General features: G+C 37.8%; 10 protein-coding genes across 17 annotated transcripts; 4 read left to right on the top strand and 6 right to left on the bottom strand.

Annotated features, from left to right (window-relative positions):
- Positions 1-5,956: 5,956 nt before the first annotated feature.
- Positions 5,957-20,093, bottom strand: umodl1 (uromodulin-like 1; the record flags this gene model as incomplete). Its single annotated transcript, XM_079410665.1, has 16 exons — positions 5,957-6,144; positions 6,258-6,342; positions 7,385-7,544; positions 7,691-7,930; positions 8,857-8,990; positions 9,078-9,544; positions 14,624-14,761; positions 14,909-15,128; positions 15,508-15,620; positions 15,807-16,067; positions 16,923-17,133; positions 17,593-17,802; positions 18,235-18,341; positions 18,424-18,618; positions 18,773-19,015; positions 20,018-20,093. 16 exons carry the CDS (start codon positions 20,091-20,093, stop codon positions 5,957-5,959), a joined length of 3,048 nt encoding a protein of 1,015 aa, XP_079266791.1.
- Positions 20,094-22,549: 2,456 nt separating this feature from the next.
- LOC306866052 (zinc finger and BTB domain-containing protein 21-like) lies at positions 22,550-29,930 on the top strand. Its single transcript, XM_079411023.1, has 2 exons — positions 22,550-22,656; positions 24,854-29,930. The coding sequence occupies exon 2, from the start codon at positions 24,859-24,861 to the stop codon at positions 27,934-27,936; it is 3,078 nt and encodes a 1,025-aa protein (XP_079267149.1). The 5' UTR covers positions 22,550-22,656; positions 24,854-24,858; the 3' UTR covers positions 27,937-29,930.
- atg101 (autophagy related 101) lies at positions 29,701-32,072 on the bottom strand. Its single transcript, XM_079411024.1, has 2 exons — positions 31,531-32,072; positions 29,701-30,879 (listed from the first exon to the last, which is right to left on the bottom strand). The coding sequence occupies exons 1-2, from the start codon at positions 31,780-31,782 to the stop codon at positions 30,475-30,477; spliced, it is 657 nt and encodes a 218-aa protein (XP_079267150.1). The 5' UTR covers positions 31,783-32,072; the 3' UTR covers positions 29,701-30,474.
- Positions 32,073-33,247: 1,175 nt separating this feature from the next.
- rad51c (RAD51 paralog C) lies at positions 33,248-37,853 on the top strand. Its single transcript, XM_079411134.1, has 9 exons — positions 33,248-33,655; positions 33,784-34,018; positions 34,167-34,324; positions 34,782-34,915; positions 35,024-35,155; positions 35,990-36,056; positions 36,152-36,212; positions 36,763-36,823; positions 37,353-37,853. The coding sequence occupies exons 1-9, from the start codon at positions 33,538-33,540 to the stop codon at positions 37,464-37,466; spliced, it is 1,080 nt and encodes a 359-aa protein (XP_079267260.1). The 5' UTR covers positions 33,248-33,537; the 3' UTR covers positions 37,467-37,853.
- A 3,050-nt stretch (positions 37,854-40,903) lies between these two features.
- Positions 40,904-86,709, top strand: LOC306865429 (protein phosphatase 1E-like). The gene is made up of 7 exons (XM_079410014.1): positions 40,904-41,210; positions 71,386-71,507; positions 75,202-75,401; positions 79,213-79,401; positions 79,496-79,639; positions 80,121-80,214; positions 82,026-86,709. The coding sequence occupies exons 1-7, from the start codon at positions 41,029-41,031 to the stop codon at positions 82,961-82,963; spliced, it is 1,869 nt and encodes a 622-aa protein (XP_079266140.1). The 5' UTR covers positions 40,904-41,028; the 3' UTR covers positions 82,964-86,709.
- A 15,352-nt stretch (positions 86,710-102,061) lies between these two features.
- Positions 102,062-120,350, bottom strand: trim37 (tripartite motif containing 37). Of its 2 annotated transcripts, none has more exons than XM_079410293.1 (25): positions 120,183-120,350; positions 119,471-119,552; positions 118,370-118,471; positions 117,885-117,925; positions 117,272-117,388; positions 116,641-116,728; positions 116,363-116,485; positions 115,557-115,680; positions 115,402-115,469; positions 114,496-114,620; positions 114,122-114,172; positions 113,942-114,023; positions 113,782-113,858; positions 113,517-113,696; positions 112,229-112,343; positions 111,785-111,982; positions 111,256-111,392; positions 108,817-108,899; positions 107,929-108,105; positions 107,528-107,818; positions 106,674-106,838; positions 106,116-106,308; positions 105,007-105,122; positions 104,560-104,712; positions 102,062-103,395 (listed from the first exon to the last, which is right to left on the bottom strand). In XM_079410293.1, the coding sequence occupies exons 2-25, from the start codon at positions 119,489-119,491 to the stop codon at positions 103,337-103,339; spliced, it is 2,886 nt and encodes a 961-aa protein (XP_079266419.1). In that variant the 5' UTR covers positions 119,492-119,552; positions 120,183-120,350; the 3' UTR covers positions 102,062-103,336. The 2 variants fall into 2 exon arrangements, with proteins under 2 accessions (XP_079266419.1, XP_079266420.1); XM_079410294.1 differs by having other exon boundaries at positions 102,063-103,395; positions 104,593-104,712.
- Positions 120,351-121,015: 665 nt separating this feature from the next.
- On the bottom strand, positions 121,016-129,515 carry LOC306865994 (rab5 GDP/GTP exchange factor-like). 6 transcript variants are annotated; one of them, XM_079410919.1, is made up of 11 exons: positions 129,424-129,508; positions 128,438-128,630; positions 128,138-128,331; positions 126,812-126,949; positions 126,463-126,483; positions 125,686-125,852; positions 125,513-125,594; positions 124,244-124,376; positions 123,829-123,920; positions 123,465-123,721; positions 121,016-122,667 (listed from the first exon to the last, which is right to left on the bottom strand). In XM_079410919.1, exons 2-11 carry the CDS (start codon positions 128,614-128,616, stop codon positions 122,266-122,268), a joined length of 1,665 nt encoding a protein of 554 aa, XP_079267045.1. In that variant the 5' UTR covers positions 128,617-128,630; positions 129,424-129,508; the 3' UTR covers positions 121,016-122,265. The 6 variants fall into 6 exon arrangements, with proteins under 6 accessions (XP_079267045.1, XP_079267046.1, XP_079267047.1 ...); XM_079410920.1 differs by having other exon boundaries at positions 129,441-129,471; XM_079410921.1 differs by lacking the exon at positions 126,463-126,483 and having other exon boundaries at positions 129,424-129,515.
- Positions 129,516-129,644: 129 nt separating this feature from the next.
- kctd7 (potassium channel tetramerization domain containing 7) lies at positions 129,645-133,491 on the bottom strand. Its single transcript, XM_079410282.1, has 4 exons — positions 133,072-133,491; positions 131,777-131,946; positions 131,431-131,609; positions 129,645-131,349 (listed from the first exon to the last, which is right to left on the bottom strand). Exons 1-4 carry the CDS (start codon positions 133,366-133,368, stop codon positions 130,973-130,975), a joined length of 1,023 nt encoding a protein of 340 aa, XP_079266408.1. The 5' UTR covers positions 133,369-133,491; the 3' UTR covers positions 129,645-130,972.
- A 4,237-nt stretch (positions 133,492-137,728) lies between these two features.
- Positions 137,729-139,988, top strand: dnajc30a (DnaJ (Hsp40) homolog, subfamily C, member 30a). Its single transcript, XM_079410646.1, has one exon. The coding sequence runs from the start codon at positions 137,746-137,748 to the stop codon at positions 138,799-138,801; it is 1,056 nt and encodes a 351-aa protein (XP_079266772.1). The 5' UTR covers positions 137,729-137,745; the 3' UTR covers positions 138,802-139,988.
- A 1,148-nt stretch (positions 139,989-141,136) lies between these two features.
- Positions 141,137-259,253, bottom strand: cux1a (cut-like homeobox 1a). Of its 2 annotated transcripts, XM_079410645.1 has the most exons (25): positions 259,135-259,235; positions 225,472-225,582; positions 204,805-204,852; positions 194,394-194,472; positions 190,675-190,812; positions 188,457-188,619; positions 187,163-187,230; positions 186,981-187,047; positions 175,804-175,852; positions 174,576-174,680; positions 173,676-173,864; positions 172,696-172,754; positions 171,432-171,483; positions 170,552-170,648; positions 168,133-168,861; positions 165,105-165,185; positions 163,904-164,005; positions 163,007-163,093; positions 161,941-162,389; positions 159,769-160,101; positions 159,350-159,509; positions 153,912-154,190; positions 150,058-150,246; positions 146,335-146,620; positions 141,137-145,214 (listed from the first exon to the last, which is right to left on the bottom strand). In XM_079410645.1, exons 1-25 carry the CDS (start codon positions 259,195-259,197, stop codon positions 144,764-144,766), a joined length of 4,434 nt encoding a protein of 1,477 aa, XP_079266771.1. In that variant the 5' UTR covers positions 259,198-259,235; the 3' UTR covers positions 141,137-144,763. The 2 variants fall into 2 exon arrangements, with proteins under 2 accessions (XP_079266771.1, XP_079266770.1); XM_079410644.1 differs by lacking the exon at positions 165,105-165,185 and having other exon boundaries at positions 259,135-259,253.
- Between the last annotated feature and the right edge of the window lie 8,642 nt (positions 259,254-267,895).

Raw genomic sequence — 267,895 nt, 5'->3', positions numbered from 1 at the left:
CCAGGTTTCAGTTATAGAAGCACGCAACATCCGGTGAGTGACGCTTGCGGGTATCACGTCAGAGGCAGCCAGATCAAGAGTCATACATATCAAACATGTTTGATATTTACGATTTGAGTTCAGCGAAGCCCCGTCTTGGATCGGGAGCAGATAAATAATCGTAATGACACCACACAGAGGAATTTTGGACAAAAAATTGTTTGCAACAAGCTGCGAATCGGGCATTCGATCGATCATTCGGGGGTGCAAATCAGCCTTAAAATCTGGCTTAAAATCTTCTAGTGTGTGGCTAGCCTAAGTAGGGCAGGTAATGAGGGAGACACAAGTGGAAATAATAATGAAGTAAGTAACTGTCACGAGTCCGGGTCCTGCACTTCTCCCTGGCGCCAAAGGAGGCCGCCATCTCCCGTTCTCCCGGACTCCTCTCCCATATCACATACACCTGCCACATAACACACACCTGCCGCATCATCACACTCAGTACACCCACAGCTGTTCCCCATTTGCCACTGACTATTTAGTCTCCCCTCTCCCACCACTCTGGTGTGGGTTCATTACTTGTCTTGCCATTTTGTGATCTGTCGTGCTGAAGTGTTTGTTGTGCCGTGTTGGCCTTTGTTTGTTTTATTAAAGACCTCACCTGCATTTGGACCCGGACCTCGTCTTTTCCTCTCAGCGATCCGTGACAGAATGAACCCACCACACATGGGTCCAGCAGGGAGGCTCCTCAACATTCGCCAGGGAGTCCGGAGCACGGAGGAGTACGCCAGGGAGTTTTTTGAATTGGCTCGGCGATCGGAAAGGGAGAAGACCTGTCTTATGGTCTTTTTCAGGGGTGGCCTAGCCGAGCCCTTCAAGTCCCTGACGCCATTCTGGGACCCTGAGGAGTCGCTGGAGGAGTACATCAACCTGGTTCTATGGATGAGCGGCTCAACCTTCAGGGTGGAGTTAGCGGCGGTGCCCGCTCACAAGGCTTCCGAGACAGCTGTGCTCACTCACGAAGCTCCCGAGACAGCTGTGCTCACTCACGTTCCTCCCGAGACAGCTGTGATCACTCACGTTCCTCCTGAGAGCGCGGCGTTCGCTCACGAACCTCCCGAGACAGCTGTGATCACTCACGTTCCTCCTGAGAGCGCGGCGTTCGCTCACGAAGCTCCCGAGACAGCTGTGGGTGTACTGAGTGTGATGATGATGCGGCAGGTGTGTGTTATGTGGCAGGTGTATGTGATATGGGAGAGGAGTCCGGGAGAACGGGAGATGGCGGCATCCTGTGGCGCCAGGGAGAAGTGCAGGACCCGGACTCGTGACAGTAACAAGCTTGGCGGGGTCAGACAATAGACAGGAGAAAGCACATGGCACCAAACAAACATAACAAGCCATGTGCCTACACAACCACACAGTGTCCTCTGGTGGCCATCATGGGCACACCAGCTGAAGACTGTGACAACTGTATGTATTTAATTTCAGTTCATTATGACAACAAAAGAAGTCAATGGAAAGTCTGCATCTTGATGGACTATGGAGCTGTCATTTCCCATTTTCCAAGTTAACGGTCTTCATACCAATCGTCAGAATAATTTAAAGTTTAGAGGGAACTTTGGACAGAGATCTAATGAAAAATGAATGGCTCAAGAGGCATTAGCACAAGGATCCATAGTTACTTCTTTCTGCTGTGAACTGTGGGAATCCTGACTGAACCTGAGAGTTTAGAGAGAGTGAGAAAGTCCTGAGGGAGTTTGTAACGCAGTTCGTAGATCAGGAAGAAGTAGGCGGGAACCGGCAAACATTTACAGAATTTAATAACAAAATAAACAAACACAAAAGTAAAGTCCAGGCCTGGTCCTCTCTCGTCTTCCACTGTCGTCACTCCTCCTTTTATCCTTCCGGAGCTCCTCCGTGGGACTCGAGACCGGTGAGTGGCGCAGGTGTTGCTCATTATCATGAACTCCACCGGCCTCGTTCCGCTCCCACGGCTCTCGGCCCCGCCCCACTCACTACAGAGTTTTTTTTCTGGTTTCACAGGGCAGATATTACACATAGACAAGGAGAATGTGAGAGGCCAAGACCACACTTCTGTAAGAACACATTGTAGATGATGATCACCAGCTACCCAGAACCATACCAACTATCCTAAGCTGGAATTTTCCACAGGGATAACATTTAAGAACATTTGTTACTATGGAGACTCTTCAAAATCTAGATGAGATGAAAACTTGATCTCATCTTTAGAGACAAACAGAGGCTAATTAGATGGAACTGAACATGGCCTTTTATTTAAATTACAACACTAATGCTTCAGCTGCATCCTTATAATTTCATTTACTGGAATAAAAGACATTAACTCTGTGTCCTTCCTTTCAACAGGCCGTTGCCCTCTCTAATAAATATCAATGAGTATAGCACGACCTGGGTTTAATAAGTTACACATCCTCTTTCATAGATTAAAAATATATACAGTGCCCTTCAAAAGTATTGTAACAGTAAAGACAAAATTGCTCTGTTGGCTGTGGAGTCAAGACATTTACAAATATGATTAAAAGATTAATATGAGACAAAACTACAGAATGTCACATTTTATTATTGGGTGATTCAACACAGATGTTTTACCAGCTAAGAAGTTCAGCACTTTTAGAGTTCATCCCTCTATCTGATGTGAGCATAAGTATTGTAACAGTTGCCTCACAGGTCTTTCTAAGTGATCAGCTGTGTCCTGTTGCATTAATTCTTCAGATATTAAAAGCAGGGAATGTGTCGTATCAGTTATATCCATTACTTCTGTATTCTGAATCTTGCATTCGATCATGACACACACAAACCGGGATGAAGACGAGGGAGCTGACTTTGAGAGAAAAGCAAGCAATTTGGATGCTAAAAGAAAAGAGGAAGTCAATTAGAGCTCCAGCAAAAACAAAAGGCATGGAGAAATCAAGAGTTTGGAAACCACCAGCGACCAACAACGACCTGATTGGCTGAGAAAACAACAGTAGCTGATGACAGACAAATCATAAAAGCTGTGAAAATGAACCCTAAAAGACGTGTCTGTAAAATCAACAACAACTTCCACAAAGCTGGGGTGATGCTCTGACAATCTACTGTCCTCAGGAGACTTTGACACAGAATTACAGATGCTACACAGCAAGATGCAAACCTCTGACCAGCACCAAAAATAGAAAGGCAAGAGTAGAGTTTGTAAAAAAAGCACAAAGGTGAGCCAGAAGAGTTTTGGAACTGTGTTTATGGACCGATGAGACAAAGCTGAATCTTTATCTAAGTGATGGGAAAGCAAAAATGTGGATAAAAAAAGGGAACTGCAAATGATCCCAAGCATACAGCCTCATCTGTAAAGCATGGTGGAGGTGGTGTCATGGCATGGGCATGCATGGCTGTCTCTGGAACAGGCCCTCTCAACTTTACTGATGACTTAATGTATGATGACAGTAGCAGAATGAATTTGGAAGGGTACAAAACCATCTTGCCTACCAATATTCAAGAAAATGCCACCAGATTCATTGGGAAGTGCTTCATGTTGCATCAGGACAATGACCCAAAACACCCTGCCAGTTCAGTCAATGAATTTATAAGGGCAAAGAAATGGAAAGTCTTAGATTGCCCAAGTCAATCTCCAGATTTAAATCTGATTGAACATGAATTTCACCAGCTGAAGAGGAGAGTAAAGGCAGAAACTCCCCAAAACAAGCAACAATTGGAATTGGCTGCATTAAAGGCTGGGAAAAGTATTTCAAAGGATGAGACCAAGAGTCTGGTGATGTCTATGGGTCACAGACTCACTGCTGTGATTGTGATCTGCAACTAAATAATAGCTTTTAATCTTTTATATCTGCCTTATGTTCAACTGTCCCAATACTTACGCTCACATCAATGAGTGGGATGAACTCTAAAAGTGCTGTTCTTTTTATTTGGTAAAACATGTATGTGTTGAAACAGCTAATAATAAAACATGATATTCTGTAGTTTTGTCTCATATTCATCTTTTAATCATATTTGCAGATATCTTGACTCCACAGTCAACAGAGTAATTTTGTCTTTACTGTTACAATACTTATGGAGGGGACTGTATATACATATATAAATATTACCATGAAAGCACTTTTGTTTATTATATTCATCTAAGCGAGCTCTTTTCTCTGATGAGATTGTTTAATATGCTTCCATGACTGTAGATTAATTGCTGGAAGGGTTCTAGCAATAATTTACAGAAGCAGAGGGAAACAGTAATTAAGATAACAGTGATTTTTGTATTTCAAATCTCTTGGTTTACATCTTGATCCTAATGCAACTTACAAATCAAGATTTTGAAATGCGACTTAGTCAAAATTACCTCAGAGAAATCCCGTGTGTAAGATACAACCTGCTTTTTATAACACATGAATTCACATGCAAACATAAACATGCTCATATATCTGCCCACACTCACATCCATTAAAAATCACACAAATGCACACAGTTCTACAGCTCCAGAAGGCAAAACCGAGATGTTGCTTACTTTTAGCATGTAACTGAATAATAATCAGTGAATTAAAGATGTGTGTGACTCCCCCATCTCCGAAATATAATTGTTACACTCCTTGTCTCTGGAGAATTCACAAACCGCCTTCAGCCTACAAAAGATTGAGGAGGCCTTGTTTACTAGTTCTCTCACACAGGCGCTGTTCTAGAATTTCTTTAGATCACGGCATGATGTGTTGCTCTTTAAGCATGCTTCACTTTGTCAGACAGGTTCTATTTAAGTGATTTCTTGATTCAACATTTAACTCGGGTTTCTAAAATAATGTGGTTAATCACAGTTCTTTCATGATTTAACAGGAGGGGGCAATTCATTTTTCACGTAGGGCCAGGTAGGTTTGGACAGCTTTTTTCCCTTAATAAATGAAATAATCATTTAAAAACTGCACTTTTGAGCAGCAGTGCATATATATATATATACGTGTGTGTATATGTATATTTTATTTATTTTATTTTTTTTTAAATAAGAAAAGAACAGCTTGAAACAGTAATTTAACACACCATATAAGAGACAGGTGAAGTATACATTTATTTAAAATATGACTAATAAAACCAATCAGATTTTCATCTGCCTAAATTTATAGCACATACAGACAACCGACCAAAGCTAGTATCAAATTGTACAGCTAATACAACAGCGTCCTCTAGTGGCGTATTTGAGAAAGAGACATGCCTTTACTGAAAAAGCTGTGTATTTGGTATAGAGAGCTTTTGTGTGCAGTTTTCTTATATAAGTAACTTATTCAACCATTTTAAATATCTATTCCAGAGCCGTTAACCACAATAGACATTGAGAAGGACAAGCACCACCAAACATTACAAATGGACACATTTCTCTCTACTATTTGATATTGTTGATGCATCTCTGTATGGAATTTGAATGGATTTTTTTAGGCTTGTCTGCCTCATTGTCAAAATGACTGAGATGACCAATCAAATCAAAGAAGAACTCTTCAGTTTTTAACGGTGAAAGAATGCGAGGTAAGATGTAAGCAGTATTTCATAGCGGTTTTTACTATAGAATTGTTTTTGTGTTTTGTTTTTTAATGTAGAAGTGTTAAACGATCAACAATAACATCCAGTGATGCAAACTACTCAGTTTTTTTAGGAAAAAGGAATGAATGTGTGCAAATTTTAAAACAAAACTATAATTTCTTTAAAAATATATAGTTTTTTTAACACCACCAATGTTAAAGACACAGTTAAGGCCTTGATCTATACCATATGTATAGATTAAAGTGCTGACAAAAATAAATAAATAAATAAATAAAATTAAGAATAATTTTCATAGTAGATTGTTTTTCTACAAACATTAAGTCAAATCCATTTACCATTAATTTAATTTTCTTTAGGCCTATACTGTGTCTATTAATAGCCTAATATCCAAGAATAAAATGATCAGTTTGCGGCTACAGTTACTATTTGAGTGCAGTTAGGTGTCAAAAACATGATAGGTGAAGTTCTGTTGCTGTGGTTTACAACGAAAGCTGTAGTTGCCGATTTTCCTTTTATGATACACCAATCCTGCAATGGCAGCCAGGGAAAACAGAAACACGCCAACACCAAGCAGAATAAATCCAACAGACTGCAGAGTATTTGATGTATCTGTTTGGACTGACACTTTAAGAAAAAAAAAGAGAAAGAAAGATTTTGTCAGTTAATATTATGTCCTAATATACAAGGTATAGATATTATATATGAGCATTCATTTGCATTAAATTTGAAGCATTTACTTGGACGTATTCTCATTATGGGTCCAACAGAAGCCTTTGTCACTCCAAGTAAGTTAGAAGACCTGTCTGTCTTCTTCGTACAAACCTAATGATTTGCAAAAAGATTATATACATTAAACATTCTTACATTTCTGTTCACATGCTGTCCATTTAATCTATATGAAAAAGTAAGAAAAAACTATAATATTTAAAAGAACTAAAAATACATGATTAGTAAAAGCTATAACACCACAACTACTTAATACAGACGTGGTCAGAATTATTGGCACCCTTGGTAAATATGATCAGAGAAGCCTCTGAAAATAAACCTGCTTTATTAATCCTTTTGATCTTTTATTTGTTTTTAAAAATCACAAAGCTAACCTTTCATTGAACTAAAACAATTGAAAATGGGGGAAAATCTCATTATGAAATAAATGTTTTTCTCAAATACACGTTGGACACAATTATTGGTACCCCTAGAAAGTCTTATGAGTAAAATATAAGTATATTCCCATTCATATTTACAATTTTGAGCACTCCAGGGGGATTATGAACATGAAATTATCCATCCATGGCTTCCTGTTTCATAGAAATATAAATAGGAGGAAAAACAAAGTCCAAATTCCCTTAATACTCCATCACAATGAGAAAAACCAAAGAATATATTTCTGATGTACAGCAAAAGATAACTGAGCTTCACAAATTAGTGAAGTGGCTTTAAGAAAAGAGCTAGAGCAGTGAAAATGCCCATTTCCAACATCAGGGCAATAATTAAGAATTTCCAATCAACAGAAAATGTTACAAAACTGCCTGGAAGAGGACGTGTGACAATATCGTCCTAATGCAATGTGAGAAGGAGAGTTTGAGTGACTAAAGACTCTCCAAGGACCACAGCTGGAGAATTGTAGAAAAAGGTTGAGTTTCGGGGTCAGAACACATTTATTTCATAATGATATTTCCTCCCATTTTAAATTCTTATTCTCCAATGAAAGAATGAGATTTTTGTGAATTTTTCAAATAAAAGATCAAAAGGATTAACAATGCAGATTCATTTTCACAGCCTTCTTTGATCATATTTACCAAGGGTGCCAACAATTCTGACCACGTCTGTATATGTATATACACACACACATATATAAACTCACAGGTGTGCAGACGCCGTCCTGAATTTCAACACAGATCTGGATCTGGCAGTGCAGGTAGATGACGTAGAGATTTACAACTTTGAATAGATGCACTGCTAGCAAAGCCACAGTGTCATTTCCATTCTGAAGAATAGTTGTGTATGGGTTTGTCACTTGACAACTGAGGAACAGCGAGAGATATGTGAACACATTACACAGCTGTCAAATAGGGACAGAGTTGAGCATCTGTGAAAAAAATACTTTTAAAAGCGCCAAGTTCTAGTCATTATTCAGTCAAGTTGAAAGACATTATTAAGCTGCACCCACCCATAATTCAGAAACAGATGGTAGGGAGTCTCTGATGAGTCGCTGGTGGAAGTGACCCAGCACTTGTCGATGACAACTTTGATTTGGGAGATAGTAGTGTTGACCCCAACCTCTACAATGACTTCATCATCAGGGGAGAGGGTGTAATTGTCAGGTAAAGGAATCGTCCCATTCAGCAGCCGCACAGTAACCTGGAAACTACCTGATCCTGCCACTGGGTTATTGATCATATCAAAATACCTTCAAAAGACAGGGTTTGTTAGTTGTAATCAAAGTGACAAAATCACCCTGAAATCAAAAGAAGAATTAGAAAATGATATTTCGATTAAAGGAAATGCATTTTTACATTTTTATAAAATCTCATGTTCATTACCACAATACGAAAACAAGATGCTACAGTACATTATTTAATTGTATGAATTTTTATATTTTACATTTTTAAATGATTTAATTTATGCAAGTGTAAATAAATGTAAATAAAAATACTTTATTATAGTAATTCTATTCTAATAATTCATAATCTAAATGCTAATGATTATATATATATATATAGCTGTTTTTATTATTATTATTTGTATTATTAATTTGACATTTTAAAGGTTTACATTTATTGTTATTTATTTATTGTTTTTATTTTATTATTTCATTTAAGTAAATTTTTTAAAAAGGAATAAAATACTGACACTTGGATTCTAATAAAAATAACCATTGAGGGCAATAACAATTCAACTAAACTAAAAAAATAAATAAATAAAATCAGACAATTTTGATTATAAGAATTGGGTGGGAAATTGTCATGAAAATACACAATGTTACAATGTAAAAAAAAAAAAAAAACTTAATGGTCTTTATTTTCTTATATATGCAATATATCATTTCTTCCTTTTTCTTTTAATTTTGGTGAAAAATGTGACCTGCAAATGTGAGAATCAACCACTGAAAGCAAAAGTAAACAACTGGAGTTTCCACTCCTAATTTAAATAATCTGGTCTCAGTTTGATATCTGAGTTTAGGAAAAACCTGTTTGTTGTTTAACATGCACGCTGACATAATTAACACCTTAAATTGAGTCTAGATGTCCTTGATGTGACAAGAGATGGCGTATTGAGTAGGAAACCAAGAGAAAAACAAGCTCCATGGAGACAGTTGCTATGGAAGCACAGTACCCTGAAGGGGCGTATCCCGTGGAGATGAGGATGCCTCTGGGGTAAGAGCAAATGACAGGAATTTCCAGACGCGTAGAAGAAACATTGCTCACGCTGTTATATAGTGTCACATTAGCTAAATGATGGGTGCCGTTCTAAAAGACAAAAAACATTGGTCATGTTATCATACAACACACTACATTGACACAATTTACAGAGTTTAATGATACTGGAGGACTTACATGCGCTAGTTTAGTACCACACTTCTCCCAAGATGTAGTGAGCCACACATGGGATGAATTTCCCCCGCTGAGACCACATTCTGGTTTACCGAGGTACAGGGAACTCTCTTGGATGTGCTGGTTGAGCAAGACGCCACGCTTTATAATGACTGTTACATACCACGGGATACAATCAACAGCTACATGGAAGATCAAATCTGGTGGAGTGTATATCTGAGAACCGGAAGTTGTAGTTCTGACAGAGTTTTGTGTCGTAGGTGCAAGTGTTATTGTAGGAATGTTGGTCGTCACTGTTGTTGGTCTGTTAGTAGCTGTGGAAGTTGAAGACGTCGTTGTGTTGTGCTGAACATGAGTTGTGCTCACTGTACCACTCATAGTTGGTTTTCCAGACATGGTGGTGGAAGATGTTGTAGTGCCCGTGGAATCTGAAGATACTCCAGGGTAGTTTGTGGTGGGATGAACGGTCACTGTTGTAGGTGAAGTTGTGGCCATGAACAGGAAAAAACAAATGAGAATAATTTAACAGGTATATCCAAGTGAATACATCTGTTATATCCAAGTATATCCAGCTTTTGAAATAAGGAGAAATGTAAGCTAGGACCTGATTTAGTCCATTGAGAATTGATTGGATTATTGTCATTTAACAATTGACCTTTCGCAAAGAGCTTGATGGACAGGCGATCTGACCAATCATAACACCGTATCCGCCATTGATGTCCGACAAACAAATCATACAGGAGAGTAGATTAATTTCAGTGGACTTAAACTTGAAAAATGTAGTGTTTTTACGTCTTTCTGTGGTTGAAATAAAATACGTTCTGATGTTCATTTATGTTTATTTTGTGCTTTAAGTAAATATGAAATGGGATCAATTCACGTGCCGCTTGAACTGAGGCAATAAAGTGATATGTCAGGACACATTAAAGAGCCAGAAAACAACATTTATTGTTTGAATTTCTTAAAGGGGACCTATTATGCAAAAATCACTTTTATAAGATGTTTGAACACTGTTGCGTGGCTGCAGTGTGTGAAAAAAACAAGCCTATAATGGTAAAAATTCACCCACTCATTTATTTATAATCTAATAAAATCATAAACAGTCTCTCAGAACGAGCTGCTTCAGATACTCCCTCTGTTCACGTCACCGAGGGGAATAAGTCCTGTCCATTTGTGACGCTGCCCTATAAGCATAGACACAGCCCTGAGTGAGAAGCTGCGTCCTCCTCCGCTATTAACGTTACTGATTACTGTAGCTGCTGGAGATATACAGTTTTAGTCCCAAAGAAGCTTTTCAAGTGTTGTGTTTTGGGATGTACTATAACGAACATAGGAGTCTCCATAGATTCCCTCCATAGATTCCCTCCCTCCATCTTTCCAAATTGCCTTTCTGAAAGAGCTTCTTGGCACTCTGTAAGGCTAATAATGCTAAAGCTACCATTGTCTCTGTCTGTTTTCACTGGTGCTGTCTTCATGAATGATCGTGAATAGGAATGTGGTAGTTAAAAGTTTCATATGAAAGCAATATGAGTCGATCACTTTAAGTTGTTGAGCACATAATCACGAGTGGGACTTATAAAGTTTGTGATAGCATGCCATGCACCATGAGACCAGCTATGTTGTTATTTTTATGGTGCTGTGCTCCCTGTCCAGGCCCGGATTGGGTAATCGGGATCACCGGGAGGATTCCTCTGCCGGCTGCTCCCGCTTCACAGCAAGCGGGACTCACGCTAACTGCACCCTTCACCGTCCGCTTTTTTATTTTACAAAATCAGTTTGTGTGAATGCAAAAACCTATTGATCATGAGCCCAACATCCAGCACGGCAGGGAAACATTAATCGGGCTGAGGGAAGACGTCTTTCATTGTAAGTAAATGCTGTTAAATAAAGGGGGGAAAAAGCATTACCAAAAAAAATATTTCTAGCATAGGATATTCTTAAAGTTGGACCTCATTATTGAAGTAAAAATCCAAGCACCAGAAGCGGCCTACACTCTCTAAATTTTCTTTAATTGAAAAATATGCATTTTCATTCATTCAAAGGATATAGTTGCAATAATATTTTAGCTAAAAAATTTTAAATCATTTATTTTCTACAAGAATAAACACTATTTTCGAGCTCTTGATGCTCCGCCCTCTTCTCCGGGAGCACCAACTCATTTGCATAAAAGCAACACACTCAAAATCAGAGCGTTTTGGCTCAAACCCTAAAAGTGGCAATTTTAACAAGCTATAACAATTATCTGTCATGTATTTTGAGCTAAAACTTCACATACACACTGTGGGGACATCAGAGACATATTTTACATCTTGTAAAAAGGAACATAATAGGTCCCCTTTAAAAAATGACAAAATTTGAAAGCAGAGACCTTGTTTCATACCAGAAGTAACCTGCTCTGTCTTGTCTGTTTGGCGTGTTGTCAGTTTCCCCTTTGCTCCACAATGTATTTTTTACTGTGTGATAAGGGAAAGGGAAGCGGTGTGTGGCCAAGTATGGTGACCCATACTTGGAATTTGTGCTGTGCATTTAACCCATCCAAGTATACACTGTAGTGAACATACACCTGGAGCAGTGGGCAGCCAATGCTGCAGCGCTTGGGTAGCAGTTGGGGGTTCGGTGCCTTGCTCAAGGGTCTCACCTCAGTCGTGGTATTGAGGGTGGAGAGAGTGTTGGTTATTCCCTCCCCCCACCTACAATCCCTGCCAGACCTGAGACTCGAACCCACAACATGGTGTGTGTTATGTTAAATAAATACCATTTTGTGACTCTTTAATGTGTCATGACAGATCACTGTATTGCCTCAGTTCATGCACATTAACCAATCGTCTTTTCATATTTAGCCTACTTAAAGTATGAAATAAACATGGATAAACATTAGAAGGTATTTTATTTCAACCTCTGAAAGACGTCAGTAAACAGAATTATTCATATTTAAGTTTAAGTCCATCGAAGTCAGTCTGATTTGTTTGGGGGGGTTTTTCGGACAAAATGGCGGATTCGGCATTATGATTGGTCAGATCGCCTGTCTGCTGCAATAATGAGATGTCATTGTGAGGGGGGATGTCAGGGTTCTGTCACTTCGGTCTAGTTTAATCATAGCTTTGTGACGGAGCCCTGACACTCCCTTCTTGTCTTGTTTTCTGGTGAGCGCGTGTTTCATGTTGGGGCGTGGTGTTCGGATCCCTGCACTCCTGTCTTGTCAATAAAGTATCATTGATACAAATAATGTTACTGTTGTCTCTATTAAATTAGCCATTAATTATTACAGTATAATTGAAATGTTATGATATTATTTTTAACATTTAGCCTAATAGGCTTTGAAAAATATAACAACTTTTTATAAGTGAACTTAAAACAATTCACAAAAACTATAAATTCTATGCATAAGCTATATTATTATTCTTTATTCAAGTTTCAAAAGTTAATCAGCAAGCAGAGAAGTCAAGTGATTTCTCTTTTTCTTTAGTTCTTTGATTTAGGCCTACATCAATCACAGACTGCAGCAGGTTTCACTTTAAAAGCAGTGCTGTTTCTTTAATAAAATCTGATGCACATGACGCGGATGTGACACATATCCAATTTTCTCCCAACTCTTTACAGTCATTTAGGATTTTATAACTGATTAAAGACTGTGTTCATGAGGTAACTCGCCAAAACCACGTATTTTTACATCATTGTGTGTGGTTTTGTCCGTTGAATCGCTGGCGCGCTTGTCTGAAGCAGCTCAGCTTATGAGTAACGTTACAGCCAAACACGCAGATTTTGAAACTATTCCTGCTTTGATTAAAAAAAAATCTTCGTCCAGTGTCGGCGCTATTTTTCGCCAGACGTTATGTCTTTAAACTTGTTTAAACTAATGTTAGAATTGTGGATATCTCATAACTCCCTCACATAAGCGCTTGTCAACGCTACCATCTATTGACATTGCAGTCTTCGGTTGATTATTATTGCATCTCTCCCTTTTCTTTTTGGCTGGCCCGGGCCAGTGTTATTAACTAATTAGTGCAAGAACAATTCAAGGCGAATGTACAACCTACGCACTCTTCCTCGGGCCGGATGAAGATGATTGACGGGCCGGATTGGGCCCGCGGGCCACCAATTGAATAGCCCTGGACTAAAGTCTCAAACCCAAAGAGATATTCTTTATAAAAGTTCAGATTTGTCCACGCCCTCCTAAAACGGCTCATTTAAACACACCCCCACGTGCCTACTTCACTGTGTAGGAAGATTTGCATAACATCGCCCAAATGTATACACAAAGAAAAAGGGTGTGATTCTTATTCTCGCTGTAGTATTGTTGCTGCCGCCGGCGCCTGGAGACGCTGTGTTTCATTGTGAAAGCAAAAGTACTTTGTTTGGGCTTCCAAAAGAGGACACAACTAGAAACCAGTGGTTAAGTTGTATTTACAACACTGTTCCAGAACAGTTCAAACCAAATATTAGAGTGTGTGCAGCGCATTTTACAGAGGACTGTTTCCTGAACCTGGGAGAGTAGCCTACAATGCCAGCTGTGTACAAAGGCTGTTTCTATAAAGTGGGGCAATTCCAACTTTGCAAGGACAGTCTGGCGCTTCTGACTCACAGCCTGTAAGTATGTTTTCATATTTAAAAAATTTGCCACTGACTATTCAAACGCGAGTTTTGAGCAGTGTAGAGTAGCGCTTGTTGTTTGTCGTTTCTCCGATCACAAATGCAGACATGGTGTTATGTTTATGCGGCGTTGCGCAATGCGTAAAAAGACAGTATAAGTCATTATAATCAGTAATTATGTCCCCACTGGATGCAACAAATGCCTCGTTTATAATGAGTTTTATTGTTTTAGTCTCGTCGCGCCGGGACACGGCATCACAATATGGTAAGGGGCGTAACATTTCCGTCTCACGCTTGAGGTATTCGGCCAATCACAACGCACTGGATAGCTGGTCAATCAGAGCGCACCTCACTTCTCAGATCGATGAGCTTTGTAAAAATTGACGCGTTTCAGAAAGGCGAAGTTTAGAGAAACAACAATAATGTACAGTATGTGGAAAATAATGTGTTTTTGAACCTTAAACCACATAAACACATTTCATTACACCAAATACACAAAATAATGTTCTTTTTATCAATGTCATATGACCCCTTTAACGTTCAGAGACTTTTAGTAAGCCAGTGGAAGATTGAGTTCACAAAAACTCACTGTGTGTCTGTGACGCTATCAAAATATTGTTTTTGTTCATTTGAGAATCTTGATCATTGGCTCAACCAATGGCATGAGTTTGGGGCGGGGCTATCTGTTTGTGGAGGAAATCTGTTTGAAAACAGTCATTACTTTTGAAATTTTGTTTGTTGCCATCAGTGGCACAGAAATTAGAAACACAAGAAAAAACACATCTAGAAATTACTTTTTAAATAGACATAAAGGTGAGTAAATGATGTCCAAACGGTGATTTGTAGTCACTATATCTTTTAAAAAATTTATCTATACGTTATCGACCCCTGTTTGTCTCAATTAAAGATGTGTGACAGTCTAATGAAATCTCTACAGTAGCGTTCTCTACTGCATGTACCTGCACAGCTGCGTCCTGGTCTACTGGGATTCAAGTCTGTGTATCCAGACCAACAGTCACAGATGTATGAGCCAAAAGTGTTATTACAGTAAGCCCATGGAGAGCAGTCCGCCTTCTCCAGAAAACACTCATCTGGATCTATAAATGACAAGAGACCAATCACATCTCAAATCAACATGTCACATCATGTGGAAACAGTTCCAACATCAAAATTCATATAACGTGTTGTCATTCATTAACTTCAATTCATTATCTCAAAATAAGGCCTGAAAGAGTAACCAGTACCTGTTATGTATATACTGTTACTGTCTACTACATATATGGAGCTGTTCTGAAGAGACCCCATCAGAGCACTGGACACGCTTGACATGTTCAAGTTGCTGCCGGGTTGAAATATGATGGAAAAGTTCACGATTATGCTGCCGGGTGAGAGGGATGTTATCTGGATGATGACCTGTCCAGAGATGACTAGCGCATATATCTCTGGAGACAAGGACAAAAGAGTCTGGGGAGACATTTAAAAGAGAATCAACACATTTCTGAGAGTGATCTTGTTTAAGATAAATCATAGATTATGAAATTAAAACTACATTTTTACATTTTATGAAGAAAATGTAAAGGTTTGCCTATGCAATACACTAGGGTGTTGTGAATGGTTTCTAGGGTGTTACTATGCATTTGCTAAGGCGTTTTATTTGGTTGCTAGATGGTTGCTGATTGGTGTAAGTCATGACCATAACCAAGTCTCTATGATATCAATGCAAGTCTATGTCTATGAGCAGTAATTTGCTAGAAGATTGGAGAGTGTATATTACTTCATGCCTAAAGTATCATCTTGATACATTATTTCTCATGTGCTTGGATTAATATGGAATGCATCAAACCTCATTTATGACACTGGCACAGAACGCCTTATATTCATCACTGTTTGGGTCTTTATAGGCCTCTGTATAATTCACGCCTGTCAAGCGGGCTGTAGCTCCAAGAGACTGTCCTTCTAAAAAAAAAAAAAAGAAAAAGCACATTATTTGGTTGCCTAAACGTGAACACATTTAATCATGCTGACACCATAATATACTGAACAAGCACCAGGAATCTATTACTATAGACTGAATTCGTAGTAAAAATGCCCAATAATTATATGTTTAATACTAAATACTAATTAACCTGCTGTTATACTTGCCTGTTCTCACTTTGATCTCTATGGGGTTTCCCTGGTTACCACAGGCAACTGGAGTGATACGTACAGTATGAAGAACCACAGGACTCAGGTCGGTGAATGTCCAATTATAGCTCATCACATGCTTGTTTTTTATCTCATTGCTCCCATTTAGCAGAACCAGGTGGAAGGTGACCCCGGTCTGGATGTTGGTGGTCCATGCCACATGGAAGGATGATGCAGTGACATTATAAGAGAGGATGCTGATGATCTCAGGTATGAAGTCTTAACATGGAAAGAAAAGAAAGAAGTTGGCGAGATATATCACAACACCAAACTAGATGCTACACATACATGAAAAATGAGTTCCAACAACTACAAACAAAAATAGACAAAAGTCTTCAAATTCATTTAAAGGGTTCACACTATTTTTGACCAATAAGTTATTAATCATTATGATTCACTGCAAAAAATGCTTTTCTCACTTAGATTTTTTGTTTTGTTTCCAGCCAAAATATCTAAAAATTCTGAGATCAAAAGGATAAAAATACAAGTAAAAATAATTGTCTTGTTTTCAGAGTTTTTATTCATTCTTATGTTAAACAGAAAACAAGATTATTTTTCTTACCCCATTGGCAGATTATTTTGCTTGTTTTTTTCTGGAAAAAGGCAATAATTTTTACTTGTCTAGAAAATCCTTCTTGATTTAAGAATTGTTTAGATATTTTGGCTGGAAACAAGACAAAAAATCTAAGTAAGAAAATAATTTTTTGCAGTGTTCAGACTGAAGTCATTTAAACAGAATAATTTACGGTAAATTAATCAATTATCTGTAAATCTGTTTGACTAATTCATAGCAAAGAACAAACTCCAAAGAATGACTGTCTCATAAATCAGACATCACTGTGCATTGACTGAACTTTTAAGACATTAAAACTTTGGATTAGTGAGTAAAGATAACAAACCACAGGTTTCAACAGTGGACGTTGAGAAGGTACTGGTTTTTCCTCCATCAATTTTTTTATCTTAAAGGAAAGGAAAGGAAAGGACAGGCGCACCAACAAAGTTCAAAGTGATTCCTGACAAAAACGTGCATCATAACTGATCATTTTGAATGGGGATAATCAGACTTTATTCTACTGTACCTGGTAGAGAGTGAGTAGTCCAGGATGGGGTGGTGGTGGTTGGTTGTGGTGGAGAGTGAGTAGTCCAGGATGGGGTGGTGGTGGTGGTTGGTTGTGGTGGAGAGTGAGTAGTCCAGGATGGGGTGGTAGTGGTGGTTGGTGGTGGAGGTTGTGTAGTGACACTGGGGGCTGATTAGAAACAGAACACTTGACTGGATCGTGGCCCTCTCAAAATGATGGGGTTTCATGTGGTTAAGAGAGCATTGTTATGTCATGATCACCCTTTCTTACCCATGCAAACTGTTCCTGGCTGTGAAGGATTGAGGTCGAGATACCCAGGATGGCAGGTGCATGTATAAGACCCTACTATATTCGTGCAGTGTGCATGTGAAGAACAACTGTTCAACTGCGGAGCTGCACATTCATCCACATCTGTGTAGGAAATTATGATGTATGCATGAGGATGTGGATTTATCAAGATAATGGACATGCTCGAATGACATTATTACATAAAATTACATTTTCTAATAAAAACCTCTATAGATCAATGGCTCCCAATTAGTTTAGCTTCAGGATCCAAATTGTACATTAGACATCAAGTAATGTCAAAAAATGTAAAGAAAAATGTTCTTAAAATCGAATACTGAAATATACAAACTGAATCATATGAAATGCTTTGGTTTCACAATCACAGAAATCCGATTTGTCATACCTTGAACCACCAAATTAGTCACCTCCTCAATGATTCCCAGCAGATACAGTTTTGTAGAGATGTCTTTTAGTAAGATAACTTTAGAAGAACAAACCAGCAATGAGGAAGAGGTTGTGAAGGCCTCTGCTGATTTTGTCCAGACATGATGCACAGAAATTTGATCGATTCCCAGAGCGCCAGTTATCTATGGAAAGACCCAACAGTTACATCACTGCAGAATATAACCACTGCAGATATACAACATATACACTCTTAAAAATAAAGGTGCTTAAAAGGTCCTTCAGAGCGATGCCATAGAAGAACCATTTTCAGTTCCACAAAGAACCATTCAGTCAAAGGTTCTTTAAAGAACCATCTCGTCCTTACCTTTTTATAATCTGAAGAACCTTCCTTTTCCACAAAGAACCTTTTGTGAAACAGAAAGGTTCTTCAGATGTTAAAGTTCTTTATGGAACCATTTAGACAAAAAGCTTCTTCTATGGCATCGTGAAGCACCTTTATTTTTAAGAGTGCATATGCTGTGTTTCAGTTAGTGAGCTAACTGGCCAGCATATTAGGCATCTTAAAGTTTATAAAGCACATGTCGTAGGTGAATGATAAACCGAGAATTACAAACCACAGAGTGCAGCAGTCTGGTGTGGTTGAAGAGTCCTTTGTCCTTGGAAACTAGCTCATAGGTTGTCTTAACTGTTATTGTCACATTGAAGCACCAGGTTCTGTTGACTTGAGGAACAATTGGCTTTTTAACTCATTGTATGTTATTTAACAATGTGCCTATAAGAATTCTGTATGGGTTTGTGTTTACCTGATGGTACAGGGTCTGAGCACTGAGAGATGGGGGAAGTGTTTTCGATCAGGCAGCATTTTTGCCACTGAGGACAATCAATGTCCCAGTTGCACACAGAGCCAGAGGAGTTTGAATTATTATACAGAGACCCTGTCGCTCTTGTTGGGGGACACATTCCTGGCTTGGATGTGAATTCTGCACTTCTGTTCAAGGCTGAGATAAAGACAATATTAAAAAACAAAGACTCAAAGTCTACAAAATCAACAATGATATACATTTTCATGCAGATTAAGACAATCTGCAGAATCACTGCATTTACTTTCCAGGGACAATTCTATTTCATATGAATTTGTTTGAAAGTACTCACACAAGGCACAGTAACTCCCAACTTGTTCATAGCCATGGCAACATTTCATGACCTGTTTGGGCATGTCATACACCTGTGTTCGGTATTCTGTCTTATAAACTGTGACATCACACATTGTCCATGGTAGCCAGCCACCGCACGGTTTCCTCTGGGTGTACGAGGTTGGATAGGAGATCACATGGGTCACTGACACAGACTCAGTCATATTACACAGATGATAACCTGACAGAGTCCGGTCATATCCTGAAAATTAAAACAAATTAAAAATGGTTGGAAATACACAAATTCAACAATCTTATAATTTGCTCAGCGACAAATACTAAATACCATTCGAAAGTTCTAAAGTGTATGTTTTTCAAAGAAGTCTCTTATGTTTACCAAGGCTGAATTTATTTATTTGAATATAGAGTAAAAACAGTAATAAGGTTACTGTAAAATGTACGATTACAACTGTTTTCTATTTGAATCTATTCTAAAATGTAATTTATTCCAGTGATGGCAAAGCTGAATTTTCAGCATCATCACTCCAGTCTTCAGTGTAACATGATCCTTCAGAAATACTTCTAATATGCTCATTTGGTGCTCAAGAAGCATTTCATGTTATTATCAATGTCGGAAACAGTTGTACTGCTTAACATTTTTTGGGAAACCATGATATGTTTTCAGTATTCCTTGAGTAATAAAAATGTATTTGAAATACAATCTTTTAAATACAAATTCAAATCTTTTAAAACACTATAGATGTATTTTCTGTAATTTCATACTTTCATTTCTGACCAATTTAATGTACCCTTGCTGAAAAATTATTTCTTAAATAAAATATATATTATTAACCCCAAAATTTTGAACAGTAGTGAATAAACTACACATATAAAATTATATAACATTTAAAAGAGATTTATGTTTATAGACAACAGCACTGGAAAGAAAACTCACTAATGAGCTCAGAGAAAGTAATGAGATTAAACTGGGTGGAAATAGAAATATGCATCCAATTTTTTTCTTCAGACTTCAGAAATCTCCTTAAGAGCTTCAAAGGAAAACCTATTGCTCAGGTTTGCCAAGATACCAAAGTATGAAATATCAATATGAACTTGAATTTCTCATGAAACTTCTAACAAGTTGTCAACATTAATTTTATAAACTCTTTCTATGTCTAACTTCAAACTGTATATGAAAACCATCTGAGATAAATTTGATACTTAAGTGAAGCACAATTTGAAAACATGAGCAGATTTTTCCTACCTTCAGATAAAGTGTTGTGCCCCATTCCAAGGTCGAGAAGAGATGTGATTAACCAGGTACCAACAACCCAATGCATTTTGATTTACCAAATACTTGCTGCTTCTTATTTTTAAAAATCCTGCTAAGCCATTGTGAATAGAACAGGTTACTATATGAGCTCCACATACATTGTTGGAAGCAAAACCTTGCTGGCACCTGCACCTGTCCCACCTTTCTCTCCAGACGCCATCGACTCCCTTGAGTCTGTTTTATCTGCTCTGCACAGGTGCTACTGAACCAAAAGACTCCTGTAACAACAGTGGAAAATCAATGGCATTTTAAAAAGCATTTCACTTTCAGCTACTGTATGGTGCTATTTGAGATTTTGACACTTTACCCTTTAGTGAGTGTTAGACTGGTAGAAGGAATAAAGAGAGGGTTTTAAGAATAAAAGTTACAGTAAAATTCTGCTGATTATAAAAAAGAATAACTAAATGTGTTTTAAAGTTGTGTCTTACCAGACATTTTAGTGTCGCATTTAAGTTTTATTTCAGAAAAGTCCTTAATGATGTTTTTAAGTGTCACCGTGGTACCTTTTAGACCCCTTTGCAAGCCTCTTAGCTCACAATAGGCAAAGGTTTTTGCTTCGAGACCGTTTCTTTCTGGTGAAAATTGCACTGTGACTGAACCAGCTTAGTTGCACATAATGTTCAGTCTATGAGAACATACTACAAGCCATAAATACACAGATACACAGACACGCAGACATACGGACACCAGATTATCAGCACCCAGCCTGGCATTTGGATAAATCTAGCAGCTAATTAATGTGGTGTGAAAAAAGCCTAATTAAAGAATGTCCGTGTTATGCGCTCACTGAGTGACTACTCATGCAGAGAGCAAGAGAGCATAATGTACCGTGTGCTTGAGAAACCACTGAGAGGATCAGAATTCAACCAGTTATTTGCCATAGAATAAACTGAGGGAAAGAAAAAAGTGATAAAGAGGGTTTCCAAACATGTTTGTGTTTTCCAGCTGGATATTTAAATCACAGAGAATTCTGGGCAGAATCTACATTTGCATCTGTGTGAATTAAAGGGATAGTTCACCAAGAAATAAAAATAGGCTGAAAATTTACTCAACCTCAGGCCATCCAGTTTGAGTTTTTTCTTCATCTGAAAAAGATTTGGAGAAATGTAGCATTACATCACTTGCTCATCAATGTATCCTCTGCAGTGAATGGGTGCCGTCAGAATGAGAGTCCAAACAGCTGAAGAAAACAACAACAATCCACAAATGATCCACATGACTTTAGTCTATCAACTGAAGTCTTGTGAAGTGAAAAGCTGCATGTTTGTAATAAATTTATCAAGATAAGTTTTAACTTTAAAAGCCCGCGATCCATAATATTGCTTGTTTCAGTGAAAAAGTCATCTTGCCTGAATCAGAAGAGAAATTTACAAGTAAAGTACCATTTACAAGAAAAGAAAAAAAGAGAGATTTTAGTTTTTCAGCTGTTTGGATTTTCATTCTGACGGCACCCATTCACTGCAGAGGATACATTGGTGAGCAAGTGATGTAATGCCAAATTTCTTCAAATCTGTTCTGATGAAGGGACAAAATCATCTTACAACTTGGAAATACATTTTCAGCATATTTTCCTTTTTGGGTGAACTAATCCTGTAATAGAACTAAACAAGTTCATGTACGTATTTTTTTGATTGATTGAATGAATGAATATATTCTGCATGCCATTAGTAGAATATATATATATATATATATATATATATATATATATATATATATTAAGATACCAAAATATTTGAACTACCTCTACTAATCACAATTAAAGTAAAAATGTTAAAATAATAATAATAATTTTAAAAAATCCTGATAGCCCCAGGTTTTTTTCTTGATAATAGGAGCCCTGGATATAAGGCATGTTCAAAAAAACAAAGTGATAATGACTTGCCTCATGTAATTTCTCTTTGATATGACTTAACTTGGCTTTTATACTGTAAACAGAATATAGTTCTCCCTTAGGAAGATATAATAAGCACAATGTCCCATGACTCTGTGACAAACCTTATTAAGCATGTCACTTTAATTAGTTTCAGAGGGGAAAGAACCCAGATCTTGCACATCATATAAGCAACTTTAAGCATAATTAAAAAGAACTACGCAGTGCGATCATTTAGATATGCTGCAACTTCAAAATAAAAAATAAAATTATAGGCAAAGTGCATCTTGCTAATAAATTAATATAAATTGTGTGCAAAAAAATATAAAAATGTGAACTTTTTTCAGTTTTTGTAAAACTATTTTTAAATAAAGTGGATTAAATAATAAATACTTCCAAAACAATATTTTTGTTTAGAAGCGCTGGTTTCTATATGTAACGATATACTTAATGACAAAAAGCTTCCTGTCTCTTGAACTGTTCATCAGTCCGCTCATTTCCTCCGTGAACGCCCACAGCTCACACAGCAGCCAATCAGAGAGCAGCACACGTGACGAGCGTTCTTAGCGATGACCTCATCCCTAGAGTGGGATGACGTCAAATACAAGATGGATGGAATCACGACTGCTTCATGCTCAACGCAACTCTGAAACAAAGTCCAGTGTCGGAGCTCCGGGGCATCCAAAGCCACCGAACTAGGGTGAGTTGAGATCCTGAACAACTTTATTTCGTCGTCTAATTGAAGTAGCTGAATGTCGTTTGGGTAAAATCAGCCTTTCCTGACGTAACGCCGAGGAGGTTTTCTCTTTCCTGACAGAAGCGGCTGCTCTCAGGATGCAGGGTCTGCGCAGTCGGTGGCAGGAGAGGCTGTGTGTGCGCAGACGCGTGCTCTAATCCTCTCATTTCCTACCTGGAGAATAGTAGAGTGATGAAACGCAACCGGTTGCCTGTATTTTGTGGCTTGTTTGCTCATGTGGTCACAGTTTGGCAACGGTGAATCAACAAATGGTTATATTTTAAGTGGAGCTCGAGATTAAGAGGAAGAAATATGCAGCGAAATCATTCCAGTTGAAATATAAACACACTCACGCCTTGTTTTCATGAGCGAATAGTCTCTCTAGGCAGCGTAAACCCAACTGTAACTAACGTTAGACATGATGTAATCAGCGCATGCGTAGACGCTGGGTAGGCCCGCTTACAGTTTTTACGACATTTATTTGCTTATTGTAATTCTACAGTGACATAATATTCAACCGCTTACTAAATAACATACACTATATTGCCAAAAGTATTGGGTCACCCCCTTCTAATGAACAGGTTTGACTATAATTTCTACAAATCTTAATGTTTAAGCATATAATGATATTCTAGGGAATTGTGTGCTTCTAATTTTATAGCAACAGTTTGGACAGAACCCTTTTCTATTCTAACATGACAGTCTCTGTGTATAAGACACGGTTCAAAAAGACATGATTGATTGAGTCAGTGTGGAAGAACTTGACTGGTCTGCAGAAAGCCAAGTCCTGAACCCAGCTGAACACCTCTGGTGTGACTTTATATGCAGACCTTGAGCCAAAAACTCATCACCAAACACCAATGACTTGTATAGACACTATAAGGACAAAAGTGTTGGGACACCCCCTTCTTCAGAACAGAAAAAGGCACTAACAAAACTGTGGCAACAAAGATGGAAACATAATTCATGTATTTGAAAATTGTATTTCCATCTCTGTTGCAACAGTTTTGGACGTGTCTAAAATGACAGTACACTTATGTACAAGTCATTGGTGTTTGGTGATGAGTTTTTGGCTCAAGGTCTGCATATAAAGTCACACCAGAGGTGTTCAGCTGGGATCAGGACTTGGCTTTCTGCAGACCAGTCAAGTTCTTCCACACTGACTCAATCAATCATGTCTTTTTGAACCGTGTCTTATACACAGAGGCACTGTCATGTTAGAATAGAAAAGGGTTCTGGCCAAACTGTTGCTATAAAATTAGAAGCACACTATTCCCTAGAATATCATTATATGCTTAAACATTAAGATTTGTACTCATAGAAATTACTAAAGTAGTGATACATGTTTGTTAGAAGGGGGTGACCCAATACTTTTGGCAATATAGTGTAAATATGTATATTTTTCTAATTTAAACATTTTAAGTGTCAGCTTTTTTCTTTATGGTTTTGTTTGCTGTCATGATTTATAGTTTAATGAAATCATGTGACAGTGTTTTATTTTAAAATGTATTAATAAATGAATAGTGTTTCTAGTCAGACATCTTCGTCAGATTGTTATGTTATGTTGTTGTTTTTTTTCACACTAAATTGCAGTGGTTGCCAGTCGGTCCAGGGTGCCTCATTATTCAAGACAATATTCAAAGGCTAAATACTAAATATCAATCTGATTTCAGATGTTTCAATAACTATTTATTTTTGTAATGAAAACAAATTTGATGGAAATGTCTATTTGAGACAAATGTTACAAATGCCAGCTTACATGTGTATTTTAATGTTTAAGATGTTATTTTTGCAAGATAATGGTAATAACTTTTAACAAGATTTAATTTTAGCATTATTTATTGCATTGGGTAGCATTTATTAATGTACATTAATGTTCATTTCCACATATCTGAATATATTTGTAACATTTTAAGTGAATGTATTATGAGCAAACATGAATTAACAATGCACAAATAGTGTATTTAGAAATTTAGATACAAATACATAAATTATGTACAACATTTTTATTTGTAGTTCATAATACCTTACGCTTTTTGTCAGCGTATTTATATATGTGTAAAATGTTACCAAGATAATTTTTTGTAGCTTGATAGAAATCACTGTTGTAATGACTTTTCAATGTCACTAAATTTTTATTTTCTTTCACTCCCTTTCAAAGCCAAAATGGAGAGCCTGGGGCACTACTGTAACCCTTCCCATGGTATTTCACTACTGGGTGTCCTCAACGAGCAGCGGTTGAAGGGTCAGCTTTGTGATGTCGTGTTGTTAGTGGGTGATCAACAATACCAGGCCCATAAAAGCATCCTTGCAGCATGCAGTGAATATTTCCAGTCGGTGTTCTCCAGAAGGGACGCAGAGAACCGCTCCATTGTTCAGCTTGACTTCTGTGAGCCTGATGCATTTGAGATTGTACTAAACTACATCTACTCCTCATCTCTATTTGTGGAGAAATGCAGCCTGGCAGCTATACAGGAGCTGGGATATAGCCTCGGCATTCCCTTTCTAACCAACATCATGTCTGTAAGACCTCAGGCGTCGTACTCTGTGTCAAGGAAACGGATGTCGCTCTCTGAGGAGGAGGATGGCGCTTCTCAAAAGAGAAGTGTTATTGTACATCAAGGTCAAGGTGAGCAGCCTGGCATGGATGTGTTTCAGAGGAAAAGTTCGACTCTTCAGGGAAAACCGTTTAAACAGGCCACAGAGCAAGCTTCGCTCACACACGATTTCAGTAATCAGAGCCAATCCTCAGGACATGTGAGACCAAATGAAAAAGAGTCCAACAGTACCTCCAACAGCAGAAGTTCATATAAAAACACAGATGATGGCAATTGCAGATCCATCATCTCCTCACCAACATCCATACTGAGACGTCGAACTGAATACCGATCGCAATCTATGAGGCCGCAACTAACATCCTCAGTGTCATTTAGCGAGTCTGTACAGCATGCAAGCCTACAATCAGATCAAACAGACGGCGCCATTGATGGAAGAATGGAAGCATCATATGATTCCAGAGCAGTGGGTGAACATCAAGGTCCACGCAACCAAACCGTAGACCGAAGTGGGCCACTAATTAAAAGTCTGCTGCGCAGATCATTGTCGATGGATAGTCCAGTTCCCGTTTTTTCTCCAGCTCTGGAGCTAAAGGACTCACAAAGTCGAGAACAGTCCGTGGTCAAGTTAGTTACCCCAACAGCAAGGTCGCCATCTTCTGAAAATGAGGATCGGGTGTCAAAAGATATGCCACTTCTTCTCAGGTCGAGACAGCGAAATGCATATCAGACGGAGGGCACTCAAACGACTCCACTCCGAATTAAAGCAGAGCCCAGCAGTCCTCTTGCTGACCCCTCTGAAATAGTTTGCATTACTGTTGGAGACAACCTGCCGGTAAATTTCAAAGACTTTCAGGCAAACTATGATGAAGGTCCGAGAGGCTACTTCACTCCCTCGATGAAGAGGAAGACTAAGATAGATGGTAGTTATATGCCCTTTAAGAGATCTAGGCATGTTAATGAGCATCATCTGATGCATCAGGAAAGCACATTTGATGAGGTACCTTACAATTCCAACATGGACAATAGTAATGAGGAACCTGGAGAACTTCGGCCAAACAAAATGTTTAAGTGCTGGAACTGCTTGAAGGTTTTCAGGTCCAATGCAGGTCTGTATCGCCATGTGAACATGTACCACAACCCAGAGAAGCCGTATGCCTGCGACATCTGCCACAAACGCTTTCACACGAACTTCAAAGTCTGGACTCACTGCCAAACCCAACACGGCGTGGTTCAAAATCCCGCACCCTCTTCTAGTTCCTATTCTGTCCTGGATGAGAAGTTTCAGAGGAAGCTAATTGATATTGTTCGAGAGCGGGAGATAAAGAAGGCCTTGATTATGAAGCTCCGGAGATCCAAGCAAGGCCTGCAGTCGCAACCCTTCGGCAGGAAAAACAGGCGATCAAGGTCCTACGGATGCCCCTACTGTGGCAAAATGTTTTTCTTTCAATCGCACTTAAAACTACATATGAAAGGACATTCTGCTGAGCCGGCTAACCTTGACACGGATGCCGAGAGAGACCTTCAATACAAGCAGCAGCAGTTGACACATCTTAAAGAAAACCAAGATAAGGACGTCTTTTCTTGCCGGCTTTGCAATGAGAAACTGCCCTCTATAACTGAATTAGAAGACCATGAGAGAGCTTGCAGGTATGCTACCGTCTGCCCATACTGCGGACTTCGATTCTCCAACACAGTCGTCAAGAAAGACCACGAAGCTCACTGCAAGTACAAGAAGCTGACCTGCCTTGAGTGTATGCGCACGTTCAAGTCTTCTTTCAGCATATGGCGTCATCAGGTTGAAGTTCACAATCACAATATGATGAGTGTGAAGGAGCAGTTGACTCTTGGTCTCCAGGAGAGCAATCATGACGAATCATCCAACGTTCTCGGAGTTCCTCCTCCCTCTCAGGAGTCGATACGTGACTTCAGAGAGGAAGGAGTGTACAGTGACTCATCAGCTCCACCCATGTATGATTCTGAAGACTCATCGTCTTATGTCCCAGAGGACTTGAGTGCTCATGGTCAGGGAGAGCTGCAGGTCAAAGAGGAACCTCAAGAGGAAGCAGTATCAGCCAAGGATTGCATGAGCACCACTTCTGTTGGATCCGAGGAACCAGGCGTTTGGCCTTGTGAGAAGTGTGGGAAGCTTTTCAGTGCCCACAAAGACCTGGAACGTCATCAGGAACTACTTTGCCACATCAAACCCTTCATCTGCCACATATGTCACAAAGCATTCAGGACCAACTTCCGCCTCTGGAGTCACTACCAGTCCCACATGTCCACACCTGAAGAGCAAGGGATGAGAGACATCGACAGGCTTCAGTCTTCTCCATCTCCTTCTCCACCTCTTACAATTTCCATCCCAGAGCCTCCAACTTCTCCACTTAAAGCGTCCCATACTGGGGTGGATGCCCCAGGAGAGGAACCCAGAGGCTCCATGTCACCATCAACCAAACTCAAGAAGCCAGAGCAGGACAAAACAGGCGATGATGAGCCTAGGGAACAATCTCACACCAAGTCCGACAGCACAGAAAAAACAATCACCCCTCAGGAATCCGACACACTATTTTACCATGCCCCAACTCTCTCTGCGCTCACCTTCAAACGGCAGTACATGTGCAAATTCTGTCACCGGACATTTAAGACCGCTTTCAGTCTGTGGAGTCACGAGCAGAGCCATACGTAAGAGCGCAGAGTTGCACATTTGTAGCCCTAACAATTAAAGTTGACTAACTTGGACCTTGTCTCCTTTAACCTGTCACATGATTTACTTTGGAAAACACTTGCAGACAAAACCCAGGGATTTATTAACAGCATTTGATCATACTTAATACACCTTATTTCTATAAACAGTATTTAGACTGTCAGAGTTTCCTGAATGCATCTTGGATTGCATGCCAAGAAGATTTGTTTTCGAAAGCATTTCTCTGTATTATTTCAAATTTCACTTTTCAGTGGTCAGGAAAGACTGTTATAAATGAAATTGATTTCTTTCTCCTTAGTACTGATTTACTGCAAACAAAAAATGAGTGATTACTTTTTTGTTACGTGGAAGACTTACGTACACCTCTCTTGTTTTAGTGGCCTTTATGCTGTTATTTAGCACTTTGAAGCAATTCCAAATAAACATGGCTCTCTATTAAAAGCACAGGCTGATGTAGAAAGGGCATTAATAGACATTAATTCCCTCTTTACTGGCCTAAAACGATAGCTTTAAGTTTATTTATGCTCATTTAAGATAAGGAAAAAGATGTTTACATGCTTTTTTTTCTTGCCCAATTCAGCCCTGCTTATGTTGTTAGAGCTATTAATCTTAAATTGTTGCTTTGGTTATTTAAGAGAATGAAGATTTACATCTTGGTTTTAGATGTGTTTGAACCATACCTTAAGCAGACTAAAATAGTAGATATCAAACTATTCAATAAACTTTGTGAACATTGATAGAAGATTTATAACTTAATTTCGACATTGCTAGTTAAGTTGTATTTTTCATTTTAAGAGTATTCTGTTAATGTGCTTTTGCCAGTTATGTAGGCTTACATGGTATTTTTGTTTAGAGGTTGTGGATAATATTCAGTGATTGTATTGAACAAATAGAAGGCTTTATATGTACAAAATAGCAGGTTTGGAGTGATGTTCTTTAAGCAGTTTAGTGTGTGCCTGCAATGTGGATCTCCTAATACTTTTGTTGTACAGGACATGCAGTATATGTGGGAATTACTTCTCATAAATGTGTAGAGATGAAGTTCGAGTAGATTTTCACACTGTATCAGTACTGTATCAGTACATTGTGAGCTTTACCATAGTGTAAGCTCAACTTACCAGAACCCAGTACTCAGTGATTAAAGAAGTCTTGATGCAATGATGTTGAATGGTTGGACACTCCCAATGTTCAGTGGACCTTTTCTGTCACAGTATGACCCAGAGAAGATATTTAGTCTAAAATATTAAAGCACACAAACGGTAATCTTATTCCTTGATATTTTTTTCCTCATATTTAGCAAGTGTTTGAAATATTAAATCAATTCAGTAAAAAGTCTTCTTCCCTTACATTAGGGGATGTTTGGCTTCACAAGCTTGTGGCCTTTGTTGAGCACAAAATCCAAGTATGTTGCTTACTCTTTGCATTTTCCATCAGATACTGTCATTTAGTCTATATTTTGATGGATAAAATGGTAACACATTCCTTTTTAACTTATTTCCCCCCAAAGGTGTTCATTAATGAATAAGTTGCCTATTACTCAGGAGGATAGAAGTACCTGATAGTTTGCGTTTACTTTTGACCCCAGTATTACATGGCATACTATGCTTCTTGTTTTGGGTTAAGACTCCAACCATATTATTAACAGATGATAAAATGATTATTTCAGGAATTGATAAACTTCTTATTATGGTTCATTGAAAGATTGTATGACGTTGAATGAATAGTGATGGCAGAACAGAACATTTAATCTTCAAAACACATTTTTATGGTCTTTGTTTGTACAACACATACAACATTTACTCTGTTTTATGAAAAGTATATCTTTTTTTGGTATTCTTGTGGTATCACTGCAATAACTAATATTTGTAAGCACTTGAATCGTACTAATGTGGCTTTAAAAACTGTATCAGTTTTTGTGTTAAAGCATTTTCTACTGTTTTCTGTGCTTGCTTTCTAAATAAATATCAATACCGTGCAATACAGTGTTTGTGTTCTGATTTGGAGACCATGTCAGTTACAAAATTTACAGACACTTGTATATATTATACATTTTGTTTCTAAAATAAAAACAAAAGTTGTTTAAAATAAGAATACTTAACTTCGAGAAGAAAAATGGGAGTCCACGTAATTATGAATTACATGTTTTTAATTGAATAAACATTATTGTTCTCAATTAGCTTTTGAATTAAGGTGAATGCAAGGAAAGAGCACGCACTTGTGGCCTAATTCTGATATTTATAAAACATTTTGCATTTGTTCTTACACTTTCCAAGGAAGCCTTAAATTTATGTTTGTCAGACAAATTCTGAACAATATGATATTTCAGGTAACATAATTAGATTTTATTTAAAAAAAAAAAGTAATATTCTTGCTTGAATTAGCTGATTTAAAGATAGTGGATACATTATTATACAGGGAAAGTGTAAATCCCATTCAGAAACAATGTAATGTGATTTTCTATTTTTACACGATCATCATAAACATCCAAGAAGCATCTGGCTTCTGCTGTTTGACTGTCCTTTACAATGCCAGCGTGTCTTTGATCAGCCTCCTCATGGTAGTGCTCACTGACGTGCCCAGAGTATCAGTGATCTGGTATGTGATCTTGTACAGATACGGCTGAACATCTTTCAAACTCGTATCGAACACATTGTCCACCTCCGACTGTGTGGGCATCTTGGGAAGATACTCGTGGCGGTTAATGACCTCCACGATGTTGATGACTTTCTCGCCGAGCTTCTCGCCAACCTTCTCCCTGCAGATCTGACGCTCCTGTTCGTTGGCCAGGTTCACCACGTTCACCTTGATGCTCCAGACCTCCCAGGGGATGCATTCGTCTGAAAAGGGCCAGCGTGACTTCTTCTTCTGGTAGAACTCCAAAGAGATCTGACCCATGCCATCACTCCCAGAATTACCAAGAGCATCCTGGGTAGAAATAAGGTTGCGGTTACAAAACATGCAAGAACGTTACTACCTTATTGAAAGGTTTGGGATATGAATTTATTAGGTGAATAATTTTATTATTATTAAGTATATTATTATGATTTGTTTTATTTTTTTAGCTTTTAGTCAGATATAGCATAAATATATTTTTGTAATAATTTAAATATTTTTACAAATTTTGTGCAAACTATGTATTGTAAAAACTAATGTGTATATATACACTGCCGCTCAAAAGTTTGGGATCAGTAAGATTTTTAATGTAAAATACTAACCTATTTACTTATTATTTAATGCCTTTATTTGTGTGCTTTTATCTTTTGATGCTGGGTGTTATTAACACAAAAGAAAAGAAAGGAGAAGAACAAAAACTGGAAGAAATACTGAGGAAAGAAGTAAGAGCTTTTGTATATAAAATGAACTGAATGGAAAGACATAATAACGTATAGAAAAAAGTATCCCCAAACAAAATGTTAAATGATAAAGTAGGGTAATAACATGGTAATTAAAGTTACTTTAAAGAGTATTATAGTACTACCATGGTATAATATCCAGATAGAGCACCTTTATAGTGAAATACAGCCTAGTATCCTATTCAAATACATCTCGTAAATGAAATAATGTGATCAGAAGTACCTTAAACTCGGCTACCGCTTTCCTGATAACCCTGTCAAGCTCATCAGACGACACTCGCACGAATGTGAAGTCGATGAAGTCGCAGTCCACGTCTTGAGTTCCCACAGTGCCGATGGAGTAGGTGCCCTCTTTCTTATAGTGAAATTTCCCCGTGCTGCGGTGCAGGAGGATCGTGTGCAGGAGGGCCAGCATGGCCTCATCCACCTGCCTGCCCTCCACCGACACCTCCAGCACCTCTGATCGACAGTTCATGATGCACTATAATAAGCTTCTACAGTTAGTGAAACAAAAAGACTTTAGGATGATATGTTGATCTGAGCTCAGTTGTCAAATAGACACGGATCCAAACACATTCAGATCCTCTGCGCCACTTCAGACTGACTGAAACAGCTTACAATAAAATACCGACTTAACAATATAATTACGAAAACCAAACGTAATTTAGAGGCGTTTATATAACATGTTTACATTACGGACGAAATATCGATGCGCATTTTTTCTTGTAATGGCGTGCTTTTGTTTTGTAAATATACGTCAGATGTACAGGGCGGGATAAGGGACAGTAGAGTTTGGCGTTTTAATAATCGCAGTGGTTCACATCACGTGTTCAGGCTCAGTAGGGGAACATTATTAAGTATGAACTGGGCTGAAATAATCGTGCTAGCAAGATTTTATGGTTTTCTTTAGCTAATTTCTGAATTAGTAGCCATATAATGCTATGTACTTGTCAACAATATTTTTTTATTATGATTGCATGCATAACATAAACAATACAAAAACAAATGCATATAATCGACGGCATTTTACAAAGTGAGTTACATAACAATAAATGCAAACAATAATTAAAGCATATGTAGTATATAAAGTATATAAGTAAAAGAAAACAATAACGATTATAAGTAAATATTATATGTAATGTAATACAATTATTATGTTAAATTCGTATTGTTTCTACGTATATAATAGTAATACAATTCAATAATAATAATAAATGGAGCCATTCAATAATTTTATAACGTGCTTTCTCTTTCTCTTAAAATATATAACTATAACCAGTGGTTACTTTGGAAATGTAATACGTTACAGATTACAAGTTACCCTATTTAGAATAAGTAGTGTAACTATATCAATTACTTTATTAAAGTAGTGTAACTAATTACATGTGATTACTTTTCTAAATTTAAATTTAAAGCCGGCAGGATTAGGGCAAAGTCTCTTTAAGATAAAAGGTATTCTGTAGTCTTTGATTAGGGTTAGGGTTAGTCCTGAAATATTGGTGTCTCAATGCAATTTGGGAAATAAATAAATTTTATATGGTGGCCGAGAGAGCTCAATACACTGCAGCTTCAGAAAACACATGCAAATAGAAAAAGTACCAGCAAATCAAGAAAACAGCTTCATCAGTTTGACAGCAGGTGCTGCAAATGCTCACAATACAACCAAATAATGAATTGTATTTGCAGCGCGTTGAGCTCTCTCGGCCACCGTAGTCGTATCTGTATGTATGTGAAAATATTCAGATGTATCCCGCTTTGTAATCACCATCTTCATAAGTAACTGTAATTTATTTGCACATTTTGCACAACAGATTACAGTTACATTTATTTGCTTTTTCATGTAACTAGTTGCTCCCCAACACTGCATCTTACATGAAAATAAAAATAAACAGAAATGCGTCAATGGCGTCGTCTTGGGACTTTTATTTTGAAGAGGATTCTTCTATTCCGCGTCGTTTCTTGTTTTGGAGGGAGTATCAAAGGGAAGAAAAAATATATGAAGAAACATAAGTCCTCGTATGTTTATATTTAGTGTTTAAAAGTTTTGATTTCATAAAATATTCTTTCGATAGTACATTCTTCAAAGAGTGACTTTGAGTGTGTCCACCCAAAGAAAGATATTTTCGAATGGCTAGAGTTTGTTGTCATCTGTCCTAAACATGCACAGAACCGACAACCTCGTCTAAAAAGGCATTTCAGCCTGGTTTTTGTCCGTGTCAGCGCTAGTAAAATGCTCAGGACTGTGCCCAGCCTCCCCCTGGCGCCCTCAGTGAAGGTGAAGCTCATCAATGCGGGTTTCCAACAGGCGTCAGACTTGATAGACATGCGTCCTCTTCAGCTCTGCAAAGGTATTTATCCATTAGCAAGTCTTGTTTGGATTTAAAAGTACCTTTCTTTCCGCCTCACAAGAGTCAAAGACTACTGGAAAAGTACATTTAATCACATTTTGTTATATGCGTGCTTGTTTCGTTCACAGAGGCAGGTATCTCACAGGAGGAGGCAGTGGAGGTGCTGCAGATGTTGAGGGATGATGGCCAGCAGAGGGCAGCAACAGAGAGCCTAACAGCTCTGGATCTCCTGCACCAGGAGCAGGCTGTGGGGAGCATTGTGACATTCTGCTCAGCCCTGGATGATGCCCTCGGAGGGGGTGTTCCTGTGGGAAAGACCACCGAGATCTGCGGGGCCCCTGGTGTTGGAAAGACTCAGCTGTGGTATGGGAGGAAATGGATTATAAAATGTATAGTGCATCCTTAATTCAACTTCTTGATAATATGTGGCACATATATTTCAAAAACGCTATGTGCTCTAAAGAAGTCTTTAAGATTTTCATAAAAGAGATGTTTTTTTTTCATTTTAAAGCATGCAGCTGGCTGTGGATGTGCAGATCCCTGTGTGTTTTGGAGGTCTGGGAGGAAAGGCACTGTATATAGACACCGAAGGGAGTTTCTTAGTGCAGCGGGTTGCTGATATGGCAGAGGCAGCCGTGCAGCACTGCACTCTCCTGGCAGAGGATACAGGTCTGATTTGAGTATTTAAGCCAAGTGGGGATGTCTAAATGTACGTAAAATCTTTTTCTAAAGGTTTAGGGTAAAACCTTTTTCCTGAACGTGGAAGTCTTGCCTGACTGGAACGGTGCTTTACATTTCCAGTCTCTGGTGTTTCTAGTCAAATTGACGTATTTTCTGTTATGAAACCTATGAAACATGCTATAATTTTACCACTATACACCATTATAATACATACTTATTCTTGGTTACACCTATAAATTGTAAAATATAAAGTATGATCACCCCAGAAGAAATGAATTAATAAACCTTTAGAAAGTAAAATGTTTCGATTTAGAATGAAATGCTTTATGAGCTCTCCAGGCCTAATATTGTTCAACTTTACCTGTAGTTTCATGCACGTTTGAATTCATTTATGAGACACAAAATGTATGATTGTCAAATAATCCGTCTTTGCTTTTCCTCTTAGAACAGAGACAGGGTTTAGAGGAATTTACTGTCGAGAAGATCCTCTCAAACCTCTTCTTGGTCCGTTGCCATGACTATGTAGAGCTGTTAGCTGAGGTTTACCTCCTACCTGACTTCCTTTCTGAGCATCCTGAGGTGAAAATGAGTAATCGGGACCGCTGCTGAGGACATCTCTTTCAGCAGTGTGATATTACAGTACTGCTAATTACATGCTTATAAATTACATGTATCTTCCAATCACAGGTGAGGTTAGTAGTGATTGACAGCATCGCCTTCCCATTCCGGCATGACTTTGAGGATCTTTCTCAGAGGACTCGTCTCCTAAATGGCCTTGCCCAGCAGCTCATTCAACTAGCAACACAACATAGTGCAGCGGTACTCAGCAAATCTCACTACTGAAACAAAGAATAATGGATAGCAGACAAATCAATTAATTTTTTTTTGCAGAATACGTATGCGTGTATGTATGTGATTTTATATATATATATATATATATATATATATATATATATATATATATATATATACACAGAGAGAGAGAGAGAGATTGATCAGGATATTTGATTAGGTAGCCAACATTAGATATGTGATATACAGTAGCCAACATTTGAAGTGGATCAAAACCTTTCATAAAAGTTGTCCTAAAACCGAAACAATACCCGTTCTTGTCTTAGGACAACTTTGATAAATTTTTTGATCCACTTCAGATGTTGACTACTGTATGTAAGATTTGATTAATTGTTTTTGCAGAATACTCACAAATTATTGTAAATTATTAATAATAACAATAATTAAATTAAAATAAAATCACATTTGTTAATACAAATATTACAAATATAAACAACATAATCATGTATTATTTCAGCTGGTTGTCAGGGCAATATTTCTCATTTTTGTTTAATTTACCTTGTAATTTAGTTAATTTAAGTACTAACTAACTAATATTAAATTAAAACTATTAAATCAAAAATTATAAAAACTATATCGGCAAAAAAAAACAACTAATAAAATTATCAACAACATACAACAAAAATGCAAAAACTTTTAAATTGAAGTAAAAACAGAAAATATATATTCAAATCTAATGAAATATATAATATTTACAAAAACTGTACTAGCATATCAGTAATACTAAAAAAACACTGCTCTATGTATAATACATGTATATAAAAAAATAAATAATTGCATTTGGTTACCATGTGCTCTTAGGTTGTTTTGACCAATCAGATGACGACACGAGTTTCAAATGGCCAATTTAAGCTGGTTCCTGCATTAGGTAGGACATAACAGATACGAATGCATCCATGGAGTGTATTTTTATTTTTTTTTACATATTCACCAACAGAATAACAATTAAAATTCACACTTCAGGTGAGAGTTGGGGTCATGCTGCGACGCAGAGGCTCATCCTCCAATGGGAGGGACTGCGAAGGTAAACACAAACACTTTTAATTTGCTAATTGTGTGGGAAGGTGTTTATTATGTTTTTATGCTGGATTTAGTCTATTAAGTCCACTCAACCTGACACAGCAAAATGTGGCTTTAGAAAATAGAAGCCAACATCTGTGGGGTTCTCAGCCAAATGTGTATTCTGTAGAGAGAGAGAGCGAGCGAGAGTACGTTGCATAAACTCTTTACCCTTCACCTCCGTGGGTGATGGAATGAATCACTTTGAACAAGTAGCTTGCTTTGCCTTTTGTAGCCAGGCCTTATTCATAATGCATTCTGCATACCTGCCAGTCTATTACTCTGTAGCAGCAGAGAGGCACAGAGAGCATCTCCATCTTGCTTTCTCGTCTCTTGCCATAAAGTTGAAGGTCTCCCCGCTGGCTGTACTGCTCAGCCTCCCTGCATTTGAATTTGCGCAGACCCTCTTGCTTTTTAAACCGAGCAGACAAGGTCAGAGAGGGAGAGAATGTGCACTCTGCAATGAAAAAAACAAGACATTTTATGCTTTTCTCCACTGTCCACTCTGTTTTTAGGCTCGCCTCCATGTACAAGTCCCCAAGTCAAATGGAAGCCACAGTTCAATATCAAATCACAGTAAGTTCAACAGTGGGAAAGATGCAAGGACAATATATGTATATGTAATGTAAGGAAAATGTATAAAGGTATATCACAAGAGTGTGTCTGTACATACACACACACACACACACACACACTACTGTTATTTTAGATTATTGCTATACTATAACAGTGTTTGTTTTAATTTTATTTTGAATTTTCATTTTATATTTTGTTTTCACTTTAATTTTAAAGCTTTAGTAATTCTGTTGTGTTTTTGATATTTCTATTTTAAATATGTCTAATATTTGAACATGACTTTTTATTCATTTATATTTGTTTTTATTCATTAGTTTTAGTTTAAATTTAGTTAGTACTTTAAAAGTTAAATTTAGCAAAAATAAGAAATATTTTTTGGCAACTAACTGAAATAAAACAAGTTTAATTTTATTTTATTTCAGTTAACATTTATTTTAAGTACTCAACATTTTAAAGCTTTTAATTTTTTAATTTTAATAACCCTGATATAAACACACACACATATATATATATTTGTGATCTCTCACAGGTCCAGGGTTTTAGGGATGCCCCAGATGAACCCAGACCTACTACTGCTTCATCTGCAGTCTCATCTGCTTCAGGAAACCACAGCAAACGCCCTCGAATGGAGGATCTGTCTTGAGGATGTACTGCAGACCATTTCGCTTTTCAAAGCAGTAGGAAGCCACTTCAAAACTCGAAATGTGCTGAAAGAAAAACAAAACATCATAGCAGGAATGTACACATATGTATGTATATATTATATAAAAACGATTAGTTCTTAATTATTATTGAATAAATTATAGTATATTGATTGTTTGTGGTATTAGTGGATCAATTAGTGGATCCAATATAAGTTTCCCATCAGACAATCAGACAATGTTACAATTTAGGTGGAAACACTGAAAATGCAAACCTATTCCAAAGTGACCAAAACTTTCCAACTTAAATTGTTTGATGGACCTGGTTAAAGACTGTATATTTATACAAATATTAAAAAAGCTATAATTGGTGTTCAATGTTGTCCAACACTTTACTGGGCTAATATTCTGTATATAATATTTGCAAAATAGTTTTTGTGTCGCTTCAAGTGCTTAGTCAAACTAATTGACAGTCGACAGTCGTTAATCATGTTACCTAATTCACACAGGCTCAAACTTTGTGCCATAATATGCAATTAACTAAATTTGTAATAGTGCATTGAATAATTTGGCTCTAATGAACCCAGTGAGAAGGTTTTGTTGTGTACATTGTGTTGCACAGGTCACATCAGAATGACTTTCTTCCATGATTTATGCATGAGTGACCGTATAGAGATAAAGAGTTTACCGCTCACATTCACCTCCAAGTAACATTAATAACTTAGCCGCAGATTGTGCCGGTTCAATATCAGTATATCATCCAGGTTCGTTCACGCCCAGCGTATATGTGTGAGTTCATCACTTTAATTGAATTATGCACTGGGAAGCCAGCATTACATCAGCACAAAGATAAAATACGAGCACTTCATCTGATATTTCCTTGGCTGGCAATGGATAGTTGAGAAACCCGGCAGAAGAGCCGATTTAAACACTTTATGTTCATGTGGGAAGAAGGAGACTTTGGGTACTTGATGTTTTTAACCTCCATGTTAGACACATGAACAGATCATGATGGAAGAACAGCCTGAGACGGAGTGCTGGACTAATTGGATTACATCATTTGTCAGGGTCGGTTTAAGATGGGTGACTGTCTGGATGTGTCCTAACAGGCTCTTGGCCTCAGGCTTTCTCAGGTGAGGAGGAAGGTGTGTATTCCTGCACTGCTGTGTTATCCTGGGTCACTGCATCACACATCGCTTTACCTTAAGACTTATAACTTTGAAGATGAATATGACAGGTTAGTAGCTGACTGTGAATACAGTTTCAGATTGCAGTATACAGGCAAGGCTACTTTGTTCTTTACAAATAGTTTAAATACCATAGTCATTACTCATTTTAAAAGCTTTCACAATTTTTCTGTCATTTTCGTTACCTAGCAATAGCTGTGGTGACTGATATTTTGCCAGAAACTATGGTTATTTATTTATTTATTTAGTCATTTAGCAGACGCTTTTACCCTACAATTTCGAAAAGGTTAATACCGAATTGGATATCATTTTAATAATGACAATTCTGAACTCATCAAATGTGGATTCAGATTCATGGTTCACAAAGCTTTAAAAGGTTTTCTGTCATTTGAATTCCTCTGTAATAGCTGTAGTTGTCTGACTGTAAAATGTTGTGTGAAAATATTTACACCAGTACATTTATGAAAGGGTTAATTTTGCCTTTTACATAATCTAGCAACCCACCAGTTAAACGAACGTGTTCTGAAATAATCCTTCAAACTGCATTGGAAGCTTTTAGATTGTTTCCTGTCATTTTAATGGTTAATGATAGTATCTGGCAGCCCGCAGCTGAACTAACAATAATTAGTGTGAACTCAAATATGAGATCCCCTTTCGATAGTTAAAGATGCTTGTCATTTTTTTAATGTCTCAGCAATAGCATTGTCTAACTATAATATTTTGTTTGAACTATAGGCTGATGCATTCTTGAAAGGGTTAATTTAGCTTGTTTGCCTTGGCTGAGCTAACAAGGCCTGTTCTAAAACCACAATAAATATAGCATATCTTTTAATCCATGTAAGAAGCTTTTAGATTATTTTTTTTCTTCTGTAATTTTAATGTTAAGAGTTAAATATCTGGCAAAGATATTTAAAGATACAGCTGAACTAACAAGCCTGGGAGCGGAACAGTTAATTCCCAGCAATCTACAACAGTTGTTATTTTTAGCTTAAGCTGTGATGTCCCATATACAGGCACACAGAGCATCACTCATAAACATTCCCTCTAAGAGCTCAGTCGAAGTAAACCGTGCAATTAAACGATTAAATATAAATGTTTCGTAAGGCTCAATAGATTACTAGTATAATAGCCTAATTATATTTTAATAATAGCTAAATGTGCATCAAATTTCTGAGGGCTAGCCACAGCTTTTCATAGTGACAGTTTTAAATTTATTGATATTGGGGCTATTATAAGAATATATTTTAAGAGTAATTATTTCAGCTTTGGCAGAAAAAGGTAATGATCCGTCTAAACAGCGAGATAACGTTGAAACTGACAAATGAGGACCTTGCTCTTATAAATGCCGACCAAACCAAATCCAGCTTTAAACATGAAGCATCACAGGCGCTGTGTGTTTGGGTGACGTCACACCAGCACGCAAACCTACGTCTACTGGAAAGTTATTTATATCTAAAATTGATATTCTCACACTATGACTGTTTTAAATATAGTCCAGCATGTGGATCTTAGAATACTTTTTTTTTTTTTACACATATCCTCTTTTTGCGCATGGAGAAATACAGAACACAGCCCGTGCAAAAATGCCTGGATTACATATGAAATGTAAAAAGGTACATTGATTAAATTATAAAAATATGAATGGCTAAATGAGAAAACAAAACGATTTTTTTTATGCCGTAGATTTGGCCTACCTATTATTTAAAGCTTTAATTACTTTTTTAAAAATAAAAATAAAATATTCAAATAACTGTTGATTAGGTTAAGATACTTTATATAAAACTGTTTAAAAAGTATTAGCTCTGAAAAATAATGTAACTGCTGTTTATGTGGTCAGTCAACGATGGAATTTTATACTTTTTTTAACTCATTTAATCAGAATTTTCCCATTTACTTGGAAACGTGTAGGCATTTGCGCCTCGGGTTGCCCTAACAAACTTTTTTTTTAATTATTATTATTATTTTTCTAGTCACACCTGTAACTGGTGGGAAACTACCGAGGGGCATGATTTACATAAAACAGAAAAACCCGAAAAATACATTAATAATAGACCGTTCAAACATGACTATTTACACCATGTAAATAAAACGTTTTATGTAAAATAGGCTACATCATCAGTTTAGACCTTTTAAAGTCAAAAGTAAATTTCCGTCACAAATATATGGGTTAATTGTAAAGTTAATTCGCCCCCTCCTCTCCATGCCCCGCCCCCGTGTGACGTCACGCACGTCTGTTGCGCGAATACCTCTCCGTTCACGCGAGCGCGCGCCCTCCCCAACTCGCGCGACTACAGAGTCGCTCCAGCCTATGATTCAAAGTAGTGTAGACTTCTTGCCCGGCTTCAGCTGTCTCTGCTCTCTCCAGGAATGAGAAGCGATGGCCGGCTCTGCCAACGAGGAGAAAACCTTCAAGAGGTTCTTGGAGCTCTTCTTGCGGGAGATGAGGCCACCTCTCCAGGAGGACGTACCTCCACCTATGCGCCCCTTGACGGACCTGATCTCGGAGTACGAGGTGGAGGGGGAATGTCTCGACCTGTGTCTCCAGCACCTGTGTAAATAGTTAAGTACCGATGCACCTTCGCGCTTCATTTATTTCACTCACTATGCGCGTGTTTTAGGTTTGTAAACATTAAAGCGCGCAAGGATAAAAACACGAGGGCGAAGGACAAAAGGAAACTAATTCCTGCTCCTGTGTTCATGCAGCTGAAGTATCCTGCAGTTATTTGCGTGTTTGTGGATGAGAAGCACATTGTTATAATTCGTTTAGGGAACCTAACTGTCGCGTAAAGTTTTGGTCTGGCCACTTAAAAGACTATAAAATATGAGCGTTTCCAAATCGGTAATAGTTCATGCGCACCGCCAAGATCTCGCTGTACGTGTGACAATAATTTAAATAGTAATACAAATATTTGTATTATTACTTTGTTTCATTATACCATTGATATTATTACAATGGTAGCAATAATAACCGAAATACAAGAAACTGAAAAAATGACAACTATTAAAGTCATTCTGATATGAAAATAATTTTTCACATTTTTATTACAAATGCAAGCATATTTTGAAGTCCATATTGTAGTCTGAATAGGCTACACCCTCCGTTCTCCAATGACCCCCTTTAGTCCTCTGATGGGGTGCGAGCTCCGGTATTACCCATATTTGCGCAGCGCTTTATTATAATCATTTTGACGCTACCATTTCCTTTGTGATAAATTGTTATCGATATGTTTCGATCGCATGCTTATCAGATTGTAATGTGAGCGCGCATACAGCATCCATGTCGCCTGTATCAAGTCGATGAGAAAACTGAGCACGACTGCTTTTGATTCCATGCATGTTTCATGCACACAGTTACCTTTTACTCTCAAGATGTCGGCAGCTGTGTGCGCCATCGCCATATGCCGCGACGCACCTGTCTGCACAGCTTCATATACATTCAGCGCGAGCAGCCGAGAGTAGTGTAGCGAGCGGTGTGGTATCGCGGTGTTCTGGGCGAGATCTGTGGGAAGGGGTTACGTTTGATAAACTACGTCATTGGCTTGCTATAAATAGCCCATTCAAACCTAGCAGAATCTTTGAGCATGAAATACTCATACACATCTAATGGGTCTAGTGATAAATGTCTGCGCAAATGCCCAAATAGCTGCACACTTCCCGAGTCAGGTTATTTCAGCTGTGCTTTGATTTTTCACGTTTCATATTTTAGTTTAAGCCTCGTCTGTATCCATTTTGTGACTGTAATATAGGTTATGTTTTGCATATGAGGTTACTTTTTTCTGGGAGAGAAGAGGATGTCAGTGCTGTAGCTGTCATAGATATTAACTGTAAACTGAATATTCTGAATATGATTAGATCTTGATAATAAATCGACTATTCTGAATGTTATTTGGCACTGACAATATGAATATTCAAAGAAATATTAGACACTTATTATAATCTGAATATTCTGAATATTATTTGACGTTGATGGTATGAATATTCAAAGAAATATTAAACATTGATTATACTTGGAATACTCCAAATATTATTGGACATTGATTATATTCTGAATATTATTTGACATTGATGAAATGAATATTCCGAGAATTATTAGAAATGTATTATAATTTGAATACTCTGAATTAATTATGAACTGAATGCATCAACCCACTGAGTGAACAGCGATATGAAGCGGCTTCACGAGACTAATGATGAGCAAATAGACAACAGAGAGAGATTTAAATTCAGCGCTTTTATTTCCAACATGCGCTCATTCATGACTGCATATTATTTAATTCAGGCAAAGTTACGTCTTTATTGGGACAGACTGACGGATTATCTTACGTGACTCTGTGAGTTTGTCTATTTCTTAGAGCCAAGCTGCATACACTGCATATCAGGCATTTATGTAATACATCTAATTTGTGCATTAATGCCTGTTATGTTAAATAAAGTTTACTAACTACAGCAAATCAAGTACCTGTGCATGCCGTTGTTGTTGTTGTATCGCCTCCCCTCAGATGCGCTGCAATGGCGATCCTGCGCGCAATTCTCAAAACATTTATCGGTGAATCCGATATTACAAAACCGATATCCGATTATGATAAAATGCTAAAATATCTGTAAATCGATCGGCCGATCTCTAATTTTGGGTGCTGGATTATATCGCTATACACCATACAACAATACAATTTACAGAAAGAGAAAGCTAAAAACCATCAGTAGAGAAAAAACAAAAGCATGATTAGATGGAGATGGATGATATGTATATCAGCATGCGGTAAGGAATATATGCTATGCAAAGCCTACATCATATCCTGGAGATAAGTCAGTAAATTTGAGTAAAATCACAGTGCGATCCCGTGTGAATGCGCCACACGAAATTCAGATGTGGGGGTAATTTCTAAATCACACAAGGTCCTCAGATAGTATTTGGTTACATCCTTTAATGCATTTGCTCAACCAGCTCACATTTTACACAGCCTTTACAGATCTACACTGTGTTTGTATCTGACAAACTTTGACCACCTCACAAAGAGGTCATTGTTTTCTGAGTTTGAATTTCATTGAAATGTCAGCAACAGGCTGCCACGGCCTGCTGTGGAGAATCCCTTTTGCTATGGCACAAACAAATACAGTCTTTCTGGGGAATCACAGAGCTATTTCCCCACTCAGATTTTTGCAGTGCTCAATAAACCAATTTCTGTGAAGACGCTCATATGTCAAGGTTTATTCTAGGTTACTGACCCTGACTAATATCTGATCCCCAGGAGAGCGTTATATGGTCATTTCGCCTGAGGTGGATGGATGTTTACCGTTTGACTGACAGTGACCTTAAAGTGAAAAAGATTGATTTAAACCTTTGGTGCCTGAATGCTTAATTATTTTACTGTCAAACCACAGTTAAAGTGGTTTATTTGCATTATTTCACAAATTTGTATTCCAGAGTAATGTTTCATCTTCCATTTAGCCATCAGTTTATTTTTGTTCTAAACGGAGGCTTGCTCGCTTCGCATACTTCAGAACTGAAGCTTCCGCTGCCTGCGTGGTGATTCAGCTGAACATGTGATTATTTTGTCGCTGGGTTGAAGATCTAATAATAGTCCTAGGAGAAAAATGGAGAACCCCTTTGTTCTGCTCCCTCTAGAGTGCGGGGAGAGGGTGGCTACCTGTGTATGTGTGGAAAGAAGAAGAAGAAGAAAAAGAGAAGTAAAAATTAATAGGGGAGGTTGGTGTCGGCACGGTGAATAAGCTTCGTTACAAATCCAGAGCTCTGATGATGGTGGCAACCTACCAGTGGCGTGACATTTCTGACGTAGGAAGAATGCAGGGTGTCATTTAATAAGAGCCAATCGATAGAGAAATAGTGACTCAGACGGACCTCTACACATGAGGTTCATTACTTTGACTTTGACATCCTTCTTGAAGGTCTGTTTTCCAGTATTATAGTATGGTGTTCCTCAACAGTTTTTGCTTCAGCACCCATATTTTTCATTGTACGTATTGTAGGCTGTGCATTTTATTTTATTTTTATTTTTATTACCTGCAGCTGCTCAATTATGGAATTCTAAGTAACATCGCTGTCTAAACACTGTCTGAATTAAATTTTATTTTATTTTACCTTGCAACCGCTCAATGATGGATTTCAAAGTAACATCACTGTCTAAATTGTATTTTATTTTATACCTTGCAACCGCTCAATGATGGAATTAAAAATGTAGACAATGATGTTACTTTTATTTTATTTTACCTTGTAACCGCTCAATGATGGAATTCAAAGTAACATCATTGTCTAAATTTTATTTTATTTTACCTTGCAACTGCTCGATGGAATTCAAACATCACTGACAAAATTTAATTTTATTTAATTTAATTTGATCTTCTCCATCAACAGTTAATTTGAAAATATGCTGTCATTTTAATTTATTACAGTTTTTTTAAATTTTTAAATATTTAAACATTTAAATGGTTAGTGCTTATTATTATTTACATTTTTTTCCCTTCCTTTCTGTCACTCAGAACAATCCGAAATGCATAACGGCAGTATTTTAAGTAATATAACACATTTCATTTGGCAGTATGTTAATTATCTCTCTCTAAATTCAAAATCAAGTCGAACAGGAATACCCGTTCTATTTTAGTTGACAATAACATGATGTTATTGGCGATGTTATCTAACAGCCTGGTTTAGTTGTTGGGAATGTGTGGCTAAAAATGGAGGTTGGGAAGGGAGGTTGTTTCCTCCTCCTGTGGTGAGCAGGCCCTCCGAGCCAATAGGGAGTCCTGATAGACACTAATGGATAGAGAAACGCTCTCCTGAAGCTCATTAAACCCCCGTCTCTCATCTGTAAACCACACACATATGGACATACAATCTACACAAAACAGACATACATGCATACCCACGCACAAAAGGCGTGCGACACACACATACACAGAGCCCAAGGGAGCGCCTGTGGTAATGAAACAAACGGCACACCACACAGCTGTGTCATGATAGAATCAATGATGGAGGAAATATCTGTTGCAGAGGGGAGGATTTGCATGTTGTAGCATCATATGCGGCATTCACTCATCTGTGATGGCAGGAGTATCCCTTTTTGTTGTCTTTTAGGTTTCTTTTTTTGATAATTTAGGATTGAATGTTTTGGGCTCTGGTGCCCAGAAAAGACATTTAAACATTGAATCACATTGTATGCACAGTAAGTAATGCACAGAAATATGATTATAAACCCCATTATAATATGGGATTTCACTGATAATCTAGCTTGTGTATATTTCTGGATTCAGAATGGATTTATGTTTTTTTTTTTTTTTATAAAGCTTACAACATTGTGTTTGGTACAAATTGTTTCTCTTTAACCGCTGTCCTCTCATAAATTCTTCATCATCAGTGTTTGATCAGCATCCGCATCGGAGCGTCCTCTGATGTCTGGTCATGATAACATTGATCCAACAATTAAGGAAAACAAATCGATGTGTCAGTGTATTGTTTTTCCATGCGAGCAGACGATGTATCTTGCCAGGTGTTGTCTAGATGAAAGGATGCTATTTTTCATCTGGGTCAGTGTGCCCACGGGCGCCCTTGGCATGGCATTAGAGTATGGTTCCTCTTCAGACACACACTGACAGCAGCTGCGCTTCAAATGATCGCTGTAGCCCGTTCACCCAACCCCCTCCCACTCCGATCACATCCAGACTTTCTTTTGTAGAGCTATAATCAGATTTAGATTTATTTCAGGCTTCTTAAAGTGTCTGTTGTGTGCTGTCTAAATATATATTAGCTTTGTCAATCGATTAAAAAATTTAATCGCGTTAATCACGATTAATCACAAATTTAAAATATTACAATTTACCTGTAAATGTGTTGAAATAAAGGAATGCATGACAAACTAGTTTAAGGAAACAGAACGTTTCACATCTCCGCAAAGTGTGAGACTTATTATTCTTTTTTTTTAATTCAGCCATTATCAGCCTTTATACAGGCAATAAAACGTTTACCAAGCTTCAATCCCAGTACACATTTACCCAACTATTATCAAAAGTATTTCTAAATAAATACAACAGAACATTTTCTTGCGACCTTACATGAAGTATTATGATAAAACGCATTTTGAAGAAGAATTGGACCTGTTCCTGTTTGTTAGCATTAGAGGTAACATTAGCATCATGCTACATTAGACAGTTTATCAGATTAATAGTGCACTTTTACTCAGAACTCACTTTAAACCATCATCGAGTGTTTGTAATAACTTAATTTTGCGATCACATGTGCATATACACTTTGGGCGGCTGCGGTACATTATAAAAGTAGCCCCAAAAAACGACAACCCACGGCTCTCTAATTTTTCCAGTGACTGTATTTTCAAAATACCTTTTTTCACATTTTTAGGACTCCTTGTCAAGATTAAAAGTAGATTTTGAGGAGTAACCCAAGAACGCACGTTGAGTATGTAGAGTACGTTACTTGTCCTTTGCATGTTCTGAAGTGCTCAGAATACCATCAGATCCTTGCAACGTTTTAAACCCCTGCGGCTTGCCTATTGCCTGTAATAGAATTTCATTGTCTGAGTAATAGCTCGCAGCTGAAACCACAAAACACAGTGAGGAATATTTGATCAATAAATCAATCCAGCTCATTGCCTCCCCTAGGCCTCTAGGACTGTGTGTTCATCTCCACTGTGATCAGACCTGGCACTTAAGAGAAGCGAGTGTGGCTCCTCTCAGCTTGTTTTTATTTCAGCTGACGGTAGAATGAACTAGCCTCCGCTTCGACAGTCTATATGGACAAATTTAGAACTGCACAGGGACAAACAAGGCCGACAGCAGTGGCCAAGGAGAGAGCGAGAGCGAGAGAGACGCTCCTCAAGGATTCACAAGTCATTACTTATAAACCACCATTGGCATCCATAGCTGTTATTTGCACTTCTGAATGATGTTTTCTGGGCCAGATATTAATTAGGACTTCTCTCTTTTTCGTTTTTCCCTAAATGTATCTTTTGGGAGGTCAGGAGTGGATAAGAGAGAGTTGAAGACCAGATTGTCTTGTCTTTTTTTTTACTGTTCAGAGATCAGGGTGCTTCATCAGTGTGTACAAATGGCAAAACCGTAAAACCGTATGCTAAAAGCATTTTGAGAGCAAAGGATACGATTGTGATTCCATTGTGCATGTTATTTCAGATCTGCCTCTAAAATGTTTTTCCAGATTGGTGTTAGTGTAATGCGCTATAATACGTGCGTTTCCTTAGATTTCTCATCACGTCAACAAGCTTTCATCTGTTCATCGGTCACAAAAAACAAAAAAAAGCATCTCTGCCAGGTTATGTAAGCCTTGGACCACAAAAACCTGAGCATTTATAACGTTGTGCCAAGTTCTCCTGACCGTAGAGCTGCCAGTAGTGTCTCCCTCACAGGTCCTCCAAGGTTGTATCTTCCTGCCTGTTTTTCATTTGTTTAAAAGAGGTCCGTCACCTCCTCTCAAACTGCTGGCTGGCTAATTGAATGGAAATATGATTGATTCCCCTCTTCTCTGCAGTCGCAGAGCAATTAAGCTGAGTGGGTTGGACGGGGGCTCGTTTTCATTCTGTTTGGTGCTGGCGCGCTCAGGTGCGCCGTGCAGTTCGCTGCACTTCCAAAAGGCAAAGTTCACCCTTTAAGAAGAGTAGTGGGTTTCAAATACCAAAGCTTTGAAACCTTTAATCAGGTATGGCATTTGGTAGAATCACTGTGGTGCCATTATGTGCTTTTCAAGAATTTTGCATTCTGAGTTCATTATATAGTACATTAGGGATATGCAATGTTGACTAGTTGTCCAACAACTAACTAGTTGTTTGGTGACATTTAGCTTGTTGTTGTATAGTATATTTAAGTAGTATGTATATAGTATGTATAGTATGTTTGATTAGTGTCCTGACATTGAGAAAAAACAGGAAAGTTATTCTAGAGATGGATGATCTATATCGGCAGCTTATATATCTCTCTCTGTCGTTATAGATTTATTTATTGATTGGTACACTCTCAAAAATGCTGGGTTAAATACAACCCAGTGCTGGGTTGTTTTCAGCCAACAGTTGTGTTAAATGTTTAACCCAAGCTTCTGGGCAGTAACCCAACTGCTGGGTCTAAACAACCCAATCGCTGGGTTCGTCCATATTTTACCCAGCGTTGGGTTGTATTTAACCCAACGCTTAACCCAATGTAGATTGGTTGACCAATAATAGACATTTGACAATTGTTTCTGCAATTTTGCCATCATATAGCAGAAACTTAAAGGGATGGCGATTAGTTTATCAGAGGAAAGTTTAACTTTCAAAGCTTTTCAAGAGCACATATTTGCATTAGTTACCGTATTAGTTAATATTGCAGATTTTTGTGTTTGTGCATAAAATCATTCATTATATTGTACTGTGATGCCTAAATTTCCTTTTTTTTAAAATAACAAAACACTATAGTTTTTGTGATTCCATGTTCTTTTTATTAACAAAATAGTATAAATTTACAACATGCTTCATTTATTTATCATCCTTAAAATATTATATGAACATTTTCCAGTTTGTGTAAAGATATTTAATTTATGTCTATTTTTAAAAAATTAAAATACTTTTTAAAAAGATAACCGTAAATTATGGCAAACATTCAACCCTTTAGGAACAACTATCTCTGAAATAGCTTTTTCATTTTAAAAGAATTTTAAAATCTTTAATTCTGTACATTAAAATGTTGTGATGCCTAAATTTGCAAACTTTTATTTTATTTTTTTGTGTTTTGCATTCTACCATGAGCATCACAAAGGGGGCTTTTAATATGGCTTGAGACCTCTGAATTCTGTTTCATTTTGTTGCCCTCTATTTAAGTAAATGCCTCCTATAAACATCACGAATGATCATGTGATCCTAATTTTACAATGCTGCTTTAAAGGGATAGTTCACCCAAAAATGAAAATTCTGTCATTAATTACACACCCCTCATGACCTTCATTCATCTTCGGAAGATATTTTTGATGAAATCTGAGAGCTTTCTGACCCTGCATAGACAGCGACGCAACTACCACGTTCAAGGCCCAGAAAGGTATAAGGACATAAAATAGTCCATGTGACATCGGTGGTTCAACCTTAATTTTATGAAGCTTCAAAAATACTTTTTGTGCACAAAGAAAACAAAAATTGATTTCTTCTCTTCTGCACAAAAAGTATTCTCGTAGCTTTATAAAATTAAGGTTGAACCACTGATGTTACATTGACTATTTTATCAATATCCTTACTACCTTTCTGGGCCTTGAACGTGGTAGAAACGTAACGAATGAGCGAAGAACTTACGCCTGTTTCACACATCCTCCGTTTGCAGTGCATATGCAGTCCATGTGCGTTACGTATGCGGTGCAGAAGCAGCACGGACTCACTGTGCTTTCACACAGAACGCATTTGCAGTCCACTCCTGATCCGGGGCTGTTTACCACAAACACAGCATTTATCCATTATTTTGATTTCAAATCCAAACGTTGTTAGCCTATACTGAAAGTGCTTTTTCAGCATTGTGATTCTCTTTTATCACAGTACACTTATACAATCTTTCATAGACATATTCACGTTTAAAGTCAATTAATATAAACAACGTATTAAATGCATTTGGCTATTTGTATATTAAGTTGCTCAAGCAAGTGGAAACAGATTTAAACACAGCATATAGCCTACGTTGTGGTAGGCTATCACAAATATTTTAAATTAAAACTTACCACTGACAGAAACAATCAGCTCTCGTGCCTTTTACATTTAAATCTTTGCTGCACTGCTGCAGACGGACCGCTGCCGGACCGCAACCGCGTGCCGTGTGAATGCTCTGATCCGTTAACATAGGTATGGAAAAAAATACGCACTGCAAACGGAGTATGTGTGAAACAGGCGTTACAGGCTTGGAATGACATGAGGGTGAGTAATTAATGACAGAATTTTCAATTTTGGGTGAACTATTCCTTTAAGACTGCTCAGTCATGTAGACATTCAGGCAAACCACTGTTTCTTATGCCCAAAGAAAGATTTTGATCTTTACCCTTTAGTTTGTTCCCCTCGCCTCTCTCTCTCATTCTTCCTCTCTATATTGTGCTGACCAGTCCTCTGAGCAGAGCTCTCCTGGGATGGAAAACTATTTGCTGTGGTAATCCCTTAATCATCATGCTGCCCCAGCGCTGCGCTTCTTGCCTTTCCCCCAGCGTCACTGGACCAGTGCAGCACCACATGGCTTGGCCTCTCTATACCCTTTTTAAGTAAGGATCCCCCAGCACTGTCTTCCTTCAGGTCAGGTTCTGCAATAAAGGGCTTTGTTTATTTAGCCCGCCAGTGGAGACACCGTTCATTTAACACTCTCGAGATCTGCAGGGTCTAAATTTGTCCCATTGCAATATCGTTGCGGTCAGCAGTGGTAGGGTCATGCACACAGCATCCAGATTAGTGCTGGTCATTAGCAAGTACTTCTTCAGTTCTTCAGGACACCAGTGTTCAATAAATAATGTAATTTATGAATAATAATCACAACAAACAAATTCTTCCGCCAAAGTAATATGTTTTTTTAGGACAACTGTGCTTTTAGGTGTCTTGACACAATAATATATAATTTGTAGTTCATTTCAAAGATGATAGGTAATTAATTTTATAATAAGAAAAAGTACCATTGTACAAAAGCCTAAATAATACAGTTCAACATATGGTAGATATTTGAGTAATGCCACTTCTTAAGAAAGATGTAACAAAATTAACTAGAATTGTTTTCATTGTTTTCCTTATTTTTCCCTCTGGTTTATTGAATTTAATTTTTTGTCTCAAGCAAAGGGCCTGAAGGCCTCTTCTGAGAGCTTTATGCTTCTGCTTGTACAAACATGTTAGTATTCAGCATAGAAATCCAGTTAGATTGTTGTTACTTCTTGGAGGTCTTAAAGCAAGATGCATCACATGCTTTTCAAGTTCTAGATGTTCTGTTAATGCTAATGAGACACTTAAATGAACTGTAAGTAAGAAGTGTTATTTTAGTGTCATTATATACTATGGTATTTAATTAATTAATATATTGAATTAGCTTTTATTTGTATATTTTCAGTTTTCATTTTAACTTTAGTTTAGTGATTTATTAGTAAATTTAATTTTAGATTTTAGTCATTCAATAAGCCCCAAGAAGCCGTGGTTTACAGTGAATTTATAACAGCTAAGGGGCGTTGTTAGGCACGATGTGAAGCGGAATGCCTAAAACCCCCTTAGCTGTTATAAATTTACTGTAAACCATGGCTTCACGGGGCTTACTGCTTTTATAAAACGGTTATTCCATATACTTAGTAAGGTTTCACAACATAAAACAAAGCAAATAAGTTTAATGATATTAATAAAAACAGTATTCGTCCACCAAACAATGTAGTTCCTCAGAAACAGTTGTGGTGGAACAAAGTGGTTGCCAATCAACACGCAAAGAAAACAAAGGTGTTGGTTTGTAATGTAATGTACAACGGCTTCGAACATGGCTCAACCAATCAGAATCAAGGACCGGAACTATCCGTTTTATAATAATAATTTTAGTACTTCAACTTCAAGTTTTTCCTTCTAAAATATATATTTTATTTTGGTTTCCAAAAAAGGGTTTTAATAGTTTTAGTTTTAGTTAAGAGTATTGCATACATTCTGTGGTTTTGCATTTGTGAAGTAAAGAATGTTGAAGGAGTTTGTTTTGTGCTGAGATGCAGTCTTTAAATTACTTTTGAAATGTCACTTTTGTTAAGCAAAATGCCAAAAACTGTAGGCACATTTAATCTCTCTTAATCCTGACACTTGACGTCTCCAATCTTGTTTTAAAAAAATGTTTCTCTCCCAGCCTTTTTCCTCTTTTGCCTTCCCTTCTTTAGTTGCATGTTCCTCTCCAGCTGTTTTACTGGTTCTGTCCAGACCTGCAAATGCTGTAGTTCTGGGGCAATATTTAATTGCAATGGCAAACATCATTTTTTCTGATGGTATCAAGAATCCTTTTGAACAAGTTCACTCTAAAATCTAAAAGTTATTTTTATTATGAAGCTAGATAATCTATGCATCTGTGCTGTTGAATTAGAGACTAAGGTTTTGCTGGTCAGCATAGTATCTGAAGTGCTTTGACAGATTATTTTCTCTATTATAATGACCCAAGTGGGTAATTTTTCTGGTCTAGATCAGATGCACCTGTAATTTTTAACCATAAGTTAAACCTCATTTAGTTCATTATGGATATGGATCACTGCCCTGAGAAAAGTGTGCTGGTTTCATTAAGCAACCTCTGAAGGTGACCTTATAAGGGACAGGGAAAGTGGACTAGCTGCAGTGGATGACCCAATACAGCATGCTGGTGTGTGTGTGTATGTGTATCCTCTCCCCTGATCATTACTCTCTACCTATAGTCCCTGGGCTGTAGAACTGGGGCTGTGTGGAGGCAGAGCAGTAATGTGACCTACATTACACTGCTTCCCTGGATCTGGAGCTCTTCAGCTCTTCACAGACACGCCATATTCATCTGGTGGAAGCCTAATGGTTAAACATAGGCATGATTCATTGGCATACAAATAATTGAGATTGGGTTTTTTCCACTATAATTTTGGTTCACATCACTTCAGTGTCATTTTAATACATGTATACCTTAAAGGGATAATTCACCCAAAAATGAAAATTCTGTCATCATTTACTCTCCCAGAAGTTGTCATCTGTTAACATTTACTCTCTCTGTCCAAACCTGTGTGACTTTCTTACAAATAACAGAAGATATTTAGTTTAGCAGTTTTGGTTACCACTGTATGGGCCGAACCACAAAAAAAAGGCAATACGGTATTAACAATTATGCTCACCGAGCTTGTTTTTATTTGATCAAAATACAGTAAAAACACTATTGTGAGATATTATTACAATACAAATAATTTATTTTAATATAATTTAACGTGTAATTTTTTTCAGAGTCACATGATCCTTCAGACATTATTCTAATATGCTAATTTGGTGCTCAAGAAACATTTTCTATTAATATCAATGTTGGAAACAGTTGTGTTGCTTAATATTTTTGTGGAAACTGTGATGTGTTTTTCAGAATTCTGAAGAATAGAATGTTTAAAAGAACAGCATTTATTTGACATGGATTTTTTTGTACCTTAAAATTGCCTTTACTGCTATTTCTTTCCCAGAATTTTTGTTAGAACTTCTGAGGTGTATGTATTAAACCTCTTTGGGAGCACTTGCATGTCACACTTGAAACACATTATAAAAATGTGATGTGAAATTTCATGGCATTTATGTATTCACTTAAAATTCCGTTCTTTGGAATCCAAATTTAAAGTGCACAGTAATTTCAAATAACAATAATTTCAAATAATCTGGATTACATTAATCAAATAACCAGGAACCTTGTTAACAGGCCTGGTTACAAATAGAAGCTCATAACAGAAAAGTTGCAGGTTCAATCTGAAGTAGAGTTGACCTAGGACCTGGATCCTAGTTACAGTCCAGTCTATCACCACTGTCTCTAGAGGCACTTAACCCAAGCCCACTTCTGCATGCTGTGTTAGTGCAAAACAGCACCTTCTAAATGCAACTAGAATTATTCAGTTTATACTTTTTTCAAGTGTCTTAAAGTGTGACTATGGCCCCCAGCCTCTGTTAAACAGTGGCATTATCAGCGCAGTTTTGGGTCATGACATTGACTTAGTTTCAGTTGAAGGAAGGCCAAGACCCATGAGTGACATTTTTCAGTTTCCAAGTTACAGCACGTTTGCAGCTTACGTGTCCATTGCTCTACTTGTCCAGCAGTCTTTAGATAGCTAATCCAATCTACAGTCAGGTTATGTAACGCTACCACATCAGTATGTTGCCATACTGTGTGTATGTATACTCTATACTGTGTTCAAATTGCTTTAAGGTGGTCTTCATGGGTTATTGCTTCAGGATGCTGTATGCAAATGCACTAATAAGCAAATTGTTATTGAAATGTAGAGCAGGTTCAGTTTAAATCCTCCTTGGTGAGACAGGCTACATTATTAGGACTGTTTTGACTCTCCAGGTGCTCACAACTAATTTTTGTGTCCCTGATAGATCACTGAACATAAGCAACTTGACATATATATTATGCTATTTGTTTAGAAGAATTATCATCAGTGAAAGAATGCAAATGCCATGTCATATGTCATGGATTTAATCTAGATTTCTGTCCAGGTTTGGGACATGGGACACTTATGTTTGTTGGATTATGCCAAAATCCTTTAAAATATAGATCACCAAAAAAAAAAAAACAGGAATTCTGTCGTCATTTACTTACCTTCATGTCGATCCCAACCTGTGTGACTTTCTTTCTTCTGTGGAGAATAAAAGAAGGTTTTTTTTGTTTGTTTTTTTAAAAGATTTTCTCAGTGGTTTTTGTCGGTGAAAATTAAGAGGGTGTAAAAACAGTCAAAATATTGTAGTAAGAATGACGTGAGGGTGAGTAAATGATGACAGAGTTTTCGTTTTGGGTGAACTATCACTTTAACTTTTAGGATGGCACCACCTCAGCCACATAAAGCCAGGTAAACGCCGCATTCTGTATGATGGAAGAAATTCAAAAAAGAAAAGTTTAACTTCATATCTGGGTCAGGACGTGATAGAGATTTTGTGGACATCATGATCCAGTTCTGGCCCATCAAACCCACTTTAGTCAAGCAGTTTAGTGTCTGGCGTTTGGTGTACTATGACAGTGGCTCCTGCCACCACTGAGAAAATCTGCATTATTGACGCCACTGGCATCTACATATTTAATACACTGGCCCCGCTATTGACTTTCCAGGCTAACGCTCCGCTTGTACACAAAGCCAAGCGCCTCTGCCCCCCTGCCGAGAGACATTCTGCTGCCTGCTTGCCACCCCCTCAGACTAGAATGACCCCCTGCGTCGCTTCAAGACTCATTGCATTGGAACATTCATTTCAGTCCAGGCCCTTGTATTGCGTTATGTGTGTGTGTTTCAGGGTCTCCGCTTGACACCATGAAGCCCAGCGACAGATCGAATTCTGAACCGACATGTTGGTCTTTCCTCACTGTTCATGCATGGACAATAACTCATAGCAATTTCATAGTGGTTGTAGGCTGCTGTTATTACTAATAAATGCATTTAAATTTTCTGGACTTCACTGTTTTACTACAAGAATACAATTTTGTATGTATTCCAATTACTAAAAGTTTGGGGTCGGTATGATTTTTAATGTTAAGTCTCTTATGCTCACCAAAGCTGCATTTATTTTTTTAGATTTTCAGTTTGAAAACTTTTGCTCTGCTTATTATTTCTGTATTTCTACTAAATAAATGTATTACTTTTTTATACACACAAACACACACAGAGATATGAAAGAAATCATATTATTGCCATGTTATCCTCATTTGTAAGTCGCTCTGGATAAAAGCGTCTGCTAAATGACTAAATGTAATATTGCATATATATATATATATATATATATATATATATATATATATATATATATATATATATATATATATATATAAAATTATTAGTGTTTTATAGCTATTATACTGTATAAAAGAAACTACAAAATGTAATAATGAATATCAATATATAAGTGTGCATCCTTACTAGGGATGTAAGGATGCACACGAGCTGGTTAAAAATTTATACAAATATGTGACGATTCAAATCGGATAAGATGTTAGATGAATCGCGATATAGTTGGAGGTTGGAGTTTATATGAATGTATCTCTGAGGGGAATTGACTGTCTTCAGAAAAGTCTGATTTCTCTGCATCTTGCCTCTGAATAATGCATATTAGAATTTTCTGTAATGTTCAAAAGCGCAGCGCTGCTTTGTTTACAGCAGTAACTAAGTAAAAACACTGAATTTCTGCTGTTTCGTAAGCGCCACCTGCTGTCAGAGAGGGAATTTGCGTTTTCATTCAGCCTGTCTGCCGTTTTTGTTTCGAGTTAACCAGCTCTCCCAAAACAGATTTAAATAAAACTGTGATCCATGGTTATAAAAAAATCCAGAATCAATTTTCATAGAGCAATCTTTACAATCTGAGGACGTCCATAAGTTACTGCATGTCTGTAATATTTGCCGATAACCTATATGGTGCCAATATATCTTGCATCCCTATAGCTGAATTAGCTGGGCAATGTTTTCATAACGACTTTCTGTTGAAAGCTTTCATAAGGTTGTTTTTCTTTTCTGTCGTTTTTTCGTGTCCTCCATACTGTTTCTCCAGCCTTTCCAGCTTAGTTCTTGACTTCGTCGTGACCTCCGCGACCAAGCGAAACACTGAAGTGGAAAACCACATTAGTCCTATTTTGAATTGCACACCTGTGGTTCTTCTTTACCCTTCTTGTCGTATACAGTGAGTAAGATGTTTTAGACATTGAAATAGAGATGAGACACCATAGCTTTTTATATGGCATTTCACATCACTGACAAGGAAAAAGCGCACAGTGACAGCGTGGCCCTCTCTGAGTCGCAAGGAGCTATTAGTTGACTGGAGATAGTGTGCTGCGTCGGTCCGCCTCTGCAGTGGCCTTCAGTTGTCAGCACTGGGAGAGTGTACCGTGTGAGGGCTGAGTCATAATAAGCGGGGTGCTGACGAGCAGAGCCGCCCCAAAGATCCGCGACTAGCCGCTGTATTACAGGCAAGTGCCTCAATGTACCCCACTCTCTCTGCTAAAGCGCATCTGTGAATAATTTGGACCACCGTGGGGCTTAGATTCTGACTCATCGCGCTAAACCAGGGTTTTTAGGGGGCTTCTTAGAGTGGGATAACTATAGAGGAAATCCTAGGCTTTGGGAGAGGAAATAGAAAGCAGCCTCTTGTCCATGTCGCATGCAATCTTGACCTTGTTCGGATCTGTGTTTGCCACAGGACAGAAGTTACGTGTGCTAATTAGCCTCGTGAGGAAGGGGCTTTGTTGATGGATGCTTGATCATTTTGCCTCGTAGATATGTTGGGACTGTGCAGGTTTTTCCTAAGATGATCTTGCTGCTCAAAACAACAGATCTGCTAGCTGGTGGATTACATAATCCAGTTTTTGTTCTTAAAGCCACTTACGTTGCTTTCTCATGACTCTTAGCTTGGCAAATTTGACTTGCATCACAAAAATGAAAGCTAATTTTTTTTTTGGGGGGGGGGGGGGGGGGGTCTTACATTTGATAGTTATATAAAACTTTACATCAAATTTTCTTCTAGATTTACTCACTTTCATGCTTGGTACGCAAAAGGCGAATTTTTGAAGAAATATTTTTTTGAAAATGAATGAGGACTTAGGCTATCAAACTTAAAAAAAAAAAAAAAAAAAAAAAAAAAAAAAAGGTATCTTGCATCAACTATTCTTGTTTGTTTTTATTAGAATTTTTTCAGTGAATTGATTGACTCACAAAATTCACAAAACTGATTTGTTCGTGAATTGAACTAATTTGGTTCTCAAGTTCAACTCATGAATTTAAATCTGATTCAGGGATTCATTCATGCTGGTTAACATTGGTTATCCAACTGGAGATGAAGATATCCGTGAATAATGACTTTATAACAAACTAAAACTTATTAGCTGTTATATTTACACAAAACTGTCACATGGCTTCATTCAGAAGCCGAATACAAACTACCATTCAAAAGTTGTAGGTCGATAAATGAAGAAGTTTCTCATGCTCACAAAGGCATCAATCAAAAATACAGTAAAAATGATAATATTGTCAAATATTAGAATTTAATATTTTTAAAATGTAATTTATTCCTTTGACTAAGCTGAATTTTCAGAAGCCATTACTCCAGTCTTCAGGGTCATATGATCCTTCAGAAGTCATTCTGATGTGCTGATTTGTTTTAAACTTTTTTTTTACATTTCTGCTTAATATTTTTCTGAAAACTGTGATATTTTTATTAGGATTCCTTGATGAATAGAGGAAAACAACAGCTATCATTTATTGGAAATATAAATATTTCTTAACATTATAAATGTCTTTACTGTGACATTTGATCAATTTAATACATCCTTGCTGAATAAAAATAAACATTCCATTTTTAAAAACAATCATACTGAACTCACAATTTTGATTAGTAGTGTTGTTCACAAGCCATATGGACCACTTTTTATGATACTTTTATTGTGAGATTTTTTTTTTTTAAGTTTGAAAGCTCCGTCTGTCTTCACTTTCATATTATTAAAGAGAGCGGTCAGGATTTTCTTTAAAAAAATCTTTTATGTTCCCCAGAAGACAGACAGAGATTTGAAAGAACATGAGGGTAAGTAAGTGATTAATTTTTGTGTGAACTATTCCTTTAAACGCAAAGGGCAGTTTGTCAGACTGATTCTATCAGAGTAAAGCCAATTTGTCAATCTTCTCTGTTTACAAGGACAGGTATCAGTGCCAGAAACTCTGTCTGTGCGGTGCGATATGCATGCTGGGCACACACACACACACACACACTGATTTGACTCTTCCTGTGGCATCAGCGGGGATGGTTTCGACCAGTCAGCTTCCCTATTTTTCCACCTGGGAAGAAGAAATGCATCAGCGACACGAATGACGTTCTTTCCTCTCTGTTTGTGTGTATTATTAAGGGAGAGGGGAGAAATAATAGGATAAATGGTTAACTTAGGACACCCCCACTCAAAAACAAACATCAAAACATTAGAAATCCCATCATGCACCCTGACGTAACACCCCAGCTCAATCACCTTAACTGTACTAAAAGAAATTCAGTTCATTTAGAAGCAGGCTGCGGTATGGCTTAGTTCAGTGAACCACATCCACAACGTTATCACTGATTTACCTGAAATTCAGAGTGAGGTCAAAATGGCCTGTATGCTAAAAAGGAAATGCCTGTTCCAAGTAGATACGTTTTATTATGCTCGTTTCTAAGAGTGAGCAAACTGAAAAGTCAACTCTGAACTGAGCAACTACCACACGGTGCCTCTCAATAATTGTCTCCAGTGTGTAATTAGTAAGTCCTGAGGGGAGACTCTCAAGAAAATAATTGCATACTTGATTTGGGCTAAAATATAACACATACGGTAATTGAACCTTGTAATATGGGTTTACAGCTCTTAAGAAATATGCATTACTCTTGAAGTGCACATCTGATATTAAAACTACAACTTTTTTTGGTACGCAAACATTATAGCTGGTATATGTGCAGTTTCTGTGTTTTTAGAGTTTATCAAGTGAGAATTCCTATTTGATTTCATTAGAGTTTGAGAGAGCAAAATAACATAATATATATCCAATTTTCAGATGAGCACTCCACACATCATATTGTACACTGAAACAATGGTGTAATTTCACTTAGAAATGAGTGTACTTTAATAATCTTTAATACTTTAAAGTACTTCAATATTTATTTACAACTTGGAATTTTACAGCTATTTTTTACAGTGTACTATTTTATTAATTCACGTTAGAATTTATATTTCTCTTGCCTCCTCCTTTATATGTATTTTAAATATCCAAAAAAGCCACAAATAAAAAAAATGACAGATGTAGATGAGTATATTTACATAAACATATTTCATATACAAAAACAGATAAGATTTAATCTAAGATTTTACATATTTTCTTGTACTGAAGTGCAGTTTGTAATATATTTTGGCATTTGAAGGTTGAAATAAAATATATTTCCAGTTTGAAAAAAATATTCCCTTAAGCTGCCCACTTTTAAATACTTCTATTTTTACTTAATAAATAGTACTTATATTTGAAACATATTTTGGCTCGAAAAAAAGCATTTTTCTCAGTCTCCTATGTTTATGTTCAGCTATATCACTTTAATGGCAATGAAAAACACCTATTCATTGCCATTAAAGTGAAATAACATAATGCATGTATGTGAGTAAAGCTGAATAAATAAGCTTTCCATTGATGTATGGTTTGTTAGGATAGGACAATATTTGACCGAGATATAACTATTTAAACATCTGGAATCTGAGGGTGCTAAAAAATCTAAATATTGAGAAAATAGCCTTTAAAGTTGTCCAAATGAAGTTCTTATTGATGCATATTACTACTCAAAAATTAAGTTTTGATATTTACAGTAGGAAATTAACAAAATATCTTCATGAAACATGAGTATTACTTAATATCCTAATGATTTTTGGCATAAAAGAAAAATGTATAATTTTGACCTATACTGTTGGCTATTGCTACAAATATACTCGTGTTACTTGAGACTGGTTTTGTGGTCCAGGGTCACACATATGCATGATTAAACATGACTGTTTAAATGTATTTTTACGAGTTCAGCTGAGTGAACTGTTTAAACCCTCTCTGCATTCCAGAGATCTGAACACACCCAAACAATGACATTATCTGGAACAAGAACTGTCTTGCGGACGGTCTTTGTGTAGATGTTTGTGTACTACATAAGCAAACCATTTCTAGGTTGATAGCGTCAAAGGTTGTTGTTTCTGATCAGCTCAACATGACTAACGTGACTCAACCAGTCCTGTTTGTCTGGCCAGTGGCACATTGTGGAAGTGTTTGAGAATAATTTTTGCTGAGGCTAGTGGAGCAGAACTTACATACTTTAGCCAAAGTACATTAGTGTGATTGCACTCTGCCATACAGTCCAAATGCAGTGCTAACAGGGCACAATGATTATTTTGCCCCGGAAATGCAGTGTCTGTGCTTTCATTTGTGGAAACTCTAATTTGATCGCCTTTCTAGATCAGTGACGATGACCCCCAAGGGCAGTTCTGAGCATCTCGCTTCTAAAGTTGTGGCCTTGCGCTCGCTCGTGATGTCTCCTTGCATAACTCTTAATCAGCAGAGGCGTATTGGGTAATAATCTCCCCGCCGCTGATTAATTCCTTCTCGGTAATGTCCGAAATTAACAATCGCGACGGAAGTGCCAGCTGCTTCCCGAGACATCCCGGATTCTCTTTGCCTATCATCAGCCAAATAGAGCTGGAAAATAGTGCAAATGGTAATCTCTGGATTATAGTGTTAATCCTGGGCTGGAATACAATAGGGCGAGATGTTCTGTTTGTGCCCTGAAATGAGGCTGTCCTGCAGGTGATTTGGAGCGAACCCAGTTTAATTTAGCATTTGTCTGGAGGGTCTGATTACATACGGTTCAGGTTTTTAAAGGTACACTTGCTTGTTTGATTTTGTAGATGGTTGTAAGGGAAGAATGCTAAATATCTGATAGCAAGGATTAGATTTCCTATTTTAATGTCTGAGACAGCAGAGGCTCCCATTGGGAATTAAAGAGACCAAATAAACCAAACCGAAGACATCATGCTTTGCTAATAAGATTTATTCTTGAAGATGCCCTGGTATCTGGATTTAAGGTTAATTAACTGGCAGATTAATAACATAGATGTTTGTGTTTTTTTCACATGGCTCACCTTAAGAACTGAGCATCGCCATAGTCATGGAGACAACCTTGGCACAAGTGGCATGATTGGCTCGGGCGCAACAGAATTAACTGACTGTGTTCCATCACACAGATGCCGCTCTCAGTGCCCTATAAGTGCACTTAAAGGTGTAGAGTCTCTCCAAGTGCCCTGGTTTCTCCTCAGAAATTGCTCTCTGCAACCTCTACAGTTCTCCTGACCAAATATTACAGGTGAAGGACGCAGAAGCTCATGAGAGAGCCTCTCAACAGCAAGATACACAGTAGCAGCTGCCTATAAAGGAAACCAGGCTTTTGTCTGACTATTTAAAGCGAATGCCCTCTATGCTTATACATTGTTCATGTTTTTGACAGGCAGCTAGTTTTTGAGTTTTTTTGCCTTTTAAGGCTAAACACCGTTGTGGTTGACGTATATTTTTCAGTATACAGTATCAGTTTTAGGTGACCCTCTCTTATCAATGTAAGTGATCCAAAATACAGTCTTCTAAGGGTGGGTGGAATCAATTTTTCGATGGATATGGAAAACGATGCAGTGGAATATAAATTTTAGTAGCATTAAAAAAGTTTTGGTCAGAAGGTAGGCCTGTGCGTCAGTGTCACTACAGCCTAAATTACCGTCCTCCTTGGCTCAACTAGGTCATCTGCTCTCAAATAGACTTGCACACTTCATTTTGTAGCCCACATCGCTCGCCTTATTTATCCTTCAGATTTTGAAGCATCCACACTGCCAGCTTGAGACCTCATTTGACTACTATACAAAACAATAAACCATTAACAATGATTAACCTCAACATGAATGCTTGACAAAGTTGATTTTGTTTCTGAAAACTGGGAATGTTTTATATATACATAACTTTTTAATATTTTTAATTTACATTTAAATTTTTATAATCAATTATCATTTTTTTGTATTTATAAATATGTAATTGTAGGTTTTTCATTTATATGTTATGTTTTTGTTTTGAAAAACAATGTTTTTAATGTTTATACACTATAATTATAATATATAATATTTCAGTTGATGTCTATAGTATATTTTATGTTTCTTAAATTTCCTAATTCATGGATGAAAATATTGAACATTGTCTTATATAAACTGTAATCTGTAATGTATGGAATAAATTGAATTTAAAATTCATGACAAATCTACAAATATATCTTATAATTTTCTGAAAATTCAATATTTCAAATAATGAATAGCCATCTCTTTTCAACCAAATGAAACGAATATCAGTATCGAAAAAGGTGTATTACAATGTGAATGTTCATCCCAACTCAAACCCTGCTTTCTATAATCTAAACCGAGATTTGTTTGGCAAATGCATTGTGGGGAAAAGCAAATATTCCAGAGAGAACGTATGACTCAAAAAGCATCCGGTAATATCCCACCTTGCTGCAAACTGCCAAATAGAACTGTGTGATTGAGAGCTGTGTGTTAAACAGTAGCTCCATTTAGATGATCACATGTTGTCAAGTGTTTGATCAAGCCTCATTAACATCCTGGACAGATACCACACATTCAAAGATCTTCAATGACCACATTACGCCCTCTGCCTACTAGCACCTAGCAACAGATTGGACATGGTGCAATAACTCGCAATGGCATTTGGCTAAACTCTTTATATTTTGTATTTGTTTGTTTATGGCTTTTTTAAGGTGTGACTTTATATTGACTTAATATATAATATCTCACAGGTATATGTTGTTTATGGCTTTATCACTGTGCTCCACTGCTTGCTTAGTTAAATTTTTTAGTAAGTATTATTAATCAGTGGCATGTAAAATGATCGGTGAGATGCAAAACATATCATCTGTCCTAACCTGCTCTTTAAGGCTTTAGTCAGCTGGGTTTTTTTAGCCCTAATCTCCTTTGTGCTTTACATTTCTCCATTTCCATTGCACCCGTTTGTCTTATTTGTCCACTCTTTGATGTTTTTCATCCAGAATCTTTCTCAGTGATAGTGACTTTCATTTTGTTTTTCCGCTTCACATGCTTGCAGGACTTTTGATTCTCCCTGGAGCGTTTGAGCCCTCTGCTAGGTGTCAAAGTGGGGAAGGTATGCGTCGTATTATGTCACAGCCTGGAGCCTCCACTGGCAACAGTCCTGCATGGGTTTCAGGCCATTGTGTTCTTGCCTCATTGGAGACTCGGACATAGAACCGCCTTGCCAGAGAGAGATGATGCCCAGATGGCATGGCAACCACGTCTGTGTACAATTTGGAGGGCTGATGGCCTAGATTCCAACACAAGTGCGCTCAAGTCTGTCCAGTCCTGTGGTCCAGTTAACACTGGAGAGCGAGAACACTAGGGCAATCGTCTTTAAGCAGTCAAACCCCATATTTCTTTCTTATTAATATAGCTCACAATTTTTCTATATACAAAAATTTTCTAATTTGTTCAAATTTGTAATGATGACGTGTCATCAGGACCTTCGTTTATTTTCAAAACACAAATTAACATTTTTTATAACATCTGAGAGCTTTTTTTGCATAGACAGCAACACTACTGACACGTTCAAGGCTCAGAAAGAATAGTCCATGTGACATCTGTGGTTCAACTGTAATTTTTTGAAGCTAGTTGCAGGTCTTATGGGTTTGAAACGACACAAGGGTGAGTAATTAATGACAGAATTTTCACTTTTGGGTGAACTATAAGAACTTGGGGAACTTTTTGGCACCAACATTCTAAAACATTCGCAACACCTTAAAAACCACATAACAACCTTACCAGCATGGTTCCTTGGGTTCCTTCAAAGAACATTCCATTCTGTTAGTATTGGGAAGTCCACACCAAAACTAAAACAATAATGACACAGAAGAACACCACTTTCAGAACAAAATCCTTCTATGAAAACATTACCAGCCAATCAGAATCCACCCCACCTTAAAGAGCTTAAGCATTTAAAGTTGCAGACAAAAAACCTGCAGTGTGCACTTATAATAAACAGAATGTTATCATGTGTTGGTGTGGATGCTAATACAGTTATTGTTAATATTGTTATGTTGATATTGATGGTTCTTGATGTGAACAGGCAGTGAAAAGATCTAGCTCTCCTTCAGTAATTTATTCCTTGCTGTAAATAATGGCATGGACATAATTATACTAATTTTAATTTTCTGTACGCCCCTCAGAACAAAGCATCCATAAATTATGATAGATGAAACAGTCTGACATTTAGAACTGAATGCCGCTTGTCTGGGCCTTAGAAACTGCTGTAAAAAGATTACATAGCGAAGATAACACCGACCTCCTGTGATATCAAAAAGCAGTCTTTTTCGATAAAGCCCTCTTTTTCTCTTTATCTCCATGTCTCATTTTCTGTCTCTCTTTCTATTTAGCTCTTACTCACTTTGTCGGTAAAGGTATGCAAAGCTTTTCAACCTGTGCGACGTCAGCAGGCAGGTCAAAGAAAGAGAGTATGAAAAGTGTGGGTTAGCGCGATGCGTGGGTGTGACGATGCCATCGCTCTCTTTTCTCTCCCTCCCTCTCTTTCCGAAAGCGTGACTCTGAGGCGCTATACTGAGCATGACAGGAATGATGGGAAAAGTGGGGTTTTCATGACGGTCCTTGACCCAGAACAAGCACTAGTCTTTATTTAGGCATGCTGTGTGTGTGTGTGTGTGTGTGTGTGTGTGTGTGTGCGCGTGTGTGCTCGCGGGGGAGTATGGTGGGTGTAAGAGAGATTGAGAGAGAGTGTGATGGACAGGAAGAGGATTTAGTTTGGTGTTAATCCTGCATGCTGCTATTAATAACCCTTGAGTCATCTACGCACGCACACACTCCAACTTATCAACAAGCACCCACAAACTCATTTTCACCCACCAGCTCTTCTCATGAACTGGGGAAAGTCCATTTGTGTGTCGTGTTACACAGTTAAACGCGGTATATTGGCACATCGTACTTATTAAAGAAAAAGTGAAAAGTTTGTCATTATTTACGTACCCTCACATTATTCCAAACACATCTGACTTGCTTTCTTTAGTGGAATATAATGTATGGGGACTGGGACTGTCAGGCTCTAAAATGACAAGAAAAATAAAATACCATAAAAGTAGTTTGTCTTGTGTGCTCTTCTGAAGTCATATGATAGCTTTGTGGACCATTATTATGATTTATTAATGGTTCTTTTTAGTCATTTTGGTGCTTGAATGCTTCAGTCCCCATTTACGTTTTTATATCAAAAAGTGTGCAGCATGAAGATGAGTAGACGTTGACAGAATTTTGCATTTTATATCTCCTTAATATTAATTTTAGGCATTCTTAACACAGTTTAATCTTAATGATAAATGATGCTTCATTATGGCAGTACATCACCACCATGGATCTCAACAGAACAGCCACTTATGGCTAAACTGAACTGGAGTCTCAGAGGAGAAGCTGTGTGTGAAAAGGAAAATCCTCTCATACACACACACAAGTGATGTCAAGTGTTTGGTGGATCTTACATAGACAAGGACGGTTGAAAGTTAATGTAAGAGTAGAAACCCCCTTGAGAGCCTTGTGTAAGAGTGAGTGTGTGTGTGTGTGTGTGTTGTAGTAGTAGGAGGTTTAGAACGTGCATGCCAAGCCACACTGCAACAAAGGCAGGCTCTTCTAGACGCACAAAACACTATTTCCATAAGCTAAAAATGCATTTAGTCTAGTTGAATCTTAAAGTCTATTATAAAACAGATTTACTGAAATAACCAGTGTTTTCAAACAAGTTTCGCTCCGTATGCCATTGGTTCAAAAGAAAGATAGCCCTGCCCCAAATGCTTGCTATTGGTCGAGCCAGTATTGCTGTTGTCAGGCTATTTCCATACATTAAAAACATTATTTTCCCTACTTGAATCTCGAAGTCTATTACAAAACCGATTTGCTAATGAATGTTTCCCTCCGTATGCCATTGGTTGAACAGACAGATAGCCCCGCCCCAAAAGTACGCCATGTGTTGAGCCAGTGTCATCATCACAGCTTTTACACTCATAACAAGAATCGATATATGAATGGCTATTTTGTAGTTGTCTTTATATATTTAGTTGAGATAAAAAGCATTAAAACACTTAAATTACACAATTAGCCTTTAAGTAATATTTATTTACACGCATATAACTAATTTTTTATTACTTACCCGTTTTAATTAAAGCAATAAGGCACTTGAGATCTTGCAAACAAGCTCTTTAAAATATAACACAGCCTTTTGTACCCTGCTTAATTATTGTATTATAAAAGGAAACTGATTCTGTATGTGTGGAGTTCTTTAATTATGTCCCTTGATATGATTACTGCATTTATATGGTATGCAAGTCTGTCAGTAGTGAGTAGCTGTGTGTGTGTGTGTGTGTGCAAAGCGTCATTTCTCTCCTGACATGAAGTGTGACTATATAGTGTTAGCCACGCTGAGCCTTCGTTTCTCCGAATGACGTCAAAGCAAGGCTCCCCGACATGCATTCCTGCTTCTCTCACTTTTTTGCGGTCTTTTTTTTTTTTTTCTACCCTCCTGCTCACATTTATCTTCTGTAACCAGGCTAATCTGTTAAACACAAGCAATATGAGTGCAGAGCCACTTCTATTTATGCTTAATTTCCGTTCACAGTCTCTCTGGCAACACATAAGCCTGCTGTGAGATCTTAGTAGCCTACTACAGAGACGTCACTTTGTGCGGTGCTTTGAAGTCTGGGGATAAAGCAGTGTGTATGTATTTTTTGCAACTTGGTTGAGAGGACAAAAACGGCTCTTCTCTAATCCTCATTCCTTAGCGTACCTCTGATTCCACTGTGCTGCAAAAGAAACGGGTGTCTCCCATTGGCTCACCTTAGCTGTGCCCGAGAGCCTCAGCCAATCAGGGCTCCCCACCTCGGCAACCCCCCCCCCCCCCCCCCCCTCAGGTAGTGACGGCTGTGTGCGTGTGTGCAGGAGAGAGCAGGAGCATTTCTATGAATGGAAATGCGGAGGAGGATCCCAGAATGTGATGGCAATTGGCATGTCATTTCTCTCTTTCTGTCTTCGTCCCCTCCTCATGCCATCAGTTCCTCCCCCATCTCACTGTCACTTTTCTCTCCCATCTTTTCATCTTTCTGCCATGGTGGACACTAATGCACACTGCTGTCCCTGTGACACGCATAATGTCCTAGACTCCCGGTGTCCTCAGGATCTGATTCATACATCAAAGAGAGTTATCATAGTTAGACATCATGGGTGGATGGACAGACGGATAGACAGACGGACAGATAGATAGATAGATAGATAGATAGATAGATAGATAGATAGATAGATAGATAGATAGATAGATAGATAGATAGATAGATAGATAGATATCAATGAACACAGGGAGTCTGACAGATGGATGGACTGATCCAAACAATATACACTGGATAAAGTATATGATAATTATGTAATGGGTTAATGGATTATGATTAATGTGAACTCTCTTTCATCCCTTCTTCATACTGAGTGAACTGACTATATGATGTTTGGAAGAAGCTGTTGGCTGTTAGTTTGTAGCCTCCTCCTCATCTCTCTGCTGGATCTTTCATTTGGAGCAGACCGTCATTGAGTCGTCCTTGAGAACGCTCCACTTTCCTCCCTCCCGTCTGCTGGGCTTGTATTCAAGCCTCTCGTGCTCACTGTCTGTGTGTGTGTGTGTGAAGCAGTTCGAGATTGCTCTGATTTCTAATATCTAACGTGTGTTCTGGCCTGAAGGCGGATAGTGGCTGTTTGCCTCACTACAACATCACTCACCACGGCAACCCGTCGTCATGGCGCAGCCCACGTTGTGCAAGCAGCATGGCGCTGCTGTCAGGATTGTCTTGGTTATGCAGGCGCATCAGCTGTCGGTGGCGTACAGCCTTACGTTGCTATGACCACCAGAGTGGAGGCATTTGTAGTGAAAATCAAGTTTTTTTATGTTGTTTGAGTAAAACACAGGCTACGTTTCAATTTTGGGTGAACTAACCCTTCAAGATATTCATTCATAATGCCTCATAACGGTCATTTTTGGTGACGTTTTCTTGACTAATGCTTGCACTGTAACACATGATGTAAGACATCAGCTCTGGGGTGATCATATTATTTACAATTTTACAAATATTATTTAACATTTTACAATTTATAGGTGTAACCAAGAATAAGTAAGTATTATAATGGTGTATAGTGGATAAAATTATAGCATGTTTCAAAGGTTTAACAGAAAATACGTCAGTTTGACTAGAAACACCAGAGACTGGAAATGTAAAGCACCGTTGCAGTCAGGCAAAACTTCCACGTTCAGGAAAAAGGTGTTACCCTAAACTTTTAGAAAGTAAAATATTTAGATTTAGAATGAAATTAAATCCATTGTCTTACGAGCTTCATTTCTTCTGGCTTCTTTTATGCAAAACTTTCATATCAATTTTAATTCATTACAGACAGTCGTTCATCAACTGAGCGCATCATAATACATGTTTTTGGGATTAGGACATCACATTATTGGATGGCTCTGTCATCCTCTCCCATCAGGCCACAGCTGAGGCTATTAATTCAACAGAATGTTGGCAAACGCCGCTGAAGCCCCTCACAGACAGGGGGAGATGGGAATGGCACATTGACTCTGTCCAAGACAAACGTTTTGAAGATTTTGGAGACATATTTATTCACTGAGATGAATTGTTTCTGTGCCAGATAATTGTTCCTTTCCACAGTTGGAAACACCAATTATTTCAAGTTTTTTTTTTTTTATGGACAAGCATTAATGAAAATTTATGAAATTTGTTTTGGCTATGATATATATATACATAACATTGAAAAATTTGGGATCAGTAAGAATAAAAAAATAAAAAAAACTTTATTTAGCTAGGATGCATTAAATTGATCAATAGTGACAGTAAAGACATTTATAATGTTATAAAATATATAATATTTCAAATAAATTCTGTTCTTCTTGGGGGAAAAAATCAGTTTCTACAAAAATATTAAGCAGCACAGCACTGATTTCAACATTGATGCTAATAAGAAATGTTTCTTGAGCACCAGATTCAGAATAAATTATGATTTAAAATATATATTAAACTAATAAAATGTTATTTTAAATTGTATTATTTCACAGTATTACTGTTTCTGTACCAATTATTTGTATTAGACCATGTTTTTTTGTTGTTTGTTTTTTCATTTAATGGACAAGCATTAATGAAATACGTTTTTTTCTTTTTGTCTGGATTTAGATTATATTAATGTATATTGTTCCAAAGTTTGGGATCAGTAAGAATTTTAAGATTTTTCAAAAAGAAATGAATACTTTATTTACTATATGAATACTAAATATGACAGTAAAGACATTTATAATGTGTCCAAAAAATTCAAATTTCAAAGTTTCAAATAAATGCTGTTCTTCCTGGAGAAAAAAATCACAGTTTCCACAACAATATTAATCAGTACAACTGTTATCAACATTGATAATAATAAGAAATATTTCTTGAGTACCAGATTCAGAATAAATGAGATTAAAGAAAAAAAGGTTATTGTAAATTGTATTATTTCACAATATTACTGTGTTTTTGATCAAATAAATGCAGTGTCGGTTGGTATGAAAGTAATAATTAAATAAATACATTTTCCAACCCAAAACTATGTGTGGTTTTACTGTGATATTTACACACACGTTTTAAAATGTGCAATTTTTACTCTATATTCTTGCAATCTACTCAAAAAATGTGCAGTATTCATAATGTCATAATGTCAATATGCCTTATAAACACATAGGATTTCTGGTCCTTATCTTAAAATTCATTGTCAGTCATTTAATGGGGAGATCCCTGTTCTGTTCGGATGACAATGCCACAATCATCTCTTATGAAATCCTCTTATGGGGATGACGGGGCTTGTCTTTAAGTGTCGGCTCTTGATTTCATAATGTGCAGTTGTATTTATTTTCTGTGATCCAGCGGGGTCTCTGCTCTCAGAGCGGCACAGTGCTGGAGTGGATTTGGGTCATGCTAGTTTAAGAGTGCCTCTCCTCGCTCTCTCAATCCATCAGAGCGACAAGCCCTAAAAGGATATTCACATCAGTAGTTAAAAAGCCAGGCTTTAACACTTACAGTTTAGCTTTCCACCCTTGTTCCACACCATAAGCTGTAAGCATTTTTAAAGGAATAGCTCACCCGTACAAGAAAAAAGTCTGTTTGCAAAGAGGTTTTTGATGCACAAGGATCATAAGAGCATCTTCAGCTAGAATATCTTTGGCCATTTTCTCTGTTTTGACCTGTGCATATTGCTTTTACCTCCTACTCATCATCTCATGGTTTAATGAGCGCTCGCTCTGGTGCTGAAAAAAGAAAAAGTGGAATCAAATACTGACAGCGCTCCTTTGCATAATGTTTCTGTGATCTACTCGGCAGATGTTTTAAAGCTCTCTCTCTCTCTCTTCATCTCTCTTTTACAGTAATTGCCCTTTTTCCTTGGCTTCAGCCCTGGCCCGTGGTACAGCAGACAGTATCCTGCAAAGCGATCTCTCTTTGTATTATCTCAACAAGAGTGTGGAGGATGGCACAGACACACTGCCTCGTAAGTGCTCTATAAAAACCACATCACATAAATGTAACTTGCACAGTGAAGTCTTATTTTTAAACGAGACAAGTCTAGCGTAGATTCATTGTGGTTTTCTTGACACTCGCGAGCCATCTGAAGTCATGCAGTGTCAGAATGAGTTGGATCTTGCTATCGAGTAGAGATCTCGTGATATTTGATCCGAATGTAGGCCATTCTGCACAATTTTAAGCCTCCTATTCAACTGCAAATTTAGGTCACTTACTAACTCAACAGTGGCCTGAATTTCTTTCTTATCTTTCTATATTCGAATTGAAATGGCAAAGGAATTTGAGTTGAGAACGGCTGCTAATGTGCCACAGTTTTGGCTGGTTTAGAAAGGAGTGGGTCTAAGATCGATTTTTGTTATGATATCGTGTCTGATCTGATTCATTTCCCCCTTCACTTCAGATAACTCTTTTTGTAGAAATAACTGTAAACTGCCACATGAATGTATATTACAATCTTTATGGAGGACAGATGTTGCCTGACATGCAAATGATGATGCACATTTTGTTGTGGACGTACAATATGTTAGTATCATACTGGTCTTTGGCTTATATTTAAGTTTTTTTTTTTTTTTTTTAATTGTACATGCCCATTTCCTTTATTTTTGCATTTAGATAACCTTTGATGTCATCTTTAAAAACACCATATTAAATCATTTTAATAGTCATTTTTAAATTTAATCTTTTAAAGTAATCTAGCAAATATCAAAATAAATATTCACTTTTTATACTCTACGTTATAACATTAATGGTTGAATTTACGTATAGCATTCAAAATAATTATTTAAATTTTTTAGTATTTATTTATGTTTTTGTTTTTTTCATCATTTAATGGACAAGCATTAATGAAATTATTATTATTATTATTTTCTTCTGGATTTGCTTTAATATATATTGTTCCAAAGTTTGGGATCTGTAAGAATTTTAAGATTTTTCAAAAAGAAATTAATACTTTATTTACTATATGAATACTGTATATGACAGTAAAGACATTTATAATGTGACAAAAAAAATTCTGCTTCAAATAAATGCTGTTCTTCCTGGAAAAAAAATGCAGTTTCCACAACAATATTAATCAGCACAACTGTTATCAACATTGATAATAATAAAAAAAATCTCCAACCCAAAACTATGTGTGGTTTTGCAGTGATATTTACACACAGGTTTTAAAATGTGAAATTTTTACTCTATATTCTTGCAATCTACTCAAATGTGCAGTATTCATCATGTCAATCAATCTAGCAAATATCAAAATAAATATTCACTTTTTATACTCTACGTTATAACATGAATGGTTGAATTTACGTATAGCATTTAAAATAATTATTTAAATTTTTTAGTATTATATTTATAATTTATTTAAACAATATACTGTAAAACAATAACATAACATGAAAATAATTATAATATATTTTAAATGCATAAATAAAATTGATTAAAACACTGTTGTCTAAAATCTACTTGATTTGATTAAATCTATTATAAAAATATATAAATGTATAGTAATCGTAATGTATAATATTTTAAATATTTTATTAAATAATTAAAATATATTGCAATATTAAAATTCATTACAATTACCAAAAAGTATAAAAGTTTAATATACATGTTATTTTTATATAGTAACATGCCGTATATCTAAATATACTTTCAATTTATATTGACAAAATATTATAGAATTTTAATATATATTTTATTCATGTCTTTTTAACATTTGTGTGCTGCCACAGAGAATGGAAATGTAGTTCGGTTTGCCCATTCAACCAAACAGATTACAATTCGTCTTCTGTTAGCTGGAAAATTATATATTTCATCTTTAATTGTGACCGACAGCAATTTGTTTCCGCCATAATACTTTAATAGACATACGACAACTCTGGAAGAAAATTCAGAGTTTTCCCACTGGCAATTACAACATTGCGGTAGCGTTCATGTGCACTGATCTCATAAAACCAATCATTCCAGCAAGTCATGAAGGCTGCAATAATTCTCAGTGGTTCACATCCAACTATTGCCGTCATGAGTTAGCGCAGACATTCACATAGCACGCTGATCCCAAACACTTTCCTGAGTGGATGGTAGATTTATAAAGCCAGATGGACAGCAATCTGTGTTGAGTTTTTAAGCACTGTTTAAAAATACGTCAGAGCACGAGAACTCCACTTGAGCCGAGTCTGGTTTTCCTCAGCCAGGACAGTTGATAAAGGGTTTCACGGTAGGTACAGTCCTTTAAAACAGGCTTACATGACGTGACCCATTCCAGCAGCAGAGTATGTTTAGTGTAAGTCGTAGCAATGGAAACGACTGACATCAGTACAGTGGGCGGCAGACAGACGTCTGCTCAGGGCAAAGGCAGTACATACTGTTCACCAGCTCAGCCCTGAGATGGCAGATTAAATTTAGACTCTGTGCCCACGGAGACAAGACAAATAGAGAGAGAGAGAGAGCATCTAAAAGGTTAAGGGAACAGAAAAGAGCATGTAATGTCTGCTTTTACAACCATCAAACAATCTAAAAGGCCTCTTCGTCCACACAATGCTAAAATACATCTGTCAAAAGCAGTACTGATGTGGACTGATAGACAAAGACAAAAATGCAGCCTTTGAAAAATACACAATAAATGGAGTCATAAATAGATGCTCCATTAGGCAAATCTGGGACTTTGCCATACGATTTGGCATGCAAACTCTTTCAGCAACATTTTATGAGCTTGAGAAACAAATAACTTGCTTGCCAATGATACTTTTAATGGTTTTGCACACCTAAAAAGAAGAATTCTGTCAATTTACTTACCCTCGTGTCTTTCCAAACCAGACTGAAACCTGAAGAGAACACAAAAGACGATGTTTTGAAGAATATTAACGCAGCACTTTTTCAGACAATGATTCCAAATGCAGTTTTTATATGCTTTATTTCAAGTCCTCTGCAGCCATGCAACAACTTTATGTAACAAATAGACTGAAATTCATTCCTGTATCTTTTCAATCTTATTCACACTTCCAGATATTCAAATTTGGCGTATTCTAATATGAGAGACATGAGAACCAGAAGCAATTGGTGTCATCTGACATTGATCTGCCAGAATGTGGGTTTGGAACAACATGAATAAATGATAACAGATTTATCATTTTTAAGTAAACTGCTCCTTTAATAAGCACCTTTCTGTACACAAATTAAAACAATTGGGTTAGTTGTCCATCAAATGCTTCGTATCAAGATATGAAAAGCTTTGAGGATGTAAAGAGCAGCATATTGATCACAGGTGTTTGTAAAGGGAGAACATGTGCTTCAGAGATATTGATGAGAACTTCACAGAACGAAGGAATGTCAGTTTTAGTCCATAGAGACCAGAGCTGGAACAATCCCATCATCATTAACCAGTCACCTCCTCTCTCTCTTTCTCAGTTGGCAGATGGCCTCTTTTGCCCACTGTCCTCAATTCAGATTCCACTTTGCTCATGCACTCTTCTTTTCCAATATGATATTACAGTCAAATCTGTTTGGCTTGTGAGAAAAAAAAAAAAACCCAGCACTGTCTGTTTGTGTATGGTGCATGTATGTGTTTTTTTTTACACTGTTTTGACATATGAAAGAATGACAGCTTAGTCATCCTGAATCAAAGCAGCTCAGAGTGTTTACATGTAACATGCTATTTCCCTCGGCAGAGATTGATTCGGTGAAGTTGGCCCGGCTGGTCTTTAATAAGCTATGCGAGACGTGCTGTCATTGGCTAAAGGAGTTCCCGTATCGTCGCCGCCACTTGCCGTACTACGAGACCTCCATCCACGCTATTAAAAACATGCGCCGAAAGATGGAAGACAAACACGTCGTCATTCCTGACTTCAACACACTGTTCAATCTACAGGTATGACCTTGATTGACCTTTTATTGTTCACCAAATATAATATACTGTTCAAAAGTCTGGGGATCAGTAAGTTGTTTTGTTTTTAAGAAATTAGTGTTTGTATTCAGCATGGATGCATTAAATTGATCAAAAGTAACAGTGCAGACATTTATAATGATTTCAAATAAATGCTGTTCCTATTAACTTTCTATTAGTGCTGTCAAAATTAGCACGTTAACTGCAGTCTGATGAGATGCTGTGAGGCCATATATCAGTAAAAACGAATTTTCCTTTCCTGTCCTGTCAGCCGTTACACTAGGCTGCACAAATACGGCAGGACGCACGCTATAGCCTGTCATTTCACATTAAAGCGCAAATGAAACTACAAGCATGTGTCTCAGATCCGCTCTTAAAGTAATAGCAGCCAAATAACCTATTAACCCAGCTGCTGTGATGTCTGTTCATCAAAGAACAAAAGAAAAAAGAGGAAATCAATAACGTTGTAGCTTTAAGGATTCATCAATATTTAATTTAGAATTTAGTGTTGATAACTTTATTCAATTTCTGTATATTTCCTATTGCTGAAGGTCACAGGTAGCTAAATATGACAGTTACTTTAATGGGTTTATGTGAAAATTGGTTTAATTAGAAGTTTACTGTAAGTTAAGTTATACTGTAATGTTGAATGGCTATAGCAAATGGCTAAATATTAGGGGAAAAAATATCAATTTCCTAGAGACATCGGTAATATTGGTATCAGTGATACTCGCCTTCAGTCATAAAAATACGGCATTAAACAAATATTAAAAATATACTGTCTTTGTTGATATTACATTAATTTGGGGATTGAATGTGAAATTATTGCAATATAAAAGTACATTTAAAAACTTTAATGTTAGGTGAGATTAATCGCAATTAATTTCAGAAAAAATTAGCAATTTAATCGTTTAGTTTTTTTATGTTTGACAGCACTACTTTTTATTAATCAAAGAATCCTTAAAAAAGGATCACAGTTTCCACAAAAATATATTAAGCAGCACAACTGCTGTCAACGTTGATAATAATCAGAAATGTTTCTTGAGCAGCAAATTAACATATTAGAATGATTTCTGAAGGATCATGTGACTCTGAAAACTGGAGTAATGATGCTGGAAATTCAGCTTTGGACCACAGGAATAGTTTTTAAATATATTGCAATAGAATATATTACAATAAAAAATAATTACTTTAAATTAGAATAATATTTCACATTTTTACGGTTTTACTGTATTTCTGATCAAATTGATGCAGCCTTTTTGAGCGTAAGAGTTTTACGTCATTTATAATAAACACCAAATAATCCAATATTTCGCTGTGATTCAGTATTTATTTATTTACTTTTGGCTGTTTACAGTACCTGTCATTAAGACAAATATGATTTCTCAGGACAACTATTTAAGGAATATTTGTCAGACAGTATCGCCCAAAAAAAAAAGCTTACAACACATTGTATTTATTTTATGAATGTAGAGATAATTTCCATTTGTAAATTCTTCTCTATAGTTTATTTATATCCCCCTTTTGACTGGGATAAGGTGATAGAAAATGATCAGCACCCATATGAGCACCAGGGCTCAATATGTCTGAAGATCTGCGCAAGCTGCTAAGCCACAGCTCCGACCCACAGGCAAATTCTAAGGCATCTAACAGTCCATGAATACAAAGGCTGTCAGCGGCTCATGATTGCTTTTCATCAAAAACTCATTTTAAGGCCTCTGCTGAGCTTGCCGCACTTTAACAAATAGCTCATACAAATGTGAGTCGAGGTAGATGCTAAAGCACCAATACACTTATCACTTTTCATCGTAATAGAGTTGTGTTGAACCTAACATCCCTGAAACAGTATTATGTAATTTCTTTCCTGATTGCAGTGTAATTTCCAGTCGCGCGAGAATATGCTCCGTTACCAGAAAGCAATAAGTGCCGACAGATTTGCCATCTCATGTCCAGATCTACTTGATGTTTCAGATGAGAAGTGTGGGCTATTCTTCCTCTAATAAGAGTAGACACTGTGGCATTGATGTCCACTGTAGCATGAAACAGACCCTCCCTAAAGCATGACTGTGTGGAATATTCTGTCCTGATGGCAGCACGTTTCATCAATGTGCTCCTCCCTACCACACTCTGGGGGGCAGTACTTCATCTGTCACATCTGGTAGCCACTTGATAAATGCTGGGCTTTTACTGGTATTATTGGCGAACACTAGCATCCCTTTGCCTTAGGCAGAAGCAGATCAGAGACCAGTCCCAGCCATAAGTGGACATCATTCAGTGCACTTACAGAGAGAGAAACATAAACAGTTGTTGTTCCACATCAGTGCTGATCCACATGAGCAACATGACAAAACTAGAACACTCCCTTTATAATTAAATGATGCACACTGAGGAGTACACTTTGGAGTAGATAAAAAAATCTATAAATAATTTAAAGAACAAAAACAATTACGTTTGACACATATGCATATAATTGCCTGATGTATTATCTAATTTAAATGGTAATTTTTCACATTGAAATTATCACAATAAATAAAAAATAATATTAATAAAACACAAAAGATTTAGGTGATTAAAAGGAAATCACTAAGATTTCGTATTCAGTAAATTGATATTTCTTATTATTTTGAGTTTCATATTCACTACAATTAAAAAAACATTGCTTATGCATGTGCATATGCATAAAATACAGATTGTTGAATTATATGCTAATATTTCAGTCCTAAATAGCAGTTTTTACATTGAAATGTTCATAATAAATAAAATAATATTTATTATACCATGCAAAAAAGGTTTAGATTACTATTTTATGCTTATGCATATTATACAAACAAATGTTATGCTAGTATTTTAGTCTAGAATAAATTAAATGGATCAAAATCTGTGATTTATGCATTTTATTTTCTATAAATTACTATTCAAAAGTTGCAAGACCCATTTTCTTTAGATTTTACTGACCTGGTTACCTTAACCTTCACTGTTTGTTTGTTTGTTTATTTTTTTACGTATGTCCTTCATGTTTTGTCCCCTTGTAGGTGAAAAAAAAACAACCTAATTTTGTGGCATACAGTTAAAGGGAGTAAGAGCTGCTGCTTTACAGATCATTGCATGCATTGGACAAGATGTGGAATATTGTATTAACTGATTAATGAAAGAAAGAATAAATTAATCAAATAAATTCAAAATAGTTGATTAATGCATCCACGTCATAAAATCCTAAACTAAATGTGAGCATTGTCATGTTGTCTCGAGACACTCGGGGTGCAGCGTCGACACAGTGTCGCAGTAATGGCAGCTCGGGGATTCTTCCATAATGAAATCCTTATTTATACCAGTGAGAGCTTATCCCCCATCCCATTACCCCCTGCTATGGAACTAAGCCATTTAATCATTCGTAAGCTGCTGATAATTAAAACCGATCGACAAGAGGAAGCACCAACATTTCATTTGCATATATTTCTCATGTGTAATATTTCATTTAGCTATGTTGACTGCCGGTGATTTGCGAACAGCTTCTGATCTGTTGGATGCTAGAGGTTGGAATGTTTTTGTTTTCTGTTTCGTACGGATTGAGAGAAATTTACAGGGATTTATTTCAATTAAGAATGGATTATGAGGTCTTTTATGTGGCAATATGCTATTTTCTGAATAACAACAGTAAAATTTATTTTAGTACAACAACTGTAAGAAAATGCTTTGACTCATGGTATAATTAATGAAATGAAAATTAGAGATGAATTGTTTTTTTATTGTCAGTCGTTTTATGAGGTTAAGCTAACAGAAAAGTATGTGTGTTTAGGATCAGGAAGAGCAGGCTTTTTTCGCTGTGTTTGATGGTCACGGCGGGTTGGATGCTGCCATCTACGCCGCCAATCACCTGCATGTAAACCTGGTCAGACAAGAAATGTTCAGTCAAGACCCTATAGAGGCTCTGCGTCACTCCTACAAACTGACAGATGAGCGGTTCATACAGAAGGCATCACGTGAAGTGAGTTCCTACCCCACAAACACTGTCAGACATCAAGATGCTCATATCAGCCCTTTTTGTATTGACAATGTATGCATCCACATCTCTGGAACAGAACATGCGCTGTGGCACCACAGGGGTCGTGACATTTCTGAGGGGTCGCACGCTGTATGTGGCCTGGCTGGGCGACTCACAGGTCATGATGGTGAAGAGAGGTCAGCCGGTGGAGCTGATGAAACCACACAAACCGGACAGAGAGGTGAGAAAGACTAGACACTCAAAGCTATTTCTTATTTCATTTTTGTTATATATATATATATATTTTAGTACAATTTTTCATGTTGTATGTTTAATTTAATTTAAAATAAATGAAGACCAGTATAAAATAGTCAGCTGTTCCAAGTCCAGCTGTTCATATGCCAAAAACATCTTAAATTGGTCCTAATTGGTGCATATGACCTTGGTTGTTATCTCAGTTGAGCCCTTTGTGTGGGATGTCCTTTAGCAAGTGCATTCAATTGACAAAATTCACATGACAGCAAAGCTGTGTTACATAACAAACTCCCAAGAGTGGATCTGTTGAGCCTAGTCTTTGGAGCTTTATCTATATAATGAAACTGTATCTAAGTCACAGTTCAGCTGATTAGAGGTTCACTAATTGACACTGAACTGAACATGACACTAGCTGTTATGTTTAATGACTCCTCTTGACCATATTTTTTGTTTGTTTGTTTGTATAGGATGAGAAAAAGAGGATTGAGGCTCTGGGTGGGTGTGTAATCTGGTTCGGCACATGGAGGGTGAACGGCAGCCTGTCCGTGTCAAGAGCCATCGGTATTGGACATTTGAAATTACAATATACAATTTAACAAGCTAAATTGACAGCCCTGATTGTATTTCTAGCAAACATTTTGTGTAAAATGCTGCGAGTAGTGCTTCTCTCACTGCCTATAGTATTGTTCTAAAGCAGCTTTATAGAGAATATTGCTTCACAAATCCCAGTAATTGAGCAAAAGGCATGAGAAGAGATATAAAAAAACTCCTTAAGATAGTTATGAAAGCCTTTTCTTTTGTGCTCTTTCAAGATATTCACTTATTTAGGCACACTCTTTTGTAAGTGAAAGTGATCTAAGGGTCAGTGAGTGCATATTTTTAGGAGATGATGTACAGGCCACAGCAGAAAACCCTTTATCATCACACCATAGACTTCAGTATGAAGGAGACAGTGTTTAGAAAGCAGGTACAGACTCAATTTAATCAATGTAACCAGATTGTGCAGCTTCCACATGATCTAAATCAGTAGCTGCGTCTGTGCACTTTCAAAAAATAATATTGATTATTGTCAAAACTTAAACCACTGTACTGTTTCAAAACTTGTGTAATCAGACCAACTGTGTGGTTGGAGTTGAAACGAGTATAAACTTTTTCATCACCTCTATAAATTATTGATAATGTATCAGTATACTTTACAGTATGTACATTAGCCAGTGTACTCTTTCAGGCTAATGAACATTGCTGCAATAACAACGACTGACCTCCTGCAAAATCTTTAGGCAGTGTTCCCACGACTTCCTGCCCAAGAACCGTTTCACTCCCTAAATGCTGATGGCTAATCTGTCAGATAATCCTATCAGTCTAGCATTTAATTCCCTTAAAGATCTTGATTCATAAATAGGACAAGTGAGGTTAATTCTGCCATAGCCTCGGCAACTGGTCTTTTACAAACACGAAACAAGTCCAAAACATGTCTGAGTCATATTTTACTCAAAAAATCAAAAGAAGCAATTAAGAAATTTTATTGTTTAACGAAAATTGAAGCATATTTTAGCACATTTTTGCCTTTTTTGCATTGTGGCATTATTTGCATAGCAGTTTAGTATCGGTGATTCTCAAAAAAAATGTAATATGATTTTACTTGTCACTTTGCTATATATTTCTTAAAATAAAAATATTTATATTTAAAATTTTGTATAAAAAAAATAAATATTGATTGAAAATATTGAAAAAGTTTTTACGAAAACCATAATTTTATTTCAAATGTATTATTTGTTATAATGACTTTTAATATATTTAACAATAAAGAATTGACACTTTGCAAAGACAAAGCCCCCCTTAGTTACTATTTTTATGTCCGACAAGCCATACAGTGAAAAATATATTGCGGAGCAAAGAGGACACTGACAGCGCACCCACATACAAGACAGATCAGGTTACTTCTGGTATGAAAAAGTCTTAGCTTTCAAATTTTGTCATTTTAAGAAATTCAAACAATAAATACCATGATGTGGCTCTTTAATGTGCTGTGACAGATCGCTGTAGCGCCTCAATTCAAGCGGCACCTGAACTGATCATCTTTTCATATTTACTTCAAGCACAAAATAATCATGAATAAACATCAGAAGGTACTTTATTTCAACCATGGAAACACATAAATACCCACCATTTTTCAAGTTTGTCCACTGAAGTTAATCTACTCTCCTGTCTGTTTTGTTTGTCGGAAAAAATGGCGGATTCGGTGTTATGATTGGTCAGATCGCCTGTCAGTCAAACTCACAGCCAAGGGTCAATTGACAATTCCTGAAATCTATATTTTTTGTGATATATTTGTGTGTTGATTTACTTTGAGTTTTCTTTTGTATGTACAGGTGATTCAGAACACAAGCCCTATATCTGTGGAGACGCTGACTGCAGCATCTTCAACCTGGACGGCAGCGAGGACTACTTGATCCTGGCCTGCGACGGCTTCTACGACACAGTGAATCCAGAAGAAGCTGTGCGGGTGGTCAGCGACCACTTGCAGGAGAACAACGGGGACACCGCCATGGTGGCCCACAAGCTAGTGGCCTCGGCCCGAGACGCGGGGTCCAGCGACAATATCACAGTCATCGTAGTGTTCCTCAGGGACCCCCGTTTGCCCCCACCCTCAGATGAACCGGAGGAGGAGCGGGAAGAGGAGCTGGTGGAGGACGCGGGAGAGGAGAAAGAGGAAGTGGAGTCCTTGCAGAGTGAGCTGGTGTGTCAAGATGGAGGGGCGGAGAATGGAGGAAAGAACCGGGGCGGCTGGCCACTCCAGCAGTGCTCTGCGCCAGCCGACCTGGCCTACGAAGACCGCATGGATTCGTTTACGGACAGAACAAGTCTGAGCATCATGGGGCCGGACCTGCGTGCAGAGACTGGCTGCTTCAGGCTTCCAGCTTCATCCAGCCTCCCCCCGACGAGAACCGTCATGCCAGACCTCATACCCCCCTATGGGGGGGGCGGCGCGGCCTGGCGCCCCTACCAAGAAGATAGCCCCTTTGGGTACAGGCAAAAGCCCCAGCCTAAACCCAGAGTGCCCCCCTACACGCAGACCACCTCAGATGGACAATTGTTGGAGGTGGCTGCGCTCTTCCCTCAGGAGGGCCGGAGGAAGAGGCGGCTGGAGATCATGCCACTGAGGAGGGAATCACAGCGCCTGATTCGGAGGGCTAGAGAAAGTCACGGTCCTCTGAGCTGCTTCCCTAGTGTGCCCTATCCTCTCCGCTCTCCAGAGAGGAAGCCTGGGATAGCCTTTCCCCATGTAACCCACAGCAAAGGGGTCTAATCGACAACTTCCTTGCCCCATCCCGCCCTCCGTCCCTCAAGCTAAAACGCGCTCATTTCACACAACACATGACATGGGCGTACACACACATACATGCATACTCTGTTCCAAAACCTAGTGAGCAGCCTTCATAGGCAGCATTTTGTGGGACCTTTTGGTCACCTTGTACTGGACAAATTTTAAGGCAGCATCACATGTATCCTGCGGAACACAAACCCAGAATGAAGAGAGTGAAAATCTTGATAAAAATAGTTTACTATAAGTTAAGCCAGTTTTACCCAATATTTCCAATTTATCAGCATGGAAGCTTATTTCTGCTGTGCAATAAAAATGTAAAAATTTTACTTTTTTTTTGTTCGTAATTGTGAGTTTGTCTCACAATTCAGACTTTTTTTTCTTGCGTTATAAACCTGTAATTGTGAACTTGCACTTTTTTTCTTTACCTCTCACAGTTCTGACTTTTGTCTCGGAATTCAGAATTTACATCTCATAATTCTATTATATTTCCCCTGGATTTTTACACACGTAAACTGATCGTATACACATGCAGAGTTCCGTCATAACTGTGAGATGTAAACTCAAAATTCGGAGGAAAAAAGTCAGAATTGCAGAATGTAAACTCGGAATTCTGATTAAAATGTAAAAAATGTAAAAGTGCAAGATGTAAACTTCTGAGGCCATGTTTACACTAGTGCGTTTTCATTTTAAAACGATCCTCATCTACATTGCGTTATCATTGTGTTTCAGAAACAATCTCTGATGGAAATTCAGAATTCTGAGAAAAAAGTGACAATTAAAATACGCATTTTTATATATTTTTTTCCATGATGAAAATAAGCTCAACATGCTGACAGCAAACCCTAATAAAATTCCTTGTGTTAATTGTTATTTGTGTTGCTGCCTATGTAGAGGGTTCAGTTGAGTCTATTGTGAGGCAGCAGACAGCGAGGCAACTCACTGAGCTCTGGAACAGAAACACAATCAAACATATGAGATCTTACATTGCTTTAACGCTTCCACTCTCATCTTATAAGAGCCAGCCTATCAGAATCCTTCACCACTCTCAGCCAGCTTCCTCCTCATCCTCATAACCCTCTCTCTGGTGCAGAATTATTTGTGTGTGTGTGATAACAATTATCACAATAATTTTAGAGGACTATGATTTCAGTTCCTCTGAAGTGTGTTTGAACATTAAATTAGCCTCAATAACCAAAAGCTGTATCATGTCTCTCGCATCAAATATAAGACATAAGACCTGTACTCCTGTTGACCGTGTGATTCTACACTGGGTTTGACTGAAACTCCACTTCTGTCTGTGTGTGTGTGTGTGTGTGTGTGTGTGTGTGTTCTCCACACAGAAGTGGAGTTTCAGTCAAACCCAGTGTAGAATCACACGGTCAACAGGAGTACAGGTCTTATGTCTTATATTTGATGCGAGAGACATGATACAGCTTTTGGTTATTGAAGCTAATTTAATGTTCAAACACACTTCAGAGGAACTGAAATCATAGTCCTCTAAAATTATTGTTTTCCTTTTTATCTGAAGCATATACTTATTGTATCAACTGGTTACTCGAGGATGTAATGATGTCTATAAATGATTAGTTTAGGATTTGTCTATAAATTGCAGCTCAGGCATAATTATGACCTGGCTGTGATGAGTCATTGAGAAATGAGTGGCATCATATTCATGTGTGTCTTTGTTTTTAGCACACATGCTGTATGTGCGGTTTATGACTCCATGTTTTACCGCGTTCATTTTGTTAGACGTGTTCATTTATCTAAAAACCATGAATGGTGCTTTTCACAAACAGGATACAATTGAGTGTTTTTTTACTTTCCCTTTTATTTGATTTTAATAATATTGTCTTTCATTTTAATTATTATTTTGTTCATTGCTAGGAAAAAACTAAATTTCAAAACCTGATAAGTGGGTTGCAAAAACGTAATGTAAAATAAACCAACTCGTATAATATTTAGTTTGACCTCATTAGGTTGATAAGTGCCACTTTTACTGACCATTTGTTGAATGACCAAAAAAATGATTTGATTTTTAAGAGGCTCTGTTTTGTATTCTATTTGTGGAAAGTGCTGGGCTGGTTTTGGGCAGCTGCCACGTTGAAGCATTTGCACATTTACCACATTTCCAGCCACCCTTTGATAATGCTAACTACAAATTCCAAAACCCACTGACAGACAACACCTGTTGCTTTTCCAATCATTGCCTTGGAGAGAAACAGATCAGATCAATTTTAGACGCTTCTATACACTTTCAGTTTCAAAACCAAAGAAAATGACTGAGTATTCATTAGGAGACGCTACCTAAACAGTGCTTCATCTACAAGAGCTTGTTGTTAAACCCTGTAGAGAAAGATTAGTCCAAGATATTCACTTCCTGTTCCAAACAAATATGTTTGGCCAAATATCGCCTATCAGTTATCTTTATATTGGCAAGCTGGATTAAGATTTGATTAATTGTCAGATGTAAGTTTGTATGGGATGTGTAAATGTAGCCAGAGAGGTTTGCTTGACAACAGAATAAGGCTAAGAGGAGACGCTTGTAGTTTGAAGAGCCCCTCAGGTGTTGAGGACATGGATAGTTGAGTTTCAGCAGCACAATGTGTGCCTTCATTATCTTCAGCATGGGTCTGTTTTTTACAGGCTGGGAAGTGGATGTAGAGTTAATCTGATCACTCTACCACTTTCTTTTTTTCTATACACTACCAGATATTTCGAAATTGATACAATACTTTGGAGAGAATTTGTTGCCATTTTTAAATGGTACATATACTGTACTTTAAAATTTCAATTTAAGAAGAGTACAGCGAGGGACTCGTTACTTCTGTGCCTGACAGGGACAAGTCTTAAAAGAATATTTTTGGTTAGGGGATTGTTCATCCAAAAATGACAATTCTGTTATCTTTTACTCACCCTTAAATAGATACTTTGAAGAATGTTGGTAACAGTACCATTGACTTTGTATGTTTCTTTTATAATCCAAAGAAAAAAAGAAAGGCATAGTTTTGAAATGAAATGTGGGTGTGTAAAAGGATATGAGAATATCCATTTTCATTTGTGTGATCTATCCATTTAAGCTCTCTTGATTAAGCTTTAGCGATTACCACAGAAAATCATTTTGCCTCATTTCTAAAAATGAATCAAATACAGATTCCTGTCATATTTAGAAATGATTCCAAACTATTTGCTGTTGTAAGCGTCACCATTCATCTGATTATTCACTCTTTGGCAGTCGTGGCCTAATGGATCGAGAGTCGGACTTGGGTTCGAGTCTCAGGTCCGGCAGGGATTGTAGGTGGGGGGAGTGAATAACCAGCACTCTCTCCACCTTCAATACCACGACTGAGGTGAGACCCTTGAGCTAGGCACCGAACCCCCAACTGCTCCCCGGGCTCCGCAGCATTGGTTGCCCACTGCTCCAGGTGTATGTTCACTATGTGCGTTGTGACGATTTTAATTTGAGGTGCCAGCCTGGTAACTATCCAGACAATTTAGTAGTAAATAAAAAGAAAACCAAAACGTCCCAAAGGAATCTAATACATGTTATATCCATTTATAAGATCCCTATCATATCCTATCTATAATCACGTGTTATGTTATTAATTCAAATGACCCTTCAGCAACCAAACAAGCAGGTGAAAATAACATATATTCACAGTTTCAGGAAATACATTACACATTCACAATATCTTCTCTGAATTCAACAATACAATAAATCCAAACATATCAAAAATGACAAAAAAACCAAACACAAAAATACTTCACGGAAAAGCAAGTAATATGTAACTTCATAGCTCCCAGTCCATTCAAAACGTATTTAGCAGGGTGATTTTCACTCATGTAATGTCCATACCTTACATTCCACAAATATGGTGATAAATGTCGGCCGACCTGACATCGTTCATAGTGTAAATCACCAAACGCGTTACGAAATGTCCGTTGAGCATTGGTAGTTCAAAACTGTATCCAATTCCAAATAAAGAAACAAAAACCCACCCACTTTCCCTAACATGCTTGACTTATCTTCAATCTCCGTTTTAAATCATGTTAACGGCATAACTTCTCCCCAAACACATCATCAACGGGAGAAATAAGCATTCTGAACACGACTTCAGCGGCAGACTCGAATCACTCCCAATATGGCATCAACAGGAGAAACAAGCACTCCGAAAACTTCCACAGATTCAGAGGGAGATTCAAACACTCACAATTCGGCTTCAGCAGAAGAACAGAGAAAGACTTAGAGGACGTCGACCTGAACATGTGAAACGCTAACAACACCGGACATTTATTTCCTCTCTAAAAATGACGTCATATTCCAATAAGGAAAATTTAAAGGGGAAGACCTCTTTTATTAGCAGAGTTCATCACATGAAATTCGCTACACTCCCCCTCCCCTGAAAAAAGTTTACATATACGATTAAAACCCAAGGAAATCCTCCTCCTCACTTTCTTCAGCAAAAATGTTCAACAATCTTTGACGTTCAATTTTGTCAAGTTCTGTTTGCATTTCAGCATCACTGAATCCAAAGAACTCCTCCTCCGCACTTTCTTCAGCAAAAATGTTCAACAATCTTTGACGTTCAATTTTGTCAAGTTCTGTTTGCATTCCAACATCATTAGATCTCTTGTATTCCTCTTCATCAATGAAAGAATTTGAAATCTTTTGACTCTCTCTTTTCACTTTCAGGTCAACATCATTTAGTTCCTGCATTTCTGCAGCTAAAGGATAGCAAGGTTTTAACTTCGATACATGCACAATACGACCATCTTCGCCAGTATCCTCCAATACAATTGCATAATTAAGAGGCCCCTTTTTCTCTACAATCCTATACGGACCATTCCATTTAGGTGCAAGTTTAGCAGAAAATGATTTTTCTGCCTTGGAATACGGGTGGGTTTTTAACCAAACCCGGTCTTGCTCCTCGTATTTGCTTTCTCTTCTGTCCTTGTCATAGTTTCTTTTCTGACGTCTTTTAGCTTTACATAGATTTTTACTAACAAACTCCTGCATTCTACTCAATTTCTCTGCTTGAGCATAGACTGAAGAGTCGGGAATACATTCCCTCGGCTGTAACAAAACATCCAGAGGACCTCGCAAAGGTCTATTCAAATTCAACTCAGCTGGTGTTACACCCAGCGACTCATGAACAGCCGAATTCAAGGCAAATCGGAACTCAGGTAAGTCTTTATCCCAATGTTTATGATTATTACCAATGTACATGGAAATCATTACTTTTAAGGTACGATTTATCCTCTCCGTCAGGTTGGTCTGCGGATGATAAGCAGTTGTTCGTTTTGGAGAAACATTCCACCTTTTACACGTTTCTTTGAAGAGAGCTGAAACAAACTGAGAACCTTGATCGGACAGTATATAGTCAGGTACTCCCCATCTAGTAAAGATATCCCTTGTCATAACCCGGACAATTGCCTCAGCTGTGGCCTGTCGAAGGGGAAATAACTCCACCCAACGTGTGTAATAATCAACGAACACTAAAAGATACATATTACGATTAGAACTCCGTGGAAAGGGGCCCATGATATCAACTCCTAACATTTCCCATGGTCGATGTACCTCAGTTTGTTGTAACTTCCCTGCCACTTTTCGTCCTTCAGGCTTATACAGCTGACACTGCTGACAACAACGAACACAGTCCACAACATCAGGATTCATTTTGGGCCAATATACAAGAGACTGCAGCCTTTTGTACGTTTTAAAACGTCCTAAATGTCCAGCTAATGGATCTTCATGGACGTTTTGAAGAAGTTTAGGACGAAGAGAAGTAGGAATGTAAATTTGATAAATAGTTTTGTAAGGTAATTTCTGCACTCTATAGACCTTATCTTCCAGGATAGTAAATGTAGTGGTAGCATTTACAACAATAGGTTGTCCAGTATCCATGATGGTCCTATAAAGTGATTGGATTTCTGGATCACATTGTTGTGCTTTCCATATCTCCTCATCAGAGATTTGCCAGACCTGGGATATGTCCTCCTTGTTTGACAGCATAGTAGCACAGATTGGTAAGGAAAATCCAGAGTTTTCTACAGGAGCTCGGGATAGAGCATCTGGAACAGTATTATACTTCCCCTTCCTGTATTCAACATCAAAACTGAATTCTTGAAGTCTCAGTGCCCATCGAATCAAGCGTGTACTAGGCTTTTGAGTTCTAAAAACCCAGACAAGAGAGGAGTGATCAGTGACCACTGTAAAGTGTCTCCCTTCCAAATAGTACCTCCATTTCTCAATGGCCCAAACAACGGCCAAACACTCTTTTTCAGTCGTGGAGTAGTTCCTCTCAGCTTTATTTAAACTACGACTGGCAAAAGCCAGAACTTCTTCTTTTCCAAATCCCACCTGTTGTACAAGTACTGCCCCCAACCCAACATCACTAGCATCCGTATATACAGTGAAAGGAAGATTTAACTTTGGATGTCCCAAGATGGGTGGGGATACAAGATGTTTCTTCAGGACTTCAAAAGATTCTTGGCACTTTTCACTCCACACAAACTTACTACCTTTCCGTTTTAGGGCATTTAGGGGCTCTGTAAGCAGTGAGAAGTTGGGCACAAAACGATGATACCACCCTGTCATTCCAAGAAATCTTTGAAGTTCTTTCAGAGATTTGGGTGTAGGAAACTCCTGTACTGCCTTTATTTTCTCCGGATCAGCCTCCACTCCTGCTGGTGAAACTACATGTCCAAGAAATTTTAAGGAGGTACAGAAAAAACGACTCTTTTTCATGTTAACAGTAAGATTGGCCCCTCGAAGCTTGTCCAGAACAGCTTGCACATCTTGAAAATGCCGTTCAATGGTTGGAGAATAAATAATGATGTCATCCAAGTACACAAAACAGATTGTACCACGAAGTTCTCCCAGAACTCGTTCCATCAACCTTTGGAAGGTTGCAGGAGCATTCTTAAGTCCAAACGGCATAACATTGAACTGAAATAGTCCTAGTGGGCACACAAAGGCAGTTTTATCTTTACTTTCTTTATCCATAAGGACCTGCCAATATCCACTATTTAAGTCCAAAGTCGAAAAAACTGCTGCTCCAGCCAATGATTCCAGGATTTCTTGAATAGTCGGTAAAGGATAAGCATCTGTTTGGGAGACAGAATTTAATTTCCGATAATCAACACAAAATCTAAGTCCTCCTGTTGGTTTAGGTATCATAACCACAGGAGCGGCCCAGGCTGAAGATGAGGGTTCAATAATTTTATTCTCCAACATCTCACTAATGTGTTCTTTCATGATATTCCGTTTAGAAAGGGAAACACGATAAGACTTTTGCTTAATAGGCATTTCTTGTGTCAAAAATATCTTATGAGTAAGTACATTAGAGCATCCCAATTTTGTTGTACAAACGTCAGCATTTTCATCTATTTGTGCAAACAGCTGCTGTTTTTCACCCTCTGTTAAATTAACATCATGGATAATGGGGTAAAAGGATTTCACCGATTCCTCTAGATCCAAAGACTCTATTGGACCAGGAGCTATAGCAGAGAATAAAGCAACCTGTGACTCCATAATCCATCCTTGAGGTTCTTTCTGGAAAACATGTTTTTCCTTCTCATCCTGGAACCAATACATCTGATTCATAACATCCAGCTGTATTCCACTGAAAAATAGGAAATCAAGTCCAATAACAGCAGAAAAAGCAAGAGTCTGTGAAGATAAAACAACAACAGGTAAAGTACAAGGTCGGTTGTGAAGTATAATTTCTACCTCCGTCCATCCTAAGGGTTGTCTAGCACCACCGTCAGCTAAGTATAACGGTCCTTCAATCCAGGGGTTCAATTTATCTGTAGGAACTCTTAGTTTTTCCCACAGATTATCATTTAACAAGGTATATGAAGACCCAGTGTCAATGAAAGCACCACCTTTCCATTTACCGACGGATATCGGAACAATCAGCTGTTGGGGAATGGTCATATTTAAACTAGAAAATCCTGGATTTAATTTTTTCTTAGGTTTTTCCCTTTTAGAGGAACAAAAATGAGTAAGAGTACTCACAGTAGGATGTTCTAGTCTTTTCTGGTAATTATGACCAGAGAAGGACTGAGGTGCTTTATTATTTGATCTACCTTTATTAGAAGAGACAATTAAAGGACAATTAGCAGGAGAATGAGCACCTTTACAACGCCAGCAAAGCACAGGGACAGCAGAATTGGAAGCACTTGGTTGTGAAGGAGTCTGATAACCTACAGAGGTAGGCTGAATTTTAGATTGAAATTTTTTCTCCGAGTCTCTCCTTTGTTCATAGTTCCTTTGGTTTACTCTATCTTTTTCAAGTTGTTGACCCAACCGAACCAGTCCATCCACTGTACCCACACTGCTACTTCTTAGTTGACTAGCCAGTCGAGGATTTATGTTCTTCAAAACCATCTTTATAATCTCATCTTCCTCAATGTTAGGTTTCCAACGTTTACAAAGCGATCGATACATATAAGCAAAATCACGAATACTCTCTCCTTCACCTTGTACTCGAGTTCGAATACGTTCGGCCAACTCATCTTCGTAATCCTCAGACAAGAAAGCAGTTCGAAACTTCTGCTCAAATTCATCCCAGGTGGTTATTTCCAATCGTGCCACATCCCACCAATCTCGAGCAGTCCCATGCAAAACGTTCCTGAGAGTAACAAAAAGCTCTTCCTGAGTAAGGGGTTGTAAAGCGAGATAATCATTACACTTTTCCAAATACAGCAAGGGATCAACTGTATCTTCCATCCTACCAAAGGAAGGAAACTCTAATTTAATTGGACTTTTCCCAAGAGATCTTGTTTTTGTATCTTCATATAAAAAAGGATCATTAGGTGACACAAGATCTCTTTCAGCAACATTCTGCAAAGTGGACTGTAGTCTGTGAGGATTAAGAGTAGCCCCTGTCTGAATAAAATCCATCGGAGGAGGAAGAGTAGTTTGAACCAAAGCATCACCAACCAAAGTAGCTGGAAGTGATTGAATTTTCTTGGACTGAACTTCTAAGATGCTTTTATCCACTTGTTTTGTGAGAGCAGATATTTCAGTTTCCAAATGATGTACAGTCTGCCCCATTGGAGTGATAACAGCATTAATATCTTTCAACACTTCAGAATGTAGCTGCTTTACTCGCCAGTTTATGGTGGAAGTTACTTGATTCTGCAAATGTTCAATATGATTTCTCACAACCTGAACTAACTCCATTTGTTTTTCATTCACAAGAGTAGACATATCCTCAAAAAGTTGAGAGATAGACTCTTTCAATTCATCTTTACATTTCATTTGCATGTCCAGAAGGGTTTCCATTTTCTGATTTACAACTGTAGAAAAATTATTTTGAGAAAGACGAATAGTTTCCACTGTTTGAAAAAAAGAATCAATATCTGGCTTGTGAGAACCTCCTACAGGAGGAGTATGATGAGGTGGTAAAGAGGGGAACATTAAAGAATCTTCACACAAGTCCATATCCAAAATAGAACATTGAGTACCACCAACCTGCCCAGAGTAAGACTGCTCAACTAAATTATTAGATTCAGCTGCTTTAACTTTGGAGAAAATATACCCAGATACATCCTCCTCATCTAACAACAATGAATTCCCCAATTCAGAAATGTTTGCTGAAGTGGCCATTTTTTCTTCCTAACAATTGGATTTCAACAAAAACACATCAATAGGATATTGTTCATTTATGTCCCATCTGGGGTGCCACTTTTTATGTGACGATTTTAATTTGAGGTGCCAGCCTGGTAACTATCCAGACAATTTAGTAGTAAATAAAAAGAAAACCAAAACGTCCCAAAGGAATCTAATACATGTTATATCCATTTATAAGATCCCTATCATATCCTATCTATAATCACGTGTTATGTTATTAATTCAAATGACCCTTCAGCAACCAAACAAGCAGGTGAAAATAACATATATTCACAGTTTCAGGAAATACATTACACATTCACAATATCTTCTCTGAATTCAACAATACAATAAATCCAAACATATCAAAAATGACAAAAAAACCAAACACAAAAATACTTCACGGAAAAGCAAGTAATATGTAACTTCATAGCTCCCAGTCCATTCAAAACGTATTTAGCAGGGTGATTTTCACTCATGTAATGTCCATACCTTACATTCCACAAATATGGTGATAAATGTCGGCCGACCTGACATCGTTCATAGTGTAAATCACCAAACGCGTTACGAAATGTCCGTTGAGCATTGGTAGTTCAAAACTGTATCCAATTCCAAATAAAGAAACAAAAACCCACCCACTTTCCCTAACATGCTTGACTTATCTTCAATCTCCGTTTTAAATCATGTTAACGGCATAACTTCTCCCCAAACACATCATCAACGGGAGAAATAAGCATTCTGAACACGACTTCAGCGGCAGACTCGAATCACTCCCAATATGGCATCAACAGGAGAAACAAGCACTCCGAAAACTTCCACAGATTCAGAGGGAGATTCAAACACTCACAATTCGGCTTCAGCAGAAGAACAGAGAAAGACTTAGAGGACGTCGACCTGAACATGTGAAACGCTAACAACACCGGACATTTATTTCCTCTCTAAAAATGACGTCATATTCCAATAAGGAAAATTTAAAGGGGAAGACCTCTTTTATTAGCAGAGTTCATCACATGAAATTCGCTACAGCGTGTACACTTGGATGGGTTATACACAAATTCCGAGTATGGGTCGCCACACACCACTCCCCTTTCCCTTTAATCTTCATACAGTACATGAAGATAACCACCCTTCTCACCAAAGTCATATACATGTGTTTTCATATCTGGCACGTATGATGATATGACAGCTGTGATGACTGATTCTTATTAAGATACCTAGCTGGCTACACCTGTGTTTCTGATTAGCAATGCTGCAACCTTAACTCCTTCCCTTTTACGTCTATACCTAGCAGAAAGACTTATCATCCCTACAGTGCCATTGCACTGATCAGTTTCCATTTCTTTCTTTCTTTTTTTGTTGGCGGAGGGATGGATAATGGGCGGGGCGGGGCATAAACGTCCATCACTTGTGTGTTGTCATTCAAGTTCCCTTCATCCGCCTCCAACCACGAAATTCACCCACATAAAGCCTGAGCTTAACGCCATCAGTGCTCTCCTGTCAGAAAAAAGGGGCTTGAATGGGAAGTTGATCTGTTATGGTGAATTTTAACTGGTCCAGAATGTACATCCAGATGTCGAATGTACTGTAAGAGGAACCCTTCATACAGAAACATGGAGCAGGATCAATTAAACTTTCACCCGCATTAAAAGACGCCCAGACTGTCCCGAATGTATGTACGCACTCCATTATGAGATTCGCCACCGGATTTTCTACCCTTTGTGGAAGTTTCTAAGTACCTCACCGGCTGCCCTGCCAGATACATCATGCCCTGTAAATACTAGATCTGCACTAGAAGCGGAAAATGTTCCCCCACGGCCTTCGAGACGGGATTGATGACCAGAGATGCTCACAGGACACGGACCTCGTGATGAAGCTGTGCTCGAGATGATACATACAGCGTAGATTCAGAGATAACCTTCCCCTTTCGCCCTCACCATCATGTACAATCTCCCTCACGATCATTCCTCTAGCACCTCGCACGGGGCACAAATTATATATCGGAAGTGTAGTAACTTACATATATTGTATACATGTGTGTTTTGAGCGTGTGCGTGAGTGCGCGTAACATTTGGGATGTGTATGTGACGTCTGTCTTAATGTGCTATTTTAATCACCACTGATGACTGTAACGCTTGGCCCCGCCCCCTTCTCACTGAAGTACGTACTTGAAAACTACTTTGGATGCGCCGCGTGAAGTCTAACAGAATACAGTAATACAGTCACAGGCTCTCATTTATTCACGGAGTGGTAATGAGTTAAAGGACCAAAGTTTTCGGACTGTTCGTCTCAATGAAGAACATCTCACTTTGTCTCTTCACGTACTCTTGAGCCTTGGCCCCCCGTGGACTGGTTGTTAGACTCAGCGTTTCTCCTGTTAGCGATAGTTTCGCTCGATCTTTCATGACGGTCAGCCCTCCTCACTTGCTGTCACCGCTTTTGTCCATGTACTGTTCAGTACTGCTCTTTTTCTGCTAGCAATAATGAACCTACGCAAGCCATGAGTGAAGGGAGCTCTTCAAAGGGCTCGTCTTCTCTAAAGCAAAGCTGAGGAAGGGTTTCCAGACAACTTAGAGGGGAAAAAGAAAACGTATCTTAAAAAAAGAAACCTATGTTACTGATGGTCATCACTGTATTCTATTAAACCTGTGTTGATGAGAAACCACTGCTGTACTCTCAGAGCTTTTGTTTTGTTTTTAATGGGATGTGTGATCGTTTTCATGGACTGGTCAGTGCTTATTAGATTAACTATATAGGAGTTTTGACTGAGAAGATTTCTGATTAATCATACTTTGGTCAAATTGTTATTAATAACCAAGTGAGCAGGAAGTAGCCTATAGGTCGGATTTGAAACATGAACAAGTGAACACAGTGATGATGTAATAATCTTCTTTTGGGACAGTCTCAAAAACTTGGTTTCATCATATTTTGTGAGATGGAAGTAGTTAAATATATGAAATATTAATTAAATATATGTTCAGACAGTGTTTTGAAATGGAACAACATGAAACAACAACAAATTCAGAAAAAAGTGAATTTTGCCCTCAAGATTTGCAATATTTTTTACACTTGGACTTTAAAGGGGTCATGAACTGAGAAATCAAAATTCTCTTGATCTTTTGACACATACCATAAAAACTTTCTGTAAGTTTCGGAACTCAAAATTTTCTTGTTAATCTGAAAACAGCTTGTATTAAAGGCAGTCTGTCAAAACGACAGGTTATGGAATGTACCACTCTATGATGTAATAGTGTGGCTAGACGCCACCGCCTCAGAAGATCAACGCCTGCTTCTACATCACTGCCTGTTTAGCCCCGCCCACAGATTCACACATGTAGTGTAAATAACGAGAGACGAATGCAGGTCTGCGCAGAAACTAAAAGATAAAGATGGCTCAGAAGACCAGAAAATGCTGTGCAGCGCCAACGTTAGGAAAGAGTGGATGAACTTTATTTTTAATGAAGTTTCAGAACACGTCAGTAAGAACTCAGTCCTTTGTTCTCTCCATTTTACTGTGGATTTGTTTACAAAAAAAGTACAATTCCACATGAGATTTTCAGAAAGATTGAAAAAGAGGATGCTGTGTCAAGTATATTGGATCCGACAGTAATGTTGCAGCACACAATTGTAACTGTTTTCATTACGTGATCACTATTGCTTTGTCTGTTAAACAAATTGTTTGAAATGAATATTTATGCATTTTAAATCTAAATCACTGCAGCATCTTCTGTGAAGGATGTAGGCTGGTGAACATACACAACTATTAGCCAATCATAGCAGTGTGCATGTACTTCCGAGTCTACAATCCGCCATGTCTATTTAAACTGATGAGGGGGGTTAAAAACAGGACAGAAAATAGCCTTTTACTTTTACATTTTTTTTTATGTAAAAATCTTGATAAAATTATAACTGGACCTCAGAGAACAGTACAAAATAATAATAATAATAAAAAGCCATTTCATGACCTCTTTAATGCTACACATAGGCACTCATTGAAGTATTTGTTCCCGGTGATTTCTGTGAGTGTTCTGAGAACTGAGTGAGTCCTTACTGCCGTCACACACAGGACCTGTTGTGACCCCTAAAGGCTTTCTGAGCCAGGACGTGTAATTATAGTCTCTGGCCTCCACCTGTCAGGCCCTGGCAATAACACAGGACAATTTAATTGAACAAGTTGCCTTTTAATCAAGCTACTTCCACTTCCTGTGGCGACAAGAGCATGAGCCCATGTCACACATACGGTGTGATGTGTCACCCAGTTGTAAAGCAATTTTGTTACTTGACATTATTTTAAAAGAGACTATATAATAGTAATAATAAAGTATAATATATACATATATATATATATATGTAATTTCACTTTGTTATTTTAAGTTATTTCACTTTAATAGCAATGAAGAAACAACAACTATTCATTGCCATTGAAGTGAAATAACTTAGAACTTAAACATAGAAGCCTGAGAAAAATGCTAATTTTAGAAGAAAATTTCAGATGGCTCTTAGAGGCTTTTGCATTTGAACTCTTCATGTTAAATGATAAAGTATATAAAATGAAGGCAAATCTAATGGTAAAATGTTAGTTGCAGTTCTGCATGTAATGTGGTGTTTGTACAGGTGTGACGTGTGGCACAGGAAGCATCTTCTGTTCTGTGTTGTGCTGCATATTAAACTTTAATCATTCCTAAGTCATTAATGGATAGATTTTTTAGGCCAGAGAACTTCCTAACCATTCCCTGCTGTACTTCAGAAGCAGTAACGTGCGGTGAAATCTTGTCATGGGTAGGCTGTGACCTATCAATGTGGCATATATGTTCATATATTCATTCAGTTAATGTAGCAACCCAAGTTCATATCAGGCATCATCACATCGCTGCCTGCATACAGCAAAGTCAGTCATATGTGAGGCTAATGCACAATCAAATCAAATTAATGGACACATCTATCTTATGATGACTTATACAACAAACAAATGTTTTGTGCGGGACACAGTAAGAGAGGGAAGCGGCGCGGTGTCAGCGAACCGACAAGCAGCCTAGTCACTCCTTCAAAATGCGCAAACGCGCACAGACAGCCACACACACGCTATTGGTCTGGTGACGGCGCACCAGGATTTGAATAGGCTACAGTCAGAAAACATTGTGTCAGCAGTACAGCTTTAAAGTACAAAAACAGCTTATTCGCTCCAACAAACTGCGCTAGGCGCACACACCGACACGCAATGAGCATCTGGCGACGGCGCACCAGGATTAAAAAAAGAGAACTAGAAAACAGCATTTTAACCCTTACGAAATGCACCATAATCGCACAGATAGACATACAGTACAAATGTGGCAGAGGTGATGGAAGAGAGAACATTTTGGTGTCAGCGCACAGCAGGCCTATAGCCCACCATCAGACAACACACACAAAGCCAATATACGGGTTTAAAAAAATATATATATAAATGAATAGTTTACGTTTTAAAGGGAGTGCTTACTTTTATTTGTAGACGAAGTCCATACGTCTATCCCTCTGGACAAAGCTGTCATTTACTTTGTTGTAAAAGTCCTCTTTGTTGGGTGTATTACTCAATTTCATGAGTTGACAGCCAACGCTAGGCGCCGCTAGATGCTAGTATCGGGAAACGCGGATTGAGTGAGAGCGAGTGGATCACGTGACATGAAGCAAGCTCGGTCTCTGCCTCAATGTTGATAATTCAAGACCGCATGAGAACTGATTGCGCATGCGCAAATCTACGTAAACTACGTTCTACTTTTTACTTACTTTACTTTTGTCATTTAGCAGACGCTTTTGTCCAAAGCGACTTACAAATAAGAAAAAGTAACTAAAACTAAAAAGTTACAACTCTATAAATACTATCTACCCACATATTTAAGAAAATAAAGAAATTAAATAAAATTAACATGCATATAACAACAACATTTCAATAATAAACATATCAATGACCTATGGTTCTATGGACCAAAGAGGCACTGCTAACCTCTGCCTCAATGGCCATGGCCTTGAATTTCCTGCATGAAACAATGGTTTTTAGGAGCAAACAATGGCAAAATGAGTATATTATGTGTATTCCTGAAAAACTTTGTTACAAAAAATAATATTTGGAATAAAATAAATGCAATTAATAATGTGGTTTGAGGTTAATTAATAAAGCTCTTGGAATTAATAAATGTAATGTCAACATTGGTGAGGCACTGCCTACCCTGCCTACCCTGACCGCACCTCCCTGTTCAGAAGAGCTTTTCCTGTTGTAATTTTTACGCAAAACAAACTACGTATGCAGTGTATTTTCATTTCACAAACTGTTTTTAAAAACCTAGTAACCAAGCAGGCTTATCTTAGATTCAATTACTAATGTCAACCCATACTGCACAAATATATATATATATACCCCTGAAAATTACAATGTTGCAATTATAACATTTAAACATTAAATCATAAGTCTAGTTATAGTCATAAATCTAGCTATTCCAGCTATTTGCATTTAGCATAATTGTAGACTCAAGATTGTAAATTTATTTTCTTGCTCCTGAAATATATATTTTGGTATATAAAGTAAATATATTTCCAATTTTAAAAATATGTTTCACTGTACAGTACTGCATATATAATTTCAATTTATTTTGGCCAGAAAAATATATATTTTGGCACATGGAGAAACCAACTCAACAGTGATATGTTGAGTTGAAGAATTTGAAAGCGGTATTCTCTGAGGTATTCTCACACATACACTCGTGAAAAGAAAAAAAAAAAAAAAAAAAGTACAAAAGCTGTGACTATGGCAGTAGCCTTTCAAAAGCCACTAATGCTTACACTTTAGGTACTATCGTGTACCTTCAGGGTACTAATATGCACCATTTAGGGGCAAATAAGGTACAAAAGTACCTTTTTAAAAGGTACCACCCTGGTGACAACTTTTGTACGTGAAAGCCAGCCAGTGCTGTTGTGTCTAAACAAATACCTGTAACTAAAAAAAGATGTTTACTTGTTTACTTTACTTGATGTTTAAATGTAAGCTGGATATTTCCAGTCGAGTGGTCCAGATTGAAGGTGATGAATTGCACTAAGAACAGGATTTAGTGTTCAGCCCTCTGGATAAGCAGTAAATTAAAACTGTGTACTTAGCGTACAACACTTTCCTACAAAAAAAAGATCCACCGTGTTACATAAACCCCCTGAAGACCGTCATCACAGCACTAATGGAAAACTTTACTAGGTAAAGGTTTAACAGGCCCAAACCAGGTATGTTATTATGATGAAGAACTGTTATGATGGATCCGGTGTCAGTAACGGCTAGAGACTGAAGTGGACACAGGAGGCCGTGATTGTTGGCAGTCATGCAGGTGCTGGAGGAGAACAGAATCTGAGCCAACACGCACTCATCCACATAAACACTGCCGGGCTTATTCTCACACAGTACAGACCTGGCACTGCACAGCCTACAGACTAGACCGGACAGCAGGCCCAGACGGCCACACAGACAGGCGCACACAACACTGCACTTAGTGGCTGAATCAAGTAGAGCTCCAGGTCATATTTCACCCCAAAAATCTAAAGAAAGAAATGCACTATATTTGAAGTTTCAGAAGTCTACTTTTAAATAAATATTAAAAATAACCTTATAAACAATACAATTATTGAAACTTGTACCCCTTAAAAAAATTAACCATGCTTTTACTGCAAATTAAACCAAAAAACAATGGTTACTGTAGATAAACCATGGTAACCACAAATTAACAATGGTTTTGCTTCACTAACCATAGCATCTCTCGTATACAAATGGTAATAAATACACCCCCCAAAAAATAAAACTATAGGTTATTTTCGTAAGGGGTATTTATAAATAATGGTATAAGGATATTTGTTGCACCAATTTAAATACAAAATATAAAATAAAAATAACACAGTAAGCAAAATGTTTCATAAACCACATTTAAGAGAAAAAAATTAATAAAAATCACATTTAAGAAAATCACAAGTGCAGTATGGAGTACCTCAAGGCTCAGTACTAGGCCCCTTTTCACGCAACACTTCAAAATAATTAATAATTAACGAACTATGCATTTTTATTATATTTTAAATGGTATTTTTCTATAATTCTTATTTGGGGGTGAAATCCAGGTCAAATTCCACTTCAAAATCTAATAATATTATTTAAATTAAAATACTTTACTTTAGTCATTTAGCAGACGCTTTTGTCCAAAGCCTCTTACAAATAAGAAAAAGTAACTAAAACTAAAAGTTACAACTCTATAAATACTATATACCTACATATTTAGGAAAATAAAGAAATTAAATAAAATTGACATGCATATAACAACATTTCAATAATAAACATATAAATGAAAAAACTAGAATAAAAAGCGATACTTCTATCCCTTGGTGGAGTCGCACGGTAGAGTTGATGGTCTTTACACTCTTCGGGCTTCACACGACGACTGCCGCGTTATAATAAACTTTTTTATACCAATCCAACAAATCACCATTTCAATTCAGCTGCACCCACTTTCCTGTTTATCAACTAAAAATGGCCAAGCAAGTGCACACACTGACAAGATACGCGATACAGTACGAGACCAAACGCGATTTCAGCACCTCTCAACACAGTAAACAAAAATACGCGTTTCCTAGCAACGGCAAATGCGCTAAACACTGAGGCAAGTAAATACACTTACGAGCTGATTTTAAACTTCCGCTGACAGACTGCTTCTCTTAAAGACTATTCACTGCCTTCTGCTGGCGCTTGAACCCACTTTCCTGTTTATCAACTAAAAATGGCCAAGCAAGTGCACACACTGACAAGATACGCGATACAGTACGAGACCAAACGCGATTTCAGCAACTCTCAACACAGTAAACAAAAATACGCGTTTCCTAGCAACGGCAAATGCGCTAAACACTGAGGCAAGTAAACACACTTACGAGCTAAATAAATTAATACAGATAAAGAATGAATTAAAATAATAATTAAAATCAGCCTAAAATGTAAATTAACATAAAATAGAAGATTTTTTATATATTTTATGTGATAGTATTCCAGTATTTTCTTATATAATTCTATATAAGAATATTCGTATAATTTGGGGATGAAATCTGGGTCATATTTCTCTTTAAAAAAGTAAATAAAAGAAAAAAATATATAGAAATTGTACATATATCTACATATCCACTAGTCAACATTTGAAGTCGATCAAGACCTTTGATCAAAGTTTTTTGATTTATATATATATATATATAATTAAAATTAATTTATAAAATCCTTTCACAAAAATTGGAACTCCAAAAAAAAAAAAAAAATGTCAAAGAAAATACAAACATTTAATATAATTTTTTTTTTTAATATTTGTAATTATATTTATATAATTTATATTATTCATTAATTATTTAGAGGCGAATTTAAACCTTTTTGGACACTTTAACATTACACTAAGGCAAATAACGTCATTCAAAGAAAACAAAACAAAACATAATGATAGTGTCATTTATTTGTTCAGGTTTTAATTTAGATAAATATACAGTACACACTGTGCATATACTCCAGTTTGTTTTGGGTCCCCAAAAATCTTTAAAAACATGCTAGAGAAGGAAACCAGTAAACTAGAAATGTACACCGAGAACAGACTGTCCTCTTGCTCCTCATAAAACATCAAAAGAGGAACATTATTATTACAGCACAAAAAACAGAATTAGATTTACATTGAATAGCCACAGGAACACTTATCATTGTTTTACACTTTGCAGAACATGCTGGAGAGGAAGTGAAAAAAATCATGTATTTGTATGAAGCAGTTTATAAGCCAACAATTAAACAGCAAAAGCAATGCATTACTCGCTGTACACTTTTCAACAAAACATTCACATGTTCAACAGACTGTACTGAGCGAAAGCTGTGCATGCAAAGAGCGAGACCGTGACCTCAACTGAATATATATGCATCACTCCCCAGCTGCTGATGAGGCTATGACATCTATTCACAACATAAATGGAGTGATTTCCCAGCTGCTGCTGCCATAAGAGCACGTCATCAATGCTTTCTGTCTGAGCTCAAAGCAACACGAGCCTGGGGCTAAAAACACAGACTTGGACCCTCCTGAGACTTTGGTTGAAGTATGTAACTAGTTATTTTTGGCACGTTAACTCAAAAGACAAAAGGGGAAAAAAAGGGAATGTAGCATTAAGAAGTTCATAAGTGCTTGTAATAAAGCTGTGCAATGCTAAATAACAGATTATTTGAAATATATAAAAACACAATCATTGTGAATTGTTTGAACTTGTATTGGCTCCATGTTCCCTTTTTGCAGACATTTAGTCAATGTAAACATGTTTTAGGTATAGGAATCTATGAATTGTGTTCTAGACAGCTTAATATTCACACACAAGCTACATAAGTAACGGAAAAGCACCTGTAGTGACAGTCTTTGACTTAATTTACCAAACATTTGAAAACTCAAGTTATTGAGGTGTTTGGCAACTCTCTATGAATTTGACAATAAGCAGCATTGCAAAAATAAAGAAAATGTATAGAACTGTAATATGACTAGTTATGCACACACATAAAATGTATACACCTAGTTTTATAACGGAATGTTATGCATTTCAAAAAGTAGTTTCTCTGAAACAACATACAGTAGCACACAGAAAAATATAGTCCTGTTCTGAACATAAAGTAAGTGCACAGACATATAAAGAGCACATTCAGTGGCTGACGACACAGGAAGGTTCATTTGTAACACTGTGGTGGATCATCTCTCTGTGGTCTCTCCAGTCACAAAGCTCAGATCATCAGGGATCAGCTGCTCGCCTGAAAACGAGACACAGACGCCACTTCATCAGACCACACACACAGACCGCTGGAACACTAGTCTGTACTGTCATATTATATACTGCAATACTGTGCCTGTGACCCACCCACAGAGATAATGACATATTAAGCAGGTGGCTGACCTGTCAGCTCTATTTTTAACTTTAACAAAGCACTTACATTTGTTCATCATACAGGCTGTGATTGGGTGTAACAATTTAACAAATCTAACAGTTATGACTTCTTTGCAATAATCTGCATCTTCAACCAAAATCTTAGAAAACATCAGAATATATATAAAATTTTACCATTTTTATTTAACAGTTAACATCCGACAATTCTGAGAAAAAAAAGTCATAACTGAGATTAAAAAGTCGTAGTTACCTTATTTAATTCCAGAATTGCAAGATATTAAAAAAAAGGTCAGAATTATAATTTTATTTCTTGCAATTGTGAGGGGGGGGAAAAAAGTCAAAATTGTGTTATAATTAGTAGCTTTTTGACTAATTTTCTATAAGAGTGATTCTAATTTTGTTTTTAAGAATTTAAGGAAATTAATACTTGTTTTTCAGAAAGGATGTGTGAAGTTGATATAAAGTTAACTTAAAGACATAGCGTTAGAAAATATTTATATTTTGAATATGCTGTACTTTTTAAACTTTTTATTCAAAGAATCCTGAAAAAAAGTATCACAGGTTCCAAAGAAACAAATATTAAGCAGCACAGCTGTTTCCAACATTGATAATAAATCAGCATATCGGCATTAAAGAAAAATCAATTGATTAAAATTAAATTAAATGATTTCTGAAGCATCATGTGACACTGAAGACTGGAGTAATGGCTGATGAAAATTCAGCTTTGCATCACAGGAATAAATTATATTTTAAAGTATAATAAAAGAGAAAACTGTTAAAGAGTTATAACTGTCTGGATGAGCAAAAGATATTTCTTTAAAAAAAAATTTGCTTATCCCAAACTTTTGAACGGCAGTGTATATATGTTAAATTAAATAAATAAAGTTGCATTTTCAATTTGATCTGAACTGACATCTGTCATTTCAAAAAGTTTAAAGACCATGAAAGACCGGTTGAGTGAAATACGAGCAAACTTTTGGCTAGCAACAGCGTATGAGCTAACAGCAGCAGTGAAGTGTGGGATATGAACCTGGGCAGGGTAGAGATCTGGTGTCAAACGCACAGTTTCCAGCCTCCAGAGCCACCACTTCATCCTCATTCTCGTTCTCCGTGTCACAGTCCAGCTCGCTGTCACTGCTCATGCTCGGCAGCACATGGTGGGGCTGCTTCTGGCTGAGGAGACCTACGGACAGATAATCATACCTTTATATGAACGGACAGATGTCAGTACTGAGAAAATGTTTTTTTTGTTGCTGTTTTTGTAGTTGTACTTTATTTCCTTTTTCACACTAAGAGAGTGTTACTCATCAAGCACCTGAATAAATGTAATTTCCTCTAGTTTGATGTTCAGTTAAATGACAGTGGCGTTCGTTCATAATGTGTGCAGTGACTCATCGATGCAACACAAGAGTAACTTGCTGCAGTATAATTATACCCCATGTTTTTTCCTGTCTGAGAACGGATCTTCATGCCTCACCTTCATCAGGGCATGAGGAGGAAGATGATGGTTCAGCCAGTGACAGCAGTGACTGATGGACCTCGCCGGCACCCTCTTGGTCACAGTTAAGAAAGCTGTCTGTCAGCAGACCAGACCTGAGGGATACAACCTTATTAAAAAAGCCATTGTGTATCATGCCATTTTTTGTGGGAAAAAATAAAAAATAAACTGAAAAAATAATGAATAAAAATAAAATAATGAATGAAATAATGAATAAAAAAGGAGAAAAAATAAATAAATAAATTATATTATATTAAAATATAATAAAGCTAAAGATTGGCACACTAAAACTTTACAAACCAAAATAAAAACAAATATTAGCGTGGTAGAAACAAATTGTGTGTCTTGCTATTTATGTGAAAAAAAGAAGACCAAACAAAAATATTGGTATGCTGACTGAAACAAACTAAAACACAACATTAAAAAAGGGTGAAAGCGCTTGGGTGTCATGCTATTTCATGGAAAACAAAAAACAGGATAAAATCTAAAGCCAATTATTAGCATTAACTAAGCTAAACAAAAACTACACCAACCCAAAGAACACAGAACAAAGCCAAATACTAAAATGATTAAAGACATTGAGCTTCTTATTTTACATGAAATAAACAAAAAAAAAAAAAAAAAAAAAAAAAAAAAAAAAATCGCAAATGTGTGACAACTATTTAATGTGAAACAACTAACAACAAATAATACTAAACAAAATAAAACCCAAAAACAAATCAAAACAGTAAAACAAAAAAAACTAAACAAAACTAAGTCAAATATTAGCATGGTGAAAGCCATTGCGTGTCATTTTACCATGCAATGTGAGAAAAAAGAAAAAAGCAAATGTGCAAAAGTCTCTTAAATAAAAGTAAATAGCAAGCTAACCACTGATTTACAGCATCAGAAGAAAACTTAAGAGATTCCAATAACAATGAATGTAATGAATTAAAAATTAAAACAAACGAGCTGCGTATTTTAATGTCTATTCTAGATCTAAAAACAGCAACCGTCATTCAAGCTCACTTACTGCATTTGTTTATGAATGGAAACACACACACACACACAACACGCTGTGCTGCTGATGGCTTGTTTCTGTACATTACCCGACGGCTGGAGTCCTGCGCTGTTTGGTGGCAGGAGCAGCTGCTCCATTGAGGCCTGTGACACTGAACAGGTCTGAAGCTGAAGCTCCATACAGAAGTTCCTCATGTTTGGAGCCAGGGGGCTTATCAGAGGAAGAGGAGCTGCTTCCCAGCGAGGGAGGAGAACTCTGCACACTGCGGGCTTTCAGCGAGCCTGCAAAACACAGATAGTGTCATTTCTAAACGGTTTTAATACACCCTGTAATATCAGGGTTGAGTTGAGTTTCCCAGAAGTCTCTTTGCTTTCCCCAAAATGAAAATTTCAGATTATTCCTAGCGTAATTGGAATGTTTCAAAGCTATTGTTGCATCTTGGGATGAGCAAAATGACATTTTCATGTTATCTGTTATCTAGTTAGTTTTAGGTAAGCTAGGCAAAGTTAGGCTGGTTAGGTTAACTTGACATGGCATCTTAAATGCAATGCTTATGGTGCAAGATGCTGAAAAACTGCATGAGATGAGACTAGATAAATTAGTAGGTTGGTGGACTAGTCAAGCATGTTGACTGATGTCTACTGACCATCTAACGAGGAGGGTCCATCTCTGAGACAAGGAACCGGTTCAGTAGGGGACTCTCGTCCAGCTCCTCTCAACTCCTTCTCCCCAGCATCCACAGCCCTGCGCAGTGACAGTCCTCCCAGCACTCCCACGCTCTCCTGCTTAGGAGAACCAGCCTTCTTCACTCCTAAAACAAAAGTCAAAAAGTCAGGCTGAAGATTCTTTAATGTTTCTTGAAAGAAGATTCCTATGCTCACCAAGGCTATATTTTACTGGATTATAAATATAGTAAAAACAGTAATATTGTGAAATATTATAACATTCAAAAAGTCATTTATTCCTGTGATGGCAAAGCTGAATTTTCAGCATCATTCCTTCAGTCTTCAGTGTCACATGATCCTTCAGAAATTCTTCAAATGTTCTGATTTGGTGTTCAAGACACATTTTTTATTTTCAATGTTGAAAACAGTTGCGCTGCTTAGTATTTTTATAGAAAATGCAATTTTTTTTTATCAGGATTAACTTTGAAACAAAAATCTTTTGTAACATTATAAATATCTTTACCATTACTTTTCGCTGCCTCATTTTGATGTTTCATGCAGCTTGATATGCGATACTCTATCTAAAAGTATTTTAAAGAGCATTTTGTTCATTATTTAATCAATACAATTGTCAATCATTTTTAGGAGCTCATAATAATTGTAAAGACTATATGCTATATTTGTACTTTAAAAAAATGTATTTTTCACAAACTAAAAAAAAAGCACCTAAATTACACAATTACTTTGACAAATTCATACAAATTTTAATCTAAATTCCATGTTACTAAAAAAATGTTTTGTGTGTCATATGGGGTAATCTAGCTCAGTGCCATACCACTGCGAGTGTGTCGTGACGAGACAGGCGCTTTAAAGAGCAGTTCGCTGGGTTTGCGACTGGGCCCCATCTCAGAGTCCATGGAGGGGCCCTGCTCGTGGTTTGAGGCTCCCTGAGAGGAGATCCGACCGGCTCCACTGCGCGCTTCCAGCTGCCCTTTTACGTCTGACATCTTACTGCGCACTTCTGCCATCTGAGCCTTCAGTCTGATCAGGACCCCTGAGTCTGGGGCTGACCGACGCACCGCCTGAGGCCGACGCTCACGCTCTTTACGGGAAGGCAATGCAGCAGCTGTCAATCAAAAACAGTTAATGAGTCATGAATCATGTTAACTTTACGGTCACTTCAGAGTGAGCTCATGTTCATAATTCCCATCTCCATTTTGATCACATTAGTAACACCTTGGCTCTGGAGAAAAGCGGTAGGGGGACGGGGCTGAATCCCCCACAGTGACTCTACGTGGCTGCGGTCTTTCAGGTCCAGTAGTTGGATGAGGATGACCGGGTCGATCTCCAGGAGGCTGGCTGAGCTTGCACCTGCCCCACGCCTTGAACCCCGGGCGCCTGCACCAGAACCTCCTGACCAGCAGTGGGAGACAGTTAGTACAGACTGTGTAAGGTTAGCATTATGCAGCTATAATCAATAGGTAAGAATGTAGAGGTGGTGGCCAGTAGACATATGAAAAGTACAGGCAGAGAATTTATCATAATTGTGAGAGGGTACAGTACATCACAATTATTGAATTTTCTTAAAAATATTGCACAACCCAAGGTAGTAATTTATATGTAATTTATTGAATTAATTATTATTTATTTTATTTATTGAATTATTATTATTAACATTCTATCATTATTAGCATTTTTTATATTTTGAATGAACTTTTTTTTACTTTTATTTTAATTAAGTTTTAGTAATTTTTTGTGTGCTTTTGTCATTTTTCTTTTACTTTTCAACTCATTACATTATAGTCATATAGTTAAACATTATAATATTAGGTATTTTTTATGGGAATTATTAAATGATATTTCAATTTTGTGAGCGCTGACAGTCTTACAGCAGAAGCTCTGACAGTGTTTTAAACTGCAGATTCTGCAGTAAATCTTCAAAGGCTGATATGGTAATTTGGCTCAGTTACATCACTACAACTGATTAACAGGGTGTCGCAGTCGATGACACTTCAAAGCCAAGTGTTTCAACACACCAGATTGCCATATGCATGACACTTTTCATTAGAGAAACAGCATTATTTGTATCAATGAGGCCGCTTGGACAGAGAAATTCTGGTTCACCTGTTGCCCCGGCAACATCATCGGGTAATTCGCCTTCCTCCAGGTCAAGATTCCCACTGTACTCCACATCATTCTCACCAGACCTATCACAGATAAAAATAATTCACACTTGTGTTATTTCTCTGGTACTAGTGGAATGTCAGCAGCAAGTAAACAAATCTACAATGCATAACCAGATTAACTCTAAAATTTCAGTTTAAGTTAAGGTTTTGAATGATTAATTGGATCCCAATGGAGCTAAATGAGGTGTGGCCGGGCATTATGTTCCCAGTGTATCGCCACATGCTTTAAATGGAACAGGATTCCTTTGCGTGGCTCCCCCTGTTAATAATGAGAAGTGGTATAGTCTGAAATAAGCTGCTCCACAGGGAGTGTTGATAGCATTCTGCTCCAAGCATCCTGCTGAATATGTATGCATATGTGAGTGAGTGTGTGTGTGTGTGTGTGTGTGTGTGTGTGTAAGGGTAACATGCACCATTGTCTCAGGCTCAACTGTGTGATGACTCAGTCCTCTCCAGCGGTTCTCTGCGCTGATACACTACAGTATTTATAGAAGCTGAGAGCTTCGAATCCACATGGATACATCGAATAAATGTTTGCTTACCCTGCTAGTATTTACACTGGCATCACCAAAAAATAAAAAATTTAATTTCTTTATATACTGAAAAAAAGTGTTACTCTAACTTATTTAGAAAATAAAAAAGTATTAAAATAAATAAATACAAATAATTCCCCTCAATATACTTAAAAACAATAGTTTTTTTTTATTATTTTATTAAATGTAAAGCTAATTAATATAATTATCATTATTATTACTATTATTATTTTTCCCCAACAATACACATAAAAAATAGGCTTTCTTTATATTGAAAAAAGATGAATAAAGATGAATAAAGTATAATTATATAATAATAAAATTAATCATGTTATTGGACATCATTGCATTTGTACTGAAAGTGCTAATTGATCTTGATGCATTCTGTAAAAACACAACCAACCACCTGCTATCTGGTAAACCACTGTGCTGAAACAATGGTTTTGAACTTTCTTATTTTTTGCAGATTTAAATGAAACAACAAACTGAGACATTTGATTAAGAGCTATGCACATCTAAGACTTCTCAGGTTTGCCTGACTGACATCAGGATGCATGTGAAGCACAGATGAAGAACACATGAAGCACAAAGCACCTTAAAAACCTCTCGAGTTTAAAAAAAGAAAAAATTGAAGCTTTTTGTGCTGTATCAACATGTGATCATAAAACAAAAATCAAGTCAAATCCATATGCAATCTCAAGCGTCCCACAGGAATCCCATTTGAGATGAGTTGTAAACAGTTGTAAACAGAGCATAACACCCAATAATTCCCTCTTTCCCCTACTTTATCCTGAGTAAGCGGTGCGTCTGACATTTGGGTAACGGTAAGTGCATGGGCACCTTTACAAAGCCAACATGAAGAGCTCACACAAAACACTCCAACAAATAGAGTCAAAGGTGTGAGAGAATGTGCGTGGGCCTGAGAACAAGAGAGCATGTGTGTGTGTGTACACTGGAAAAGCCAGAGACTGTGAGAACAAGCATTTGTAAGCAAGAGGCAGAGGCTCCGATGACTCATTCGTCTCATCTGGTTGGAGCAGTGTGTGCATTTGAGAGCAGTGTGAGCGTGCGGTAACCAGCAGCATGAGCAGAAACATGTGAGGTTCTGACTCCAACACCTCACTACAGAAACACGAGCACTCTCACAGAGCCCACACAAGTCAAATCTGCCAATACTGCTCATTCTCTCAGATCGTGATAGGACAGGACAGAAAGAACAGCTCTCTGGTTAAACACATAGTACGAGGGAATACCTGTCACAAATGTGGTAGCAGGCAGCCCTAATTAAACTGTGTTTTCCAGCCGGTGGGGGGGGGGTACAGCTGTTTCCCTACACATAGCACCATCTCTTGTGCGAGAATCTTGGTACACTACTATTTACCACCGTGAGGACGTGATATATATATATATATATATATATACACCACAATGAAGCTTGTGACCTTCATCAAGTGCTGACTTCCAACAAGGATGGTATTAATGGCTTTAATTATAGCTCATTCAGTTAGGTTTGCATCAGAGCTGTTAATCATTGCAGTGATTTTGCTTGGGTTAAAATTGTTATTTATATCTGCCATTATTTATTCACCCTCATGTTGTTAGAAATTTGTTTTCGTATCTTTCTTTTCACATAAAATTCTGCGTTTTTCCATATAAAGAAAGAAAATTAACAGAGACTATCAAGACTGCCATTCAAAAAGAAATGGAAAACAAGATCAAGAGAAAAGCACAAAATTAATAAATGGTGCCATTTTTTGAACTATACTGGTGACTATAACAGTGAGCCTAAAATGGTGTTCACAATCTGAACTTTTAGCAAAGTTGTTTTTAAATCTAGTACGTACATGGTCTCTTCGTCAATGTCATTCTCCTCTGTGTTACTGGTAGCTGTGGAGCTCCCAGAGGTGCTGCTACCATCCAGAGGATTGACATCTTCATCTCCAGTTAGACAGTCCACCTCCAGATCCCCGTCAGACAACTCCTAACATTGCATCAACACATCATCATCAAACTGATCCTAATGTGCGCAATATAACATCAAATAGCTCCAAGCATGAAAATTATTCAAGTAATGTGGCTGTCAGGGCTTCAGGTGCACTATATTACATGTAGGCTTGTTTTCTTTAGAGATCACAACGAGCACAATCTGATTTGAATGTCATATGCCTAAAAGCAGATGATGATGTAACAGTGTATGTAAAAGATGTTTAAGATGTGGCTATGATGAAATGATGAATAATATTTTGGGGGAGTAAAAAAAACAAACAACTTTTCTAGTTTTCAAAGGGAACAAGAAAAAGTTTAAGATTTTATTGCTAAAATGATGTTAAATAATAGCTATGAATTTCACCATGCTGCTCTGATAGGCCTTACATTAGAGTCATCATGCTGGGTCTTCTCTTCATCCTCATATTCTTTAGCCTCTGCTGTGGCTGCCTGACTTCCTTCCTCCAGTACAGAGCTCTTTCCCTGACGTGAGTCTCTCCCGGAGGAAGACGTGGGGCAGAGACGCCGATCAGGTGGAGAGGAACTCCTCGACTTCTGTCGACGGAACAGTTCTATAGCTAACCTCTGAACAGAAATACACCAAAACATAAAACGCATAAATGACATGACATACAATTTGGAAAAGTGTTTTTTCATTAAGTTTGAAAATATCAGCAGGCATTACATGTTACAGCATAAATATTACATGGATGCCTAATAAAGAAGTGGCCATTTCAAATTTTGTTCACGTTTGAATCAATGCAGTTTCTTCAAGCCAGATTCTAAGTAGTATGTATTCAGGGTGGCAAAACTTGCATCTTTAACACCAACCTCTTTTAGGTTGTTGATCTGTTGAATGTAGCTGGACTGGGCTGACTCCAGCTGAGTTATGTACCAATACTGATCTCTACACTTCTGAAAAAACGTAGGTGATCGCACTTGATACCTGTGAGATTAATTGAAAAACAGAGCATGAGAAATTAACAAGACAGCATACACTGGATACAACCTTGGATAGTATATCATGCATTTCATGGTAATTCTAAAAGGAGGAGGAAATTCCATTCGATTTCCAATGAACACAAGTACTGTACGCGTCCTGTGTCAACAGGCTTTAAAGGGGTCATGAACGCCTTTTTTTATTTGATCTGCCTTTTTTTAAATTTGTGGTACACTTATAATGTTGTCAAGAAATTTGCATAAAAAAATAAAAAATAAATTTAGAAGTAAAAAGGCTATTTTCTGTCCTGTTTTTAACCCCCCTAATCAGAACACTCGGTTTAAATAGACATGGCGGATTGTAGACTCGGAAGTACATGCACACTGCTATGATTGGCTAATAGTTGTGTATGTTCACCAGCCTACATCCTTCACAGAAGGACACTGCAGTGATTTAGATTTAAAATGCATAAACATTCATTTCAAACAATCTGTTTAACAGACAAAGCAATAGTGATCACGTAATGAAAACAGTTACAATTGTGTGTTGCAACATAAAAAAAGAGGATGCTGTGTCAAGTATATTGGATCCGACAGTAGTTTCAATCTTTCTGAAAATCCCATGTGGAATTGTACTTTTTTTGTAAACAAATCCACAGTAAAATGAAGAGAACAAAGGACTGAGTTCTTACAGACGTGTTCTGAAACTTCATTAAAAATAAAGTTCATCCACTCTTTCCTAACGTTGGCGCTGCACAGCATTTTCTGGTCTTCTGAGCCATCTTTATCTTTTAGTTTCTGCGCAGACCTGCATTCGTCTCTCGTTATTTACACTACATGTGTGAATCTGTGGGCGGGGCTAAACAGGCAGTGATGTAGAAGCAGGCGTTGATCTTCTGAGGCGGTGGCGTCTAGCCACACTATTACATCATAGAGTGGTACATTCCATAACCTGTCGTTTTGGCAGACTGCCTTTAATACAAGCTGTTTTCAGATTAACAAGAAAATTTTGAGTACCGAAACTTACCGGACGTTTTTATAGCACAATGACCTCATATGTGTAAAAAGATCAAGAGAATTTTGTTTTCTCAGTTCATGACCCCTTTAACAACAGAGTAAAAATATTAAAAGGTACAATTTGAGACATAAAATAGTCTAAAATTCAGCTGCAAGGTCGCACCTGAGCACAAGAGTGTCAGTTTGCATATTCAAGTAGCCTTCACTGGCGAGAAGGTCCAACCTGAAGAACCTGTTATACCCCCAGCACTCGCCCACCTCAAAGTCTGATGCAAACTCGCGAATTATGTTTTTGGTGGGGTCACTGGATGCCTGATGGACCATCTCCACCCTGTATTCATACCTGGAAGAAATTCAACCAGTTAGCCTTTAAAAACATTATTTGTGACACTGCACAGCAGGATGACAGGACAGCAAGTGCAGCCTACTTGGACGTCTCTGGGAGTCCTGCCGACAACTCTAGAAAAACAGAGAGATAGTTTCCTCGAACAACGCCATTGCCATCCTAAAACACAACAACAATGTCTGTGAGAATAGGAAGAGTTTGAGAATTTCAATTTGTCACCGTATTACGGGTGACAAACTTACCGGATAAACCTTCAACCTCCAGCACAGGCCTGATATCTGGAGCGGGGGGCTGTAGACGGGGTCGGCTCTCTGCCGCAGAGTACTTAAGGCAATGAGACAACACCAATTCAAGTCACGCAAGAAAACTAATGCACCATTTAAGATATAAATTAATAAGAAAGACAAAGCGAGTGTCATTACCTGAAGTTTGCCAAAACAAAAGTGCTCGAGTCATAGGCAGGAACCAGCTCACTGAGAAGAAATGAGATATGACTGTGAGCAATTTATCTTGCAAATCGAAATAGGAAAGTCTCTACAAGTTCCCCGCAAACTTCATTTCACTCATAAATAAAGAAGTGCTAGTCTAAATCTCACTGGAGAAATAGCATACCGTATTGGCCCACAAATTGACATTTTGATTGAATGGCTTTATAAGCCTAGAGTTGTTTTTACAGGTGTGCATGTTTATTCATTATTCACAGACTGCCACAGAGAATGCCAAAGTTCAAGCTTACGGAGATCTCGTCTCTGTGTGAAGCAGCAATATAACAGGTACAGTGTCTATGTTTGTGTACCTGGTGAAGTCCGGTGGGACAGGAGTGGTGACAAAAGACTGCATTGGTTTCCTGTGAACCTGCTGGAACATGAGCAGGATCTCTGGACTCTTAGAGATCAGCTCGCTCTTACTGCATGAACGCAGCTGTGGGAAGAAAACACACGTCACAAATCAAAGTCTACAAACATCTGAAATGACTCATGGATAAATTCTCTTCTAAATTCTAATTTAATGCTATATGATTGTAATTACACAATTTAAGTGAAAAGCTGAACTTAAAACTTGACATAATTCAGAATTAGTATTTGGTTAATCGCATTTTCTAATTTGACCCATTCTACTTTGTATGGTTATAATTTTAAAAAAATATATATATTTACAGGTTTTAATTGTAGGTCTGTCAACTCTCGAAGGGATTGGCATGGTAATGTACATGACAATGTTAATGTATTTGGTCTTGGCGGAACAGATCTGCTACGGCAGAGCAAGTACCGAGACTTGCTACTGCCAATACATCCACAACATGCTGCTGTGAGCATGTAGGAAATACTGCTGCTGCACATAGGCTATAACACATATGAATAACCCCCCATAGGATGCACGAATCACCTCATAGCAGATCTATAAAGGTGGAGCTGGGGAAGGTGGAGGATTTCTGAAGTGCGCTGCCAAACTGCTACAACAAACAAAAGCCAGGTATTTCAATTTTGAGCAGTGTGCTCATTGGCTACTGATGCAGGAGAAAACAGCTGTACCATGTGATAATGATGTCATTAGGTCAGATTGAGTTAGACCTATCGGACTGCGCCATCTAGAGTTTAATGCCAGAACTCTGTATTTGAATTGCACATTTTCAATGTAGTCTCTAAACTTCTAACTCCATTGCACATCTGCTTTATTTTACCGATACACCAGATCCACACACCTGATGTTCCACTTCCTGCAACAGAGACTCCAGCAGTTCTGTCTCCTGTGTCAGAGAGGTCTTCTGTCCTGTGGGTGCATCAGCTTTACGTTAGACCAATATAACCTCAAATGTCAGATTACATGAAAACTGTCAGAACAAAAGCATGTATGTACCCATAAGTGTGATGAGTTTGTTTTTGAGCTGATTATCGAGCCGAGCGATCATCATTTCCACAGCATTCCGGATTTCCCTCACCCTCTCATCCTTCGCCCCTCGCACCGCCTCAACATTCTTCTCCTGAAAAACACATAAAATGCAAAGGTATAGTTCTCAAAACTTCCCAAATTGATATCATATGGACACTGGACACCCAAACACGCTCCCATATAAATACTTGAGCACAAATCAGCATATTAGAATGATTTCTGAAGGATCATGTGACATTGAAAACTGGAGTAATGATGCTTAAAATTTAGCTTTGCAATCACATGAATAAATTAAGCTTTAAAATGTACGAAAGTAAAAGTTTTAATCGTACTAATATTTAGAAATATTACTATGTTTACTGCATTTTGATCAAATAAATACAGCTATGTGAGCATCGTAATTAATAGGGAGTTGGTTCTCCAACTTCCACTTCAAGGAAGATTTTCCACTAGATGTATTTGTCCATGTAATGTAAATTAGTTTAGTGCTGTGGCGCCCTCTATAGGACAATCCCCTGACGTAGGTGCTATAAACAGTAGCTGATGGACTTGTGTGGGTTTCTTGGCGTCCTGGAGTTCTACATTATGTAAAACGCCTTCAAAAGCACTTATCAAACCAGGAATACATGTAATTAGATAACATTTGATTTGTCATTAGCAGTTCCATCTAAAAGGGATTTGTGGCTGTTAAACTAGCATTCATTACAAACTGTCAACTCAGAACATATCTAAATGGCACCGTGTGGGCGTGAATGAGAAGCGAGGGTGCTTACCACTTCTTGAACCAGACTAATCAGCTCCATTAGCCGGCGCCGCAGCTTGGCCACCTCCTCGTTCACCTTTGTCACATGCTGCTCGTAGATCTCGGCCAGGGGTTTGAACGTATGACCTCCGTGCTGTGGAGAAGAGGAGAAGGAGATAAGCAAGTTCCTGTTTGAGACAAACTGACATTCATTCACAGTAGGCACAGTATTATTCGTTGATAATTTGCACCTATGTGTGACCAGTCATGTTTTAGCACAACACATTTGGATCTGAGGAAATTGCATACCATGCCTCCCCACAGAGCGCATTGGTGACAGATGCACTTCTTACAAGTCCAGCAGAACACACTCAACTTCTCATGATGGTTCTCACACCTGTTAGGGTGAGAGATTGACAGGGTGAGAAGAGAGAATGAGTGACAGTGAGCATTAACTCTACACTAATTGGTCACTAAGTCATCCCAGAACATGAAAACCAAATATAAGCTACGGCATATTTTTTTTTTTTTTCCCCGATATGAAAACATTTTTACCATGTCTAGTTTTTCTAGGAAAATTCAAATACTGTATGAAAAGCCATGATATAAATAATGTTTTAAACATTTGTGCTGTTCATATTTTTGTAGAAACTGTGGTACACTTTAAGAACTAACAAAAAACACATTTGAATAGACATTTTTAACATTATAAATTCTTTAGTTATTTTTGATCACTTCAACGCATCCTTGCTGAATAAAAGTATTAATTTCTTTCTTTAAAAAAGGAAAAAAACCTTACTAAGCCAAAACTTTTGAGCAGTAGTGTATATATTGGACAGTTAATGTTATATATAGTTATTCCACAAGGCCAAAAGTGCCCATGGTTCAAAAACACTGTACTGCAGCTGTCAAGACTGTATTAATATTCATTATTACTCACTTGTCTTTGTCGTTCTCCTCATGTTTTGTGAGGTTGCAGAGCTGCAGTGTGTCCAGTTGTTGAGTCACTTCCTCTGCCCAGCGACAGTTGACCAGTTCCCTCAGCTGAAGCGGAGCTCTGAATACAATGCAAGTTTGATTAGCAAAAAGAACCATATACATGTTTGTTAATATTTCTTTTTTTAGAATAGAGAGAGGACAGAGGATTAAGATTGGTATAAAAGCTGGATTAAAATTAATTCCATAAAAATTATACAATGTTTGAATTTTTTTTTTTTAGATCAACCAAAAGTAAGCATGGAATGTGTGCCAGCACTCCAGATAAAGGAGTTTTTGTTTGAGCTTTAATTATAAAGCTGTGGTTTGAACACACTTCAAACTGCTTTGGAAATTATGTACGTGTGTTTCTATTGCCAAATATCAGGTGGCTCTGGTCCAGTTGTCTATAAAGTTTTTTTGGATGCGGTTCCCTTAATGTAACTAATCAGTGCTTCCCTGAAATGATCTCATTCTGTAAACTCTAACAATAGAAAAATCAATACTCAATCCTCTAGATTTACTTCAAAGACTGTCAGAGCTCAAAACATCATTTGAAGTTGAACCTCAGAACTTACCGACAGTGGGGACACTGAGCTCTCTGTTCAGTCAGCCATCGCTGCCAGGAAGAAAACAGAAGAGCAAAATTTACTCATTTATAAATGCTACCTTGGCTTAGCCTTCGAATCAATAAAAGGTCAATTATTAAAACACATGACGTGTTTTATTAGTAGTATTCGTCCCAACATGGCGCACTTGGAAAGCATTTAAAATCAACTGCACTGCACATTACTTAAAGTGTTTTGGCAAAAACAACTGAAATATATCTCTCAGATCTCAAGTGAAATGTGACGTGTATAATATTTGTGCATGATAATAATAATATTAAGCACACTTTAGAAATCTTATTAAGCCAAATCCTCTGTATATGAATTTAGTCATGTCCTGTCAAGCTGACTCAATAAAGTGAGCACAAAGAGCGTTGATTAATTAGACAGACACTGTAAGCTCTTCTAGGCTGTGTGTAGTATGATAATTGTGCTGTTATTGAGTGTTTGCTCACCCGTATGCAGCTGAAACAGCACAGTTTGGAACAGTGAGGGCAGAGACGGGCATCACGTAGCTTTTCCATGCAAATGAAGCAGCGGAAAACTTCCGCTATACTCTGAAGAGTTAGTACATACATGAACACATTACTGAGTTAACGCGAGAGTAATAACATTCACTACAATATAATCAAACCGGTTATGTTCTTAAAGGAATAGTTCACACAAAAATATAAATTTGCTGAAAATGTATGAGGTTCTTCATCTGAACAGATTTGGAGAAATTTAGCTTTACATTATTTGCTCACCAATGCATCTTCTATAGATAATGGGTGCCGTCAGAATACGAGTACAAAAAGCTGATAAAAACATCACCACAATCCACAAGTAGTCTACACAATTCCAATCAATCAATTAATGATCTTGAATTAATAACAAATTACTAATCTTGTAAAGTGAAACGCTGCAAGTAACAAATCCAACTTGAAGATATTTAACTAACCTTCATTAGTTCTGGACAAAATAATCCATTAATCTCTAGTGATCTGTGCATATTGTTAAATGTTAAAAACATCCCGATGCGTTTGCTTTTTTGAAACATGCAGATTTCCACTTTACAATACATTAATTGATGGACTGGAGTCGTTTATATTATTGTGATGTTTTTATCAGCTTTTTGGACTCTCATTCTGACGGCACCCATTCACTGCAGAGGATCCACTAATGAACAAGTGACGTAATGCTAAATTTCTTCAAATCTGGTCTGATGAAGAAACAAACTCAAGTGAACTATTGCTTTAAGAGGATAAAAATTTACATTCTGTCTTCATTTACTCACCCTTATGCATTTTCTTGTGTACCTCAAGCTTGTAATATACAAGAAGATCACTGATAACTTTCAAAAAAAAAAATTGTCATTTGGGAATCTTGAATCTCTACAGTATTCAGGGTATTTCTTATAAATTCACCTTTTGTTTTCAAGATATTTGAATGACATGAGGGTGAGTAAATGACAGATTTTTCCTGTTTGGCTAAAGGTTGAAAGTCAAGTTGTCTATAACCAAAAGGCAACTTGATGCCAGCATAAATCATACACACACATCATACTGTAAACATACCTCAACACTCTGCTCATCCATTTCAGCCAGTTTTACCTCTGACAGTCAAATATATCTGACGGGAGAATCTGGGTTGCTTTCACTGCAGTAAAAGCAGAGAGCAGAGACCATTCAGATGCTCACATTTCAGCATTATCATGCACAGTCTACAGTAGATTCCTATAAACGCCTGGCAACTCAGAGCTGATGTGACAAGTGACAGAAAACATTCATCTGTATGAGCTTATATGACTGCAGATGGCCAAAACACACGATGAAATAAAACACAATATTACATGAGCTGCCAAAATGCTGCAGGATACATCTGCCAACATCAAATGGAGGCCTTCGTGGCTTTATAAAGCACATAACGGCATCAAATGCAAGATCTCAATGGTAAACGTTCACAGACGATTGACTTTAACAACCAAATAACCCATAAATGGTCAACATAGCGACCATTTCGATCAATAACAAACGCTGTCATACATTTAATATGCCTGCAGGGACAATTTTTGAGCACATCCAACAAGAAACATCTTCACGTGCGAGCTTATATTCTTATTTTAACGGATAACCCGTTAAAATAAGAATATATTATAAATAAATACACAATACATACACTAGCATGTGATATAGCACAGTTTAGCATTTAGCAAGTTAGCTAAGGGGGGGTTGCACAAAACTCAGTTCACCATACAGAAAAACCTCGTATCTATCAAAATGCATTTACCTTTTAATGTTGCCCTCGAATCCGTCACTCCGACTGTCTACATCAAACGCTATTAATTTAGTGTTTAATAAACATGTACTGTAGCATCAGACTCTTGTTTATAGACTAGCAGCAGCAGGCAGCGAATGTAGCGCCTATATGTCAATGTCAGTCACCATGGGAGACCATGTCAGTCACCATGGGAAACCGTATCCACCAATCGTATTCCCCGTTGGTGGCCGAGCGGATTAGCATTAACCAATCGCGATCGCGCATTACGAGTGGGCGGTTCATTTAGTGTTGTGACACGCCTACTTAAAAGCGCCAACATCAAATATTTAATTCATGACTATTCAATTTTTCTTGTTACCAGTTTTAATGGATTTAAGCGTTTTTTGTAACTAAATTCTTAGGATTTTGTATCAGATTTGCAATATTTGTTTTCTAGTGTAACAGTAAAAGCTGAAGTAGTTTAAACTAATGAAAGGTAGGTGATGTGCTATAAATATAGCATTTTTATCAAATGATACTAATTCAAAATCATATGTATCATATAAATCAATGCCTCAAATAAAAATGACAAAAAATAAAAAAATTTATGTCACATATTGACTGGGTAACATGTACTTGCAGAGTAAATCAAGATCTCAGCATATAACTTGTGGAGTGTCTTCACTCTCCTGAGAGACACTGACCTACATTCTATACTGAGAACCTCTGGAGGCCTGCAGGTACAGAGGAACCATCGTACGACACTCAGGTTTGGTGGGGCTGCAGATCTGATTGCTCATTAAATGAGCCATTTTCAAAGTCCCATATGAATGTGCAAATTAAACAGTCACATTCAGGCTATACCCAATGAGACGCAATTCAATTTTATTTCAGAGATATTCGAGTTAGCAGACTGACATCTGCACACCATATCCTCACCTATCATCCGTAAGTAAACAGTTAGGCATTAAGGATGAGAAATGATACAATACTGGACTTTATACACATTTTAGTGTATACTTCAAAACAAAAAGAAATAGTAAGCAATATTGTGTTTAAATGTTGTGGGCCATTGGGTTTAAAATAGGTTAAACAATTATTTAATTTCTATGCTGGCCATCAGATGTCAGCATTGTGCTTTGCTGATTTATTTTAGTGCTCCAGAATGATAAATAATGATTCACACACAAAATAACACACCTCAAGTTATATTTACATCATAAAGCAGTTCAGTTAAAATATCACACACAGTCATAAATCAAAATCATTACTGTGAACGAAACCAATTATTTTCACATGAATATAGTGTTTTGCTAAGTACCTTTTATTGGTTTTGGTTTTATGTAATGCTGACAACATCAATGCAAGACATTAATGTCATCCAGATCTTGGGAGGAGAAGGTCTTGTTATTTTTTTTTTTACCTGCAGACACCATGACAGAATTGCTTAAATTTAGGTGAGCAAATGCACATCTTTATACCTATATTTTCAATTGTAAATAAACAAATTCCTATGTAAATACTGTTTACTGCTGAATCATATGCACAACAGTATATCCGATCAATTCCGTGAATTACACCTACATGGAGTTCAACAATTTCCTAAATATACAGTATGAGCAGCAAATCATTTTATACATCCATAAAAAGACCTTCATCAAGGAGAAATACACACTAAGGCATGAGGATGAAACACCCTACAGTAAACATGACTTATCTACAAGAGACACGCTGATATGTGGTGTATGATCACATTAAGAGGACGTATTAGCAGCTATTTGATTCAGTTATTTAAAACATCTTGTATTAAGGTAGATCAAACTGTTGACAGATATTTTAAAGCCTGGTTAGAAAAGCTTATTTAGTTTCACAAACTCTGCCTCATCCTTTATGAATCAGCTGCACAAATGTAGATAGACAAGAATATGTTTGCAGAAAAGATATGGTAGGGGACTATGTAAGCGTATTTAAAAGACAAATGGAATGGTAACAGCCCAGATACAAGGAGAAAAGGAGAACTTGGACAAGAACAGCCATTGCATTTAAAAATGCTTTACCCGTCTTGGTACGACCATGTCGCTGGCTTATTCACTCCAGAGGACAGTACACTACGCTAACCTGCAAACACTTGTGGCTGAAGGGGAGGTGGCAGCCTGTCGTTCTCCACATTCTCTGCATCGATCGCGGATGCTCGTGGTTTGATCTCTAGTGGATATCGCTCCAGGATTTCCTGCACCTCGCGGGCCACGCTGTCCTGCCATTCTGCCAGTTCGGTCTGCAGGTTCTGTGCCCCCTCGATGACCTGCTGCTGTCTTTTCTCAAGGCTGGATAGGAGCTTGAGGTTGTGATGGATCTGGCTAAGTGCTGGGTTGACACGGGTACCACTCTGGGGCCAGGCTGCAGGATCGTCTTGCCTTCGAGGGGAAGCCTGACCGGACATGTAGCGCTCAAAGTCCTCAGGGCTGAGATTCAACGACTGGGCGTCCAGCTTCTCTATGAAGGCAACGGCACAGCACTGAGGGGAACACGCAATGAAGATGAAAATGAAGAAAATACAATGAAAAGGAGCGTAGAAAAGATGTGAATAGAAAAGATTAGACTACACTAAACAGTAAGGTTTATTCGCAATTGGCATATGACTAGCCAGCCTCCAAATTTCAGAAGTAATTATAGTAGCCTCAAACAGTATTGGGACACTTTTGCCACACTTAAATGGATAGTACACCTAAAAAATTTAATTTTGCCATAATTTCTTCACCCTCATGTTGTTGCAAACCTGTATGACTTTCTTTCTTCTGTGGAGCACAAAAGAAGACATTTTAAACAATGTTGATAACCAAATCGCTTCCTATTGACTTCCATTATATTTTTTGTCCATACAATGGAAGCCAATGGGAACCAAAACTGTTTAGCTACCAACATTATTCAAAATATCTTCTTTTGTGCTCCACAGAAGAAAGAACGTTATACAGGTTTGCAACAACATGAGGATAAATTATGACAGATTTTTCATGGGTGTATTATCCCTTTAAAAATCCCTTTATTAATGCCATTGCATTAGATCAGTGGTTTTCAAACTTTTTACTGGGGACCCACAGCTCTGCACATTTTGCATGTCTCCCTAATTTAAATGTGCAGAGCAGTGGTTGAAAAAGTTTGAAAACCACTTCATTAGATAACAAAACATTAAACCATGGGGCATCCATTTTAAAGTAGAACAAGTACACTTTTGAACCTAAATAATCCACAAAAATAGATTGTTTGGACATTGTAAATTATTTCTGAGCTGCTCAAAATTATGTGTGGACCTACGAGGTTGGTGAAGTAGTATCCGTCCTCTCCGGTCATGAGTCTTGAAGGGTTGCAGAAACGTGTGATGTACTGGATGTTGGACTGCAGCCGTGGCGGGTTGGCTTTCAGCACAATATAGATGAGGGTGGGTAGGAAGTCATCTGCAGAAGCTGGTTCGTTCTTGGTGACCCTGATGGCATTGAAGATATGCTTGCTGCAACTGGTGATGCAGGCAAGTTTATCCCTGGGCACACGCTTGGAGTCCATCTCAATGATATCTGAGGTAGACAAAATAAGAAGAAAAAAATCTTGTATCTTGATGGAAGGAAGAAAAAAACAAAAGTAGCAACTAAAAGATAAAATAGTACCATCCTTGCAGACTCACCAGTGATGGCTTTGACTACACTATCAGAGACTTCAGGAATCTCCTCATCCACAGGGACACACAACATCTGAATGGTGACCCAGTGTAACGCCCTGGAAAACCATTATTTAACAAATAAATCAAGAATGCAGCTTTTAAAGATGAATGGCATAAAAGAATAATACCCATTTAAGGAATTTTCATGTACAAACAGCAAGTTGACACTGATGGAGCACGTTTTTAAAATATCAATATTAAAATGTAAAACAAAAATGAAAAATATTATTTTGGTAACTGACAGAAATAAGTTTAAGCTAAAGTACTAAAATGACTTGTTACTTAAACTAACAATGAAATAAAAAATAAAGCTAAAACCTAATATTAAGAGATATAGCATATTATAATGGCATATAAACAATACTAAACACTGGCTGACCGAATCCTGTGCTGGGTGGTCAGGTCTTTTTTCTCATCATCTGAGGTCTCTGGACAGAAAACACTCTTGTAGAGTCGAGTCATGATGTATTTTTCCACTTGGTCCATTACTCTGTCCACTTTCTCAGAGGAGCCTGAGGAAAGAAGAGCCATCTGAGGTTTATATTTGCAAAAAAGAATTAATTTGGCTTCTGACAAACAATTGTAAACCATAAAAAAATCAAGTGTATCTGTACAAAAATGTAAATGATCATTATGGTCCAATCAGGACAGCTGCTTCTACTCATATACAATAAAAAAAATCCTTTAGATACCTCACATACTTGTGTCTTACAAACAAACATGAAATCAGTTTATTACATAACCCCACTCCCACATCACCATGCTGGGAGAACAATGAAGTTTCTTAGGTGGTTAGCAGATATGGTGGCTGACTCTGAGTGATTTGCCCCAGGGGTTGTTATTGTTAACTAAAACTATTAGAAATCGTTAATCGTTGTTAACTAAAATAAAGCTTAAATGAAGTAAAATATAAATATTAGATTAAAAAAAACTTTTAAAATGTTATATAGGGAGAGAGATTTTTTTTTTTTTTGCAACTGAAAAGTTCATGTTCAAGTAAAATGACTAAAACTGAATTAAAAACTAATTAAAATAAATAATTACATAAAGCACAAAAGTAAAAAAAAAAAAAAATTACTAAGACTAATATTATCAGTCGTCTTATTTTTAATATTTAAAATTTGGGTTTTCAAACAAAAAATAATAAACATTTTTATAGATAATTTATAAATTTGTCTTGCTCTAAAACAGAAGTGCCTAAACTTTTTAGTATGAGGGACCAAAAATCCAATTTGACTGTGGGCCAAAAGTAAATGCATTATTAAAGGTCAACAGAGACCCTGGTTTGGACATCTCTGCTCTAAACAATACTGTTTTATGCTGCAAAATGCTTAAAATGGACAACACTGGACTGCAATCTCACTCATGTTAATGTTCCAGCCTGACCATATTTAAAAAAAAAATTATATTACCAATGAAAAGGTTTCATTTTGTAGAAACACTTGTTTCCCAATCAATTCTACTTCCCTTAACAATCGAGTCCAACTACATACAAATATCATTAAAATACCATTACACAAAACAATCAGTCAGCAGATTAATCAGATTTAGTATTCACTCTAATGGATTCAGCGAGTATTTCATTTAAATGATTCAAACCATTTGACCAATTCAGTGCTGCCAAGTTTCTCCGAAGCATGAATTCTACCTTTAAAATAATTCAAGAGTCGGTCAGACATGCCCTGATAGAAGTCCTGCACACACTCAGACAGTTCTTCAGCACTGAGATCCTTCAAATAAGAACAAAAACAAAAGAATATGTTTACTTAAATGATTAACATGATCCAAAGATTGCTGTGGGCAGGTAACCCTGGTTCTCACCTTTTTATTTCCCATGCTCTCAATGAAACCACGGCTCTGCTTGTGGATCTCTCTGCCGAGCTTCTGTAAGGGCTTGAGAAACTCCACAAAGTCTCGTGACACACGATCAGTCTCGATGCTGGACTGGCGGGTAATGGAGGGACTGGGCGTTTTTCCCTCGTGGCTTTCTGAGGAACACAAATAAGTGATAATAAAATGGGATATTAAAATGGATCAGATGAAAATGGATAGTTCAGAAGTTAGTTTATCATCACATAATGTCACGTGAAATTAAGTAATAATTTCCCATCATTCTTACAATGAAGCAGCCAATCATCTACAAGAAACAGTTTCTAAGGCTGAATTACACATGACATTCTGCACAGAATAATGAAAAAACCCATTGAATAGATAACATAAAATTTTAAATTTCATATATTCACAAGATGACTTGCATCCCATAGAGACAGAGCAACCTTCTCAGAAGTAGGCCATTCTACTGAAATATTGATCTGTTACCATGCCAAATACCTTTGACATCAGATCAGAGTCAAAGTCAGTACTAGAGTAGCTGAATGAATTAAGAGAATTCTGGTACCAGCATGCTTTGGCTAAACTCTACACAAACAGACGTTCTAAACGCTGTTGCACCTGTCTTTCTAAACGCCCCATTGACAGTAATAGAGCGTTAGAAGGGTTTCAGCCTGAATGCATGCAGCTCATATATAACACTGATGCATTGGTTTGTTTTCTGTGATTTATGCTGGAGGGCTACAGTGATGTGGCACTAATACCCACCTCTCAGCCTTGATACCAGAGCTGCCACCAGATTGACAAGAAAAAAAGAGGAGGACGCATGACAATGAGACAGTGAACATGAAAAAATGGTAGGGTAAATTCAATCATGTCAACAAATACACACTATGGTACAGATCAGGGCAGTATGTCACAAAGAACAGCTAAAGGGGAACATAAAATAATTGCTGTACTTTGTCAGATACTTTTAGCAAAGACACTCTCTTCAACACAGAACATCAAATCACACAGAAAACAGCGGTCCACCTCAGAGAAGACAAACACTGCAATCTCCACCCACGTTCCTTCGGTTCTCATAACCCCAGATTTTCCTTCAGGCTCTGTCTGTTACCTTCAGTGGGAGAAGCCATCTCCCAGGGTTGGGTAAAAATGCCCTTCAGATCCCTCAGGAGGTTTTCTCCATGGCTCTCCCTCCTGCCCTGCAACTTCTCCTCTTTCTCTCGTTTCTGACTTTCTTTTTCGGGGGGGACTAAAACACCCAGGGTAGGTAATGGAAATGGGCAAAAGGGGGTGAAATGGATGAAAAATGTGGCAACAGGAGTTCAGATGAGAATATAAAGTGAAAAAGAAAGAGAAAAATATGGGAGAGGTGGGGCGGAGATCAGACAGAACGGCACAACAGCAACGAGATGAAGGGTGGATCACTTGGTCAAATAAAATCATCTTATAAGAACACGGTAGACAAATGATAAAATGATATGATAGCAAATGAATATATAACTGTATCAAATCAAGCAAGGATGACTTACACTACCGTTTAAAAGTTTGGGGTCAATAAAAAAAGAAAGCAAGCAAGAATGCATTGAAATGATCAAAGATGACAGTAAAGTCATGTTAAAAATGATTTCTATTTCAAATAAATGCTGTTTATTTTAACTTTTTTTATTCTAGAATGCTACAAAAATGTATGAAAAATATGTTTTCAACATTGATAATGACAAAAAAGTTTCTTGAGCACCAAATCAGCATATTAGAATGATTTCTGAAGGATCATGTGACACTGAAGACTGCTGAAAATTCAATTTAGGAATAAATTATATTTAAAAATATATTAAAAAAGAAAACTTTTCACAAAATAATATTTTTTTACTTTATCTTTGATCAAATAAATGCAAACTTGGTAAGCAAAAGTTTTTTTTTTCAAAAACATAAACTGTACTGATCCCACTGATCTTTTGAATGGTCTACACTTGATGTTTCAATGATAAAGCCTTTTACTTACCAACATTCAGTTCTATTAAAGTAATATTAACCTAGCATAAATTACTAATTGCTGTTTGGATGTTGCATGTAGACAGTTTAAGGCTTTATCAGAGAGACGCCATCCAATGGTAAAATCAAACTGGGACTATGTATGATGATGAGGGCAGACATTTGCATATGAAATAAGCATGATTTCCAAAAGAAATCCAGAAGCAAGGGTGTGTGTGATTTTCTATTTTGGGCTCTGAGGGAAAAGTGGTGACGCAGGGAAAATCTACAGCCCTGACAAGTCTGTAAAGCTCCACTGTATTTTAAATCAGTTTTCACTTGTCCAACCAAATATAATATTCATAAAGCATATTTTGTTCATCCAGTCGAGGACATCAGCCACCGAATCCTACTGCAAAACAACAGGAATCACACTCATATCGCTCCAATCCCACCCTCCTTGTACCTTTTTTAGGGGCCGTGCGAGAGGAGGGGCTGAAGAACTTCTTTACGGTGGTGACCTTACGGGTCTTCTCGTTGGTTTTCTTCTCCTCAAACTTGGAGAAGGTGGAGAGAGAGGGCTGAGAATGGGACTGTGGAGGCTGAGTCTGAGAGGAACTGTGACTGCTGGCATAAGCCGCCTCCTCTTCTCGCTGCAGCCTGTGACAGGAAACACATCATTACGGCAGTCTGTCTGAACATAATTTCTGCTTTGTGAATGTATTTTTTTACTTAATGCGTGATCTAGCTGCTGTTTAAGACTCACTTCTCAGCCAAAGCCCAGTCCTCCTGGATCTGTCTCTGCCGAGCTCTCTGGTACTCCTCCCTCCAGCACTTGGAGCATAGGCCCTGCCATGCAGCATTGCCATAGTAACCACAGCCTTTCTTACACAGCAGCTCTGATTGGTCCACATGGATCCCCCGTCGCTCTGAGCGCTGACTCATAGTGTCCCTTTTATCTAGGTAAAGAAACATGTTTGATATTGTGATCTGAATTTGCATATCTGCTCTGCAAATCATGCAGCAAGACAACAGGAGTCAGGTTACGTAATGTACTCTGCAAAGACATGCAGAACACATCAGAGATGTCAACACAGCCATTTAAACGAGATAAGATGACTCATTTAAAGACTTTGAGCAGACCTGATAATGAAACTATGTGAATATCAGATATTCATGCTTAGATTTATATTTCAGAGCTGAGGGGGCAAGTAAAATAGCGAAATGCATAGTTTTAATAACTATACAGGGGGTGGGCTTGGGCAGTTAATCTGAATTTACCTAACGTTAAATCACTGATGTCTAAATTACACGGAGAATGATTAAACAACCAATGACGCACTCAATCTCAATCGAAATGAAAAATTGAGCAGTTCAAACGTGTTTGATCTTGTGTCTTTATAGTTTCATTGAACACGCTGATCAACTTAATTTAACATTTAACATTTAACACATAACATTAAATTCCGAGTATTACATATACTGACTTCGTTCAATGCCGGGATGTTGCAGCTTAAACATTCATTAACTGTCTAAAAGAGGGTCTAAAGGTAACCTAGAAAATACATTATCGACTGAAAATAACAAAGAATGCCATTCAATCCGCCGGAGGCAGACACGTCAAGCTAGCAAAACAGCTACATGGCTAAAAACAAACGCAACAGCTCATTGTCAACAAGATATATAGTCTAAAGAGATAACGAACAAAACATTTAAAATAAGGGCAAGTTTTAGTATTTAATGTTAATCTACCTGACAGCGACAGATACCTCGTCTACGGTCTCTTCTCCAGGGTCTCAATTACATCATCTCCTCGCGACTGGTGTATTTGTTGTGTGGGCGGGGCTAAATGTGGGCGGGGCTCGGAATGTCAACATTCCCTGACAGATAGCGTACAGATAGCGTAGAGTAGTTCATCCTCTTTTGTGCTTTTGTTTACTAAACTGATAAATGAAGCATTCTTGTAAACGTTTAGATGTGACAAAAAGGATCTGCTTTTAATAAATTGCAAAATATAATGTTTATTATCAGCACAATAAGAGCCAGTACAATAATGCAATACAAACAACAGTATTCACCAAATGTACAACAGAAAACAAATATGCATCGATTTAGACTTGAGCAACAAAGTAAACTGGGTAAGACTGAAAATAAATCCCAGTTTGGATTATCAAAAGCATTGTAATTGGTTTAGATATTCTGCTGCCAAAACACAGAGAGCTCATGCAACTTCATGTGGCTTTCACAGCTCTCACCGATGAGAGACAGATGACTAAAATAATATGCAATTGTTGAGGGATATGGCAAATTAAAGCATGGACAAATGCGTTTGGCAGCAGAAAATAACTTCATAAAGTGTCAAAGTAGCAAAATAGGCAATCTAACCTGTAATAAAGTGACTAACAGTGTTTAAGTAAAATTTTAAATATACTCCTTTTAATTCATATTCAGGACATATTTAATCTAGCTCATAAACTTATTCTAAACAAAGAAAAAAAAACCTATTTTGGGCTCTCCTTTGAGAACAGTTCATTTTTTTGACAAATCAAAACTTGTATGCTTGCCTAGTGATGTGTGGTTATTTTAGAAGGCTTTTTGTGAAATATTGAGTGGCTGGAAATACCAGACAAGACCTTTGTATTCTTGTTAAAGTCACTATCTGCTGAGATTGCATGATCTAAGGTGTTCATTATTGGCAACATGACACAGATCAGGTCCTAAAAACACAGATAAGTCATGAAAAACAAATGGGGTAAAATCATTTTAAAATACTGTAGGGAAATAAAAGGTTTCCTTCTTAAGAAATACATCACAAACAATTTCCGAATATGGGTCCAGTTGACTGATTCTTCAATCAAACTATTAATACATTCCATACATCTAACACAGAAACAAACTTAAGAGATGTCATATTTAGAACAGAAAACACTGTTTCACATAAGTTTACTTCCTCTGAGGATGATTCCAGAAAATCCCTTTAGAACGACAACTGAACAAAACGATTCCGGGATTATTCTAAACAAAGTAACTTAAACAAATACTTACAAAAACTAAGGAATCAATAGAGCTGCCCATAAAAGAAATTTGGGGATGCAAACTGGAGTTTCATGAAGAAACAAAAGAGCAAATGCCACAATAACATCCATCTTGTTCAAAAGCTTGTCATTATTCCTGCTCATTTCAAGTAGGACTCTGTGATCCTGCTGGTTTCATGTAACTGTAGACAGCGGCAAACATCATTTGCTCAGACTTGCGCATATTAGTTCTTGGCAAAAGAAACACCAGGTAAAACACCTCACCTTCACCACCAGGTGATTTTAAATTCATAGATTGGCCTTTTGCAGTAGTAGTGGTTGATGAGGTGTTTGTCACACACGCCGATGCATTGCTGGTCAGCAGAGATGCCACGCTCTGCCAGATCACTTACTATGCAGTGAAGAAGGTCATAAACATCTGCCACTGCCTCCCACGGCCCGAAGGACACGTCAACTTCACAATGGTGCTCAAACAGCTTGGCCTCACTCTCCGAGCGCTCAAATCGAAGCGAATTGAACAGCGGTCTTTCATAAGGGGTGATGGGCATCTCCTCCTTGTACACACAGATCTTCAGTTTTGCAAAACGAGCCTTCCTCTGCATGGCACGAAGTTTTGCAATCTCCACAATCCGCTCAAGATTTTCTGGAAGAAAAGGGGAAAATTGTTTAGTCAGCTGGAAACCCCACCCCTTTTTATTATTTGTATTTACAATTTTTATACTACCTTTATAATAGGGCAAAAGATCAAGAAAAGCCTGTCGCACTTTCTCTCCGGTAAGTGGCTGCGTGTCTTCCAGGCTTTCCAAAAGAGGCCCAATAGCATAATACTGAGCTTCTCTGTGCACCGCACGAACACGGTCCCTCTGAGGCAGCTCTCCCTCTCGCAAGAAATTCAGAATATCCCTAATGCCAGACAAGTATATATAAGCAGGTATATCAAGCGGTTATTTAAGTAATCCACTCATGAAATAATAAAAACAAAAGCTAAATTCAGATAATCAAATTGTTTGCTTTGCATTTTTGGGTACTAGGCACCAACCATAATCAGATTCACTAATCTAAACACTAACCCAAAATATGCTCCGTCTCGGTCGATGAAATATCGTCCCTCTGCATCCCTGGGAATGTGGTGGCGACCACTAAACATGGCGGCAAGCATTGTGTCCTCATAACGTCGCAGGGTGGACAGTCGAGTGGTAAAATATGTACCTCCTACATTCAGGGGGATGACCTCGGGGAACTATGGAGAGAGAGGGGAACAACAGAAATAGCCTTTTACATAAGTCTGTTAAGAATTAGTAATGTTTTAAGTCTTTTATGCTCACCTAGAATGCATTTATTGATTTAAAAAAATGGAAGATGTGTTCCTGTCTATGCAGGGTCAGAAAGCTCTCTGATTTTATCCAAATGATCTTAATTTGTGTTCCGAAGATGAACGAAGGTCTTACAGGTTTCAAACGACATGAGGGTTAGTAATTAATGACGGAATTTTCATTTTTAGGTGAACTATCCCTTTAAAGGTCACATGATCCTTCATAAATTAGTCTAATGGTGATTTGGTGCACAACAAACATTTATTATTAGTATCAATGTTGAAAACAGCAGAAAATCAGGATGCATTTTTAGCATTCTTTGATGAATATACAAAGGGAGCAGAATTTCTTTGAAATATAAATCTTTTGAAATATAAATATTTTACTGTCACTTTTGATCATTCATCCTTTCTTGCTAAATAAAAGTATTTCTTAAAAAAAATGCCACATACTTTTGAACGGTAGTGTATAAGACATATCACTGTACTAAATATTAAAATATTGTGCACGTTAACTTTTTAACTATCTACTAGCAGTGCAGGATCAGTCCCCTCCCATGTTCATTTGAATGCTGTTACATGTTTAAATTCTCTTAAAACCCGTTGGCAATGATAAACAAAGGTGTTAGACTAATCATATTACACATCTTGACAGGTCACGCTGCGTTTATCAGCAGTGACACCTTTAACACAGACCTTGCAAAACACGATTAGTTTAATCCAGTCGATATGATTTGATAGACGTGTGATGTGAACCAATCAGAAACGACGTCCACCCGCCCCACTGGGATAAAGCACCAATCCGCTTGCAGCAATCGGGAAGCAAGCACGCTCAATACATCTGTTGCCTATGGAAACGGTTATGATTAAGCATGAGAAGCTGGGAAACTTTGACACGGCTCCTCCAGATGATCCTTTGGGAAAAAAAATAACATTAAGCGGACGAAACGCAGATGAACGTGGACGTTTTAACTTGCATTTAACTTCTGTGCAGCACACTACAACTACTCCGTTATAAAAATAGCCATTCTTTTTGAAACCTCGGGGACTTACCTCCTCAGGTGCGTCTGAGGTGCGAAGGGACTTCCCTAGAGTCAGGTTAGGGACAGGTATGGCTGGTTTGCGATACTCCTCTTCCCCGTTGTCCGCGCCTGACATCGCATCTCCCTGTTCCTCAGTGTCACTCGCAGCCGAAAACACCACCATCACTCTCGGCTGAGGAGGGACCGTCCGCCCCTCCTGCGCGAACCTCCTCACCCGTGATGTTGCCATTTGGAGCGGAGCTGCTGCGCTAAAGGAAAGCGGACGCGGCTCTCCGTTCGGGGTTTCGCCTGCTCCATTATGCTGCATGCACACACCCACAGCAGGTCTGACACGAGCGTCGATCGAGGGCCGCACGCCTCTGTCAGCGACTGTTGTGATGTCCTGGAGGACGGCCGAGCGAGAGGTGTGGTCTGTAGGCTTGTCAGGTGGATGTGTGAGGCTGCTGGAAATCACGTACGCAAGCTACGTAGCTGACAGCGTGCTGCTGGAATGTTTTCTGCTGCGTGTTCCGCTACAGGCGTAAACACGAACAGAGATTTGCAAACGTGCGTAATTTGTGTACACGCACGCAGTTCATCAGGCGTCGCTTTTATGTAGGGCAGAGTTGAGATTAGTTACATATTTATTATAATAAATATATAACTGCCAATATGTGACCCTGGACCACAAAACCAGTTTTTTTTTTATTGAGATTAATAAAGTGAGATTAATACATCATCTGAAAGCTGAATAAATAAGCTTTTCATTGATGTATGGGTTGGCTGAGATGCAACTATTGGAAAATCAGGAATCTGAGGGTGCAAAAAAAATATTTACGGCAGGAAATGTACAAAATATCTTCATGGAACGTGATCTCTAATAATATCCAAATGATTTTTGACATTTTTGACCCATAGAATGTAATTTTGGCTATTGCTACAAATATGCCGTGTGATTTATGACTGGTTTTGTGGTCCAGGGTCACATATAATGCACACGATACAATACAATCGCAGAAATACCCATATAAATATGTATTCACTGACATTGAAGGGGAAAATTATATAGCATACAATATGTATTTTGTTCAGTTATGAATTGAGTGGTTCCAGAATAGTTTTAGTATTTGGCTAGCAGAACGACAAGGCAGTTCCAGTGCTGGTTCGGAGCCAGAGCCTAGTTTCAAACCGGTTCTTTGTATGCCAAACTTCTCTGTATCCTCTCGAAAGCGGTGGAAGAGCTGGGTCTGGAGTGGTCTCCACCGGAAGAGCCATCTCGCAGCCGTCTGGATGAGTGGTTCCTGCCGGGACGCCGTCAGGCCCCTTGTCAGCGATCATCGCCGTTCTTCCCTGAAGTTCACGATGAGCTCACAAGATGAGCCCCCTACTCCGCTCGTACTTCTGCTTCATCTGTCCTCACCACAGTCGGCGGCGCTGAAGAGAAAGGGTACGAGAAGAAGCCTCCTCTAGACGAATAAGTGGCAGCACATCTCTGCCCGCCCTCTGCTATCGGCTGGAAGGCAAAGGCTGCCCACCTGTCTAAGCCGTGCAGGACCGCTGGATGCTCCTCTACACTTCGGCTGGACAGGCGGCTTCGGCGCTCCACTCTATGGCGGTCCTCCAGGTCTTTCAAGCCAAACTCCTCTCTTCCATGGATGAGTCTGAGCCTGATCCTGCAACTCTCAAGGAGCTGAGAAGTGCTACAGAACTGGCACTGCGCACCACCAAGACCACCGCCCAGGCGATCGGGAGGTCCATGGCCAGCCTAGTGGTGCTCGAGCGCTGACGGAGATCAAGGACGCAGACAAAGTTCCCTTCCTTGATGCCCCGATTTCTCCCAGCGGCCTCTTTGGACCGGCGGTCGAAGGGTTTGCTGAACATTTCACTGAGGCACAGAAGTCGTCCCAGGCCATGCGACACTTCCTACCCAAGTGCTCCAGCTCCGTAGCTGCTTTCAGTCGCCCTAAGCCTATACTGACTCAGCAGCCAGAGAAGCCTGCCGCCCCCGTGGCTCAGCCTGCCAAGACGCAGCAGACGCGAGGGAGATTCCGTTCAGCCAGACGCAGAACAGGAAGAGGAAGGGGCCAAGTCCCGCCACGGCTGGACCACCCCCCCAAACAGCCTCTCTGGAGCCTCTTATCACCCAGCTCAGCACCGGGTGCGGTGGGAGATGTGTTTGTTGCGAATATAGTACAAGCGCCCAAGCAACCGGCCGCTGTTATAGTGGGAAAAATAAAGCACAAACTTTCTCAAAAAGAGAGCAAATTTCCTCTTCCATGTCTCACGAGTGCCCTGCCCCCGTGCAACCAGCCACTCGAGTTTATCCAACCCCTCGCCACGCGGGCCGAGGCCTGGCAGGCCATCCCCGAAGTGTCAGAGTGGGTTATGGGATAATAAAACAAGGTTATTCACTCCAATTCGCTTGAAGACCCCCACGCTTCAGCGGCGTGGTCTCCACCTCAGTGCAAAGCGAGAATGCCCAGGCTGATCACATTGAAACAGATCCTCTCGCAGATTCGGCCAGGGGACTGGTTCTTTTCTCTGGACCTGAAAGACGCATACTTTCACGCCCAGATAGCCCCCCATCACAGATTCTTTAATTAAAAAAAGTAAAGAAAAAAAAGAAGAGATGTCAGGGTAAGATATGATCAATTATGAAATAGTGTCCCATAAGGATTCAACGTAAGATAAAAAGGGCTGCCAGACCCTATAAAACGTTCCAGAGGAACCTTGAATAGTATACTTAAGGTGCTCAAGTTTAAGATAAGACATCACCTCAACTACCCAGTGTTTATGAGATGGTGGCCTTGCCTTTTTCCAACTGAGAAGAATCAGGCGCCTAGCCAATAATGAGGAAAAGGCAATAATTTCTACCTGATTAGCTGATAGGTGCACTTCTTCCGGCACTAAACCGAAAATGGAAGTCAAAGGATTAGGGTCCATGTCTTTGTCACATATAGATGAAAATGTTCTGAAGATGTCTTTCCAAAAACTTTTTAATCTGGGGCATCCCCAAAACGTATGACTCAGGTCTGCTGATTCCAAGCAACATCTGGGGCAAGATGGGTCTGACCCCAGATACATCTTAGCCAGCTTGCTCCTAGACAAATGGAGCCTATGAAGCACCTTGAATTTAAGAAGTCCATGTCTAATACATTCAGATGATGAGTGTACCAGTTGGGAGTCCGCATTCTCAACTACCTCGAAAACTGGCTTGTTCTGGCCCAGTCAGAGGTGGAGCTTTTATTGCACAGAACCCTCCTCCTCAGCCACCTAGAGCGCCTGGGACTCAGGGTCATGCCAAAAGCATGCCGTCTCCCAGCCAATGAATATCGTTCCTGGGAACAGTTCTCAACTTGACTCAAATGAGAGCCATAGTCACGCCAGAACGTGCTTTGGCCATGCGAGAACTTGCGACCTCCTTCGAGATCGGTGCCACTCACCCTCTCAAGACATTTGGAGGGCTTTAATTTTGTAATGCAACATCAGATTGTCTTGAAACTCGTTGAGTGACACCCTGGGGCAGTGGACTGTCAATCTGAATTTAAATTGTTCTGTGGAAATCTGATCTGAGTTTTTACAAGCTATTACCGCAACGCCTAGTATATGCGCGCACCACAAAATAATGTGGCGGCTAGAATGACCGTGTTTTTCAAAGTGGAGGCTGGCCTGACCGCAGTTGTATAGGAAGAAAATATAGAAAAGGAATAAGCGTTTCTCTTTTAATAATTAAACACTGCGTCGTCAGAGTTGGTATGTGGCTTTATCAGACACTTGACATTTTATGAAAATCAAGCTCAAATGGAAAGTGTTTTTGACCAGCGAATGATGGAGATCTGTGTTTTGTCTGTCATTACAACGGCAGCATCTGAAGTGCATCGCATTATACGTTTTCATCAACTTACAGGTTATTGTAGCTATATGGGCACTTAGTTTTTCTTGTCATATAATACACTTGTCCAAAATCTCATTATATAGACGATGAAGCGCTATATGTGCACACTTGCACAGGATATTTAAAACATACAAAAGTATATTGGTTACAACTAGACGGCAAAAGATAAGACTCTTCTCTGCTCTTCAAACAGACAAAAACATTAGCCTTTACAGTGTTTTAGTGAAGAAAACACTGTACTTATTCAAACATCAGTTGCTTATTATTTACCCTTGCATTGTGAACAGAGGCGGGGCAGTTACCAGGTTTTGCTGACAGTTTGAGGATCCATAGCGTTACAAAGTTTAGTGGCAAGCTCTTTTGAATGATTTTCATTGGTTAAATATTTGTAAAACCCTCAAACAGACATAAGGAAGATCAATAGCAGTGATTTAAAACAATAATAACTAAATACTCTGCCATATGGAAACGCTGTCCCTGTGTAATAACATTGCTATTGTTGATAACAATTTTAATAGAGCCTTTAATTTAAATCAGTTTCAAAAACCAAGAAAAATAGGTTTAATTTTTTAAACATTTCAAACTACAGAAGGAACTGAATTTTTAGGAATGACCAGTATCTGCACAGTTTATTATGTAATCATTATATTGTACCAACAACCTTAACGCCCCACCAATCTCTTGCCTGGAAATATTCTTCTCGCACGGCATTGGCCAAATTTCCCTCAACTCGCAAAGAAGCTCAATTCTGATTGGTCAATTCGCCGTGAGCGGAAACAGATGATGCGTTCTTCAGTTGATCTCTGCGCAATGGCGGAGGTCAGACTGCTGTTCGGGAGAGGGGCTTACAAGCTTTTAAAACCGCAAAATCTCCCGATTTTGGATAAAGACGGTAAACCGGTTTCAACGGCAGCTTTAATAAATTTGCCACAGCTCTGTGAGATTCGACATGAAGCAGCTAAAAGACCGGCAGCTCTGGAGACTCCCAAAGGGACCGTAAACACACTTGTGACCGGTGCTTGTGGCGATGCAAACAGCGTGAAAGTGCCGCTGGACCTCCATTCTGGAAATGTTAGTAACGTTACATGGACTGACCGCCATGGATCGAAAGCTAAGGCATCTCCAGACCATGTGTCCTCCTGGAGGAGCTCGTGTTTGGGAAGTCATGGGAAACTCCTTCTCCTGTCCAGCCATACTAGCACACACTTTAAGCGCCAGCTAATGAGATCCATCTATAAAAAGACTCTTTATGGACCTCTAAATGGTTATTTATGGCAGTTTATGCCTTTAACAAGAGCTTATAGTGGCACACAGGCTAAAGGCAGTCCGTTATACAAATCAAAGTCTGCTTATTATGATATTTTGGAAATTTCTCCAACTGCCACTCACACACAAATCAAGACTGCTTACTATAAGCAGTCCTTCATATATCACCCAGACAAGAACGCAGGGAGCGAGGAGGCCGCGTTCAAGTTCTCTCAGATCAGCGAGGCGTACAGTGTCCTGGGTAATAAAGCTCTGAGGAGGAAATATGACCGTGGGATCCTGAGTCAAGCAGACCTGCTGGGAACCAGCAGACCCACCGGCAGAGAGAGTCCAGCATCAGGACAGCAGAGCAGAACCCGGCACTCCCCGTCTGTTGGAGTCACCCAGCAGAACATCTTCGACTTTGATGCCTTCATCAGATCCCACTATGGAGAACAGCTTAAGAGAGAGCAGGAGATCCGGCAGCGCAGAGAAGAGATCATCAGGAAGAACGAGGAGCTGGTTGAGGATATGAAACTGGGCAGGATGAAGGAGATCACTGTAGGGATCATGTTGGCTATGGCAGTGATGATCTTATTTAGCCTGAAGTCTAGCAAGTGAGGAAGATACAGGGATACTTGAAGCATATCTCACTTTTAACCAACAGTTAAGAATTGGTTTTGTTAAAAAAAAAAAAAAGTGCCAACACACAAATATATTGTATGGACATATCATATTTACCTTTTCCCCCCAGATGTTGCCACAAACCCTACGTCAATAAAATATAACTGATATACATTAGGAGTATGTTGAAACTAGGGAATGGTTTTGCAAAACAAAAAAAACTTTAGTCTCTCTCTCTCTCTCTATATATATGTGTGTGTAATATATATTTTTATTATTAAATAAGTTGTTTTTGTTTTCATGCAAATGCAAATCAGTTATCAAATCAGTTATAATTTTACTGAAGTAGGGTTTGTTATATACACCCAACACACCATGCTAACCATAGTCTCTACTAAAAAAAAAACAATTTGATACTAATAAAAACCATCATAAATCTATACAGGATTTTTTTTAGAATAGTCTAAATAAGTCTTAATTTATTTGTAACATATACCCAATATTTTAAAATTAAAACATTACTCACATCCCCAGTATTGTTTTATTTTTTATATTATTAACAGGACTCAGCTATCTGAATAAGATCCTGTATAGATTTGAGTGTGTGTGTGTGTGTGTGTGTGTAAAACAAAACTGATTCAGAGTATTTCATCCTAAATGATTCTTAAGGTAATATGATATCTGAAAATGGTTCATCTATCATAATGGATGCCATTGTAGCTATATAATTGTGTGTTCTACCTCATCTGTTAAACTGGATTCAAAGGTTTGTGTATGGAGCATAAGCATTTAAACTGCTAGTAAACACTGATGGAATTATTTTTCACAAAGGGCCTTGGTCAAAACTGGCCCTGGTGTATTATTATTTGTCTGGCTGAAGTTTTAGAAAAGAAAAAAAAGACAAGTATTGTGTACAAAATAAACGTCTATCACTTGAAAGTAGTGTAATTTAGTCACTTGGAAGAATGGTGGAAATGTCCTGGAGCCGTGGTTGGCTAACTGTTAAGGATGTAGGCTGTTAACAAGCTGTGGGTTCAATCTGAAATTGAAATGGTTATGGAGATATTCAAACAGAAATACTGAAGATACAGTCATTCATTTGAAATGTGCCTTCTGGTTATGCAAACACATGAATATGAATACTGTGGAAAGAAAATAAATTATTCAAAATATTTCAGTAACTGTCTTGTGTTTGCGTGGAAGTGAGGTATTTCTAGCAGTACGCGTTTATTTTTGAAACCTTTGTATGTTGTAGTTTCATTTGGCCCCTTAAAATGTCCCCATACTGTATGTGAGCATATATAACTGTTGTAGTCATGAAAACATTTACACATCACGCAAACGATGTAGTTTGCACATGCTTTGTGCTGCTTGAACATGGCTTCAAATTCCTGACATCAGAAATACTCAAATAAATGCAGAGTACAGTGGTAATGTGTTTGTACAAAAGATATTTACTTCAGTTAATACACCTATGGTGGTAATGAGGAATAATAATAATAATTATAATAATAATAATGAATTTCAAACAGTGATATTGCTTTTTTTCATTTTGGATTAGAACTGTAACAGCGCTGGGAACAGAATACAAGACTACATGATGATACACAAAGGAAAAACCAAGCAAACTAAATACATATCAAGAGAACAAAGTGGAAGAGTCTTTATTCAGGTAAAATGGAGGATTCAGCTCCATCTCGTGGTTCAAAACCATGACACATAGAAAAATAAACCATACAACTGTGGTTAGCAGGTGTAAGAGGGAAAGTGTCACCAACAAACTAATGGACAAAAGGACTGTGCTAAACCGAGGTTCTACCTGAGCTTTGAGAGACCTAAGGAGAATCTATAGGATACCAGCTTGTGTTGGGAGCTGCCTGTCATATTTCATTACAAGGCTTCATATTACAGCATACAGAGCAACAACAGAGAGAGATATAGATCTGAACGTCATGATCAAGACATCCCATTTCCATAGGTTGTTGGTCGAAATGAATCGTGATAACTTGGTTAAAGTGTTGCTCTCGCTGAGACAGATGTATAATCGTCGTGCTCACCTCACATGTAACACAATTACACAACTTTCAAAACAAAGAGAAAAAATCTCCATCTGGGATACAATGAAACAAACTGTGGCTGGCTGTTCAGAACATACTGTCTCAGGAAGTGACGTAAGTGTGAGGGCATAAACGAGGTAACAATTATGACATCACTAGCGAACTAAGCTACGGACCAATATCTACATTAATGCTACTCGTGACTACCAATGTAATATCAATAATGATGATTTTTTTTTTTTTGTTGCTTTGTTTTTCTTTTTTTTCTTTTTCTTAAGAAATCATATAAACGTGCTGTCTGTGCAGTCGTATGTTGATGTGTTAGGCTATTTAGTCATCTGCAATACTTTCCATAGAAAAATATTTGCAAAAAACAGAGAAAAGTGCTGGACATCTGCATTGAGAAGTGTTCTTCTAAGTGTTTCATGCCATGATATCAACAGTACGGTACGGTTTCAGTCAGTGAGAACGTGCCAGACATAAAAAAGCATCTTTAATATAGACCAGATTTTAATGTGCTCCTAAACGTGTGTTCAATTGAAATCAGAAAAGAGTCTTTACAAGTTGATTTGTCTGTTCTGACAATTTGGTCCACACTACAGTATAGTCTACAAATCATTTCAAGAGTTTCCACATGCCAGATCCATCTGTGTGAATCCTACCGTTAAAATACAATAACATGGTCAAAAACATCTAATTAATGCCTAGAAATGATTAAAACGACATTTGGGACAAAGAAATGTGAAGTTAACCGTTCGAAATTGCCATTGTTTTTTTTTTTTAACAACCAAGCCTGAATCCTGGGACAGCTGTTTTCTCTCAGATAAAACAATACAGACACCCTAAAAGTACAGAATAGTATGACCTGAGACTAGATGAGACCTCATTATTAAACTTGCTGGCGAAAATTGCTAAAGCGTGTTATGATCTGACACGCGATACTTCCAATCACTTATTTGGAATGAAGACGACGCGATTATAGTAGCGAACAGTTTTCAGTGAAGGCACTCCAATGTTAGACGTGGAGAAGTTCGAGAAACAGTCACGGGCTTTCGACCTATTATTCGTATATTCCGAGAAAAACATTGGTTCATGAAGTATCTCTCTGTGCTTTCGTTAGGTTAGGTCTTCAAGAGACAAATTTGATTTGAATCATTCATTGGCACACATAAAAAAGGCCAAAGGTAGTTTTAAGCCGACGTTGTTCTTTAAGATTCGTCGGCGTAAATTTGAACGCAACCGAACCACATCAAGTGAATTTCATTCCCGCTAAAAAAAAAATGGAAAAAGTCCAATTCCTCAAGGTGCAGCTCAAAGCGACAGCTAATTTCAGTGACGTTAACTACCAGTTGTTCACTGGCTCATTATAGCAACTAAACTTGATTGCGATTTATAAACGTACATAATCTCAGAACGTTCGCAGGTTCATTAATGACCTGAAAACCCAATTCAAGAGCATCAATGGGGTTGCCTTTGTAGAGTGAATACAACCAAACGCAGTTCATCTTGAATTGTCATCTTTACAAATTGTTAAAACATCTAAAATGCGTACTAATTCAAATCATTAATGCAATACATATAATTCTGCTTCCTTTGTCAATGTAGTAACTGTTCATCCAGCTCACTAAGAGAGCAAAACATATGAAAGAAAGAAAAAAAAAGATAATCTTCAGAATTAATCAATAGACATGTATCAAAAGTACATCATTTAAATGTAATCCAATACTGCCGGCAGTCTATTAGTCTAAAAAATATGTAACCTGACCTTTTATAGTCCCTTCCATTACAAAAAAAAGAACACGTATAACAATATAAGACATCAATATGTAAAAGACAGCATCTATAAATAAGCAAACCACACCAATAAACAAAAAAAATATCTACCATTAGTTTATGCGTGTAAATAAAAAGAACTTAAATGTACTATGTGATATGCTGCAGGAGTGCTAAATAGCTTAGGGACGTGAGGAGGTGTTTGCTTCCACTGCCTGTGGCGAGTAGTAGTAGTAATATACAAATATAAATCGCTCTTGTCAACAATCACACACACACACACACACACACACACACGGTTCGCACGCAGACAAGCGCGTGGCACCACCGATCTGCGCTTTCGTTCACAAAAACAACTGCATACAATGACACAAGGGCCGGAAGTGAAAGGTGAGCAGGTTTCGAAAGGTGTTTCAGGAGAGAAAGAACGTTTCTACAGAGGTGCCGAGTCCTTGCCGCGTGCTCTGACGCGCGAGTGTAGAGATTCACCTCAGGTTGCTAACGTTAAAAGAGCTTTTCATTCACAATCTACATATTTTCCTCTTTTTTTTTAAATGTGTTAAACAAGAAATGTAGATGAAAATGTGTCCGAGTCCTCCGTCATATACAGTATGAAGAAAAAACAAAACAAGTCCGTTTCGTTAGGAGTTTTTCCAGTCTTCTCGGAGGACAGATGCGTGCCGTGAACATACTCTGTAATGTTGTGGACGCCACGAAAAGCTCGTATATGGTTGGGTGAACGGTGAATGGAGAAGCTGGTGAAAAACCTGAAGTTTCGAGTTTGCACGAGAGCGAGCGGTTAGGTGGGGTTCCCCCCGCACTCAGCGTCCGGTACCCTGGTGCTGAGGACCGGCCCATACAGTGCAGTGGCCCACGGCCACACCATAGAATTAGAATTTATAACACCATAGATATTGGATTAGAATTGTAATTCTATGGGTCCAAACCGCCCAACTTGGTTAGAGGTCTCTGATGTATGGTTCTATTATAAGAGGATAAAAATCAGGCTTGTTCATTTTCTTTAAAAAATATCTTGTCAGGAATATTTACTCAAAGTACTGTACAAATCCTTTTTTTTCTTCACTATCTGTCTTTGTTTTGGCCTAAAATGACGTTTATTATTAAACAAGACCTCCGCGGGCTTCAAAATGCAAGTCGCGGAGGCGATTAAAGCTATGGAAAAAAAATAAACGAGCGCTACCCTTACAAGAGACCTAAATAACGATTAAAAATTGACACTTATCTATCGAGTTACGAAATTACTCCCGTCGACCTTAAAACAACAGTATGACTTTTTGCGTGATCGTGGATTCTTATTTACGACGATAATTTTTTGTTCGCATGATTTTTTTTTTCTCTTTTAGGCCGTTGGCGTGTAAAATCAAAAGGAGTGCTATTTAGAGTCAACTGACTGTGCAATCTCTCGGTGGCAACTTAATTGCTATAAAAAGGATTTTCTTCTCGCATCGGAGAAGCTTCCGAACTGTGAAAATAATGCGGGTTCCATTACGCTGGAATCCATTGCGTACTAGAGTTGCATAGCCATCGGATGGCCTCCTCTGGGGTAGGGAGGGAGAGGCAGGTGGGACGGTGCACCCGTGTTCCTTCAGCCAACACTTGCTTTTAAATGCTTGACTTTTGGTTTGAAACCGGTTCGAACTAGTCTCTGCTGACGGCCGAAGCATACGTGATACAAAAGAGGAAACTCCCAAGACTCTTGAGAACTGATCAATTATTGTAACAGTTATTCAGCTTGTTGGTGAGAACGTCTCCATTAGAAATAGAGACACTGTGATATCATAGTGTGTATTTGTTTTTTGTGACTGTCGCCAGTCTTGAGAAGATTTCGTGGGAACGCTCCCTCTCCTGTGCTTTTCAGTTTTGTGTCTTCACCATTAGCCAATGGTGTCACAGCCCTGTGGCCAGCAGGGCCGTTAAGTGCTTCACAAAATAAACAGACTAAAAATTAGTTTCCTTTTCTTGTTCTTGTCTCTGATAGCCCACTTCTAAACAGCGAATCGAAAACCCTTGGGTTAACCGGTGTTTGTGTGTGCACCAGGCTTGGCCGGGTTAGCTCAGTGAGGGACAAAGTGAGAATAAAACAACAACAACAACAACATGGCGGTGCCTCAGAACTCCCATTCGTGAGGCTCGTCGCGGTTCGCCGCTTTCTCCAGCCTGTGGATGATGTTGTTGAGGTTGGCTGCTTTCTTCTTGCGCAGACTGCTGTCCTTTGGGTTTCGGCAGGGGGGCGCAGCGGCAGTGGCAGCAGCGGTGGATACGGACTCGGGGATGCCGAATAGGCTGTCTATGATGCCTCCTCGTGGCCTGCTGGTGCCCGAGGCGCTGGGGAACTCGGCCTCGCCCTCTTCGTCTCTGTGGCTGAGACTGGGGCTCTCCAGGAAGCCCTTGCGCTCCTCGGAGCCGCTCGGTCGGCCCTCCGCAGTGCTGTCAGACTCGGTGCCGTCGCAGCTGTTGTCTCCCTCGCCCCCAGACTTCCCGGGCCGCGCTGAGGGGGAGCCGCCTTCGCCGGCCGCCGCCTGGATCTCTTCGATAAAGAGCTCTCGCCGGATACGGGATCTGTGGGAACAACAAACGAGACTTATGAGAAAAGAAACAAGGGCAGCTGGATTTGTAAAGAGATAGTTCACCCAAAAATGAAAATTCTGACATTAATTACTCGCCCTCATGTTCCAAACCAGTAAGACCTTCGTTCAGAGTGTTCTGACCCTGCATAGACAGCAACGCAACTGACACATTCAAGGCCCAGAAAGGTAGCAAGGACATTGTTAAAATAGTCAGTGAATAGTTACAAAGCTACGAGAATACTTGTGTATAAAGAAAACAAAAACAAGGACTACTCAACACTTTAGTAACATTACGGTTGAACCACTGGGGTCACATGAACTATTTTAACAATGTCCTTGTTACCTTTCTGGGCCTTGAACATGGTAGTTCTGTCTACGCAGGGTCAGAGAGCTCTCGGATTTCATCAAAATATCTCAATCTATGTTCTGAAGATAAACAAAGATCTTACGGGTTTGAAACAACATGAGGGTGAACATTTTTGGGTGAACTATTTCTTAAGCTAAAGCCCAAAGTATACTTGGGTTTTATTCGTACGTTAGGGTATGGGTACAGTGCCAGAGCCTAATTTCATCATCAGTACGGTACGCATGTACTGTAAGCATGTAGCCCAATTTTTCTAAGCACAAAGACAAAGAAGCTGAGGGTGAGTTCCTCAGCACATTATACTGTGGCTTTTGAATAAGTTTGTCCACAAGGTGGCAACACTGGCCCGGCTTATTGTCAGAAAAGAAAGTGATGTGATATACGGCCAAGTACGGTGACCCATACTCAGAATTCGTGCTCTGCATTTAACCCATCCATTATAACCCAACGTTATAGTTCGACGAAACACTACCTCTGCAGAAGATCAACACCCACTTCTACATCACAGCCTCTTTAGCCCCGCCCACCAATTTGAACAAGTAATAAGAGGCAATAAACAAAGTTCCAGGTCGCCTCAATAAGACACTGTTTGTTTGCTTCATCACTGTGGATTCGTTTTTAAACAAAACACAGTTAATAAGAGCAGGCTTTTCAGAGAGAATTCAAATGAAAGATGATGCAGTTCTGACTATATTGAAGTCGCAACACATCAGTGTGAGTAACGTTAAGGGTTAAAGCGTCTCAGTACCTGTAGTTGTGGAACCAGTTGATGACCGTGCTGGTTTTGAGGTTAAGCTGGCTCGCTAGCTCCTCGATGGTTTTAGGGGAGGGGTAAGGCTTCTGCTGGTAGGCTCTCTTTAGAGCTTCCTTCTCTTCTGGAGCCAGCACCACACGGGGTTTCTTCAGATGGGGCTGCTGCTGCTGCTGCTGGGAGAGGTTTTGGGGGCTGGCGCCCTGAGTGAGGTCACTTCCTGACAGACCAGTCTCCAGCGAATGACTCTCACCGATGGAGCTGTGTCGCCTCTTCATGTAGGCTGGAAAACACATATGGAGAACAGCTGTAAATACAATCAGAGAATATACATACAAATATGTAAATGTGTTCTGGGAGGTATGCTTCATATGATTCACTAAACGGCAAATAAAAGTATTGGCCCATATTGACTGAACTGAATATTGGGGGCAATGTGGTCCCGTCAGTGTCTATGTTGGTTTCTAGATTAAATTACAGTTGATCAAATGCATGATTGCTGTATTTTTCTCTAGTCAGTAGGGGGCAGTCTTTGATTACAAATATTATTATTGAATCTTAAGGTCTTTGTAAGTTTGACTCATCTGCATTACAAAAGTAATAATTAAAAAAAGACGTATTTTTTTACAAAAGGAAGATTCACCAGGGCTAAACTATAAAATGACCTGATTATTTCAGAGCTTTCAAAGTTTTTGTATTTGTTGTACATTTGGTTTCTGTTTCGAGCATTGCTGTTTAGCAAGCTATGCTAATTTAAATAAATAAATGAATCTTTATAACATGGGATGCCTTTTTTTTTTTTTACTAGTGAGTGTCAGTGAAAATGACACAAAGCAGTAACATTTTGCATCATGTCATAATTTTCTTATAAATGTATTTATAACATAACTAGCGGTCAAAAAGTTATACTGTAAGTGTAAAAATTCCAGATATTGTCCTATTAAGAATTAGAAACAGTTATTTGTTTTTGTTCAACAAGCGCACATAAATTTGATCAAAAGTGACAGTAAAGACATTTATAACGTAACTGAATATTCATTTTTCAAATAAATGCTGTTCTTATGAACTTTGAAGAATCAAAGAATCCTTTGAAAATTTTCCACTGTTTCCACAAAAATAAGCCGTATTCAGCATTGATAATAATAATATAATATAATAATGTTTCTTGAGCACTAAATCAGCATATTATAATAATTCCTGAAGGATCATATGACAATGAAGACTGGAGTAATGGCTGCAGAAAATTCAACATTGGGTCACAGGATTAAATTACATTTTATGATACATTAATTTATATTTCACGACATTGCAAATAAAAGTATTAGTGCTATTCAAAAATACTGTCACGGAAGTGCAAATCTAAATTCCTGGCCCAACTAGGCCCAAATATTCTCAAAACAAAGACTCCTTCTCCTACGAACAATTTACAGTTTAATGAAAACAAATTCCAGTCCCAACAACACAGAGTTATCAGTATAACGTCTTTCTATTTTTCTTACATGAACACAAACAGAGCAAGCACATTAATATCCTTTTTCTGATTAAAAAAGCTCAGTACAGCTAACTACACAGCTGCGTGTGAAATTTGTCATTTCCGCTGCGTTTCAGTGTCTGCTGAAGAGGAGCCTTTGGCAACAGCAATGGTAAAAGATTCTGCTGGTGGCCAAAACTCTCAGAACAAGGGCCAAGCAAGGCTAATTTGCTTTGTGCCTCTAGCCAGCATCGAGGTCAAATTCATACTCTTTTCTGAAAAGCTCGAGGAAAAGACAGCGAGGTGGAGAGAGACAAAACAGAGCGAGAGAACACGACAGCAAAGCTGTTGCTTTCCGTCCCTGGCAAATGCACAGTGAGCTTTAGGGGTAAATGGTAGAGCCAGTTTCACTCTAATGAGGAGGTCCCCCCGAGTTTCGCCCGCTCTACACGCACACGAACCGCAAAGCCTGACTCACAACAAAACCATCATCGTCATCATCACCCAGGGAGCACCAGTAATGTCACTTTTAGCCCGAGAGGAGTGTTAAACAGGCCTAATGACTCCAGGAATGTTCACTTGGCCTGCTGCAAGCTCGCAGCCGTACGGGCCCGGCGCTGGGTGCAGTGGACTTTAAGTAAGCCAGCCCCACAGAGCCGTCAGCCTGTCACAGCCGATCACAGAAATGACATCTCCCACCCTCATCAATCCAGACAGCGGAGCGACGAGCGGCCTCACAGAGCATGTGCGGCCTATTCGGCAACCAGAGGACACATCTGGGCTATTAAAGAGGGGGAAAAAAAGAGCAATCAAACAGCCCATCAGGCCTCCCTCCGCATGACCGCCTCGTCTCCAGCATCTCGCGCATCTCTTCACATTAAAGAGAGGCACGCTGACGAGAGGCAGCTTAAAGATTGTTTTCAGCAACTCCTGCGCCGACTGGAATCAATACTGGATAAACACAATCGCACAGTTGGCGATAATTAGCAGGTGCTGTGTGTAAATATGGACACATGACCAAGGTACTGACGATCTGCGAGGGCTGTGCATGGAAACACAATTGTTGGGCTTTTTTCTGTTTCTGGAAAAATGTAAGACAGACTAAGTTTTCGTTTACAAATTTTACTTTGAAAATGTGACATGTAAACTTCTTCAAATGATTACTTTTATTCAGGAAGGATGCATTCATGGATCTAAAGTGACAGTAAAGATGTTTAGAAAGAAAGTATTTTTGTTCAACAAGATTTATATTTTAAAACGTAAAGTTATTTTTAGAAATCTTTTGTTTACATTTGAAATTTAAATCACCAAAAAAAAAATTGAGAAGCTGTTTTTTTTTTTTTACCGTTTTCAACATTGGTAATAATGAAAAATGTTTCTTGAGCACAAAATCAGCATAGTGTAATGATTTCTGAAAGACTGGAGTAAATTCAGCTTTACCATCACAGGAACAAATTACATTTTAATATATATTCAAATAAAAAAACAGTTATTTTAAATTATAAAATATTTCTCAATATTATTGTACCTTTCTGTATTTCTGATCAAATAAATGCAGCTTTGGTGAATGTTAGATTTCTTTCAAAAACATGAATAAATCTTACCAACCCCAAACTTTTGAAGTGTAATTCAGTGTCTTTATGACACAAAATCTGATGTAACTGCCAGAAGCTGTTTGAATATAATACATCAATCATTTGACAAAAAAACACATTATATAAGATTTTATAGTGGCTGAAATAGTTTTGCAGAAAAACTAAAATAGTCAAAAAAGCACCATCTTGTTTTGTGTGAATGTGGCTGGATTGAGGTTTTGAAAACAAAATGTAGTGAGGACATTATCCTGCACCCTGGATACTGATGCTAACAGTTCCTGGTTTGAAACTAGCAGGTTTAAAGTGGCTAAAACAAATAAATCCATCCATTAGCCACTTTTTCTTTACCTGGAACCAACCCAGAATCAGCACCAGCATTTTGTTAGTGAGAAAAGCGGTCGAAAGGAAACTGGAAACGCAACCCAAATGAGCACCATGGTTAAGGCATCGTCAAGTGAAAAAACAAATAAAACTCCACACCAGACTGCCGTCTTTTAAACGTCCTGAAAAGACCTGCCAACTAAGCCGACATTGAACAAACTGAAGCACTTTAATAAACACTGAAATAAAAACATTCTGAAACAACACAGACAATTGCAAACAGGTGTTTGTTGGTGTGCGGCCAGACAGATGCATTTAAAGGAGGGAGATTACCTTTCTTTTCCATCCGCTTCATGTCCATGAGCTTCTCCACGTTCCGCGGGTCGTTCAGCCACAGCTGCATGCGAACGAATGGCTCTCGACCCTTCAGACTGAGCTTGTGCCAGGGCTTGGGCCGAGCCAGCAGATCAGACACGGAGCCCTGCGTCAAACCCAGGATGCTCTCGCCAAACAGACGCTGACCTGTAGAGCGGACAAAACAATCGCATTTGTCCAGGAAACATCATATGAATCAACGTTGGACAACAAGAAATGGTCCAAAAACTTGTTAACAATATATCGTACAAAAGTATTTTTGTGAAAATGTATTTTTGTACTTTTACTTGGAAGTATTTTGTGCTACATTAAAAAAGCCACTTTTGTTTTAAAATGCATTTTAACTGTCGTAAGTCTCCAAAGACATTTTGAAGCCACTGTGGATAGATTTTATTTATTATTAAAAAAAAAAAAAAACATTTAGGAACATGCTTTTATTGTATTGTTGCATCAAGTTTGATCAAACAAACTAATGATTTTGCTTTTAACCTCCACCTTTAAGAAAAGGTGCTTTCAACTGCTTTCATGGTTTGAGAAGCAAACACAAACAATCATATTCCTTAAGAAACCGTCACATGAGAATGTTGCCATTTTGGTTTTGATATTCAATAGAAAACATTGATTCATGTGTCTGAAGTGTCCAAATATGTTTTGAGGCCAGATACATTTCATTGATTTAGGGCCACTATTATTGTTAAAAACAAAGAGTTCCTAAGAACATGTTTTTATTGTGTTGTGGCATCAAAGTCTGATCAAACAAGCTCTGCTGATTTCGCTTTTAACCTCCACCTTTAAGACAAAGGTGCTTTCAAACTGTTTTCATCGGCCGCTTAAGCTTTCAACGATTTTTTTTCACTCCAAACAAAAGGCACCTGAATCCTCCAGACAATAACTGCGATCCGTCTATGTTCAAAAAGGAAATGTTCCCCAGAGTAAAACAAAAGCCTGCGATCCCAGAAGATTACTTCTCTCTCTCTCCCCACAAACTCGTATCAACACAGCTGTCTTTACATTCTGCACTTTATACAGGTCAATACCTCTACAGAGCACAACAAATCTTTGTTGCTCCTGAGACAAAAATCACGTCGGGAAATGAGAATGTGCGAGATGAAAGAGACTGTCACAGTATCACACTGAGGTATCGTCTGTGCGATATATCCGTATTCTCCTTTGTTTTATTGTGTGATCACATGAGTTTAAAAGAAGAAAGTGTGAACACAAAGTACACAAAGACAAAGTGTTTTCGGCCAATTCTCTTTTGAACATGAGGACAACGGATGGTGCGAGTTAAAACAAACGGCGAAGGAGAAAGTAGCTGTGTCCAGTGTGACATTCTCGTTCGACCTCTCATTAATTATGGCAGGGACATTGAGACAGTCGTAGTGGACGGCCATTAAGGGCCAACCTGTCCTCCACCTGTCCTCTCATGTGGAGAGACATTATTATGGACAAAACACACCATGTACTGTATCTAATAATGAGTAAAAACAATTATGGAATAATAGAATGTAGCATTCAGAAGTCTGATTCATTTAGCAAATCAGTAGTGTTTCCAGTTTAGTTTTTTTGAGCGATGAATTTCCATGACATTTCTAGTAGATTGTGGTTTACTAGATAAGGATTTTAATAAATAACTTTCACCAAATCTCTAAGGAATTATTCAGACCGTTTGGGAACCAGTTTGATTTAAATCAACTGACTCAAAAAAAATAAATAAATAAATAAAATAACTCGGAAATCAAGCATTACTATGGTTTGTAAGCAACTGAAGCAAGCCTAAGTGTAAGCAAGTGTTAGCAAATATACAGTGCCCTCCATAAGTATTGGGACAGTAAAGACAAAATTGCTCTGTTGGCTGTGGAGTCAAGACATTTACAAATATGATTAAAAGATGAATATGAGACAAAACTAAAGAATGTCACATTTTATTATTAGCTGTTTCAACACATACATGTTTTACCAAATAAAAAGAATGAATCTGGTGGCATTTTCTTGAATATTGGTAGGCAAGATGGTTTTGTACCCTTCCAAATTCATTCTGCTACTGTCATCACACATTAAGTCATCAGTAAAGTTGAGAGGGCCTGTTCCAGAGGCAGCCATGCATGCCCATGCCATGACACCACCTCCACCATGCTTTACAGATGAGGCTGTATGCTTGGGATCATCTTGCTGTGTAGCATCTGTAATTCTGTGTCAAAGTCTCCTGAGGACAGTAGATTGTCAGAGCATCACCCCAGCTTTCTGGAAGTTGTTGGTGATTTTACAGACATGTCTTTTAGGGTTCATTTCACAGCTTTTATGATTTGTCTGTCATCAACTACTGTTGTTTTCTCAGCCGATCAGGTAGTTGTTGGTTGCTGGTGGTTTCCAAACTCTTGATTTCTCCATGCTCTTTGTTTTTGCTGGAGCTCTAATTGACTTCCTCTTTTCTTTTAGCATCCATATTGCTTGCTTTTCTCTCAAAGTCAGCTCCCTCATCTTCATCCTGGTTTGTGTGTGTCATCATTGAATACAAGATTCAGAATACAGAAGTAATGGATATAACTGATACGACACATTCCCTGCTTTTAATATCTGAAGAATTAATGCAACAGGACACAGCTGATCACTTAGAAAGACCTGTGAGGCAACTGCTCCAATACTTATGCTCACATCAGATAGAGGGATGAACTCTAAAAGTGCTGAACTTCTTAGCTGGTAAAACATGTATGTGTTGAAACGGCTAATAATAAAACATGATATTCTGTAATTTTGTCTCATATTCATCTTTTAATCATATTTGTAAATGTCTTGACTCCACAGCCAACAGAGCAATTTTGTCTTTACTGTTGCAATACTTATGGAGGGCACTGTATATTTGTGCAGAAATAAGTTTTTATGCCGACCACAAATACCAGTCAAATTTATATTAACATTTTTAAATATATAATTCTTAAATATTTTAAAGTTATTAAAAATTCTTAAAATGTATTTTTTTTATATTTTAAATTGATTATTTTATGATATTATTTATAATTTATATATAAAAATGATCAAACAAATGAACAAAACATGGAATCAAAAACTTGACAAAAATTGTAAAAACTGTAGAATGCTCCACCAGTCAAGAATGACCATTTCTATGGTGTTCAAAAGTTTGGGATAAGCAAGATTTTTTATGTTTTTTAAAGAAGTATCTTTTGCTCATCAAGGCTGCATTTATTTGAACAAAAATAGAGAAAAAAATACAGTAATATTTTGAAATATTACCATTTAAAACAACAGTTTTCTATTTTATTATACTTTAAAATATAATTTATTCTTGTGATGCAAAGCTGAATTTTCATCAGCCATTACTCAGTCTTCAGTGTCACATGATCCCTGAGAAATCATTCAGATTCAATATGCTGATTTATTACCAACGTTGGAAACAGTTGTGCTGCTATTAATGTGTGTGTGTGTATATATATATATATATATATATATATATATATATATATATAGGAACCTGTCATACTTTTTTTTAGGATTCTTTGATGAATAAAAAGTTCAAAAGAACAGCATATTCAAAATGAAGCTATTTTCTAACAATATGTCTTTAGTATCACTTTTTATCAGTTTAACACATCCTGAATAAAAGTATTAATTTCTTTAAATTCTTTAAAAAAAAATACTGATCCTAAACTTTTGAACGGCAGTGTAGATAACAAATTTTTCAGAACAGTAGCTTCCTTTTAGCTAAACTTCTTGAAATTATCGAGTTGATTGCAGCTAGTCCATATTTCGGTCAGTGAGGTACATTGACCACCACTGTTTTTTAACTCACTCACCGAGGTTGTTATCTGTTAGAACTTCTTTCACTTTCTTCGTGATGGCATAGGTGTCCAGCTCGGGCGACATCGCTACCATCTCTTGTATGCTGAGCCCCGAGTGTCCCGGCACAGGTAACGGTAGAGGCGTGCCGGGCTGGGACTCGGAGGTTTCACTGGGCTCCTGGATGGACGCTCGGCACATCTGCTCCTCCTGCTGGCTTTTAACAGACTCCTCAGCCGAACTCAGAGGGGATTCTGGGGCAGGACTGCAGCTGGCTGAGGTCTTCGGAGTAATCTCTATGGAAACGAGAGGAACAGAATTAAGACATTGCGGCAATGCAGCACGTGACCTCGTCCGTTGGCTGGGCATTACTTATTGACAGAAGGCCCAAACGAAGATCTGTCTAAATATGGAGCGAGTAGCCAATGAAACTGTAACCCCAACCAAGGTCTTCCTGCTCAGCAACAGGAAGTGATGGACAGTGACAGATGCATCATGTCATGCCAAGTCACAGCTTCTCTTGAAGCATAATGAGACAAATAAATTAACGAGGAAGAGAGACAAACGCGTTTGGTGTTCTGAGAATTAATATGGTCTGTACCAATATAGCTCCTCCAATAATACGCATTTCTGTGTTTAAAGGGACAGTTCACCCAAAAATAAAAATTCTGTCATAATTTACTCATCTGTTCCAAACCTGTATGACTTTCTTCTATGAAACAGATTTTTTATTTTTTTTGGAAGAATCTCCAAGCTGCAAGACCAAAATTACACTATCGTTCAAAGGTGGGATCAGTTCAGTTTTTTATTTTTAATGAATACTTTTATTCAGCAAGGATGCACTAAATTGATCAAAACTGATAGTAAAGACATTAATAATATTTCTAAATTTCTATTTGAAATAAATGCTGTTCTTTTGAACTTTCTATTCATCAAAGAACACAGAAAAAAATGTTTCCACAAAAATATTGAGCAGCACAACCTTATTTGATAATAATTGATAACAATGCGAAATATTTCTTGACCACAGCATATTAGAATAGCATCAGAAAGAAAAGGAATAAATCACAGAAATAAATTACATTTTAAAATACAATCAAATTAAAAGCTGTTCTTTTAAAACTAGAATATATATATATTTTTATTTTATTTATTTTTTTTAAATTGTAAGCAAAATATAAATTGTGTATTTTTATATATTAGCTTTGTACTGTATTTTCCTGTATAAATGCAGCCTTGGAGAGCATGGTTTTAAAATCTTTCCCTGTCAGTTTCATTTGCTCATTTTATATATATATTTTATATATACAAGCATGCATTTTGATGCTGTCAGCCTAAATGAGTTTCTGCACAAGACAAATGCATCTTTGATTTTTATATTTAACATTTTAAATGCTAATTTTTACAATTAAAGTGATTTAATTTTAATAATTCAAATATTTTTTATATAATTGTGTAATCTTATAAGTACAACCCTGAGAAATATTTTAAAAAGACGACGAAAAAATCTAGAAACATGAGCACTTAAATTGAAATCTCATCCACAAACTAACAAATAAAGAAAGAAACAAACTATACGGTTTTTGTTTTAGGGAAAATAGAAAGTCATACATGTTTGCAGTGACATTAGAGCAATTAAATAATGATATTATTCCTTTAATATGCAGACATCAAGCACCCAACACTCTCTCTAATACTCTTCCCTTTCATTTCCCATCTTCCTCTACCCCTCTGTTTCAGCTCGATTCTCTGATTCGTTGGCTGTGGCAGTGCAGTGCAGTGCTGGTGGTGAAGAGAGCATCGGGAGGGAGCGTCAGTTTGGATTAGCTGCCTGCCGAGCTGGGGGACATGGCAAACAGAGAGCAGGGCGCTCAAGGCGGGGAGCAGGCAGTCATATCAGATCTGCAGCAAGACCACGCACAGCCTGGTGACAGTTTGACTGGCGGCATGGTCTCTGTGTGTGTGTGTGTGTGTGGGAGGGGAGCGAGGGAAGTAGGAGGTGTTTTAGGGACACGAGCGGGAATGACAGGATGTTCCTGTGACATGCTGCAAGTAACCAGTGCGTATGCGTGTGATAAAGAGGACAGGAGGGGCGTCCACATCTGGACACACAGCTGGTTAATGCAGCTATGCGTGTGGCCGAGCACACACACACAGAGCTGGAATAAGCGGCACAAACGTGAAAGTCTACATGTGTCCAGCCCTAATTTTGATGCATGATGGGATTGAGTCTCATACGCAAACAACAGGTTTAAATCGAACAGGTCCGAAAACATCCGACTGGGACGTACTCAAACCTCAAACTACAGTGTGAATTTTACAGAAATCAATACTTTTATTCAGCAAGGACACCATAAATGCATCTGTAATGTTAATTTTATAATTCAGCTTTGCATCACAGAAATAAATTACATTTTAAAGTACATTAAAATCAAAATGTTATTTTAAATAGTAATCATATTTAAAAATATTACTGTTTTTACTGTATTTTTGATCAAATAAATGCAGGTTAGATTTCTTTTAAAAATATTTAAAAAGCCTTTTTGGCCCTAACTTTGAAGCAAGTTGGGATTGCGCCTCATACATGCACAACAGGTTTAAACTGAACCGGTCCTAAAACATCTGATCGAGGCATTCCCAAACTATAGCCCAGTCTAATCTTAACTGGGTTTTGATTGGACGATCGCAAGGACAGACTGACATTCAGAGGAGAGGATCTGCAGAGACTGATGAGGGGTCATGGAGTGCTCTTCAACTCACACACACATACACACACACCTATGCATACACATATACACACACACACCCTGGAGGAGAGCTTGTTTTAGCCCGGTTGAGTGTGTCATCCTAATGAGGGTCAGTAAGGACAGGCAATATACAGGACACTTGCTAGAGGACAACAGACAGCGAACAGGAAGAACCTTGTGTGCTGTTGTAATATCTATCTATTTAGCATTTTTTTAACCTTTAGAGTTGCTTTTTTCCCTTTAATTTTCTCACATAGTTTTTCTGAAAGAGACTGTTCACTCAAAAACCCAAAAAATTATAATTTCCTAAGCCTAATGTCATTCCAAACCTGTATGACTTTCTTTCTTCAGTGCCTTCAGAGTAATATTTTGAAGAACGTAATGATTTTCTGTGCAGTTACAGTGAATGTGGAGTGGAGACAAAAGAAAGTCAGTCATACTGGTTTGGATCAACATGAGGGTGAGTAAATGACAAGTTTCATAAGCGAGTTAAATATTTGTTTGTTTGTTTTTTAAACAAATAACTGGCTCCCTTCTTTCTATAAATCAGCATATATCAATAGGTTGACCTAAATCAATCAGAATCATCAAAAACGTCCTGTTTTAAAGCCACATCTGGCTCTTTCCTGTGCCCTGCCACCATTTGCAGTTTTTTTTTCACTGAGGTGCATTAGCTCAGTGCTAAGTGCTCCGTGCTGAAAGCTGTGAGGCACAGAACAGGGCAGCTGGAAGAAAGAAACCCATTACAGACGTCTAAAGCTCGGGCCATTATGGTGCCTGCTGTTCAGATTATCTACCAAATCGGTCAAGCCTGGCCAGTTCATTTAAACACACTTTTGCCCCAACTATCCAAACTGGCACGTCACCGCATGAATGTGTGTGCAAACATATATCCTCATGCCATGGTTAATATGGTTAATAGTAGAAAATAAAAGACAAAATAAGTAGTAAGAAGTATATATACATATATACATAATTAAAAGAAAAATATTTTTATAAATAATTTTCTTTATAATATAATATAATTAGTGCTATCAAAATGAACACAAATGCATGCAATTAATTTGTCCAGTTTAATGGCGTTAACAATATTTAATGCAGTTAATGCTTTCAAAATGACAATAATCTTGCGTTTTGGTCTCTGTGTGTGTTTAAAAGCCATCGTAATATCACAAAGTCCATGTAAATTCTTCCCGGTTTGGATTAAACAAGAAAATGGTGTGACATTTACATTTCTGTTTAAGTTAACAGCCTCATTTTTAATGTTGACCATTTCCTATTCCTTTTTATCCCCACCTATTGCTTCTCCAGTTGAACTCATTGCTATAATGTATATATTACTCGGCTTAATTTGTGGTAAAAATGACAGAGAAAGGATTCTTTAAGTAGGACAGCGAGCAAGTGCTATTCATCATAATCGGCCTCGCACTCACACACACAGCTTGACTCCCATTTATCATTCCATCGGCTGATTATTTGCATATTAATCAGCCACTGGAGCATGATGGTGCGCTCTGCAGCCAGTCACAGAGGAGGAGAGGCGGGTAATTATCATATATCCCGGCGCTGATGGGCTAATTGATTACAACAGCTCAAGGAGGCCCTTGAGAGAGCCCAGGGGGCCTTTTCTGGATGGCCCCTGTGAGACAAACCCCCCTCCCCATCCACGCTGCACCGATTTAACCCAACCCTCCAATGCCTTTCCTTGAAATCCAGGTCAATGTAAATATAAAAATTGATGACTGCTAATAAACGGCTTAACGGGGTTTAAAAAGGCCTTGAACTGCAAAATAATAACTAGATTTTTGCATCCATAACTCACATTTCACAGTACAAACAATGCGGGAAAAATAACACACCGAAGTGTGATCCACTTAGGTTTAGGTGCTAGTTCAAATCCTTTACCCTAAGCACGATCGCTGATAATTACGTAGTGCTTTAATAAACATCTGAGATCGATCACCAGAATGCTGTTGTCCTAGGATAATGATTACACATTAAAAGTGGGTCAACAGTATGATCCTGTATCCATTTAGTCATGAGTAATTTAAATTCTCCCACCGTAAGGCCGAGCGAGGTACAGCTGGCTGAACTACTGAAGAATTACACTGAGATTTGGTTTGCCCTCGGTTATTTATTCAAGCCAGGCTAAAACCAGTATCAGTCAAACTATTAAAGGAACGCAGCCGTTAGCATTTTCAGGAAATGCTGGTTTTCTTCACTTTTTTTAAACTGCATCTCAGAGAGCATTATATTAATCAGACAGATATTATGAGCCATCCATTAAAGTCAGAACGAAACAAGACATTCATCAAGAAAAAAAACAACACGTTTCTCTATCCAGAATTGACTGGATTGTCAAAAATGGGTGATCTTAACATTAGAGACCAGGCAGCCTGCTTCTTTCCTGTGACATTTTGAGTGTTAGATATTCAAGAGAAATCTAATTTTGGGGAGGAGAAGCGGATGTGATTGGAGAGTTCTGCATTCTCAAACGCCCATGCCAAATGATAACAAAGCCGAATGAATGGTGGCTTTGATGGCAGCTCAGGATGTGAGGAGTGAAACCGAGAAACCAAAGCCACATCAGAAATGAGAAGCTCTTTCACATCCGTCTTGAGCCACTGTGCACGTTTCTCTGCATAGATGAAACTACAGTGACGTCTACATACGAGTATGTGTGATGGTAAACAGTATCGGGGTGTTACCTTGTGTCTGTCCAGGCATTGGCAGCAGTGCCTGGCCCAGCTCTCCGTTCAGCCATAACTGCATGCGTATAAACGGCTCTCTTCCTTTCTGCGTAAGCTTGCTCCAGTGCTTCGGCCGGGAGAGCATGTCGCTCACGCTCCCCTGAGAGAGGCCCAGCACCTGCAATCCACACACACACACACACACACACACACATACATAGGAGATATGGTACATCAGATTCAGAGAAAAACAGCCCTGAAACAAATATGAAGATATTTCATGATGCAATAAGAAGAAAGATGCAGCTGGTATTACAAACTCATACATTTGCATGGAGTATAAAAAACGAAACCGACACACACTCGCTCAAATCCTTTCTGAGGAGCACCACGGGTGGGTAATCGATGGAAGCGTATCTGGTGTGAAAATCACTGACCTTCTCGCCAAAGATCCTCTGGCAGATGCCATTCTTGGCTAGTTTGTCTTTGACCTGCTGTGTGAGATCGACAGTGTCCACTTCCTGGTACATGTAGTACTCGTACTGCTCAGGTGTGAGCGGGGGCACCACGGGTTTGGCGACTTTGGGGAGGGACAGTAAAGGCGAGGAGGAAGGCAGTGGGCTGCTCTGAGGGGTCTCGCTACCGCTGGGCATCTGCAGACTCAGCTCTGAGCTCTGGGAGTACGGGGACTCTGAGCTGGGCCAGTCTTTCCAGTAATCCAGAGAGGAAGCAGGAGCCACGGGCGCAGTGCTGCCCAGCCGAGGGAGCTTCTGGTGGGGGCAAAGAGTAATATAGTTGGGGTTAGCCATATAAGGAAACTGCATGTGGCTTAAGGAGGAGGAAGTGGGCTATTTTAGGGTGTGACTTTTTTAAGAAAAATGCGATATGCGATACCTTGTTAAAATAATGCAATAATCAGTATGCGATACGATATTGCTTTAAATGTGTGAAATCAATTTAGATTATATTTAAAAAGCCAATATGTGTTTCGTCACAAATGTGTAAACGTAATTTTAACATCAATGTAAAGAACAAAATCTAATAATGCCAATATCTAAATACCAAAAACTCTTTGCTCACCTTGGTAATATATCGTTATATTAACATAAATATTAACATCAAGAACATCCAGGTAAACAAAAACGCCTGAAACTAGGTGTGGACATTTAGTTATTTTCATTTAATAAGAACTACAAACAACTGGACAAATACAATAAAACAAAGATACAAATGAAATAAACAGTGCTTTGAGTCTTTCAGGTAGGCCTACATTATATATATTTACTCAAGTAAGAAACAATAGAGAAATGGAATAAGCAAAAGTGAAACTAAAACACTGCATAGTCTTCATGCGAATTAAATATAAACTGAATCATTATAAAGTTACAAAGGTTATTCAGTCAAGTCTTTTTCTTTTGTTGTTTGACAGACAGCTGCAGGTTTACAGTATTAGGTTGCTGGGATCCTATTGCTCCCAAACCGTTTTTTTTCCCCCAACTGTTCACATCCTCTTAAGACATAACTGACTGTGAATAACTCTGTGTGTATTTGACCGTTCCGATTGTAATAAGGCAGTGTGATATCTGAAAAATAATTCAGATATCACACATGCCTTTGCGATGTGCATATTGCGATATGTACATTTGCGATATTTCGATACTTCGTGCAGCACTAGGTGAGACTATTCTGATAGATGTAATGTAAATACAGAGCTTGTGAATGAAATGGTATTCTCTGTGTGCAATATAGATGTGATGGTGCTTGCAAAGATATTGCTGTGCAGTTGCTAGGGCAGGGTTTTTTTGGGGTGTTCTAAAGGTGTGCAAAGGGTCCGCAGAAAAATAGTGTAAAAATAAATCAATAATTAGATAAATAAATTAATTCATTAAAAAGAAAAAACATCCAAAGTTCAACATTATTACAGTGTCATTCTTCTTTCTAAAGACTGGTCTGAAATCTTGAGATTAATCACAGTTATGTTTATTTTTTAATAATTTTATTTTTAACTTCTGATCTGCATGTGATGCATAGAAAAAAGATATAGTGTCAACATAATAACTGTATTGTTATTATTAATGAAAACTTTTAAAAATAGTTCTCATTAACTGCAATAAAAATGAAATAAAATAAAATATAAATGTTGGATGAAAAATTAGATGCAATGAACTAAAATAAAATAAGTTGAATTAGAAGTAGAAGCTGCAGCAGAATTACTAAAACTGGAAAAAAAAATTAAGCCAAATAGAAATATTTAATTATTGTTTATTGTTTAATATTTTATCAGTATTTAAAAAGAAAAAAAAAGTTAAAAGCACATCAAATGATCACAAAAAAACCTAACAAGTTCAAATTAAATCTAAAAAAATAAAAGTATTAAGAAATACTATAAAAGCACATAAATACTACTAGAAATAACACTTAAGTCATGAACGCATTAATAAACTGTAAATATTTCCCCATAGACAGGTCTTTATAAATTAACAACTCTACAATTATATTTAGAAAGAGGGTCAATTGTAAGGGACATACACTTGAGGAGATTATTTAAGGGTTAATACTGTGGGTATATGGGGATATGTGGCATAAAAAAAGTTATTAGTGCACTATACCTCCTTGCTATCCTCTTGGCTGTGGGTGTCTTCACTAACGGAGGGCTGCCCAATTCCTCGACGCTCCGAGAGACCTGTGCTCCACCAGTGCTCCCTCCAAGAACCCCCACCTAAACCTCCACCACTCTCAGAGAGACGTCCGAGCTTGTGCACTCCGTCCACCCCCACATCTGAGACGGCCACCTCACCCATCTCCTTCTTCACCCCACTGTGGAAGTCCAAAAGGGGAGAGGTGGAGGGCTTCTTCAGAGACTGAGCAATAGGGGTGTAGGAGAGGGTGGAGAGCGGTGAGCCCAGGAGCGAGAGATCGGTCGGGGCCAAAGAGTTGGCCTGCAGTACGGGCTCCAGAGCCACCTGCTGGGCCTCCATCTCCCTCCGAGCCTGCTCAAGGATGGAACGAATGTTCTCGTCGGAGTTGCTAGAGGAGGATGGAGGCTGAGAATTCTCAACTGCAGGAACAGAAGAGAACATGTAAGTGGTCATAATCTGTTTCACCTATACACCACCACATTATTGCTCAAAAAAGAGGAACTTAAAAGAATAGCTTACACAAAAATAAAAACTCTGGCATTATTTAATTAATCCTCATGTTTTCTAAACCCTTTCCAAACTTTCTTCAGTGGAACATTGAAGAATGTTGTAACAGAAGTTTCGTATAAAAACATGAAGGTAAGTAAATGATGACAGAATTTTCGTTTTGGGTGAACTAATCCTTTAAAGGGTGCCAATAAGAGATTGCTGCCCTATGCTACCCAATAATATTTCAGAATAAATTTGTGATATATCAATATTATATATCATAGTTTCAAATAATACAGACGTCTGTTTTCAGTGAGTTAGACTGATTTCTCAACACGTGTACATAGGGTTTTTTATTGATGTATATATATATATATATATATATATATATATATATATATATATATATATAAAACATACATCGGTCATAAATCCCCATGACTCAGACTGATTTATGACAGTGAGAAGTTCATTGGAAGCAGTAGCGCTCTTGGCGTGGGGGGAAATCTTGGGGGGGAAACTTTCAACAGACAGCTCAAAACCTCACCAAGTCTTAGACTGTGTGCATATATTTGGAAATAGCTGCCCGACCCTCTGTGGTAACCTGATCGCCGTTGCCTCTCCCCCACACCGTCTGCAGTGGCAGGTGGGGAAGAGACAGTTAGTTTAATTCCGTTACACAAGCTTGGACAGGAAAAGGTAAAGGAGGGAATTTCAACATTCAAAAACAGAGGGGATATGACTCAGTATGTTATTGACTGATATAATCATTTTAGACAGTGCTTGTTTAAAAATCTGCATTGCAATTACAGTTTTAGCCAACATACACCATCATTCAAAAGTTTGGGGTTAATAAGATTTTTAAATGTTTTTTGAAGGAAGTCTTTTATGCTTACCAATGCTGCATTTACTTGATCAAAAATATAGTAAAAACAGTAATACTGTGAAATATTAGTCCAATTTAAAATAGGAGTTTTTTTCAGCTTCACTACTCCAGTGTTCAGTGTCACAAGATCCTTCAGAAAGAAACATTTCTTATTCTTATCAATGTTGAAAGCAATTGTGTGGCTTAATATTTTCATAGTAAATGCAATACATTTTTTTCTTTGGAGAATAGAAAGAACAGAATTTTTTTAAATAGAAATACAAGTCTTTACAATCACTTTTGATCAATTTAATGCATTCTTGCTGAATAAAATATTAATTTCTTTAAAAAACAACTTTTGAACAGTAGTGCACTATGTTAGTATGATTACACCACAATCAGTTCTACAATAGAAAACTTGACTCATTTAGAAAAAGTGAATGCAAGAATGATTGTATTCAGGTGGTAACAGTGAGACCAATCCTACAGAAAGTGACATAACTGATTGTGGGGAAAGTGGAAAACACATGTGAACGCCTTGATCCTTCCTTGATTACCTGATGACAGAAAAAGACTCACCTGCTTTCTGCACTTGCAACTCTCTCTTGGCCTGCTCCAAGATGGACTTGATGGTTTCGTCGGAGCCGGTCTCAGGCGTGCGGATCCGGGTGGTGATGTTACCTGCGAAGACACGAGAGGGACATGTAGCTGTAAGTGACACGTCATGTGTTATAATCTGTTTGTCTTGAAATGGAGCACAGTATACAATCTTTTAGACTGAAAATGGCACAAATATTGCTATTTCTGCATGACAGAGCAAGAGTTCAAATAGATGCAAACGCAAGCTTATTCTAAACAACAAACTACCCGATATGCTAAAATAAGTCTGACGCTTTTTTTATTTCATGGAATTGCAATCCTGCAACCAAACTCACTGGCACAAAACTAAAAAACTATTAGCAATCGTTTGCTTGTCTATAATATTGTGTGTATCAGCACCTGCGCTGCCCGTGGCTACAGCTGCACTTCCTTTGCAAGGACTGAAACCGTTTCCTGTCCTCCACAACAAAGAGACGGTAAGATTTGGATAAAATCCATGAGAAACAACAGAGCTTGTGTGGAAGTATCATCAGACGGGCCGGTGCAATAATAATAAATATGGAAAAAGAGAGAGGGAAAAAGTGGCCCAATGAGCAGTGGGCAGCAGGGCAAGGTCATAGTCACTGGTGTGTGAGGAGAGCAGCTGGACGTGTGTGTGAGGTGGAAGTAATGCTCTCTCGCCCTCGCTCTCTCTCTCTCACACACAGGGGTGGCTAGCCACCCACAGCGCCACCCTGGGGGAGACTCAACCACCAGTTGTAATGTGGTGGCACTGTAGATCTGCCTGAAGAATTCTGCCACACACACACATATATATATACACACAAGCTGACCACGAAATAACAGGACAGACTTCTCAAGGACCTCCGTGATGGAAAGTTACATAGGTTTAGGCTTGATAACACTCACAACTGAGTTTTTTTTCCATAGTTTGAAACTAATCTATGCAGTCAAAGGTGTAACATTTATTGTAAACAGCTGTCTTCCGACAGTCCGAACCAGATCTTTTTAAATTCCAGTCACACCTCTTCCAGCCCTGTCTGTCTCACTCACTTGTTTTGCAACAGATTCCAGGCCAGAGATTGAGAAGAAACAGACCAGCACAACAAAGACATACAGACACACTGCGGATCTGACACTCCAGAAACTCGTAACACGAGAGGGAAGGCGTGAGACAGACCTGGCCGCGTGGAGCCTTCCGAGCCGGTTCTTCGCTTCGGAACATCCTGAAATACTCTGTTCAGGTTCTGGCCTGGGTTCTCTGTTGGAAAACAAGTGGCGGAAGATAGAAATAAAGTAAGACCAAGCCCTAAACTTCTGCTGTCAATTGTCCAATCATCTCCAGGGCTCAACAATAAGACTGACAGAGTATGAGAGATTTTAGATTTAGATTTTTTTTGGTCGGTTGACAGAAATGTCACCTGTCCTACAGGTTTAGTGCTCTGGCATCAGTGTCTCTAACATTTGCTGACGAGCAGACACCTTGGAATTTGAATTCTGCTGATTTAGATGTTAATGTTATTTAGCTAATATTAGCTAACACAGATGATGTTTTGCCGTGTTTGAGAGAGAATGACTAGCCTTCATCAGAACAAATCAGTTGAGTTTTGTACCATATGCAATGGTTTTCTAACAAAAAGTAAAAAATCTACAGCTTTCATAGTTACATCTTAGTTTTACAATTTCCAGCAATTACTGCAAATTAAAAACCTTGAAAACTTCTGAAATCTTTACCAAAATATATACATATTTTTGTTTAATAATAAATAACTTATTAAATAGCTTTTGAGAAAAATTTATTTTATAGATTATTTTCATTTAAATTAAGGTAACACTTTACGTATAGCCTTTATGTATAATGCATTATAATTATTCATAATGTGTGTCGTAGTAGATTATATCTTGCTATAAATAATTATAACTGAATTTAAAATGCATAGGGTAAGAATGAATTGATAAGTGTTAAAGTATTAACTGTGGTTACAATTATTCATGAGATTGTACAATGCATTATAAGGTGCATTACAAGGCATAATTAATGCATTAAAACTGCGTTTGTAATGCATTATACAAAAAGGCTTTAAGTGAAGTGTAACCAAATTAAAATATAAATATAGTAGTATAAAGCTTTTCGTAAATTCGCCATTGAAGAAACTTATTTGCCTCCAGTACAACTCATAAATCTACAAAAACAAGAAAAATAGACATTACAGTCACAAACAATAGGAATATAATTTACGAAATAATACAAATGAAAAACAACAAAAACTTTTTTTCTGAAAAGCAATATTTTCATTTTGGGGTAAATTATTAATTTAAAAATTAAATTAAAAATACAAATGTATTCCTGCGAAAACCAATATATATTCCTTTTCTAAAACATATGCTATATGTAGCAAAAGAAATCCTTATTGTTGAGCCCTTATCTTCAATGGTTGTCAGAATGTCTTCACAGTCAGTTTTGAGAGCACTTAGTAATACTAATCCAAAGTAATACCTTTACATGGACAGATACATGTAAATATCCTTTGAATGGTAGTTTGTTAAGCTTAAACACAAATCGACCTAGTCTGACCTCAAAGAAAGCCACCTGCACCGTGCAGAACTCACTCGAGTGATTATTTCAACGTTAATGTGCTCCTTTAGCCCAGGTCTTTGATGTAAATGAATGGGTTTTAAGGTTTTTACAAAGTTCATACTCCCATGGGAGACCACAAGCCGACGCTATGGAGGCAGACAGCCAGACCAGACTCCCTTGAAGACGATCCAAACCGGTGTGCAGACGCACGGGCAGCACAGTCAGCCTTTTTCAGCTCCGGCTCTGTTTCAAAACTACTGCCTCACAGCTAGATTGAACAAACTTAGACTCGGCTCAACATGGCTTCAAGGATTCGCAGCCAACTGCCCTCATATGCAAGTACTCTCGCTCACGCTGGGCTCGGCCTTGATTTGTTCACTCTAGCTGTGAAGCATAGACTTGAGGCAAAACATAATGCTCGCAAACCTCTCTGAACATCCTCTTCTCCCGTAGGCTGAGACCGAAATGAAAGAAAGGGTAGACTGCTGAAGTTTAGCTCTAATCAACACGCCGCCTGCGCCAACTGAGTACAGATAGTGTTTCCGTCAGACTCTAGTATCTAGTCTCTGTGGGCTTCATGTAGTTATCTGAAGACTCTCGATCTTAAAGGTTATGTGTGCCATTCTATAGTGGATGAAAGGGTTAGTTTAGCCTAAAGCTTATCGGTAGGGAATCATGGAAGCCTGTTTTTGCCTACAGTAAAAAAAATAAAATAATAATAATAATAATAATAAGGTAACTGCGACTTCATACCTAACGATTGTGACTTTGTACCTCACAAATGTGACTTTAAATTTCGCAAATGTGACTTTATACCTCCCAAACGCAAAATTATACCTCATACAATTTCTCATAAAAAGACTTTTACTAGCCAGTTTTACCTAACAAACGTGACTTCCCATCTCATAAATGCAACTACTTTTCTCATAACTGAAACTCTATACCTAAAAAATGCTAATTTATACCTCACAAATGCAAGTGTACCATGTAAATTCTACTTTTTTACCTCACAAATGCAACTTTATATCTCACAAATGTGAAATTATTTCTCATAATTAAGACTTCTACTTGCCAGTTTTTTACCTCACAAATGTGACTTCCTATCTCATAAATGCAACTACCACACAAAAATTATTTTATACCTCACTAATTTGACTTAATTTTACATTTTTGCGACATTATACCTCACAAACAAGATTTCATAACTTAGAAATGCGACTTTTACCTGACAAACGTGACTTGATAACAAATGCAAGATTTTACCCAACAAATGGGACTTTATTCCGTAAAATGTGCGACTTTATACCTCAAAAACGTGACTTCATTGCAACAAGCTTCCATAAGGAGTACAGCTGGATCAGAGCAATCGCAAAGCACTGCACTCTCTTGTTATTGCAAATATTTGACTATTTAATGTATCTGATTTGACTGCTCTTTAAAGAAATCCGTGCTCCAAATGTGAGACTGCTAACATCAGTGTGCCCATGTTTAAGTTGCTTACATGTGAGAAATTACCATGCTGTTAACTGAGCACTATTTAATCCCATGCATAATGTTTGAAAATAAACGTGCGTTGGGAGATCATCTGCGATAACAAGGTTAAGTTGTTTCCTCAAGCTCTGTAACTGACCTCTCTGCCTGCCCTGGATGCTCCTCAGCGCCAGGATGTTCTGCTCATCAGACAGGAAGTGCTTCATCTTGTGAAAGGGCTCTTTGCCACGGATAGTTAACTTGCTCCAGGGTTTGGGCCGGGCCAGAATCTCACTGACCGAGCCTTGGGACAGACCCAACACATAATGGCCGAACACACGCTGGCCGATGTTGTGTTTGATCAGCTGCTCCTTGACCTGTCGTGCAATCTCAGCCGTGTCCATTTCCTCCCCTTCCGACGTGCTACCCGCGCCCTCTGACTGGCTGGGAGAGGGCGCCAGGCCGTTAACCTCCGGGCTGCCCGCTGACTGAGGGGGTAGGGGGCTGGAGAGAGAGTTGGTTGTAGCGTAATGGGGCGGCCCGAAGAGTACAGAACTTGGAGAAGGGTCCTGGAGGGCTTTGGTGTAGATGGTTTGCATGAGCTGCCTCTGAAGAAGAGAGTTGAGTGCCATTTTGCCAGCCAACGGGGGGAACGTGGCGCCCACGCTGGCCATGCCGGGGGTAAAGAAGTCTGGCCCGATGCCCGTGGGGGAGAAAGGGTGGGTACCGTTGGCACTGGCAGCAGATTCGGAAGTAGCGGTGCCCGTCCTCATCAAGAGCTGAGGGGAGGGGGGAGGAGGGGACCCCTGGAGTGTGGTAGGGACTGGAGTGGCAGGAAGACGCTGAGGGTTTTCCACTGTGGTTTCTTTACTTTTCCGTCCCACTGATCCTGTAGAACAAACCGAAGGGTGATGAGAAAAATCATGGGTACTGATTTAGACTGCTGCTAAAAATATTTAGGAGATAAATGGACAGTGAAATCCTGTCAAGGTGATTTCGTATCATCCTAAAGGTGTTTATTTTGGGAGACTGGCCGATTTACTGTACATTATGCCACTTAGTAAATGGCTACTTAATTAATCAATAGACGTAATGTTGAAATCAGAGAACACAAAGTGATTCTAAAGAAATTAAAACTAGCATTAGGAAATTAGTTACCTGGAACAAAAGACAATATTTATACAAAGCAATCATTATACAAAAATATATGACCATATAATGTCTTTTGACCAATTACAATCAAGTATTTGTTATATTCAGAAAGCTGCTGAATATAACACGAAAGATATCCTGTACACAGTTATTGTACATAAAATATATATATATGGGATTGGAATGTGTAGCAGATCAGATTCAAACCACACTGTAAAAAATATATATATATATAATTTTGTAAATAAATCACAATTATTAAAAGCACATTTTACAAAAAAATATTTGATATTTTTTTCCAAAATATCCCATTTAATTAAATGTGTTACTTGCTATTTCTCTGTAATTATTTATAGAGCTTCTACACAATTTTTTTTCAATACATAGCCACATTTTAGCTTTTTCCCCTAAAAAAAACAAAGACAAATTCTAAATGTCCATTACGTTATTTTCTAAACAAAACGAGCAGAAACAAAGTGCCAAAGACTTGCTTTGCACGCTTCAAGGAAATCTGTGGTGCGTATGTGTGTGTGCCACAGGCTGACGTTTAACACTGATCTCCTCTGAGGTCTGTAGACTAGCAGGCATGTCCAGAGATATCAGGCCAGGCAACTGTGCGTGGGCTACCTGCTCATGCTGTGGAGACTGTTCACTGCAAGGACTTGTGGGTGTCAGTACAGTTATCCTTTTTGCCATGACAAAACACCTCTGCTGTGTGCGCTTCCACAACAATACCATCACTTTATACAATGGTGGCAAAATCAATATTTAGTGCAACAGAATTCTGTTGGCTGTCAGAGACAGATCCATGCTACGATCACAAATGATTCTCCAACACTGCCGTCAGCAGCGAATGCCAGGTTTAAAAATGCAAAATTTGTGACAGAAAGTCACATTTAAAACGCAAATGAAATATATGATCTCCATAGGGGTGTCCAGAGGTGTTCTGTAATGACATTTCCAACCTTACACACATAGAGCGTGGTGGAAAGAGCAGGAAAAGGGAAATAAGGCCTAATTATCACATTGGTCTCCGCTAGCCGTTCAGGATTTATGCAAGCCCCAGGTGACCTGATCTCCTACAAGCCAAAATGTAATATGCTGCTGCCTCTAGAAAAGGATGAACTGACCTTAACAACACAAATGCCTCCAAACCTAACTCGTCACTCTCAGGATGATCTGTTACGATATATATTTGTTTTTGTTTTTTCTTGGGGCAAAATAAAATCATACAGCCATAAAGTTTTGAAAGTTTTATTAGGTCACGTTGCATGTCCAGCTGCATTTTAGGTGAAGCTAGGTTTGGAGGGAAAAAAAACTAATCAATAAATCATGCCAGTTCCTGTATGTAAGCTGCAGCTCTGCAATTTCCCAGTGACTGGCTGGTTAATGTTCCTCGGAAGAGGATGGATGCCGTGTAAACTCACTACTGAAGTCACTGTTGGCCAGTCGTTTCAAAGCACTCTCGGACAGCTGGCTATGGACTTTCCCCATCAGCAACATCTCCAACGGCTTGGATGAGTCCTAAAATGAAGGACGGATAAGGTTAAGACAAAATATACAGGAGGGTAGGAAAGGAAGGGAAGTAAGGGAACAGAAAAGAGGGAGAAAAGTTAAAAACAGGAAGAAGAAAAATTAAGGAAGGAAGAAAAACTAAGTTATGGAGAGAGAAGGAAGGAAAGAGAAGAAACAAATGTAACGTTTTAGAAGGAAATAATTGAGAAAAGAAGAAAGAAAGAAGGAAGAATGTAAATTAAGGCAGAAAGGAAGGAAGGAAGGAGAAGCAAATGTAAGGTTTTAGAAGGAAAGAATAGAGAAGAGAAAAGAAAAGAAAAGAAAAGAAAGGAAACAAAGAAAGAAAAGTTTAGAAATGTTAAAATAAATGGAGTAGAAGGAAGTGAACAGAGGAGAAAGAAACAAAAAGAAAGGTAAATAAAAGGAAGAAATTAAAGCGGGGAGAGAAGATTTAGGAAGGAAAGAACTGAGAAAGGGAAAGAAAGGAAGGGAATGGAAAGGGGAAAAAGGAAATGAGGAATAAAGAACAGAGGAAAGGAATATAAAGGAAGAATCAAACCAAAGGAAAGTTAAAGGAAGGAACAAAATAAAGAAAATACAACACAAAACAACTGCAACAAAAACTCTTATCGGCTCTTTCACATGTATTTATTAGTAAAAAAATTCAAATTATTGTTTCAAAAATGAACAGGGACATAACATCAAACGCAAGAAAACATGCTGCCTTTTACTATTACAAGAAGACAAAAAAATCCAATCAACTTCATTCTTTCTAAACACGTGATGTCTTACCTGTACTGAAGAGTGATGATCTGATGAGTTGTGCTCCACTGATTTCAGGTTGCTGTTGAGAGTGAAAAAAGTGTTTACGTATTAAATAATGGCGCTACAAAGCCAAACGTTCATCCAGAAGCCTTCGCTTTCCGATTCAGGTCAAGAACTGAACGCCGCTCAGCTTAATAAGCATTGGCTCAGCGTTCAGTATCATAAGTCGAAAATTCCTGTGACACCTACAACCACGTTACCCAAATTAACCTGTGTGCCTAGCTGCACTCCACTCAGGGCTGATCTGTTATCTATGGATTAAACGGGCCATTTTCAAAAGCCTTTTAGGTGAAAACACTCATTATATTACGGTGGAATGTGCCTCGAGTAGACAACAAGCTATCAATATACATTCAGCAAAGAGGCTTTTTAGGCCGATCAACAGACCAACGCAGATTTTAACAACACCCTCTATTCATGGATTACTTGCGTTATAAATCCCAATTGGGAATATTACGCCTAAAATCAAGTTATGCATGGACAGCCAGACATCTCTTGCAGCCTGACAGCAGACGAGCGGCCGAGCCAAAAACACACACATCAGTCAATTAGGTTATCGCCGATGCAAACTACGTTAGCCTCCTCATTACAGCTGTGGATGGAGATGAAATGCAGCAATCCCTCAGTACCGCGCAGAAACCACTCTGACAACAAAGCGTGCTTAATCCGCTTTTCTCAAAAATAAGACCCAATACTCCTTGCATACCTAAGGTTCTTTGAATTTATTAAACAGAACTGAGATTACCGCAGAGTAAAAATCCTTCTGGTAAAATATGGGAGTAAAAGGTCCGTGCGCAGGCGGAGTTTGGCGATCTCTGCACTTCGTATCTCAGCTGGCTGAACTACATCGGATCAAATTCAGTACGTCTGACTCTAAAGTTCAAGACCACCAGGTACTGAAAACTCGCAATTCGAGCCCCTGAGCCAGAGAGGACAGTACATGCATAACGGAGCGGTGGGTAAAGGTTAAGGATGGTCTGAGGGTCTTAAATTATGTATGTGGATAAACAACACCAGGTCAGGTCACTCCAAACAAAACCTTTGCTTATTTAGGCCCACCTTTAAGCCAATTTGTGGTATAACACACTTGAATGTCACGCTAAGGTTGAAGCAACGTTCCCATCAGTGTTAAAATAATGTTAATAATGCTAAAATATTCACATAAATGTGAGGGAAAAGGCTGAAGCGTCAGGATTACTTGCGCTGACAGAATTAGTGCTTCAGAACTTACCAGAGTTCTCGTTTCATCTCCTCGTAGTCTGACTGCTCTTGAAGCTTTTCTTCAAGTTGCTGGGGAGGGGAAAAGACAGATAATACGTATTTATAAGCAAATTTGTACTGTGAATCAATGATGAACTATATTATACTGAAAATCTCACAATATTCGCTTTAGAGCAGGGGTGCCCAAACTCGGTTTAGATTCAACTTGCCTCAACACACCTGCCAGGAAGTTTCTAGTATGCTTAGTAAGATCTTGATTAGCTGGTTCAGGTGTGTCTAATTGGGGTAGGATCTAAACTCAGCAGGACACCGGCCCTCCAGGACCTTCTATTTTCTAGATAACACCCATTAAAAAACCCATTTCGCTCAACCACTATTCTATATGTGCTCATGAATCTCCTGACCCTGCACACGCTCAGATTCTGCAGTAGAAGTTGAGTCTGCTACAGACAGGCCAGATCAGAGCAGTCTCTCCGTGTGAGGCTCAGCGATGGCTTCGTCTCAGCTCAGTCTCCTGCCATCCAACCAGCTGTCATTCAAACTCTAAACATTCACTACATGGGTCACATGGCTCATGTGAGCCGCTGCAACATTTACAGGCCTGTCCTGCAGCTGCAGAGCAGAGATCTGACTGCTGCCACGAGCAGGACCACTCACTTCATCCAACATGAAATGTCGAGTCGAAACAGCTCGTGTCTGGAGTCCAGTGCTAATGTGTCTTCAGATGGGCCGTAATGACCCACCAGGCTCTTTCACTTATACTTGCTACAGCTGTTTAGCCAACTAAAGAGCGGTGCTTTTACATCAATGCTTATACATAAACGATGAAGGCTGTATGGCACAGCAATTTTACCACAGTAATGGAGTACAATGCAATGCAGGACTAACTAATTGCATACAACTAACCATCTAAAAACATGATCAAAGCTTAAGTTATGCTCTACTTAATATATCACCCATGTCTTTCATTAATACATTGATCTGACTGACCTTTAATAGGGCCTCTTTGGAGCTCAGCTGCTGCTCGAGCTGGCTGATCTGATTGGTGGAGGTCTCGCTGAGCTGGGCCAGACTGGCCTGAAGTCTCTGAACGTCCTCGGCCAAACGCTCAACCTCCCTCTCCTTCGCACCCAGCTCTGCCTCCAGATTGCTGCAAGATAGCGCCTCCAGAGACTTGTCCTGCACACACAAATACACACAATTTTCAATGCTGTACAGACAATGTAAATAGTAACACTTCCTGTTAGCCAAGGCAAACTTTCTGTGTTCTTGAGCAGTGTGATATTGTATAAAATGTGTATTTAAATGAACCTGCCCTATTTTAAATGCATTATATTCATAAACCCTTATAATGCACTTTTTAATAGTCTATATATATCACATAGTTTATATACAGTATTACACTATTTATGTTTAATTGTTCATATATTAAATGCTGTTAACATTTAATCATTTTTTTCAGAATTTATTGATCAGTTCATTATTTATTCATTGTAAATAAATGAATATTAAAATGTAATTACTTCTACTAAAATATTTCACTATAATAACTTATATTGCAAATATATACTGGCTACACTATTTGCAACAACATTGCGAATGCATAATGCATTAATATTAGGCATTATATTAAAAAATGCGTAACATTATTTAAAAATCAGACATTCGTGCTTCTAATGTATGCATTAAAAATGTTTTTAAAACAATTTTTGACAGCTCTAATTTATTAATCAATCTTAATATTATTAATAATAATAATATTAATATATTGCTTAATTATATATTACAATTCTACAAGTATTTACAACATCATTGTGAATGCATCCCTCCTATATCCTCCATCTTTCTGTGTCCTCTTTACAGTACAGCCATGTAGAGTTTCACTCTTACTACTTCCGGTGCTTTCTGGATCTGATTGGATGGTTGCAGGGTTTTGCCAGCTGAAGTGAGCTGCTCCCTCAGGCTCACGGCCTCCCTCTCTGCCGTCTCAGCCCTCTGTGGGCCACAAACAGAACAAATGGGTTAAAAATTATCTAAGTTGAAGATACATGACCATTATATCAACAAACATTGTGAAGACTGGGAGCTAAGAGATCACAGGCCTATTTTTATGGCTGGGCTGAAAAATGTTAACTGAACTCACATGGGTGCTACTTGGCTGAGTGCTCTAGTATTCAAGCTAAAGTGTGTCAAGGTACGTACGGTTGGTTGATTCACAGAATATGCAAATCATGCAGAGTTCATTTGAAATATAGAGTGTGGTGTTAATTCATTTGTTGCCCTAGAATGGATGCCTGACCTAAAGACAAATGGCTAGATTCACGATGAGACTTCAAAAGCTAAATGTATTATAAAAGCGTTCAACCTTTAGATGCACTGAATCCAACAAAACCATCTTTATGCATTTATGGTAATGCCAAGCTAAATTATGCTAATTTATTCTAAACGTCTACGTAACAAGTCTTACCAAATGTTCTTTTTTCTGTTGATTGGAATAATAATGCTAATGAAAACAATGATTATAAACTTTATACTCGAGTGTTTGTTTATTGCTTGCCCTACATTTTCAAAAACTTAGTTTATCATTTTTAGACAAGCAAACTGATTTTACAAACAGAGACATTCAGAAAAAAATGGGAGTTTTGAGTATGTCAGGAAGAGATCAATTTATATTATAATATAAAATGAAATATTGCTACAGATTAGCTTTCCCAAACATATAAGATCAGTAAATGATAGACTGCTGATCATTTATTTTTTTTTAAATCCCAGAAATGCATAAAAGCCATAAAAAGGCAAGAGATTCTTTATATTGCATCACATAAAAGATCTGATATCCATTTAGATTTAGCCGTTGGGGCTCAGAGCTTGAAAAAGTGCAAGGGAATGATGGATTTCTTCCAAAAGGAAAGCAGATGGAGGGAATTAGGATATCTGGAACTTGGATATATGTGACTCCAATAAAGTTGTGTGCTAATAAAAGAAATCTAGCACCGCAACTTCTGTAGAGTCCATTAGACGAGAGATATTAATAAAAGACCTAAACAAGCTGTTATTTTGTCTTTTTTGCATACAATAGAAATACGAGTCACTTTTCCATGAGGAATATGGCCTTTACCTGATTGGCTCTTTCCAAATCTGTCATCACCGCTTCAATCTCATTGGCCCTGAAAAATGAAGGTGCACATTACTTACGCTGACAGGAGGGAAACGGTAGCGCAGGTTTGTTGCAGTAAAACACAATGATGCAACATAACGCAATGCAAAAAATGGGTCACGTAAGGAACAGGCCAGGTGGAACAGAAGACCTCACATCACAATAAAACGGGTAATCAGCATCTTGCCTCACTTATGGGCCGCTTGCATGTGTGCATATGCAATTACGAGCAGCTAGATGCGTTCTGAGAGCATTCATCATGAAAGCATCTGGGTATGTGTGTGTTGTTGTGTAGAGATCAGCCATTTCAGCTGGACTGCTATAGCCCCGTCATGCATGTGAACACTTGCACACTCACCCGTATGCACACACACACACACACACACACTACCGTGCACACACAGGCCCATTAAGCCCTCTCGATTTCACAGTAATCCGATGGACTGTGAGCTGTGTAGCCCAGCAGTGGGTTCACGGCTCAGCCACATGGACAAGCCCAGGTTAAAACAGAGGGATTACACTAATATAGGCCTCAGACTCCTTTTAATGCACACTAATCTGATATAATATTCTCAATTCTGCTAGCACGCACAGCCCAGCAAATGGCATGGCTTAGGTGTGTAAACACAACTGCTTTCAATAAAGGTTAACAGTACTGTATGTCCCCATTAAACATTTAACTCAAATGAGTGGAGTTTGGTCACTCAAATGCAGCTTTCAAACATTCTGTCAGGAGAAATGACTAAAGTTGACCCATTCATGCTAACTCTTTGGGTTAAATTAACTTTTATTATGAGAATGAAGAAACGGAACTAAAATTGGGAAACAAGTTTCTGAAAACATTGTGATCCAAATCCATAGTCAAGGCTGAGGAATTAGAGGGATAGTGTACTCAAAATTGACAATTCTGTCATCATAATGGATTATGGTCCCTACGGAGAAGTCATCAATTGTTTGGTTACCAACATTCTTCAAAATATCTTTTACCAGAAGAAAGAAACTCATCCAAGGTTTAGAACAGCTTGAGGGTGAGCAAAAGGCTACAGATTGATCATTTCTGGGTGGAATATCCCTTTCAGGTTTAGCTTGTTAGCATTGCCCAGCTATTGCTGCTAGCCATAATGGTCACACTTTATTTGAAGGTTTGCTATTGACAAACCATTAGCTTGGACTCAATAAACGCCTAATTTTCTGCTTATTAATAGTTAATAAGGTAGTTGTTAAAAGGATAGTTCACCCAAAAATGTCAACGTCAATGTGCTCTGGCATAGTAGACGCATGAGGGGAAGCGATCTGTCGCACATGTACGTCACTCATTGTTTAGATCGCTTCCACGCATGCATCTACTATGCCAGAGCACTACTATGCCAGAGCACTACTATGCCAGAGCACGTTGATGCGTCATACGCCGGCTGTTGTGAACGCGCTCAGGACAGTTGGACAGTGCGGTGGATCAGAGGTAAAAAAAAAATGATATAAATACTGTTCAGTTTCTTGCACAGACGATTGTTTCGTGTCTTTAGACCTCAATGTATCGCCATGAGCCACAGGGTTTAATTTGGTTTTGTCTGTGTATGTTTTTCTTTCTCTCAAAGCCGTGAGTCCTATTGACTGCCATTATATGACTGAGACTGCAACGGTTTGAGTTAAAAATCTTCATTTGTGCTCTACTGAAGAAACAAAGTTACCTACATCTTGGATGCCCTGGGGGTAAGCAGATAAACATCAAATTTTCATTTTTGGGTGAACTATCCTTTTAAGCTATTGGGTAGGATTAGGGATGTAGAATATGGTCATGCAGAATGTACTAATAAACAGCCAACATGTTAATAACAGTCGTGCTATTAACCAACTAGTTAATAGTGAGAACTGCTTCTTGTACTTAAGTGTTACATAATTATATCAAAAAGTATCTTTTTCAACTGACAACCATTTGCTGCAATTCTGATTAATAACCTTTTTTGCATATGATGTAGTTTAAAATGTTTACTTGTCTTTTATTAGATGCTTTGCATCTACATACTTAGCATGTGGCTAAGTATTCTAACTGCTAGGCTACACCACTGTTTTTGTTTTGATTTTGGCTTAACCAAACTCTCATATGACAATTTTTGTTTCTGGTGTGCTAACAAATGTTTCTGTACTACTCAAAAGCATTTTTTAAACAACAATCTTAACCAAATTAAAAGCATTCCCACAACAATGTGTAGCATGTGTGCTAACTGCTAGGCTAGTACTTTGAACTGCAACCATTTTTGTTTGATTCTGAACCACAATCTCCCCAAACTCAAATAGCTCACACATGATAATGTGTTGCAGCCTGTATTCTAACCGCTAGGCTACAAATTCAACAAATCTGTTTTTGTTTTTGCTTGATTTTGTAACACAGTCTTTACCAAACTCAGAACATTCACACATACAGCATGTGTACTTCTAGATTACTACTCAGTAACTGTTACAGTACCACTGCCTTTAAAAAACTCATTGTGTTCATACTTGAAGCAGCAAAGCTAATGCTTGTAGCCGGATCTGACACAACAAAAATTGAACCAACACAATCTTTAAGCGAGTGAAACTTGTTAGCCCACATACTGAGCCCTCAATCTGATAAAAGCACTTGCATTATTTCTATCACCCACTGTATTCTCTTCTCGAACGGTTCTCCCATTGACATTTCTGACCATGTGACTGCAAACTGAGAGGAGTCAAGCACAGCTCAAATTAATTCAACAGCCAAGCTTAATTAGAGGCGATTTGGTTTAATGATTCAGATGAGCTTAACTCGGCTTTGTGCGCACTTTTAAGCGCGTGACTCCGGCATCTCATGGATGATGCTGCGTTGGAGTTTCATTGTGACTAAAAAAAAAAGTGAAGAGCGCTGTGAAAATACTATGCTTCAAATTATTATTGAAACATAATTCACTCCAATTACATGATGGCTCTTTAACATCAATGTGAAACTCCATTTGCAACCTATTTTACTTTTTTAATGTGACATTTCAAAGTGAAACAGGATATTCAACGAGGAACAAAGTAGGACGGGCCTTTTTTTACCCACTGGGAATTCACTGGATTCTGAAAAATGGGCATTGCACAGTAGAACAGCACTAAAAACAATGTCTAAACAGCTATTAAAATAGTTCGCAATTTTAAAATTCGGAATTGTGCGCACAGATTAATTGCTCATAATAAGAACCATCACATTTAAGGAAACTAAATATAGCCAATTGCAATTTCACTTCAACTTTAAAAATGAAAAAATATATAAACATAGTAGCTAGCTTTTTCCTTCTGAGCTTTACCAAACCTAAATATAAATCATTAAATAACGTAAGATCAGCACAGATTTGGGAATTATGGAATATAATACTCCTTTAAACCTAAAGACTGCAGATCAGAGGTTTATTTTATGCATTAACAGTGTCATGATCTCGTCATGGCACAGAATACAAAAATACAATCCCTCTTAAATACAGTATAAAGAGGCACTCATTCTTTCTCTCTCACGCGCACACACACACACACGATTGTGAACCAGCATAACCTAATCTCCTCTCATTTCTGCTCTCGTCAGCTCATGTTCACTCCCTCTTTTATGGGCCCCACTGTAAAAACACATTAAACAACGACCTTAAAGGGGCCATATTCGACACTTTCATAGTATTTTATTTCTTTCCTTGAATTCACTTATGTTAGTCAAGGTTTCTTGCACTAAAACAATCATAATTTAGTGTTACGCCCTCTCTTTGACCCTTATAAACAGACAATTTTTGCTACTGTATCTTCAAGAATCCTTTATGCAAATGAGCTCTGCTGCGATCGGCTGACCTCTCGTGAACTGTTGTCTGCAATTTTTGTAATATTTTTACAGATGTTTCAAGTGAGAGCTTTACGTGTTAGAGTGCATCAACTTTCTACATTCAAATTTAATTTCAAAAGGCCAAAAATAAATCTGTTTTCCATGATATGTCCCATTTAAAGATGAAAAGATAAGGACGAGAACTGCGTGAGACATCCGTAACTCCCATTGGAGCTCAGCCTTCAAATCCAGCATGTTCTTCATCACGTCAAACCGGGAGGCCAGAGGTTATCTGCGAGATCGTTTATTCGGATTATTTCATCATCTACATACGAACGTGCTACAATGTGGGAAATTCCAAAGAAATAACAGTGTGAACGTAATCCAGGAACACATAAACACAACTTCTTTTGTTATTCTATGAGCTACCGCTGATGAATAAAGCGTATTAAACACTTACTGCATTTGATTATTGTATTTGGTCGTCTCTGGCCTGATAAATTATGAGAACCAGCTGCTTTGATTTTGACCTTTTCCATCCAGCACGGCTGTCAGAAAGGGGAGGTTAACTCGGCGCTCGGGCGAAGCTAGCGAGAGAGAGGTCCAGGTTACATGCATCCTCTGGCTGTAATTCAACTCTTTCAGGCGATTCTCTCTCTCCCGTCTTGCTCGAACTCTCTCTCGCTCGCTCTCTCCCCAGTGTCTTTGTTTCTGCTGCGGCTCAAATCCCCCTGGGCTGGTACGACATTTCACAGATTTAGCCCATTAGATTTCCATTTTGCTCTCTTTCTCCATTTGGCCCCTATCTTATGGAGCCAGTGTAGGCTTTATCCTGGTGGGGTTTTTTTGTCCTCCCATCCTCTCTTAACCTTTTGAAGGCTGGGGTGGTAAGAAAACCCTCAGGGTTTGATTTTTTTCTCCTCTTGTTGAGTGTCTGACCTCCAGGAGATAAAAAAAAAGCTCATTCTTAAGAGTCATTCATCACTAACTCTCAAAACAACAAACATCATCGACCCAAATTTTTCTTGACGGCAATCACACAGGTGTATAATCATCTCCTAAGGAGTTTTCAAGAGTTTTGTTCAAGAGTAAATTAAATACTAAAGATGTTGCTTTACCTGTTATTTCATTATAATGAGACACTCAACCTTACCAATAATAGTTTTTCCTTTAATTTCTGAGGGAAACACGAAGGCGTATGTGATCGCTAGGGTGTTGCTAAGGATTTCCAAATGGTTTCTTACAAGCCAAGAGCCAAAATATGCCAAATCTCTATAATATCTGGAATCGTAGATATTGGTCGGCTACCTTCTTCTATGGGATTTTTCCCCTGCCCATTTAATCGCCAAAAAGATCGCACGAGTTGCATGATTTCCAATATTACAGGTCAAACTACATACCGATGTTTAATAATTAAGGTTTGTGGTTTAGAGAATAATGCTTAACCATAAGTTAAGTGTAAAAATGTTAACTATGTATATAATACACGATAAAAGGTGAATCCAAACATCAAATAGTCTAAATATGAAGTCAAAAATAAAATGTTAAACATGAAAACACTGAACCATTATATTAAATATGGAGAAAATATGTTGCAAAACTTGCAAAGTGTCACTATGTGTTTGTTAAAGGTGGTTCTTACTGGCCCCTGAAATAAAAAAAAATAAATAAATAAAAACAAACACACCAAATCTCTAATATTTTGATCCACAAATATTGGTCAACGACTTCTGATTGTGGGATTTTTTGTGGCTGTTTTATTGACAGCCAGATTATCGGTTGAAAAAATAACGATATATCGTTCCTCTACAAACCACACACTGTGAGGTATCATTTTTGTTTACACCACAAATAATACAGTACAGGTCAAATTTCAGAACGTAGTTAAACACGTTGTGGTTTATGGTTTAGAATCCCATAAGCATTGGTATAAGCAATAGAGATGTTAGCTTAGCTATTTATTTTAGTTTAGTGTACTATAGTATATCGAGCTCTATTTGGAAAAAGCTATATACCCTGTATAATACATCTGCACAAAACTGTGGAAATATCAGCGAACAATGTAAGAGCTTCTGGGACGGCGAAATGTCTTGCTTGACACAGATGAAATGTTTTCTTTGCACTCAGCCGGCGAGCGTAGATCTGTGCAGATAAATCAGGTGGGTAGGATGAGGTCCTTTGTGTTCCCTGCAGTAATTCAAAACCTGCCAGACTGATGGGAGTACAGACAAATGGATCAGACAGAGCAAAAATCCACCCTCCGAAATGTCACACAACCAACAACGCAGCAGAGACCCTGTCAAGCAAAACACGCTGGATGCGGAGACGAAAAAAGGCTGAGAGGTGCAAACAGGCCTGACGTTGCTCTTCTGCCTGGATTTGAGGGGAATCAAACTGCACTGTTTATCCGAGTCAGTGCATGTAACATCACAGGATGCACAGACAAAAGGATCTGAGGGTATGTTCACAGCGAACACGCAGTCGCCGCGAGCCCGTAGGGACTGTCATGTCACCGGGAGTCGATGAAATTCGTGTGCACAGCTCTCGCATGCCAGAACCCTGACTGCACCAGATCACTGGCCCAGTGCACTTCTCCACGGTTTACATCTCACACACACGCCGAACCCACATAAACCACAAACAGAAATTCACTCTGTCTCTCTCCATTTCTCTCTCTTTATAACACATGCACACATCCCCACCTAGACGCATGCTCGTGATCCAACATCCGCACACAATTCCATATGCCTCACACACGGCTGCTATTTCTGTAAGCTCCCCATCTACTGCCCATTTGTCTCGTAAAGGACACACTGCAAAACCCAACCTGCCACTTTAAGCGCAGGAGAAACAACTTTAATTGCATGTTGTTCCTTTCCAATTCAGTCAGGGAGAAACCAGAGAGAGTTTAACCACGCTGGGAACAAGCACAACAGGCCACACAGCATGACAAACTCAACCCTAAGCCCTGGGATTGCTAAAACTGCCCGGGGTAATAAACTCAATGTATTTTTCTGCTTTGTTCACTACAAAAAAAAAAAAAAAAAAAACAGCGTTCAGTGTTAGAATGTTAAGTATGTATATGACAAATTGCTAATTATGAAAATCTTGTTGAGGCAAAGCTGAATATCTAGTGTCACATACAAAAACATTAAGCACAGATACATTCAATTAAAATGATACAAAAATGTTTACCTGTTAAATTAAATTTGAAAATGTAATGTAAAAATGGAAACGGTAAATTAAATACAAATAAGCTGACTAAAATACAAAAACAATTTATTAAATACGTTCAGTTAAACTGGAAAGCTTAAATTGTAATTATTAAATACCTTTAAAATGTATTTAATTGTGTAAATTTAAAAATGGAAATGTTAAATTAAATACAAATAAGCTGATTTAAATACTGAGAAAATAGTTAAATATGAATTATATTAAATGAAATACAAGATTTGTTAAATATAAATAGGATGAGTTAATAGTTAAATTGAAATGAGTTAAATAAGACAACACTAAGTTACTTCTGAAAATTTCAAAAATTTAAGTTAAAGTTAAATATGTAAACATTAAGTGAAAAATAAAAACAATCTGTTATATATGAATAACTTGAGCAAAATAGGAACACGAGTTAAATTTAAATACATGAAGTAAAAAAAAAATGACGCCAACACTACATTTTAAAGGCAGTAATATGAATATATGAAAACATTAAGTTCAATACAAATGAGTTGAGTTAAATATAAATGCTATAAGTTAAATATGGACATCCAGGGTTAAATATGAACTCCAAATCTGAAGTTTATTATGCTTAAAATACACCTAAGCATTTAAAAGGACGGTAACGGTTGTGTATCAGCACTGGCGTGTGTTTGTGCGGGCATGCATGGGCCGATGCCCATGTCTGTGCCAGCTGTAGTTACTGTAGCTGGCAGGACGTTAATGAGGAGGTCCTGAGGAGGGATGAGAGCAGAGTCTAGGCTGGAAAAGAAAAAGAAGCGGATTAAAATTTCAGCACAACACAGAGCCCTAAGAGAGAGAGAGAGAGAACAAGATAGATGGCTGGGACGACAAACACCTCGCGGGCCTGTGAGAAAGGCGGACATTCCACCGTGAACACGTCTGGGAGGGGAGGGATACTGGGGGAGGGGAAAAGAGAGAGAGAGAGAGAAAGGGAGAGAGAGGTCGCATACAAACAGCGAAGCGAATTGAAGCATTCCATTATTACGCTTGACTGAACCCTGCTCCTCTTTTCACCCTGAACCCAAGACACACACACCAAATACACACTCTCTTTGCAGCTGATACCATCCTTCCTTCAGACTGAACTAAAAAAGAGAAAGAGGAAGGGGAGGGTGAGACGACAGGAAGGGATATGAGAGACAAAAATAGGAATGATGTTACTGGACTGACTAGTTAAAGACAAAAAAAACGAACAAGCAGTATCACTCATATCCATCAAAAAACATGACATGTTGAGATTTCAGTGACTAATATTAGTTTTCTCCACCAACATGGCCTAGATTACATCAGCAGACAAAAAATCCCGTCACTTTAGAGACTGAAAAAGTTGTAAGGTTTAGATGGAAAAATTAAAAAAACTTTTTTTACAATAGCTTGCACCGAATTGTTATTCCATTTTATTTGATTAGTTTAACACGTGCAGTCTTTCAATAAGCACGAGCGCAAACATCTCCACGGTTCATATGGGTGATGATCGATCAACGTTATGGATTTTGTGTCCATACCTGCTGAACACCCAGAGCTAATCGCCCGCATCAAAGGCAGAACAACTGCCCGCCGAGGGACTTCCTTTCTCATTCGCTTATTACTGGAGCACTGCGGCGCATGACACATTCTTATGTTTATTTAACTACGCAAAACTCGCACACGAACGTCTCAGCACCCTCCCCGTTGAGATCCACCTACTGTCACTGTGGATGAACTGAGCTAACGGAGCATGTAAAACCCTGAGGCCAGGAAAGGGCTCTTAGATGGGGGCGGGATTCCTTTATCCCCTACCAAAGACACATGCACGGAATCACGTAACCTCATTAAGTCAGCAATTAGAACAACAAGACAACCACGAAGACTTGGATTATAGACTTTCCAGGCTTAAGAAAAATCAGATATGTAAAGTACGAATCTAAATATGTACAGTATATAGACCATAAAACACTGCCACCTACTAGTAGCAAAATACTTAAAATATTGATGAAATTATGGCATTTAATATTTAGCTTTAAATTGACATCTATGTATTTGTTCTGAAATGGCTCAAAAGGGTAATTTTAAGTAATATTAAAGACAATATTTTTTAAATAACTGAACAAAAAAAAGTGTTATTCAGTGATTCTCTATATAACAGTGCATATTCATGAAAATATTAGATACATTAAATTACATATAAATATAAATTTGTTCTGAAATGGCTTAAAAGGGTCATTTTAAGTAATAATAAAGATTTTTAAAAAGTTATATACCAACACAATATGCAAAAAATGGCACATTCTTGATCAGGCACTAAATTATTTTGATTTTATGTGTTGTTATAGGTAAGAAATGAATTAGAATTTTATTATACCATATATAATATGCATGGAAATACTGTTTTATGGATTTTTTTATGCATTGTTTTATAGAAAACCACTTAATTTCTTTTTTTTGCGTTCAATTATTCAATTACACACACACAAAAAACAGACAATACATTATAAATAACAATATAGTAATAAAAATATAGAGAAAAGAAAATGTCAATAGACTGAATGTATGTGCTACAGATGAAAGTTACTGAGTTATTTATAGATGTACAGTCCTGAGTTATGCGTTGTATATATATATATATATATATATATGTGTGTGTGTGTGTGTGTGTGTGTGTGTGTGTATAATTGAGAAATTATACACACACACAATATGTTTCTATAAGCAATGACCTAAATACACACACACACACACACACACACACATATATATACACATACATAAAAATACACAGTATCTCCTTCATGCAAACAAAGCAAGGAGAAGGGCTTCCAAAATGCCTTTAAAGTACTATAAAAAGTGCATTAAATTGACTGTGACACCAACAATGTTGTTTCATTTTACATCGGCAGCAAAATCATAACCAATGATTTTGCGAATAATCACTAATACTTACTGGACAAAATAGCCACTTAACATCTTACAAGTTATCAAGCTAATGCTAATAAAAGAAAGCTGAGGCACCAGTATGAGAAGCAGGTAACAAATCTAATGGAGTGGAAATGTTTTACCTGGTACACTCTCTGTAAAAGTCCCCAGGAGAGACGGGGCGGATTGGAAACAGGCCAATGTTACTGAATGTCACAATGCGTTTTCTTGAGTGTGTATGTCTTTCTTGTTTGCATTTGTGTGCACATACACAGTCATATTCAAATGTTTGTGAGCAAGCATGACAGTGAGATTTATCTCTCATTAGATCCGTGTCTACACTGATCGAAGAATCAGGAGCATGTATTTTCCTCAAATAAACCTTGCATTGACCTTCTGGTTCGACCGCAGCTCAACAAGGAGGGTTTCTGTGCTAGAAAAAGTGCTTTTTGACTTCAAAGGTACAGTGCTGGGGGTCTGACATGGCAGGGTTTGGTTTGATCACAGGTAGTGTAATTATGCCACTCCCAGAGCAGAGAACTGCGCCGAAACACGGCGCGAAGCACGCTCTGCAACAGGATGCATTCCTTAGTGACAGCAAGACAAGGAAATTGCCACCTAACCCCGACCACATGACAGGGAGAGAAGAACGCACACATGCAGATGTACGCAAACACACACACATGCATGACCCAGATCAAGGCAAATAGACACAATGTGCAAACAAAAAGCACGTATGCACATACTGATTCGCCGCCCACAAAATGTCAGCCGATAGTACGAATCCCGTCATTATAGGATTCTCAGAAAATCACTCAGAGCATCCGTGCCAGTTATGAGGGATTGTGTCATCCATTATTCAGACTTATGAAGCCATAAAGGCATCATGGGCGGGCCGTGAGGACTATTGAATATCAACTTGTCCGTGAATGAAGGTGTGATTTCACCACACTGTGTTTTCCCCCCTAATCAAACCTGTCTGCAGTAGGATTATGAGCTGTTTTGGTGCGGATCAAAGGGGTGTGTGTGTTTGTCTGTGTCTGTATGGACACGCAAATGTGGGTAAATGTGTGTGCAAAGGTGAGACAAAGACGCAGCACACCTAGCAGACAGTGGAGGAAATGCAGAAGGGGGAATATGAGCCGTTTCGGCGCTAATCCACGCTGTCTCCTGCTGCGTCCCGTCAGAGTGAAAATGGGTTACTCACTTTGCTGTGGATTCTTCATCGTATTTCGTCTTCAGTTCATGGAGTTCTGCCTGAGTTGCTTCAAGTGCTGCGCAACAAATGAAACGCATGTCAGTAAAACAGGCGTAAGGAATTCAGCGATGTCAAATGACATGTATGTAATTGTTAAAACACCCAACTTGACGGTGAATGCATCAGCAAACCTGTTTGTAAGGACTGCGTTTTCATGTCCGAGTCTTCTGTTCTGCTGTCCTGGCTCTGCTGTGGCTGACTGCATAGACATACAGAGGACATTTAATTAAAACAACTGTACAGTATGTTGACAATTAAAACAAATCTTCCAGCATATATTAATGTACAGACAGGATAGTCACATTAACACTGCAGTACTGCAAACTGATATGAATATATGAATAATCACTAGATGCAGTGAATATGAATAAATGACTAGATACAGTGATATTATATTTACATAGCAGATGCTTTTATCTAAAGCGACTTATAAATGAGGACAATAGAAGCAATCAAAACCAACAAAAGAGCAATAATATGTCAATTCTGTGACAATCGGTTAGTCTAAGAACAGAAAAAGAATACAGAACTCAAGTGTTAGAGGGAAATTTTTTTTAAATAAATAAAAAGAAAATAGAGAATAGAGAACGCTAGTGATAGAGGTTCCATTTGTTTAAATAAAAAGAAAACAATCAGATAAAATAGAAATAGAACCGAGAATTATATAACAGTTTTAACTTTTAATGACTAAATATTTCTGATGTTGAAAAACAGCTATATTTTCAAAGTAAGCTTCCTAGTAAACTGTCTATTTTCAGACCAGTGTTATTTTATCATTAAGATACTATAATAGAATTTTTTTAAAGATATATTTTGGCATTTTTGTCCTATATTATGAAAGGACAGATTAGAGTTGACAGGAAGCAATGTGGGAGAGTGAAAGGGGCAGGATCGGGAAAGGTCCTTGAGTCGGGATTCAAACTCGAGACACCATAGCGCAACTCAAGATATTATAATAGTTATTCAAATTTTGAATTAGTTTTTGTTTTTATATTTTAATTTAAATTTTGTGGCGTGATTATTAGTTTTATATATTTTTATATAAGTTAGTTATTATATTGAATCATAGTTATTATTTCAGTTTTAGTTGTAGGCATCAAATTGAACAAAATGAAAATGGGAAATTAAATCATTTTTTTTTATGTATTCAGAATTTGGTTACAAAGGCACCTATGATTCATGAAAAATGCAGTTGAAGAATTCATAAACATGAAACAAATCAATGATTCCCAAAAATGTTGCTTAAAAACAGAAAATGGCTTTTCTAACTCTGTTTATGATTTTTCTGATGTCGTTTCAAACATACCTATAAAGCTGAAAATTGCTATCTTAGAAGGCAGCTTGCTAGTTTTCAAAACAGCCTATGAATTCATAAAACAATCATGAATTAATGCCGTGTTGGATTTGTGCAACGGTTGAGCTAACCTCTCCTTGTCTGCATAGTTGTTAGGAAGGTTTTCCCCTTTGCTTTCACTCTCTTGTCTTCCTGATCGGTCCTGGTTCTGATCGGGAGCTTCCTCTGTGTTCTTGGCCAGCAGAGAACGCTCATACTGCTCCAACTTCTCTTTAAGTGCTTTAATAGTGACTTCTGTAGGAGAGAAACGGAGAGAAGCATGAAAAGGACAGACAGTGGAGACCTAGGGGTGTGTGGGGTTTAGGTTTTGTCTACACTGTGGGGACCAACTGTCCCCCAAGGATAGTAAACTCTGAAACTGGCCAAGAGAAAAACCACTTAATAAACATACTAAATTATATCTTTAAGGAACAATTCGCCCAAAAATGAAAAATCTGTCATCATTTACTCACCCTCAAGTCGTTCCAAAACCATATAGCTTTCTTTCTTCCATGGAATACAAAAGGAGCAATGAAGCCTGTGGTAGTTACAATGAATGGGGACTGAAGCTTCAAAAGGACACAAAAGCACCATAAAAGTATAATAAAAGAAGTTCATATGACTATATTACAAGTCTTCTGGAGCCACGTGACAACTTTGTGTGAAAACAAACCGATATTTAAGTCATTTTTCACTGACAATCAGACTCAATGAGCAGTTCTCAAGGTAACAGCCCACTTGAGGGAAGATTATCAGTGAATAATGTCTTAAATTGCAGTCTGTTTTTCACCCAAAGCTACAGTATGACTTTAAATCCAGCACATACGTCACATTAACCACTTTTATCATGCATTACTGGTGCCTTCGCATCATTTTCGAAGCTTGAAAGCTGAAGTCGCAATTCATTGTAACGGAATGAAAAAGAGCAACCAGCGCATTCTTTGAAATTGCTTGCTTCCTGTTCTACGGCAGGAAGTCATTTGAGTTTAAAACTGTTTCAGGTGAGTAAATTGTATTTTCATTTAATGGTAAAATGTAAAACAAATGCTAAATCAAGAGGGTTATATTTATGATTATTTATAAATGAGGGTAAGAGGTTAGAAAATGTTATTAGCTCAGTATAAAAACAACTGAAGTCAAGGGAAAGTCCCCCTATGATAGACAAATGTGTGTTTACATGCCTACACACACACACATCCACACAAAATACGCCTGATAGAGAGCTTTTTCCTCCTCTCTCCGTCTCCTGCACAGGCATCTGCGGTGATTTAAACTCCAGCACTTCAGCGCTGACACATAATCAATGAGCAGCAGTCCCACAAGAGCCCTTTTACACCCTTAAATGCTAAACTGGACTTTAAACACTGGGAGACTGGAGGATCACTGACCTGAGAAAGATCAGCGTGTAGAATAGGAAGGATTACCTAGCGTACCGCTCAGACGGAAACACACCTGTGTGTGTACATGTACACGTGTGTCTGCGACAGAGAGGTTGCATGTGGCGGTACCTACGGCTCGCGTGGGACAAATAAAATATTGCAGTTATTGAACTGCATCGATTAGGGGAATTCCACAGATGGTCAGGGAGCGATCCCTCCCTCTTGTTTACATTAAAAAAAGAAAAACCAGGAAACATGTCTGGCTGAAACAGCAGCGGGAACAGAAATAGAGCTCAGATGACTACAGCTCATTTGAAGAAAAATAGGGCCCCGTCAATGTGGATACACTCATGCAGACTGCCAACATGACATATGTGTAACTCATTTAATTTACTAGGTTCAGATTAATCCTGCTTTACAAAATAAGAATGCTTACAAACAGCATTGTGTGTCAATTTTGAGTGCAACCAAATATTCATCAGGAAGTAATGTATGTATTTAATATAACTTGATTTTATTCATTAGGATTGGATTGTGAAACGTAGGCTATGACTGAATGATTAAGACATAAAAAAATAGTAATAGTGTGAAATATTATTACAATATAAAATAACTCTATTTAAAAATGTAATTTATTCCTGTTATAGCAAAGCTGAATTTTACTATTTAATATAATACTATTAATAATCCTACCAAATATCTAAACTTAACAACTACCTTACTAACGATTAATAAGCAGCAAATTAGGAGTTAACTGAGGCAAAAGTTGTAGTTAAGGTTTGTTAATAGCGAAAACTGGACCTTAAAATAAAGTGTGACCAAAAATATATATGTTTCATAGGCGATGGAAGTCCTAACACGTTTCAATCTGTGGAAAATGTGTTTTGTTTTGTTCCTTCATTACAAACAGCATTAAGAAGCTGGTGGTTACCTTGGTTTTTAACCTCTGCGATTTCGCGTTCGTACTCTTGTAGTGTATCTTTGAGCATCTGGTTTTCTGTCTCCAAGTCGTGCATCTTCCGAACAGTCACCTGGAGTTGCTGAGCTGCCTCCAGAGCGGAGACAGGATCTGAAACACACACACACACACGGGTCAGAATATCGGGTGTACTGTGTTCAGAGCAGGTGAAAGGTGTGATTCAGTGAGTGAGAGCTCAGTGTATGGAGATCAGTGTGGGCCAGTCTCTGTGCAGCTCGACTAAATACCTAAAAGTGTTTTTGCATTTTTGTGGAGTGCCAACCGCAGCTAAAAATGTTAACTAGAAAAACAAACCATGCCAAAACACGCCAATAAATCCACGTTGTGCTCCAGCACCTTGGTTTAAGTTCTGCTCTGTTAAATCACACCAACAAAAAAGAACTAAACAGAACCATGATGTTATCACTGATTTTACACAGAGACCACGCAAGTCCCATGTTTTCTGGACATGTACCATGCTAATCACAATGTGCTGCCAGAGCAAGGCACTAACAAAAGTAATTAAAAACAACAATGCACTAAATTATTCCACTAAATAATAATAATAATAATAAATTAATGTGCACTAAAATTAAATGCACAATATGAATATTCACAATATATATATATAATTTTTTTAATAATTTCAAATATGTAGTAATACATAAATATATTATTTTAAATATGTTTTATATATAACACATTTTATATTGAAAATAAATCTTATAAAATGAATGATAAATTAATAAATTAAAAATTAAAAAATAGATGGACAAATCTGTTGATTCATTCAAATGCCAGCAAAAATCACCAGCTGCAGAAATGTCAGATTAGCAGGTTGTAAAAGAAGTCATACTAATTCATATTTGGCAGGGTGTTAATTTGTTGCTTTCACAAACGGAAGGCGATGTTAAGTGAAAGGGGGGTCGAACGCAGCGGTGGTTTGGGACCAAGGCCAGCCCTCTGCACTGAAGGACTAAGACATTCTGACACACACACACACGCTTTTTCATCACTGTCTGTCCCCCTCAAATGCTAATTGCTATATGACTAATTATGGCCCTGTTCCCGTTGATTTTCCTTAATGAGACAGCCAAGTTAATTATGTAATCAAACTATTTTATTAGCCCCTGCGGAACATGAGAGCGAAGAGAGAGAGTGTGAGAGTAAAATCAGAGAAGGAAAAGCTGACAGATAGGAGTGTAAAATAAAACATGTCATTCCTGTACACGTCCAATGTGAAGCTACAGTCGAGATCGCAGTTTTCGGCGCACATCCCTCCCCCTCTCTGTATTCTCATCTGAAGGTACAGGAAATGCTGATGGGGTGTGTTATGTGTGATGTGCATGTGTAGTGCGTGAGAGTGTGTCATATCTAAAAACTGCAAGAGGAAGTCTGAATGATATGCTGTCATGGTGTGTTCCCTTTTGTAGCCGTGGCAACTGCCATTTCAGCTCAACTCGGCTCGATGGGCGGCCGTCGCTCAATACTGAACGTGACTGTCATGTGACTGAAATGACCAGCCAATTCAAATCTGATTTACACAGGCACATCAATTTGGATGCGTGTCATTTGATGTACAACACAACACCACAAGCACAATCCGTTCGGTTAGGTTGGCGTCTGAAGCTAAACTGAAGTCAAGTGCTGGGAGGCCTCACTGAAAGAAACTAAGAAAGGACAAGTGGGAACCTTCAGATGCTTAAAAAACTATTATAGCATCTATGAGTCACATTCAGTTTCTAAAAACAAAACAAAAAAAAACAATGAAAAACATTAAAATAATAAGTAATAATAAGTTGAACCCTAAAGTGAAAGTGACAAGGGAGTTTAAAATCTAAATCATCTAAATTATTGTTACGGTGTGAACAGAAAACTGGAGTCACTCCTGAATTCACAATGGCTGAGTTAGTGACTATCATGGCAATGTTTTTGTTTTGACATCTTGTGGGTGTAAACAGGAAAACACAGATAAATCATCCCACATTTATACACACAGTACAGAGTATATTTTTCAGGAGTGAATTTAGTGGTGTGTGTGTATATATATATATATATATATATATATATATATATATATATATATATATATATTAGTGCTGTCAAACGATTAATCATGATTAATCGCTTCCAAAATAAAAGTTTTATATAATAAAAAATAATTTAAATATATAAATGCATGCATTTGTATTTATTTATACATAATAAATATACACAGTACACACACATATATTATATAAACAAAAATATTTAATATGGATGCGATTAATCATTTGACAGCACTAATATATACAGTATATATATATACATATATATATATATATATATATACACACACAGATACAGTTTTACTTACCAGCAACACCGCCACCACTAAAATAAATATAACATGTAAATATAACATTTCAAATTAAAATAAAAAAATGAAAATGCAGCTAGTGAAAATGAACTACTAGCTTGACTCAATCAAAAAAACAACAACAACAACAAAAAAAACTGGCTAGGTTATTTTCCATGGACTTTGAATGCGTCTCATCCAATCAGAGTTCAGAAACTTAACAATATTGACAATTCCTCATGCGATATTTTATATACAGCATATCAGTCTTGAATAAGGTAAATGTTGGCATTTAGGTGCCTGAAACACTTCCGAACATTCCCGCTAACACACCACAACACTCTCACACACGCAGGCCTACACACTGTACCAGTGTAACTATCACAAGATAATTTGTCAAGCTGTGATCACATTCGCAGACACATAGACAGGACTGGACAAGCTCCAGATTTCACAGATAGAAACAGACATTCCCAGACTAGACCTCCCACTCCAACATCCTGCAACACACACAGCTCCCTCTCAAATACACTAAATACACATATAAAAAAGGTAATCAAACGCACTTGCGCGCATTTCCAAGCACACAGACACGCCGTTGCATTGGCCCGGGATCTCCAGACCGCAGCATTGTGGTAATTTAGGGATGTATTAAGTAGTTGTGCAGGCAGACAGTCCAACCTGCTCCAACAGGCCCAGGCGGCACTGTCTGTCTGTCTGCCTCCCTGTCGCTCAGCAGCTGTGGGTGGAGCTACACAGCTAGATTTGTGTGTGTGCCTGAGGGAGGTCTGAAGGTTTCACAAGCTGAAGTTTAGTTCAGCCAGAAGTCGTCTCTCTCACCACACTCCACAGTCGCACTTGCTTAACAGGGGCTTGATACATTATCCACAGTCTCTTGAGGTGAACTTCGCTCAGTCTAAAGCACAACTCTATCATGCGGCCGAGCTAAAGATGCTTCGAGATGTCACATGAACCTTTGCGGCACCATTAACTTATTATAGATCAGCTCATCAGAACATTACCATATAAAAACTGAGGATCCAGGGGCCATTATCTCACCGTTAGAAAGCCAATTCGGAAGATTAAAAGGTGTTTGTGGGGCAATGAATGCGGATTTTATTAGAATCCAAGTTCCTCTGTGTGTGGGCTTTGGAACGGAGTGGGTCTCTAAAGCCGTAGAAGTCATTAAGACGGCCTGTGCGCGTGCATGTGTGTGTTTTAGACACTAGAGACAGAGGTCTCATAAATATGACTGATGTGTTTACAGTATTCTCGCCTCAGTGAAACACTACTGCAGTGTGTGTGTGTGTGTGTGTGTGTGTGAGCAGCAAGCTCAGAGCGAGCCGAGACATACCTGGGACATCGATTAATCTCTTGTACACGCTGAGGAAAGCAGCCTCTGATTCTTTACTTCTTTTACTCAAGGCGTCGATCTGAAACAATGAGGAAAAAAAACACAATAACTGAATTGTGTGTGCTTGGAACCGCAGGCACGGTAATTGCATTAGCAACCAGGTTGAAATTTGCATACATTAGCAGCAATGACGAGTCCATTAAAGATGGCCATATGGAAAACAGCCTAGAAAAAGAGATTTTGAACTCACACGCGCACATTACGCGCATCACTTACCACCTATTCGACCTAAATAAAACAGCTAAGTGTACATAACCGTGACCCTTTTCATTCACACACAGTAAATCATTTATGTTTTGACGCATGCAATATTTTTCCAAGTGCTGGGTCGAGGCATTTTGGGGGCATGCTTCAGGTGTATACGCTGGGACCGTTTCTGGTTCGCTTTATATAGAAGGTAATTATCAGGTATAAATCCAAATCCCTGTGAGCATGAGATGACAGAAACAGGTAATGAGGGACTCTGATAATGAGAAGAAATTTTGGCCTTAATATAGAGCGCTGCATACGCGTACGTATGGGCAAATTACATACTGTATCTGGGTTACGGCTCCCACAGCAAGGAGAGGCCTTCATCATTTCCTGAAGATAGATGATTTTCAGAATGGTGGCCGCAGTCACTGAGGTACCACCCACTGACTTAATCTAACTGTCAATTTGCCGAAAGACGCATGATGACGGTCGTAACGGATGTCAATAGAAGGCAAAGCAGATTAAAAATACTCTTAATATTTAACAAAAAAGGTTCCTAATTGAGCTTCAATGATAACATGCAAACGTGAAAAATGTATTAACTTTGATAAATTCCCCTTTTGGGATTATAGGAATTAATTACAGAAATAATATAATTCATAATAAATGAACTAATATAACAAAACTGATTGTTTTGTATTTTATTCAATATTTTAATTATTTAATTATATATATATATATATATATATATATATATATATATATATTTTTTTTTTTTTTTTTTTTTATTATAATTGAATAATTGAAAATTAAAATAAAAAATAAAATAAGATATATATATATATATATATATATATATATATATATATATATATGTATATATATATATATATATATATATATATATATATATATATATATATATATATATATATATATATATATATATATACGTATGTATATGTGTGTGTGTGTGTGTGTATATATATTAAATGGAGTGGGGAAAAAATGCATTACTTGTTGGTACATTTTTATATGAAAATCTACACTGTCAATAACCTAGAATAGAATCACTGGAATAAGCCTCTGTAAGCCTCTGTCTTCCAGGGTTTCACTGGGACAGATGACCTTATCGACCCTTCGGTGGCAATGTATGACAGCTGGAACAAACCCAGTACAAACCCAGCGCTGTAACACACAACAGGGAAAGAAAGAGTGAGAAAGTACAAGAGAAGATGGAAAGGTAGTAATATAGGCTCTTCAGTTTACACAGCTCTAATAATGACACTGATCTCTCTTAATCTGAATCCACACAGCTGTGGTGATTCTGGCCAGATTATGATACATCATCCAAATGCCTTCTGTTACGGTATGACCAAAAACTACACTGTTGGTACCATCTTGTCAACATAAACGTTATTTTGCGATTGATTTCGATACATGTGATGTTAACAGGTTGCTAAGCTAAAAGTGTGATTCTCTAATAATCAATAAGAATAAAACAGTGTACATAAGTGCTGGATGTGAGCATTCATTTTAATTACATTGGACTTATTTATTTATTTTTTTTATAAGTTTTCATGCTGGGATGCACTGATATCAATGAAATGAATTATGGTAACCAATAAATGGATGATTTTCAAGTTTTTTTTATTATTTTATCAAACTGAAAATAAAGCATTAAAACATTTTTTTAAATGCTACAAGAAAATTCAGGCATCATAATATCAAAATGCACAGTATGAAAAATTATATTAAGGTAATATATTGGATAAAATAGCATATTGGGGCTTGTCGCAATGCATTCTGGAACTGCTTGCTCCAGAATGGGTATGATTCTTGGCTAAAATGAGGTATCTTATGAGGCAGCATAATTAGGTTGCCTACCTTTTGGGACAGCTTTTGAGTTGGAACCAACACTGTTTCTGTAGGCAGTTCACTAGGTTTTGGAACAGTACAGAAACAGTCTTTCCACCCAATGTAACACTTCTCAAGTTGCTGAGAACTGCATTTATCAGTGTCTTAAAAATGTGACAACCAAAGGCAGGAGAAATGTCTTGGATTGACACATCAGAGTGATTGTCTTCAGTAGGGTGTGGTGAACCGCATATAGAAATTATAAAATACCATGGCAGCACTTTCCCACCGTTTGTCTCTGATGATGACAGTGTGCTGTAGAACCAGCATGCAGTCTGGCCCAGCTGGGCCAAATCTAACAAACTGGGTCAAACCTGACAGGAAACAAGGACCCAAATCAGTACGGCCTGTATACAGTAATTCAGCAGCTGCTAAAAACTGAACTAAATCTTCACCTAGCTTAACCCGAGCTCTACATTCTAACAGCTGGAGCAAAGACCTGGAAAATTCCAGGACATAGAGATTGGTGTGTTATGAGTTATGATTGCAAAGGAAAACCAAAACTATATATTTGTTTTTGTTTACCACTTAAAAAAAAGTTATCAAATATTAATAAAAATTATAAACATAATAAAGAATACAAAATATTAAATTAATATAAAGAATATAAAATGGGTTAAAAAAATGTTCATTAAAAATTATAAAATTAAATATAAAAATAAAAAACAGAACTAAAATTAAACTAAAATTTGTTTTTATGAAGTTAAAACTATTAAAAATATTTAAAATTTAAAAAATGTGCAAATAGCACTAGAATATCAATATCATCATAATATATAAAAAAATTATATAACAAGATAACAATTTTAAAAATAATTACATATAATAATAAAACTGTACAAGTACCACTAGTATATCATTATACTATAGTAAACATAGCTAATAATAAAACTTCAAACATTACTAGATACTTTAACATAATTAAAATACTAAATTAAAATAAAAACTAAAATTGAAAATAGAAAAATCTGAAAAACTAACGATGATGGCATGAAAACAATTGACAACTATAAGACAAATTCAAATTTAAATAGAAATAAATATAAATTAAAATGCACTACTGTTCTAAATACATTATAACTCAGGGGTTTTCACCATTCTTGTACTCAGAACTGGAAAGAGTTCTTTAAACACATGCTGCGTTGTTTTTACATGACATCAAGATGGTCACATAAGAAAGTTCATAAAATTCAGAGTTTCCAAGCTGTGATTAAAAGTTTGACGAAGATGCGAGCGGTTTTTACAAGATGGGAACTTGTAATTACGGTAATTCTGACATGACGTGAACACAGCATCAGATCCTCCAGGGTTCTTCAAAATACTACAGCTCAGTGTCTTCAATAGCTCCTGCAAATGTCAGTCTTTCTGAGCCTCACCAAAACGGCAGTACCCCACACCCAAAAACAATGTGGTCTGAATCAACAGTATTGCTTTTATCCATTAAGAAAATGTTGAACTCCTGTGCTGTTTACATGTTCACAAGTGTTGTGTGTTTGGTCTTCCAGCAGCGGAACATCAAATAAAAGCTGTAAATCTGCAGCCCTGAGACTGCCGGCCTTGATGGATGGAACAGGGCAGTTGCCACTGTAAATATCCAACATGTAACAGACTTTTCACTCCTATGGGAAAGAAATTAAACATTTTCAGATGTTTCTTGCCGGAAAACATCTGGATCGGCCCAGGCAGGGCCAAGTTCTGCAGCCCTCTTGCAGATGGAGCAATTAAACTTGCCTCTCTTTCTCTCTCTCTCACTCGGCACGGGTCCACGTCTACCCCTGAAATCCAGCAGGAACCAATGTCAATTTTTAAACTCTCAGAGGTCTGAACCAGACAGAGCACAGCCAGGAGGTTAAGAGACTGTAAGGGCTGCCTAGAAGCGGCGTGTGTGTGACTTTGCGGATACCGTCACAGCTCAGCGTAGATTATCTGCTCTTCTCCTACTCTGCTACCAGCTCAATCTGACGGCCAGGGCATCTGGCATCATCATGCTGCGGGACATACACACAAAGTCATGCAAACGGCCTCACAGACATTGTACCCTTAAAATATACACATACATACGGCCACATATAGGGGTTAGCTGTCGTGCACGAAAAGTTGTCACAAAAGTTACACTATTTTTTCTTTCTTATTAAATTGATCAAAAGTGACCGTATAGAAAAATCAATCCTGAAAAAAAAAAATTATAGTTTCCATAAAAATATTAAGCAATGCAACTGTTTTCAATATTGAATAAGGAATGTGTCTTGATCAGCATATTAGAATGATTTCTGAAAATCATGTGACACTAAAAACTGTAGCAAACGGCTGCTGAAAATTCAGCTTTGCATCACAGGAATAAATTACATTTTAAAATATATTAAAAGACAAAACATTTTAATAATATTTCACAATTTTTAATGTCTTATTGGTCAAATGTAGAATTGTCAAGCATAAGACTTTTTTCAAAAACAAACTATTGAACTTCTTTTTTCTTTACTGCACACATCTATACAGAAACAACCTAACCTAAGAAACATTAAATAAAAAGTGTGACAACTAGCACCAGTTTAACCTACATTACATTTTACACCAAACACACATGTACACACAAACACGGTCAGTTCCGCCCCTTTGAACCATACAACACAGACTATCTGGTGGCATCAAAAGCATGCCAGTTTGAACAGCATTATTCCCTTACGGTCCAGCCGGAACAGGGATTGAGAAGGGTGGGGGAAACATTTATAAATAGCTCTTGTTTCTGTGGGGTAGCACAAACTTGGCACTGCTGAGAGCAGAGTCAGAAAACTCCATCAGTTCTACTGACCTGCATCGCCCTCCAAACAGACGGCCAGCCTTTAAACATATTTGACCCTCGAATTTATTTTACTTCTGTTTTTGTTTCATTTTGCCTCTTTTGGTGGACTTAGAGTGGAAATTGGTGCACACTGCAGATTCAAACCTACATCATCCACATGAGCACCAAGGCTAAACATGTCAGAAGAACATGCATCCAAAAAAAAAAGATGGCTAGGTGATTACCTACATAAACAGATTCACAACCTACACATATAGACTTTAACTTTGTTTGCCTGCATATATAGACAGCTTAATGATCTCAGATTCATCCACCATTGGATCCAAACTCATTTATCTGAGCTGCCACTAACCTTGTCTCTCCTCAGCACTTGGTCATGTTGAGCCCCTGCAGACTCTGGCCCGCTAAAATTAGTGCACAATTACGTCAAATCAATACTGACTTCCAGATTTGTAGAACTTCCACGCCACTCCATAAACGGCTGCCAGAGTGATTAGCTCTCTTCACAGAGATCTTTGCTGGCGGGTCAACTTACTCTCTCGCTCTGTCCTTCTTGCACTCTTTCCTTCAGAATGTTGAATTTTCCAATTTGTAATGACGATTATTTATTATCAAAATGAAGCTTGAGATAAGAAGCTAAATGCAGGCTCTTTTTTCTTGCACTTAAAAAGGAATATCACTGAACGGCATATGCGCATTTTCACATAACAATCAGGCATAAGCGGTCTCAAATAAAAGCGAAAATCTGACTTAAGAAAAAAGTTAACATTAAAAAAAAAAAAACATTACATAACAAAAGGACCACAGCAGAATAAATTAGCGTCTAAAGAGCGAAAACAAAATAAAATGATTTTTTTTTAAAAGTGAACAAAAGAAAAATAAGCAATGCTATAGAACTTTATTTATTTTTTTAACATTTGTTCGTGTCTCAACTCAAATAGGGCACCAAGTGAGCCAGGATCACAAAAAGGAAAAAAGCAAAACAAAAAAAACTAAACAAAACGCAACAGAACAAAACACCAAAACAAAACAAAAAAATAAATAAAAATAAAACAACATCACAACACAAAGCAACACAAAAAACAAAACAAAAAACACAACAACAAAACAAAAAACAGACCACTGGCTATACCACTTTCGTTTGGTAATGTCTTATCTCATCTAGGGTGAGCCAACACCACCTCAGGTATCCTTACCAAAAAAGAAAAAAAAAGAATATTGAGGTTAGAGGCTACTATACAGTACATCAAGTCTTCTTGAACATCTGCAACATGTGGCTTTGCCTTGAGGCAGAAGTATAAATGAGCAAAAACTCTTTACAATTAAGTACAGTGACCCCCCTCACCCTCCGTCTCTGATTTACACACACATGCGTGTGCAACCCCAAACAGGGCCCCTGCGCGTGCTATGTACAGCTCCCTATTGTACTCTCATTTCCTGACAGGAAAAGAGGAGGCTCTCGTTCTCTCGAATGAAAAAAATGACATGTGGCAAGGACTTTGCACTGACCCACGAGATCAGCGTCAGTCTGACTCAAACGTGCTATTTTAACAAACCCACCGTTACAGGAAAACGGAAGATAGAAATTAAACAGAAAAAGCATTCGGCTGTATTCATTGGTCTGTCTGCCATTATGAATTATATATATGCTCTATCTTTTTTGTTTAAAATTGGTGCTGCAAAATTGAAGTCTCTTCGTCTATTTTAAGATTTAATGGACGGTCAGACTGACAAGACAAAACACAAGCGATCCCATCCCTCCCGCCAATTATCGTCAAATAGCTGACGTCTGAGAAAAATGCCTGAAAAATAGTACATTTCTGGTTGGAGCAGTCAGGCTGTTTTTGTCAAGGTCAGGCACTGTCAATAAGGAAAATATTTCACGACGAAAAATAATAGACGGTTTGAAATGATTTCGCTGTTGGAGTGGTGGGATGGGGATTTATTTTTAACCAAGCAGTGATTTGAAGTGGGGCGACTACCTCCGTTAATGACAGGCTAGTCCTCGAGAACACAGCTCCGAAACCACAATGAGCTATAATGGAGCAGTTAGCCAGCGGTACTGGCTCATGAGAGGAGAACAGGGAGCAACTACTCACAGCGCTCACTTCATCAAAGTTACATACAGCACGGAAGAGCCGTATCTCGCTGCGCTTTGAGGCCCCTCGACTGCCTCTTAACGCAAGGTGCTGCTGAAGGCCGTCAAACGCTGCATTACATATACTGAAATATACTTTAACAGATAGTGGAAGTGTTTTTGAGGTCAAAGGAAAGGAAAATTGACACTTCTCACTTTCCTTCTCTTTTATTATTTTTGGACTTTTTGCCGCTTTATTAGACAGAGGAGTAAGATTGCCTGTGCTACTTCCATGCATTTCCACTTAAAAAAAAAAAGCCTAAAAATATTTAAAAAAATAAATAGATTAATTAATTAAAATTAGATTAATTCACTTCTGGATCTGATAATAAATGTAAAAATTATTGAATAATAAAAACGTAAATAATGACACTAAAGAGGTATAAAATATTCTTTAAAATTGGACACTTAATAATGCAAAATATGTGCTACCAAAAGCACAATCATATTACTCTGGGTTTTTTAACATCATGCATTTTGGACACATTCTATTTTAATATCACAGAATTCACTGAACAAAATAATATATATATTTTTTTTAATTCATGCTATTATGACAATGACTGTATCCCCCAATAAAAGAGGCTCTGGAGCTAGCCTGATCAACATAAGAGAGGCTAAGAGTTAGTCTGAACCCAAATTCAGAAGAATTTGGCAGTTAATTACCTTACAAACCTCAAACTGAAAGGCCTATTGTTAGGCACAGCTATTTTCAAAGTTTATGAATATCTTTTCAGATAATTTAATACTATTAGCATAGAAGTGCTAAAAACACTTAATAGTTCTCATACTTTGCAACTACATTTATGCATTTAGTAGACGCTTTTATCCAAAGCGACTTACATTGCATTCAAGCTACAGTTTTTACATTTTATCAGCTCTTGCTTTCCCTGGGAATTGAACCCATGACCTTGGCGTTGCTAGCACCATGCTCTACTATTTGAGCAACAGGAAAGCAACTAAAAGATTGAGAAACACTTATAGTGAGTTATTCAGTGCAACATAATAATACCTAATCAAACTCTGTTTGAGATCACGCAACAGTACAACTAATTGACTGAATTGCAAAGGAACATTAGGTGTAACTCTTTTAGCAAAACACAGGACTAGGACTAAATAGACCTTAATTAACTTAAAGAATTTGTTTAAGAAGGTAGGGCTCAAAATGAAACTCACTCAATATCCTTCTATTATGATGATATTTCAAGTCTGTGCTTCAGAGGGCATTTGAATATCTGCCTGCTGTCATATTGAATGGTAATGCACATTACTTATGGAACACAGCACCATGTCCCAGTTCTCAACGATATCAGCAATGGCCACTAAGGAGACATGTCAAAGGAGACACGGCTTCATTCCCCGAGGACAACTGGTGAACTCTTATTTTACATCATTTTTAAACAATTATGAAATGTCACAGCAAATTTAATATTGGAGGACTTTTAAAATAAATAGCTACTTAAATAATTCACAATAAAAAAATTTTACTCTTAAGTGTCCAATGATATGAGAGATGAATTTGCTGTAACCTACCAGCTGATCTAAAAAAACTAAATTAAATTAGATTTAGCCAAGTATAAAGATGACTGGACACAAGCTGTAGTCATTCTACGTGATATTGTTAATGATTTCCTTTTAAAATGAAAACTTGTTTACACCTTAAAGTTAACCACAAAAAAACAAAAACTCAGAAGTCCATCATTCTGGCTCGGCCCAGAACAAACAGACTTACCTGGCACCATGGAGCGAAAACATCATTATGATTTCGCTCTCATCCGAAGAAGGGAAATAAAAGAGCGGGACAGCAAACAGCGAGAATGTATCAAAACTGTCTGATCTGATTAGATACCGACAAAATATGGAGGCTTTGTACAACACAAGCAGACCTCAAGTAACAAGAAAAACAGTCTGTCACGTAATAAGCACTGTTGTGAAATCAGGTGGGCTTTTTAGCCCGTCGAGACTATAATCAGACCTAAGAGGGCCATCTTACACAAGATCTGTCGAGTTAAGCAAACAGGCTTTTTCCACCTATTCCTTACAAGGAATATTGTGAGATTAATTGGTGTGAGTGTGATAGAGTCATATTCGCTGAGTAATGCCACGAGGAGAGGGTAGTTTAACAGTAGTGCTCTCTGGCCGCAGGCTGAACAGCTTTGTCACACTGCATTGATTAAACAACTGATTTTCTCCTCCCTACATAGATCCATCACATCATCCAACTCTCACTGCATTTCACCTGTATTAGTACTAAAATAGACTGAAAGCCAAAAGTATGTTAAGACAGAGTCATAAAATCAAGCATGCAGCCGTGATTTCCTAAAACAATCCCTTTTAGACAGTGCATCTTTTCTGTTCTATAGCAGGTGCATTTTTACTGCAAGTGTAAAAATTTATTGTGATCCATTAAACTAATAATGAAAACGCAATGCATTGATTATAGAATTTATTAGAATTACTTAATATCATCACGTGAAATAACTCCATGTTAAAGGAATGGACACTGTGTGAATTTTCACAGGTAAAATCCAGTCATTTCAAAAGGAATCCATGTGATTAAGAATTTAGCAAAAGGGCAAAATAATTCCCCACATAGATTTTGCAGAAGGTTCTTGTACACGCATAAAAGTGGCTATTTTATTTAAGATAAAATAGTCAAATGAAGTCAAATAAAATATTTTGGATAACATGTATTCCACATAAAATTCTAGGGCAAAATAAAATCCTATTTTTTTATCAAACCAGTTATACACAGCAAGTGTGTCTTCTTCGTGTTTTGGGAATTAATTATTAATTGTACAAAAACTCGAAGCTCAAGGCTAATTATTGATTTTAAAATATAGGGTCAGGTCCATGTAATGTTTTCTGGCTTCAAATGGCTTTCTTAAAAATAATAATAATAATAATAATAATAATAAATAAATCAAAATGAGATAAATTCTAAAACATTTTCTATGCTCTATTTTCTACACCACTAGTATCACCAGATGGAACTGCAAAAATCATGCCTGTTTTCAAACAGGTTTCCCTGAACACTCCCCCCATTTGCAATTGGTTGGTCAAACAAATAGTCCCACCCCTAAACTCACATCATTGGTTCAGCCCAATGCTGTTGTTGTTGGGCAGATTTAGTTGCTCAAACAAACAGAAAAATGTTTTCATAGCGCCTCAGAGCCACAGTGTTTACACTTTTCAAGGGAAACAACACACAAATAGCTGTTCTGGGGAAAAAGTATATAAAATGACACAGATCCCCACAGTTTCAGACAATAAGTACAAGTACAACATTTAGGAAGGTGACTCACCTCTGCTTGGAAGCCCTTCAGCAAAGGAGCTATCTGTTTACGCAAATCCTGAAAGACAAAAAAAAAACAGACAAAGTTGAATTATTATTTCACTATATTAGATTCTGAGGAGTGTTTGAAATGAATAGACAGCAGATTTATTTTGCATGTAGCATGTGTGGAACTCAGGATATTGAGAGCAGACAATGCCAGGCATCTGATCACAGATGGAGAAAAAAAAAATACACAAAATGTATTCAAATGGATATCTTAATTTATCAAATGTTCCAGGGCTGGTTTTGTTCTCTTCAAAAGAGGAAAAAACAGACAGCGAACGCATGCATGAGTGTAAGCACACACACAGACGCTCTCTAACACAAAAGAGTATCACCTTGTGTTGCTCCTGATTATGGGCAAAGGACAGTGTGTGCTTTAAGGAGTGTGTATGTATGCATTCGTACTCTCTCTCTCTCCTGATATGCCCTCGTTTTTTTCCCTTGCACAAGTTCTCCATGACTCAGTCCCCTTTACTGCAAAAACTGCTCACGCAAAAGCAGCGAGAACAAAAAGCAAAGTGCAGAGCCACATCTATGCATACATTCACTACAGCCGTGCGGTCAATGTGAAATATGACATAATTAGTTCTCAAGAAAGATTTACAACTGTAATCTATTACTACATCATCTTGTCATAAAGTTACAGATGATTCTTCTCAGCTCATGTTTCTGAGTGATATGAAATTTTCCTTTAAAAAAAATCAAAGAGAAACAAAAAAAATCTCCTCGTGGAAAACAAACCGTGTCTTTGTTTCGAGTTCGGATGGCAGCACACCTCTCTCCTCCTGCGGGCCCTTACAGTCGAGTAATTTTGATGCCGTGGTATTAAAGTATATCAGATTAAGATGAACATCAATGCCTCTTTCATTTGAACATAGGGTGGGTGTTTCAACATGAAATGACATTACACATGGCTGTGAATAAATCTCCGGGCCGGACAAAAAGCCCTCACATTAAAAGTCAGTATAGGAATGCCTACCACGCACAAACACATTACTGAGCGCTGGGGCCGAATAAAATGGCGCCCTGAGTGCTGAAATCGCCAGGACGCAGGCCATTACGCCACTGCGGCATAAAGATATACACATCATTACCGAAGCCGCTCGCATTTCATTAGCAGTGTAGGAGTCACCATAGCCGATATATTTAATATAATGGGCAAGACAGAATTGGATTTTACAGGAAAAGTAGCAAAAAATCCTCCTCCTCAGTCCATCCACTCCAAACTTTCTTTATGGTTTCGTCAAGTGTTGAGTAATGATGAGAATATCAGACAAAGATGATTAATCTGAAAAAATTTGGAAGCAAATATAAATTCTATACTAAATTTCTTTAGAATATTAACATCTTACTTGAATAATTATATTAGATTTACATTACATTATTTTCATAAATTACATTTTATATATATATATATATATATACACACACACACACACACACACACAGTCGCTCATAAATTTGGGATCAGTCGATTTTTAAGGGAGTCTCTTCTGCTCATCAAGGCTGTATTTGATAAAAAATATAGAAAAAAAACAGTAATATTGTGAAATCTTATTGCAATTTCTAATATTGGTTTCCTATTTTAATATACTTTAAAACAGAATATATTTCTGTGACGCAGCGCTGAATTTTCAGCATCATTACTCAGTCTTCAGTGTCACATGATCCTTCAGAAATCGTTCTAATATGCTGATCTATTATGAGTGTTGAAACTGTTGTGCTGCTTCATATTGTTTCTTGGAACATGTGATACTTTTTTCCTTGATTCTTTGATGAATACAAAGTTAAAAAGAGCAGCATTTGTTCAAAATAGAAATCTTTTCTAACAATATAAGTATTTACTATGACTTTTTATTCATTTAACACATCCCTCCTTAATTAAAATATTAATTTCTTAAAAAAAAAAAAAGAAAGAAAAAATATACTGACCCCAAACTTTTGAATAGCATTGTATATTATAACACAAAACACACATATACATACATATATATATAATATATAAACTTAAATATTATAAGCATCAGTTAGAACACAAGGTGTGAAAAAAAAGGTGCTACTTTTTGTTAAACAACAACAAAAAAAGTAAGATAATAGTCTAACTTAAATGTGTTATTTAATAGTTTTGATGGCTTTACCTTTATTCTAAAATAATAAATGTAGAAAATTCAATCCAAAATAAAAGTAAATGTGTCCTAACAATTGACTGGTATGGTTTTCATAAAAATATTATGTGAATTGAGTGAATGTTATGTAAATGGGCTGGGACACCGGCAAAGGATTTAAGTATCGCTTTTTATTTTTATTTATATGTTTACTATTGAAATGTTGTTGTATGCATTTGTCAATTTTATTTAATTTCTGTATTTTCTTAAATGTGTGTGTAGATAGTATTTACAGAGTGTTAACTTTTAGTTTTAGTTACTTTTTCTTATTTGTAAGTCGCTTTGGATAAAAGCGTCTGCAAAATGACTAAAAGTAACGTAAGCAAGTAAAGTAAATGTTACGGAAATAAGCATTTTTACAAAGTTGTGTACATACCATTCACTGTAATCTACATTTTTCATCATCAGTCACCCAACAGTAAATATTTACATGTCACAAAAAATACAGTTACTGTACAAAAAAAAACTCTCCCAGCGTTAAGCATTGTATACACACAACATATCTGCCAGGTTGGATGCAATGAGCAGGAAACAATGACAAAGCAAGACTGCCGCGAACAGCTAACGTCTGCATGTCTCACTCATGTTTGCAGAGAAAGAGCGCTGGCAGAGAGCAGACAGAAGTGGTGGAGGGTAGCTTTGACCCCACTGCACTCTTCATCTTCCCAGAGCTAGCAGCTGGGCCTCCGTTCCCGCTCTCCCGCCCGCACTGGCTACTGTACAGATGACATTTATGTAAGTGCTGCACCAGAGGGGCCCACGTGACCAGGAGGAAACATCTCTCAACATCTGGTTTCAACATAATACTCGAGGCCTGGCCAAAAGAGAGTTCCCCTGCCCGCTTTGAGCAGTACTCTCGTACTCCACCTTTCTCTGTAGATGCAATCTGCCCGCATCCGTACGTGAAGACAGCAGTGCATAAAAGTACATTTATATTGTTAGCGAATGGATAAAAAGCTCGCAATAAAAGTAAATCTCCAGGAACCGGGCCAAGTTCGAGCATGTGCAAGTCGTTGTTAAATCCAGAGGGGTCTGAAGACGGAAACGCAATCTGTTGGAATACTGCGGCACGGAAAGAGACGGTGAGGTCAAAACGTGACGTGACGGAAGCTTAACAGCTGAACGAGCAAAACCCAAGCAGGCAAAATGCACCTCATGGATGACTGACAGGGGAAATTATAGTGACTTTCAAGCGACGAATCAAATATTTGGTCATTGTGAGATTATCAGCATCAGCACAATTTGAGTAAATATTGAGACATACATCCTAACTGCTATAATTATATTGATTACAGTGTCATAAGATAATACAGAGTCAGAAATGAACTTAAGAGGATATATTTGCCCCTATCAGTACATAGAAGCCACTTCATATTAGTTTTATATTTAACACTTGACTCAATTATAGATATCTGGCAACTAAAGGTCAATAATTGAAACAGAATATATTAAATATCAACTAATTGTAAACATAAAATAAAATAAAATAAAATAATAAAGTTCTGGTTAATTGCTCATCATGATTAGCTGCATAATAATAGCAATAATATCAATATTAGTCATTAGAAAAAAAGAAAATCAAATAAACTAAAAATTAATTTGTTAATTACTCAATCAGTCAACAACTGGAAAGCTACCTTTACATTTTGTGCAATAGTGTTTAGGGCTTTTTACCCTCCAAAGCAATGATCACATCCTCCAGGGGGCTTTGTGTGAGACGCTGCAGTCAATCATCCAGCAGAAACACATTCTTCCTGTGTCGCCACATCCAGAGCACCTAAAGTCCCTGAAAGCCGTTCCCTGCTCTAGCACACTGCATCTTTAAACCCATCAGTTTGGCAGATTACACAGCTGCATGGGCCAGCCTGGTAAATTATTTACCATCAACGCGAGCCTTTCCCTCCTCCCACTCACTCCATTATCTACCGCATTCACATGCCAACTGGTCCTGGCACGCTGGCATCTGGCACTAGGGTGGCATTGCCTTAGTGGAGCCGAGCCAGGCTTGTTTTAAGCTGCTGGTGTCTGCCGTAATACCATCTAAGCTCGGTAGGTACGGTGATCAACAGATCGGTTTAATCGTATCTGATTGACCGAGAGAATATACACAGGGCGGATAGTGGAAAATGATGGACGCCCATAATTTTTCTAAATCCTCCTTATGTATATTCTTTCTAGCGAGATGCAGGACAAAATCTGCTTTCACAGACATTCATGTTGCTTCTGCATAAAATGGAAATATTTTAACTGCAAGATTTTTCCACATTGATTCCTGCGGAAAATAAGTGAAATAATGAATTTGAATAAATTTGTGGTAAAATGAGTTGAAGCTGAGACTTAGTTTTTCAATGTGAACAGAAAATGAGTTAAATAAAACTAAAAATAAGTTATTTTGGGTGTTAAAAACGTGATTTCCCAATACATTTAAAAAATGAACTTGCTTTGTAATGTCATAAATAACAGGCAGTCAAATTTGTCTGGATTTCTACTGTATTTTTGTGTGGCAGATTCTTAAATCCAGCACTTTCAGTAAGATTGAAGCTTCAGTATTAGATTTTATACAACAGTAATGAAATAATGAAATAACGTTCAGCTCAGTGAATCTAGTTTTATGCTTTGGATTCTCCTGGAAAATGGCTACCGGCCTGTTCTGCGAGTCGTAAATCTCACTAAATCCAGCGCTGGAAATGGTGGAAACAGGAAAGCACATGGTATTGTCTGTCCACTGGATGTCTACTCTTGTTTTTCGCTGCCTTCTGGATGTAGAATCTCCATTCTACAAAGTCCAGGAGCATCACCCCGCTCGTTATTCAAAACTACACGGACACACACACACACACACACATACACTCATGCATAGAGAGCAGAGAGCAGCCATGATGGATGAGAGCAGAGTTACACTGATAAGAGAAAGGCCGTTGTGCCTCCATTATAGAGGAACACACACACTTCCAAACATTCTACAGGAAACAGAACTGTGGCATTTTACTGAAGGTGGCTGATACCAAAGTGCACCGTCAGCTTCTGGGCAAGAATATGTAATATCAGGTTTTCCAGGTTCTCCGTGTAAAAAGGAAAAAGAAAGGTACTAGCATACTTATCATTAGTGATTTAAACAAACCTAGAATAATCCACAATTATTATTTAGTGCATCTTTGCTTACCTATTGCTCCCAAGCGTGTGTGTGTGTGTTTGCGTTTGTGTGCGCAGCTGTGCACGCATATCTGCGCGTGGGCGTGTCAGTGTCCCCTATTCCGTGCTCCCACACCCTTAAGGTCACAGTCAATTAAAGCAGACGTAGAACAGACCCCCGTCACATTCAGACCAATTTCAGCTCCACCTTAAAACTTACACGCTCTCTTAACCACACATAAACACGAGAGGGAACCGTGCACGGTGTAACCGTATAAATAAGAGTTGTTACAGTAGGATAAAGCGAGAAATAGAGAGAAAATAGAGTATGTATGGGGGTGTAGGGCCCCTGTTGGTCCCCACGAGATGAATGCCCCCAGACGCTGGTCTGGTAATGAGGTCACGAAACTGTCAGACAGACCCCCAAACAAAGACGCTGTGATCTAGGACCGGCCGGCCTCTCAGACACATACTCTCTTGATAGAGGCTATCAATCACACACACACACACCCTTTAATAATACACACCACAAACATCACAAATACTTTAAAAATCTTACTTTAAACAAAGCAGAAATTGGCTTAAACAATAGGTTTAAAATTAATAATACAATATAATATAATATGTGACCCTGGACAACAAAACCAGTCTTAAGTCACTGGGGTATATTTGTAGCAATAGCCCAAAATACATTGTATGGGTCAAAATTATTTTTCTTTTATTTTTTCCAAAAATCATTAGGACATTAAGTAAAGATCACATTCCATGAAGATTTTCAGTAAATTTCCTACTGTAAATATATCAAAACTTCATTTTTGATTAGTAATATGCATTGCTAAGAACTTCATTTGGACAACTTTAAAAGCGATTTTCTCAATATTTAGATTTTTTTGCACCCTCAGATTCCAGATTTTCAAATAGTTGCATCTCACCCAAATATTGTCCGATCCTAACAAACCATGCATCAATGGAAAGTTTATTTATTCAACTTTCAGATGATGTATCAATCTCAATTTTTAAAAATTTACCCTTATGACTGGTTTTGTGGTCACATATAATATAATTAGTCCTGTCAAACGATTAATCGCGATGAATCGCATCCAAAATAAAAGTTTTTGTTTACATAATATATGAGTATGTACTGTGTATATTTATTATGTACAGTATATATATATATATATATATATAATACAAACACATGCATGTAAATATTTTTTACATTTATATACATTATATGTATTTTGGATGCAATTAATCGTGATTAAACGTTTGACAGCACTAGATATAATAAAATTTTATAGAATATTATATACATTATATATCTAAAATAACTTTATATTTATAATTTTATGTAAAAGAAGCTTTCATATTTTTATACGTACCTGCACCAGTAAAGACATCTGAAATAATTTTATAATATAAATGATTTATAAATAATTAAATTACCCTTTTCATCTGAAACATTACAGAATATTTTTCAAAAAGTTTCCCAGAAAACCTGCTTTATTCGAGACATGGTGAGCTCAGGCCACCGTAGGGCAGGAAAAGGGTTAATACAAAGAAAGCTGGGAAAAAAGAACTTTTCTTTAGCAATTAGTTCTGATGAGCAGGTTTGTTAGGCAGCAGCTATTGAAGGTCTATTTATAGAGATTGCTTCAGGAGAAAAACCTGAGATGCGGCCATGCAGATCTGAGGGAGAGGGGGATGAAAGAAGGGAAATGAAAGAGGAAAAGGGGGGATGGTGAAAAAAAGGGAGAAAGACATGGCCTTCTGCCTAAGAGGAATGCAGGGCAGCCTCTATCTGGTGATGAAACGGTCTCGCAGCGAATGAGTGGACATATTGCCTGCCCCCTTATCCACATGATGCGTTTGTTTACGCTTTTCTCTATTTGGTTTATTTTTACATCACCTCGCTTGTGCCATCACCTGTGGACACAGCTTAAAGTGGAACATGCGGGCATTAATTGACAGAGTGACTCTACACAGTGATTGTTCATTCATATGCGATGCGTTTAAAACAGTATATATATACATATACATATTAGGGGTGTAACGGTACACAAATTTGACGGTTCGGTACGTACCTTGGTTTAACGTCACGGTTTGGTATGATTTCGGTACAGCAGGGGGAAAAACTAAACTTTTTTTTTTAAATGAACAGTGGTTTACTGAACAAGTTGCTCTTTCTTTAAATACATTCAGTTATAGTTTCAATTTTCTTAGTGATAAAAATCTACCTCAGTTATGCTTAAAACCATAGGGAGCCCTTTTACATTATAAGGTTACAATTGGGCCTTATAATGTAAATTTAATTTCTATTTATTTGCAAATAGATTATCAACCCACGTGGGGACTGACCAATAGTATCAATTTGTGAAGAAATATGAAACTGACAAAATTTGGACATAGGAGGTTTCCGCCCGACAGCGACAATATATATACGTATTGAAACAGTAAAGACAAAATTGCTCTGTTGGCTGTGGAGTCAAGATATCTGCAAATATGATTAAAAGATGAATACGAGACAAAATTACAGAATGTCACATTTTATTATTAGCCGTTTCAACACATACATGTTTTACCAAATAAAAAGAACAGCACTTTTAGAGTCCATCCCACTCATTGATGTGAGCATAAGTAAAAAATTTAAGTGAGTATAATTATAACTCAATGACTAATAAAATATTAAAAAACCATTAAAAATATAAATCATTTAATAAATTAGATTAAAAATGTAAATTATAATTCCCCCCCCCCCTCCCCATTTTTTTAAATGTATTTATTTATCTTTTTATTTTATTTATTATTATTATTTATTTATTCTCCTGTTTTTGGTATCTGTTTTGTAACTCATCAACTCATTGATAGATGCTGCATCTCTTCTACCAACACAAAATTATGATTGCAGATCAGCTGCATTACAAAACGCATTACGGGTATAAAAGAGTGAATTATACATATAAATATATATACACGTTTACTCATAATTCGGATAATGTTACAAAATGGATGACACCTCAAATAGTGCACTATATATGGCACAAGAAGTGATTTTGGACACTAAGTTGGCGGGTCTGTGGACCAAACGTTACAGACGAACATGTGGGAATGAGTTGTCAAAAAAAAAGTGCCTACCAGATATGCGTCTCAGGCTTTTTTCCATTCAGGGTGCATAATTGTCAGCATTCCTCTTAAAAGCATATTCCATGGAAACAGCCCCCCTCCACTCGCCTGAACCTTGTGAAAACTTTAAATAGTGTTTTATGTTGCACGATTATTTCTGCCTTGTAATTCTGTCAGAGGGTGGAGGGGGTCTCGGGCTCTGAAAATTACCTCAAATAAAACATGTGGTGGGAGGAGGCTGATGCAAGTGTCTCTCGGAAAACACAAAGACATTTCAGAGGACGTATAAAAGAGAAACAGACATAAACCGAGGACGAATGGGCAGGGTATGGCGAGAATCTGCTAGATTTAACCGTATTGGGTAAAAAAAAAAAAAAAGCGGAGGTGGCGTGAACTGTAAAACAATTAAATAAAGCTCAGAGCAAGAGAACCAATACAGCACACGCTTAATGCACATTCATGTCACACGCCTGGATCATTCGGCAAAAAAAAACAGAACGAGGTCCAACGTACGCCAAGACTATAAATATATACACACAACAATTTGTTACAGCTGAGAAGACATCTGTTTCACAGTGTCTGGACGCCAAGCATGAACTACACTGGCTGTTTAATATAAAACATCAATTTAGTGGATAGGTTTTCAGGCCGTACTGATTCAAGATCAGTATTGAGATTGAGGGACAGAATTGCAAGGAGACTGCCAACCCACCTCCCCAAGGAGAATCGCACAGCCCACAAATCAGTTTAATGTTTCACTGACAGCCATGGCTGTTCACAGGAGGGACCACAACTGTGCAAAGTCCCCCACACCCCCCCACTGCTGAATAAAGTGAAACTGAAGTCTGTTCTCCACAGACATTCAGACCGGAGGAGAGAAAACGGGGCTCTGTGTGCAAAGAAAGACAATGTAATCTGTGGACCGGAGGAACGGGAGCGACTGTGTTTGGAAGGGATTGTGGGATTGTGTCTGTGGGATGGCGAAATGCACACGTTGGAAAGGATAGGCTGTTTATGAAAGGAAGAGACAGTGTCTGTGAGGAGAGGAGAGACTGTGTTCGCTTGTAAAGGAGAAACTGCTTGTTTGAAGAGGATAGACTGTGTTGTCTGTTAATGAGAGACTGTGTTTGAAAAGAAAAGACTTGTAATAGGAGAGACTTTGAAGAAAAGAGGCCAAGTTAGTTTGTAAAGGAGAGACTGTGTTAGCTTGTAAAGTAGGGATGCAGAATTAATCGAAATAAAACCGAAATCGCTATATGGCTTAGTGTGATTATCAACTTGCTAAGGATGTGATAAAATAAAAAAAAATGCATCATTAGTTTCAGAGTGAAGTGCAGCACTGTGTTCTTTTACACGCGAGCAGCTCGTGATCTGGTGTTTTCCGCATCTAAGAACGGCTCAGTTCTCACAAACTCTGAATGAACTCATCTCTGCATGTGCTGTGAGTTTGGGTCAGTTATAACATGCATTTGGAAATGCATAATGAGCCAACCATCTTCCCAATCATGCAATGAGAAGCATTAATAAACCAAATGAGAAGTTTTAAAGGCCTTGGTAAAGTTCGGCAGTTGCTTGAAAATGAATCAAGACAGCCAGCAATATATTAGTATTGTAATTTCACAGTTTTATAGTACTGTCAAATAAAAATATTATTATTATTACTACTACAACATGAAATATTACTATGGTACTTTTTTATTTTATTTTTATTGGAGTATTTTGATTTTGCAGTAATAATAATGAAAATAAAAATCAACAACAACAACAACAACTATAATTACTATTATTATTATTATTATGTGAAATATTACTATGGAATCTTTTTATTTGAGTATTTTGCTGTAATTAATAACAATGATGATAAAAAATTACTTATTATTATAATTACTATAATTTTTATTATCATCACATTGATTTACAACCACAATAGTTTTGGCCAAGCTGTGCAGCCCGACATACAAGCACAGCACTGGATTGTGCAACAAATAGTTTCTTTTTGAAGAGGAGAGTCTGTTACCCTGTAAAGGAGAAAATGAGTCAGCTATTAAAGGAGATCGTAAGCTTGTAATGTACAGACTGTATCTGTTTGAAGAGGTGAGCCTGTGTTCATTTTTCAATCAGACACTGTATAAGCCTGTAAATGAGAAACTGCATTAGCTTGTAACAGAGACACTGTGTTAGCATGTAAAGAACAGACTGTGTTGTTTGGAAAGGAGAAACTGTGTCTGTTTTGAGGAGGAGAGACAGTATGTGCTTAAAAAACTGAGACTGTGCCTGTATGTGGAGGTCAGCGCGCCCCACTGTAGCAGAGGGAGCGCACAGAGCGTAAACACATTAACGTCACTGTGCTGCTGTACGCTCGGCTGCATTCACAGACTCTGACTCATCAGGGCTGGAATGGGAAACAGAGGACACTGGCAAGAGGGAGGCCCAGTGCAGTCACACACTAGCAACTACATACACTTGCAGACACATCATTAACACAAACATATCCATAAAATGATTTACATTAATTATTACAAATATATATTTTTATCATATATATTACGATATATTATCATTTATCATATATATATGTATATATATATATCATATATATTATTATTATTTATATTTATAAATTATATTTAACTAAAAAAAACTATGAACTATAATAACTATAAGAAAAATACAATACAATAATTAATACAATTAATACATACAATATTTTACATATCTTATAGATTTTATATATTGTATAAACATTTCAATTATATAAATGTAACAATTAAATATATAAAATATTTAATATAAATATTAAATATAAAGTTTTTATATAATATATTATTGTATATATACACATTTTATATACATATATATATTATTATTATTATATATCTATATACATCTAAAAATAATACACACACACACAAAAACACACACACATACATATACATATATATATATATATATATATATATATATATATATATATATATATATATATATATATATATATATATATATATATATATATATACACACACACACAATTCAATATAAATTTAAATAATATAAACTATACAAATATAAAAACTAATAAAAACGAATAGACTGCGATTCAGGCAAAAACGATCATCTGGAAAGCATCTGAAAAGGCTAAAACCTGAGAGTCTATGTCATGTAGTCCTGCGTGACATTAGAGGTTTACTAGCTGGTTTTACGTCCCGTTACAACCATCACACTTTACACAGTCTTTCATTAGGGGGAGCTGTAAACGTCAACAGCCATTACCTCATCTCCGAGAGCAGAGTCACATGGCCAGCATGACATCAGTCAATGCTCCACACTGAAAATACACACACACCACACTAACTTACACCTTCGCATGCCCATTTCTCTCTCACTATAAACAAGGTTTCTGCAGGTGCAAGTGGTCCAGTGGAAATTTCAGTCCCGATTCGCCCATCGACAGAAACAATATTATCATACACAATAATGGCTTTTCTGTGTTCGGCAAAGCGCAGATTCCATTACAGCTAAAAGCAAACAGTGATGCTGTTGAGTCATGCCCGTTAAGCGCTATAAATACAGACCTGCTCTGTGCTAACGGTCTGTAGCCTTGGCACCTCCAACCGCAGGTGGCAGATGGAGTGACGGGCAGAGACCCGGGCACAGGGCAGAGCGGGTGAAGGAACAGGGCGGCCGCCGCGTCCATACATCCGAGCTCGCTTTCGGCATCGTCACTCAGCACTGGTGAAAAAATGGCAGTCACACCCAAATAAAGAGATGACAGGAATGATTGTCACATTAGTCAGGCGGCCCTGACTGTGGCTGCTTAAAATATCCTGTGCAAACTGCTAAAATAAGTGTACGATTTAATGGGCTTCGGAAAGAAGAACACGCCATATCTCATGTCACACCCAACGTTTAAGGACTGCTGAAAGGATGCTGTGTGTGCACGCGTGCATTTACCTTAAAGTAGTTCACCAAAAATGACAATTTGCTTCAAATTTACTCACCCTCAGGCCATACAAGATGTAGATGAGTTTGTTTCTTCATCAGAAAAGATTTGGAGAAATTTTGAATTACATCACTTGCCCACCAATGTATCCTTCTGCAGTGAATGGGTGCCGTCAGAATGAGAGTCTAAACAGCTGATGAAAACAATCACAATAATCTACAAGTAGTCCAGTCCAAAAATCAGAGCTAAAACCCAACAATATTTTTGTTTTGAATCGTTTTCGCTTGATCTGTCCATATTTCTCTCCTGATTCAGACGAAACAACTTAATTTTTTTAAGCAGTATTAGGAATAGAGGACTTGTATTTTAGCTGGAAGCAACAGTTTGAAGTTAAAAATCTTAATGATGGATTTGTTTCTAACAAACATATAGCTTTTCAACTGATAGACTTAATTTATAAGATGTTCAGACTCTTAATCTGACGGCACCCATTCATGTTCATGTGATGTATTGCTAAATTTCTCCAAATCTGTTCCGATAAAGAAGCAAACTCATCAACATCTTGGATGGCCAGAGGGTGAGTACATTTTCAGCAAATTATATTTTTTTGTGTGAACAACTCCTTTTTAGGTGCAGGGGCGTGTGTGTGCACGCGCATTTACTTTAAGAATCGGTAACCCAAGTCAGACAAAGACCTCTGAGGTACATTAATCAGTAAAAGTAGGTCTCTGTTAGGACATCTAACACTGGGGACCAGGTGATTGAGACTGGGGCCCTTCAGAGGACGGGCTTCCGGAGGTTACCATGAGCCGCGGTGCTGAAAAGCACAGGACAGGCAAGCCCAGTGTTGAAAAGCGGTAAGTGGATCCAGGGTTAATGGCGTCTGTGCATGTGTGCATGCCTGCCTGTGCGCTTTTACACACGAAGAGCGTCTTTACGAGTGTGTAGAGCGTATATGTTTAAGTGTGCATGTTTCAGCGTGCATCCGAAGGCGTCTGACAGCACAGCCGTTTGCTCGGGAATGATGGAGCACAGCCTGAAATCTGATCACGCTCCCAAGGCCGGTACACTGCCCACCCAAGGAGATGAAGATGAGTGTGTGGGTTATCGGGTGCTTGCAGACACTAAAACCCACAAACAAACACACATACACATTCACTGCCACAATAATATGTTGTTTAGACAGCCTAAGGTTGCGTAAAACCCCATACAAAGAGTACAAGTATTCTTTTGACACTAAACAATAACGCAACAGTGTGCATTCTTTGCTTTCGAATGTATTCTTTTTGCTCTACAAACAATAGTAGAAATTTTCTTTGTTTAAGCACAAAGAACATATGTGAACAACATATAAAGGATCTTTCATAAACAAACATTGAATGTATTGATTTACACTCAGCTGAAGAGTCAGAACCATACGATAATTAAAAAAAGTAAATGGCATATACGATAACTAATAACTGTAATCTAGTATTCTCTAATCAAGCTTGTTAAAAGAAAACTAATTGGAGATTTTTTGCATTCAGTGGCTTAATTAATGTAATAAAAATAAACATTATGGGATTTAAAGGGATAGTTCACATAAAAATGAATTTGTCATTCCAAACCTTATGACTTTTACAAAAGAATCAAAAATATAATTGGATTCAGTGTTGTTTTGGATCTCAATGACTTCACAGGCAATAACAGATCTTCGATCTATCTTTTGTGTTCTTCAGAAGAAAGACAGGTTTGAAAATGGCATGAGGGTGAGAGAACGATCACAGAAGTTTTATTTTGGGGTGGACTATCCCTTTAAGGTTTGATTTCTGACCGCAGGACTGTGAATTGCAGGGTTTTGAAAGGATCGCTGGGGGTTGCAAAGGCTCGGCTAACGTGACCAATCTGTTGTTGGCTAGGCCGCCTCGAGAAGACAGATTACTCTTCTCCAGGCAGCTCAGGGACAGAAGAACCCCCAGAACTCCAGAGGGAGGGTTCCCATTCCGGCTCCTATTCCCATTCCTTGTCCCATTCCTGTCGGCTCTAATGACCCAGTGCAATATCTCAGCACAAAGGGAATCTAAACAAGGAGGAAAAATTATATTCAGCCCTAGTCGTGCGTCTTCCTACAGACTCAGAGGGCACGGTGTTAGGTTAAGGTACTCACAACATGCTCAGTGATGCATTCTGATGGGAAAATAAATGAATTCTTACGGCGTCACAGAAATTGGCTCATTTTTGAATATTTCAAAGTCACTAGGTGGGTGGCGATAAATTAAGACTAAATATTATATAAAACTATGAAGGAATCAACATTTGTTTCAAAAATTACCAATCAAACACTACCAAGAGAAATTAAAGTGGACTCGCTTTGAAATGTGGGGCAGCGTGATTCATAAACACAGACACAGCAGTCAGAATATCCAAATGCATAACACTCAGAAAAGTCCAGTGGAGACTATCAGACAGGAAGCTCTGAGGAACAGCCAATCAAGTCAGCTGAGAGAGACAGGAAGTGGCACACAGTCAAGCCCCATCAGTTCCACTCCAGTCTCGTTCCTGCTTTGGCTGAGCAGATGGATCAAATCCTACAGGCACAAATACAATGAACCAGTACATTAAACAAGTGCTCTCAACCTCACAAAAAAAACAACACACACACACACAACGAGGGGGAAGGGTGATAAACGAAATATTAAAACAACAAATCTGCGGTTTGTTTTTGCTGTTTTACTCGACCTTTCTTCCCTTGACTCAGCTCTACTAACCTGTCAGGAGGAGATGTATAGGCACTAATGCTAAAACCCCACCATGAACCTGAAGGCTATGCAGAGAGACAGATATCCCTGACCTGTCTCTCCCACACAAGCCTTTAGTAGGTCAGCCCCTCTTCAAGGATACCATGTAAAAGCAAATCACCTCTGACAGAACACAGAAGAAATTTGAACTTTTTTTTCTGAAAATGCACGATGTTATCACATTCAAACCTATATCAAACAGATGTATTCAAAAGCCAGACATAACTGAGCCAATAAAACTATATACAAGGTCCATTATGAACATCACGGCACTATATATAGACTGTAATTCAAGTAAGTTTTGGAACATTGTGCTGCTTAATATTTTTGTGCATACTTTGTCTATTTTTTATCAGGACTTTTTGATGAATAGAAAGTTCAAAAGAACAGCGTTTATTTGAAAGAAATCTTATATAAATGTCTTTACTTTTGATTAATGTAATGCATCCTTGATGAATATAACAATTTTTTTTCTTTCTTTTTTTTAAATCTAAAATACCAGCAAAATACCTTTCAAAATTTATTTGTGTAATAAACATAACATGCATATTTTAATGAAATATATATTACATTCACATCTAAAAAAAATAAAAATAGATAATCATTCTTAAATAGCTGTTTAAGCCATGTTGCAATTCCAGAATTCCAGATTATGAAAGCAGCAACCAAGTTTCAAATATATACAAAATGTTGAGAAAGAGCATGATTAAACATGACTGAAACTCTGAATAAGATCTGTTGATCTAGGTAGACTAAACATGTGCGCAAACCTCACGCAGGACAACTCTCTGTTCCTCAGCGGTTGCTCTTTCATAGTTCAAGAGGCTTAATGAAGTTCTCAGTTTTGTCAATATCAAGTATACTTATTTAAGCATCAACAATATTTCAATGAGAAGTAAAAAACAAATGAGACAACAGTAATGAGAACTGTTTGCGCTCATATTGAAACATATCTCTAACTTTTTAGTGCAGACGTTCATATCTTGCCCGTCCCACAGATATCTTCTGAAAGTATAGTAGAGACACATGCAAAATTACGGATATTTTTTTCAAGGAAAAAAAACAGGGAAAAGTCTTCTCTTTGAATCTCACTGCAGCCTAGAAGAAACAACTGACATATATAAAGAAATATGATTTGTGATTTTATCTTTCCTACAGGCTGTGAAAACTGTTCATCGGTCACGTATGAATATAGTGAACGGCTCGGGTCTACAAACCGGATATGTCAACCCCAGACCTCACTGGATTGTGCCTCCCCAGCCCCCCGTGCCTCCATTACAGTGTCAACATCAAAGGCATTTTTCAGTGTGCTAGTCACACAATGCTCTCTCTCTCTCTCACTACCTCTACACACAGAGATACACAAACACACTGTAACAAATTCAGTCCTTGGTAAATACCCTAATGTCGTGTTACGAATGAGACGGCTATAATTAACAGTGTAAGACGCCAGTCTGCCAGCGTGGGCGGCGTGCCAGTGGATCAGCCCTAATTACTGTATTCATTTTGTCAGGACCATTCAGTTCACAGCTCTCTCTGACCAACCCTGGCAGCCAATGAAATCTCTGGACACTAACATCACAACGTCCAGAGGCCAACCAGGCATCCCCTTTAAGGCAACATCAAAGCCACTGAAGGAGCAAAAATCAAAATGGCTGACACACACAAACAACAATCATAACAAAAAAAACAAACTCTGAAAAGAAAGGACTCTTTTCTTCGACTGACTTAATGTTCTTTGTTGTGGCCTTTGACGCTGAGAATCAGCAGACGAAATATCAGTGTACATGTAGGCAATAAGTATGCCTAATACACACACACACACACACACACACAAATATATATGTATATATACATGAATATATACACACATATATATATTTATATATATATATAATATATAGTAATATAGTATATACATAATATAGCATGAAATAAATTAAAAATCTGATTATTAATGTAATTTAATCTTTAACATCTTAGGTGCTTTGTGTATGTTAACTTGTTTATGGCTTATGCATACTAAAAATATATATAAATTTCACTTAAAAAATGTATTATTAAAAAGTCACAGCAGTCTTTGAATTTCTTAGAATTTTATTAATAAAACATTTCTGATCTTAGGAACTTTTCATAACTGAACAAAGTAAAAAAATGTCTTTCATCTTTCAGTGCAACTTTCCTTCTCATCTGAAGTTGCCAAACATTCGTCATTTTCGACCCCTATCCTCCAATCACTATACATTATTGTATATGAATATTATTTAACTGAAAAAATGCCACATTGCAGATAAAAAATAGGTTGCCAACCCTTCATGTTTGCTTAAAAGAGTGTACATACAAAGCAGGTATATTAGCACTGTGTGGTTTATTCACCATCAAACGCTCAGCGTAAACTTGAAATGCGCTTATGGTGTTTGCATGTGGTGCAACACTCTCAGCAAAAATGCAAAAAATGTGATTTTTTATCAATGGTGTCTAATGCATAAACTCAAAATATGTGAGCTAGAGGGGAGGGAATGCACATGACCTTATGAAAATATTTCCATCATGCAGGCAGCTCTGAATATAATTTCAGCGCCGACACACTGGTCTCTTTCAGTCTCCATCACATCCTATTTCAAACTCCATCTAAATGAGCATGCAAAAGCTAAACAAAAATAGGGCCAAATGTGGCGGTTGTTTGGGTTAAATATTTGTGTGTTCGACGAAAAAAAAGACAAAATGAAGTGATCTGTGGCAAATTTAACGGCTGCTTAGGATTATTTATTTCACAGGTGCACGGCGAGGAAAACACAGACGTTACGTAATCGGTTGGAAAATATCGGGTCATCCTAACAAATCCCTATCTGTCACATTGACATCACATAGCGGACAATAAACTTTTCAACCTGCATCCTGAGGAGAAGCAGAACCACGAAGGAGCTACATAAATAACTAGTCGATAACATCAACTGTGCAAACATTAGTGGACTGAAAATGGATATGGAGAGACAGAAACAAAAACGGCAATTCATCGGTCTAAATATATACAGACAAGTTCTGAAAACTGTAAAGGGACAGTTCATCCAAACATGATAATTATGTCATTATTTCCTCATGTCTATCCAAACCTGTACGATTTCCTGTTTTCAGTGGAGCACAAAAGAAGAAATTTTAAATAACATGCTGTTCACTCAGTTTCTCAGAATTTACAATGAGTAGAGAAAGTAGAGAAAGATACCATAAAGTATCAAAATAAAAGAAAAAGGATCAAATAATTCATCTGTTTCTCACATTAAGGAGTCATATGATCTTGCACACAAGCAGTTTGTCATTTTGAAGCTAATTATACTCAAAAACTGTTTAGTTGTTTTTTGCTCCTTTAGCTAGTGGAACTTGATGCAAATTTCTGCTTAAATTAAGCACAAACATCCCATATAAACATAAAAACTGCTGAGGTTAGATTACGGCTTGCCCTGTGTCTAAAGGAATGGTACAGTAAGGTAGCCATGGCACATTAATTCCCCATGCAGCAGCCCAGCCATTAAGGTAAATTTCCAGCTTCCTTCATCAGAGATAGAATTTCCACCTCTCTGACTGAGGCCCTTGATGTCTTGCACCTTGGGTACCGGGCAGAAAAGCACTCGGACGGACTTTTTTCTTTTTCTTTCACAGGGTTCACAGAATCTCCGAATGCGTGGCCTCCCAGCCAAAACCCCCAGCACGATTAATTTAGTAACGGGTTATTAAGCTCAGACATAAATTGCAGCCCTGGACATTTTAAATGGAAAAGGGGGACTGATTTATTGAGGCTCCGGAGACAAAACAGGTTTTTTATTTTCCATTTATTCATCGGCACTCTCTGGGAGTGGTAACTCGCGAGGAATTCACGAAACGAGAGGCAGGAAAGTGGGAGCGAGAGGGAGGAGGGCAGGAGGCGACAGCAACCGTGATCAAAGATATCGCTGGCCGGAGCACCGCGGTGCCCTTGAGCTCTCCACACTACAGATGGGTTGGCAGAGACTTCTCAAAACCAAACACGGCGAGGAATTATACGGATTTGCTGTTTGGAGGATTGAAGGCACCTGTCTGAAATCTCCACAAAGCACTCTTATGCTGATAAGGATATTATTAATCAAAGACTAAAAGAAAAGCCCAAGGTTATTTTGAACTCCAGATGTCTTCTGACAGCTGTCTGATGTTTCTTTCTCTTACTTCTTGGCCTTGATTACTAACTCCTGCACTGTTCTGACCCATTATCGATACTAACATAAGACTTCAGTGTGAAACTAAATCGAGAAAATAAACAGCAAACAAATGACAAATAAATAGCCTCAGGTACAAATAGATAATTTAGTAATTCAAAATTAATTTCCATTTATTTAATTAACATTTTAACACACAGAGTTATTGTTTTTTAAAGAAAGAAAACAATAATATTGTAGTAGCATATATAATCTAGTATGAGATTTGTATGAAACACTGTATTTTTATATTATATTTTGTTTTATTATTATAATTTATTTGATTAAATCAGTTGAAATGTATAAAATAAAATGACTTAATATTAAAATATATATAGATAAAATGTAAATATATAAAAATATTTTAAAAAAAGAGGCAAATGCATATTTCATTGTAAATTCTGCTACATAAAAACACAGATTACTTTGCTTTTGTTAAGAACATCTTACCTGGATTTGATTTACAAATACATTTCAAAATGAAAGATGCAAAATCGATAAATGCATATGCCATGCATCGATATGTGAGCAGAAACTAACGCTCCCTGGGATTAAAGATTTAGAGTCTGTAAATACTATAGGATGAAAACAGTCTATGAGCAGTATCATGTCCACGCATTAAGAATAATCTTTCTGTTTCAAAACACAACAAACATCTGATAACCATCCTGATCAAATGGTTGTGATGTTCTCCTACTGTCAGGACACGTTTGTTTCAGAACTCTATCAGATCAGAGACGGTTTTCAGTAAATAAAGAATCACTGATCCTTACTGTCTCGCTAACATGCATCGTCGGTTTTTCCCCTGGAAGATGACCTCACAGACAACCCTATAGTCTGGACACGACCGTCCGCCGCTATTCATGCAGACCAAGTACTCCCTAAATGGATAAACCATAATATCCTCTGGTTTCTCTGCTACTGACCTCTCTTACAAGGCCATGCCGAGCTTCAGACAAGTGCAAAATCAGAAAAGTAATCTAACGGCACGGCCATGCTCTAGAATTCAAGTGGAACAATCGTAATAACAAGAACGCAACTCGTTTGAAATCCTGTAAGCAGTCAAAATGGAGGCACAACGCAAGCAGGAGAAATTCAACTGATTTGAATTGCTGAAACATGGTGCTTCACAGGTACCCATGAGACCAGGATGTGCCGGCCCAGACATATGACAATTATGTGCTCAAATTCTCCTTCGCTCCACTACCTTTGAGCTTCCTATCATTTGCAAAATCGTCTCTCACTTCATTTCTCGCTTTTGCTCACCTCTGGAGTATTCTTCTTGAACTCGCGGCTTTGGTCGATGAGTTTTTTCCTGGACTGCTCGCTTTCATCCTGTCTGTTGGCCAGGGCTGCGGCGGTGGCATCCAGTTCTTTCTGTGGACAGATAAGGGAATCGATTCAGATGAGGTTCCAGAGTAACGGTTTTGGATTGACAGAACTGGCAGTTATTTCAGTTTTTGGATTATCACCGATTTGTCTTCCGTGTGACCATCAGATTTTAAAGGAAAAAAGTAAAATTAGAATTTTCCGATAATTTACTCATGCCAACCTGGTTCCAACAACCACTGAAAAGCACTGAAGGATCATTGAAAAGAACCAGTTGATCCAAATCAGACTGAATAAATCAATCAAGCTAGATTTAAAATGTCAATTTAAGAACCAATTCATGAATGATTTATTCCATTTGAATTGTGAATCAATTATGAAGCACTGACAAGAACCAGTTTATTTGATTCAGTGAGTTGCATTCAAAATGTAAGCTGAAAAACAGATAATCGAATGAACTGCTCAGTTTGAGCAATGAATTGTGAATCAACTGATTCAATTTACAATTTGAGCTAAAAGTTTCAGTGAGTTGGATCCAAAATGTCACTTTAACAATCAATTTGTGAATAAATAGATCAGTTTGAATTGAGAAACAAAACAACTGATTCACTGAAAGGAACCAGTTAATTTGATTCACAAATTTGACTCAACGATTCAGTGAGTCAACTTGAGAACTGATTCAAAAATGAATCCTTCAGTCCGAATTATGAACTTGTCACCACTGTATGAAGAGGTTAGCAACAGCTTTTTGTTGTCCACAAACAGAGTCATCGATATCAGACCAATCGCGTTTGCCAAAACCGAAAGCTGTAAAAACAATAGGACAGAACCTTCTCGCCAAACATCACGTCTATTTAGCAGGAAACACGTGTTTTATAAGGTGCGAGAATACCGCTCGGTATGCACCTGCAGGCATACTGTGGCTATAAACCTCTTGCTCTGACTAGCCAATCAGATTTCCAGGAAAGTTGCGACAAACACACCGCGATTGGCCGCTGCATCCATCAGTCACCCACAGCGCGCTGCAGTCCCACCCCCGGTGGGCCTCGTGAAAAGTCAGCAGTCTGCCGTCCAACTCCTCTCCTCTTAACAGCAGGGAGCTGAGCTAAAGAATATCGTCTGACATCTGGGAACCAGATGCTGGGAACAAATCAACTTAATTAGGCTGGAACTCTGTGCGCCAGACTCCCCAAACCTCCAACACAACAACTGGGGGGCTGAGTCACCACAGTCTCGCCCCAGTTTTACTCTCCTCTGTTATTATCACCTCCTCCTTCCACATAGGAAGACACATGGCTCCACAAAACACTCCGACGGAACGCCGTTCGGCAAGTCTGGCAAGGTAAAAGCACGAGGGCTGATCTCCAGGGACAAATCTGGTTTTAAAATACCATCCCTAGAGACGGGTGTGGATCATTGGTTTCTGGGTCAATGGGACATGTTTTAGATAAAAACGTCATACTACGTAAGTGGGCTATGGTTCTGGTCTTCCTAAATGGCTTGCTATTAATACAAGCGGTGAGACTGTGACGGAAATAAATGCGTTCACTCTAAAAATGCACTGACATGACATGTACACACTGTACGTGAGCACTATTTAGGGTAGCCTATATACATTACCTCTACGTAATCAAGAGATATATATATATTTGTCTTAAACCATAATGCAATTTTTAAGGTTGTGCAGCCAAAATTACAGACAATATGAATCATAATACAGCAATGGTTGCACTTTTAACTTAGGACCCCATATGTGAATGAATCATTTTAAACTGTGAACCAGATCAAGGAGTTCAAAGAAAAGAATCTGTTGATTTGATTCACAATTTCCAACTAAACAACTGAGTTGGATTCAAAATGTCAACTTCAGAACTGATTTGTGAACGCAATCATGATATATATTCTTGTCTTACACTATAATGTGATTTTTTTAGGGTGTGCAGCCAGAACTTCAGCAAGTATGAATCATAATACAGCAAAGGCTGTGCTTTCGTGGCTTAAGAAGGTACTTCACTGAAGTATCAACTTCATCTCAGATGATGCTAAAGGTCCTTGGGACAAAAAGTTTGTTAAAATGCTACAATGTCATATTTAAGGTTGAGCAACCACAATTACAGTAAATATGAATCATAATCTATCATTTCAAAGCTGAGGAAGGTACTTCAGTGAAGTCCCACGTCTCAAATGTTTTTCAAATTCCTTGCGCAAAATTACTATGACAACTGTTGACATACAGAAACGGTATAAGGCTGTAAAATTAATGTGCACATAACAGAGCAGCTTATTTGGTTTTGGAAGAATGATATACATTTTTTAACTTAGGCCTATGCCGAGACCTTTTGAGCACAGTTTGAGATTGTCTCACTTGAAACTCACAACTGAGGGTCTTCTCTTCTCAGAGACTTAATAAAAACTCTCCATTTAATCTTGCTGCTGTCAAAGAGAAAGGTTTGAGATATCAAAGAGCGTGATTTTTCTTTCTATTGGTATCAATAGTGCTAATGCCCCCTGGAGTATTCCATCCAGCCCCCCTGGTGTAGTTCAAGGAAGCCCTGTAGCCCTCCAATGAGAGTCGTTTATATAAAGGACCAAATTGTTCCCCATAATAGCTTTATAATTTTCCTAATGGAAGAATTCTGCTGGCTCAGGCGGCGGTGCTTGTCTTAGTTAATTTGTTCGGTAGTAAACGCTGATGGAACAGATTACAGGGCTCCCCAGAGAGCCAGGCCCTGCCAGATACTATCAGCTGCATATGCAGCAGGGAAACGTCAGCGAGGCCTCTCTCTCTCTCTCCGTATAGCTGCTGTTTTTTCTTCCCTCGTTCTCTCATAACCTATCTTTCTCACAGGCCATTACATTTCCTCCTCTCTCTCTCTCTCTCTCTCTCTGCCAGTGTCGCTGTGCCACAGAACACCTGAGCACTCAAGAGGGTCAACAGCTCAGAGGCAGTCAGGAACAGATAAAAACAAAGCAAGACTCTAACACAGGTGAGAGGGGACGACAGACACACTTCTGCCGTGGGAGCTGTACTGTAACTAAAAATGGTGGATATAATTCTGAACAAATGGGTTTATTATTCTATTAGCAGGAAAAGCTGGTTAAGTGAACAAAAATAAAAATTTAAAACTTGCTCAGTCTCTAAAACAATTTTTTAGTTTGGATGACATCACCAAGACCTCTTATTTTTTTAACCCCATTCTTCCAAACTGGTTCCACTCTGGTCACTTCTCACGATTAAGAGCATTCCCAAAGGATAGAACAAAGTCTGGCCCTATTTTTTTCTTCTTTACCATCATATATGAAAATAAAATCAATATTGCGATAAAGCTTAGATCGATTATCACGATTCTCAAATTGTGCACGCTGTGATTTAATTAAATAATTATAATCACTGCAGGTTTCAGAGTGAAGCTCTGCACTGTTTATTTACCGTTAACCGAGCACCTTTAATATGCTAAAACACTTTATCATGAGCTGCTAGAGTGTAAATAAAGACAGTGCTGTGCTTCACTCTAAGTTCTCCTTAAATTTTCAGCCCTAGAAAAATGGTTCGCACTCAAAAATGTCTTCAGTGAAAAGTTAAATTTTCTACTTTTTTCATTATTACATTGCACAATAAATGCAATGTAAACAGTGTTAGTTATTACCAATATCAAACAGATAATGTCAACAGTTTTAAACTAAAAAATAAAAAAATAAATAAAAAAAAAAGTTGGTCCAGTGTACTTTTTATTGTAGCTTGTCCTTTAATCATTTGGTCTAAAAAAAGGTGACCTGATTTCTGAAGGGTATGACTTCATACTTAAGTAAAAAATAAATAAAGGCAAGTGCGTGTATGTGTGCATTTTGAAAGGCACCAACGGCTGCCATTAGCACAGATAGAGCTAATCTATTTTTACGCCGGCATAGCCGTTAAGTCCTTTATCAAAGTCTTTGCTATTGCTGTTACCATTTATAACAAACCTGCTTTGTGTGAGCAACTAATCTCAGCGCTGACCCGCCGCTTTGAGCTCTGACTCTGTGTATGCTGTAGTTGGGTCTGTTAAACACCTACGCCAAAGATTTGGCAGCAGAGGTGTGAACCTAACCTTGTCACGTCCCGAAAAGAGATCCCTCGACATTGTGTTCAAGTTTGCGACCTCTAAAGCCTAAATAATGCATTTGACCCCTTAACTGATGCTTTGGAGTTAGCCAGAGTAAAAGAAAGGGTGCAGTGCCACAAATGTGTGACTTCACCCACAAAGTGAAGCAGCATATTAACATTGTTTTCACATAAATGGGTCAATGTGCCCTCACACCTGAAGTGTTCGTCCTGTGAGTGACGAGTTAATTGCTCCTCAGGGAGTGAGAACCAAAGAACAGCGAGCAGAGAGAAACTTGACCCTATGAAATCAACATTAAAGTTTTGTTAATAAAAGTAACATTTAACAAATAATATCCAAGTAAATATACAATCTTTTCCCTCCAAGAAAACCGATGAAAAATATGAATCACTCAACCTGTACTACACAGATTTTCATCCAATCAAAAGCTATCAAGAATGAAAATGTCCCACCTGCAACTAATAGCTCATAGCTGTGATGTATCTGAATTCTATTGGATATTTAAAACTAAATAGGATACACACTTTCAACAGGAGACAAGAAAGAAACCTCTCTCACTACACAAGAGTTTGGTGTTAACAGAGTAGCTAAGCTAAGAAAAAGTGGCAATACTTCTAACTTTAAAGTCTTATAAGTGTAAAACCTTCATTTGCATACCTGCCATGATTCACTGATCAAATAAACAAATCAAATCATCAAAACAAAGATTCACTGATTCATATTAAAGGAGTCATTACCCAGACACAGAAAAAAAAAACTCCACACAGAAAGAGCCACATGGTGTAAATGTTAAGCAAATTTTGTTAAATATCTCTGCAGAAAAGATACATGAAATATGAAGCTGAATATTATGCAAACTTAGATTTTTAGAAATAATAGTATAGGCCTTTTAAAAAAAGAAAAATGGAAAATATTTCTTAGGCTAAGAAATGTGACTAATAACTGCATTTGCAAAATTCTAACAGGTTTTTATGTAATAAGAAAAACAAAACAAATAAAGTTGATTGAACTCTTCTGACACAATTCGCACCCTGGATAAACAAACATTTACCAAAACCATAAGCATTACGACAGTCTGATCTGTTCAGTTCCTTCCTTGTTCTGCGTCTTGAATTACACACACTGTCTGAAAAAGTTCAACAATGACCTAATCGCACTGCACGAACAATGCATCTGTGTCAGTAGTCTATGATACACTAAATCTTCCTGTCTCCTTTAGCTTAGATGGCTTAATTGCAAATCAAGGATTTGGCGCGCCGTCAAGTTCCACTATCACACAGCAGCAATCAGACAAAGGCACGCGAGCAATATCGTTGCGGGAGGTTGCGATAGCGCAGAAACTTCACACTTTGGCATGCTGTACCCAATCAAGACCACCGCGTTCACAGAGCTTTATAATCTGAGAGCCCACTGTTGCAACCCCTGGGAACATGCGCAACGAGCTCGCATCTGCGAATAACAAGGGACCGTGGAGTTGAGTCTCATTAGATATGGACAAACTACAGACCAGACTTCATTTCCATCCAATTAAGAGACACTCAAAGCATTATGGGGGTTTGCTGATTATGATGCAGTACATTTGGGTCGTCTCAGTGCATCAATGTCCCAGTTGTTGACAGAAGAACACACCCTTTCATACCAGCTGGGGAGGGCATGAGTTTTTTCAGGCGGTTCAACAGACTGTACACGCATTACTAATTCCAACTTGTTTCGTAGGCAGGACATCAGGAGCGAGAGACTGCTTAAAAATGCTTCCTAGACAGCCTGATTCTCACTGACTGTATCTGTCAGGCCTGATTTGTGTCAACATTCGAGCGATCGTGCGAACATGGGAACGTCTCTACATTTTAAACCGAAATTGTTTGAAGGCTTCTCAGAGTCACACAACTGGGATTACGACTGACACGCTATATTCTCATTAGGATAGTATCTATTTAAGAAACTCCGTTCTCACAGATCAGCGTTATCTCGTGTCAGAGCCGACCGGTCGGTCCACAGGGTTGGCGATATCAGCCGCTCCTATGGCTGTAATGAATCCAGGACCGGTTCGCCATCTCACACGCCATGTTTGCTATCAACAGAGCTCTCAAGGGCTTACAGCGCAGTTCATTAAAGCTGAGGAACAAGAACAAGCCCAGAGCTTATTCTCTCTTTCTTTCTTTCTGCTCTCATTTCTTTCATTCTTTCTTTCTTTAAACCACCATCGTTCCACCTTTGATTTATTATGCAACAAGATCAGCAATTTACTTCAGAGGCTTTTAGTCAGTACTGGAAGCAGCGCGATCTGAGGCGGTATGAGAGCATAAGTTGGTACTGCTTGTCGCACAGTCCGCACTTTTAAAACTTAAATCATCGATTTGTTATCGAGATAAGCGCAGCATGCCTTTACCTCAGAAACTTTTAGGCTTTCCCAAGCCAATACATACGTCTCTGCCTCCTCCAAAACTGATAACAGCATTCCTCAAATGCTGTATGGGTTTTAGAGAAACTAATTAAAGCAATTATATCTCCGGTTGGGAGTGGAGGCAACGTCTGGGGAGTGGATCTCTGGTTGGGAGGGACGTGAACTGTTTTTCAAACAGTTTGACCAGCCCGAGACTGTATGACAAAAGACACGCAGAGATCATCTTGTCTTTCTGGATAGCAGCCGAGTTAATGTTAAAAAACAATTAGTGGCTCCAAAAAAGTACACGTCAGACTCAGTATTGCATGAAATGGCTATGAAACTTAAACTTAACGAACAACAAGTTTATCTAGAATTTTCCTTTTGCTTAGTTCAAATTAAATACACACAGCATATAGTACTAATCAATTATCATGACTGACAGACAGAAAAAGCTGAAAAATAAAAAACTACGTTGGTACTTTTATTACAGAGATTGCAAAAGTACACACATCCTTTACTCAAGTAGAAGTATAAATACTCGTGTTTAAAAATACTCTGATGAAAGTAGAAGTACTGATTACACTTGTTTACTCAAATTAAAGTAAAGAAGTATGGGCTCTGACATGTACTTAAGTAAAAAGTACCCATTACTACTACCTGTTTTAGTGTGATGCTGGTAACTGGACCTCACGTCATAAATGGACACACTGATACAAAATAACTCACATTTAATATTGTTAGCTAATGAATGTACCATGACTGAACAACCACCATGTAGAACAGGGCAGGACTGGGACAAGATTTCAGGCAAGGAAATCTCACAGTCATCCAAACCATCCCATACACCCACAACAAATTCTGAAACCACGGAAAAAATAACCCTATTTTTTATTTAGTATGACCATCACATTTAAAAAATAAAAAAAAGGTTTAAAACCTTAGGCTGGGGCCATGCAAAATAATTAAAGGTTCTCTATTGAACTGCACTTTCACTTCCATTTTCAGTCTCTTCATTTTCCATTATATCTCATTACATCTCACTTTGTGTGCGTTTACTTTTTTCACTAATTTTCTTGTACCTGTCACTTTTCCCATCATCCATCATCTGTTATGAACAGAACCATCTCCACCTTGTTGCAAAACAACCACCTCATTGTATTCTGTTTGCAGTAACAACTTTATTTTAGTTCAATTTAAAGTATCACATTTTCACATGTGTTGTTGTTCTATCTTATAAATGACTTAAATACTATAGATTTATCTAAACTATACTTTCTAAACTGCCTAAATGTCAAAATTAGTACAATAATAATTACATCATGACAATATCTTTAAAGGTGCCATAGAATGCATTGATACAGTATTTTTAAATTGTTCTCTGATATCTACACAGAAGGTATGTGGCTTAGGTAAGGGCAAAAAATCTCCAGAAACGATTTTACATGTCCATTTACAACCCTAGGATTTCTGCCTAGAATGAAACGGTCTGTTATTGGCTTATTTGGCAGGGTCATGAATAATAATGAGCTCTGCTCTGATTGGCTGTTTCACAGTACGGCTCATCAGCAAGAAGGAAGCACAGGGAGGAAAATATATATTTAAATACTTTCTCTCGCAGTTATATCGTCGGGTAATTATACTGTATTATAAAACGCGGGCATCAGGGAGCCGTTATTAATATGCGAGGCATTGAAACTGCTTTTGAACGATCCATCGATCGCATTATAGTTCACTTTCAACAGACGCGATCACACAAACTATGTTTACATTATGGAGCAACAGTACTTACCACACATTTCACAAGATCAGATGCTTGTCAGTGGTGCTCAGGATCTGTAAGTCATTCGCCATCATCCTCATCTCTCCTTACTGAGAGTGAAATCTTATGTACTGTAACAGGCTACCGCTAGCAAGGAGCTAACCATGTCCCTTTAGTGGCTCGCGGTATTTGCTTTCTGTGCCTTTCTGAATACAGACACCAACCCATCCCTGCACTTCACACCCCCTGCACGGCCTGGAACATAACATTTATTGTGTTATTTTCGCTGTTGTCCGCGCTTGTTTATTTACAATACCTGCAGAGCTTCTGATGGGTCGGCCAGCTTAGAACAAGGACGGGTTTATGCAAATGTTGGGGGCGTAGTGATCCCGACTGTTGCGTCACAGTCGGTGTTATGTTCTGATTCGCCTGTTTTTCAGTGGTCTTTTTTAATCACGAGATTTACATATGAAGGAGAAAACTATGGTGTTTGAGGCTCACTGTATGTCATTTCCATGTACAGAACTGTTATTATTTAAATATGCCAGGGTAAAGACAGTTTTTCATTCTATGGCACCTTTAAAGAAAAATCCTAACACTGTACATGTTATTGCATTATCATAAGTCATATTTTTGTCTTACCAGAATTAACCATGGTTTATTATAGTAAAAGTTTAGTTTTTTTGTCAGATTGATTACAATCAGTTTTAATTCACAACCATAGTTTTACTACACATTTCATGGTTAGACTATGGTTAGTGTAGCAAAACCATGGTTATTTTGTTGTTACTATGGCTTAACTAGTAACCATGGTTTTTGGTTTGAATTTTTGTAAGGGTTGTGTTGTTATCTGTCCTAGCTAAAATGATGTTTTATAACATTTGTCTGCTAAATTACTACTGTAACTTTACAGTAGATGATGTTCTTTATCATACAGTATTTTGAGTGATGATAGTAATTTAGTTTAGTTTACAGTAGACTATTATTAATCATCTGGCTGCTACTGCTAAGTGTTGCTAGCTGTTTAATTCTTAACTAAGTAAACAAACACAAAACTACAGCCGGAGCAGGTCAGTAGTTTTGCCTCTCTGATCCACTCCATTCTCGAGACTCTTGCATTGATTACTCCGATAGAAACCTTTTGACGGAGACGTGGAGCACGCGCGAGCCGAATCGCGTTCCCAGTCAAGACTAACCGATTCATGATTTATTATAGATTTGTTATCGAATGGTGATCCGCCAAAACTAAAGTAACGAGCCTGGTTTGAAAATGTAAGAAGTAGAAAGTACAGATATTTGTGTAAAAATGTAAGGAGTAAAAGTAAAAAGTAGTCAGAAAAATAAATAGTGAAGTACAGATACCAGAAAAATCTACTTAAGTACAGTAACAAAGTATTTGTTCTTCGTTACTTCCCATCTCTGCCAGAGCCAACTACTGTTGGCTTATCTGCCGTGTGTGACAGAGAAAAGTCTGTGAAAAGTTTCAGCTTGATAAAATTCCACAGAATATGAAATGATGCGCAGCGAGCAAAGCACCACGGGAAACATATCTGCCCTTGTAGAACATTGTTGTTGATTAGAATATAACTGAATTGAGGTGTAATCAAAGAAATTCTACAATTATATCTGGCTCATTGGAGAAACCTAAGAGAAACAGAATGTGCCACAGGAATGGAATGTACCTACTTATGGACACCTATTTCAGTCCTGGATGGAAATGGTCATATATGGTGGAGCCCTAGGCTCATGGTCACTGCTTAAAATAAATAAGTATATGTATGGAATGTATTGATTACCTTTGGTGCATGAGAGTTCAAGACTGGACATGGAGTCTCTCTGCAGACTGGCTTAACTTTATCTCTTTGAGAATACTGGAATTTTTCCAGTCATTTTTCCTTAAAATATATATCTTAATAGCAAATTCATTTCTTAGTTTTTGCATGTTCTAATGAGTGATATTGTTTCAAATAATGAAACAGGTTTGTGTTGCGTATCTTCAGCACAGTTTGCAGGGCAGGTTGCAATGTTAAATTTTTTTAACATCTCATAGAAATGCACATTTGACAGTAGCTTGAGTTGCAGATGTAAATTCATGTTCATTATCAAAAACAGTAACATCTATAAAAACTGTAACAACCTCATTTTATGAAATGTAATTATTCTGACTGTTTGAGTTTTATTAAAATTAGCAATTGGTCGTTCATAGTAGCATACATTTTGTTTATGACACCCACAGTTAAATCACACATATACCATGGTAAAAATGTAACTGTAAGGTTTCTAAGTATTTCTAAAAAACAGTAGTCTAAATACATTTAGTATAAATGCACAAATGCTATAGTTTAATCAAAAAAATATGATATGAATATCCCACATTTCTGCCACAATACCACGATACAGTTACTGATACTACAGTCAAACACTTTAGTGGAAGCAGATAAATGGTGGTCATTACGTGGTCACAAAACACTGTGAAAGTACACTGGAACCAGTATGTTGGGCAGCTCTTAAAGTTACAGCAGTCATTCATGCTGAAAATCTTTTCGCTGCATTTGACTAAATCACTTTGTAAATTTAATAAGAAGAAATATATATTTTACACGGTAAAGAATATGCTGTGTTTTTATACATTGGATTACTTTATAACATATGTACTGTAGCATTTCTTATTTGTCTTACTGTAGTTTTTTTGTACTATTGCTTGTAATTAGTTTCTTAATTTTTTTTTAAATCGCTGACTGTTTACTTGTCTTTAGTGAGCGTGCGTTTTTAAGCTAGTATTATTTTTTGTAATATTGACAACAAGAATTATGAATTTTTTTATGGTATGAAAACTTGTGATATCTTACAGACTATTTAAAGCAAAATATCTATATTGTGATGTATATCGCTACTGTGAAATAAAATTACTTATATCACGATATAAGACTGGTCATATCGCCCACCCCTATGATATAATATAATTTATTACTCTTCTTAGTGTTTTATCGAAGAAAACTGTACAGCGATAATTATCGTTAGCGTTTTATCGCCCAGCCCTGGTAGGTACACTGCCCTCCAAAAGTTTGGAAACACCCCAACCTTCCTAAACCTTCCAACAAGACAATGACCCCAAGCACACTTCCTTGGAGTACTATACCGTATCAAGTCAATGTTTGAATAAACTGACAGCTCGGATGCCCAGATTATGCAGAGCTGTAATAGCTGCTAATGGTGGATATTTTGATGAATCGAAAATTTTCGTTTTTTCTATGTATAAACTGTTTATGTAATAAAATATGTTTTTGTAGTTTGTGTTGTCCCTTATCAGTGCAACATTAACACAAATGAAAAAGGATTCATGCCAATATTGTCCAAAACCCCACTTTTCTAGGTTGCTTCCAAACTTTTGGGGGGCAGTGTACATTCAGTTCCTGTGGCACGCTCTGTTTCTCATATATTACACTTAATTCAGTTCTATTCTAATCAATAAAAATATTCTACACCCTCAGTGTAAACACGCATGGCTTGTTCCGAGCAAGCGAGGTTTGCAAAACGAGCACAAGTGCTGCATTATTTTTCAAGAATTTCATGACAGAGTCTGGCGTCTAACTACCACAAACCCTTCTGCATATTTGCATTTTAATACAAGGTTTGTTTATCCTGGAATCTCTGCTGTAAACTGAATTAATTAGAACTTCATAATCATAACTGGAAATTAGCATAACGGGGCAGAGAGAAGAAAGAAGGGGGTGTTTGTTCTTCCCGAGACAACAAGCGGTTAATTGCTGAGGGCTGGGGGGCGTAGACGGTGACCTGAACTAGATATTACAGTGTAGTCCGGCTGATTCAGAGAAGCCAAAGTGCATTGTTCTGATTCGGGGTTCTCATTCAATAAGAACGTGTGCCTGCAAGAAGATGACATGACAAAACTAGATCAACTCCATTATAATCTAAGCTGTCTATACTGCAAGCACGTGACTCAACGACACAGTCTACGTTGTAAAGGCACAACAATTTTTCAGAATTCCATTTTTTCCATTTTAGTTTATACAATTAAAGAAGCTTTCTACACTTCAGCTGCATACACAACAAGAATTTGAAAGTGAAGTGAAGTGACATACTGCCAAGTATGGTGACCCATACTCGGAATTTGTGCTCTGCATTTAACCCCTCCAAAGTGCACACACACACCGTGAACACACACCTAGCAGTGGGCAGCCAGTTATGCTGCGGCGCCCGGGGAGCAGTTGGGGGTTCGGTGCCTTGCTCAAGGGCACCTCAGTCGTGGTATTGAGGGTGGAGAGAGCGCTGGACATTCACTCCCCCCACCTACAATCCCTGCCAGACCTGAGACTCGAACCCGCAACCTTTTGATGACGAGGCCGACTCTCTAACCATTAGTTTTTTTTCCCCATTTTAATTTTTCAGAATTCCATTTTTTCCATTTTAGTTTATAAGTATATATAAATTTATAATAAAATTTCAGTAATCAAAAATCACGTCTAGTACATTTTTAGGGTCCTGTGACTTTTTTTTTTTTTTTCTTCCTGGTAATCAAATGGAGGTATAAAACAATTGTTTTTATTTATAATCAAATTAAATTAATAATTTTTTTGCAAAAAATGTGCTGCACAACAGAGGTTTACTGTTATTAAATCATGGGAGAAAATGGATTATTCTTTAAAAATGATTATTATATTAATATTCTGATATTCATTATGTACATTAAAAAACATTTTACTGTACAGAAACATAATTCTGTCACATTTTCTTTAAGCTACACTGTTTCTCAAATTAAGCAGCAATATGCTCATGAAGAGACTCATGTCATGTCACCATAGTGAGACAGCAAATGCTAGAAATCAAGCACCATATTCACAGACTAGTCTAGCTCATGATTTGATTTAAGTGTTCTGACCTACTTTTAATTTACTCATCCACAATTTGACAAATTCTGTGATATTCATTGTTAGAAATGAATTCCTAATTCAAATTCCATTTTAATGACTGGATTCTGCGATTCTCTCCATGTGTTTAAAACTACGGAAATCATAGGGATCTATAAACTCTCTACAAAGCACATGTGTGTGCGACTGTATAAAGAACAAGTGCCAAAATTAATAATAATTAAAAAAAACAAAAAACTATCTACAGTGCAAGTGTGCAATTCCTTATAAACAAAGCTGTCTGCAATTTTAATATAAATTAAAATAGAATGTCTACACTGCAAGCTCATGACTTGGAATCAATGTACCTATCAACACTGCAACTCCATAACATAAAATAAATCATTTACACCAAGTGTGCAAGTTTGAATTTAAAAGAAGTCTGAAGTTCAAATGCACAACTTCAAATTAAAGCTGTTTACATTTCAATGTGCAACTTTAATAATAATAAAGCTAATAAAGCTTTGGTAGTTATAAAGGAACTGTTCAAAATATGTCACTTAAGCAGGCTCTAAGACCTCCTCAAGAGTCAAAAGACGCCTCGTGGACAATGTAATGGGGATGACATTTCAAGTAATTCCAATGCTATTTTTTATGACAAAAAAGTGTGTGGGGGTGAAAACAACAAGACAAGGGTCCCTTTGAGAGAATGTTTTTCATTGTTGATCAGTCAGCATATACACGCATAGAGCTGCAAAAACACAGAAGATCCACATAGCAAGTGTATATCAGTTTACCAGTTAAAACATTACTTTAATCTTCCCATATTCCCAGACTGTGTTTCACCTATAAACAGCTCAACCGGTATTTTATGTCAACTGATCGAATCTACTCTTCATGTTTTCGGTTGGGGTTAAGCTCTCTGCGTATTAGCATGTGACCTTCAGCACCTCATCTGCTGATTAGGCAGCTATTATATCTTTCACTCCCATTACAGCGGAAAGACAGGTAAACAACTTTATGCAAGTTAAGTGGGAAGAGACTGTGTTACGCTCCAAGAGTGAGGGCCAGTCATTCCAGATGACATGCACTGTTGCGTTAAAACAGAATAAAATAAAATTCCGCACACGGTGTATGAGAGCGATAACGTTCATAATATTCCCTAACCAAAAACAGACCACAATTCAATTCAGAGCCTGCACTTAATTGCCTCAGTGGCTTAAAGAAATAGTCCATCATTTATTCACCCTCATGTCTTTCCAAACCCATATGATTTTATTTCTTCCATGGAACTCAAAAAGAGAAGTTCGAAGAATGTCCAAGTTGTTTTTATATAGAGTAAAAGCAGATGGAGACCAGGGGCTATCAAGCTCTAAAAAGGAAAAAAGTAGCATAATAAGTCCTCTTTTCAAGTTCTGAAGTGGATGCACTATATATCAGTACCATATCGATTATCAGCCTATATTAGAGATTTGTCACATTTAGCTGCATTGTTCAATATTAAATGTACACTGTAAAAAATGACGGTAAAAACTGTGAAAATGCTATAGTAAAAACCTGTTAAATGGTTAACGGTAAGTTCCTGTAAACTGACGTTCCCAGAATTCCCTGCGTTGCATTTCAAATTTTGTTTGAATTTGATGTTTTTCTTTTAAATAACTGTTTTTTCTTATCAGTTATGTTTATTAGGGTTGTATGTTACATCTAATGTTGTTAAATTAATGTTTATTGAATATTTCAGTTTAATGAGTCTCACCATGATGGTGTTTAGTGCTTGTGTGAATGACAGTGTGCACCTTCTATAAGCCTATATGTTATTATTTAAAAGCTGCTTGTGATGGGCTTTGGTTCATCATGTGACTCTCTCATCACCACCTGCATTTGGTGGTTATCAGTGTATTACAAAGGTACAAAACAGTTAATGAAGTTATGGTATTTAACTGTAAAGTTAAAACTGTAAAACCTAAAATGGTGTTACCATATTTTTTACGGTATAATTTCAGCAACCAGAGCTGCTGTTTTTTTACCGTAAATTTTACGGATTTTTCTTTTACAGTGTATATCAGCCAATATTTCCCCTATTTTTACATTTAGATTACCTTTTCTTAAAATTATTGATTTTTATCTCTTAGCTTTTTTATTTAGATAGTTTGTATCATGTTTAATTTGTATCATAACAAAATATTGACTCAATATTGGCTTATAGGTATCAACTAGAATTTCAAATCTGTGCATCTCCAATTTTTTTGTAAGTGAACGGGTGGCATAATCTTATCAAACCGGATGTGATTACAAATTAGAATGTCAATGATGACATCAAATAAAATGGTCCTCATGTGCTTTCACCATACTTTCATGGGGGATATCAATTTGGCACTTACCTACAGGTCACTGTAAAAGAGAAAAAGAACAGCATGAACATTCTGTTAAATATCTCCTTTTCCGTTCCAGTAAAAAATAAAGACATGAGAGTATGAAAATAAAATGAATTTTGAAGTCACACACAAGTGAAAATATGTAAGAAACATATTAAGTTCTTAAGCCCACAAGTCACTATATTCTGAAGCTCTGTGCTGAGTATGGAGTATAGCGCTCGCAGTAGTAGTGCATACACAGTAGACCAGCAAAGATTTAAGGCAGTGTGTGAGGTAAACAGTAATCTGGCTGCTATTGTGTTGGCACTGGCATGTGTGTGTATGTGTGTGTACTGGCTCTCTGCCATCGCTGGCTGTGACCTTAGAGAAGGTGCAGAAATACGACTGACCTTCAGCACGCCTCAGTCAATCAACCCTCATCTGAAACACTACACAAGTCCAACCTTCATACATCAACACAAACACTAGGTCTCTAACAGCATTAGATAAGGCAACAAAGAACGTTTGATTCGCAGCAAGGCAGACATTTCCAAATGCTTTGCTAATGCCTCAAAAGTCACAGTTAGGTGTTCATTTAGAGGGAATTTGTACCAAAAGTCTTGTTCAGTTCATTTATTTTCACACAATTGTGGTGATGTAGCATTAATAGCAACCACAAGACACATAACTGTTCACAAAAGTATAGTAAAGGAAGGGATTAAGAATGTGTCAGCAGAAATGTTCCCTGAGCCAGGAGTGGAAAAGCTAAACTCAAACACTGACTCAGCAAAAAAACGAGCTGCTAACTTTAGTTCAGCGAGTCGCCAACCCCCCCTCGAGCTCCATCCCCACGACTCCGCGCTGCCACAATATTCAGAACATTATTTTGATTGTGAATTTCCTTCCAATGCACATCTGCTGAGCTGCCCTGAACTCAGAATATGCTTACGTGCCATGTCTAAATACAAAACACAGTCAAAGGAATATGCAATATCGACATAATGGGAGACTGCTTGGGGAACCAAACTTACACAAACCATGAAAACAGACACGAAAGCAGATGGAAAGAAAAACATGACGAGTATAAATTGGTGGTGAGCACTATTTTAGGGGCTTTTTGCTGTTTTTATTGATAGAACAGATGAAAGACCACAGGAAATTATTCGACTTAGGTTGCTCGCACAAACACGACTGTACGAAATGTTGGAACATGTGCACTGCGCATCAGGCCACCTGTTAGCGAGCACTTTTGATAAATTACACTTTAGGAACGTCAAGAGTATAGTACGGAGCCTAAAAATGGGGGGGGGGTGGAAGGAAAAATCATATTTCAGTGCTCGCAGAAAAATGGCGTTCTACACCTGAGAAACTTTGTGTTCACACGCAAAACTATTATTTATTTTTAGTTTCTCGGAGAACACAAAACTTTTTAGAGAAAACGCAAACGTTTTGAGAGTGAATGCAAAGTTTCTTTTTGCACGCAAATATAAGCTTTGAAATATTCATCTTCTTCCCATCTTATTTTTATTCCATTATACCGTTAAGAGGCTCTGCAGCTGAAAATAAACTAATATATTTGTTTAAATTATTAAATAAATTAATAAATAACAGCCTTTCAGCAATCTTGGCTCAGTTTAGTTTTTAGTATTTTATTGTATTTTTATTATTAATTTACTTTTTTTTTATTACTGAATATTTACTTAACTAGTGCCGTTGAATAATTGTTGCTTGAATAACTTGTGTTTAATTCAATAAAATGATCTGAACATTACACTATTGTTTTTTTAATTAGCTAACTACCCAATTTAATTTAATTTAAATTAGCTTATATTAAAATGTGAAAAATAGGAGTTACCATTAAAAAACAAATCTTCCTGAATATCTCAATACCTCAATATTTGTGAAACTGGTATGAAAAATTGGATTTGTTTTGACTGTGGTATTGATATTACGATTTATGACAACCCCTTTAATACAGAACATTTTTCACAACAAAATCACATTACCGTCTTTGTCGAATTGTGGCAAATACATGTTTATCGATGCATACTATAAGTCACTAGATGCTCTAGAGGCATTGATACAAAAAGCCTCTCATCTTTTTTGGTCTTTGTCTGCGAGACACAGAAGAACACCTCAGCCCTCATTACCTCAATAATGCATGAAATGCGCTGCAGCCCGCAGACTGAGCTCTCCAAACGCGTTAAGTATTTATCGTGAACAGAACGCTATCAGAGCCGTTTCTAAATGGGTCTTCCCTGCCAGCTCTTTTTCGATTATGTTTGAGGGGACGACTGACCACCTCGACGTCGCTGTTTTTACTGACACGCAGATGAGAACCTGCTGTGCACCTGCCTGGCTGTGTGTCTATATCCTAGCGACAGAGCTGCAAGAACAATTAAGCCCATCGACGCCAAATTAATCTCAGCACATTGGTGAATGGCTGATAATCTCCATGACCTATGGAGGGTTATTACCACCATGACTACCACAATACAAGCAGCCTTATCCAAGATGGAGAGGCCAAATTAGCTGAAATGTGTTTTTACCGTGAAGCCATGTAATGAAAGTCAATGGGTATGTAGGTCCAATGTAGTTTTGCATCCCAACGTTATTCGAAATACCTTCATTTGTGCTCCACAGATAAAAGTCAGTCATACAAGTTTGGAATAGACATGAGGACGAGTTCTCGAGGGTCAAACCTCTCAACGCTTCCCTTTCCAGCACAAACGATAGAGGAGGGGAGGAGATGTAGATGAGGAGAGTGCCGTGGAAATCCATCCATGCTTGTTTTCTTAAATTTGCTTTCCATTTCAAAGGCCGGTTTGCAATTTCGGCAACCCTCTCGTCTCAATAACATCAGTCTGAATGGGATACAGGGAGCACAAGAGAGCAAGAAAAGAGAGAAATAAAGAGGCAGAGAGCAGAAGAGAGGGGTCCCCCTCTGTGTTGGCCAGCTTCCAGTGAAAGCTGTTCAGAACATGGGAAACATGGTGTCGCAGCGCAGTCCAATCAGCTCGTCTGGCCTGCGGTTTTCCCAGCGAGTACCGTCATGAGCGCTCCTCTCCTTCTACGGGTCCGCTTTCACTAGCATGCCTCCGGGAACAACAAACTCACGCTGCCAAAGCATGACCACACACGCGCACACATACACACACAATGGCAGATGCAAACGCATACACGCTCAAGTGAAGGCACAAGTACTACCCCCTACTTTTCTTAGGCCCAACTTTGCCAAAAATGTCAGTTGGATTAGTCAGCAAAGCAGTGCATGATGACTGGCTGTATGTGACGTCACCAGAGTTACGGAGATGCTGAAGGCTAAATCACAACTAAAACAGAATAACAATCACATGCAAGGTCCAAAAATGTACTTTTTACTAATGTCTAAATTAATTTTTATATTTACATTTTATAGTATTTTTTATATTCATTATATATTTATATATTTTTTTACAGCTAAATTTAAATACCAATTTAACAATGTGTCACCAAATAACATCGCAGACACACTAACAACAGTAAAATCTACAATGAGGTAAAAGGTTTTTTTTAACAGCTAAATTTAAACAATTTAACAATTCACGAGTTCGCACTAACATATAATATGATTAAGCAAATAGTAAGCATATTTGATGTGCTGTCCAGGGGGAGGGCTCCGAGCTCGGGATAGAGCCCAAACCCAGAGAATCCCCCCCATCCCAAGAATGGGATAAAATTAGATTAAGAGTGAGGAGCTGTGGTGGAGGCGGGATGCTGGAACTGTCATGGAACAGAGATGAGTTGGCTGTATGTATATGTATATATATATATATATATATATATATATATATATACAGTGCTATGCATAAGTTTAGGCACCCATGCTAAAGTTGACTAAAAAGAGGAATAAAAAAAATTATCTTTTGGAAACTGAACTTAATGCCTTAATTAAAAAAATTGGGAAAAATCCAACCTTTAAGGACACCAATTTTCTTTGTGAATGAATAATGTATCGTAAATAAATAAATGTTCTTCCTTAAAATACAGGGTGCATAAGTTTGGGCACCCCTATGTTAAATTCCCATAGAGGCAGGCAGAGTTTTATTTTTAAAGGCCAGTTACTTCATGGATCCAGGATACTATGCATCCTGATAAAGTTCCCTTGGCTTTTGGAATTAAAATAGCCCCACATCATCACATAGCCTTCACCATACCTAGAGATTGGCATGGTTTTATTTCAGTTAACCTAATAGCTGGTTTGATTTGCATTGAGAGGTGATTTTATGGAAAGTAATCCATCCCAATTTTTTTAATTAAGGCATTAAGTTCAATTTCCAAAAGATGATTTTTTTATTCCTCTTTTTAGTCAACTTTAGCATGGGTGCCTAAACTTATGCATAACACTGTATATACACACACACATACACGTGTTGTGCTTGTTAAGGTAATTACCTGATCGATTTTTTTTACAGCTAAATTTAAATAATTTAATTAAATGTGTCACCAAATAACATCGTAAACACACTAACAACAGTAAATTTTTTACACTGAGATAAAAGTTGTAAGACAAGCATCTCTTTTGTGTTATTTTGTTAGTAGGCGTATTGAAAGTCTTTGAATCATTCACATCACTTATCTCAGATCATCATGTACTATGGCGGTTTAATGGTCAAAAACAAACGTTTACCCATATTGAGCTTGTGGAGTGGGAATTTTGAACCTCGGTCATGTGACTGTGCCGTCCTCAATACAAGCAACATTCCAGTGCTTCTGAACTTGTTTGAACTTCCTGGAAATGACAGATCACTATCAGATGTTTCTGGATGGATCCTCTAATTTGGAATTAGCATGAGATCAGTAGTTCAAATCTTAGAGCTACCAGCAGTGCAAATAGTGCAGAACATACTTCCCAGAGACTTGGACCAGCGACTCAGACAGCAACGGAAGTCACAGACCAAGTAAACGTGAGGCAAAACACGATGCTTCTACTCATGGAGTCACCGACTCTCATTTTTTCCCCCCTCTATCTTTGGCCTTGGATGCAGGTCACGTAAATCCATAACAATACGCACATTCCAGCATGACAGATAATGCATCTCTTCATAATGGAGGTCTTGGATGCATTTGGAACGAGTATCTGTGTGTTTAACTGAGATAATACCTTAGTGTAAGTGAAAGTCCTGGATTAAAAGCGAATATAAGCCACCTGATTGCTCGCAAAGATAAAGCAGACCTCTAAATGAGGGATTGAGATGTTTTAGGTGGGCTGAGGTCTCAAATCATACCATCAGCACTGGATGTTCTGTTTCGTTCAGATCAGATTTTTTTCCTATTTTTCTTTCAATTGCCAATTTATCAACAAAGTTCTTATAAACAAGGCAAAAATAAGACAAAACAATGTACTACTCATACATACACATATACACATTTTTTTTCCTTCCAAAAATTTTGTATTAAATGTGTATTAAAGTAAACATGGTCAAAAAATATATAATCACAGTCTTGCTGTGATTCACCTCTAAAACAAAGAACAATAAATACAGATGCGATTCAACTTATTTAATAACTATAAAAAAACAAAACAAAAAAAAAAACAACCTAAAATTACGGAAGACCGCAGGCACTGAGGCCTTTTGAGTATGTCGATATTTATAGTGATTTGTTTCTGTGCAGAGAGGTTCAAGTCTGTTTAATTATGCTGTAACTCCCAGGACGCACAGCGGTCTTTTTAAAAGCAAGTTGTTTGAAATATTCTCTGGCTGATGGCCAGGGAAGCCATCAGTGTCAGATGTACATATCGGCCTGCCAAGAGAAATAGCCCTAGCCGAACTGAAGGCAAACACCTCAAACAATCCCGCACAGAGACTGATGACTCAAACGCTGGCCATCATCTGTTTTCCCTCATCTTTTTTTAACTTGCACAGTCACTGGGTAAATTTGGGAAATCGTACAAACGAAAGTGCGATTTGCCAAATTCTGTTGATTTAAGGGGCGAGAAGAACAACAATGAAGGGTCTTGAAAAATCCCCTTTGACCACCAAAGGATGAAAATGTTGGAAGTAGCACAATAACATGGTTAAATGTGATCACGTCGAAATAGGCCAGGTGTGACGTTCTCATAAATAAGCAAAAAGCCTCCCCGGCTAGCCTGCTATTTTCATTCCCTCTCGCTGAAATTCACCTGATATATTCGGTCCTCTGATCTCCACGAACCTGTTTCTGATATCCCACGGGAATGAGGAGAGCACATCCTCTGCCCGGCTGCTGTTAGGACTAATAACAACACCAACATCCCGCCAATCTCTCCTCAACGCAAGCTAGGTCAGCCAGCCAGGGGACAACACACACACACACACATCTGACCAAGTACAGTCCATTTTCAGACACTTCCTGCTAAAAATAATTACCCTCCTGGAGACAGAACCTCGCTGGAGGCTGCACAGACATTTTGTCTAAAGAGAGAGAACAAGGGGATGAGGAAGTACTGGAATTAAAGGGGCAGTGCAACGATCCCGGGATGTCACTGTCAGACTGCCGTCGTTCCCATAGCTCCTGAAAAGCAGAGTAAGGGCTTACCTTTCCCTAAAGTAAACATTACAGGTAACAGACAGTTTACACTGGATATGAAAGGAGACTCAAGTTTGAGACTTTTGGCGATTTTAAGAAAAGCTGGATACAAACTAACAATGCCTCGGTAACCTAATACTGAATATTTATATTATGTTCACTATTATGTGGTTGGTGAAAAAATTTTTTTTTTTTTTTTTTTTGGCTATTTAAGTTTCCAAAAGTTAGTAAAGTTTTGTGACTGCTCTTCAGGTCACACCTAGAAAAAAAGAGAAAGTTAAGATGGCTATTTTAATCAAAATGGTGATAAAACTGTCCATTAGAGCAAACTGGCTCACAACACTAGGTTTGTTATCTTCAGTCAAAACTCAATTGTTTACAGACATCCCCACATGCAAATGTTTTAGTAAAAAAATGTGTAGGTAAATATTACAGCTGTTTATTAAATAAATAAATAAATCAGAAATAAGCCCATTTTATTTAAAAAATAAAGGGAAACCATTACTGTTAAATAATACTATATTTTACATGAATAAGCTGTCAACATCAAAAAAATCCCTTTTTTTGCACCATTTCAGATTTCTGAGTTTCATTAAAGAGATAGTTCAAACAAAAATGAAAATTCGGTCATTAATTACTCCTGTCCTTCCAAACCCGACCTTCGTTCATTTTCGGAACACAAATAAATATTTTTGATGAAACCCCAAAGCTTTCTGACCCTGCATAGACAGCAACGTAACTACCATGTTCAAGGCCCAGAAATGTAGTAAGGACATTGTTAAAATAGTCCATGTGAAGATGAACTTACGGGTTTGGAATGGCATTCAGAATTTTCATTTTTGGGTGAACTAACCCTTTAAAAGTGTAGAAAAAAATAAACACATTGCGATACTAAATATCAATTAAAAAAAACTGGGAAAATCATTATAAAAAAACTACTCAAGATAGTGAATATCATTAAAAGTCTGGGACAAAAATAATCATTCAGCTAAACTATCCTGCCCCCACCCCCTGTCTGTAACGATATGTAATAGCGAGTCATCGGCAGAACAAATCAGCAGAGTAGTGCCGGGGTCACTGTTTCTCCACCCCCCCAACATGGAAATCCATGTCAGTCTCCCTCCCCATGGGCACCATTTGAAAGCTTAATATCGTTTTCCAGCCACTAACGGCATCTGGCTTCCATTTCCACTCCTCCTGGAGGTTTTCAGGTCACTAATAATAACTGTTTCAGGCAAAAGTGAAAGTTCAGCCAAAGTCTAGCTCCAAGCCAGATCAGGGAGCCCTGCTGCCGCTGAGTGTGAGGTGGAGCTGCCCGGTTCCCTAGGCACCGCGGGCCCCCGCAGAGGATTTGTTTTGTTTGGGTTTTTAAAGTGCTGAGCCCAGGCTGGCAAGGGACGTCTGGAGTAAAACCCAAAAGTGTGTGCGTGTATGTGTGTGTGTGCGCGAGAGTGAGAGTAAGACAGAAGGGAAAAAGTACGGACAGGAGGTTAAAGGGTCTCCTGATTATTTCCCATTCTCACAGAGCACTTAAACCACAGCTGGGTGCAAACTCTTCGCCATGGCTACCTGAGACTCTCTGAGAATAGTAATGGAGCGAGACGGCACTCGAAAGTTCTGAGGTGAACTCTTCCGGAAACTTTGAGACACTGTCTTTCCCCCCTCAACGGTTCAGACCGTCCTGCTGGGGAACCGCGAAGAGCCGGTCTAAAATAAGTGCTTACAAATCCTCACCTAACATTAAGTGTCTTCCTGAGACCAGACAATAACTGTGAGGAGCAAATTGAAGCGTAATGTTTATTTTCTCAGAAACGGCACTAAATTCTTCCATCCAAAAAAAGTTTCCTGCTCTGAGCTTTAGAAATACTCTCTTACCCTGTTCTGTGCTGAAACAGAAGAGGATCCAGAGAGATCTGGTTTATGTTCCCCTGTTATGAAGATTAACCTTCTTTATGGACACAATTACTCATCCGTACAGGATAAGACCGCGGCTAAATTAGGAGCCACCATCATATCACATAATGTACTGAGCATCTGGGGCTCCTCAAGAATAAAAACTCCTCTAACAGTTTAACAAAAACTCCTGTTTTTACAGACACACTATGCTCATTAGATTATAGAGTTTAAGTGAGTTTGCTTAATTGTGCTTTTGGAAAACAAACAAACTAAATTTTTATTTGTTCTAACAGTGCACTCACTTTAAACACTACTGTTCAAAAGTTTGGGTTCAGTAAGATTTTTTTTATTTTTAGAAATTTGTGCAAGAATGCATTAAATAGCAAGAATTCATTAAATAGTAATGGCTGCTGAAAACTCAGATTTGTCATTACAGGATTAAATGACTTTTTAAAATAGAAAATGGTTATTTTAAATTGTAATAAGATTTTACAATATTACCATTTCACTGTATTTTTGATCAATTAAATGCAGCCTTGGTGAGCATAAGAGACCAACCTTTGAACAGTCGTGTAATTAATCATATAACAAATGGATCGAGTTAAAAATTGTTTATAGTGCTGTCAAATGACTAATCACGATTAATCGCATCCAAAATAAAAGTTTTTGATTACATAATATATGTGTGCTGTGTTTATTTATTATGTATATATAAATACACACACATACAGTATATATTTTGAAAACATTTAAATGTATATACACATTCATATATTTATATTATTATATTATATATAAATGTATTTAATATAGAAACAAATTATTTTTCTTAAATATATACATGCATGTGTTTGTTTACATATACATATTAACATACATAAACACAGTATACACACATATTATGTAAAAAAAAACTTTTATTTTGGATGCAATTAATTATTTGACAGTACTAATAGCTTATGCAATATTTAGAATCTTGAGTTGGACAGCTTAGGACAGCTCGTGAATGCATTTTTAATATAAAGACTGCAATACTCTGTGACAACTTTTGTAAGAATTCATAAAAGATAGAAAACAAATGTAAGATACACAACTTGAATCATACAAAAAGGTACAAATTCTATAGATAGTTTTTATCAATCCAATTTATTACAATAACTGATAGGCTTATGGGTTACATTTAGATGACACGTGATTTCTTTCAATTTTGAAATTATTAGCTTCTTATGAGACCAGGCTGAAAGACTCCCTAAGGAAAAGTTTGGGGTCAGGTGACCCCTAAACCAGCCTACATTATTCACTTCTTCCTTAAAAGGATAGCTCACCCAAAAATGTAAATTCTGTCATCATTTCGTTCATCACAACCACATGTTGCTCCAAATCCGTATACCTTCTTTCTTATGCCGAGCACAAAAGATGATATTTTGATACAACAAACAACACGAGACGAAAAAAAACAAGGAACAACATGATAGAATGATGACAGAATATAACAAGAAAATACTAGACTAGTTGCAGTTTTTAATGTAGTTTTACATACCTAAACTACAGAATTCAAAAGGCCACAAGGTCTCAAAGTGACTCTATACAGACTACTTTTTTACCTTTACTTTGAATATAAATCAGGCAAATGCACCACAATGAAACATATAAAGGTTGCTGTGCGTGTGCCCTTCCTTCCAGTTCTTATTGAGGAAAGCTATTTATATCTCTAGGATTACGCACACGGCACAAGGTTAAAAAATTTTTGGCATTGGAGTCTGGAGTGGAACTGTGTCTGGGTCTGCTGGTTAATCCATTCATTTAGTCACAAAAACACCTGTCTAGCAGTCCAGATGTCTATCGACAGAACGTGCGAGACCATCGGACAAAAGAGTGTCACCTTTCGACAGGTATTCTGATACCGCCATGGCACTTTCTCAGTTGGCAATCAAACCAAGGCTACGTGCCAACCAGAGAAAGTCTGAATGTGAAACGAATGAAAGTGAAGCAGAAACTCGGAGTGCAAAAAGAAAAAGAGCTTGGGTTGCCCCCCAAAGGGTTGGCATCTTATGTAACCCAACACAAATGCGATTCATCCTTCATCTGAACACACAAGCTGCGAATGCCCTCTCTTCCCGCAAACAGTGGTCAGCGTCAACAATCTGCAAACCACCGACTGCAAGAAAAAAAACAAAAAACTCTCGGCTGCTGTCAGAAATACCAACCAGCAACGCGAGACACAGGCCACAGCTGACCTACTTATTCACACCTGATTATGCTGGCACACTACACACAATGCAATATGGCGCTACATCCTCTGGCCCATGCCGCGGTCAGCAACAACGCAGGGCTGTTTCAGCAGTCTGAGTACATTTACAGCTGACGGCCACTGATGGAAACTCCGGCTTTTCAATCATCTCTCACAGCAAGCGGTAAGAAAGTGAGAGAGAGAGAGAGAGAGAGAAGGAGAGATAAAGGCAGAAAGAGAGGTGCGTGCCTCCTCCTCGACTCAGCTGAAATGGACTGTTCATAGCCCCCTAAGAGCTGGGCTTTTATCAAACATGGCATGTGAGTGAGATTCCAGCCTCTCGAGTCTCCCACACATTAACAGTTCCGACTGCGAGTTTTTGCCTGCTGCGCCGCGTGCGATCGATACTCTGATATTTAAAGAGCAAATACAATCTCTATTTTTCAAACAAAATCTCGCCCAGTAAATTATCGAGCGAGGAACGGCATCTGCCTGCTGTTTGGACCGAATACGACATCATGACGAGTCATTTTGTGTTAAGATAAATAGAATTTTGGCTTCACTGCTAGCTAGTTCCACCAATCACCCACAGGTGAAGTCAATGCAAAACGGCAATGTGCAACTTTGTTTACAATAAAACCTAGAACTTGTATTTGGAAAGTAAAAACAATCAATTTTCATTTCATTTATAAGTGGAGTCACCGATTAATATACAACCCAGCACTGGGTAAAATATGGACAAACCCAGCAATTGGGTTGTTTTGACCCAGAGGTTGGGTTACTACCCAGAAGCAAAGTTGGCAATAATTAACAGTCTCGTTAAGTACTAGCACCAATAATTTGTGATTGAACCCAACATTAAAAATTGTTTGTGACATAACGGAATGGAATAGCCTATTCAAATTATCTATAAAAGGGTTTTAATTCAACAGATTTGACTGAAACAAGCAAAGTTGGTGAAAAGACCTTAGTTTAAAAGTGGTTTCAGACTCTCAGCTAATTATTGTACTATAAAGATTACGAAGACAAACATTTTAACATACAAATGAGTAATTCAAATTAAAACTAGGAACTAATTTATTTTTCAAATTTTGATTACGTTAACTTTAGAAAACAAAGTTTCATGGCTCGCAAAGTTTCCCAAGTGGTCCACTGATAAATTCAATTTAGAATAAACCGAGGGTTGCTGTAAACCACATATTGACCATTGGCGACAACAGCAGACAACAACGAGATGAAAAAACATCAGACACAGGAAGATGCACCTCATTAGTTTTATGCACAGTAAAGTCACAGGCTTTGTCAAAGCCTTTGATCTCCACGGCTGTGATTTTTTAAACATATCTGCGGCGAATTAGGGTGGAGCGGAGGAGCCACGAAATGGCAGCAAAGACTGGAAATAAAACATGCACTTCTCATCACAGAGTTGGTGAATCTTTTCTGAAAACAATGGATCACATTGCAGTGCGAAACGTTCAACGACGGGGTAATCATAACAAATGTTAGCGTGATCCAGCTAGGTTTAAAATGGTTGTTTATGACAATCTAAATGTAAAACCTGCATGAAAGCAGTGTAATTTTTGTTTAATGTAGCCATTAAAACCGATAAATCCAAATGACATGGAACAGATAACATAGAACAAGATGACAGTCGTAATGATTCTTAAGTATAAAATCTGTTTTAAGTGACAATATACAAAAAGACCATTTGGACTAAACTTCCCTTTATCTCTCTCTCTCTCTCCTTCGCTCAGGAAAGAGGGCAATCGGAGCAGATCTCTTTCCCATGGCTCTTAATTCAGAACTACTTCCCTCAAACGCTTTCCAGATGTTTCTGAACAGAAGCAAATAAAACGCTGTTCTAACCTTTTTCCACAGTCTATCACAGTAATAACCTGACGCATTGTTTTAACACTATTTTACATAAATATTATTCAGCAGTCCATTTTCTCCCATTCAGGGCTTTAAGTAGTTTTTGAACGACCACCAGGAAACAATGTTCCAGACCTTTATTTAAAAAACAAGGAACTGACGTTTTCTAACAATTTGAAACATTTCAATCTGTAATTTTCATGTTACAATTTGTGATGGTACAGTTATACAAGTCAGCATTAACTGCCATTTCAACCCATTTTACTTTTGTAATTTGACATTTCCAAATGAAACAATACTCTGCAAAAAAATTAAAATAGGTTAGAACTTTTTAATCGATGAGGAATTGATAGAATTGGCTTTAAATATCAAAAGCTACACTCAATGTCAGTCAGCTTAAAAAAACTATTAGTTACATTATCAAATACAGTGTGGCTTTGGTGATGTCAGCAACAAAGCAAAGTAGTTTCAAAGGGAGCAAATTTACCACATTTTAATGAAAGTTGAAAAAGAAAAAAAAAACTTTCTTATTTTGAAATAAAATGCACAGATAAATCAGTCACAATAAAACCACACTCATCAAGAAGATATAAAGGGTCTATTAGATTTGCATGACTTCAAAATGACTTTTTAAAATGTTGAATACAGAAAAAGACCATTATAGTGCCATTAAACTTTAGTTTTCTTTTGCAATTTGCTCTTTTTCTCAATTCAGCTGCTGCAAAACAAATCAGAGGCGTTAAATTCCTTCAAACTGGAAGAATTTCCAGAGTGCACGGGCACGCAGACCAAACATGCCATAAAGTACGAACGAAAGGAAGCGAGAAAGAGAGAAAAAGAGAGGAAGGGGTGGGAGGGGCGAGTGGTTTCATCCCCTCCTCCAACTCGGGCTCTATTTGAAATGGACGGCTAATTATGCTGGTGGCGTCAGAGTTCTGGCTTCCCTGTGTGGGGTGGGAGGGGAATGGCCCCCCTGTGAAACCCCAGCCCTCAGACACAGCAAAAGGGGGCAGTCAGTGAGGTAATGACCGTGTGTATGAGCATCTGAGAGACGGTGACCGAGAGAGAGAGAGAGAGAGAGAGAGAGAGAGAAAAAGAGTGTGCTGGCACATGGCCTCCCCCCCGATTCCCATGGCCACTGAATTCTTCCTGCCATCTTTATCTCCAGCAAACGAGTGCAGACCGATCAGCAAAGGAAAGAGGGGTCAACGCACACACAACCGACCAGCCTATAAAAAGCACTCGCTTAAAACACTTCATTAACTATTTAGTCACTTCATCTAACATATTCCAGTAAAAAAAACATCTATTTAAGCACGTATTTATTTATCTATAATATATATTTAAGCACACACAGCTTTATCGTATACGCAAGCTAGAATACATGGGGGGCCAGTGAACTGCCTTAGGAACGGTTTGATTCCCTCTTCAGACCGAATAAAATACATCATCATCAAGAATTTATCACACAAGAACTGAGTCCCCCTTTAAAGGAGCTATACTCAAGCCACCATTGCTGGCCTACGATGATCACATGAGATGGCAGACAACAACACAGAGAGAAAGAAAAAACATTTCTTATTTTAGATCGCAGAACCTCCTGGAGCAGGTCATTCAAATACCGTGGGATTATCAGCGTCTGGGCTGAACTGGTAGTAGAACAAAGGTGCTCAAGTACCAGATCTGAAAGTGCTAACCTATTCTTTTCAGTGACAAGCACTGCTACTTTTTAATAACCAAAGCAAGGCAACTGACTGAATCTCCTGTCACACACAGGAAAGGTAACTGTACTGTGACACCACTACAGATGGATCTATACTGCGTGTCTAATAGTTATTGGTCATGTCTTTACAAATATGGGAAGGCTATTAATGTACACAATTCGCACACAAAAAAGCCTTTTTCTGTACAATTCAGTCAACTTTAGACAAATATATATATATATATATATATATATATATATATATATATATATATATATATATATATATATATATATATATATATATATAAAAAAAAAGGTCAAATCAAATAATATACAATTTTTCCTCAAAAGTGCATATTAAGACACTCAAAGGGCCTCATATAATTTATTAAGTCAATTGAACTGCTTTATTATAGTGTTAAAGTCTTTCTAAAGATGGAAATGCTATGTATACACTTCACAAAGAAAAAATATTTTTTTCTGTACAATTCAAATGACTAACAAAAGAAATGGTAAAGTAAAACCACTACAGATGGACCTTATGCTGCATATCTATCACTGTAGAATTACTGTACAATTTCATCATATATAGAGCAAATTATGGTCACACTTTATTTTAAGGTCCAGTTCTCACTATTAACTTTGATTTTTGCCTCAAACTCCCAATTGGCTGTTTAGTAATAGTTAATAAATTAGTTGTTAAGTTTAGGTAAGAGATCTAAAACATGGCCATGCTGAATAAGGCATTAATAAATGCTTTATAAGTACTAATATACAGCCAACATGCAAGTAATATGCATGCTACTAAATAGTAATTGTTCCTTAAATGAAGTGTTATTACATACCCAAAAATGTTTTTTGTTGCAGAATTTATTATTAGTCTAAACTGAGAAATAATAAAAAATACAAGAGTCAATTTCAATGCTTCACTATATTCTTTATGAATGTGAAAAGGCTACTAATTTTCACAAAAGTGTATTTTTGTTGTTGTAAAATTTCAGTCAAATCCAGACCAAATAATAAATCTGGAAATGTTTTTGGTTTCCTCAAAGTGCATACCAAAATCAATACCAATCAAAGGGCCTTGCAGAATGTAATATCAGTCTAAATTGTGAAATTAGACAAATACAAGAGTCAACTGAAGTGCTTTACTTTGAGGCTAAATTTGGAGAGGCCACAGGCAAATATGTGTTGTTTTGGGGCCTCTTATATAGTTGGCTTGGTTTTGAAGTGGTCAGGATCCGAGTCTGTGTGAATGTGTAGGGTGGGCTCCACAGAGACGCTGTTGTTCTATTCATCTTTCATGTCAGCATTAAAACCATGCCTAAAAGCAGTTTACCCGCATTTTCACAGACACGTGGAGACATCCCTGCTCACTTTTTAGGGACTTTCCCCATTCTTTCGAATCCAGTCACGTGTCAGTCAGACAGTTATTATTAAAACAGTCAAAATACAGGTCCATTTATTAAGCGATGTTTAATGAAAACCCTCCATCTGTAAGAGATGAATCTCCTTAAAAATATTCAAATGCAAATATCACGCATCATTCCTGTACTTGTCCAATAAATTATTAACCAAGATTACAAGTTATCTGTTAATTATCTATTACAGTAAGAAAAGTGGATGACGGCACATCCAACTATGCGCATAACGTCTGGCAGCCTAATCTGCTAAAACTCTTCACAGGCATACAGTAGAAGATCTCAAAGATATAGCAGCACCATTCATACGGTAACCAAAGAGAGGAGCCGAAAACGCAGCAGATTATGCTCGTATGGTGTTCAGGTACACAGTGTACCGCAGCCGGCCCATGTGCCCCTCATTAAAGTCATCACAGGGGCCCAACGCAGGTCCAGACAAGAGACTCAGCTCACATCTTGATGGTGGCAGAACTGCCTGCGTCAATCTCTAATCTCTCCACATTGACGCACGAAAACTCGGGACCACACACCAAGTGAGGTACACTTACACCTCACCTGCATTCGCAGACCTCAGAGCCACGTGGTGACAGGAGGAGGCAGGTGACACCGGCAAACAAAAAGTTGGGGATATTTGAGACCAAAAGGTCTGTTTGGAGTCACAGGGAAATTATAATTAAGATTACTTTATTCCACTGTCTGGTGCGGTTTTTGCAGGGTAATACGAGACATCTGATTCACATCGAGGCATCAATTAAGCATAAATCAGTGAGGTTAATCAGAACAAAACAAGAATAGAATTTTGAATAGAAGAGACACAAAATTAGCAAGAGAGAAAACAAGATGATAAATAGCATCAAAGCCTGAACTCGCTGATGCCAGTTCTTATCAGCCTGGGAGACAGATAGAGAGAGAGACAGACAGATAGAGAGAGAGAGACAGATAGAGAGAGAAAGAGACAGATAGAGAGAGGGGGGGGGGAGGGGGGGCAGCACTGAACATTTAGAGTCACCACATCAGAATATGCCCAGCTGTGTGTGTGGTCCTTTTATGTTCAACACTATATGTCTGAACCCTAATTGAATAAACGATTTTCCTAGAACACAACATAATCAAACAGCAAAACATCTGACATGCAACGAGTCGGCAATGTTTGACTATTACAGATTAATGTTACACAAAAGCTGAATAGCATCTCAAAACATACTGCAACATGCACATATATAGTATTCTACATCTTGCTTTCATTTACGTTCATATTAGTATATTTAACTATATATATATATATATATATATATTTATATTAACATGAACGTTATGTGTGTAGGAAAAATTTGAAAAATCTTCTATACTTTTAACGTAGAAAACCTAATCGATCTAAAAAGCTCGTTTTCATGTCACTATCGATTTTTAAATAATACGATATCGATTTTTAAATGACTCTGGATGCCTATGAAGATTTATAAATGGTTACTGGTAAGAGGAAATTTAAAGTTAGATCGGAAAATAGGTCAGCGATTTTTTTTTGCGACCTCAGTTCATAAATACATAAACTCTTAATCAATAATTGATATAATCATGGGTCTATTGTTTATGTCTAACCAAACGCGACAAATACAGTTGATTCTCTACAGCAAGAGACTTCTGACAACTCATCAGTTTAAAACCAACACCACACCGTTAAACCAAAACAACTGCAGAGCAAACACAATCTTTCCTTTAAACGCTCATTTGATCCATATTTCTGTAAAACGACTTAAACACAAGTTATATGTGAAGAAAAAGACAAGAGTGAAATGGCATTAATTTGTTTTAATGAGCCATTTAGTCGGGCTCTGTAACTGAATAACGAAATAAACCGCCTTTTCTAGAGTCTCGCATCTATATTCGTGTTTGTTTATTGTTTTGTGTTTAATTGTTCCTGTCTGGCGCAGCTTTAGCAGCTAATTCCGTCTTCACTTTAACTTACCTACTAAGCTGAACTTTGCTAACTTCATAAACTTCTAAAGTCACACAGTAAGTGCTAGTAAACAATAAACGAGGTGAAATCTAGAAAGGAAGGTAGACTAGCTGCTCTCTCGTTACTAAGCAATAACGTCTCGGTCCAGCACAGCGCCACCCGACACACTTCTAAACACTAAATTATTTCAACAAACATACTATCTAAATCTCTTCGACACAAACTATACCCAAAACATCCCGGAGATGGGAAGGAGCGGGGAAGAAACCTAAGGGCTCCCGTTGCCAAAGCGGCCGCATCCACCTTGACCGTGATGGTTGATCGATGGGAATTGAACAAAGAGGATCAATTTCCGATCAGCGCGAGAGCCGCTTTAATCAATGGGCACCGAACCCGGCGAAAGCGCCGACGCGAGAGCAACGCGCCAGTCTCTCAGCGCGGCGCTCCCCGGGACCGGCTCACCGGCACACACCGCGAGTACAAAGCGAAAGGAAGCTGACCTGGAGCTGCTGCAAATCAAAGCGTTTCCAATATTGAAACATCGATCCCGCATTGGCCGCCATCTTGAGACATATTGAGACGGAATGAAAGGCTGATAGAGAGAGCGCGAGAGGGGCTGGAGTTCAGCGCGAGAGAGAGAGAGCGAGAGAGAGAGGCGGGGGAGCGCGCGCAAAACACGGAGCGGAGCGGATCGAACGGCGCGGGCGCGCGCGGAGCGGAGTTATCGAACGAACCTGCGATATTGAAGAGCGCTGCTGAAAACAATTATTGAGCGCGTCCTCGATAAAAGGCAGAAAACGCGGCATGGAGTTCAGTCGAGCTCCCCGTGGCGCAGAAGCGGGAGGGGGATGCTGGATACGTTTTCATCCGTTAAAAGAAGAGAGATTATACGGTTATTGATTTTTTATTATCACTATAGATAGATATTAGGAGACGCTGATCAGATCTGACGCGAACGCAACGCGCCACTCGAGGTCAGATGAAGAAGCTTCTGGCCTGTTGTTGTATTCCTACACCTGATATATTGATTTCTGATTTGTTTTTAGTGTATTGCATCATATGCTCGTGCGTGCACGCAGTTGTCTTGTAATGTTTTGATGTTGGTCGTCTACATGTCCAGCTACCCTCTGTTTGAACTCAAAACAATACATCTATTATATTGATTTTATGGGCAGTCTTGCTGAAGAATGTGGACACGGCGATCGATAGCGTAAAACGAAACACAATCTAACTGTTCTCCATATATATACTGCATGAAGTGATATGCATGGTTGGTGTTTAAGATGGTGGCATTAGATGATTTGATGTTATAACATGAACCCTTGTCCGGTCGATTCCTGATTAATTGTAAATGCTGCTTTTGAACTTGAACTTGGAGAGCAGCGCCCTCTATTGTATGCATGTAGTATCGTCTCTCATTGTTTATGAGACATGGTGATGATCCAATGTAATGGTATTAATTGTTACAATTATTGATGATAACCAATCATCGTTTAGCATACAGTGTTAATTGCTGGACAGTGATTACATAAATACATAATTTATTAAGTAAAATTATTATTATTATAAAATTAGTGGTAAAAATTAAATACTATTAGCCAGTGATTATACTATTAAATTATTTTAGAAGAGATCAAAACCTTTCATCAAAGTTGTCCTAAAACCAAAATGCATTCTTGTCTTTAACTTTTTGATCCACTTCAACTGTTGACTACTATATATATATATATATATATATATATACAAATAGTGATGTTAAATCATGAAACTGATTATGCTCATTTCAAATTAGATTACTTATTTTGTAAAACTTAATATGATTATTTTTGCATTGTATGTGGGTGAACTGTGCACACAAACACATATAATAAAATATTAATATTGGATATTCTTGCACTCTTTCTCATATGTGTGTGTGTTCATCCAAAGTTATGTGGTGAATCTTTCTCTTTTACTGTTTAAAGGTCATACGTTTAATACACTGTCAAAAATGGTGGAAACAATGCATAGAAACCATCAATTTTCCCATCCATTTACTTGTCACAATAATAATATTGATAATTTCTACTTGCTTTTAAAAGCTTTCAATTCAATTTCAATACAGGTTGTGACTTTGACCACTTTGATTGTAATTCAACCTTATTTTCATGGTGTGTTATTTTATTCAGTAAAACAACATTTAAATAAGAAAAGCGCAGAATGTACAATACAATAAGGTACAAAAATACAAAGAAAAACAATAATAGAAAAACATATATCTAATCTTATTAGAAAAAGAGATAAAAACTTTTTTTTTTTAATCTGAAAACATTTTTTGGTACATGCACAAAAGAAAAAAAGAGTATGTATAAGTGCACCAGGAGTTATGTTAGAAAATCAACCATGATAATTTTAATCTTAATTTATACCACCAGATTCCTGAGTCACCAGTTCCATCTGTAGAGCAGCCCTGACTCTCACCCTCACCACCGCACACAGACACTTAAAGAGAGAGGATGGGGGTTTCAGTTCAGACCCGCAGGGTGGAGTGAGAACTGGGAGCTGGGAGAGTCCCATGGCTCCTCGTAAGTGCTCCTCCCCTCGGTTCCCCTCACTGAGACACCAGGGGAGCTGCGCAGGAGAGCCGGTCCCACTGGCGGTTTGTTTTTTCAGGCCCACTGGAGCCTCTGAGCACCCAGCCCCCCTCTCTCCACCCAGGCGTGCGCGCACCTCATGGGAGCACAATTAAGAGCTGTCTTTCCTGCCTGCCGAGCTGTGGAGGACTCCCTCCTCTACCCTTCCCCTTTTTTAATCAAATAAGCCTCCTCTTGAGGCCAGTCCTCGTTTAAAAAGTCGGCATGCAGGATTAGATTTTAATTATGGAGATGCAAAGACATGGCAAATGAACATAATGAAGAGACAAGCAGAGATGTGAGGAGGGCATTGTTCTGGGTGTGTGTGTTCATGACTGTTTCCACATGCACACCTGGACCTGATATTTAGTCATAAACAATAAATATTTACCATAAATACTCATGCACAACATTTGACATGTAAATTGCTTGCGTATTGTGTAATATGTAAGTCTATGAAGTTCGAACTATAGTTAATATATTTTTTAGTGGAGGATTATAAAAACTTGTACAACTGGGTAAACTGCTCCATCTGCAGGCAAACAAACTGAATACTGGTATCATATTTTTATGACAGATACTTCAAACTAAATGTAAAACTTCTAAAAATATAAAATTATATATACATACAGTATAAATGACATATGTTTATATATGACATTTATAAACATAAAATGCACCGGGATTATACTTATAAATATTAAATAAAATAAACATTAAAAATATTTTATTTTAGCTGTTGTTGAGTTTAAGTTAAAGTACTAAAATAAATCAAAATAAATAAATTAAAACTGAAAACTTAAAATTAATAAACTATATATACATAAATTATAAAAATCACAAAAACACACAACAAACTATAACTAAAATGAAAATGCAATCAGAAAACATTAAATTTAAATGTTAAAAAAACTACATAAATTTCAAAATATGAATAAAAACTGATACTATATCAAAAAGTCTTGAGTACTTGATGTCCATAGACATGTTAACAGAGAGATCAAAATGTGGCCCAATTACCTCACTTTACCATAAAGAACCATGAGAGGAACATCAAATATGACTAAAAATAAAGAGATTGAGGGCAGTGTATCATCATCTCTGTGTTGTCATATAAAGCAGCACGTATTTACAGGCCTGTCGGGTGTGATGGAACCATATGGCTAATGTGATTGACAGTAAGAAGCAGCTGTAGGAAGCTGACACTTCCCTGCCATGCTCCCGATCAGTTGTGTTATTGCTAGCACACATAAGCAGACCTTGTCTCCTTCTCGCCCCCCACCTGCCAGTCACACACCTAACATGGGCACACTCCCTGTCGTGACCACACACACACACACACACATACACACACACATGCACAATGCCAAGCAGGAGATCACAGCGACATTCCAAACATCCCATGGTGCAGTTCTTCTCCACAGCTCTTTTGGCCAGTGTTCGTTCAGTTGTCTGTGAGGACACTGCTAAAACAAGCTTTAGCCTGCTGCCGTGCCGGATAGCTGGACAGATTATTTACGGCAGTCTGACGGCACATTACTTGGCTGTTTGTAAGAGCACATTTAAATCTGGCAAGCATGGGATGACTGGCTATATTTGTAGAGCTGAGAATGGCTTTTGTTCAGTCCAATTGTTCACAACAGATAATGGGAGACAAAGTAGAAACAATTGGTTCATCAGAGTTGCATGCCAAATTAAAGCCAAGGGCTTGACTGCGCTCACATGTTAAGATGTTAAGATGACAAGATTCAAAGACATATGTGTATGTTCCAATGCAATCGCTTTGCCCTGTACATGCAGATCAATCAATTAGAATTCACAACCTTCTTCATAAATAAAGGTTTTGAGAGAGAAGTCCAGCCTCACATATGTTTTGGGACATTTTGTAAAGTGCGGTAAAATCAAGAATCTGTGATCTGTTCATTCTTAACTTTTATTTAATTGACAAAAGTACAAAGAAAAGATTTCCAAAGTTTTCACTGACCAAGGTAAATGTAATTTGTAAATATGAACAAATTTTGTTTTTGACAACTGCAACACATTACAAAAAAGTTGGGACAGAAGCAAAATAAAAGTGAAAAGGTTATAGTATATTCACATTAAACTGTTCTGAAACAGTTCACAGTAAGCAGGTGAATTGGTAATAGGTCAAGGTATCATGTTCGGGTATAAAAGGAGCATTTCAATCTCAAAAATCACATTTCGCGAAGCAAAATTATAAAGAATTTAGGTCTTTATCCAAGTACCATACATAGTATTGTGAAAATATTTAGGGAATCCAGAGAAATCATAGTACATGTAGGGCAAAGCAGGAAACCTCAGTTGAATGTGCTTGACCTTTGAGCCCTCAGATGGCACTGCATAAGAAACCATCCTGCTGCGGTGTTAAATATAGCCACATGGGCTCAGCAGTACTTCAGAAAACCCCTGTCATTTACCACAGTCTTCTGCTGCATCAAGAAATGCAACTTGAATCTCTGTTACTCGAGGAGAAAGCTAACATCAATTCTATGCAACGATGCTGCCGGGTTCTCTGGGCCAGAGCTCATCTCAGATAGTCAAAAAGACAGTGAAAATGTGTGCTGTGCTCAGATGAGTCCACATTTCAACCTCTTTCCAGGAAAAATGGATTTGGAGTTCTCAGTCCCAAAGACCAAAGGGACCGTCCAGACTTTCATTAGTGACAGAAGTAAAAGCAAATGTCTGTCATGGTATGGGGGTGCAGCAGAGCAAACAGCATGAGTGACTGGCATATGTGTGAAGGTACTATTGACATGCAGGCATATATTGGGATTGTATAGAGATATATACTGCCATCAAGATGATGTCTTTCATGGGAAGTCCATGTTATTAGATCCATGTACAGCAACATAAAAGGTATTCAAACACTAAATATACACCACAAAATAAGTCTTTACGCTGATGATATATTATTATATTTACAAGATCCTCCATCATCATTACAAGAAACGATTAAACTCATTGACTCTTTTTCAAATATCTCTGAATACTCAATCAACTGGAGTAAATCTGCTATACTTTCATTACATTCCACTAGTTTGGATGTGACATCCCATACATCACCAATTCCTCTGTGCACCGATCATATCAAATATCTAGGTATTAATGTTTCCCCCAGGCTGTCAGAGCTGTTTGGACTCAACTACACTCCACTACTTAAAACAATAGACGAGGATCTTCAACGCTGGATGAACCTACCACTATCTATTATGGGCAGAATATCAACAATTAAAATGACTATACTCCCTAAATTAAACTATTTATTTACAATGACACCAACACAACCCACCCTTTCCTGGTTTAAATCACTAGATTCAATAATTACCAAATTTTACTGGAAAAACAAGACCCCAAGAATCAAATTGACCACCCTACAGAAACAGAGAACACAAGGAGGACTGGAAGCACCACATTTTTACCACTACTTTCTGGCCAATCAGCTCCAAAATACACACAAATGGATTCAACCTAACTCATCAGAAAGCACATGGCTAGATGTTGAACAAACAATTTGTAAGGACATTAATACTTCAGATTTACCCTTCTACAATCAGACAATCAAAAAGCATCACTGTTTTAAAATGCCGACAATAGCAGCAGCTCTGACAGCCTGGTGGAAATTCCATCAAATCACAAACTCTCCTCTTGCACCATCTAAATACACCCCAATTTGGAATAACCCAGATTTTACAGCTAACAAGAAGCCACTCAATTTACGCACATGGGCAGAAAAGGGAATCACACAACTTCAGCATATCTTTCATAATAATAACCTGGCACCATTCTCCCACTTGGTTCAGAGATATGGCATTGGGAGCAATTGTTTTTTGGAATACTCACAAATCAAATCATCAATTCAATCAAAAATTGACACTAGGACAATTAATCTAGACCTCCCCCTCCCAATATCAGCGCTATTAAATATTTCTTCTTCTAAAAAACTACTCTCCAAAATATACAGAATTATATCAAAATCGGACAATACATTAGGTATACCAAATGTTAAATGGGAATCAGATTTATCTATTGCCCCCGATGCCACTTTCTGGACACAAATCTGCAAAAACATTTACTTCATGACGAAAAATGCCAATCTTCAACTTATACAATATAAAATACTTCATAGATTTCACCTTACTGGACGAAAATAATTTAAAATGGGTTTTACTTCAGAAACATGTTCACACTGTACACAAAACACCCCAGACACCTATCTGCACGCCTTGTGGCATTGCACCCCAGTTAAAGAATTTTGGGAAAATGTTACTGAGTCACTATCCAACCATATGGGATGTCACATCCCATTGTCTCAGGAGGGGGGTTAGGAAGAGGTAGCAACAAAGGCTAATATCAAACTAAATCAAAAACTTAAAATATTTTTCTATTATTAATATTATTATTTATTTTTTTTATCTTTCTCTATCCTTTCTTACGGTTGCTTTCTGCTATCTGCACTTTTTATTTATTTATTTATTTTTTCTTCTCTCTCTTTTCTTTTCTCTTTCTCTTTTCACGCCTCTGGGCCTCAGTTGGCTGTGGCCCTGTGTGGTTGGGTTTAGTGGTTGGTGAGTGTGCTGTGGGGCCGGGGGCCTTATATCTCCAACCTGTACCAGCTTTGGCCTGGTTTTCTTGCCTCTGGCAGGTTCAGCACTACATGCCTTGTTTTTTTTTAATGCATCACTAGACGGTATACATACATCTATTTTAAAACAAGCAAGGGAAGAGGAGAGAGGAGGAAGGAGAGGAGGGGAGGGAAAATAAAAAAAAATAAAAAATAAAAAAAGGGGAAAAAGAGAGAGAAAAAAAAAATGCATACATGTATATCAGACACACACAGGGTAAGTGGGACGTGAGCATGGGGGCCTGGGCTTTGCACTGGGCTGGCTCCACACTGCACGTCACACTTTTTTAATGCATTATACACTTAACAATACATATACAGTACATATGTGAGGTAAACATGGCATGTGAGTGGCGGCCGGGGCTGAGACTTTGGTCCTTGTGCCCTGCAGCTCCTCTCCTAGATGGCTCGTCCTGGGCCTAAACTATGCCTTGCCCACGGAGGGCCCAGAGGCAGCCTTACAATATCTTACTCTTTTTAGCTTTATTATTATTATTATTATTATTATTATTTTCTCTCTATTATTAATATTATTATTATTTTGTTATTAATACTATGATTACTACTATTATTATTATTATTATTATTATTACTATTTTGTCCTCTTTCTAATCCTCCAACTTTCCCCACATTTATTTATTTATTTATTTTTTTATTAATTACTATCCTCTAATTTTTGTTATTAATGTTACTATTATTATTATTATTATTACTGTTATCATTACTGTTGTACTTTTTTTTTTTTTGATTAATTTATTTAATTTTTTTTATTATTTTGTTTAGTATACTTCCAAACCCAACACCCAGTCACACACACACACACACACACACACACACACACACACACTCATACTCACACAAACCATGTTGGCTGTCATGTATGTTTTGTTGACCCTGGTTACTCTGTATCTGATTTGTCACCTGTAAATAGCATGTTTGTTTGCATAATATAAAAAAAATAAAAATAAAAAAAAAAGATCCATGTGCTTAATGGAATATATATATATATATATAGCAAAAAAATTTAATGTATTTTTAAAATAAAACTAAGAAATATTAATCAGAATGTGACAACTAGCCCCAGTCTCACCCATGCAAAGACTGTCCAAAATGAAACACACACACACACACACAAATAAATAAATAAATAAATACATCAATTAATTAATTAATATACCCCAGCGACTTAAGACTGGTTTTGTGGTCCAGGGTCACATGTCCAGGGGATATATATATATATATATATATATATATATATATATATATATATATATATATATATATATATATATATATGTCCCATACAAATATGTATGTTTGTGCATGTTATGTTATAAAAAAAGGTATATTACCAAAAAAAAGTATAAATAAACATACCAATTTTATGGGTTTTTAATAAAATTGCATATATAAATAAGCATATATTGTAAATAAAGCATATATTGTTGACATTTATGATTGGGACACATAATACTATATAAAAATAATCATATAGATATTATTAACATTACAAATTTTACTATGAGGATTTTATATGTTAACTATCTTCATCTACCCAGAGAATGTATGTATGTGAAAATTATATATTACCTTATAGGTAACCTACAGTATATGGCAATATCACTCTTGATACAGGGCAACATATCATATATCATATATATTACATTTCTGTTATCCGTTACACCCATTTTATCATCCTTTCTAAATCTGTGCTAAACTATAGTGGCATCTAGTTTCTCAAATTCATTTTTCCAGAATCTCTGAAACTTTTTGCGCTGGATAAACCCTTGTAAGCCCTGTCTGCACTCTAAGCCTCCTGGCTGTGAAAATCTGGTCAAAAGTGTCTCTACTGATCACCAATGAAACAAGCGCATCAAATCATTCAAGTAATCCATGTAGCGGAGACATAACGTCAACATCTGATCGAACGCATGGATGCGAGAAGCTAGCCGGCTTCACACTGTCTTTAAACGACACATTAGACGTGTAGATGAGTCTTAAGGGGTT

This window comes from Barbus barbus (genome assembly GCF_936440315.1).
Source record: "Barbus barbus genome assembly, chromosome: 47".
Classification (NCBI taxonomy): Eukaryota; Metazoa; Chordata; class Actinopteri; order Cypriniformes; family Cyprinidae; genus Barbus; species Barbus barbus.
Note: the sequence above shows the minus strand (reverse complement) of the source record. Positions and strands in the feature narration are given on the sequence as shown.

Excerpts from the sequence above, each read along its gene's own strand:
- LOC306866052 (XM_079411023.1), top strand. The coding sequence starts at position 24,859 with ATGGAGAGCCTGGGGCACTACTGTAACCCTTCCCATGGTATTTCACTA.
- LOC306865429 (XM_079410014.1), top strand. The coding sequence starts at position 41,029 with ATGGCCGGCTCTGCCAACGAGGAGAAAACCTTCAAGAGGTTCTTGGAG. Across the intron at positions 75,402-79,212 it reads ACACACTGTTCAATCTACAG|GATCAGGAAGAGCAGGCTTT; the intron begins GTATGACCTTGA and ends ATGTGTGTTTAG. Across the intron at positions 80,215-82,025 it reads GTCCGTGTCAAGAGCCATCG|GTGATTCAGAACACAAGCCC; the intron begins GTATTGGACATT and ends TTGTATGTACAG.
- atg101 (XM_079411024.1), bottom strand. The coding sequence starts at position 31,782 with ATGAACTGTCGATCAGAGGTGCTGGAGGTGTCGGTGGAGGGCAGGCAG. Across the intron at positions 30,880-31,530 it reads AAGCGGTAGCCGAGTTTAAG|GATGCTCTTGGTAATTCTGG; the intron begins GTACTTCTGATC and ends ATTTCTACCCAG.
- dnajc30a (XM_079410646.1), top strand. The coding sequence starts at position 137,746 with ATGGCGGAGGTCAGACTGCTGTTCGGGAGAGGGGCTTACAAGCTTTTA.
- cux1a (XM_079410645.1), bottom strand. The coding sequence starts at position 259,197 with ATGGCGGCCAATGCGGGATCGATGTTTCAATATTGGAAACGCTTTGAT. Across the intron at positions 225,583-259,134 it reads TTGATTTGCAGCAGCTCCAG|AAAGAACTGGATGCCACCGC; the intron begins GTCAGCTTCCTT and ends ATCTGTCCACAG. Across the intron at positions 165,186-168,132 it reads CATCCAGGGCAGGCAGAGAG|AGAACCCAGGCCAGAACCTG; the intron begins GTCAGTTACAGA and ends GTTTTCCAACAG.
- trim37 (XM_079410293.1), bottom strand. The coding sequence starts at position 119,491 with ATGGATGAGCAGAGTGTTGAG. Across the intron at positions 115,681-116,362 it reads TTAGTCTGGTTCAAGAAGTG|GAGAAGAATGTTGAGGCGGT; the intron begins GTAAGCACCCTC and ends TGTGTTTTTCAG. Across the intron at positions 113,859-113,941 it reads GGAGGTTGAAGGTTTATCCG|GATGGCAATGGCGTTGTTCG; the intron begins GTAAGTTTGTCA and ends GTTGTGTTTTAG.
- kctd7 (XM_079410282.1), bottom strand. The coding sequence starts at position 133,368 with ATGCAGCATAATGGAGCAGGCGAAACCCCGAACGGAGAGCCGCGTCCG. Across the intron at positions 131,610-131,776 it reads CGAGACGGAGCATATTTTGG|GGATATTCTGAATTTCTTGC; the intron begins GTTAGTGTTTAG and ends GTCTGGCATTAG. Across the intron at positions 131,350-131,430 it reads TCTTTTGCCCTATTATAAAG|AAAATCTTGAGCGGATTGTG; the intron begins GTAGTATAAAAA and ends CTTTTCTTCCAG.
- rad51c (XM_079411134.1), top strand. The coding sequence starts at position 33,538 with ATGCTCAGGACTGTGCCCAGCCTCCCCCTGGCGCCCTCAGTGAAGGTG. Across the intron at positions 34,325-34,781 it reads TCTCCTGGCAGAGGATACAG|AACAGAGACAGGGTTTAGAG; the intron begins GTCTGATTTGAG and ends TTTTCCTCTTAG. Across the intron at positions 36,824-37,352 it reads CAGTTCAATATCAAATCACA|GTCCAGGGTTTTAGGGATGC; the intron begins GTAAGTTCAACA and ends GATCTCTCACAG.
- LOC306865994 (XM_079410919.1), bottom strand. The coding sequence starts at position 128,616 with ATGAGTCAGCGCTCAGAGCGACGGGGGATCCATGTGGACCAATCAGAG. Across the intron at positions 124,377-125,512 it reads ACTCTTGAATTATTTTAAAG|GCTCCTCTGAGAAAGTGGAC; the intron begins GTAGAATTCATG and ends TTCTTTCCTCAG. Across the intron at positions 122,668-123,464 it reads GATACTACTTCACCAACCTC|TGCTGTGCCGTTGCCTTCAT; the intron begins GTAGGTCCACAC and ends TGTTCCCCTCAG.